Source organism: Chaetodon trifascialis, chromosome 16 (assembly GCF_039877785.1).
Source record: "Chaetodon trifascialis isolate fChaTrf1 chromosome 16, fChaTrf1.hap1, whole genome shotgun sequence".
NCBI classification, from domain to species: Eukaryota; Metazoa; Chordata; class Actinopteri; order Chaetodontiformes; family Chaetodontidae; genus Chaetodon; species Chaetodon trifascialis.
Genome location: NC_092071.1, coordinates 24686225 through 24974582, shown reverse-complemented (window position 1 = coordinate 24974582; position 288358 = coordinate 24686225). Strand labels below are relative to the sequence as shown.

The 288358-nt window shown below is 41.2% G+C and overlaps 9 protein-coding genes across 10 annotated transcripts; 1 reads left to right on the top strand and 8 right to left on the bottom strand.

Moving 5' to 3' along the window:
* Positions 1–1959: 1959 nt before the first annotated feature.
* On the bottom strand, positions 1960–11736 carry capns1a (calpain, small subunit 1 a). The gene is made up of 11 exons (XM_070982929.1): positions 11619–11736; positions 10607–10663; positions 10483–10519; positions 10301–10393; positions 7455–7512; positions 7248–7312; positions 6519–6587; positions 4498–4576; positions 3762–3878; positions 3584–3642; positions 1960–3494 (listed from the first exon to the last, which is right to left on the bottom strand). Exons 2-11 carry the CDS (start codon positions 10651–10653, stop codon positions 3468–3470), a joined length of 651 nt encoding a protein of 216 aa, XP_070839030.1. The 5' UTR covers positions 10654–10663; positions 11619–11736; the 3' UTR covers positions 1960–3467.
* Positions 11737–24370: 12634 nt separating this feature from the next.
* nova1 (NOVA alternative splicing regulator 1) lies at positions 24371–42294 on the bottom strand. 2 transcript variants are annotated; one of them, XM_070982845.1, is made up of 4 exons: positions 36959–37354; positions 34305–34448; positions 27514–27680; positions 24371–27142 (listed from the first exon to the last, which is right to left on the bottom strand). In XM_070982845.1, the coding sequence occupies exons 1-4, from the start codon at positions 36960–36962 to the stop codon at positions 26123–26125; spliced, it is 1335 nt and encodes a 444-aa protein (XP_070838946.1). In that variant the 5' UTR covers positions 36963–37354; the 3' UTR covers positions 24371–26122. The 2 variants fall into 2 exon arrangements, with proteins under 2 accessions (XP_070838946.1, XP_070838945.1); XM_070982844.1 differs by lacking the exon at positions 36959–37354 and adding an exon at positions 41534–42294 and having other exon boundaries at positions 24564–27142.
* A 476-nt stretch (positions 42295–42770) lies between these two features.
* On the bottom strand, positions 42771–52110 carry kptn (kaptin (actin binding protein)). Its single transcript, XM_070982865.1, has 12 exons — positions 51680–52110; positions 50881–50963; positions 50685–50769; positions 50546–50600; positions 49879–49954; positions 49065–49138; positions 48697–48803; positions 45766–45870; positions 45399–45462; positions 45172–45307; positions 44289–44462; positions 42771–43179 (listed from the first exon to the last, which is right to left on the bottom strand). The coding sequence occupies exons 1-12, from the start codon at positions 51879–51881 to the stop codon at positions 43015–43017; spliced, it is 1326 nt and encodes a 441-aa protein (XP_070838966.1). The 5' UTR covers positions 51882–52110; the 3' UTR covers positions 42771–43014.
* An 11416-nt stretch (positions 52111–63526) lies between these two features.
* On the top strand, positions 63527–66359 carry LOC139344507 (homeobox protein otx5-like). Its single transcript, XM_070982753.1, has 3 exons — positions 63527–63764; positions 64638–64789; positions 65044–66359. The coding sequence occupies exons 1-3, from the start codon at positions 63668–63670 to the stop codon at positions 65680–65682; spliced, it is 888 nt and encodes a 295-aa protein (XP_070838854.1). The 5' UTR covers positions 63527–63667; the 3' UTR covers positions 65683–66359.
* A 4747-nt stretch (positions 66360–71106) lies between these two features.
* h3f3c (H3 histone, family 3C) lies at positions 71107–75612 on the bottom strand. The gene is made up of 4 exons (XM_070983266.1): positions 75501–75612; positions 73415–73558; positions 72635–72788; positions 71107–72546 (listed from the first exon to the last, which is right to left on the bottom strand). Exons 2-4 carry the CDS (start codon positions 73540–73542, stop codon positions 72418–72420), a joined length of 411 nt encoding a protein of 136 aa, XP_070839367.1. The 5' UTR covers positions 73543–73558; positions 75501–75612; the 3' UTR covers positions 71107–72417.
* Positions 75613–76128: 516 nt separating this feature from the next.
* arhgap32b (Rho GTPase activating protein 32b) lies at positions 76129–226240 on the bottom strand. The gene is made up of 25 exons (XM_070982456.1): positions 225743–226240; positions 187406–187526; positions 170045–170150; positions 166265–166359; positions 165863–165947; positions 139375–139461; positions 132655–132792; positions 129726–129818; positions 123792–123914; positions 123366–123443; positions 118805–118886; positions 117163–117213; positions 115957–116031; positions 100689–100838; positions 91978–92080; positions 89374–89518; positions 88722–88804; positions 88102–88209; positions 87656–87801; positions 87357–87558; positions 86768–86913; positions 86565–86639; positions 85555–86391; positions 83766–84421; positions 76129–82498 (listed from the first exon to the last, which is right to left on the bottom strand). Exons 2-25 carry the CDS (start codon positions 187498–187500, stop codon positions 80219–80221), a joined length of 6039 nt encoding a protein of 2012 aa, XP_070838557.1. The 5' UTR covers positions 187501–187526; positions 225743–226240; the 3' UTR covers positions 76129–80218.
* On the bottom strand, positions 133579–137807 carry LOC139344358 (E3 SUMO-protein ligase ZBED1-like). Its single transcript, XM_070982455.1, has 3 exons — positions 135425–137807; positions 135113–135239; positions 133579–134814 (listed from the first exon to the last, which is right to left on the bottom strand). Exons 1-3 carry the CDS (start codon positions 135671–135673, stop codon positions 134441–134443), a joined length of 750 nt encoding a protein of 249 aa, XP_070838556.1. The 5' UTR covers positions 135674–137807; the 3' UTR covers positions 133579–134440.
* Positions 226241–231348: 5108 nt separating the features above from the next.
* Positions 231349–236826, bottom strand: vps26bl (vacuolar protein sorting 26 homolog B, like). Its single transcript, XM_070983721.1, has 6 exons — positions 236425–236826; positions 234658–234814; positions 233691–233855; positions 233394–233569; positions 233151–233293; positions 231349–232968 (listed from the first exon to the last, which is right to left on the bottom strand). The coding sequence occupies exons 1-6, from the start codon at positions 236645–236647 to the stop codon at positions 232831–232833; spliced, it is 1002 nt and encodes a 333-aa protein (XP_070839822.1). The 5' UTR covers positions 236648–236826; the 3' UTR covers positions 231349–232830.
* Positions 236827–246990: 10164 nt separating this feature from the next.
* LOC139344506 (junctional adhesion molecule 3B-like) lies at positions 246991–281482 on the bottom strand. The gene is made up of 9 exons (XM_070982752.1): positions 281371–281482; positions 254650–254718; positions 254441–254554; positions 254190–254342; positions 253413–253615; positions 251840–251939; positions 251513–251642; positions 251340–251394; positions 246991–250710 (listed from the first exon to the last, which is right to left on the bottom strand). The coding sequence occupies exons 1-9, from the start codon at positions 281417–281419 to the stop codon at positions 250675–250677; spliced, it is 909 nt and encodes a 302-aa protein (XP_070838853.1). The 5' UTR covers positions 281420–281482; the 3' UTR covers positions 246991–250674.
* Between the last annotated feature and the right edge of the window lie 6876 nt (positions 281483–288358).

The window sequence follows — 288358 nt, the reverse complement described above, 5'->3', positions numbered from 1 at the left end:
ACATTATCAAAACTCTAAGATCATTTGGTAAAACAGTCATACAGTTCAGCACAACACCATAGCTCACTTACAAAGGCAAGTGCTCATATCTCTCCCGAAACTGTTCACTCATGCTTCAAAACTAAATTCCTTTCCCATATAAATAGTCAGTGCCACCAAAATGCAAAGATCCTTCGCAATTGCTTTGGCTCATTTCTTGAAACAGACCGGACGTTCTCAACACTCTTGGTGCTTTTGCCAAAATAACCTGGATGGTTCAGAACAACACCATGGTTCACCTGCAAAAGCTCATATCTCTCCCAAAACAGTTCACTCGTGTCAAAACTAAATTCCTTTCTCATACAAATAGTTAGTGCCCCCAAAATGCATCGTCCCCTTGTTGATCTAAACAATCAGTTTAGATCAACAAGATCTATTCACTTGGAAATTGTGCTGAATGTAGACTAACTGAGCTAACTGTAGGCTACCTGTACTCAATCATTTGCAAAGGTACACTGAGACGTTGAGACATGTACTAAGACATTTGCAATTTGGTGAAATGAATGAGAAATTCAATTCTGTTGTGAACAATTGCTCAGTGGTTTTGAGGTTTGTCCATGTTATTTTCAGAATGTAATTTATGTTTCAAGAAATGAGCCAAACCAATGGAGAAAAACTGTAATTCACAACCAACAGACTCTCGTACACACGCAGAGGAAGTGAACACCAATGTGGTCTGAAGTGACTCCTATTGCTTGACGAAGGGGGCGTACTTATTTATCGCTTAACTGCATTAATAGCTTGTGGGTGGTGTAAAAGCCATGGGAAATATTAAAAAAATAAAAGAAACACAATCTTTAATGAACATAACATTCCATACATACATAACATCAATCAGAAACACAGTCTAGACATTGATAATGCGGTAAATGAATACTATAGCTGGAATGACTGATTTTTAATTGATATCTGCATAACGGTATAGAGGCCTATTTTTAACAACCATCACTTCTGTGTTCCAAAGGCACATTTTGGCTAATCCAAGTTTGTCATGATAAAAGGCTGATTGATCATTAGAAAACCCTTGTGTTACAATGTTAGCATAGTTGAAAACTGTTGATGCCCTGCGATCGGCTGGCGACCGGTCCAGGGTGTACCCTGCCTCTCGCCCGTTGACAGCCGAGATAGGCTCCAGCCCCCCCCCCCCCGCTACCCCGAAAGGGATAAGCGGCATAGAAAATGGATGGATGGATGGATGGATGGATGGATGTTGTGTTGATTGAAGAAACAAAACAATTGGCCTTCCTGAGGGTAGCCAAGTATCTGGAACATCAGCAGTTTCACTTAGTCTCAAAAAACAGTGACACCAGGATGCTGGCCTGCAAGGTAGAGTAGCTGGAGGGGTGCTTAACACTTTCTGTTAAGCATGGTGGAGCAAATGTGATGGTCTGGGGGTACATTGGTGGTAGGAGATTTGTACAGGGCGAAACTGCAAAAACTACTTGGAGAAGAAGCAGTCACCCACTATTCTGCCTATAATGGAGTGGCCAGCCTGGTCACCAGATATCAACCCCATTGAGATGTCTTGGGAGCAGCTTGACTGTCTGGTAGATATGCAGTGCCCATCAAGATAATCCAATTTATGGGAGGTGCTTCCAGAACCATGGGGTGATTTTCTTCAGATTACCTCAACAAATTGACAGCCAGAATGCTAAAAGTCTGAAAGGTTTTATTGGAGGATTCTTTGATGAAAGAAAAGTCTGAGGGATAAAATTATTGTTTCAAGTAAGAATAATCAACAATGGTTTGACTGTATTTTATCTTGATTTTGGAACTCATTTAATGAAATGGATGGATGGGTGATGGATACATACATACATACATACATACATACATACACACAATGTAAAGCTTTAGGGTGTCAAATAACTTTTGCCAATTTGAATCTGACAGCAAGAACTGCCAGCAGTGCATCAAGAATAAAACACATTTAACATACCTCATTTATTCAAAATATGGCACAAATATTCATTTTAGCAAGCATTTTCAGTAACAGTTTAATGACTGGCTATAACTACATGGTTAAAAAAAACATAATAATGGCAGATTTACTATTAGCTGCATGCATTAGTGGCATACACATATGTTATGTTATGTATTATCAATTTGCATATTGTGCTTGCATTATCTGGTGCAGGCATTTTGAATAAGTACACAGGCATAATAAATGTAATCTGTGATCTTACATTAATAATCTGTAAGATTACATTATAATAATAATACAAATATCTACCTTACTTGTCTCTAAGCTGAAATCAAAATGGTGAGCTGTCTCCAGTTAGTGGACTTGGGTCTGGTTTCACAAAGACAATGAATATGACTGGGGTCTACCAAATGGTAAAACTTCAGACATGTATGACTTAACAAATCTGTCTGGTTCTTGTCAATCTGAAAGTCTTTGCAAAGGCATGTTTACTCCAATCAGACCTCTTCTCAGGGCTGCAAGGGCGTGTACAGACTGACAGACATTTCTCCCATCACTCTTGTTGCACCTGTTCAGGGGGGACAACTTACACGCTTAGGATTCTTATGACCTCACAGATGTTTTCAGCTAGTGTGAAAGCTAGTTAGTCCTCTGCTCAGGTTTAAGTTTGGTGGAGTTTTCCTGAGAATTTACAAGTTCACTAAATTTCATGTAATTCTATAAACACCCAACACCCAACAGGTGTAACACAAATAACAGTCGAGACATGGACATGTCAACCAGGCAGTCTACACATGGCAACACAGGTGTAAGAAGATATAAGGCAACATAGGTGATAACACCTGTGTGAGTAGCCTATCAAACCAAAAAACAAAAAAACAAAACATTCATAAGGTTAACCTCTGTTCACTCCAACAGACAGTTTGAACCTTACAGAAGACATTTTTACACTGATGAGAGAAGCAGGCTTTCCTGTTTTTGGCAGCAGGTGACAGAGATGTCAGGTGTGGGGAAAAAAAACTATTCTTGTTAAACTGTCTAATGTAATTATAGCATTAAAACCGCAAAACTATGACTGGCCTATTTTCACAGCCCCTCTGACATACAATCTTTGTGAAACCAGCCCCAGGCACCTAGGAATGGGAGCTTTCACATTAGGTTTTTCACAATTTGAGGGCATGAGACAGATCAAAAGTAAATGTCAAACAAGCAAGACCAAATGAGACCAATTCAACAGCTACATAGAACATTCCGCAGCATTCCTTTTTGATGCTCAACAGTGGGTACCATTGTGATTGCAAGTTTTTTCTTTTCTGGGTTAGTAATGCAGTATCAATTCTGTCTTGCAAGTATTATGGAACAGTGAACAATCCCAGAACATTTACACTACAGTAAATAAACCTGCACACACAAGGAAGTTGTATGGATGGTTGAGAAAATATTTTGTATGGAATAGACAAACAAAGTGGTTCTGTATAACAAGCAGGAGAGATCATGTCTGGACTCAAGAGTACATGGTCAGCTGAAGCCACTGCAAATAAACAAGAGCAGATAACTTTATGTCAACAGTGAACTGTTGCAATCAACTGAATCAAATCCTTTTAATTGAGATCACTTTACCTCCTGAACATTGACCTTGATAGTGCCATTGCTATCCTTATCCAGGGTTTTGAAGGCACCTGAATCAGAAAAAGATATTACAGCGCCTTCAGTTTATGAATCAATCATTCTTATCACACAGATAATGCTGCTAAACCAATAAGTAAATCTGTTTATTGGACTGGTCTTTCAAACTTACGGCACATGGCATCCAGCCTCACAAGGCAGCCAATGTAGTTGTCAAAATCCATGTTCCCATTTTCATCACTGTACCTGCGAATTATCATCTGGAACAGGTGTTCATTGAGGGAGAAGCCTGAGGAAGAGATGAAACCTAAGTGCACTATTAAAGAAAATTTCCACAAAGGTTACACAAACATAGGCTTAAGGCTGCAAAGTTTAACACGAATACATACATATAAACAACTGGTATGATACTGTAATCATTAACCCATTACACATCAGCTCAAAGTTGGGGCTTTGCAATGAGTTCAGAAACATCTGACTTACATTTGACTGGCTGCCATACCTATCAAGGTGTTGAGGTACTGATCAAGCAGTTTAGCTATTTAAATAGTGTTCATTGGCCATGACGAGAAAAGAAAATTATGTCAGAAGAAGCTAAGCCAAATTTAACCTTACAAATTAACATTTTTTAGTGTAATAAAAATAATAATAATGAAGATAAAATAACCATATTTACATGTGCAGTTCTAGCTTATGAAACAACAATCCAAATAATGTTTATATGTTTAAAATATGCAGTTACATAACTGTTCATCAAAAGCCATCTTTTAACTTCTTACTGTATCAATCACTGATCGCTTTACCTGTGACTGTTTTTACTGGTATGATGTTTTTTTTCCCCTCCATCTTTTCAGTAGCTGTGCAAACATTTAAACAACAGTAGAGGAAATTAAAAAATAAAACCTTACCAGCAGCTCTGAAAGCATTGGGCAACTCATCTGCTCCAATGACACCGGAGCCATCTGTGTCATGGGCTTTGTACAGTCCCTAAACAACAATAACAGTATTTAAAGCAGTTATGTCATCTGAAAGGTTCCAGATAAGTTGATTCACAACCTAGACAGAGTAAAAGAAACAACCCACATAGCTGTCAACATGGACACAAAAACTATATGAGAAAGTCCTTTAAACAATTTGATTAAAAATTAACAGAATTATATTGCATGTTTTTTCTTTGCATAGGGCCCTGCAATCGGCTGGCGACCGGTCCAGGGTGTACCCCGCCTCTCGCCCATTGTAGCTGGGATAGGCTCCAGCCCCCCGCAACCCCGAAAGGGATAGGCGGTATAGATAATGGATGGATGGATATTGCATGTTTTTATTTATTTTACAATTGGATATGGATGTCTTTTTGTACTGTGGGTTTAATTCAACAAGAACCAACTCTGTTAATTTTGACAAGAATTTAAAATTTAGTTTTAGTCTTAGTCGCTTACTGAAAATCACTTTAAATTTAGTTTTAGTTGCTTACTGAAAATAATATTAAATTTAGTTTTAGTCTTCACTGAAAATTGTAGTTGGTTTTCTCCGACAGTTTCATGATACTGTAAGCTGAGAATGTGTTACTGACTTACCACACTTTTCTAAATCATATAAAAATGAATGGCCAAAGTGTGCTAGAAAGTGCAATATAACAATTATGTTTCCTCACAGGTCATCCTCTTTATTTTCTGCATACATGGCACTGTGACTGGATGTACAGTAAAAGTGAGGCAGACCCTGTAGACATGACACACTGCCCTCTTCATTTGCATACAACCTGAAGAAATACAAATACTGTGAAACGATCTGGTCCAACTTATATTCCTACTCACTGACTGGGGGGGTCATTTTTTTCAACAACACTCCTCTGAAATACAAATTATTAAAAAACACACAGTGATAACAAAACAAAAGGAGTTGCCTCCAGAGCTTGTTGTCTTAAAAACTGGTAGGAGGTTGAGCAAAACACATAGATTGGCAGTGTTCACTCACTGTCTCAAGACAAACTTGAGACAGTGAGTGGCATTGACTCTGCAAACTGCTCCATCCTCACTGGAAACGATACACAGTCTTTTTTTCGGATGGAATATAAGATAAATACTTCCATAGGTCATCTCTCCTCATCCTTCCCACCTGTCATGCTGGTGAAGATGAGGCACTCATCTTTGAGGGGCTAGCAGCAGCTAAAATAGTTTCTTTTGGCTTTAAACTAGCTAGCTTAGACGACCTGTGAACATTAGCTTGCTTTGTTGTTATCTATCAGCGAGCACCCAACATACACCTGGCATGCACCAAGCAGGGGGAAAAAACATCCAATGAGATGAGGCAGTGAGAGAATTTGACTTGCACTTGCAGAAGTGACTGATTTAAAATGAAAACAACCAGGTTGTCCGCCCGAACACAGACAACATTTTTGTCTCGTCTTTAGTCACCAGGCCATGATGAAAAGAGATTTTGTCTCGCATTTAGTCATCAGGGCAAGATGAACAGAGATTTCACTGTAATTTTCATTATCAATATTTTTTTCCCATTTACATTGTCGCTACAATTTAGTCATGCAATAAAAATCACGTCAACGAATGCTTATTGTCAGAACTTTCGTTGACAAAATTAACACTGCACCAATTACATGTGTCATATCACTGACAAAGTTGTTCCTGTAAAATGTCTCTTCCACATGTAGCCAATTTAATAAGTGCCCAAGTAAACACAGCATATAGATTTATGTCTATATAAAACAAAGCAGCTAACCAAAATAAGGAGGAGTTTGGTACACTATACATTCCAATCATAGTCCTCCATAATGCCATAAAGAGCTGATACTGTATGCTTTAAGTTTCTTCTGTGTTCGACATTACTGGAGATGATTAACACTGGCCACAGGAATTTATCCGTGGAATACAGAAACAGAAGTGGTGGACAAATTCAACAGGGCTGCTATACTTACCTGCCATTTCTTTATATTGTTCCAGAGGTGTTTGAATTCGTGAAAGCCGAGTTTTCCAGTGCTGTCACTCTGAAACAGCATTAAGGACAATAGACACCCTGTCATCATGACTGCAGCTTAGACAAACACTTGCATCACTTGTGGCCATGCTGTAAATGCCCAAGGAGTATTTTTTATGCACCTTCCTCATTTGTGTAGTACAGAATTCACAGTAGGGAATGAATATCAACTTTATGTCTGACTTGTTCACAAAATTGCTATGGGGTCTACACTAAAAATGACAAGGATCACATAACTCCCATTTAGCTATGTTTACACTGTTTTTTACTTAAATGTACAGTTGATATTACTCCAAAAAAAAAAAAATCAAATTAAGAGTTTGCTTCCAGCTTCCATTACAGAGCAATGTACTCTGTAATCTCAGAGCTCTTTTGACAGTTTGACCAAACTTTTGGGATCATGGCTTCCTACTTTTGGAGCAACATGTGTGAGGAAATCTGATATCTGCTCAATACTTAACCCCCACAGATTTCGAGGTCATTAATCTTCACCATCCAGTGCTGCAGGCCAAACGCAGTGCAGACTTGCCCTGATAGTGAAAATCCATTAACAGCCAACTGTTAATGGATTTTTTCTGTTCTGTGTGTCTCTCCTGTGCTGTTGCTGTCAGCTTTATACTATCACCTGGATTACACAACACATACAGTCTACTAATGATAGAAAGGATACATCCATGACTGCCACCATGCTCCTGCAAGACTCAATGCTGAAACCATCTGTCTTCAGGTCGCCATCTGAAATTAAAAAAAAAAAAACATAAAAATGTGCAAATACTGTAAAGGAGTAAATCACAGCACAGCAACGTAGAACAAGAAAGAAATACACACAGGGATGTGGAAGAGACTCTAAATATGACACACACAAATAAGGTCTTACGCTTTGAAATGATTCTGTTGAGGATGTTCATCAGCTCAGATGGGCTCACTTCCATGTCCTACATGACAAATATTTAACAGTTTATAAAAATCACAAAGTCAGCAGAAACCTGTACAGACTAGGGTTGGGCGGTAATCCGGTAATAAGGTATCCCACGGTATCTAAAAATAGCAACGATATCAGTTTCATTACCGTCATTTAAAAAAATGCTGCGCATATAGGTCTATAGGGGTCTAACATAATTGTAGCATCATCATAACAAAAATGAAGTCCACTCCGTTCAATGTATCTGGTTGAATTTTTACTCAAGAAAAAGGTGACTGTGCAAAAGTACATGCTAAAAAAATGAACCTGAGCAGTTTTACAGATGTTTTAACACAGGTATGTCCAGGGGCTCATTTAGGCGCATCTGAGCAGAATACCGTTATCTCGTCCAAGCATATGGAGAAACTCCTCTGTTGAAAACACTTTTTCAGCATTTTTTCTGCTTGCTATAGTTCTTAGCTCTCATAAAACGAAATGCAAATAAAACAGTAAAATAACACTTCGGGCTGCTCAGCAGAGTCCTCTGTGAGCGCTCTGCTCGTTCACGAGACAGAGCGGTGAAACTAACTGCGTAGTTATGCCGGTCAATAGCTCAGCGACCCGCCCAAATTCACCATAGAAACACCAATGACGATCCAGAAGGAAGTAACCCCAGAGATAGGTTATTGCATGAAGAGCGCTCCCTCCATTCTAGAAACCCCCTCCTCTTTATGTAAACAACCGGGACCTTTGTGATTGATCTCAAACTAACACAGAGTCATAGGAGGAGACATTAACAGCGTTTTTTCGGACTGGAACAGAAAACAGAAGTACTTGTCATCAGTCCTGAAGCACACAGAGAAAACCTTAATTTAAAACTCAAAGCCCTGGCTTTTAACACAACTGAGCAGGTAAAAAACCTTGGTGTTATTTAAGATTTAAAATTAAATTTTAATGCTCACTTCAAAAGTATAGTCAAGAGCGGTTTTTATCATCTTAAGAACATTGCCAGGGTGCAGCCATTTTTATCTCAAGCCAACACAGAGACACTAATGCACGCTTTTATCACCTGTAGGCTAGATTACTGTAACGCTTTTCTTTCTGGTCTCTCTAAAAAAAGCATTACTCCACTACAGCATCTTCAAAACTCAGCTGCACGAGTTCTGACAAGGACCAGAAAGAGAGCACACATTACACCAATTTTAAAGTCTCTGCACTGGTTACCTGTCTGCTTCAGAATCGATTTTAAGGTCCTCTTAATGGTTTTTAAAGCTCTTAATGGTCTTGGTCCTAATTATTTATCTGATTTGCTTTTGACATATGTGCCCTCTAGAACTCTCAGGTCTTCAGGCAGCGCACTTTTAATTACTACAAAAGTTTTAACCGAAACATATGTTGAAGCCTTCTTTTACCACTAGGCCCGCACTTGTGGAACAGTTTGCCTGAGGACCTGAGGAAAAGAGAGAATGTGGACATTTTTAAAAGCAAACTCAAGACGTACCCTTTTAGTCTGGCTTTTAACTAAATTTTATTTATTATTTTTAACCTTTTAGTCTGGTTCTTTGAGTTTTCTTTATTTATTTTATCTTTTTAGACTAGTTGTTGATTGAATCTTATTTATTTGATTATTTTTACCTTTTAGTCTGGTCTTTAACTGATTTTTTATGATTTATCTCTCCGGCATTTCCTCACTTCAAAGTGGCGAGTGTGGGATAGCGTTTCCTCAGTTTCACTCAGTTTTCAGTTTTTCTTAATTACCTCAGTGTTTTTAAATTTGTGTGTGTGTGTGTGTGTGCGTGCAAGCATGCGTCCGTATGTGTATCTATGGCAGGGGTGGGCAAATTCATTCCACAAAGGGCCCTGTGGCTGCAGGTTTTTGTTCCAACCAACCAAGAGCACACAGTTTGACCAATGAGCTGTCTGAAGACTGAGATCAGTTGATTAAATGAGTCAAGTCTGGTGTGCTGCTGCTTGGTTGGAAAAAAAAACCTGCAGCCACTCGGCCCTTTGTGGAATGAATTTGCCCACCCCTGATCTATGGTGTCTTTTATTTGTTGTATTGCTTTTATGTAAAGCACTTTGGGCTGCTCCTTTGTATGAAAAGTGCTCTATAAATAAAGTTTGATTGATTGATTGGAATATAACTTTTGACTACAAAACAGCAAAGGTACAACATACTTTATGATTTAGCAAAGTTTTTTTCTGCTACTCGTTGGCTGCTAGCTCACTGAGTTTTCGTTGCACAGTGAGGAGGCAGACATCTTCGTGATCATCAGACTCTCTGCTTTCATATCATACTGGGCTTTTGTGGTTTGAGTGATGTGGTGAAATCAGCAGATGCCGTACCTTTGACGTGCGCAATTTTCATTTTTTCGTTACATGTAATTTCTTGGGGTATGAATATGTTTTGTTTGGGTGGCAATTCTTGGTAGAGGCTTTTAGCTGAGTTTCTCCCCGTCACTCTGGTATGCTACAAGTTAGGATTGGTGCTTCTTAGCGTGAGCATTGACCGTCTGAACTGCGCACATGTCACGCTGCCCTGCAAAGTGAATTTTGATTAGTCACGGTATTACCGTATATACCCCAGGAAAATGTGGGGAAATTTTGACGGTATCAGAATTTGGATACCGCCCAACTCTAGTACAGCCACCCAACTGCATAGTGTTACAATACAAATGAAGGACCAACATTCTTTGAACAGTGAAAACACCTTTCAGACTTCGATATTTTTATATTATTGAAAATTGGCATATTGTTATAGTTTGGTTACTGGAGAAAGCAACAGCAATTCAAAGAGAAGTACAAGTACACAAAGCACTCACATCCCCAGCGAGTTGCTGGAAGACTCTGCGAAACTGTTTCTCCTCATCACTCTCATGCTGCTCTGCATATACGGTTGGCCTGCGTGGTGGAGGCTGTGGGACAGAGTAACAGCAAACATTAGAGGAGTTAGATTTAGCAGAACAGTGATAGTCAGATAGAGCAGGTAATGACTGTAACTCACAGGGTCAGAAGGCACAAACTGGGCTGGGTCGATGTTGCTACAAAGAGAAGATCAAAATTGAAGAAAGACATTAATCCACAAACAACCTTTCTGGCATAAACAGGTGCTTTGTGCAGTTTCTTACCTGACAACATCAATGACGCCACTAAGAAACTTTCTAGCGATAAACATGTTCTGTCAACTGTGAATGCAGAATGCAACAAAAAATCAGGCACAAGATCAAACACCACCTGGGTCCAGATTCCTTAAACCACTCCTTGACTAAAGACTTCAGCACTCAGGGATTATAGCAGGTTTTCTGAAAGTATTTATGGAGTAAGTAGAATGAAGCAGTTTGAAATTATGTCAGCAGTAGTTATTTGTGGCTAGAGTAACGCAAGCACAAAATGATCTTTAACTAGACCAACGTGCTGCACTTTTTCCTCTCAAGAAGAGGTGTGTTTCAATTGTCTGGTACTTTGCAGAGGTCTACAACTCAGAAATCCCAAGCAAAACCAGAATTCTGTTTCTAGTGAAAATAATGGCACAATTAACGCTAAGAATCAGGAACCTTGCGAAGCTAGCCTACAAAAAGAATGTCAACATTACAAATATGTAGTGGATTTAGTGTCCTTCACTATTAGGCCCTGTCATACTAACCGGTTTGGTGATTCAGTGGATGGCTGCTGCAGCGCTGATTTAAAAGGTTATCTAAATGCATCCCGCGTTTATAATGACATCTTTGAACTAGTGAGTAAAATGTGAGCTTTTTAAGGTTCAGATTGGGTAACTTAAATTACGGCTAACGGACCCTAAAGAGCAAGATAGAACAAACGGTCAGTACACGTTATGGTCCAAGAGAAGCATTGTGTTCAGTGTTAGTGACCTAATCAATTGCGGCTGACTAATAACATTAAAACATTGTCTAAACCGTGCAGCCGCTTATATTCCGTTACGGCTCTAACAGCTGTAAGACAGGACATACGATAGCCTGAGCAGCGAACTAACTTTAGCTTGAGCTAAGCTAATTTACACGGCTACGTTATGTGTCAGATTTAGAAAAACTCGGAAGTACCACGATTAACACTAATCCCATCCTTCACTGTTCTTAAGGAAAACCACACTTTGTTTATCTAGAACTCGACGTTTCAATTTACCGTGAGGAAACAGCACTTCGTTAAAGTCGACAGCAGGTTATTTAGCTCAGTTTGTCAGCTCTACCAATCTAACCTCAATTGGCAGGAGTGTCCGTCAACACGCCCCAACTGAGGCAACAAAGAGTAACTGGGACACAAGAGGAGATCTCACAGTTGTTTCCGTCTTTGCTTTGGGTTTCAGTAAAGAGGGTTCTTGGGATGCGCTACACTTGGATTTTTTTCTTATTGTCTAGACTGCCTGGTATGTGGCACTGCTAACAGCGATTTAAAAGAAGTGCCTTGAAATCGTAAACGTCAACCACGTGAAGACGCTTCTTTTGAACATACACAGTGCAACATGCAGCACTCGTATACGACACTCAGGTTATATTTTATACGTAAAGAATTTGAATTGTACAGTTCTACATATCATTATTGTTGAAAATATAAATATTACGTGTCATTCAGTATGTTTCATCAAATGATACTGGAATTCATCATTGTCGCACATTTCATGTAGGAGTGCAGAGATCTACATATCGTCTTCGCACGACCACATTTCCGGGACGGACTATTCTCTCTACACAGTTAGACAATCTTTGTTCTATTTGTCCTTTCTTCTTTTAATTTTTCTAAATGTATTCTTGCGCTGTGTGCGAACACAGTTAAAACTCGTCCCTGCCATCATCTGGTGTGGAGTGTGAATCGGGGAAGTTATTGTAAAACATTTATCTCACCTGCATTCTTTAGATATAGTCTACTTTTATTCTACGATTCTGCTAATCTACTTCTATGTTTTTCTGTACAAATACGTGTTCCAGTGAACACTGAGTCTTTGACTTGTTCTAAATGTAATTCCGCATTCAACTAATTTTAAACAAAAGGACAAGTAATAGTGTAGAATTTGCAAGTCTACAAAACACTAGCCCATAAAAACTATGATGATAACATTTTTTTTTTTAAGTTCCATCTCTGCAGGTTAACTTCAATTTTGACTCTTTTTTTTTTTTTTTTCTTAATTTAAAAACAAACAAGCAAACCCACAGTTGGCTGTACCAAAAGCAACCATATTAAATCTCAACAACACTTCCCAGTTCACTGTAATGGCTTCCAGAATAAAGGTGTCAGTGAAGGTTTGGTTTGTGTCTGTTGGGCTATACAATTAATCTAAGAGTTATAGTGTTGCTGTAATATTTTTAAAGTGTTCTCCTGTCGCTTCCTCTGCAATGATAATAGCCACACAACAAAGCATATTACAAACTCTGCCAAAGTAAAATGTTTTATGGCAATCAACTGCCGCATAGCACATTGCAACACTAAAAACACAGTAGGTTTAGTTTCTCCTTGTAGAGAGAAACTCAGCTCATCTTCACTTAGCAATGGTTTTCCCTCTGATTGTTGCGGACTGGCTCTGCTGCAGTCTATATGTTAATAATATGCATATAGAAAATAAACATTCAGACTTCAAGAGAAGTGTTTATCATGTTACAGCCAAATAGACTGCATTTTGTGGAGAGCATTTAGCAAAGCAGTTGTTTTGTGTGTTGCTAACAGTCATCTGACAGTTTGGGCACAAAGTTGGTTGGTTATACAGTGAACAAAGTAATCAATTTCAAGATCAGATCAAGCTTATAATGATCAAAGCTGCAATCAAACACATGAATGAAGAGATCAAGAAAATCAAGCTACACAAAATCAAACTACAATATAAACAGGATGTGACAAATTAAGATAATTTATAAAAGCATTACTGATTGTGGATTGCACCTCGTGCTTCTCTCACAGAGCCTAATTTTAGGATAGTTTTGTCGCAGATATTTCATTCTGATTTGTCTTGTCTGCAGGTTCTGAGCCCTCTGATCAGGAGGACAGGTCATTTCTCTGTCCACTAACCATTACTGAATGCCACAGTAAGAAAATCACACTGATCTTCATTTAACTGGAGACCCCATGCAGCTCCTTCATTTACCCAGGTTAGTCCCTGGACTTGAGTTTGAGAACCACTGCATCATACTGACAGCTAAGGCCCCATTGGAGCTTCAGCAGGATGTTTTTCTTGCCATATAGTTATTTTCCCTGCCATAAATCATTCATTTTGACCTCACTATATCTATAAATGAAAGATCTCTTTGGAGAATAATATTTGTATGGCAGTTAAACAATTTCATAGAGGAACTAGAATGCTGTTAAAAAGACCTAAGAACCCGTCTGAAGATTTGCCAATGGACTTGGGACATGTTTAAAAATGATAGCACATCGCATTGAATAATTAAAACAGCTAATGAGAACTCAGAGAAAATTTTGTTTTCATTTATTTTGACAAAATCCTATTCTCTGATAAATTGGATCATATAAGAAGTGATTACCCCACACTTTTTTTTCTTTTTTTTTCTGTGATCATGTAGAATAATATCAAGGAAAACATGTGTCAAATATTATATTTCAATATTTATATTTCATTCTCTTGGGTGCAACAGTTGGGGTTTAAGGTGCTGACCACGACCCAAAAATCCCTGTTTTGAGTTCTACTCGGGACCTTTGTTGCCTGTCATTGCCCTACTCTCTGTTCCATCTTTTCCGTTCATCTCTGCTGTTGACCCTCAAACAAAGGCACAAAAAGTATATAAAAGAAGCCACAAATTCAAATCCTCTTATTTTCTGTTTTAGTTTATTCATTCCACCGAGTTTCACTTTCCAGGAAGATAAATCTGTGTATATAGTTGATTAGTTTGTGATCCTTTACAGGGTGACATATCAGAAACTAGCCCAGCAAGCTGTATTCTGTCTTATTGCTTTACAGAACATTTGACTGACATTCCTGGCAAACTGGCAAGAAAATGGCCCAATATGAAAAATGTGAATATTGCCATAAAGATCAAATCAAATGTTGGCCTTAATCATCTGCTTTTCCTGCCACAGCTCTACACAGGCCAGGAGGTTCAGCCTCAGAACAGCACCCCCCTCAGATTTAAATGGCATAACATGAGATTGGACACCATCAGAAAGACAGAAGAGAGACCTGGTATTTATCACATTGTGGGGACAAAAATTTGTTTACACAGTCACATTGTGGGGACTCACCTGCCTTATGGGGTCAAAATGCAGGTCCCCTTAATGTAAATCATTAAATTTTAGGGTGAAGACTGAGGATAGGGTTACGGGTTAGGTAAGGTTAGGTTAGGTACAGGGTTAGGAATAGGGAGATAGTGGTTATGGTTAGGGTTAGGGTAAGGCTCCAGGAAATGAATGTAAGTCTACGTAATGTCCCCACAAGTGATGAAAACAAAACATGTGTGTGTGTGCATATAAGTACTAAATGAAACCAGTAGATGGAATCAGAGAGCACTTTATGAAGCAGAGTTAAGGCAAACACACCATATTCTGCATTCGACATGCAAATACTCTAGATCCGTGTCATTTACATAAATGCTGATCTGTCTACAATTAGGTGAATGTAGCCATGCCTGACGTCACTTTCCTTTACTGATGTGAACTGCTCTTCACTGCTGCATTTTAATCAGGCCTATAAAGCTCTGTCTATTCTCTCTCTCTATTTTTTGACATAGTGATATGGAGGTTGGCATTCAAATTTGCCATTTTAAGCATGGCAGGTTTCCTGGTGAATTACAATGAATTATGTTACAAATAAATTCACAAGAGAATCCTCCACACACCACTCAGCAACAAACTAACCTGCTATATTGACATCCTTCAGAAATTTGTGCTTTACATAACCTTTAGAATGTTCTGAAAATCTCTCTCTGCAAATATGGCACACAAAAAAAGTCATTCATCACTGTATATTTTCACAGATTTTCTATAAAATCATGACAACAATAGTCAAAAAATGTGTATTCATCCAGTTGAGCGTTCAGACTCTCTGCACTTTGACAATCTAGTCTCTTGTTTCCTGACTTCCAAGAAACTGACTGAGTTTGACTCAGTACCACATCTCCTCTTAATCCCTCATGGCCAACAGTATTATAGTTGCCTTGACAGTGCAGACATCTCCTCAAATGATACGTCTCAATACTACTGCTCTCCACTCTCACCACAGACAGAAAAAGGATACATAAATACTTTGGCAACATGTCTGAACAATGTATTGATTGTATTGATGTCTGCTGCTGCTGTTTGCAGTAGCATTCAATTTTAAAACAAATTCTGCTCCTCAAATCTTTTGGAATAAATAATTTTAGCATTCTAAGGAAAGTTACAGCTGACCGCATTTATGATATGAAATTTGCCAAACACTAGGCTTAATTTTCATAACTGCTGTTTCTTGGGTTCTAGACTAATTTCAGCCATTGCATCACTGACACCTGCCCTGATTCTATGAATGAACTATTGTTCCTGCAAAAAAAACATCCAATGTCAGGCTCCTTGTGCAGTACATTATAGTGAGGGATGCATATTATCTTCATGAGACTGAATGCATGTGTTTCAGTGTATCTGGAGTGTAACCTAATATTTAAGATGTGATAATATATGGTGTGCAGTGCAGAAACAGTGATATCTATCCTTCATATCCCACTCCAGCTGAAATTACTCCAGCCGTGAAATAGAGGTATCCATGGTTACATCAGGAACCATGTTAAAGGGTGCCTCAGTGTATCTCTATTCTTTAGTAGTCCCCACCTTTTTGCTCATTCATCATTTGAAAGAAATCACTGTGCCACCCCAAGGTTTCCGACAGCTATGATTTAATACTGCAAATGAGATCTGCAGTGAATAATTTTAAGATAGACTGGCTATCAAGTATCTCTAAATTATGAATATAAACCATATTACATCTGCAGTTACCTGCCCATTTTCGAAGGAGTGGAATGCAGAGATGATGTAGTTCAGTGCTACAGAGGCTGCAGACTGAAATATTGTATAGGAGCATCCCCAATACAACATATTTGCAGTCTTCAGAACAACCTGTTACCTTGACAACGCAATTTTATCATTCAAGCCCATTGCTACCTTCTCTCACAGCAGGAATCAAATGTGCCTTAAATGTGTACTGCTGCAGGGTTTCACACATCAGTTCAAGGTAGAAATGAGACATTGGATGGGTTGAGATGTGCAGAAAATTTTTAATTATGAAATCTTTCCATCATAATGGACAATGTAAGATGATTTTCTTGCCTTTACAATGGGAGGAAGGTGCTTTTGGTCAAAACCGCTGAACAAAAAACAGATTGGACAGTAAGATTAATGCAGATACTGGGAGATAAGATTTTAAAAGAAGATAATTATAACTTGTTTTTCATAATTAACAACATAACAGATCTTTTAAGCATTCCAAATATTTCTAATGGCATGGCATTAGGAGGGATAAACTATCAGGGATTACAGAGAGAAGTTCATAATTCAAATTGGCAACATGTAATTCCCCCAAATAACAGTGACCTCAGGGTGGTTACTATTTCCACTGACTTACTCATGCAGTTACATGCCTAATTGTCAGGACGTATGTGCAAGTTAGTAAGTAATTCTGGTCATTGTTATGCAAACTACAGGCAACGCTTTCTGTCCATTTTCTGTTGTGTCTTTTTCACTGAATTTCACAAGCATTCAGGAAAGAATTCAGTGAATTCCAAGGAATCTAAATCAAATGGGCAATAAATCTGAATCAGATTAATTAATTTATCAGATTAATTTATTGTATTTGCTGGATAATGAACACTGCACGGTGGCGTAGCAAGTAGTGCGCGTGCCTCACAGCAAGAAGTTCGCAGGTTCGATTCCCGGGTTGGGCCTTTCTGTGTGAAGTTTGCATGTTCTTCCTGTGCATGCGTGGGTTCTCTCCGGGCACTCCAGCTTCCTCCCACAGACCAAAAACATGCTCATTAGGTTAACTGGTGACTCTAAATTGCCCCTAGGGTGTGTGTGAGTGTGAATGGCTGTCTGTGTGTATATATGTTGACCTGTGATCGACAGGCGATCGGTCCAGGGTGTACCCCGCCTCTCGCCCGTTGACAGCTGGGATAGGCTCCAGCCCCCCCGTGACCCCGAAAGGAATAGGCGGTATAGAAAATGGATGGATGGATAATGAACATGGTCAAATAGCGAAGGAGGAATGGCTGTGTGCTGGATGGCTTCTGCAACATGTTATGCATGTTGCAGAACTTTTAATTGTTTTCAATAACTTGACCGCAATTCTATGTAGAAGTGATTGGGACTGCTCAGAGTTGATAGAGAGTTAGCATTCAATGATATAAGGTACAGGTATAGGATATTATAATATGTGCTTTTCATTGAGCTGAGCACCAATTATCAAGTGTCAGTGTAGTTCAAGTTGTATTCTAACTCAAGTGACCAATCATTAACATTAAATTGATAGTTATTGTTTGTATAACCCAGTTACACATTCCTTAGATTGATATTCTCTGCCATTATTGGGTCACGATGAATATCAGATGTGAGTCAGTCATATTATCTATCTCTGGTAAGGCGTTCCTCTCATTCCTCTGATCACAGAGAATTCTGAAAGTAAATCTATTTTATTCCACTCAATTAAACAATAACGGTTGTATCAGTCTCAGAGTTGCTGTACTTTGAATAGTGTAGTGTGTCACCCTGCCATAAGGGACCTGTAACACAGAAAGATTTCCATTACTTGATTCTGCTTTGGTGACCAATTTAAATGTCCTGTGATGATCGAAATGCTCACTCAGAGGATTCGCCATCACAAAGAGGAAAATGTTGGGAGGAATTACGGTCTTGAGTATAATGTCGCAACAGCTATGTGAGGGATCGCCAGAAAATTTGGTACAGACGTTCATGATCTCCTTAGGATGAAATGGAAGAACTTGGTGACCCCTTAACTTTCCATCTAGTGTCATTTGTCCAATACTTTGGTTTATGACCACATACCTGTTAAACTATAGCTCTGATATAGTCTAAAAACTGCATTTAGCAAAGGTTAGTCTGCTGACAGACTAAACTAAGATGGTAAACATAGTAAACATTATACCTATTATCAGACCTCTTCTCAGGATGAGGGTTTGTTCAGACTGTGCTTGATTGACGTTTTCTTCACTTTCTGAGGGTGTGACAACTTATCTTCATCACTCTGGATAATTTGGTCGGGTATTCCTTGCATAGTTATAGGATAGGTATTGGATGCATAGGTATTCCATCTGTTTAATCTGGTATGAAAATACCAGTGTATTGTGTTGTGTGTATAGGTGTAAAAATAGTGTATTGGTCTTGGAATGTAATGTCCCATAATCTTTCAATATATTTTGCAGTGAAACCACCTGTGTTCAAAATCAGAGAGATGACAGAGAAGACAAACACTTGAAACTATCCTATGATTGCTTAACTAAATGGGCTCTGATCAAAATCACTGCATTCTGAGGTAAAGAATAAGCTTTTTAAGAGGAACAGCATAATCAATGACTAAATGTAGTATCCATGAACACCTTAAGTAAACAAACCATCAAATAAATTCATGTAAACCAGGTATGAAATTTATGCTGCTCTCATCCCAAAATTGTTTCACCTAAATGTGATTCCTCATTATAAGAGAATAAAAGGAACAGAAGACAAGTGATGTTAAAATGAACATTTATAATGACTCTTTGTTGCCGTCGCAAAAATAATCTTTAAAAAACAATTCAATTATTAACACTGAAATGCTGACTTCACTGGTAGTCCACGAGTCATAAAACACAACTCACTGAATTTCTTTTACAAACACAGTACTACAGTTACATTAAATAGTCATTACCGTTAAATCTATTCATGAATAATGTTCAAATAAACTAATAATAAAAACAATGACACTTTTAAAATCCTCTCATTCCCTCACCATAGTAGCTGTTGTTGTTTTATCAACAGTGTATCATTTAGAAAATATACTGCTTCTGAGATGTTTCTCTGACAAAAGCAGAAAACAGACTGGCAGCATAACAATAATGGTGCATGGGTTCAAATGTTGTACAATTAGGGTGATGTTTTTCAAAGGGAGTGGAAATGGGATGTAACCATTCCAGTGATCTAACATTTAGTTATGTAGGCTGGCTGCCTTTTGGCTCAGTATGGAATTATTTGGCACTCTTGCTGACAATATTTGCCTTGAAAAGCTTTCACACTTTTTCTAAAATGGCACAAGAAGACATTTTCCTCTCATTTCTGAATATATTCAGAGGACTTTTTCATTTTAAAAGACATATAAATGCTGTCCTGGAAAGCCCTTTAGGAAGTTAACACTGTGGACTTTCACAGATTCTCATCACAAATGAAAGACAGAACCATTGTCATTAATATCAAAGAGGAACATACCCAATCAACAACATCACTTTTCTTAGGGTTGGAATATTTGATCTTATGCTGTCAGTCCATTTTTTCTGAGATGGAAAGAACAGAGGTTAAATAAAGTAAGACCAAACCCCGAAAGAAAAATGTACAATGTGAAAATGGTTGCAAGGTACTGGCATGCTTTCTTCAGTTTACACATAAGCAAGCATTCTACCCTGCAGAATTGTCCAGATAACCAGGAAACAAAAGAACAGTCTCGCAGAGTTTGACAGTAAAAGTGATGCAAAATATCCAACACATACATGAGTTCTTGGGGATGGAGAAGGTAAACCAAGTTCATGGGAGGTTCAGAGGATCAAAAACAAAAATGGCCTCATATCTGGTTGACGAAAGAATCCTGTATTTTCTCATATGAAAAGGGCTCAGAAATACCTTAATCCGTTTAAAGGGCGGGCACAGTAGCAGGTGCTCAGTGTGATGAAACACAAATCGTGATATAGTGTAGGCTGAGAGAGTGAGACTCAGGGAGAAGAGGTTGTAAGAGAGGAGCAAGCAGCCTTCGCCAGTTTGGAGCTTTTAAACCAGGCCTAGCCTTCTTGTGAAAAGACTCCGCGGGGGCAGATGAATGTCCAGGATGCATTTGGAGTGAAAATAAAAACAAACATAACAACTTTTGGAATGATAGTGTAATTTGTTTGGCATTCAATAGGTTTCCTCTGTAATTTTTATCATGTTGAGGTGACAGAGGCATCTTCATTTTGCTGGTGCCGATTATGTCTCTTTATGATTTGACTGTTGTATCAACCAGACAGTGAGCTTTCATCCCTCAGTACCTTCAGCCCAGTGCTTCAATCCCAATTTGCAGGAGAAATGAAAACCATTTTCTAATTTGTAATTTAAAGCAAAGGAGGATGCAAAAGGACAAAAGTGTACAGATCACTCTTGGTTTCACATGTTAGTTAAAAACAAAGCACTCAGTGATTGACACAAACCTCTGCTGAAGGGAATGTGAAGGAGAGGCCTTCAAGTGAGGAACAGGTGCTACTTTTCTATTTTGTCTGAGACTCCAGCCCTTTCCATCATTCATGAGACCCAAAAGGGAATAAATACATAAAAGTAACATCAGAGCAACAGCAAAGAATGGCAAAAACAATAAAAGAAACTACTGAAAGCCAACAATGGTTTGCTTCATTTCACACCCAGTATGACCCACTGATCAGTAAAGTGCATTTATGCAACACCAAACAAACAAGATAATGTTGACAGCGAATCGGAAGTTGTGTTAAAACATATCTGGTTCATGACTGTGGCCGTGTGAGGCCTACCTGACTATAGCTGAAATCTGTTATTGACATAGATATTAACTCTAACTACATGTATTTGACATTCCTGCCCTGAATTTACATTAAAGACTGATAACATTCAACAGAGGTGAAAAAGAAAAAGGTAAATGGATACATTCATAGATTAGATCTGGGCTTTCAAGCTGTGACATAAAAAACTTAAAAACATTATGGTACAGGTTATATGAGGTTGAACCTGTTTGTAAAAGAATTGCATGCCTGATATCCTAAAAAAAAAAAAAAAGTAAAACACAAGGAGCCAATGCACTGAATAACATTTTCACGTTTGCTTGTTTCACATTTTAATACTCCTCACTGTACCTAAAAATCACAATATCTTCTCTTATGATGTGTAGAGAGATGAACTTCTTGATGAGAATCGGATCTGAAGTGTGTGTGTGTGTGTGTGTGTGTGTGTGTGTGTGTGTGTGTGTGTGTGTGTGTGTGTGTGTGTGTGTGTGTGTGTGTGTGTGTGTGTTTGGGGCCAACATGACAATAATGAGCTCCCTCCCAACTCACAACATAAATAACAACTTTTTTAACATGAGGCGAGTGAACTTAAGTGCTTTACATTTGACTGCATGCAGCGATATGTCTTTGAATGTTGCGAGACATCTCGCAAATTTTTGTAATTTTTTTTCCTCCATAATTTACTTTGATACCATGCAATAGAAGACGTGCAAAAAGATAACACCTAACTCCACAAACACATTTTTGATTGTTAATGGTATGTTATGAATGCTTATAACATGTTATGCTTAGTCCATGCTGGCCTATAGAGACATTTGTGAGACAGCAGTACTTAAGCCACAGGTCAAACAAACACACAAGGGATGCATGGAGTGTAAAACAACATGGATCCATAAAAATCACAATCTTTAACTCTTACTCTATGTACCTATGGGATAAAACAATTCACAAAAGTTCTTTGTCCTTTGTTTTCTTAAGTAATGTATTTGATTATCTTTTCTTAACTTAAAAGACAGTGTTTGATTGGCACTTGATCAGCACTTCTAAACAAGTTATTGATATCTAACATTTGATCGCACATCTATAATTTCAGAAGCTGCAGAGGTCTAGTTTGGCACAGGTTGTACTATGGAGTCTATTATTACTTTTACTATCTTACCAATACTGTATAGTATTCTATACACCTCGTTTTATGCTCTAGCCTTTTAGAGCATGTTTCTAATCAACAGACCAGACATCTTTTTGAACTAAAATATTTTGTATAGTTTACTTATCAAATAGCAGCATTTTCATAACTTACAAAAAGTACATGTAAACCTATTCATTCAAAATCTTAGTAATTTCAAAGGTTCATACAACAGACATAAAACACAAAACAGGACAACATGCTACTATATTGCTTCCAATATTCTTTACATTTTCTTACTGTCAAACTAAATCATCAATGACAGAAATATGGACACCACCGGTTGATGATGAGTCATCATAATGCACAAACAAATCGCAAAGCTAATCTTAATCAGGCTTAGTTGGCACTCTCATCATCCACACAAATATAACATAGTTCACATTGTATTGACAACGCTGGACTGCATTTGGACTACAAACTAGAATAGCTACAATAAAGTACATATAGATCATATGACATGACATATTGTATTCCACAGAAATGAATTCTAGTCATTTTCAGATAAGAGGATATGCATAAAGGATGTCATTGTTTCGGCTTGAGGTCACGAACAAGTTCCCACCTTACTCTCGCTATCTTATGCATTCTGTCCTTACTATGCTTTGTTTAGAGGCTGAAACTTGAGCTAAGTTTGTTCAGCCAACATATTAATACTTAATCAAACAAGATTTGCCTTCTTTTGGAAGAAAAACCAATACATTCTCTTCCCTTTAAAGGCCATAGTTCATAGTCTAAACTTTTCGAAATCCTACTTGTTCTTCTTATAGAGGGAATTTGATACTTTGAGCTAACATTGCTGGTTGGTCTTGCGGGTGTCACAGTTTTGGAGGCAGGTGTTTTCTGTGCATTTTAGCCTTGTGAACTCTATGGCCTAGGAAAATATTTTCATACCCTCATGACCTATAGTGCATAACTCCCACCAGCAGCACACCCAACACACCGCCCATGAGAAGACAAGACAGGAGGAAGGAGAAAGAGGGGGAGAGCACAGTGAAGGAAGAAGCATAGACAGGGATTAGGACACAGGAGGAATCTCAGAAGGGTGAGAAACAACATGCAGGGAAATAAAATGTTGAGAGAAAGAGGAAAGTTAATGAGGGGCAGAGAGAAATAGTATTTGGCACAATGTATAGATCAGAGAGTTCAGAAGAAGAGCTCTCTGCAGTCAAGCAGTCCGTTTGCATTGATAAAACATCCCCTTGTTTTGTGCTTGTATCTTCTTATATGCTAAAATCTTGGGCAGTAAAAGGTTATCTTATGCTATGGTTTCATTAGTGGCCAGATTGTAGTTATGGATGACTGTTAGGCCTTCCAGACACATAGTGAAAGGAAAGATTTCAGTTCTCAAGAAAGGCTCACTTTTGCAATTGCCACGCATAAAGAGTTGTTTCAAACACTTTCAAATCCATTTACTTTCAAACATGAATTATGAAAATGAAAAGAGAAAAGGCTATTCATTAAATTTCCCAAAAAGCAGGAGTGGTTCTGATTTTCTTGGACACTACTCAGCACCAACCCTCACAGCCGTGCATTCAGGAAGCTGATCATAGAGCTTGGGTTGATGGGGACACTTGAAAGATGTCTTTCGAGCAGGGAAGTGGACTGGAGAATACAGTGCAGGAAAATGAGGTGGGAGTAATTTATGGTTTGGTGATCATAAAATGTCTGCTAATTTAAGTGCAGTGCATTGGTACTGGTAAACAGAAACATCACAAGACGCTGGAGTATAAATGCTCTTGTGGAGAAATCCCTAGTGTCAGTATTGGTAGGTCTTGTGTATGCGACAAAGATGTGCACATTAAAATATACTCACATCCAAGCAGGGACAGACACACTTTAAATTGTGTTCTTAATGTCTCACAGTGCAGTCTTCAGAGACCCAGTGTACGCAGGATGAACACCATGGATAGCAGCACAGAAGGAAGCCAAGGTAATCTTCGAGTGCTCAGAAATGCTCTAGACAATTAACCTCCCTGCATTAGACAAACAATTGCCCATAAAAGACAGCGATGCCAAAAAATTTCATGATGTTTTATTACATGCTCCACCCGAAGTTAGTGAGCGTTAACGTTTTTTGGGAACAATAACAGGCTGCCTGGATGAACTGCAGAATCTTTTTGTTTGTTTGTTTTGTTTTGTTTTGTTTTGTTTTGTTTTGTTTTGTTTTGTTTTGTTTTGTTTTGTTTTGTTTTTTGTTTTTTGTTTTGTTTTGTCTTGATGCAAATTGGGAAGGATGGCTCACAGAAAAAGTGACTCCAAACCTTCTTTTCAAGTGTCATTCTACTTCCCTTTCATTAGTGTGTGTCTCTTGACTGTTTGGTACCCTTAATATAAAGGCAATAGCTTCTTTGTTCACAGATATTGGTTCATACAGCTCTTCTTATGAAAATGCTTTTGTAGTGCTGAACTGGTTAGACACTGCTTCAAGGTAGTCTGAGCTTTACATTAATTCTTGGGAGTTACAAATGTGTGACGAAGGCAAAAATATTGTCAGGAAAAATCAAGAGTATGGCCAATTTTTAGAAAAAAAAAAGACCTGCATTGAGAAGGATGATGCACTATAAATATTAAGAGTGGATTGCTATTCATCATGAAATGCTGAAATCAATCCTTTTTCATTAGGTGAGAGGGTGGGTCAGATCCAATGGGCTACTAATGGCTGGGCGACACATCGTCTTTTTTAGGATAGTCACCGGAGAGATTCTGATTTCATGGTAAAGGAGATATAAACCTAATCCTATAGCACCAAGAACGAGTTAAAGAACAACATATTTCTGTGTGTTTGTAGCTGTGACTGAATATGCAAATATGTTTCAGTGCTTGTGGGTTTGTGGGAGCATTATCTATGTTTGTTCATGTAAAATATATTTATACATTCCTGTGTGTCTCCTCTATCCTCTCACATTGATTATTAACCCCTGAACTATACTTGCAGACAGCAACAGTGAAGTTCAGACTGGGTTTGAGTTATACATTTCTTTCACTGCAACACAATATTTGATCCCTGTAAATAAAAAATAGCGATAGGCTAATATTGTTTTTACATTCAGATCAACCTGTATTCACAGGTTTAAATAATCCATTTGTGTTTGAATGAGACCATGTCAATAAATAAAGGATGAAAATATAAAATACCCCAATTTAGAAACTTCAATTATGATATGAGCCAGAATTCAACATATGTCAACACAGATATGATTTCTTTAAAGAAATTATACTGAGATTGCTTCCCCATAGACTGAGATGACCTCAGGTGCATGCCATAAAACCTCTCCCCTGTTAACAATGCCTTCTGCATTGTATACAAAGAGCAAGGTTTCTAAAACAGCTTTATCAGCTGGCTGGAACTTCATCTGACTCACTCAACTCACCGGGAGCTGAGGATTGCAACTGAAATTAAAACCAAAAAACCCAAACAGAAACAGAAAAATAAAACAGCTATGAGGTTTTGGAGGAGGGTGAAACCCTGCGACCTCACCCTTGGATCTGCAGCTTGGCAGTGGACCAGTTCAGCTTACTCTGATCACCATCGTCAAAAGGACTCGACACGAACTTTTAAAAAACATCAGGACGTCAGTCCTAAAAACACATTCACATATCACATACACTTATCTTGGTTGTCTCCCCCACCTCCTCCTTTGTGATTCTCTCATTTGATACTGAAATATTGAACAGATATTTGGACATTTCTTTTTTCTATTCATCGTGACCCTCTCAATTCCCTTCTATCTCTGTCTTCATCCTTTCCTTCTTTCCTCTTCTTTTTCCTTTTAGCCCACCTTTTGTGGGTTGGTGGCGCGCACGCCCTGCTCGTAAGTGATCCGCTGGCTGATCAGATACTGCGCTGCTTGTGTAGCGGCTGGAGACCCTGTTATGGTAACTTTACGGTTCCGAGTACCAGGAATGAACTCTCCCTTTTTGGAGATCTGGATGCGGGCTCCTGTTAGCTCCTGGTACTCTACCAGCGTTTTCCCTCCTTTCCCCAAAATGGCACCAACCAGATTCTCGGGCACAGCAATCTCAACCACGTCCTTGGCCCCATCTGCCAGCTTCTCTGTTGCCAGTAGGGAGGAGGCCATCAGTGGGGATGAAGCATTTAGGTAACCATTGGAAGCCCCTGTAGCAGCTGCTAGAGAACCCAGGGAGAACCCCCCTAGGCCTGTAGCAGGGTGGCCAGCACTGCTGGAGGCATCACTGGCATAGGAGGCCAGTAGGTTAGCTGCAGCAGCAGCAGCCGGGTTAGCACTCGCAGCTACTGCAGCAAGGACCCCAGAAGCAGCTGCAGGGTTGAGCCCCAGGCCCAAGGTGTTAGTGTTGTAGCCATAGCTGGCCAGTGTGTTGAGGGCTGAGGTGATGGCCAGCAGATCATTGCCAGAGAAGCTGGACATAGCGGCAGGGAAGGCGCCCATTCCCGTCAAGCCAGCCTGGCCCAGAAGGCTGGAGGCAGTGGCAGCAGCTGCAGCTGCATTAGGCAACACCTCGGCCGTATTAGCATAGGGGGAGCCAGTGGGGTTGGAGTTGGCCACTGGACCAGAGACATTGGAATAGCTGATGTTGAGGCAGCTGCTGCTCTGAGGATCCTCCTGGATCTTCTGTACTATGATTTCCACAGCCTTACGGTTCTGTTCAGGCTCCCCACTGATGGTTACCACTCGCTCCTGCAGGTTGATGCCCTCTGGCTTCTGGGAGAGCTGCACCCAAGCGCCTGACTGCTCCATCACTGCCTTCACTGTGGCTCCACCTTTGCCAATGATCAACCCAGCTGTGCTATTGGGCACGATCAGTTTGGCCTGTTGAGAAATAGAAAGATTGAAGGAGCAATAAAAGGTAAAAAGGGAGAGATTTAACAGCATAAATGGCTGACAGACAGAGGGATATCTCTCACTGAGTCAGAGTACTACACCAGGCCCCACTTTACTCAGCAATTTGTTAATCCCAGGGGTTTAGGCTGCAGCTGCCACACGGCTCTATCTAGCTATGAAAGACTGTAGGTAAAAATAACCACATACCCTCACATTTTCCTGACCCTACCAGACTGTGGGTCACGGCCCAAGAACAAGTAAGACTGACGACTAATAAACGAGGTGTCCTGGAAGTGAACTGTTCCTTCCACATACAGACCACACACCCTCATGACCCTATTGATAGTACAGTATCTCACCTGTTTGACGCGGTCAGGGTTGACGGTGGTCTGTGGCTGCAGTATGCTAACTGGTTCAGGTTTCTGGGCACTCTGGGGCATCTCGCGGACCTTCTCTGCAATGAAGTTGTGGACACCATTGAGGGCTTCAACTGTACCCTGTATCAGACAGACGCGTTCTGTTGTTCCTGTGATGAGAGAGGAGGAAGAGGACAAACAAAAGTGACTAGTTACCATAATGTGCTCTGAGTGGGTATATGGCGTGCAGTTTTGAGGGATTTGCGAGGGGCTGGACAAAAATCTACATTTGCATTAAGATGTCTTAGCAATGAAAAATGTTCTTTGACATTTCACAAAGAGACCAAATTACCAAGCTATTCCTCACTTCCTCCATTTACACAATCAAGAGAGGAACAGCTGAAAGAAAGAACCGTGCTTGGTTAGCAAGCCACGGGGGGAGAAGGATTCCTTTTCAATGATGTAACTCTTTCAGTGCTGTAACACTGAGCCTGTCCTTGCCTTGCAGCTCTAATCAACTAAATACACACTTGTTCCTCCTCTCTGCTTCTTTCTACACCCACATTGACGACCCAACTGGCATTCCGTTGCCATGGTAAAGGGGCTGAGCCGTGGAAACAGGTGATGCAACAGCGAGTCCTTTATACTTGCTTGCACAATTTTAAAACACCCTCCCTTTTGTATTAACCTTTCTGCCTTGCACTCTTGAACATTTTACTGTTTGACTGAAGTGAAAATGAAATGTCTCCCAGTTTTCTTAGATGACTTAGGAAACGGCATAAATCTGACTTAGTAAAATATTTTAGTGAGGCTAAAGTGGCACATTCTCCTCACTGATAGAGTGAAATGTGTAAATGGGAAAGACCAGCTGATGAGGTGATCTTATGTCTGAGAAGCACTGCTCTACTTCATCATTGCCATTTCCATTTCTAATTCAACTGAATCTCAAATTACAAGATTGGGTGGCACACATCTGTCCTCCTGGCCATTTATCAGCACTCAGAAAGTGCCACAATGAATCCAGGGAAATTAGTCAAAGTCAGACCTGATTGGCTTTCTGCCATAGACATTTCTAATAATGGATTTAAGCAATCAATAGGTCAGTCCAAGCATGTCAGGAAAAAGCACTAGGAAACTCTCATTTGTCAAAATGGGGAAAAGGCAGCTAACTTGCAAATGACCTAATTTCCCTAGTTTCCTGTTTAGGTAGTTGATAACAGAAAAAACAAAAAGTCCTATGTTGTACATAATGCACACAGAAGATTAAATACAACTGTTACAGGTCCTGCTCGTTTGACCCTTTTTCTGACTGTTACCTAATTTTTACTAAAAATTATCAAAATAAACCAAAATACAAATCCTACTGAAAGACAAACAAGAACACTATAAAGGAAATCTCATGGCGCCTCGGACAGAAACAGTGGGCACAGCTTGGCATTATTGTGCTGCACCTGCCTGTGATTCTTGACATGACAAAGTGACAGACAGAAGCTTGTGTGTACAGACACTTGACCTGTTGTAGACCTTTATGTCAGCACATGAGTTCATCATAAAATATTATTTGTAACATTTCAAGTTATAAAAGATACAATTCATTATATTAATCACATGCTCAAAGCTTTCAAGGCATTGGCTGCAGTGAACATTTTTAAAAATATCCAAAATGCAGGTCTATTTGAAATTAAATTAATCAGACAAGATAAACAGTGTTAGTTCCTATCAAGCCTATTTCCTGTTTTTTCCCATGGTTTCTATAAATGGTGAATATGCTGGAGGAAATGATGAAAGGATATTAACGCGTGCGCGTGCGTGTGCATGTGCGTGTGCGTGTGTGTAAAATGGTCGTGTATATGCAGCCAGGATACAGGCACAAAATCTAAAATATGAGGAGGTTAGAACTAATGTGTGCAAAAACATAAAAACTGGGCCTTGCAGACTGTGATTTCACCTTAGTCTGACTTATTGGAATTTATGTAGACAAAGCAATCTCTTTGCTTGCCCTACCCCAATGCAACAAATAATTTGTTGCATTGGGGTATGAACTAGGTCATCTTGAGTGATGCAACACATCCTTAGGGGACATATTGCCTGGTGTAATCACTGCTTTTATTTCACTTTTCCAACATTCATGGCTGGGTGAGGAGGCCAATCTATTTTGCTTGGTTCAGCAACCTCTCTACTTAAAATATACACATCCAGGAAGGTCTTAAAGGAGTGGCGCTGCTGTTTCCAGACCACTCAATCAACTTTTGTCTCAGATGAGAAACCATAAAGAGGACACAAAACTAAATTTAAATATTATTTCTTATTCTCCACCTGTATCACTTCCTAAATTGCTTCCATCAGCCATTTGCTTTGTCTCTCTTTGAGGGTGACAATTTTCATAATAAAACCTTCTGGAGTTTGAATTGCAGTAAGAGTTAGCTTGTGCTGTGGTGGCAGGACGGGAGAGAAATCTGTCAGTGCCCCTGAGAGCACACATCTCAGCCCTCGGCGTTCCCCTGAGAGCAACGACTCTCGAGTCTTCTATCTTGATCCTGAAGTAAGAAAGTCTCAATACTTGTCATCACATCAGCAGATTTTAAAAGTAATTGTCACAATATAAATTGAGCTGAAATATTTTTGTTGGAATCCCAGAGCTGAATATATTCATCATGTCACGTTGTTGCCATATGGCATGCTTTTCTCAAATGTAAACACTAAAATGTGGGGATCTTTTGAAGCATACCATTTATATCCAGTAAATCAGAAATAGTCTCCTTGACAACTTTGACATTACATCACACCCTGACCAGAAGTTCCAAACAATTCCAATCTTTGAAAAAGACAGTAAATACATGATGCAAATCATACACGTTTTCTGGCATTTAATACACAAAAATAAGCCATTAAATTACAGACTGGTTTGCTTCATGTAACTGATCCTAATAATCTGTAAGACAGACGAGTAATGCTTAGATTCAGATTCAGAAAGCCTTTATTAGTCCCCCGGAGGGAAAATTTCATTTCAGTTACATCCCGTCCAAGAAACATGAAAAGAACAATGACACATAACATGGGGAGTACAGGAACAGGAGAACTGTGGGTCTGCACAATCCAGCGATCAGCGCCCCGTTTACTTAGATAAGAAAAAGGAGAACAAGAGGGAGGAAGAGGCAAAAAAAAGCAAATCCCAAACTACCGGTAAATTGTAAATGTAGGCAGACAAAGGATACTGCGGGACCTTTTGGAATAAAAGCATCATTTAGGACTACAATACTGTCAGATCTGAGGTCTGTGTCACGTCAAAATACACAAGAGATTTTACTCTTAGAAGGAACACTGCCACAAAGGCTACGACTTTGATCAGAACTTTAAAGACTGCAATTGTTGGATGTTACACATCATCTTTATATATACATACATACATACATACATACATACGTGTGTGTGTGTGTGTGTGTGTGTGTGTGTGTGTGTGTGTGTGTGTGTGTGTGTGTATGTGCATATATATGTGTATATATATATATACATACACACACACACACACACACACACACACACACACACACACACACACACACACACACATACATAGTTGAAAAAGTGGAAACTTGCTGCAGTTTGTTAGTCTGCATGTTTTTGAAGGAGACCTTATACTCCATGACATAGTGGTGTTTCCAGTATGAAATCACACATTGTGATTAATATTTTATGATCAAATAATGGAAAACATATACAAGTGTTTCTATGACATCACAACAGCCTCATCTGTTCGTGTTGAACAAAGTAACTCAATACATGTACTTGGCAGGGGGCCAGCAGCACATAGCAAAGGGTTTGAAGTTTTGTTTCAATCGTGAACTCCCACGGCTCTCTCTGCAGCTGCTTAAATATGCAGATGTGTGTAAGTAGGTGTGAGTAGGTGCGTGCGTGCGTGCGTGCGTGCGTGCGTGCGTGCGTGCGTGCATGTGTGTGTGCTGAATGCACAGTATGAGTGGCTGAATGCATAGCGTGTTATGGGGACTTGAGTAATCCATGCTACAGTTCAAGTGAGTTCAAACCAAATAATAAAAACAAAAACAGTTAGTGCCAATGTATTAGGAGGCAAACATGCAAAGACAATTTTCAGAGAAGTATGATGTCATCATATCTGGCCTGAATTCTCCCAACTACCAGGAACCAAAGCTGAAAGAAACAGTGCGTGGGGAGGAGGAAAGAGGAAACTTGGCGTGTGTTGGAGCAGCTTGTGTACAGCTGGGAGAGGGGTCATGTCCATAGAGAGAGAATGAAACAGGCTATTTCTGGCCCGGCCCCCTGTCCCTTCGCTCACATACAATCATGCATCATCCACACCCTTCACTATCTGTGATCATTCATCTCAGTCCACCATAGCAGGGCAGCAGGGCCCAGTTCCACAGTTCCCATCAGGACCTCTGAATTCATGGTCTCATGTCTTACACTGACAAATGGGAGATGTGAGGTGGGTGGGAGTCTTAGACTGAGCTATCACAGAGGATTGCAGAAGAAAATGGCTGCATCGGTTATTGTCCCTTGATTTCTCTAGTGTGCTATCATGCTGTAGTTGGAGTGTGCTCAGGATGCCACAGCATGAGAGATGAGGGCATGAACTGTGTGTTATGGCATAAGCATGCAATATTAGCCCAAATCACAACTGATTCAACAATGAAAGAAGGCAAACCACATGCAGCTGATAAGTTTGACATGCAGAAATGCTTGCCACCACAGTTCAGGAAAGGGTTTTATATAAAAAGCATTTACATGTTGCTGTTACAAACTTCACCAGGTAGCCCATACTCATTATAACTAGTTTTTTAAAAGTTTAGCCTCTACTGACTTCTCAGAAAATGGCACTCTTAGCTATTGTGGAGTGTACAGTAGCAGTCGCTTCATTTTACTTGTGTGGGCCACAACAACCATCCAATCAAATTCTTGCCAGCACCCTCTCCCTGAACTCCTCTTCTCACTCATCACGATAATGAGTAGGGGGATGGGCAGAGCAGGTGGTGGCCTATGAACACATCAACAATCCAAAGAGAGAAATGAAGATACATATCACTCCTTTCATTTGTTCCTATTCCAATGAAGCAGCCTTAATTTATTCCCTTAAACATAGCTGGCCCTTGTGTGTACAGAATTTTAAGCCTTCTGAGCACACGTCCTTTCATCATTGCAAACAGGAACACGGTGCGAGAAAAAGTACAGTCAGTTCTCCCCAGTCAGGCCACTATATCACATGCAACTCCCAACAGAACAGGTCAAACTCAAACCATGTTGTGTGTTATTCTGGAGTGTAATATTTTGTGCTCTACATAATATAGACTCTTTTTCAGATGAAATTGCAGTGGTCACAGGACACCTTTAATAAAGAAGGTAGATGGAAAATTGAGTTCTGGGGAACAATCTTTCTCTGTCTTTGCTACTTCATAGTGGTAGTTGCTTTAGGCAATCACAAGACTGACTGTCCAGCCCAGCCTCCTGCCAAAGCATGTAATAGGCCTGCTGATCCACTAGAGGATAGTGTCAGTGTGAAAGTTTGCCCCGCCTACACACGATAAAAACACGCGTATATGAAGGCACAGTACCAGGAAACCAGGATTCTGTTCCTCTTTGAATCCAATAGTCAGTGATTATTTTAAGGAAGTAGTTATTTTAAGCAAAGCCACGATATTATCGTAAACATAACCAAGTAGTTTTGGTGCCTAAAGCAAACCAAAATAGAACCGTCAACTAAAATGTTTCTCAGCAAGCTTTATTTTGAAAGTGTAACTCGTCGTTGCACATTTATTATTGATAACTTGCCCATGGAATGAGAAAGAGTTTTCATGCCTAGGTAACACAAAACTGTGACACAGACAAGGTGGACTGGTGCAGACTGGTGGGTGTATTACACCCTTTGGCATGATACTGGGTACATCTGTAGCATTTCTCACATGCATACAGTATTTTGTGCTACTCATATTTCATTGGTCAGATGCACTGCTCCCAATTTGCTAAAGAACTCAGAAATAATATGCTCTAAATATATATATATATATACAGTAAAAAGCACACTACTACGCAGGGGTTATTTGTTTGCAGCAGTAATCTCAGAAAACATCTGGACCTAATAAGCAGCGAGACATTCAGCACCTGTTTATTTTCAGCAGGTTAAACCCTCCTCTGAGACATGAAGGACAAACAACCAGACTCCTCTACGACTCAGGCATTTGTATTTGGAGGTTCAGCTTTGACCTCCATATGATAAGGGTCACCGAGTTGCACAAGCGTCCTTCTCCTGTTGCCATTTTTGAGTAAGAGTATCCAGCACAATTAAAACCTTCTATGTACGCTATGCATTATCTGCATCACAGAATTTGTGCTCATATTTGCAAGGCGGTTAAAACGGCAGACTCAAGCAATTTTTCCAGACAAGTGAGACAATTCTCGCAATGCATGGACACAAAACCATAAATACTCTTAAAAAAAAAACAACAAAAAAAAACTGCACCCTGCTAGCTAAAGCATCTTAACTGAAGCTGAAATTGCCTGCAGACTTGAATGCTGCATCTGAGATCTTTAACATCTACATGCATGTTTAGTCCCTCAAGGACATAAGGATAAAAATCAAGTGTTTACGATTGGTGTGTGATTAAAATGGACAGCAATTACTCATAGGAAGCCAAACAAAGAGGATATCAAATGATCTCTTGCACCAAAGCATCATTCCTTCAGCTGGGTAATGAGTCAGACAACTCCTCATATATGTAAGCCTTTATGCTCATCGATTTTAATTACTGAGTGTCCATTCTTACCTGGGTAGAAGTCTTTGGATTTGGACAGCTTAATGGTGGCACCCGTCTCTTTCTGCAGTTGTACGATGGTCTGGCCGCCCTTGCCAATTATAGAGCCGGCTGCATAGCTGGGGATCAGCACCTTCAGGAAGTACTCACCCTCCTCTGGGGGAGAGACACACAAAGTGGGATAAGTTCACATCTCATAAAAAAGCTCTGCACATCATCATATACACCACTGGTACCCAATCCCCAATACTCTGAACAAGCAAACTTTGCAATGGGAATACAAAGCTGTGACATATAGGGGGAAATAGGGGGAAAGGCAATCACGTAATCTTGTGTCTGTACTCCTCTGATGGAGGTAAGGTATTTTTTGCCATTTGAGCTCTTGTAGTTTTGAATGCATTCACATTTTATCAGATTGGTGACATGCTCTGTGTCCTGTCCCAGATTTCTTGTAGAGTAACTGATGACCTCCTTTCCACTTTGCAGAGGTCTAATTTTAACTGTTTTCAAGGAGTTTTAGCCACCTCTGACTAAATGCAAAGCCAGGTCCAGTGTTACTAATCACTTTTCACATATGAAGAAAAAGAATGTTGAACTAGCAGTTCAGTCTGAATGCAAAACGCAGCCTTTATTTTCTGAGAAAGAAAGTTACACACAGAGGTACACACAGAGGACTAAATGCAAACACACAAAATCATTATCAATGCAGTTCATGAATGCCACTACAGAGTGATCCTTCTTAATTAACAGACGTGAGAGGAACATATGGGAACCAATCCCACAGATTTGTTCAAAGGCTATACTGCCAAGATGGTCTAAATCTCCTCCATTTTGGAAGGGGCTTCTGTGGCTTACAGTGGCTTGTAGCAGTCAGTTATTGACTGCATGTCAGTTTGAAGAATTTGCAGCAAAACATGTTTCTCCTCTTCAATTGTGAAAATTCTTTTTCCTACAATGGTAATTAAGAATTAATCAGCATCAAGGTGTCTGTCCAAGAAAACCTTGATCACATCGAGTGTGCTAATCTACTAAAAAGCAATCAACCACATACTGAGCGTGGACCCGAAGATAATTACAGAATCTGCCAACAACAGATCAAAAGTATCACACTGTAGTGATGTGGCGTGGCTGTGATTCCCCACTGAATTCCAACTATTATATCGATGACATCATGGTAAACACTTGACACAGGTGCATTCTTCGCTCTGATACAAATAATCCCTTCTGCATGCTGATCTCGATACAATGACGTCATGTTCATATCTTTTCAGCTGCCTCAAGGGTGACGTCACTCGAGCGGGCAGAGATGTAAAAAGGCACTGACCATCTTTGTAGAACGATCTGATACCTATGTATGTATGATGCAGTATGATGACGTTCGATAGCGGATGCCAAAGCTACAGGGTTCATCACCATGTCACCATGAATCCTATGTTTTGTGGAGGGTATCGAATGTGGGGGCTTGACTGGCATGTTGGTGAGGAAAGATGGATGGATAGAGGTGGACCACCCTGCACTAAGACCAACCTGTTGCCTCAGTAATGCTCTCATTAGACTCAAATGTGAATGAACATGGCACTGTGACATTAAGGAATTTCACAGCCTAGATGTTAGCTACTCTCTTATTGCATTAATATGCCCCTCATGTTCCATTCAGACACAGGCTTGTTTTTGTGCCCATAACCAATAGCTCTGACAAATATACAGACAATGACACCAACATCGAAAGCTAGTAAATATGTCAGGTGCTGGTCAATCTGTCATTTTTCTGAGAACACCCTAAAAAAGGAACAGGAGATAAAGCTTTACACAGACAACACATAACGAGCTGAGTTCATCTCTGGCCATTGTCTGATCTGGAGATTTTCATGATATATTGCAGTCAGCTCTCTGTTTTTCTCACAACGAATAACAATAAAATGACCTTGGTGGAAAAATAAAGATCATGCATGTCTGACACAGTCACCTTAAAGCTGTTGAGCCTTCACTCTTCTCACAAGATATCTGATATCGTAGCTACAGAAAGAATTTCAACTGAATGATGCTGACTGCAAACATCCAAAGACCTGTTGTTGATAGGCAAGCCAAAACCCACTGCGTAACTTTCTGCTCATCTTCAACCAGAGTAAACCCAGCAGGGGAGGAAGCCACTAAGATTCCCTCCATCGCCCTCACGGCCACGTTTGCTGTCATTAGTCAATAATTAATTCTGTCCTAGCGTCTGAGATCACAGTAACAGGTTTTAATGGCATCATGTGGTAGAGTAAACATGGCAATCTGTTGCTGCAATCCGCCAGGGAACGGGAGCAGTGGGGCACATTGGGAAGCTGAGCCAGTGGGGTGTTAGTTCAAACCCCTGCTTCCAATACTGGGAGGAAGGATGGCTTGGAGGAGAGACACAGACGCTGAGCCAAATGTGTTTAGTTAAGTCACTCAAGGGGGGTGGGTCAGGAGGAAATGCCTTGTGACCGTCCTCCCTCCTTCTCACTACCCATCCAAGTACCCATTCTGCATTTCAATGGACTAACCTGCTGCTGACAGGCAGCAAGGACGATGGAACAAAACTGTGTAATAATAGCCAAATGAGATTTAGGTGTATGAAATTGCATGTAGTCTAGCATGATGGATAAATTCAACAAGTCAGACAAAAAGAGTTTAAGGCTTACCCATTCTGAGATCTGCTGCTTCTCAAGTCCTCTGTCAGATCGCCATCAATGCCAGGGCACAATCTCTAAAGGGGATCTTAACATTAGCCTAGGCATAGGTGCAATGGTAGTGTTGAGGAATGCAGCCAGTCGACTTTTTCACGAGGTGTAATTCATCAGTGGGTGCAGAAAAAGAGATTTCACCGCAGCATCCGAGCCATGCCTGCAGCTGACCAGAGCCTCAATTGTCTGAGAAAATGCTAATGCAGGCTCTCAGTGTTTTCAGTGAAAGACGGCACGCATTGTTCAAGCCTGCATCGGTTTGAAGGGGGGGGTCTTCCCTGCCGCATCACCCTTTTCACTGCTCTCATCCATATTCATCGAGTGGCCTGTCCGTCTGCAGCAGCACGCAGGACTGACACCTCGCTCGGCCAATGGGTAGCGTCCTCCCTCCAACACGTCATGTCCCCACCCCCAATGCTGGTCCCAAAAAATTGAATTTTCTCCCCTACTCCGCCTCTTTTGACGCAGCACTATAAAGTATGGCAGCCCATTCACTCACTTTTTTTTAGTGCAAAGTGACAAAGGTGAAGTGGCTGGAGGAGCGGGCTTCAGTGTTGAATGGGGAAGCATGTAGAGTGACCTTCAACAGTGGCTGAAGAGGCGTATGGATAACATAAGCAGATGATGAGGGAGGCGAAGGAGGAGTGATCTGAGACAGCGTGCCTTACGCCACCCACCCTCCTTTCCTCATTTCCCCCACCCCCAATCCCTTAGACGGCCATGTTTGAGAGGGCGGAGGGGCTCATCAACCATTGCAAATGGCAGTGCCGCAGAATGGTGGAGGGGGGTGATGAAGCCAATCACTACGCCTATAAATCTTACACTGAGCGGTATCTTAGGTGACTTAATGTGTGTAAAAACTGCAACGTGCTTGTGGGTAAGTGTCTGTGTGTGGACATGGATGGTCCAGCTTCACTTAATAGTGCTTTCTAGGGAACCTGTTAAAAAGGAACTTTTTTCCTGGCTGCTGATTAGTTTCATCCACAAATCAAACCCTGACATTGTGGCCCATCTGGTTTTGGAACGTATCTTTCCAGAAAATTCTACCAGTCTCATTCACTGAGAAATGCTCTAGTATATAGACACAGCCTCCCTGTAGACTCCACTCCCTCTCCCAGTCTATCTATCTCCCCTTTTCTCTCCGCTTTGCTCTGTCTTCATTTCTATCGCTCTCTCTCGTTCTCTCTTTCACTGCCACCTGGCAAATTCACACTCCGCTCACGTCACATCGCTCTGCAAGGGCACCTGTGTCCTTCCCACCAAAAAAAAAAAAATACAGCTCACATTCCTGTGCCAACCTTTCCATTAGTAACATTACGAGATCATACCTAATCCCTCAGTCACACAACCTTTTGGGGGCACATGCTTGCCAGCAACATGGGCTCAGAGAATGAGTAATTAGAAAGAGAAATGAATGAAAGATGTTCATTTTGAGGAGAGAAGGGCAATACTGATAAAAGAGGAGTAATTTTCCTCATTCTGTGTCCACAGCTATTAATGCATGAGGGGCTCAGCTTTGAAAGAGCACAGGCTTTCTTCTCTTTGTTGTAACTGCCAGTCATGTTAATGATCAGTTCGGCAGAAATAACGTGATCAATATCAGACATAGTCAAGGGGTTGGTGATTACAGGGATGGCTGAGGATTATCAGGCTGTCTACCCCTACAGCCAGATGGACTGTGAAGTAGCAATGTTACACATAATGCATGCAGATAACATGAAATGGGAGGTGATGCTAAAACATATTACATGAAGCACAGAGTGACAAGATATTTATAAAAGATCTGTTTGTGTAGTAGTCATTACAAGTGGTGTAAAAGTGCATTTCATGTGAACATATAAGTGGAGCTTCTGTTCCTGAATGCAGCCTGTGATAGTGTGCTCCAAATCAGCCTCAAAGATGTACTTTTTTGTTTTCAAATTGGATACTTACCAAAACGACCAGCGGGTTAGCTGCCATTTCACCTCTGTAAATCTAATTTTGGCGTGCTGTTGCATTTGCTATCACCTTAGAGACAATCAAAGCTAACTTGTAACATGTTTAATTAATTTTAGATTAAAATGTAATTAGTACATTTACAGTGATTTTGGAGGGAATTTCTTTTAGTACCAGTGGTTCTTAAGTCAGTTTAGCCCAAGTTAGCATGGGCTTAGTATGTATAGCCTTTACAGCACTGAGATTTTACAGAGAAGGCAGCAGTTTCATTTACTTTTCAATATTCAGCATTAAAGTACACAAACTAAATGTCACTCTTGAGCGCGCGAGCACACACACCCACACACACGCAAAATGCTTGCAAAGGGGATTGTGTATCTAGATTCTAGAAGTATTGTGAGTCTGTGACATGCAATAAAAGAACATGGAGTCAGGCTGGTAAAGTGGTGTGTAATACTGTTATAGACCATAGATGCATTATGTATTTTTATTAATTAATTTTTATACAATGTAGAGATACATTTCATGTTGTCTTGTCATTCATATTACCTGGTTCCTAAATGAAAGGATTATGGTGAAGTCTCTGTGCTATAGCTGAATGATGAAAACTCTCCAAAAAGCAGGAACACCATGTGACGTCTGTTATACAGTGATTTTCAGGGTGCTAATGCATATGAGGGCTGGATCTGCACTAAAATACTGTCTGTCCTTATGTGCCTTGCTGAAATTCCATTTCTGAGGTGCAGTGGGGTGCAGTAAAGACACACTCATACTGTTAGAAACAGCATATAATGCTGCTACCATCGAATGGCAGGGTGTCTGGGATATGGAGACGACAAAGCAAATTTTAGCAACATATGGTGAAGAAACTGCCTGTTCTCCACGGACGTCTCATTAACATTAAGTTCTTGAAAAAGTGGCAAGTCCCTGTGAGCTGCAGACCATAACAATCACAAGATGAAATAAGATGTACAGTAGTTGGCATAATGAATCAGCTGTCATCCTCACTGCAGCACTCCGACATCTTCCTGATGAATAATAAAGCATAGCTCTTGTTGATTCTATATTGGCCACCACTATTTTCCTTCCAGAAAACAGAAATAACGATCAGTTTGCTAAAAATTATGCTGCAGTGTTTCTGTAGTTTCTTCCCCACATCTCAATAGTCTCACTACTCCCAGATTTTCTGTAATGTGCTTGTAACATACAACTTGTTAAATACAGTCCATTTACCATTTATTATCCTTCAGTTTAAATGTGAAAGTTTAGACTTTCATGCAGGGATAGAAGGAGCCAACCACTTTTCCCCAAAAACATCTAGACCACTCAACTCTGGTTGTTTATCATTTGCATTTTAGTATTTCAGAATTGAAATTTGTCCACTAAACAGTGTTTTAACTGTTCAAACAGTATAAAAGCTGATATGGAAAACATCAAGACAGACAAAAATACCAAACAGATGCTGAGATTTGACTCACTCTGCAAACTAAAAATAACTCAACTTTGATAGGAATCTAGCCCAGGTAATGTGTGAGCACTCTACTAGTTATAGAAGGTTGTATGATTTTCACCAGCTGGCTGTCCTGCTTAGCTCACCTCAACATATCTACATAAAAACTTAGAAAGTATTCCATTAAAATGTCGTAGGAAACTAAATCCACAAACTTCATCTTATATCACACCAGATCTGTTATTTCTTATCCATTTGTCAGTGTTCACAAATCAACACTGAACTGTCCAGGATCAAAGTGTACTTCCATTTCAGGTTGAACAGCCACCACCCACCTTGCCTTCAGGGTTATTAGACCATTAAAGTATTATAAAGCTATTGGATACTGTTTCAGAGGGAGACATATTTGTACTGTACAAGGGGTGAGTCGTTCCCAAACAGTAGGGTCCAGGAATCACTAAAGCCCCAGCAAGATGTTTTACTTTAATATTGATTGGCAGGATGAAAGCACTGTAAGAATCATGTTCTCTCTGTCTACCCATGTTCTCTTTCAACATAGGCCTCCTTATATTGTTACTAAAGAAAAATGATCATTTATCCTTTGCCTGTGCACAAGGAAGCATTGGGGAATCCCTGTCTCAGACAACACCCACAACACCACAGATACACATTGATAAACAGGGGGTTATTGTGAATACTTCTCCTTCGGAATATTAAAGCAACCCTGTACACACTGACAATCACTTCTCCACTGACTGGCAGACTTCATAGAATATCTACAGATGTGGAGCAGAGAGGCTACTGGGTTGAAATTAAAACCTGACCTGAGCTGAGGAGGCCACTGAGTCAGGCTGCCTGCTCTCCCTGCTGGGATGTGCAGGTTATGGAGTTACAGCTTTGGCACCATAAACACAGTCTGTGTTTCAAAGTGTCAAATGCACAGGTGCTGCAGGTTTTTGAGCATTATGCAGTCCAAACCTGCTTTTGTACCGCATGTAGTTTCTTTGAATGCAGTGTGGTGATACTGAAGGCAGCGTTTGGTGGCTAAGCTTCCAAAGGCGCACGTTACGGCTTCTACAACAACAGATTTGACTTCATGTGGAGGTGAAACGGTGGATGAGCCGCTTCTTCATGTGTATCTCTCTTACCTCCGATGTTGGTGCGCTTGGTACAGCCGGCTTCCTCCGCCGGAGTTTCCAGCGGTCGTTTGCGGGAGTCCGGGTTATCAGGCTCCATGAGGGGCGGTTGTAGGCTGTGGAGGTTAGGATTTGAGTATATCCCGTTATGGTCCACGGCTGCTCCGCCACCACCAGCCATCATCATCTTTTTCCCCGGACGCTGTAGATAAATTTGCGCTACTTCCCCTCTGTCTGTCTGTCTGTCTGTCTGTCTGTCTGTCTGTCTCTCTTACACACACACACACACACACACACACACACACACACACACACACACACACACACACACACTGTGTCCTCACTGCCACATAGCCTGATAACGCGCGCCGCGATATGAATGACAAGTTTCGGGGGCTCGAAACGGCCTCAAAGGGATCACAATGTCAGACAACACCGGGATCAGTGTCTCCTCTTACCGCTGCCCTGCCACTCGTCCTCCCCTACTGAGCTAAATATAAAAATCCCATTGAGTGAAATGCGCTCATTTAACGCGCCCACCGTCGCTCCAAAAGCATGCACCTAATTGTTGACGCGCAAAACAACCCCACGCCTGAAAATATAGCTGCACCATAGTCCGAGAGCCGCTCAGCCATTAAAATAAGTGCAACAGCTTCGGAGAAGCAAGGCGCTGGAACGCAGCTTTCTTAAGTCATCTTCACGTCTTGTTCCTCTGTTAAGTCCTCGGTGTGATAAGTGCAGCTGTTATTGTTGCCGTTGTAGTGCAAGAGGAGAGAAATAGAGTTTGAGAGCCTAGAGAGGACTACAGTGCCACTGACCGGCCGAAAGACGAGGCCAGATCCACCTGATGTGAAGCCGCTCTCTCCAGTGAAACCACAGCTTTTATCTGTATGAAAACAGTTGGAACGATTTGACCACCTAAATGTTTCTTACATTGCTTTTCTAATTTGGCTTTTCTTTTACTTCTTCTGAACCTCAAAGTAGAACACATCAGTTAAATTGATAACAGCAGTGGGCCTTTTGGTATTATGTAATATTATTATCTCAGGTTCAGCATTAAAATCTATGTAAATGATGAACTTGTTCCACTAAGTGTAATTCTGGAATTCTCTAGTCATGTCCCACTCTGTTAGCATGTGTTGACTTGTTAAAAGTAACATTCTGAAATTCAATATGAACTTATCTTCACAAAGGACGACTGCAGAAACAACACAGACAATAAATACCCCAAAAACAACAAAAACAGTTTGAGTGTAGAGACCTAAATGTGTCATTTACTATCCGTAAATTACTGTACACTACCTACAGCACATCACCTTATAGTTTAATGCAAGCTCTTTAATCAATTTATTTTACTCTCACCTACATTCAGGTCCACAGAGCACAGTGTTTCTGTTTTAGATGGCAAATGTGATGTTTGGGTTTCTAACCACTGTCCATCATCACAGCTTAAAGGACCAGGTGTAATCACACCTGTAAATAAGACCACTCCCTTAATTTGAAGGTGTCTGAGCTTTACACTCCTCTGTCTTAGCTGAAGCATCGTTTTCCTCAGTGTCTTGAGTTCTGGCCGACTCTAGCTCAGAGCCAGCTGTCAGTGCCAACACCTTCTGGGCAAGTCGCTCAAGAACCAGATCAGCAGTGCTGGTCAAAGTATGCTGAAAAGAAGGGAAACAAAATACCACAACATCAAATGAGACATATTTTAGGAGGTCTGTTGAATTCATTTGCTCAGAGGAAATATCAGCACTGAGCTTTGCTTTACAAATGCTACAGCAGTTGTCTTGTTGGGGTCTGTGTTGACAAAGCTAAAAAAGGTGTATGAAATTAGATATTTAATGTTCTATGGCAGATCATGGTGATCATTTTTCTCTGGGACTTCTAAGGGTTGTTGACCTTCAGCACTCAGTGATGAACAATGCTACAAGCAGCATCACATAAGAGCTGAAAAAACTCTTTTTAAGGAGAAATGCAAATGAAAAGCATTTTGGTCATTGTTTGTGTTGGATCTCTTTTAGTTCCCAAGCTTATATGGTTGTTATGTTCTAAGGTTCTTCCAAGTGTAGGCCACTGCAGATGGAGGGAACAGGAGACAAAGCAGGCAAAGGGCCTGTACAATCCATCCATCCATCCATTTTCTATACCGCCTATCCCTTTCGGGTTGCGGGGGGGCTGGAGCCTATCCCAGCTGTCAACGGGCGAGAGGCGGGGTACACCCTGGACCAGTCGCCAGTCGATCACAGGGCAACACACAAGACAAACAACCATTCACACTCACACTCACACCTAGGGGCAATTTTAGAGTCACCAATTAACCTAATGAGCATGTTTTTGGTCTGTGGGAGGAAGCCGGAGTACCCGGAGAGAACCCACACATGTATGGGAAGAACATGCAAACTTCACAAAGAAAGGCCCGACCCGAGGATCGAATCGCCAACCTTCTTGCTGTGAGGCACGTGCACTACCTACTGCCCCACCATGCCCCCCGCCTGTACAATCAGTTCTATCATTTCTGTGGCTATTTCTTCTGATGGCCAGTAGAGGCCAGCAATTACTTGATGCTTGTTTCAATGCAACTCTTCATTACAAACATCTTCTCAGTTCAAGAGCATGTTTTTGTGTTGACTTAGTAAGCCAATGAACTGAATTATGCTAATATGCCGATCCACAATAGGATCAACAGCAGAGAGGCACTGACCCTGACAGGAATGTACAATGTAACTTTTATTAATACCATAAATCACTGTAACAGCTTTCTGCTACACACCTGTAAGATATGCAGTCCCTTTAGTGTGAGGACAGCCAGCTCTCTCAAACCATCCCCAGTCAAGTCTAAGTAGATGATGGACAGCAAAGGGCTCTTGAAGCTCCGCTTCCACTGCAGCTGAAACTGTCCATCTTGTTCACTCTCCAACCGCTGGAATTTGTAACAAAGAAGTTCCTGCGTGGCAGAAAGGCAGATAACACTGCTGTCATCAAGATGTCACCACATTAGTCCATCATTCTAATCAGATGGCTAAAAAGTGACAACAAAATTCTCCTATTACGTCATGTTCCAGCTTATTCAGTTGCGCTAGACCAACTGTGTATGTCATGTTACTTCAAGAACAAGACAAGCGATATTCTATATATTTCTTATTGTCAACAAATCCCATGAAAAGAAATACCAAAAATGAATCCAAAGCCTGATATCTATTCTTCCTCTGTCCCACAGAGCTATAGTGTTGTCCAAAAACTCTCCTTTGACCTAGTCCCACATCAACCATCTCGCTGCCTGAAACACTCACTAGAGCACCAAATGTGGATTAATCCACGGCTGCAGAGTGCCCAACAAATGCACTAACTTCAGTCTAAATAATGTTTGCTAAGAACTACAATACCTAGCTGTTTTAGAAAATGTTTTTAATGTATGTTATTTGAATCTTTTTTCAAAAGATTTTATTTAAAAGATTTATGTTCACAGTAGAAACCAATGAGCTTGGAGCTGAGAGCCACAGACAGGATGAGGAAGTCAGATAGTATTGAGAAACAGACCAACAAATGGTTAGTTAGTTTTGATCTTATGGGGGATTTACTGACAATAAAAAATACTAGTACTAATATAAAAAAAGTGCTATTAATAAAGTTCACCAATAAAGAGGAGCTCTGACCTGCCCATATGTTCCCAACAGCACCTCTCTCTGTCCATCAAAATCCAGGTCAATGACAAGAGCACAAAGCACTGCATCCCACTGGTCACTCTCTGAGAGGCACACCGAGCAAGACAAGCCACGCTCCTGGACATCTCTGAGAAGACACAGAAACACTTAGAAAAGAGTATCTCACCAAAACAAGTGATTACCTTTCTGAAATCTTCATAATGTTCTCAGACTCTGACCTGTAAACAACTGCCATCTCTATAGTGCTAGTTACCAGAAGGTTGTAGCTTTCCATTTCCACATCTGAAAAAACACAGACCCGGACAATCAGTCAAAAGTCCTATCCACAGTGATAAAATAAGATTAGACTTTATTTATTTATTTATTTATCAGCAGGTGTAGGCGACTCTGGCCCTTCCTGTACAGGGTGTTTGTATTGTCTGTCCAGTCCAGTTTATTGTTGAGGTGAACACTCAGGTACTTAAATGAGTCCACCTTGATGGCCAGACATAAGCTACACTGCATATCCAAAAAGAAGAATATGAAGAAGAGACAGACAGCGATATAAGTCTTAAGATGTGTAGCTAAAAAAGAGGAGTAACATACTTTTCTCTCTGCTGGGCTGGTTGGGCTCAATTTGGCAGCTCAGCGGGAACAACAGCACTGTAGAGATTGGACTGTCAAACTGGAACCGCCAGCTCTGCAAAACCTCTGACAAAAAAAGCAACATCTTTCAAAAACATCTAGGAATAGTCCCACAGCTCATTCATGATTAGTACATCTTGTAGTAATTTCAGCAATTGCCTTGAGAGATGAATTTGGGACCAGTTTTCAGGCTCAAATTGAGGAAAAAAGATCTTTGCCTCCAACATTTATTTCTCAGTGCTGTCTAATATAGGATATCACACTACTACTATTTACTGTACAATGCTGATTCCAATTGTGACACTGTGTAAAAGGTAAATAAAAACAGAATCCAAAACCTTTCCAACCTATTTTCAATCGAATACAGTACAAAGACAAGATATTTAATGTTCAAACTGCTAAACTTTATTGTTAAATATAGTAAATATAGTCATTCCGAATTTGATGCCTGCAACACATTCTAAAACCTCACAAGAGCTTGCTTACACAGGGTTGTGTTACATCAGTTTTTCTTTTAACAACACTCAGTAAGTGTTTGGAAACCGAGCACACTGTTTATTGAAGTTTTGAAAATTAAATTCTTTCCCATTTTTGCTTAATATAGGACTTCAGCTGTTCAACAGTCTGGGGTCTCTGTTGGTGTATTTTGCATTTCATAATGGTCCACATATTTTCAATGGAGGACAGGTCTGAACTACAGGCAGGTCAGTTTAATACCTGCACTCTTTTACTGTGAAGCCACACTGTTATAACACATCCAGAATGTGGCTTGGCATTGTCTTGCTGGTATAAAGCGGGATGTCCCTAGAAAAGGCATCATCTGGATGGCAGCATATGGTGCTCCAAAATGTCTATGTACCTTTTAGCATTGATGGTGCCTTCATAATGTTTAGGTTACCCATGCCATGGGCACTAACAGGCCCCCATACCATTACAGATGCTGGCTTTTGAACTTGGAAAACAATCTGGATGGCCTTTTTCCTCTTTAGCCCGGTGGATACAATGTCCATGATTTGCAAAATCAATTTGACACGTGGACTCCTCAGACCACAGCACACTTTTCCACTTTTTATCAGTCTGTTTCATATGAACTTGAGTCCAGAGAAGTCTGCAGCATTTCTGGATGTTGTTGATATATAGCCTTTGATTTGCATGGCAGTCCTTCCTTGCGTTTGTAGATGTAGCAATGAATTGTGTTTACACACAACGGTTTCCTATGTGTTCCCAAGCCCATGTAGTGATTTCCTTTATACAATCATGTCTGTGCCATCTGATCATAGGTCACAGGCTTTCAATGTTAGCTTTCGGCCTTAACCCTTATGTTTAGAGACATTACATTGTGGAACGTTGTTCTCTAAGTGTTGAACTATCTGCCCGTATTTTCAGTTTTTAACAAAGTGGTGAACCTCGCTCCATCCTTGCTTGTGAACGACTGAGCCTTTCAAGGATGCCCCTTTCATACCTAATCATGATACTATCACCTGTTACCACTGAACCCGTTTAACTGAGACACTCTAACAAGAGTTTTTGGAGCAAAGTCTTTTGTTGCTCCTGTCCTGGGTTTGAAACGTGTTGCTGGCATCAACTTCAGAAGCACATATTCATAAAAAGCAATGAAAGCTGATGAGGTAAAACATTAAATATATTGTCTTTGTGCTGTTTTCAGTTGTGTATATATCAAAATGGATGAGGAAATGATCACATTCTGTTTTATTAATGTTTTACACACTGTCCCAACTTTGTTGGAATCAGGGTTGCATATAAAACATTCATGACACATTGATGTAATATTGTAATCTTAATGTGTTCCCTGTTGTCCCCTGCACAGTCACAATGCACCCACACATTTGATTTGATTTGATTTGATTTGAATTATTCTGTCTGATTAGACCTTTGCTCTGTGTGAAATCACTCTCAGTGTAGTATGTACTATTTTCACGGTCCACCTGAGGCTGGGTTCTGAGTGAAATGTATGCACTATTTTGGTGCCCTCAAGAATTCCCATAATGGAATGAGAAAGTATTGTCCACCTACACTATTGAACACTTTTTCTGCTACCAATCCCACAATGCAATACATCATATTTTATAGATGCACACCTGTGACAAAGGTACAGATATATTTAATGATAGAATGAATGATTGCTGATTGTGATTGATCCTGGTTCAGATTTTTCAATGGGCGATCCAGCAATGTTTTGCTGAAACCCTGTGTTGCACCTGCTGCACCACTAGACTGGTTCCGTTCAAATGAATGAGATTGAGTTGTTTCACCTTTTACCTATCACATTAGCTGTATTTCTATAATACTGGGTTACATTTACATGCAACTGACAGTGATGGTGGTTTTGCAGCCATGTCCCCATACATTTGCTGACACTTCTGTAGTTCTTTTCACCAATCTGAGATATTGCAGCTGTCAGAATGTCCCAATATGTCTGATAATTATAATAAGGAGGCTGAACATTGTTTCTGTCTGGTAATCACGGTGTGAGGACTGTTTGTCTGTGCAGTCAGTGCTAAAATAATACTGCCTGTTATTTTTGGACATGTAAGGCTGGGACAAAGTGCACTTTTATCTTCTTAGTATATCAGTCCAGTTATCAGACATAATTCCCTCCTTTGACCTTAGCAGAGGTTAATGAGCCACCATAAGTGAAAACATCTGTGTGGGTGTGCAGTGTCTTTAAGGTATATGAATATAGCCACATAAATAATGCAACAGTGTGTCTGGCCAAGGCACAAATGTGTTCATTAGCCCTGAAGGAGGGAAGGGGGGGCTCCACTGTCTTCCTCAATCACACTAAGGAGGGAAAATGTGTCAAATGCTCCTGAGACAGAGTTGAACTGCTCTGAATCTCAGAATCATTATTGCGTGTTTGGTCTGTCTCACCTGGTCCTGTCTGGTTGACCAGAGCCAGTCCAACGCAGCTGTTCTGGCAGCCAAATGCTGAGAGTCGCCTGCCACCAGCTATACTCAACACATCCAACCACAGCACACTGCATGGAGGGAAGGGAAGCATTAAGAATGCAGGGTTATGGATCATGGCACATGCATGTTGCTGAGCAAATGTGTTGACAGGCAATATTTTGTTTACTGATGCAACTGTAACACTTTCTGCCTTCAGGTTATATCAAAATCAATGCTGGCACCCACTTCTACTGTCTTTATTCTCTATATATGTATGTAAGTATGACTCATTGCTCTCTCTGTTATTAAATTAATAACAGAGAGAGCAAACAGAAGGAACTTAGACTAACTTGCTGGGCAGTTGTTGTAGCTCAGGGAAGAGTCTATCTACTGGCTGCTCTTCAAACTGGTGGAGGGAGGCATTCTGTAGGAAACAGGAGAGTCAGGCTGAATGTTGCTCTGATGTTTCATGATGAATCGAAATAAATATCTCCTTCAGATATGCAAAACTCATACCCTCTTGTTTCATAGCTATGAAAATAAGCGGGTAGCTTTCAGCCCTTTTAATCCACAAGTCTTCTATTTGACAGAACAATGAATCTTGTTATTGCCAACTGCTGTTTCCAATGTCATAGGTGAACGCGGAAACTCAACTTTTAAGCCAACAAGGAGAACCTACAGTGAACATCAACATTTCCATGACAACTGGGTACACTCCATCTACTGAACACGATGATGAGATGTAACAGAAAGCTCCAGATTCGCTTCTAAACATTGAAAGTCTTTAAACACAAAAAGATAAGATAATAATAATGTACTGGTATTTTATTGTAAAATACCTTAAAATGTAGGAATAATATTCTATAGATAAATCAACTACAGAAAATTCAGAAATATACAGATACAGCATATCAATGGATTAAATCTACATTTTCTTTCTCTCTCTCTCTCTCTCTCTCTCTCTCTCTCTCTCTCTCTCTCTCTCTCTCTCTCTCTCTCTCTCTCTCTCTCTCTCTCTCTCTCTCACACACACACACACACACACACACACACACACACACACACACACACACACACACACACACACACACACACACACACACACACACACACACACACACACACACACACACACACACAGGATCATCTTGGCTCTGATCTCACCTCCTTGTACAGGTGGATCCTCTGGTCATGACCGCTGAGCAGAAATACCGTCTCTCTGCCTGCATCACACTGCACTCTGAGAGAGAGAAAAGCTTGCTGATATTTACCATCCAGTTACATTCCACTGTAATTAAGAAGACACTAAAACCCATTCAGGAACACTGTATAATATAAGGTCTCATCAGTCCAAATTGGGGTTATTCAAGTCAATCATGCCAACAGTAACTGGAATTGGAATGTTGTTTGAAGTTTTGAAGTGTTGTTGTTTTGGTCTGCTGTTGATGTAGAGAACTGCAAGAACACAAAACAAGGCTTGATGAGGTATCACTGGGGCAGAACATATGCATTTTCTTTTTTTTTTATTGGTCAAATTACTGAGTCTCTAAAACATTTGATTGGACTGTTACCTGTTACTATATTTCCAGTATAACAGACTGCCAAGCAACATCTGCTCACTGGTTTGTAATGATGCCATTCTGCTTGTACTTGTTATGGGATCCTGTAGGAATGGTGACTCCATTTTGGAGTCAGGAGTTAGCTCTTTTATATGTTGTCTATAATCCTGAACTAAACTTGCTCCTTGCAGGTTTGGCCTGCAGCAATCGTTACCATGGCAACTGAACTCAGCATGAACTTTGCTATCACAGCTCTGCAGCAGCAAACTTACTCTGTGTGGTACAGCTGGAAAGGTGTGAACTGCAACTCCAGATTCAGGCAACTCTCTGTTCAAAGAATCACACTAACATCAGCAAGTGAAACAATTGTTAGAGTAAGCATCATAGACATCAGGACACCACTTCACTCACGTGCAATAGACTCTAGGTTGAACTCTGAGCCGGGCTCATAGTCACAGTAGATATTTAGGAACGGTGTGGCTTTGTCACCAGAGTCCTGCAGGAGTTCAACCATAATTAAGAATGTTTCTAAAACGGTGGAAAAGATTTATAACCCTGAAGTAAAGTTCACACATGCAGTAACCTGTAATCTTAGATATGAAAATACCTTGACAAATGTGATGCCCACCACCAGGCCTCTTTTGGGAGGAGACTTGTTGAAGGCATCTATTGAGACAATTTCTGCATCAACTAGATAAGGAAGACATGATTAAATCTTTGCAGTATCGACCAACAATCAACATATATAAACAATAACATATGTTTTGTATGTTAGCTATAAATAAGCAATGTATCAAGAAACAACTCTGTCAGATAAATTAAGTGCAGTACAAAGCTCAATATTTCCTTCCAAAAATGTGAATAAAGAAGCATCGAAATACTAAAGTGAAGCGAGTGTACCTCAAATGTGTTCGTTAGTACAGTACCCAAGAACATGTACTTGGTTACATTATACCAATAACTATAATATAGTTATTGGTAAATAGATGCCAACATATTATGCTGGCATCTATTTATTTATGAACATGCTATTCCTCTGTACAAGAACAGAGATGAAACCAATATGCATTAGAAACGATACTTTATACAGTACCATTACTAACATACAGCAAATCAGTAAGAGATCTTCAGCTAACCCATGCTTTGTCTATGTTTCAAAACACTGAAAAAATGACGACAACAAATTGATTCCTAAAGGCCTTGTCAATGTGTCGCTATTACTCACGCAGTTCGTTTATAGAGAGCTTATCCTGATCTGGTAAGGATATTAGTAAGGATATTAACGAGGTGTTGTGTTGTGTTGTGTTGTGTTGTGTTGTGTTGTGTTGTGTTGTGTTGTGTTGTGTTGTGTTGTGTTGTGTTGTTTTGACCTCCGTGTTCCTTATATGTCCGGGGTTTTGGACTACCTGGTATGTAGGTGAACTGAACCTCCTTGGCCACAGGTCGGATTTTGTACTGCAGCTCCTGGTACCTGAAACATACCACCTTCCCTTTTAGAGTGGCCGCTAACAGCTCGTGCTCCCCGGCCTGGCTCAGGCCGTAAATGTTACTCTGCGACGGAAAGCGGCTGAAACTGTCCTCCACGAAGGGATATGATTCACGAGGCATCCTGCAGGACGAAACTGAACTCTGTATTTCCACCAGAAATGTCAAGATTAAGGTTGGTTGTTTTGTAGCTGCTGTTTCTCCAACACCATTCACGATTGCCTCAAGTTATTTTAAACGACAAAAGGTGAAACAGCTTTATTCAGTCATTATTAATTTTATTGTGAAGACAGATATTCAAAGTCTCCGTTATATTTCTGCATGATTTCAAAGAGCTTGAGCCGATTACAATGTAACACAACATCCGGGTTTGGAACGCGCTGCGTTCAAGTCTGTCGAAAGTTTAGAATTTAGTGCTCATAAACGATCCAGCGAGGAGGAAGATGAGGTTTTACATGATAAACGTGCTTTCAAATTAATCCTATTACCTTCCATTTCATTGATTTTCTTTTACACTTACTTTTTTCTCTGTATTTTGTTAACATGGCTGATGTATTAACTCTATCGCTGAAACGTTGCTCCGTGCTAATGGATTTTACATAAACAGTCATCAATCCATTTACAAAGTGCATGTCATTATTTTACGATTGAAATAATACCAATATGTAACATTAAACGTTTTTGGACATCAGAATGATCAGCATTCACCGCATTCTCCGCTTCTACCTGAGAGTACGAAAGGCAGCACATGGCTTTTCTACTTCATGTCATAAATTGATGACAGATTCGACGCATCACATGTCTGATCCCGCCATCTACCGGTACTGTCCGTTACACTCCAAATTAAAGCACTGACTTTCTTTGTTTTCTTTCTTTTCTTCAAGGTGATTGTGTTATCAAAAAGCTGCTGCTAGGGATCACATCTCTGTGCTCACTTATTCTCTGCTTTCATGCATTTTATTTACAGCTCATCATTCATGACCCAGTCTCACTTTATCTATAATAAACAGCATTATGTCTATTGTGATGAAAAATGAATTATACTCTCAGCAGATACAGCAAACCTTTCAGATAAAAGCGTCAAACATGATAATACAGATAATTCTTGAAAACTACAACACTATACATGTTAAAATGATTTATTTGAGTGAATGCAAACATACTCACAAACTAACAAACTTACCATACACACACTCTATGCACATAAAGGAAAATGATTAAAATAAATGGGGTTGTCTGTTCAGCAGCATCTGAGGCCCAGTCAGCCAAATTCAAGACAGATAATGATGTTTGTCCAGTAGATGGCGGCAAAAACTCTCACATCATGTTGTTGAGCTGACTGTAGTGGAAAGCTGGTCAGTTTTGCTTCTGTCAAGATGCAGGTTGGCCCAAAAGGACAGAGGTTGAGCAGAGGCCCAAGTGAAAGAACGCTGGATTTATCATGATGAAATGCAGATTGAAAATGCCCAGTTCTACAAAAAGTAAACATTTTGAAGACAATCCGTCTTTAACTGATAAATATTGTGTTGTCGGGGCTGCACGGTGGCGCAGCAGGTAGTGCACGTGCCTCACAGCAAGAAGGTTGCCGGTTCAATCCCCAGGTCAGGCGGGGCCTTTCTGTGTGAAGTTTGCATGTTCTTCCCATGCATGCATGGGTTTTCTCCGGGTACTCCGGCTTCCTCCCACAGACCAAAAACATGCTCATTAGGTTAATTGATGACTCTAAATTGTCCGTAGGTGTGAGTGTGAGTGTGAATGTTTGTTTGTCCTTGAATGTGGCCCTGCAATCGGCTGGCGACCGGTTCAGGGTGTACCCCGCCTCTCGCCCATTGTAGCTGGGATAGGCTCCAGCCCCCCGCAACCCCAAAAGGGATAGGCGGTATAGATAATGGATGGATGTTGTGTTGTCCATAAGAAAAACACAGCTCCACCTTCGTCAAGAAACTGTGCTATGACCGCAAAAAAGTAGCTCATAAGAGACATAAACATAATTCTAAAAAAATTGCACAATTTTCTTCTTATCTATTGCTTTTTAAGTTAGTAAATAAGCCAAATAGTGTCACAGAAGATTCATCAGTTATCTGCCTAAACTTGACCTAATGCCGCCTTACCACCTCCTCTGCTGCAGAGTGTATCATAAACCTGCCTGTTCCCTCACTGAGCGCTCACATCCTCATCCTCACCAAAGTCTAAACAATTCAAAGGGAGAAGAAACAGATTGTGTAGTTACATTCATGATCAACAGCTATGGAGAAACACTTCTGGATTATGTGCTCTAGGTGCAATCTGAAGAACTGAAGGAGTTCTATTCCCTCCTGATCTGTTGTTACTAACCTTTAATGGAATTAGCTGACTGATAGACCAAAAAACAAACCTTCAAGGACGGTGCTGTGATTCAGAAGCCAGTCTTTTTTTATCAGAAAGCAGGAGTTCCTGCTGAGTTCTTCAGTTTCTAATTAATCAGATGTGGTCAGTTTTATTGGCTTCTACCTCTTAACTTTACAGCTGCAAACCATACAAACTTCAATGAGTCTGGACCTATACCTATACTTTACTGTAGAACATTTGATATATTCACTACAGCATCAGTAATAGGACCACTGAGCCCTTTTTCATTCACATGTGATGTGAAACACTTTTTCTATAGGCTTTTTAATAACCAAACAGAGAAGATTGTTGCATAGCACTTGTATGTCATTATATCGCCATCAAAACAGTTTAGAAGAAGAAGAAACATACTTTTTACTATCACACAGAGTTTAGTTGCACACTACACGCCATGCTTCTGTGATATTATTATTCTCCACATTTAACTTATCCTTGGTCCATCCTTCCTCCGCGGCAGACCAGGAGCGGCGCCCAGGGACCCAACTCTCTGTCGTCACCATTGGTCAGGTGGTGATCTTCTTGCATGTTTTTAGTGGGGGTTATTTAAGGAGGATACCCCAGGTGAACACGGGGAGAACATGGAAACTCCACACAGAAAGGCCCCCTTTTTCCTCGAGCAGACACTGAAGGCATGGTGGAGGACACGCCACCAGCTATCACAGCGGGATTCGAATGGGGACCTTCTAGCTGTGAGGCGACAGTGCACAAAGTCATGCTTCACAATTGAGGAATGTCAATGACTGAATAATAGGTTAAAGTTTGGTTTTAAAGAGTGGCTTCCTAAGAAAGCTAAACAGTCACTGTCACAAGGTCATATTTAAGAATGAGGCAGTAAAAACTGAAAGTGAAAGCATGAGTGAAATAGCATTTTCATTAATTTTATGTTTTAAAGTCAACCACTGGCTTTAAGAAGTGTTCAAACCAAGTAGATAAAACTGAGCAGAGCCATCATCAAACTAAGTAAAGCACTTCCTCTGTGGAGATACACAAGATTTTCTCACTGCAATAACAACAGTAGCATTGTTCAATATCAGCACTGATAGCCCATTCATGAGATCAGTGGTCATCGCTCTGTTTGTCTGACCACCCCACAATGTGTGTTACATTGTCCAGTCAGTGTGTGTTACAGGGATGAAGCTGACAGAAATGCTACTCCATATTGTGACAGTTCAGAGGTGGCAGTGTGCTACACCCCCACTTCTCCTAATACCACCTGCTAATCCATCTGCAGGATTACTGTCCACTGTAATCACTCATCCTCCACACTGACAAACCTCACCTCGCACTGCAATTCCTGACTCATTACACACATACACACACACACCATGAATGTACCTTGCATAAGGAGTTTATTGTGGCTGTAGTTTTATATGCAATGGTAAACATTGTGTTTACCAGCATTGTGCAGTTTTTCCAGTCATTAGTTATTAGCTTCATTAAGACATTCCCTTCACAGACATAATATTTAACAATGTGTTCATATGGTAGATATGCAATGGCTAGAGTATTCCACAAACAGGGTTAAAAATATTGGTGTAAGCAGAAAACAAAATTGAAAATGAAAAGTAACAATAAGTAAAATGTCTGATATAGTACCATAATGCATCAAAAACAATAGGAAAATGACATAAGTAGCAAAAATGCAAGCTTAAGAGCTTGTAAGGGAGCACTACGCTTTGGACTATTTGTATTGTTGACAATTTACAAAATGTTTGACTTGTATACAGACACTGCATGTCGGTTACTGTTGCTTTTTATATATATTTATATATATGCCTTCTTCTTTCGCCTACAACCAAGTGTGGACACTGCAAAACATAAATAAAACAGAATGTGATGAATGTGAAAACAATGAACAACTAAACATATGCTAATTCTGAATTTGACTCCAGCAACACATTTCAAACACGTTGGGACAGGAGCAACAAAAAACAAAAACACCTGTTTTTCACATTCCACAGGTAAAAAGGTTCAGTGGTAACAGGTGATAATATCATAGTTGAATATGAAAGGGGCATCCTCGAAAGGCTCAGTCATTCACAATCAAGGATGGAGCAAGGTTCACCACTATGTGAACACATGATTGTATACATGGGTTTAGGAACTCTTCAGAAAATTATTGTTGGTAAATACAGTTCATTTGTAAAGGATTGTATTCTGGTTTTATTTATGCTTTACACAGATTTCCAACTTTTTTTAAACAAGGACAAGGTTTATTTATGCTAGTTGTAGTCCATTTATGCTTCTTACAAAACATTAATTACATTAATGGATCAATAAATAAGGCCTGAAAATATTATTTTATGACTGTTATTCATGGTGGAGTGCTGAGGATGAGTTGAGGAGTCTCACAGCCTGAGGAAAGAAACTGCTCTGTAATCTGGTGGTACAACAGCAGATACTTCTGTATCCCTTGCCAAGCGGCAGCAGGGTGAGCAGGCAGTGGCTGGGCTGGGTAGTGTCTTTCAGTACCTTTTGAGGCATTACACGGCCATCTCACCTCACTGATATCACTGATGCTCTTTGGATGGGTGCCAGTGATGTTCTGGGTGGTCTTAGTCACCTGCTGCAGACCCCTCCTGTCCTGGGCCATGCACAGGTCTTGCAAATTTGTTTGCATTGTATTTCTTTTCAATGTTCATTTTACTGATCAGTTTTCAGTTTTGCAGTCCTTGTTTAGTTGCATGTCTATTTATATCTCTATTTCTATTGGAATTGTGTAACATTGAGAGCAACTTAAAACCAGTGTCAAATTCCATTTGTGCACATACTCTGCTAATTAAGCTGATTCTGAATTTATCCCAGATTTAAAGCCAGATTTAAAAGATAGCCTACGAAAATGGTGTGCCAGTGGTAGAAAGCAACTAAGTACATTTATCAAGTACAGTTTTAAAGGACTTGAATATTTCTACTTTATACTATTACTAGTACTTCTATTAGAGGGAAAAATTGTATTTTTACTCCGCCTCATTTATTTAAAAGCTGTACTGCACACACAAAATCATTGATACATGAAGGTATAGGTTATATTAACAAGTGAAACAGTTTTAGTAGCCCTTGCATTCCTGGCTCATTTTGAACTAGCTGTAATTTTCTTTCTGACCTTTGAGGTAGCCTGATAAAAAGAGAACTGCCTTAATTTAAGCATCTGCTACTGGAAGCATGTGTCAGCATTACTGCACAGTGTCAGTTTGTTTCCCAGATCTGTAACTTGTGGATTAATCTCTTTGGAGAGACAACTGAACGAGTGCAGCTTTCCTCTTTTACTTTCAGCCTGACAGGTAGGACTCTTTTTACTAATTTAGTTTAACAACAAAAAAAAAAGCTCATCCAGTTAGCAAGAACTGTCAAAGAACTGGGGTTGTTTGTCATCTCCATTGTGTGGTATCTGACATTATGAAAACTAATAATATTTTCCAAAGGCAGCATGTGGAAGAAAATGTACAGTCGTGGCCAAAAGTTTTGAGAGTGACAAAAGTATTGGTTTTCACAAAGTTTGCAGCTTTGGTGTTTTTACATCTTTTTGTCAGATGTTACTATGGTACACTAAAGTATAATTACAAGCATTTCACAAGTGTCAAAGGCTTTTATTGGCAATTACATTAAGTTTATGCAGAGTCAATATTTGCGGTGTCGGCACTTCTTTTTCAAGACCTCTGCAATTCACCTGGCATGCTGTCAATTAACTTCTGGGCCACACCCGAACTGATGGCAGCCAATTCTTGCATAATCAATCCTTGGAGTTTGTCAGAATTTGTGGGTTTTTGTTTGTCCACCCACCACTTGAGGATTGAAGTTCTCAATGGGATTAAGGTCTGGGGAGTTTCCTGGCCATGGATCCAAAATTTTGATGTTTTTTCCCCAAGCTACTTAGTTATCACTTTTGCCTTATGACAAGGTGCTCCATCATGTTGGAAAAGGCATTGTTCATCCTCGAACTGTTCTTGGATGGTTGGGAGAAGTTGCTCTCGGAAGATGTTTTGTTACCATTCTTTATTCATGGCTGTGTTCTTAGGCACCATAGTGAGTGAGCCCACTCCCTTGGCTGAGAAGCAACCCCACACATGAATAGTCTCAGGATGCTTTACTGTTGGTATGACACAGGACTGGTGGTAGTGCTCACCTTTTCTTCTCCGGACAAGATTTTTTCTGGATGCCCCAAATATTTGGAAAGGGGATTGATCAGAGAAAATGACTTTACCCCAGTCCTTAACAGTCCAATCCCTGTACCTTTTGCAGAATATCAGTCTGTCCCTGACGTTTTTCCTGGAGAGAAGTGGCTTCTCTGCTGCCCTTCTTGACACCAGGCCATCCTCCAAAAGTCTTCGCCTCACTGTGCATGCAGATGCACTCAAACCTGCCTGCTGCCATTCCTTTAACTTTAGGAGACGGCCCTGGTGCTTGCTGGACCAATGGTGTTGCTAGGGTCTCTTGGGGATCCAAGCAAGAAATCCTTGGGGCCCCCACCCCACCCATGCACGCTACAAAGAATTTGGTTTTTGCCCACATAAATGCACAGTTTCTGGGACATTTGAGATGAATACTGAAAAAATAGGTTAGTGGTTCTCAAAGTGAGGTCCAGGGACCAACAGAGGTCCCTGAAAGCCCAGGCCTATCAATAATCGCTGTTGTAAATAAGTAGCCGGGGCCCCCCTAGTGGCCGGCGGCTCCAAGCAACTGTCTGGCTTGCCTGTCCGCAAGCCCCGCCTCTGTGCTGGACTTTCTTGGGTGCCCTGAAGCGTTTTTCACAACATTTGAACCCCTCTCCTTGAAGTTCGTGATGATCCGATAAATGGTTGATTTAGGTGCAATCTTACTAGTAGCAATATCCTTGCCTGTGAAGCCCTTTTTGTGCAAAGCAATGATGACTGCAAATGTTTCCTTGCAGGTAACCATGGTTAATGGAGGAAGAACAATGATTTCAAGCACCACCCCCCTGTTAAAGCTTCCAGTCTGTTATTCTAACTCAGTCAGCATGACAGAGTGATCTCCAGCCTTGTCCTCACCAACACTCTCACCTGTGTTAACGAGAGAATCACTGACATGATGTCAACTATTCCTTTTGTGGCAGGGCTGAAATGCAGTGTAAATGTTTTTTTGGAGATTAGGTTCATTTTCATGGCAAAGAGGGACTTTGCAATAAATTGCAATTCCATCCATCCATCCATCCATCCATCCATTTTCTATGCCGCTTATCCCTTTCGGGGACTCGGCTGTCAACGGGCGAGAGGCAGGGTACACCCTGGACCGGTCACCAGTTGATCGCAGGGCAACACACAAGACAGACAACCATTCACGCTCACACTCACACCTAGGGGCAATTTAGAGTCACCAGTTAACCTAATGAGCATATTTTTGGTCTGTGGGAGGAAGCCGGAGTGCCCGGAGAGAACCCACGCACCCACATGCACAGGAAAAACATGCAAACTTCACACAGAAAGGCCCGACTCGGGAATCGACGACCTTCTTGCTGTGAGGCACGCACACTACCTGCTGCCCCACCGTGCAGCCCTGTATGAAGATATTATCTAATAAAAATAATAATAGTCATAAATTCAAAATCCCAATTAAATCTTCACTTAAAGTGAAACACATACACTCATATCGCAAGTTGTTTATGTGTCCTAAAAGAAAACCGCTACAATGAGCAAAGTGATTTCCTTTCACATATACAACAGGGAAGGAAAACAGGTCTCAAATATGTCTTGATCTCTACTTCATAGCATTGTCTTGTAGCACCTATGTCCAGTTGGACCAGAAAGTTGCATTAGGGCACTTATTCTTGTTGTTCTCTCCTGCCTAAATCTTGCTTGTGCTGTATGAAAATCTCATATGTACGTCACTTTGGATAAAAGCGTCTGCAAAATGACTAATTGTAATTGTAATTGTAAAACATTTTTAGAGTTGAATATAGAAAGAGGCTGCTTTCCAGATTTCTATACAAAGCAGAGAAGTGGAATCCACCATGTACATATGCAATATATAATAAACAATGGGATAATGAAAACATAAAAGCTCTAAAAGGTAATCCCCAACAAAACGTATCGTTTTGACATAGCTTTATATACAGATCAAACAAACATGATATAAAGTGTTAATTAGTAAGCTTTAGAAGTTCTTGTAGGTGGATTTTATCATGTCTGGACAGTGCCAGGCTAGCTACTTCCTCCTGTTTCCAGTCATCTTACTAAACGAAGTTAACTAGCTGCAGCTTTGATGTTCTCATTTATTGTAACACTTGGTAAGAAGTGAGTCATTTAAAAATGTCTAAAACACATCTAAAAACACCAACATCTACATTAGGTTGCCTCCAAATGATGAAGAGTAGTTTTAAAATTAGTGTCAAAAAATGTGGGTGATTACACAAACATCTAGTAATCTTATTCTCAGAATGTTCCCATTAGTTATTATTATCCAGTCATCACTTCTTCATGTCATTCTTTGAGGTTTAATAGATACTGTTGTTGACTGATACAACTGACAAGACTGCACTAGATGTATGTTATTACTGCAGATCAAATCAAAAATGAAATTAGTTTAAGAAGGGATCTCTCCACAGCCAGCATGAATAGAAGGAACAATTACAGCAAACGATAGGCCTTTCAGGCCACATATGGGCTTGTGCATAATGTTTGAGGGTAAACTTCACAGGTGTTTAGCTGCACCTTAGCAGGTCAGATTCACCGAAACAGATGAAACATTACATTTGCAACTCTTATTGGGCTTCATAGTGACTCAGCAGGTTGAAGATGCACACATACTGACCAGGTCAGGGGTCTGAATCTCAGGGTGGACCGGGGTCACATCTACTGTCCAATGTGGACTGTCGCTGAAACCAGAAAGGCATGAAAGTGACTTTAAAACCACAATATAATTGAGTCTTGAATATAGTGCTTGATGGTGACTTTTGTGTGCGTGCGTGCGTGTGTGCGTGCGTGCGTGCGTGTGCGCACGCGTGTGTGTGTATGTGTCTGTGTGTGTCCAGTCCAACAGTATGGAGCTCAAAATGGACAGGAAGGTGAGGCTGCTGGGGTGGTTAGAGGCGGTCTGTGCTGAGCTGCTGGTGGCACCTTGTTTGCACAGAGGAGATTATTACAGTGTGTACATGTGTGTGAGTGTGTGTATGCATGTGTGTGTGCAGGGTGAGTGATTGGGGCTGACAGCAGCCTCTGTATTGCTGGCTGGCCTGCAGATTTAGCGGACCTGTTTTAGACACTCTAATCTGGATTAACTGCAGCAGTGTGTCAGTGGGGACAAGAACTGGAGCCTCCCCCACCCTCTGCCCCTTCACCTGCTTCTCCTCCATCCCTCTCACTTCCCCTCCCCTCTCTCTGTGTACCTGCTCTCCCTCCTCTCTTCCTCCTACTCCATCCAACTGACTTACATCTACCTGTTCTCTCTCGTTTCCATCTTCCTGAGTTTTCAGGCCTCAGTTGGTCTGCAGTATATAGATCACAAACTCTGTTCAGTCTTAAAATAAAAACCCATTCTTGCATCATTCAGAGTGCGTCTCCATGAGTCCAGTTTTAGGGGGGGAAGGGCAGTCGGGCAGGGATTATACTAGCTCAGTCCTCTTCCCCACTTCCCTATTTGCTGTCGCAGCTGCAAGATGAGCTGTTCCACTATTGAGCATAGATTGTGGCGCCATTATCAACATCATCTGGACTGTGTTCATAGGAAGAAACAAGGTCACAAAAAAATTGCATGTTTTTAAAAATCCCACCTCAGAATCCACATTTTCACCACTGATTGCAATGTCTCATTTTAATAATTCAACAATATACTGGAACAGGTTGTCCTAAACCTGATGTCCCAAATGATAAAAAATAATTTGCAAATAAAACTCAACAATAGAAGCGAAAAAGTGAGTGAAAATGTTTTGAATGAATTAAAGTAGTCTTAATTTTTAAAATGTCAAAGTAAATTAGTTGTTAAAAGTTTGTCAAAATATTTCAGAACATAATATAAACCTAATGTGCACAACATACACAGCACATACACAGAGTTCCCTCTAAGCCACAATACACGTGCACATATACATGTATCTCAGACATATTCCTGAGCAATATTCTGTCAGCACTTGCCACATTGTAGTCCACAAAAAACAAAAAGGGACTCCAGGAATCCCATGTTTCTCTTTGTCCATGTAAAACTGGTGTCTAGGTTTCCATTAGGTGCTGCAGATGTCTCCTTGCTCTGAGTCCTCTGTCCACGTTGCTCTGCCTCCTTCCTCCCCCCACCTTAGATTCCCACAGCCACATTCTGTATTTCCTGCTGTTTTTTGTCTTTCTTTTTTCCCCAGTCTGCACACCAACTGGTCCATTTCTCCATTTGTGCAGCTAAAATTCCCTTCAGCTTCCTTTCCTGCTCCACCACTGAACAGATTGCTCTGTCTTTCCTCCTTTTATCTGGAGATAAGATACTTACTTTTCAGATAAAGCATATTATGATAAATGAAATGAGCTTTGATGGTTTTGTGCATCTGGGTGTTTGTATGTGTGTATGTGTGAATGCGACGTGTGTATGCAGCTGTTTTGGAGATAACTTCTGTCAGTTATGTAAATGTACGAACTGCAGCAGATGAACAGCAGGTTAATTGATCAGCAGGTGGAAAAGAGGAAAGGAAAAAGAAATCAAGGGAGGACAAAATGAGAACTGAAAGGAAATTGCTATTTTCATGAACAGTACACTGTCACTTCTCATATAGAAATTATTCCTGCTGTTTTTATTTTGTCCACTCAAACAACTATATAAGGTGAAATGTTTCAAAAATGATGGTTTGTAGAAGATATAGATATTTGTTTAAAATATGGCAGTCGCACAGATTCAAAATCAACATCCAAAACATTTTTTTGTCTTATCATTCATCATAGATTTTATTTGAACTAATGTTGTTGATGAAAATATTTGCATTATTTATACTTGAATCACGTTCTTTGTAAACGTGTTACCTATTTATGTTTCATACATGTAATCTCAATGAGTTAGGGTTATTTATATTAAAGACAAATTATTGACCATTTATAAAAACAAACTTTGTGTTTGTTGTTTTCCTTATGTTGCTTGCTGATTTGGATAGTTTACGCGCGCGCGTGTAGGTGGGTGGGTGTGCGCGCCCGCGTGTGGTGGGAGGGGTTTTCTGGAGCCGCTTGCTCCCTCTAATTAGCAGCGTGTGCCGGTAAAGAAACTCAGTGGAACAACTTCACCAAGGCGCACAGGCATCCAAGGGCCACTGCACCTGTGTGATGACTTAACTGTGTGAAATCAGACTTGCAGAAGCAGTTCGGATGTTCAGTGCGCTGCAGTGTGCTCTGCTGCTAAGCTGACAGACAGTAAAAGCTGAAACTGCAGACAAGAGGAAAAAAAAAAAAAACACTCCGGCGCGTCCCGCTTTTTGTCAGCAGCGGGTTGGATCCGACGCACCGACTTGTTGCCCCAGCTGAGCTCTGACGGGCCCTCGGCTGTTGTGTGGCGTGTCTGACATACAAGCCAGCGACAGGACTTAAAAGCCTGCTGTAAGGATGATGTCCTACATAAAGCAACCTCATTACACCATGAACGGGTTAAATTTGCCTGGCTCCGGAATGGATGTGCTACACACGACCGTCGCTTATCCATGTAAGTAGTTTTTGTTTGTTTTACTTTACTTAAATATCTGTGTTCTGCTGTTCTCGTAATTTAGTGCATACATGCAACCCAAATGCTGCGTAAAGACGCGCAGACAGGAGCGAACGCAAAGACGATGAACCATTTGTTTCAGAAAAGCCAGTCCACTGTTGAAAAGGTTAGGTTACAATGGCTGAATGGTTAAAGTACTAGAAGATTATCATAACTACATTGATTTGATCAAAAGACAAATATGAACATTTAACTGAAACTGTCGTTACTGATGATTTCATGAAAAGTTAATGTGTTCGTTTGGACATTTCTCTGTTGTCGTAGATATGTATGATAATGTATGAGTACAGATCATCAGTGCTCTCCTCAGTTAAGTGTCTGGCAGGATTTGATATACACGGATTTTTTTCTCACCTTTTCCCTAAAAGGATCTCAAATGTTCTCACGTCGTTGACGCTCATATAGTAGATGCAGACTTGCTGTGCTAAATGTCAAATTATCGTGACTACATCTAGAATTCCTCACTACATTTTTGTGAAAAAATACTTAGGCCTTTGTCTGTGTAACATGGAGGTGAGATCGATATGACTGACTACAAACTATGGTTAAATGAATGAATAAACTGTCTACTTCTTCTATGGGGAAACTGAAACTTTCCAAAGAACCTGTGACTTTTAGAATGATTTGATATTATGAGCAATGACTCCATATTGATCACAGGCCGCCTGTGGGAAAACACAGTCAGGATCATAAACAGTATCACTATGAGGTTTCCATTATTATTTTATTTCTTGTCATCCTTGCACACATAGCTGGAAATTAAAAGTCACAGTTTTAATTAGTGCCATCTCTCTGTGCCTCTTGGGCTTGCAGCTACTCCCCGGAAACAGCGGAGAGAGCGCACCACCTTCACCCGAACACAGCTGGACATCTTGGAAGCGCTGTTCTCCAAGACCCGCTACCCAGACATCTTCATGAGGGAGGAGGTGGCCCTCAAAATCAATCTGCCTGAGTCACGAGTGCAGGTACTGCAGTAGTAGGCTACAGCCAAGATGGAGGCCATGTTGTTCACTGTCTATGGGTTAGTTATAGTGAGATTACTGGACATGCTGAGAACTTTGACTGCAACAAATGTCTACTACAGAAAGAGAACAACAGCATATTTATGCTATCTCCAGCATATCCCTTATCTATCTCACACTTCTAATTATTTATAACTCCAGACACAGCTGACAGCTGTTTTCTGTTCTAAGATGTATCTTTCTTTTTGCACATTCAGGTTTGGTTTAAAAATCGCCGTGCCAAGTGCCGTCAGCAGCAGCAGCAGAGCAGTGGCCAGTCTAAGCCCCGTCCTCCCAAAAAGAAGGCTTCTCCAGTGCAGGAAACCAGCGCACCTGATCCTGTTCCTAACCCATCTGGCTCCTACAGTCCCTCCTCTGCTCAGTCAGGCCCCAGCCTGGCCCCAAGCTCCAGCACTGGAAACACTGCTGTGTCCATCTGGAGCCCAGCCATCTCACCCCTCCCTGACCCCCTGGCCTCCTCCTCAGCCCCATGCATGCAGCGGCCCTCACCATACCCCATGAGCTATGGCCAGCCATCGGCCTACACTCAGGGCTATGCCAGCACCACCTCTTACTTCACTGGGCTGGACTGCAGTGCCTACCTGTCCCCCATGCACTCGCAGCTGTCTGGCACTGTGGGCGCCCTCAGCCCCATCACTGTGCCCTCAATGGGGGGATCTCTTAGTCAATCCCCAGCCTCGCTGTCATCACAGGGCTACAGCACTGCCTCCTCCCTGGGCTTCACCTCTGTTGACTGCCTGGACTACAAGGACCAGCAGGCCTGGAAACTGGGCTTCACCACAATGGACTGCTTGGACCACAAGGACCAAAACTCCTGGAAGTTCCAGGTCCTCTAGAAAGCATGAAAGGGTGGCGCTCACGTGCGTCAACACATCATGTGTGTCAACGAGTCCCATGCAAGATAGTGTGATGTGGTGCAGAGGACTTGTTATCTTTGATTTTCAGTTTCTTGTTTGTAAGATTTTGTTTCATTTTCTAAAGGTGACCTCTGTAGAAATGCATTTTATTTCAATGACTTTGGAGATGAAGGGACCAGTGACTGTCATCAGTGCTGCCTGACTGCAAATCATATCTGTTGTCTTCATGCTAAGAGAACAAAAGAGAACATAAGAGAACAAAAGCCTTTAAAGCATTTGTAGGAACATACTGGAGTTGTGCGTATGTATGGAAACACAGAGCCATCTCTTCTTTTAACATGACTGTCTGACATCTATACGCTACACGTTTCATTGTTTTAAACTTGCATTGTCATAGACTGAAAGAAGAGCTGCTTTGACAGGAAGGAGCTCTGAAGCCCTATAGGTCACTTCCTCTTTCAGGGTTTAATTATGTTAAGCTATTTATTATTATTTTATGCTTCATTTACATATTTAATTTGGTTGGGTTTAGATATTTTTGAGCATTTGTGTTGCATATTACAGTGTTAGCCTTTAGAGTTATTATCGTAATCTGTTTGATGGAAAAATGACCTTCTGTTTTAGTTGTGTGACATATTAAAGTGATCTATTCTTTACACTTTTGTCCACTGATAATCATTCATTCTTATTTTGAAATGAGTTATAGCTGGTGTTTGCAGCGTCATAGCTTTTTAGGAATTGGGCCAATTCTGATACAGTTAGAGTTACTAATTGATCCACAGTTAGAGGTCAGATGAAGACTGGATACAGTGTGGATGTAAAGTGGCCATGTTGCGGTCAGGTCTGGGCCCATCATGTTTTTCATATGGCCTGGATGGCTCTTACTGCTCCATCTTGGTTATTTTAGCTTATCTGATTCTGGGAGTGTCCCAATCCTCTTAGCCTCCCTTCAGCAATGCCCTAAGTGAATTAGTTAGGATTATTGCCCTATCCCCTCTGTCTCTCTCTGTCTCTCACCCATCTCACCCACCTCAGCCTTCTCTTCCCCCCCTTCCTTTCCTGGCTCTCTCTGGGCTGTATTCCTTCATCTTTTCTATCTTTGTCCATCTTTCCAACTCTGCAGTGTGTCTTTTCCGTCTTTGCACCGCTTACTCTTAGGTTGTCTGCCTGTTGCTTCACCTCACGTGTATTCTACTTGTCCTGTACACCTCTTAACATACAACATAACATACATTCCAAAACATCTGAATCATTGACAGCGATGAAGTTTATTACAGTTGTTTTTAATAATTATTCCAGCCTTGAGAAATCAGATCACTAGTCCCCCTTCTTTCAACCCCTCCTGGAGCCCACCCCCACCACTCCACCAATCTCCCCAACTGCTCTGACAACTTGGTAATCTCCACATGACCTGATTACTGCTGTGCAAATTTAACTGTGACAACAAATATCTGAAAATATTTCACATATTTCTGTGTTGTTTGCATGGTGTGAGAGTTTGTGTTGACATAAGAGAAGATTGTTTTGCTGTTTCTTAACAAATGCCATCTTTTCAAAACAATATTTGATCACCCTCTCATTGATTTATTATATCCATATATCTTTTAGAGCAGTTACCATAGAGTATCAGTGTATCTAAGATGTTTAGCATCAAAGTAAATTTGTGTAGGTAACATTATAAATTCAGCCATGTCAGCATAAAAGACAAGTACAACTCCTGAAAGATTTCTTAAGTTATTCTGATACAAATAATGAAAACAAATTCTACTTTTGTTGCTATGTAAATCATATCTAAACCCTGCCCTCTACCATGTAAAACAGTTTGATTCTAACTTCAGATCTACTGCACTGAGAGAGGTGAATGGTAGCAAGAGACATTTCAAAGCATTTTTCAGCACTCAACACTGACCTAATCCCACTCTGTGCTCAATTTAATCCCTCTGCCCTCCCTGTCTGTGGTGTGATTGGTTAATCCCTGAGTCTGTGCACCCTGATTGGTTAACCTCTCTTTGAGGTTGCAGTGCACTTGTAATCTTCCCCCTCAGCACTGAGAGTTTCAGACAGACATTTGTGCTGTAATCCCATGGAGGAGCAGATGTGATGGGGGATGGACAGCATTGAGCAGACCTTGAGGAAGGTGACTGCCAGAAAACAGAATCGCAGCATGTGGTCTGAGGAAGAAAGCTTGTGTTGAAAAAGTCCAAAGATTGGTTTCTTTCTGCTCCTTCTGAGTCCGAACACCACAAGTGTTGTTCGTAGAGAAAATTATTTAATATTTCCAGTTTATTTATTTAAAAAGTGATATCTTGGGCAATACTAAACTACAGTATAGATTAATTATAATCCAAATTATTCAAAACAATTGTTTTACAATACTGGTTTCTGTCAAATGTGCTCCTTGCTCTTCTCTCTTGATGTTTTCCTTCACAACTATGACTAGTTTGTGTTGATTAACACGTCTAACTCATCTGAGTGTACAAAAATGACACAAGATAAAAGATAAAATAAGATAATCCTTTATTGATCCCCCAGAGGAGAAATGTGGGTGTTACAGCGTTCAATATAAGTACTGATAAATAAAGACATTTAAAGAAAATAAATAATACAACGTGAATAATAATAATAATAATAATAATAATAATAATAATAATAATAATAATAATAATAAAATAATAAAGTGAGTATTTTTGCACCACTGTTAACATCTCAGGTCATTTTTCACAATTGCACTTTAAATTAACCTTTATGCTGCTTATTTTTAACTTTATGCATATTCCTGCTGCTATTTTTTTTTTAAATTTATCTCATTGTCCCACTAGTGCAAATTATGGAAAACAACAATATCTTACAGTAATTATACAGATGACACACATTTATATGTCGATATTACCAGATGACTGTGGTCCCATACATGCACTGAATAAGTGCACAGAACAAATCCATGCTGGATTTGCCAAAATGTCCTCCACTTAAACAACAGTAAAACTGAAACAACTGTCTTGTCTTGTCTTGTCTTGTCTTGTCTTGTCTTGTCTTGTCTTGTCTTGTATTGTCTTGTCTTGTCTTGTCTTGTCTTGTCTTGTCAAAGAAAAAAGATTAAAAGTACTCATCTTCAGTCAGTAATGTAAATACCATAAACCAAGACTGAAAAAGGCAAATACAAAATCAGTGTACTATCACCTGTAGAATTAAAAGAACTAAAACAATCTCTAAAGTCAGGGCGTATTCACACCTGCCTTGATTGGTTCGAGCCAAACCAAAAAAAATCGTTGGTGCGGACCTTTTGAGTGTGAATACAAACCATCGAACTCTGGTGCGGACCAAACAGCCGAACTGAGATCCAGCCGGAGAGGTGGTCTCGGTTCGCTTCATACGTGAAAGCTGCCGCGCTCTGTCCGACCCAGTTAAAAAAAAATGTATGTCTTTTTAGATGCAACAGGCTCCCGTTGCTGCGGGCAGTATAGGAAATATTGTTTTGATTAGCGCAGTAACTCCAAAGATTAGCAGCATGTAATCAGACCATCGGTTTAAAATGAGTCGTGGCTCAACATGGAGCGAAGAGTAGACGAAATGTTTTGGAGATTTGGGCAGAGGACAACATAAAAAGTATGCTGGAAAACACACATAAAAATACCGATGCATTTAATACATTCAGTACCAGGATGGGGGAGAAGAAGTTCGAGCGTTACCCCGCCCCCGACCGTTTTGTCCAATGATGAAACGATCTTTGCACACATGAGGGTTTGTTGACAAATTCTGGGGCTCTTGCGAAAATAGCAATGTGAAAAGGAATCGAACCAAAGACAGCGGACAAAAGGACTTTCCTGGTCTGAATACGCGCTCAGTCAGACAGCTGCAGCTGATTCACAATGCGGCTTCGTGGATCACGTCACTCCACTTCTCAAATCTTTGCACTGGCTTCCTGTGTCAAAGAAGTGATTTAAGATAGTACTGTTGGTTTATAAGGCACTGAATGGTTTACAGTCCAAACACATTTCTGATCTGCTCGCTATTGTGAAGGGTCCAGACCTCTCAGATGGTCTGGAACAGGTACAGTATGCTTACTGTCCTCAGAGGTCAAACTAAACACTGAGAAGCAGCATTCACTTTTTATGCTCCACATATGTGAAACAAACTCCAACTTCTTTGAATTCTGGTCTTACTCTTAACACAGGCTGTTGGAGTGTTAAGCACAACACCCATTGATGTACACAACTGCTACAGTTCAGTTTGTATACATGACAAGATTCTTGTAATTTCATTAATGCAAACCATTCACAACAGTCAACAGCAGGTACAATCAATAGCAACAACAAATAAACAACCGATTATAAAATTGAGGCAACTCACCTTTGAACTCTCACAGTAGTCCACCAACAGATAACACTCCCACAAAAATGGTCTTGCTAATGGTCTGGCAAGAGTCCAGACGATCCAATCCAATAAAATATTTAGTTCAAGACATGATAACAACACAAATGTTTTATCATTTCAAATTAGCCAGCAGATGTAGTGATCTTCCACGTTTCTGCGTTATAACTCCAGTAAGCATTGACACCTCACTTGACCAAGTCCATCTTACTGTCCTATCAGCCGGCAAAAATAGCCAGTGAGTCAGCAATGTGAGGAAGTGTCTTAGGCTCTCCTTTTCTGAAGATCAAGCCAGTTGCAACCAATTGTGAAGATGACAGGCATTTCATACAGCCAGTGAAATTTCAAAAAGGAAGATATGTTACTTCAGTGGATAACTTCAAGGAATTCAGTGGAAATAGGGATATTACAAACATATGTAAAATACTGATTACCTAAAGCTTCAGCTATGGTCCCATTGTATTTTCCAGATATAATCTGCAGGCATCTATTTGCAAAAATATTCAGGAGATAAAAACCTTCAACTTCAGTGTGTTCAAACTTCTGTTGTTCTATGTAAATAGCACTTACTGTGATTCTGATTGTTAGGGATAAAACTTCCGACTGTTACTTTTTGATAGAAACCAAAACCATGCATGTCCTCCAAATGGTTCAAGAACAGCTTTCAGTTCACTTTGAATGTGCCTTGAGGAGGCGTTCTGTACAGGAATGGTAACTTTGCTGTTTGTGACTGCATTTTACTAAGTAAACACTTGGACTATTTGTTCATATCTTGGGCTGCAATTGTAATTTTTATTCTGTTCATGTTCATTCTATTTTTTTTCTTTTTGCTTACTTTTATCTTCCATTTTGTTTCACTTTTATGTATTTGTGTCTTTGTATGTTTATGTTCTAAATTCCATTCTGTCCTTGGTACAATACAAATTGAACTTGCCAGGCCTACATTGCATTACTCATATCCAAACTTCCTGTAATATATCAGTGCCTCAATTAAACATGGTAATGCAAATAAATCACACCAACAGGCATCAGTTTGTTTCAACACCTATTTATCACCACCATAATATGAGAAATTTGGAAAATACAAAGATCAGCTCATTTATACGTCTGAAAATCTTGAGGAATAAGAAAAATATAAAAGAAAACAAATATGAGGTTATATTGTGTATCACAAATTTTGAGAAAGGGACAGATTATATGTTCAGATCTACAGAGTGCAAGAGACACATAGACCCTAAACATGCAGAGTATAACTTTCAGTATAATGTCACTTCATTCAGTTGTGACAAGTGTAAAGTCTGTCTCTAGAGATGAAAATAGAGAGACAGAAGCATAATGTGTGATGACTGATCTACAGTGAACAATTGAATAGACGAGGAGATGGTAAACCATCGCCCCCAAGTGGCTGCCATTAGAATACAGGTGGCCTTGGAATTCAGAGAAGCCCTTCCTGATTTTCTGTAGAGAATCATATCACTCCAACAAAAACTGATAACCATGTTGACAATTTTAATTGCTTTTTTTCTTTTAATGCTATGATTTTGGAAGTGGTAAAGAGAAAAGATGCTCATCCATGAATTATATGCATTAAAAAAAATAAACACCATATGCACAACGATAATCAATACTCTTAAGCAAACAAAAGATTCTTGTTTGTTGACTAAAAATGATTTGAAAGATCAGAGCACACACATGCACACGAACAGACCAACAGATCGCCATCCCCTCCCAGTGCAGATTACAGAGGTGAAGGAGGTGGTTTGAAAAGGTGAACTGTCTGGCTGCAGCTGCAGAGCGAGGGGGAAGCTGGTGTGTAGAGGGACGGACTGGGTGGGAGGGAAGGAGCGTGTTCATATGGGGCAGAGGCCTCAGGACTAGTTTTAATAGCACCCTGCTGTGGAAGTTGCAGCTCCCCTTAAGCAGACTAGCCCCTCGGCCACATCCCTCTGCTTCAGCTCTGTTTGCCACACAAACTACACCAGTTGGCCTCGCACCCAGGAAGAATCCAGGTGAGCTTAATGTTTTGAGACACCACTCAAACCCACTGACACATGTTTGAGTATGTGTGCACCAGTGCGTCTGATCTGCAAAACCTTTAACATGCGCAAAAAAGGTACTCTAAAAAAATTTGGTAAAGACAAAAAACCTATGAGACCAGACTTCAACATACGTCTATCTCTTCATAATCAGGATTACTCTAAAATCTACCAAGAAGCTGGGCAGGCTAGGGAAGGGGCGTTGACAGGGATGGATGGTGGGTGGATGGGTGATGGGAGGTAGAATGAAGGAGTGAGGGCAGGAACAGGTAAAGAAAAACAGGACAGAGTTGGAATATTAGGCTGTTTAAGCACGCTCTCCACGGATGCGGCGTGCCAGCTGGATGTCTTTGGGCATGATGGTGACACGTTTGGCATGGATGGCACACAGGTTAGTATCCTCAAACAGACCCACCAGGTACGCCTCACTGGCCTCCTGCAGGCAGAGAAAGAGAGAACACAGTTTTAGAGTTTGGAAGATATACTGATAAAGCTTTTAATACATTTTGTGCGCATACACACACCTGTAGAGCTCCAATGGCGGCGCTCTGGAAACGCAGGTCAGTTTTGAAGTCCTGAGCAATCTCCCTCACCAGGCGCTGGAAGGGCAGCTTACGGATCAGCAGCTCAGTGGACTTCTGGTACCGACGAATCTCTCTCAAAGCCACAGTTCCAGGCCTGAAACACACAACCAAAGCTCAATACACCATGCCAATGTTTACTTCAGAGCAGACCAATTTAACCTCCCACAGACTTAATGGGATTTAAGAAGAAATAATGCCTATATATGACGCTCGGTTATGTCACTAAAACAAACAAAAAAACTAACTTTTAATTATTTGCTTGCTGTGCTTTTGGATTATTTATTGCATGCTTTTTACTTAAAATCTATCTATCTATCTATCTATCTATCTATCTATCTATCTATCTATCTATCTATCTATCTATCTATCTATCTATCTATCTATCATGTTGCCTTGCTATAAAACACTCAAATTCTGGGAAGTGAGCAGCTCTCAAATAGCAATTAGAGCAGTTAACCTGTTCAGTATGATTTATTTGACTGGAGGCCCAATGCACAAACCTACCAATTGGACAGAGGGATGTGAATGTTTTAATGCTACCAATGTTCAACTTTGTTCTATCTTGCAGAATGCTTTGTTACAACTATTCAGAGCCTACAGAAAGCTTGCTCAATCAGTTAAGGTGATTTTCAAATCACCATCTTATCTTCATAAAGATAGTTTCAATTATGTTATGCTTTGTCAAAGAAATGGCTGTTTGGAGGCAAATCAAGGTGTTACCTATAGCGATGGGGTTTCTTGACACCACCAGTAGAGGGGGCACTCTTACGGGCAGCTTTGGTGGCCAGCTGCTTACGAGGAGCCTTTCCTCCAGTGGACTTACGAGCAGTCTGCTTGGTACGAGCCATTACGATGAAGTATCACCTGAAGGGAAAATCAAAAATATAAGAGCATACTTTGCATTGATCATATTAGTGCAGGATGTTCAACTGTAGATATGTATGTACCAGTAGAGATTTGACAAGACCATTTACATCACAGGAGCTATACCTTAAGCTGTACACACTGCCATTCACAGTGTCTGCACTGCTACCCTGCTACACGGTGAGTGAGTGGGTGTGTTGATGACATCACAGAGGGTAGCAGCTATGTGCTTTTTTTCCTGCCTGCCTGTTGACTGCTACTCCACTCTTCCACTGATAAATCCAAAAACATTTAGTATTGATCTTAACTGTCATTATGCCAAGTCTTCCTCCTCGTTCTGCATGCTTTGACCATAATTCCAATAAGTGAGAATGTGCCTGACACGAACAAATGTGCTACATGTGAAATGGCAATTCTGGACACTGTCCTGAGTTCATATGAGAAACTGGCTTAAATGTCTCTGCTTTATATTCAAGGTGGGAATGTAACATGTATGTATGTATGTATGTATGTATGTAACAATCCAGCTGTCTCGCAAGGTTCCGTGATTGGGCAGAACAACTGTTTACTACGTTCTCACAAGACCTGAGAGTGACAGTTGGTATGAATAATGCTCCTCTTTTCGATCTCTATTCTTCTCATTTGCAACCTTAAAGATTCAATTGTGAAAGAAAGTTAGTTTTAGTGTTTAGAGTTTTTTTTTTTTTTTAGTATTGTCTCGTGTTGTTTGTATGGAAGTTTCGAATAAAAGAAGAAAATAAGAAAATGTGATGAAGTATGGTACGATATGCTTATTTAAAACCATTTCTTAATTGAATTTACAGAGCAGGTACTACTGTGATAGACACCATTACCATGATATAAAATTACATGTACTGTGATAGAAGATTTTGGCCATATTGCCCAACCCAAGTTTATACTTTTTTCTTAATAGCTGCTGTTTAGAACACCCTCTACACATTGTAACATACTATTATCTATTCTACTGTTATGTACACTAGTAACTGATCGTTTATTGTATCATATATATTTCATCTCAGTTTATTGTGGTGCTTAATTATCAGTGTTTTTATGGGCCCTCTAAACAAATATTCATTCTAAGATAACAGTCTAGTGATCTACCAGTCAAAATGATGAGCATGATAATCTTGGGCATATCACATTTACGTTTTGGTGATCTTGATAGTAACTACGGGTCTTACAGAATTTTGATCAATTTGCTCTCAAATACGTGCAGGAGGGTCAGTAAACTATCATCTTATTTTTAAGCGTTCGTTCATTCAACATGTCTTTCTGTTACACTGGTCCGCCTGGGAAAACTTTTCCTCCGATTTGGCAGATGCATATTCTCATCATCCCGAGCCAATCCAGACACTGTGTGCTCCTGGCTACACTAATCACACTGCATTACAGATCTTCATTCTGAAATCCACCAATCCACCGTGTCTGTGGCGCACTTCAGAACCAATAGTGTTTTATACGGTAGGGTTTTAGGGCGGGACGAGCAGCCTTAACCCCGCCCCATACCGCAAGATTATGGCCGCAGACCCGAACGAACCTACCAATGTGCAGGCTACAAGCGGGACGTAAAGTTTGGCATTTTTTCTCCAAAACAAACAACGTATGCGCACAAGATTACCAACAAAACGTAGGAGACAAGTGTAGCTATCAAATAAGCGTAACAACGTGTGAAGCGATGGCACATATAGGCGAAACAGCGAGGCTGAAATTGCCTATGAAAGTGGAGCAGATATATCGGCAGTGGAAGTACGGAGCCGTTTTTCTGTCTGCCTGGGCAGAGGGGCAGCTGTTTTTTCCCTTCTCTACAGCGTCGAAATACCTTGCGATTTCACCACAAAAACAACTTAACCCGTGTCATTTTCCTCACAAAATGACGAATAGTATTCTGTGTTTCAAAAAGTAACACGAAAATGTAACTTACCGAGGGTGAATTTAACGCTTTTCTTCGCACGGATACAAGTGTGTTGTGGTTGTCTCGCAGTGTCAGATATTTACTATCTCTCACAATGGAAGCAGGGAGAGCTGGAGCAAAATGGCGGCGGTGTCAATCATCTGTCTCCCATAATGCAACTGCCAATATTTGTAAACATTGAAACTTCATTTCCTCAGCTGGAACTTTTTGTTCCAGACCTTGCTGGTTTGGAATACGATATGACAATATTGTAATAATAAAAGAGAAACGCCTATTATTATTGCAATCATTTTAAGCACAACGGTTACAGATTTACTTTTTTTTTTTTCGTCTAACCATTTATTCAGCAATTTACATATATGTATACACACACACACACACACACACACATATGCCTTAAGTGTTGTTGATACCTTTCTACTTTTACACAAGTTAAAGTTTGAAATTAAGAGTTTTACTTGTGATATTATACACTTGTATTAGTACTTTTCTTAAGAACGAGTTCTTGCACCACTAATGTTGACAAAAATTAGAATATGTTCAAATATGTAAAGAATGGGACATTTTCAAATGTAAAAGACACCCAGTTCTTTATGATTTTCCAAAATGCTCGTGTGTGCTGAAAGTGTGATGCACAATATTCTGCCAAAGAAGATAAAGAGCAGAAAATACAACAATCCATCTTAATCGGACATTTTTCATGTATAACAGTACTCACTGGATAAATACACAAAATATGATGGTGTAATTATATACTACTACATTAATTAATGAACTTAATTACTTACTTACAGCCTTATGAACACTATTTTAATTAGTTGAAATTTAAAAAGTATTTTATATTATTATTATTATTCATTACAGCAGATACATTAATGCATTCTGCATGCACCGAAATCTATTTTACTGTCTTTGGGTCCCAATTTGTTTTTTTATGTTTTTGTTTGTTTTTTTCACACAAAATTGAAGCTTATACTTATACCTCTACATGTAGGGATGAAAACCATCATTAGTGCAGTTCTTTCAGTACCTACACCATTGCTGAAGTTGAAGATGTATCACAAAGAATCACAAGTTATGACATCTATCAAGTGGGCTGCAGTTTATCTCCTTATAACCTTATTGGCCATGATATTAAACAGGAAGGAGCGTAAACATATTTGAGTGCAACTAATGACTACAGGCCTGCAAGGCAAAGCTATATTCAGATGTTATGTCATCATAACTTCTACACATATTCCAGTTCATGTGGATGAGATTTAAGCATACATGCTGTCATTAGTTATTCTGACATGAAGGTTATGGCAAGTTCCAGACAGATGCTGCAAAACTACTTTGATTGATAACCAACCCTCATGTTTTGATGGATGTTTGGCCCTGGAACAGTCAAATCACTTTTCTCATCATTTGTAGTGCCCCATATTGGCCTCATTTAAAAAGTCCCAAGTTAGCTTCTTTTTTTTTTAAATTCATACAAAACTTATTACTCAAGTCATCACACGACACCAGAGCAGTTAGAGTTCATGCTGTAGGATGCCAGGTGTAATGAAACTCATTTAGTTAGTTTCAAAACAGTGCTTCCGTTACAGGCAGGCCTGAGATTCTGCAGACCAGAAAAACTTGCATTTTTCCATTTTCAAATCCAGTCAATATACTTAAAAGGCAAGCATCCTTATCCCAATGGTTTATGTTTCTCTCCACCCATGATTTTTATGGGTTTTGCTTTGCTGAGAGACTTCCAAACATTTAGCCTTACACTGTATTTGTCAGATGTAGGATGAAAAGGTTTCATTTCATTTACTTGGTTTGAGATTTTGTACTTTTATTGCAGTTCCCTGGCTTCTGGTCCTCATGAATAATGAACAAGAATCATTTCTTTGCAATGTGAAGCCCAAGTGAAAGTCTCTAAGTTAATACAGCTCTTCCATCTGTCAACACCATTTGCTCAACAGGATGTCTATCAAAAAATTATATTCATATTATGTCACAAATCATTTAGCACTTCAGAGGATTCTACCAAACTGTGTCAAGATAAAATGAAGAATTTATTGATCTCTGAAAAGAAAGTGTTCCTCCCACTTTGCTCATAGGGAGGTTAGAGGGAACAGTCCTGGTGCAGGGAAGAATTCACTGTCCTGCTCAAGGACTTCTCAGCATGGTGGATATTCACTGAAACAGGAGCATCATTTAGGGTCATCTTGCTGAAATATGCCAGAATTTTGTACATACTAAGTTTACTGAGGACTTTGGTGTCATAGAGGATGCTGTCACATTAACTGAGCCTGGATGTAATGAGAACATGAATGAATTTCTGCAGCGGCAAATGAGGAGGATGATGAGGGAAGAAAGGCTCATGAGCGATTTTGATGAGAGCTGTTTCAGTGCCGTTTAGGATGGAGCCCAGTTTGAAATGGCTCAATTTGTTTGAGTTTGAGTCCATAATCTATAATCTTTGTTTATATATTTATATGATGATTCAACACACCTTTCCATTGTTATTAAAAACAGACAGTCTGAGCAGAGGATCATTAACGGTTGTGTGGAATCATCTTGTAAACACATGAAAAGTGAAATTTACATTCACCGTTACTCACCAAAACACACTGTGATGTATTCTTGAGGTCCAATAAATGTGTTGAATGCATTTCCATTATTAAGTATTCTAACTCCAGCATTGTTTACATCCATATTTGCTTTCCACCATTCTTTTTCTTTCTTGTCTTTGCTAATGTGTTCCTGCAGACCTTGGCATATTACCATCTGGATGAGTGAAAATATGTGAAAGCATTGGCAGAACTGTATATCACGCAACCCATGTATGTGCCTGCTTACATGCATGTGCTTGTGTGCGAGCATGAGACAAGCAAACCAGCTCAGCAAGGCTACTGCAGGTCAAGAACCCCACAGGGAACATTTAATTAACGTTAATGTTGAGCACTTTTCATTTTCGAAAAGCAACATTTTGGGATCATGCCAGTCTACCTGTGACTGCTGAGTAATGATTTAGAATAAATGACTTATATGCTTCCTTTACAGCAGACTGCAACATAAGGAAAAGAGTCCTTCAAATAGCTGAGCACACACACAGCCATTATACTATTCTTTCAATGCAGCACTTAATGACAATTATTCATAATGTTCTGTGCTCGTGTCTCCTAAACTAAATTTTGTTGTCAATTTTTAATTTAGTCATTCCTCAAGGAATTGTCAGACTGAACTAAACAGGGGTTAATGACATCATGCGCATATTAAAAGACATAGATTATAGCTATTCCTGAACAGTTTTATTTAATTCATATCTAACTTACCTCTAGTTTGAGACAAGAGTGTTTTCACATTCAAGTACACGGTGCCTTACTTTAATGCCTCATCTGAAAAGGTAGAGGCTTTAGATAAGGCAAGAGGAACAAAACCTGCAAGCAATATAGAAGTCAAACAGTTACAGAGTACAACCTGGATTTAGACATATTTTAAACATATAGTAATCCATACATTATTGTCAACCAAAAGGTCATGTAGTATAATACCAGATGAATGTACAATACATGGATTTCCAGCCTGAAAATAAATGGCCCCAGATATCTTTAGAAAAACATTTCCCTCCCTAATTGTTTTAAATTCAGAACTAGTGAGATGATACAAAACTAAATAACTCCAGTAGGTCACCTGTCAATCCTGAATGGGCAAGAATCATCAAAAGTGATCTTAAATCTAGATATCACAATTTTTGTGCATTATGACAATGGATTTGACAATGACAGAAAAGAAAATACCATCTGTTGGAACAAAATTTAAGGCTCATCACCACGTTGTTTTTCCCACAAAGTAGTGGCAACATGTCCTTCACCACATGTTTGAGAGGACAATGTTTTCAGTTTTATTCAGTCAGCCCCGTTCATGAAAGTACTGTGAATGCAATAAAAAAAGGAAATAAAAATAACCTCATACACCTCTTTATCCCACATGTGCAACAACTAAGTTGTTTGGTCCCTCTTCCAATGAAGAACAAACAAGTACCAAAACATTCCCTTAGAAGTCATTGAAATCTGTTTCAAAGTCACATAAAATGGCACAGTCACAGAGAAAATAAGACATTGATAACCACAATATTAACTGAAAGTAACCCATTGCAGCTCTTTGTCAAAGCTCAGACCTAGGTGACTTCTTCAAGACAAATATGGACACACTGTACCTTTAGTAAAGGAAGGATGATGAACCACATGTGCCCTCCTCCAATACTTTGTGCTGCAACATCCTGAAAAAATGCGATGGATAGTGAAGTACACAGAACTGTTCTGTAAGAGAGTGCATGCATTTCTAAAATGCAAACCTTAATCCCAGTTGATGCTCACACCCAGCGCCACACCTAAAAGAAAAACTAAATACAACTAAAAATCCCTTTTTACTAGTCATTCTATTCATATATATAGTATATATATTTTACATTTTTGTGGTTCCTCTAAATGTACCTTACATCTTTCATATCATATACATTTATGACTGGCTATTGTCTCAATCAATCACAATAATAAGACCTCTTGGACAATAATTTCAGGTACATTCAGGAATTTCTGTAAAAATTCTTACAATTTTCTTTACAATTCATTAAAAATACAGAGGAGCAAAAATATTGGTGATACGACAGTCCACTGTCCCGCAGAGGCTGCTCAACTGTAGCTCAACAGAGTCTTTCTTCTACACAGCTAAAGGTAACTGTCCCAAATCCTTCATTCTGTGCATATCTCTGTCTCTGGCCTCTGCATGGCCAGGTCAGTCTGGATAAAGGCTCCCTGGCCCAGTGCTGTGGAGTATGCTCTGTTGCTGTGGCTTGCTGTGAACCCTGGGGCGGGATACGAGCTGGAGCCTCCACGTTTTTGAACAGGGGCCTGAGGTTGAGGTACTGGGTGGTAATCATCCAAGTTATCGTAGTGGGACTGCGCCATTTTAGTGCCGTGTTTCTGATATGAGTAGTCTCTGTCCAGTTCAGGCTTCCCCTGGCTGTGGTGCTGCTGCTCTCGGATGCTGTGTGACCGCTCTGGTTTGGAACGGGCAAGCTGTTCCCTGGGAGCTGGCTGCTCATTTGTATTGTGGTAGCCGCTTGATGTTTTCACTTTGCTCTGGTGGTGGTCAGAATCAGGACAATCATAACGTGGTTGGAAATTCCTCTTGTTGGGATACTCCTGTTGCCAGTGTTTCAACCTGCTGTTGTCTCCAGCCTGTTTATCATCTGCAGTCTCATACATGGCCTCATGTCGGCTGCTCTCCTGCTGATGTGAGAGACTGTGGCTCAGAGTAGCTGGAAGGGAGTGAGAGGATTGGCATTTCTTGGAACTGCTTTGCTTAGTGAGCCCGTCTGACTTGTCGGCGGCTGCGCTGCCCTGGACATGCTTATCAGTCTCCATGTACAAGAGGACATCTGGATCTGACACCATATGTCTGGGGAGGTAGCGCCCATCTTTGCTCTCAGCTGCAACCAGCACAGCTTTACCTGGGTCAGATTTACTGCGCAGGTGCATAGTTTCATAGCCTGATATATCTGCTGGTGCAAACAAGCTGACATTATCATACTGAGAAAGGACAGGGCCTTTAATCTTCTGTCTCGCCCTGCTCTCCCTGCGGATAGAGTGCATGCGGAGCTTTTCTGACTCCTCTGAGTCCCAAGAGAGATAAGCAGCACTTTCCTTGCTTCCATGACTGGGGGGCATGTCTCTGCTCACAAAACTGTGCTCTTTCCCTGGTGGAAGAACATGGCGAGCGAGGTAGTGGTATCCAGACGCCTTTCCACCTGCTCGGCCAGCAGCAGCTCCCGGATCTCGGCCAAAGGAGTGGATGTGCCGGACTCGGATTGTGCCATAAGGGTCAATATCATAGTAAGGTGCCTCCAAAGGGCTTGAACCGGAGTACGGGCTGTAGCGGTATTGAACCCTTCCATTCTCAAAGTAAGGCTGCAGTTGGGTGACGTGGTAGTCGGTTTGTGAAGACTGCTGTGTGGGTTGCTGGTAGGCTTTGCACTGATACATGTGCCGGTGATAGAAGAAGATATCGTCATCTGGAGGAACTTCAGTCCTTTGGATGGGCACTGAGCGGATGGTGGAAGGAACATGGAGTGAGTGCACTCTGCGGATGGTGGGATAGCCATGGGTTCTGTCATGGCTATAACCCTGATGGCCTGGCCCCGGAGATATGTACACACCTCGGCTGTTTCCTCTGGACTTTATAGAGTGATGGTAAGACCTGGGGCCTAAAGTGCGGTATCTGTTGTCTACTTGGGCAATGTAGGGTATCTGAGGCTCAGATTTGGACACAAAGGAGAGGTGTGGGGGGACGCTGTCTGGACGGTAGTGGTGTGGCATGGACTGTGGGCCCAGAGGAACAGGCCTCTGGTGATAGTATGCAGCTCCTGGAGACTCAATTAAGACCGGCTCTCCTTTTGCGTGGTATAGGTAAGCTGGCTGGTGCGTGGAAGATTTCCGAGGAGAAAGAGGATGGTGAGGCAGAGCATCCTCCAGATGGCCAGGTGCAGGGCCTTCACCAAGGATATGGTGGGAGGCTTCACTTTGGCTAAGTGCTGCTGTGGCCAGTTTGCTTTCTATTGTACGGACAGGAGGGGCTGGAGGTGCGGGTCCATATATGTCATGGTACTTTGCAGATTCTGTACAGGGCTGCACTGGCTTTATGGCCTCCCAAGGCTTCTCCACAGGCTCAGCAGAGGTGGGGGCCACTCTTGCACTGGCCTTCGAGAGGGACTGAGGTTGAGTTTGAGATTGGGATTGGACCTGTGTCTGTGATTGAGGCTGTGATGGAAGATGAGACTGTGGATGAGGCAGTGATTGAGGTTGAAGCTGGGTTGGAAGATGAGGCTGTATCTGAGCTGGGCTCTGCTGCTGAGTTGAAGTTTGATGCTGGGGCAGTGAAACAGCTTGCCTTTTGGGCTTTTGAACTGTTGGAGGGGGCTGTTCTGAGGGTTTTGGAAGGACTGGGGATGGTGCAGTCTCCTCTGGTTTGACCTGATAAAAAACACAGCAAAACAGACCTGATTTGCTGAGGAAATTTGACAAAAAACAAGCTGAGCCTTTCTGCAGTGGGACAAGAGGTTATCATAAACACCTGACCCCACACACACCTCAGCTAGGTGCTGTCCAGTGTCACCAGAGATTTGTAATGTTTGTCTATGTTTGTATTTCTTACATTCCATGTCATACATTATAGTGTGCAGGACTTGAAATACTTGTAAAGATATATAGCACTATAATGAGTACCTGTGGCCTAAAAACTGCCTATGAAATTTCCTTTGGTAGAGCACAGGTAATTCCTAATCATGAAATTGGGACCTACTTAATCAAAAGATACATGAGTTAAAGGAACAGTTTGACATTTGGCAAATACATTCTAAAGTCTCACTTTCTAGCTGAGAGTTAGTTGACAAGATTGATAGCACTCTGTCTGCACACTTAATATGGAGCTAGAACCAGGAGACACTTAGCTTAGCATAAAGACTGGAAACAGGGGGAAACAGCTAGCCTGGCCCTGTCTGAAGGAAAAAAATCTGTCAGCCAGTACCTCTAAAGCTCACTAAAGAAGATGCTTTTTGCTTAATCGGTACAAAAAATAAGTGTAAAAGTTGAGTGACATGGACTGTCTGGCAACCATACAGTGACGTACAAGACTTCAGGAGGTCATACAATGTGATCATACAATATAATGTGTTAATCAGTGAGCTTGAGAGCTGGTGGTGCTGTAGGAGGAGGACAAAGTAACAGTTTCCCCCTTTCTGTAGTGTTTGTGCTAAACTGTGCTAAACTATCCTAACAGTCTGCTGGCTGTAGCTCCATATTTAAACTCAAACTGGGTTGTGTCTGAAAGGGCTTTGAGCAGAGTGGGCTGCATGTGAATGCAGCGGCACTTCATGAAGAGATTTGGCACGCTGCCTATTTGAGCATGACATGCAGTTCCCAGCAAAAACAGACAGACAGTAAAAATGATCTGTTGCTTGTCATACCAGCAACAGTACACCTTTCACATTTTCAATGTCTGTATCAGTAGAACATGTAACAGACATGAAAAAAATGGGTATGGGCAGTTTTTTTAATGTTTTTTTTATGCGTTCTTACTCTGAATGAGAGTAAACTAAAATCACAACACAATAATTATTAATGACTGACATTATCAAAGGCAGAATCAATGTAGAAAGACAGGATTGACAGTAGTGGTGCTGCAGCAGACCCTTAATAATTTACAGGACCAACCTACATATGAAAGTGATATGACACTTACCTCAGGTACAGGGTGTGGTAAGACACCAGTGTCTTTGCAGCTGCCACTGGGGGTGGTGGTTGGCGTGTTACTGGATGAGCTGGTACCGACTTGGATCTGTCCTGTGACAGGCTGCTGTCTTTCTGGACTTTTCCTGATTGGAGAAGTCAGGCTGATTGAGCTGGGGAGTGGGGCACACTTGTAACGAGGAGTGTCTGGTGGAGTGCAGTGTGTTTCAGGCTGGTAACCAAGTGGAGTAGTAGAGGACTTAGAACAGTCTGATAACTTGGTAGTCGTGCTGGTCAATTTGAGTGACTGCTGCTTGACTGTAGGACTGGAATTGGAAGGATAAGATGAGGCCGGGGTGACAGTCAAAACACTGCTGTTAGGTGGCGGGGAACTTCCTCTCCCTGCTCCCACATCTGAGGAAGTCTGGAAATGTGGGTTCTGGAAGTTAGAGGCCTCCTGTGGCTGAAGAGGGGACACCGGTGTCGAGGGCTCAGAAGACAATGACTGAGACTGAATGGAGACCTGCTGGGCAGTCTCGGCAAGGGCCAGGGCCAACATGCGGGCAGCATTTTTAGGAGGGGGAGGAGGAGGAGGAGGAGCAGTAGTGGGAGCTGTAGAGCTGAAGGACCGTGGGGAGAGGTCCTTTGAAGAGTCCGGAGATATGACTCCTAGCAGAGACACAAAAACACATGGGATCTATAGTTGAAGAATGAATAAGTAAGAGAGAAGACGGTGAAGAAAAGACATGACAGCTGGCAGGCTGGCTAAAAGGTGTTCACGATTAGTGTTGTTTTTGGTGGCCTGTTATAATTTTAGTCTTAGTCTAGTCTTTGTGTCAAGCTGTCACTTTAGTTTTATTAGTTTTAGTCACGTTCATACTCTTTTTAGTCTCGTCAAGTTTCAGTCGACTAAAAGTCGGAGCATTTTAGTCTTATTTTAGTCAGAATTATCCGTGACTATTTTTGTCTAGTTTTAGTCGACGAAAACTGATGACATTTCAGTCTAGTTTTAGTCACTGAAAATTGTATTTTATTCTCTTTTTAGTAATGCAACCTCATAGTATAGACAAAACCAAAATTTTCTTTTAGCCAAACCCATTTCACAATTCAAAGTTATCTTACATTATTGTTGCCTTATAGACTCAAGAATACATCCGTTCCAGACATGGAAGATACTCTGATTTTCATTATGGAATGCCTTGAGATGTCTCTTAAGATTCGTGGTGTTTTTTCCTGTGACTTTGTGGCCACATTTCTCCCCATCTTTTTCCACAACACATTCCATTTTCTTTTCCACTTCTACGTAAGTGTGTCCAAACGTTTCTTCTTTCTCTCCCAAAGATGAACCCCCGCTGGCCAGCCATCGGTCCTGTTCTCTGTGTCAGTTGTCTGTAGTTAATGCTAACCGACAGCAGCTTTATTTCGCAAACCACATTTAGTCTCATTTTTATTCGTTGACAATATTGCATTATATATTCAATTATAGTTATCGTCACATGACCAGCATTTATGTTGCCTCTCGTCTCGTCTTTGTCACGTGATAAGGGTTCGTTGACGCGATATTTAGTCATAATTTTCATTGACGAAAGCAACACTACTCACGACGTAGTGCTTAGGCATCATACTGTATATCTAAGGTGAAATCCATGCAAAGCTGGGAACCTAAACCTAGAAAAAAACATTAATATAATTAATTCCATGATTTAGCCCCTTATGTTTAATCTACATGGCGTAAACAAAACAATGACAAGTCAGAAACATGCCAAAAACTACACTTAGAATGGTCATTCTCTGCTCCCTACCCTGGTGCTCTTGGCTGGCGGCAGCTGGTGGCTGCTGTATGCTGTCCTCTCCCTTCAACTCTTGACGGTTCACACTGTCAAAGGTTGTCAGTTTTGAGTGCAGCTCCATTTGGAAAGCTTCACTTAGGGACAGCTCGACTGCCCTCAACAGCACACTGCCCATCAGGGGAGGAGAGTCCTTGGCTACTGAAGGAGGAGATAATGGTTGTGGAGACACAACCTGTCCAGCTGTATTCTTGTCAGAAGTCTCTGTAGAGAAAAGCTCTGAAGTGGCAAATGCTGTCAAACTAGTGGTCTTTCCACATTTAATAGGTGACACAGCCTGTGTGGGTTTATCAGTGTAAGGATAAGATGCGTTCAGTTTCTTGCTTTCCACCTTCTCTACAGCAGCACTGCTGATGTCTGTGGACAACAAGGCCTCCCCCCTCAAGCTGCCCATGAAGGTGGCAGAGATGAGGTCAGAGCCATTGGTCTTGCCACAGACGCTGCCAGGGCTCCTCTTTAGCATAGAGCCCTCTGCCCCACCTGGTGAGTCATCAAGTGGGAAGGCATAGGAGGTATCAGGGAGACTGCACTGGAAAGACATGGGGTCAAAGTCCAGGGAGGCCATGCCGATGTCTGGTGGACTGAGGTCCACATCTTCACCAGCTGAACGGGGAGGTGAGATGAGGGCAGGCACACAGATGGGTCCGTCGTCTCCGTCGCTGTCCTCTGTGGCATCCAGGTTGTCGTAGGAGTTGCAGTGCTGCCGGCTGTCCAACAGCTCACCATTAAAAGAAGCTGATAGGGCATCACTGCTGGAGCGCGGCCGCCGAGGACGGTACACCTTGGACTCTCCTGAACAAGGAAAAGAACATAATCAGAAACTATTTCCTTTTAAAGGCATCCTGCGCAGTGTAACACTAGGCTACGCAATGCTAAAATGAGCATCTGAAGTTTACTATGGGCAGCACTGACTGATCAAACTCGTTATGCTGAGTCAAAGTGAGCAGGTAGACACAAATGATTACCTTCAACATTGTGCAGGGAACTCAGTGATTCTTCACTTTTGGCTGATCTTAATGTTGCTGTGTCTCCTCTGCCTCCTGAAAAATAACAATTTAAAGCTAGCAACATTCAGCCATGTTTAGTCAAATAAACTCTTGTCAATGCACAATTGTAAGGTGATTGAAAAACTGTCTGTTTTCATTTCAGCTGTGGAGGAATGACTCACCAGCAAGAGCCATGGCCTTTAGTTCATTGGGCTCACTGGGGTTGCGGTGCAGCTTGCGCTTGGACATGGAGGAAGACTTGCCCAGGTTGAAAAAAGAACGCCAACTACCCACAGGAGACTTCTTGGACTTAATAGGAGGCCTCTTCCTGTGATTAAAATGGTGGTGGACAAGCAGGCAGGGAACAGTAAGTTTCCCTCATTCACACAGAAATCTCAAAGGCAGACCAGACCAAAGCAATCAGTCACATTAATCTGTTTTTAACTACTTTTGAAACTCTACATGAGTAAAATCAGATCATCTTCACTGCTAAGATATCTGCACAAGTCTCAGACTGGAGTCAAGCAGGGTCTGAAATGTAAGATACTGACCACCTGATGTAGGAGAAATATGACTCTGCCTGCAGTCTTACCAGCAACCAGCAGAGGGAGACATAATCCAGCATTAATTAAACCAACTGACTGGACATTAAAATACTGCATATGTTTTTTACAACATCTACAGTAGGTTTGCACTGTAAGATAGATGTGCATGTCTCTGTCCAAATTTAGATTTTCTAATAATTGTCTTAGGGAAGAAGATTTAACAAACCTCTCAGTTGGAAACTCGATGACAGTGTGGAACTTGCCCTGCAGGGCAGCTGGGCCTTCGCCCACCTCGATGTACTTGCTGTCATCAGTGACTGGAGAGTTGATCTGAGCCTGGGTCCTAGCCTGAGCCTCCTCAAGAGTCAGAAGTTTGGTGGAGGGTGATGACACCAGCAGGGATTTAGGCCGTGACAATGAATTATGACCTGGTGTTGTGGAACAGTGTTAATTGCTCAAGTAAAACCAGCAGCAATGGAATGAGACGTTGAGCAGGGGTCTTATCTAACTGATGGTTGTACCTACCTGCTCCCTCTCGGATTAGTGAACTAAGTTTAGCACTGAAGAGAACATCCACATGGTTGAGAATGAATTCCACCACCACTGACTGGATTCGGACTTCCATGAAGGCTGCTGTGCCACTGAAGCATGCTGACTCAATCTGTTTAGACCTGAGACAATCATGGACAAACAACAGTGAAAAGGGAACAATTTTATTTGATTTAATAGAGAGGTCCACTTTAAACAAGTATAAAATTTCAAGGAAGTGAATCACCAAGACTCCTTCTGAAATGGTTTTATTTGAAGTTACATAATTTCAGTAAAATTAGCTCTTTATCATTCAAAATCTGGGAAATCATTAAAGTAAGTAATATAAATGAAACCAACGTAAGCTCCACTACAAATATGTCACACTCGGAAGATCATTTGAATAATCTTGAGATCTACTTTATAGCAGGTTGGTGTCTTACCTCAGCAGGTTGGGCGCCCAGACGATGGCCAGGTTTTTACTGTGCATGTTGGTGATGTAGCTGAATGCTGCAAGGCGGGAAAGGTGCCTCATGAGGAACTCCAGGGTCCTGCAAATCAAATATTAATTTATTCAGATTTAATTGGCTTCCACTAGCGACAAGCAAACTACACACAGATGGCACAGCATCAGGGGCAGTTTTTTTTTGGGTTCAGTATCTTGCCCAAGGATACTTCGGCATGTGGACTGCCAAGGCCAGGGATCAAAGCACCGATCTCCTGATTGGTGGACGACTGCCCTACCTCCTGAGCCACAGCCACCCATGATAGAGGTACTTCTTCAGAACATCAATATTTCACTATGTCTCAAATCTGGGATGTCACTTAGAAATTAGCATTTGTTTGCTTTCAGAAATGACAGGCAATTCAATTCAATATCACCAGTGCAACAGTCTGATGGGAACTGTCAAATGATTCCATTCAATACAGTGTGGGATCACAAAAACCCTTGATTTGGACATGAACAGACATAAAACTGATCGTGAATGCACAGTGTGGCAAACATCTGTAATCTGGCAGTTATTGAGTCTGCCAACGGGGGGCAGTGTGGTTCTGCACTGGCCTGTAATGGGGTGGAGGAAGCTGTTGGATGACATCATGGATTTTGATGAGTCGTTCTTCGTCCGTTGCTGCTGATACAGCATCCTTCAGAGTGAAAACAACGGGAGAGATGTGGAGATAGTGAGAGGGAGATAAATAGTGGGATGTGTTAGTGTATCAACATAAAGGTCATTCACTTGTCATCCCAGGTTCATGCTGCTATATGGAGCACGCAGGGGACATCAGTCTGCAACAAATTCCCCCACCAGTTGCCATAACAACCAGCAAACATTTACTTTATCTTCAGGGACATCTCTGTTGTGCTTGGAGAAGGCTTTTATGCCAATTCACACAGAGAGCAGTTTGCTGCCTTTGTATTGACAGGGTGTGGCCAGTACAATACTATGATTTTAGGGGTGTCTGTGACTCATAACCATAACACAAATCTGAGAAATTCCTGCAACATAAATCTAAAGAATTTCCTTTCTTTTCTAAAGAGATCAAGCACAAATATAAAATCAGTACTTAAAGTCACACCCAGTGTCCTTTGAGGCATTAGTGATAACAGAAACTCAAAAGAACCTAAAAAGTCAAGTGCTAGAAAAGTTAGCAGATTGTATGTACAATTATATATTAGTAGGAGAAGTGGTTAGTCCTGCAAAAGCTTTACTCACAGAGAATTTCTCATAGAGCTGGTAGGTGAGCAGGGGGTTGGGCAGCTCTCTGAAGTAGAGCTTACACAGCGAGCCAACACAGTGGATGTCTTGGATGTAAACATCTTTAGTCAGGTCAGGGATCTGCTCCGAGTCAAACTCGTGCCTGATGAAAGAGAAAGAGGGTAAAAGCAGAGTCAGCAAACTGACTTCTTCTGAAGCAAAATGCAACCATGAATGACTACAGGAGTTGGGTGGATGGATATAAGATCTGAAAAAAGTCAAGCATAATTTCAGCTGGGTTGGAAGGTGACTGAAATGTGATGACACCACTTTTCAAAAAATCCTTTCCGAGTTGAGGTTCTTTGACTAAAACACCTATGTAAATGCAATTTATTTACATTAATTCATACTAAACTAGAAAATAAGTCATTATTATGAAATTGGTGTTCTTGCTTCCCTTAAGTCTAACAGAAGAATTAGGAATGTGGCCTACATTCCTCTAAGATCTACATTTAGTTTCACTGAACTGAGACTGTAATTAGGCTGCATTTACATCCACAGCCACAAAAATAACTACACAAATGAAATAAAATACACAAAGCATGCAAATACGTTAAGACTGAAATATAGTTTTCCTCATTAAAATCAATTCTTCTCTCAGGAACACTGCCCTTCACTGCCTTTGCTTTGAGAGATGCTTGTTTTATTAGAACAAAAAATATAGAAATACACTGTTACCTCTGCACAAAATTATATCGTTAGATAATTAGATAGTTATATAATTAGATTGTTATTCTAGAGAGGGCGGCATGGTGGCGCATGTCTTTGCATGTTGCCCTGCAATCGGCTGGTGACCGGTTCAGGGTGTACCCTGCCCCTTGCCCATTGAAGCTGGGATAGGCTCCAGCCCCCCGCAACCCCGAAAGGGATAGGCAGCATAGAAAATGGATGGATGGGTGTTATTCTAGAATCATGCAGAGCTGTCTTTTAGTCCTTGATAGTGTCTGCAGCTCTTCCCCTCAGGCAGCATACAGTACAGCCCCAACAAACTCGACCAATCAGAGACTGAGACCAATCAAATTCATCCAAACTAAGGCTAAAACTGAAACTAACATCAAGCAGCCACTACAAATGTAAATAAGTTTTTTACTACAGAACAATCAAATACTTGTTAAAATCAGACGCTGTTGCGCTGTGAGGGGAGTCAGGGGAGGCAAGAAATCTGATATCTGACCTCCTGTATGTATGCACGGATTTACAGTAACCTGGTTACTACAGTGCATGTAAACATGTTTTCCAATGACCCGCATAACCTAGTTTCTCTGAGTAACCTGCTCAGTTGGACTGAGCAGCCAGATCATGTTGATGTTCTAACAGTTAGTTCTACACAGCATCATTAGATATGGAATTACAGTACAAATGAAAAGCAGGCTTGCTAGCATGCACAAAACAGCAATGAAGGTAATAGGGATGCAAGAATATTAGCCCATACAGAACCTTTACCAGATAGCAGTCATTACACAAAAATCATTGCAGACTCTCAACATCGCCTCCTGTATCAATACAAACCTCTGCCATCAGGAAGAAGACTGTGAGCTAAACTGCAAACCCAACCACTTGAAGCTATCGTTTGTGCCAGCAACAATTAAGCTGCTGAACTCCAATGCTAAATTTCAGTGCTATACAGCAATATGCTCTAAATACATAAGGACCTTAGGACTTAAATACTTAGTTTGTTTTTTTTTTCTTTTAAGCCGTCATGTTCTTAATATCAAATTGACAGTCAAATGTCACTTTCATGCTTTAAGATAATGTTTTTATGTGAAGCAACTGTCTAACACTGTGTCATATTTTTTTGTTTTGTTTTTGTGATGCTTTTTTGTTATGTGAAGCAGTGGACTGTAGCACTGTGCCCCAGGCAAATTTCCCACTGGGACAAAATAACACTCTACTCTACTCCACTAAGTGCATTTACAGTCAGTACACTGTATGTGTCTTGAAAAGCGAACACCTGGATGATCATTTATTTGACACTGGTCACAAAGCTTAAGATTGTTGGGAGTGTACCCTCTAAATAGAGTGTATCAATAATTCTATGACCTCCTCTGTTTTCACATCTGGATTTTGGCAGCTGGGCAATCAGGGGGTACTGTTTCAAGAGAGTTTAATAACAAAATGAAACTCAAACTGTGAAAGTGGAAATTAAGAAGGCACAATCGGATCCTATCCTATACTGTATATCCACAGGAAACACAACATTGCCCTTACACATCTCACAGCATGGGATAACAAAAACAATAACATTTAACTTGCCCACAGCACATAATGTATGTTGCCTTCCATAAGCCACAACTCTTCTGACTGTCGGACTGCCAATGTACAACAGTCCTGGTATGAAAACTTTAAATGGTAAAAACTGTGAAGGTGGAATAACTGTTGCATGGCACGTCATCATGTTTTTTGTTTTCTTTTCCAGATGCAATAGTCCTACATGGATTTCATCAGCCTTTAGATGAGGGATATTGTGGAATCAGATTTGTGAGTTCCTCCTACGGCAAAGGACATTTCTGGAAGTCTGCACAAAGTGGAGATCCTGATAAATAGGCAGTTTGTGTGTCCTACCGCAATTTCTGGATATTTGAGGCAATTCCAGAGAGGCGGTAGATACCATCCACCACACCGTGCTTCTCAATGAACTCAGTGCAGCTCTTGAGGACCTGGGGCACTGTGAAGAGAAAAACAGCATGTCATCACATATCACTCAATATTCGTCCAATCTTCACTACACTACAAGGTCAAGAATACAATGACTTTCCTTTTGATGTGTGAATACAGAGTGTGAATAACTAATTTTTAGTGCTGAGGTTGGAAACACCTGAACCTTGTAGAGTAGAAACAAACATAATTCCTGAAGAGCTTATCCTGAAAATACTTAATTTCTTTATTTGGTGCTGTTGGTTGTCCTTAAACTGATTTTTGTTGATGCAGTTTTCTGGATGAAGCAAACAGCTAGCTAACATGTTGCTGTCTGCGAGTGAGGCGGCCAATCACGTACACTCAGCTTCAAAGCATGATATAAGTGACTGTGTGTTAGAGGTGGACAGACAGAAAAAGAAAAACCTCAGAAAAACACAGTTTCTTCATTCTCCTTCAGCAACAATGAATCATACAGACATATTATTTATCTGTGTGTGTGTGTGTGTGTGTATGGGAGCAAAGGATGGTGTGTACTCGTATGAGGAGGCTCCCAGGCCGCCCACCACTCACACATCATTCAGAGGATGACAGAGTGTGGGACACTCGCTGAAGCAGCTGTTCAGACGAATTCCACACATAGCAAAAGAGAAAACAAGGCGAGATTTGAGGAAGCTAGTTGACATTCTGCAGCAGAGGAGAGGACAGTGAGGGTGGATAAATCCTTCATGTAGGAAGATTTGGTTCTGAGGTCTTCTTATCACAAAGATACAGAAGTCAGTGTTTGACGGAACAAGAATTCATCCACTTCAAAATCACCAATTGTTTTTGTCACATGTGATAAAAGCTACATGCCAATATCTGGTCCAACAAGGGCAAAAAAGTGGTTGTGTCTATTTAATTAATGGTATTTCAGAGTTTGGCATTTCCTGGAAAACAATAAAAAAAAATATTGATGACTCATCCTGCACACTGGGGTGTACATTAATCTTACGCTTTGTGAAACATTTTCTGAATCTTTATGATGCTGCCATGGATGTATAAAGAGAAGAGGTGTGGCCAAAAAACACCAAAACTTTACACATTTCTTCACTGATCTGGGTGAAACTGGATCATATTTTATGGAGAAAATATTTTCTGGTTTTCCCTCCAATGTCCTCAGGCTACTCAGGCACTAACTACTGGTAAGTGACAGTTAGCAAAAACATTAATAACATTGTTAAAACAAAAACATTCAAAGTAACAGCTTTCAACTGATGCTAGTGGTGATTCTCTTCTCTTTAACAACACTTTTCAAACTTCGGACTGCCAGTGCAGTAAGAGGTCAAAACCTTTTGCCACTAACTGGAGATGAATCTGGACTGGAGTGCTGCTGCCATTGCCCTGATGGCAGAGTGGAAATAAATGCATTTACACTGACAGTGAAAGCAGAGATATTAGGCCTAATGACGGGCTAATGTACTGTAGACCTCCACAGTTTAGATATGATGGTGTTGTCTAGAGAAGCTAGAGTAATAAAACCCAATAGGAATTACTGCTAACTTTTGATTTCAATCCTCAATCTCCATTTGTTGTGTGGTGAAAGGTCAAATTTCAGCCAGAAAGTGTAGTACCAAGCCAGCAAGAAATTTGTTGGGTGGCAGCTCACCATCGGTCTCATGTACACACATCCCTTGGTCTTGAGCAGTCCAGCAAAATATCAGTGCTCTCCTTAGAAACTCTGAATCATAATTATTAACTGGGTTTGTCTCGATCCACAGGGTCATTGTTAAATTTCCTTTCTTACACAAGCAGTCAGGACACATTGACCATTCAACCCAACAAAGTGTGACAGAGGGGCTTAGCTCTCCATTCCCAGGTAAGGCAGGATTTACAGCGGTCAAGGATTGATTCTTTCACCTATGAGCATGTGACTGTGATGCAGAGCACCCAACATCTGTGATAAGATGGTTGTTAAATGAACAACACTTGCTACAGTGTGATCACTGTAGGCTAATATGCTGGTAAAATGAGAACCATTCATGTCTAGACACAGAATATGATCCATTAACATGAATAAATGGGTTTTGAAGTTGATGTCAACATTAACTGAAATGAAGTTACTGATCAAGCTTCAACAGCAGAGTAGCATCATTACACTGGATGGAGCTGATGTTACAGTGTAATCAGGACACCATTAACCTCCCACTCTATCACTGAGACATCACATCAGCTCACTTGCCAGACTTAATGCTGCTGAGGGCTTGGAAAATCAATGTGGTAACAGCAGATAAATGTAGGTACAGACTTGAGCCCAGCAAGTGTCTTAATTACAAATGGAAAGGGTGGACAGAGCAGGTGTTTATATGTAGTGTTTACATGTAGTGTACATCTACTGTGTGCTGGGTGCTTGTTTTCAGAAGATACATATGACTTTCATGTAAAAATCATTAGCTCATAAATTGGAATGGACAAAGCAGCAGGTATGTTTGAGGTGATAAAAGTTTCCACAATTAACACTGAGCTCTGGCAGTCACGTATGTATGTTATAATCACGTTTCATAATTTGAGCTTAATGGATCGTGATGGCAAAGGATCTGATCGACAATTGTGTGCTGTACTTCGAAATACCGTAATTCTCAGATTAAAGTAAAATAACAGATCGGGGAAGTATTTCTTGTTCTGGAGTAGCCACCTTGAGACTTGTCACTACTATGAGGTTGCCAGCCAACCAGCAGAGAACTCTGCACCCTGTGCCTGTGCATAACGCTCTATGAAACAAGAAGTTGTTGTTTTTACACAGTGATTTTTGTGTAGTTTAAACAAATTATGTTTAACTTGTTAAACACTGGACAGAGCCAGGCTAGCCGTTTCCCCCTGATTGCAGTCTTTATGCTAAGTTAAGTTTATCAACTGCTGGCCGCAGCTTCATATTTCAATCAATCAATCAATCAATCAATCAATCAATCAATCAAACTTTCTTTATATAGCACTTTTCAAACATATTAAAATGCAACACAAAGTGCTTTACAACAGTTTAAAGCAATATAAATGAAAACAGAACAGAGAAAACCCATCCCTCCCACCCTCCGTATGTACGAACACACACCCTCAACTACATGCATACACACACACAAAAAAACAAACAGACACAGCCACACACACACACACACACACACACACACACACACACACACACACACACACACACACACACACACACACACTCTGACCACAGACAGTAGCGAGAGTAGTGAGACATGGCAAGGCACTGAGAATCGAGGAAAACGCCACCTTTGGGGCCGTCCACACTGAGAGGAGTCGTCACAGACAATGAGCACAGGGGGCACCGGAACCTGGGCCCCCCCGACCCTGACAGACAGGCGGACCCCCACACCAAGGTGGGGAGCCCCCCGACCAGCTGGGCTGAAGGGACCTGAGGACAGCACCCCCAGCAGCAGACCAGACACAGCTCTCAGTGTGGAGGGCCCCCCTGAGGAAACACTGGAATTAAAAAAAGCATAAACGAGAGTAAAAGGCATCATATAAGATGAGTAAAGTAAATTAAACAGTTAAAAGAAATGAAATGCATAAGATAATAAGTAGATAAAATACGATGAAAATATACAAAATATAAAACAGCAAAATGAAAGGCATCAACATAAGATAAAACCTGATATGAACATAAGAAGAATTAAAAAGTCAGTTAAAAGCCTGATTAAAAAGGTGTGTCTTTAACCTTCTTTTAAAAATATCAACAGTCTCTGCAGTCCTGTGGCTCTCCGACAGGCTGTTCCACAGGTGTGGGGTATAGTGGCTAAATGCCACCTCACCGTGGGTTTTTGTTCTGGCTTTTGGAATGGATAAAAGGCCAGTGCCGGAGGACCTCAGGGTCCGTGAGGGTTGATACGGTAAAAGCAGGTCAGATAAGTGAAAGGGCGCAAGACCATTAAGACATTTAAAAACAATTAAAAGAACCTTAAAATCGATCCTGAAGTCAACAGGGAGCCAATGCAGCGACTAAAACTGGTGTAATGTGGGCCCATCCTCTGGTCTTCGTCAGCTCGCGTGCGGCTGAGTTTTGCAGTAATTGGAGGTTTGCAATACTCTTTTTGGGAAGACCAGAGAGCAGGGCATTACAGTAATCTAAACGACAGGAAATGAAAGCATGCATTAGCACCTCTGTGCTGGCCTGAGAGAGAAACGGACAGACCCTGGCTATGTTCTTAAGATGACAAAAGCCTATTTTTGTTAGATTTTTGATACATGGGACAAAAGTCAGCTCAGTGTCAAAAATCACGCCCAGGTTTTTTACAGATTGTGTTGGTTTAAAACCTTGTAGTTTTGGTAAAAGTTTCTTAGTCTGGCCTTCAGGACCTATAACTAAAACCTCTGTTTTGTCCTGGTTGAGCTGTAGGAAATTCCCTGCCATCCATGAATTGATGTCTAAAATGCAGTTAAACAGGGTATCTATTACTATTGGCCCTGTGTCATCAGGAGACACGGCAATGCACAGCTGTGTATCATCAGTGTAGCTATGGAAACTGATGCCGTGTCTTCTGATGACATCCCCTAGAGGAAGCATGTAAAGATTAAAAAGAATTGGACTTAAAATTGAGCCTTTGGGAACCCCACACTTAATTTCATGGGTTTCTGAGGAACAAGTATCCATACTTACATAAAAACATCGGTCTGTGAGATAAGAGTGGAACCAGTTAAAAACAGTACCAGAGAGGCCAACCAGTTGTCTGAGTCTATTTAATAAAATATGATGGTGTACTGTATAAAAGGCGGCGCTTAGATCCAGTCGAACCAAGACTGTGTGTTTCTTGTTATCCAAGTTCCACCTGATGTTGTTTAAAATCTTTAAAAATGCTGTCTCAGTACTGTGGTTCATCCTAATGCCAGACTGATGTCTCTCAAAGATGTTGTTTTTGTTTAAAAAGTCATTGACTTGGTAAAAAAAACAGTTTTTCTAAAATTTTACTTAAAAAGGGTAAGTTGGATACAGGTCAGTAGTTATTAAAAACGTTGGAGTCTAAAGTGCTTTTCTTCAGAAGGGGCTTCACCACAGCTGTTTAAAGATGGTAGGGAAGACACCCGTCTGAAGAAAGCAATTCATAATGTTTAAAAACTGGTTCTCAAAGAATCCATAAAATGGATCTAAAAGGCACGTAGTTGGGTTTACTTGTGAGAAAACTTGACCAAGCGTCCTTGCATCAACCAGGGCAAAACTCTCCAGTGTTACCTGAGGCAAGGACAACAATTCTGGTGTGTTAACAGATAAAACTTGTTGGGATAAAAGGCTGGATCTGATGTCCTTGATTTTGGTTCTGAAGTGGTCTGCAAAATTCCCACAAAGAGTGTCTGATGGCATGTTAAAAACTTTATTAAAATTTGTGCTAGTTAAAATATCAAAGATGGAGAAGTGGAACCGGTGGTTGTTTTTGTGGTCTGTAATGAGCTGTGAGAAATGAGAAATTCTTGCCTGTTTAACTGCGTTATTGTAGGTTTTGAGTTGGTGCCGTAAAGTCTCGGGGTGACTGTTAGTTCAGATTGCCTCCATCTCCTCTTGGCAGTCCTGCAATGTCTTTTCAGTTTATGTATTTCATTGTTGTTTCTCCACGGGGGTGTAAGTTTTCTTTTGACTGATTTGGTTAAAAGTGGAGCTACTGAGTCAAGAGTGGATTTCAGTTTGCTGTTAAAATGATCAATGATAAAATCACAGGGGTGCAGGTCCACTGTAAAATCTCAATAAAATGTGCAGCCACTTCAGCAGTTAGGTAGCGTCCCCTCACTGTTCTCACCGGGGTCTCCTGCTGGTTAAAACTGGTGATAAAGAACACACGGTAGTGGTCAGACACAGCCAGGTTGATAACAGAGGACACACCAACGGACAGGCCATGGGTTATGACCAGGTCGAGGGTGAGTCCTCTGTTGTGAGTTGGCTGCATGACGTGCTGCTTAAAATCAGGACAATTTAAAAGATTTCAAAATTCTCTGGATATTGGATCCAAGGTGTCATCAACATCCATCCATCCATCTTCTATGCCGCTTATCCCTTTCGGGGTCACGGGGGGGCTGGAGCCTATCCCAGCTGTCAATGGGCGAGAGGCGGGGTACACCCTGGACCGGTCGCCAGTCGATCACAGGGCAACATATAAACACACAGACAGACAGTCACCAATTAACCTAATGAGCATGTTTTTGGTCTGTGGGAGGAAGCCAGAGTGCCCGGAGAGAACCCACACATGCACGGGAAGAACATGCAAACTTCACACAGAAAGGCGCGACCTGGGAATCGAACCGGCGACCTTCTTGCTGTGAGGCACGCCACCATGCACTGTAAAATTAACAGTTATTAAAATCCAGTTAGAAGAGGTGTGAATGATTGATAAAAGATCTGAAAATTTACTGATAAAAGAGCTAGAGTGATGGGGTGGTCTTTATACAGTAATGCAGAGAATTGGAGGGCTGCTAAAAACAAAGGCTCAAATGATGTGAAACTGTTATAAGACACTCCAATAGAAGTCAGTGCGACTGACGCAGTTCTGCCTCCTTTTCTACCCCCTCTAGTAGAAAATAAAAAATTTAAATTTGGTGGGAAAACCTTGGTGAGAACAACAGGTGCATCAGTGCCAAGCCATGTCTCTGTTAAAAGAAGACAGTCTAACTTCTAGTCTAGAATCATATCATTCATTAAAAGAGTCTGGTTTAAAAGAGAGCGCACGTTCAGCACTGCCATGTTATTTGTTCGTGCTGAACGTGCGTTCATCGTAGTGAATCGGATGAATGACTCTGTGTGTGTGTGTGTGTGTGTGTGTGTGTGTGTGTGTGTGTGTGTGGTCTAAAAACATTCCTGGGTTTGTGCGATCTGATGATGGTTGCAATGGTGTGGACGGTGCTGTCCGATACTTCTGTGGGCAGAGGGTGGGTGTGAGGGGTGTGTGTATGACGTGCACGTAGTCAATCACGTGGGTGTGACTGCACCGCGGACAGATCAGCTGGTGCAGGTTTAGGGAGATTGGCATGCTGCACACCATATGCACAGGCATCTGCTGTGTTCAAGTGGAGTCTGTCTGGCCTAAAGAGATGCCGTCTCTCCCAAAAGAAGTCAAAGTTATCGATGAAGCCGACATGGTGAGAGTTACAGGCAGAGGAGAGCCAGGTGTTGAGGCTGTGCAGCCTGCTAAAGCTGCCTATCTCTCTGCCACAGGTGGGGGTAGGGCTGGTGATAAAAACACTCACCTGGGACTTTGACAGGGTGTTGAAAAGGTGGGCGAAGTCCCGCTTTAAAAGTTCAGACTGCTGCCTGGTGATGTCGTTTACTCCTGCATGGATAATAATCCTTTTTGCCTGTGGATGCGAGCTCAGGATGTCCGGGATTTTCCCCGTTATGTTCAGAACGGTGGCGCAGGGGAAGGACAGGGTGAATGCCCCCCTTATGTGGGCGTGCCTCACAATGGAGTCCCCAATGACGAGGGTTATGGGAGCGTCCGCTCGATCTTCAGGTGGGTAAGCCAGCTCAGCCACCCCACCACCCACACCAGGACTGCGGGTGTGACCCCTCGCCTGGTGGGGAGAACATGAGGAGTGCCAGCACACCGCATCCTTAACCAGCTGCCTGCACTGGGATGAGGATGAGGAGCGGGACGGTGGAGGCGGACGGCCCCCTGTTGGACACCCACCTGATGCAGGCCACCCTCCTGCTAGAGGGCAGCTAGCCGTGAGTGGAGGGAAGGCTGTGGTATCTGTCAACGGGGGCATGATGTCAGAGGCTGCAGAAACATGCGCAGTTTCCTGGTGCTGGTCCTGGGCCGCCGGCTTCTCGCTCACGGATAAAGCCGCATACTTATTGGAGAGCGGCAGGCTTGGGAGAGAAGGAGCCCCACCATTGGGTCCCGCTCAGAGCCCTCTCCCGCCTTCGGACGACCACTTCGGCCCAGGAGGTTGCCTTGCTTGGAGTAGAGCAGACGGGTCGATGACAGGAGGAGGACAGGTCCCAGAAAAGGTGTGCCCGAGTGCAGAGGTGGTGTTTTGTGGTGCGGACTCACCAGTCTGTGAGGACTGTGAGGACTCAGGTTTCGCCTCCCGACAGGAGGGTGGTCAGCAGGGAATTCTTCCTCTGCAGCTCATCCAACATTCGTTTATTGTCCTTGAGAAGGTCAGCGATCTTTTTGTATGCCCTTTTTAGCAGTTGTTCCACCTCTCCAGGTGAGTCGGCAGCGGCCAGTGTGGGCATGGCGGGTCGCAGAAGGACAAATTTGTATACCAGAAAAAGTTCTCTTGTCCGGCCTAACACTAAAAACTGTTTAAGTGCCCAAGACTTTCCGTTAACAAACAAAACAAATAATCACATTTCTCAAAATGTCAAATTATTCACTAGACTAGAAATGAAAAAGCTGCAGGGATTGTTGAGCATCATTCATGGCAAAGTGGAATGACTGGAAGTGGCAAATGACTGAAAACAGTACTTCTGTTAAAGTAGGGTGAGTCATGTGGAATGACAGGACTGCAATAAGTGCTTGAAAACATAGAGGAAGTATTGAGATTGCATCAACCAGAGAGCAGGTGAAATTCAGTATCAAAGCCTGTCTCTAATATAAAGGCCTGGATCCAGGATGTACTACTGCTCTCAGGTGTGTCTGAACGTTTCTCACCATCATGTCCTGAGTTGAGGAGATGTTCTCCCAGGTCGCAGCCAAACACCCTCTCCCGAAGGATGCCTCTCTGCTTCAGCTTCTGCTTGGTTGGCCTGGACTTCATGAAGGAGCGCAAGAAGGTGATCAGTTTCCCGTGTTTCTTAGACACTGAGGAAGGAGGGAGGCAAGGAAGGATACATCTTAGATCTCTTATACAACTGTTTACTACTCTACAGTATGTGTGGGCTTGACACTGGATCAGCTCTCACACAAGGTCTAAGTGTGCAGAGTGAAACCCCATACAAGCTGCTCAGGGTTGTCCCATTGTGCATTTCAGCTTAATTCTAATGCAAACCCTTCTCATATGCATGCGTAGTTTCCTTGAGGTGAAAGCTTAGTTCTTAAATACCACCTCCCTGGGAAATTACAAAGGAATCCTCCACATCCAACACCAGTACCCTCTGCTCCCCTTCAAAACAAGGAAAAAAAGGTGCAGACCTCCCCGAAAACCCAAACCGCATTAATCAGATACTACGACTGGGAATGAGTCGTAAGCTTCTTAAACTACACATCAGTTGTTTTCTCTGCTTTAGAGAGAGGTGGAAAGACTACCAAGTGAATCAAATAATCTGCAGGGGAAACAATGGAGCTGGCCTTGACTCCAGACATTTGTTCAAAAAATCTTCACTGAAAATCACACATTGCCAGCCACTGGTGAGACAGTAGCAGAGTGTTTTTCCACTTCTGGGTCAGTTACTTGACTTGGCTATGGAGATGAAATGAACTTGTTTAATGAAATTTTCCTTTACCCGAGGATTTCTTTTAGATTAAGTCATCAGTCTTAAAACAGATGCAAAATCTGAAAAATTAATAGACTCAATAGAAAACTGTCATGCTAAAACAGTTTAAATCCTAAATTTTCCACTGACTGACCAAATCAGCACAAAAGTGGATCTAAAATGCCATTTCTCAAACGTATGTGCACTCATGCCAGTCAGTCACAACGGTTGACTGCAGGCTTAAAAACAAACCATTTAATTATCTTAACACTGTTACTGGGCTGAAAATTAAACTATATTCTAGTACAAACCTCTCTCTTTGAAGAAGAGGATCTTACTAATCCTGACATTTACAAGAGCTTCTGAGATGAAGCCCTTCAAAACTCTTGAAGCAGCATCATTTGCCCTTTCCTCTCCATCTTTCATACCTTCACCGCTCTAGAAAGCTCTCCATCTAGGTCAAAGACAAGAGTGACAGACAATGTCTTCCAGTCCACTCTCGTCTTTTTTGTCTCGCTGTTCTCTTGCTGGTGTCAGTGGTTCACCCTCAGCTCCTGTCAATGCTTCAAGAAAAACATTCTCCTCTTGGATCTCATGTTTTAAAGTCTCTCTTTGATCCTCTGTGGACACTTGTATTGTGTTGCCCTTCACACTGACTTCCTACTGACTCTTCCTAGAATTATTCTTTAACTCTGCAGTCTTCCACAGCACAACCATTCTTTCTGAATCCTGGACACCAATAAAAGACCATGCAGCACCCAGCAGCCACATGTTCCATGCTCCTGAAATCTGAAACATTTAAAGTGACAGTGTACCAGAGGCCTGTACCATAAAGCTGGATTACGGCTTAGCGAGATAACTTCAGGCTTAACCCTGGCTTTTCGGTACCATAAAGGTGGCTTACTTTCTATCGGGCTACGTTGCCGTGGTAACCTATGCTGAACACCTAACCTGCTCCGGAGCAGGATAAGTTCAGGATAAGAGCTCAGCAGGTATAAAAGCCCCACCTACTGACCAATCAGTTCTCTTGGAAAATGGCCTGTCCGTTTGATGAGAACCCGGTGGATCTTGGTGCACAGCTTGTGCGAAGAGCACTCAGGCGCGAGAGAATATTTAGAGATCGCTGTAATCCGTTCGAATTGTCTGAACAATCACTGTACGAAAGGTACAGGTTTTCGGGAGAGGGGTTACAATACATCTGTCAGCTGCTGGAGCCTTCCATCAGTAATGTAACGCACCGCAACCACACGCTGACAGTCCCGCAGACAGTGTGCATTGCACTGAGGTTTTTTGCAACAGGTAATATATTTCTTAGTGATGTTTGTAATTATTATGATGTCTTTAAATCCCTCATTGGATGGGTTACAAGCAAGCCACAGATAAAATGCCATTAATCAATTATTTGTTTAAGTAAATCATGGACTGACTGATTCATTCATTCATTCATAGGTACTTTTATGTGATGCCGAAAACCTCGGGAAAAACACAGTATGTAGAGCTATTCATAAAGTCGCGGGGGCCCTGACTGAGCTTGTCGATGCATTCATGGTGTTTCCCGGCCACCTGCCCACGCAATGCATCAAAGAGGGCTTTTATGACATCGCAGGTAAGCAAGGTTGATGTGTAATTTGCATAATGTAGACTAAGCCCTGGGATGTTTGCCGTTGTATATTGTATTGTATACAGCCTCCAACATGTAGGCCTACATATACATATGCTACATGTATAAGATATAGTAAGCGTACTGACCACTTTGAAGTATATTTTTATACTTATGTTTGATTTGCTCCCATGTTCTCTTTGCTCCACTCGGGTTGCATCTGAAATAATAAGGCTATAATCACATGCCATAATGAAAAATTTCATACACACATACATTTATGGAACACACAAATGTTACTGCAGTCAGATATGCAAGTGCAGTCATAGTGGGGAAGTAATATTATAATGGCACTAACTTACGCATTGACACAGTCGGCGATTTTTTGCCAGCAATCCTTGCGCCGTTTGGCAGCTGCAACTGTGTTGCTTTTTGCCTGGATTATTGATTTGTATTCCTCATATTTATTTATTATTATTGTTTGCTCCTCCGTAGTGAAATATGCGGCTCGGGCTGATTTTTCCATGTTTGCGATTGGTCGCATGCAGCAAACTCCGCCCTTTTTATGTGAGCACACTCAGATCTAGATTGGACAAGCCTGAATTGAATTAGTGAGTTGATAGCCGGCTTTATGGCACCGAAAATCCGGAGGGCGGATGTCTCGTTAAGTGAAGCCCGATAAGTAAGAGGAAGCCCGGCTAGGTTAATCATGCTTTATGGTACAGGCCTCTGGTCTCACCAAGGGAAGAAAACAATCTTGAAAACAGAGTGATCAAACCAACATCTCCTGTCTGAGCTGTTCTGGGCTGAAGTGGAAAAACTGCTGTTACATCAGTTTTCTCATGGGTATTCCAGGACGCATTCCTTTAACTGATTATAAACACAGTCACGATTACCAGCCTCCCACTTCTCTCATGTTCACAGCTTTGACAGCTTACGTATTTTATCTACACCTGACTTCAGACCCACACAAATGAACAGGTTGCAATTTAAAGAAGACAGCATTTAAAATTCAATCAAATAAAAAAGCCACAGTTCTGTTTGCTGTGCCACGCTGAGCTCTACTTCAATTGCAATACAACTGAAAGTAGGCCAGTGCTAACCAAACTATCTCCAGACGGCAAAACAAGCTGAGTAAAAGAAAGTTAAGGCTGAATTGTGTGTTTGGAAGATAACAAGAATACAATAAAAGTGTTGAGGCAGCGTCTTTACTCAGCTATCTTGACAATGATTTGTTAGAAGTGATGATACTATGATTCATTTATAGTCACAAACATCATCATAACGCACACATGTACTGCTATGAATATAATTATTCAAAGAATCATGCAAAAACATCTGCTGAGTGAGACTTGGCCCTCTTGCCCAGAGGCCATTAGGTAAAAATTAAAGAGCGTTTGCCTGTTTTGCATGCTAAATGTACACTGTGGAGGTAAATTGCATGCAACAGACTTAATTGACAGTCGATTGAGTGCATTTTGAATGCAAACATCAAGACCAGAGAAAAACTAATGAGCTGAGAGGAGTGGAAAGCTACTTTGTAACTGAATGAATTTATCATTTTCTCATTGTGTTGGCAGAATACTAATAAAAAGATATGCACAAAATCTCTCAGAGTACTGTGGGCAGACAAGTACATTCAGTGACACCAAAGAGTCAGTTGTCGAGTTGTATTGTGGGAAATGTTTTGAACACCTGCCCTTAACAAGGAGGAGGAACAAAAGGGATAATAAAAAAAGATAACGCTGGCTCTGCTACATCAGTTTCTTTGCAAACTGTTGATCATGAGTCCAACAATGGGGTGCAATGTATACCTGTGGAGCAATCTTTTAAGTGTCAGGGAAAGAGTTGCTGGGTAATACATTACTAACTCACTCACTCATGACTTAAAAATAACTGAAGTGATGATTAGCATTTTTTCTGAAATGACATGGTATTCTGTGCATGTCTAGCCATCTACCCACTAGACACTCAGCAAGATACTTCACTCACACTGTGTGATGCGTTTTCTCATTTCACTTTTCTATAGTTGATAATCAAATCTATTATGTCACTAACTGTTTTCTACAGTCGGATTCTTTTGGCTGATGCTCAAAACGCACACACACACACACACACACACACACACACACACACACACACACACACACACACACACACACACACACACACACACACACACACACACACACACACACACCGCCAAGTAAATTAAAAATGTCTGAATCAGACTTTTGAGTCTCTATTGTGTGCCATTTTAATCAAGCGGCACAATCAATACTGAATCAACAAACTGCCTCTGAGCCAGCATCCAAAAACAAAACCCATTGGCCCATTTCAGGGAAAAGCTGAGTTACAATTCACCCCTCTGGAATAAATTCCTTCTGTGCTGCTGTACCCTCAGACAAAACCGCTGAGGCAGCTTTGTTTACTCACTGTTGAGGCATCAAAAAGGGCCTTCAGTATCCTGTAGAGGAGGAGGGGGGCTGACTGTGCAACTGTGTTGGCTTACACTGACACGTCGCTTTTATGTACAAGGCCCAACTGACTGTAAGACGTGAGGAAGAGGAGTGCACCGACAAGCATGTCTCTCCAGAGGACGGACCAAGATTCCCATCTGCTTACTGTCAAGGCACGTGACAGCCTGAGGGCCAGCAGCTCTTCAAGCATGCTCAGCACAGAAAATGCCTCTGACACACTCACAGCTGAAATCCAGCAGGGAAAGGACATTTAATTTAAGGGTAGTGAGACTGATAAAACCTTAAAATGTGTTCTTTGCCTCTAATTACAAGATTTACAGGTTGGGGGTATTTAAAGGGGTATTTCAGTGATTTAGTGTTGTGCTTTCAGAAACTAGGGAGTTTTCAGGGGGGCACATTAAAAAAATGTGCACAGCAAATGCTGAGATGACTTTTAGGGCCTAGCATGAGTCAAAAAAGCAAAACAAAAACACCTTCATTTCTCAAGATGCATCTGGATGGTGTCACTCCCTCTCTGATGAACACCAGTGTCCTCAAACTCCAAACCTCTGGCCTGTATTGCAGACTTTCAGTTATAAATTTGCCATCTAAAGCCCAAAAAATATCATAACCATAGTGACATCACAATCTGATGACATCTTCAGGGTGTTCGTTTCTCAGACTTGACAAAGCTTCTCCAGAGACACAGAGGACATTATATAACTGTTTTCACAGGTTGAGTAGGGCTAACCATTCAAGTAAAGAGAGCCCCTTTAACACAAACACTTAAATGGCTTCTGTAGAATATTTCCAGGCAGACAAAAGACTGATGATACATTGTTGACACATGACACACTATAAGGGGGGTGGGGGCCAAGATGTTCACAGCTATGGAAATGAGAGCCAATATCCCTAACTGGCATTTGCACATCTACCAAATGAAGTCCAGATAGGACAAAGCTAACACAGTGAAGGATTGTTAAAATGCCTTAGGAACACTGGCAAGTTTCAGGTGACGCCCTTAATTGACTGTGTGCCTATGAAAAGAGCCCAATGAGAGGACACGAAGAGCTGGGGGTGAGGAGAAAAGAGGCCAAGCATTACAGCAGGAGCAATTACAGACATTACCCTCACTCCATTCAGCTACAGAAGTGCATTTCAAAGGACATAGACTGGAAGAAATTTCTAACTTCATAGCAACACAACAGAGTTTCTAAAGTAGAGCAGTGACACCATAGAACCAATCAGCAGACTCTAGCCTGAGATATCTGATACTGTTAATGTGTGTCAGTGTTCCCTGGATACACAACCACCAGCAGGTGTGACCATGGCTCCTTGGGGCATCAGAATGCTCTCATCACAGCTCTGCTCAGCTCTTTCACTTCAGCCAGCACCCCTTGAGACTCAACAGCCACACACAGCCATGAAAGCAGCTGAGCGGGAAATTCAAACTGCCCCCTTCTTTACTGTTGTACTTTCAGTCTAGAATTACCATCTTGTGGTTGTGCGCCTCAGCCAACCAGTCACATTGTATTCATATCCATGTCTGCCCAGAGTCGTTATACATGTAATAAAGACTTTGAAGGAATTTAATAAAAGGCATTAATTATCTTTTGTGACAAGATAGAAATTAAAACTATACTGACGTGTGATTCCAGTGAATAATTTCCAGTGAGAAACATGCTGTCTGTCATGCTGTATAGATTATTTTTACAGATAAGTACAGAACAGAGAGCTTCATCACATCAACATTCAACAACAATCACCTGAAGCTCAATATCAGCAGAACCAATGGGCTTGTGGTGGACTACAATGCTTCAAATCTGGATGATGCTGCAAAGAAGCTACAAATTGTAAAATGTGGATGCTTCACACATGTTTTAAACCCGCCAGCACAGAAGATCTATACAATCAGCACAGTTTCAAGGTGGACACCCAAGATTAGTGTCAGCAATTCAGTATCTGACCAAATACTTGTGATACTCACTTCTCCCCTTCTGTTCCTAAGTTATATTGAATAATGGCCAGAAAAGTGTTTTTACACAACATTACGATGTCACAGTGAAGCTGACCTTTGACCTCTTGGATATGATCACTTCTTCGTTATATCCTATGAGACATTTGTGTGAAATGTTGTCATAATTGGCATATGATTTGGTTGAGTTATGGTCAAAAATGTGTTGTGGGGTCACACTGACCTTTGACCACCAAAAATCTATTCAGTTTATCCTTGAGTCCAAGTGGACATTTGTGTCAAATTTGAAGAAATTCCCTCCAGGGGTTCCCAAGATATTGCACTCACGAGAATGGGACGGACAGACAAGAGAACAAGGGTTTTGGCTGGGATGTGCTCTCTAAATGGGTCCTTCAAATTAAAGGTGAGTCCTTCTGGGACCCAGTAACATTTGCTGTGAGTTAATACTGAGTCTGATAATGTTTGCAGTTTTGTCTGCCAGCGATTAAATACCATTGCATTCCATCAGCATGTAAAGACATACTTGATGATTTCAGTTTCTAAGCTCAAAATCCTTTCAATATATTCCTTTGGCCACAACCAATTGTGACCGACAACATTGAGGGACTTTTTCCAGAGTAGCTTATCTTTTATAGCTACGTAAGGAACTCAGGAGGCCAACTTAACAACTATTATAAAAATCACTTCCTGATCACTGTCATTGAAAAAAGGACATTTGTCCACTGAGAGGTGAATTCCACAGGGAAAATATTTGCTTTACTCATTCAAGTTCAGAATGGGATATCACACTGGGAGACGCTGTTTACACCCACTAACATCTCCTGTTGGTGTTTCTACTGTAGATGGCTGCTGAGTGTGTAAACAACAGAGCAGTGTCTGCCTAAAGCGCGGCCATGAGTGACAGTGACCTCTGTTGGGACATGAGAGCTTAAGTGTGTGGTGAGAGGAATAGCAATATGTATGGAATCAGATTTGTGTCAAAATAATGAAACAAAACTTCTTCATTATCAAACAAAACTAAAAATTTGAGAGAGAATAAAACTAACTGAAGCAAAAAAAGATGTCATCTCAAAAGTAAAACTTGTAACTAGCAAACAAATTATTTGAGTAAACTATTGGTCTTTTACTTTTGTCATATCCTGTTTCTTCCTCACTGCTCAGACTTTTGCTCTCACCGTCAGCTTTGCAGTCTTGCTGCCAGCTCTCTCGTTTGCCCTCCCAGACTTTTTGTTTGCGATTCTGACACAAACCTCTCACGTGGGCGGGCTTTTTCAGGGGTGCGTTGCCATTGGCTAGTGAGTTTTTGAGTGACAGCTCAGTGCCCGGAAGTTGTCGCGGGAGAGACTTCACAGATAGCAATAATAAATAATAATAACGTAAATAGCTATTATTAATATCATAAAATCGAACCATTTTATACAATATACATTGCTTGGACTCACATACTTATTGCTTTAGCTTGCAAGCTAAAGATATTTACATGCCGATGAAGCTAGCTTAGTGCTATCGTTACTGGGTGCTATCATTCATAATTTTCGACCAGAGCATTAACAATCAGGGGTCTGATCTGATAAATGACACATAAATTGGTACAAATAAAAATATTTATTCAATTCAGCATTTCTTAGTGCAAGTGTGTATGTGTGTGCGTGCGTGCGCGGTGTCTGTAACCCCCCGCCCTTCCCCATCCTGCTCAGTGCGTAAAAAAAACAAAGCGGCTGCCGCTCTGGCTCCCAGAAGGAGATGGCTCTGATTTTTCACTTCAAAGAGTGGCTCTACAGTACGAGCCGTTTTGTTCACGACCGACACATCACCAATTCTTCTACCTGTTCCACTGTTTTAATAAATAGTGGCGCAACTTGGTGGGCGTTATCCTGGTAATTTCTCTTTGTGAGAAATACAAGATATGGCGTGTGAGCGTGTGAATAGGTTGAGGTGCGTGTGTCTCACGCCCAATGGGTGAGACTTGAGAGCTTCGCTAGTGAAGTCTCTCCGGGGCTGGCGTCGTTGCCCTGCATATTTGCGTCTGGGGCATGCGCATGCGCAGTTGGAGGAATCGCCGACGATTACTTTCTCCTACGGCAACTTCCGGGCACTGAGCTGTCACTCAAAAACTCACTAGCCAATGGCGACGTACCCCTGAAAAAGCCCGCCCACGTGAGAGGTTTGCGTCAGAATCGCAAACAAAAAGTCAGGGAGCGCAAACGAGAGAGCTGGCAGCGTGACTGCAAAGCTGACGGTGAGCAGAAATCTTCAGTGAGTTTTATTCTCTCTCAAATTTTTATTTTTGTTTGATACTGAATAAGTTTTGTTTGATTATTTTGACACAAATCTGATTCCATAAATATGTCTTCTTGATCAAACTCTCAATGAACCACTGATCACATCTTCAGTGGAGGGCAGAGAGGGCGGGGGCGAGTAAGCTGAGCCCTGTGTGCTCCCATAAGCGGGTCAAATTGAAAAATCCTTTTTTTTTTTTTTTTTTTTTCCAATTTTCAGTTCAGTTTGCTGGAGAACTGACTATCTTTCTCTGCCTGGCAAACCGAGCACGTCTGGCGCTGACGGGAAGGCTGCTTTATCACACAGATGCTCAGCAGGGACGCATCTGCAGACAAGAGATTCAAACGTCCTCCAAAACTAAGAGTTACAAGTCACATTTTACGTCCTTAATTCGTATAAAATCCTTAACAGCTTACGATATTACGACACGACTGGGAAATTATATATCTTTCAACACTTCAGGGAAAAAGCAAACATTATTAATAGGCTACAAACCCCGTCTATCATTCAAAGTGCGGTCTCCTTTATTCACAATAAAACTCGACACATGCCGCATTATGTTACTATTCACGGTGCACAAATAAGGTGGGCCTACAGCCACGACCAGACACGACAGAGAACAGAGAAGATTTAACAAGACACAGCTCAAACGTGTTTTTCTTACCTTCGCTCCATGACGCTGGGTTTGCCTTGAGGCTTTATAACAGGATTTCCAGAAAGTCCAAAGTACAACTACAACCTGGCTTTTTGTTTTGTTTTCCCGCTAACCGTAACTGTTACATCTGTTCAGAACAGGGACGACACACCATCTCAAAGTCGCAAAAGCCAAGTGAGAAAGAGCATCCAGAGTTAGAAGTTTCAGCTGAACGGGCGGAGGAGCGCCGCCAACTCTCGTCTTCGCTCGGTCAGCTGGTGTCTACGCAAAGCTCCGCTGCGACGAACAACCCCGCATGTGGTGCATTCAAGTGCTCACGGAAATATGGGAATTACCGCTTGTTCATCCCAGTCTCAGTCTAACAAACGTGCATTTTATTGATGCAAATCTTATATGAACTCAATATGTGGGTGGGTGGGCAAAAACAGCAAAGCCCAGTTGATATATAAAAGCAAAAACACACGGGGGGGGGGGTCCTCTGATCTGATAAATGACACATAAATTCGTACAAATACAATTATTTATTCCATTCGCTGTCTGTAACCCCCGCCCCTCCCTCTCCTGCTCAGTGCATACACACAGAAGCCACCACACATCGCGTAGTTGACCAATCACGTGCGGCTTGAACTGAAAAAAAAAAAAAAAAAAAAAAAAAAAAAATCGAGGAAAAAAAACAAAGCGGCTGCTGCTCCGGCTACCAGGCAGGAGCCTGTTCCCATCGTTTACTTCAAAGAGCCGGCTCTAAGAGCTGTTTCGTTCGCGACCCACACATCACCACCTGTTCCAGAAAATAGCGGCGCAACTTGGTGGGCGTTATCCCGGTAATTTCTCTGCGTGAGAAATACAAGGTGTGGCGGGTGAGTTTGTGAGCGGGTTGAATTGCGTGTGTCTCACGCCCAATCTGTGAGAGTTGAGAGTCCTGACTCCAACTGACCAAAACTCAGCAAAGAGCCCCATCTAAGCTCCAATACCCAAGTTCAGAAGATGTAAATGCTGTAAACTTACAGTAAAGTCTTGCTGAGTTTGAGTGCGACTGTCCCGATAGAATTACAAAATGTGTTCTTACAAAATAGCCATGTAAAATGAAACAGCTTGAAGATTGTAGAGGAGTGTTACAAGAGATTGTCATGTTTTTAAATACAACCCTATGACCAAGAGTTGCTCACACAGTATTCATGTTTGCTTTCCTTCAGCATACTCCAACCTTGCCCGCCCGGACATAGTTGCATTGCTGGCTTACACATGTGCTTGATATTAATACTTCCTACAGCATATGAAGGCATCAAAGGAGTCACGCAGCCAAGAAGCAAGCTGGCGGTTTACGCAGTGGAAAACACTCCTTTACACCACACACACACACACACACACACACACACACACACACACACACACACACACACACACACACACACACACACACACACACACACACACACTGACAAACAGCTTTTATTCTCCGTCAAAGTGCTCCAAATTGAATAACTGCTTGCTTACAATATTTAGATACTTACATGAACTGAGCAGTGGTGTAATTCAGGGCGTGCATTAAAGGTTATAATAAAATTGTTACAAACCCTCCAGACTAGATTAAGTTGAGCTGAGAAACTGCGCTGATACACAGCGACTGTGCGAGGATGAGAGAAGTAGTTTCAAACATAATTTCCTGTTATTATTTTCTTGTGCTCTGACCTAATCTCCCCTTGGCTGCTGCCAACTTCAAAGTTTAAATGTCCTCCTAGACTGACAAAATAAAATTCATTCTAATAACTCATCCAACTGGTCTGGTGTCTGTTGGGAGGAGAGAGCTTCAAAAACACTGCTGACCAATCAAGCCCCAGCTGATGCTTGCTGACATTCAGGATGGTCTTGCTTTGATTTTAAATCAGCTCTCCCCTCTGAGGGGCCCCTTGCCCCCCCAAAAGGATTATTTATTAATTCCTTAATTTGCTTAGTCCCTAAGAAGACACGTGGAGTCAAAAAAAAGTCAAAGTAATTTGTTGTTGGTCCAGAATCACAAGACTACAGTCAGACTTTTCCACTGCACGTGATCGCTTCAACTTGCGTTTAACAAGCTCCACAAAGACAAAGATTCTCTGGGCTGATCCTCACATTTTTCTTAGCATGCAGGTGCTAATATTCTCATCTTCAGGGATGGGAAGTAACTAAATACATTTAGTAATGTACAAGCACAGTTCTAGGAAGAGACAGTAATATTTTGAAACACTGGCTCAAGGGTCATGAAGCCAAAAATTTGAGGGGCAAAAAACGTTTTTGTAAACATATGGTACATATATTCTCTCACAGTCTGTTACTTCACAGCCAATCTTGTCCATTGATAAAGTCCTAACATAAATTCCTGGAAAAAAAGAGAGAATTTCTCTTATTGATACTCCTTATCCTCTGGTCCTCTTTATTTAAACATTTACTATGCCTCTGCCTCATACATGCTCTCTCACTCCCTCTCCCAGCACTGTATTTCCAACTGCAGCCTTCTTTGTCAAAATACATTTTGTTTTTATAGTTTTTTTTGTTGTTGTTTATGTTTTTTTTGTGTTGCTGGTTCTTCTGTAGCAGGGCTCTACTTTGGAGTATTTTAATGTTATGCTACTTTATACTTCCATTTCACCAGTCAGAGGGAAATATTCTACTTTTCATTCAGCTATATTTCTTTGACAGCTACAGTTACTAGTTACTTTGAAGATTAAGATTTCCCATGAAAACATATGATGATGAGATCAAATTCACTACATTGGATTATTTTTAGCTCATGATCCTGTGCAAAAAGCAGTGTGTGTTAGGGTCTCACAGTCACAAATCAGATCTCTATGAATTGTAAGCAGTTCCCTTTTAAACTTCTCGGATGGTTTCATTTGAATAACCAGGAATACCAGAATACCAGATGTGGTACACATTGATTGTTATCAATCTAATTATGTCATATATAATGATATAATCAGTCACCACTGTTTCTACTTTTGTACTTTCTTTAAGCCCATTTTGCTGATAATATTTCATTACTTTTACTACGGTAGGATTGTCAATGCAGGACTTTTACTTGTCATGGAGCATTAGAATTTTATATTGCTCTCTACGTTCTTTTACTCAAGTAAAGAATGTGAATACTCCTTCCAATGCTGTTCCTCCTCCATGTGTATGTAATGTCCTGCCCTAGAGAACTGTTTCTTCTCCTAGTATCACCCAGCACTTATTCAATGCACTCATACAACTCAAACAAGTTTGTTCTGAAAGTACAGAGGGAAAGCCATTAACATTTCTCTCTGAACTGATCATGAGGAGAAGATGTAATAGATGGCAGGGGGCTGAACAACCAAAACACAGCAAGTTTTCTCCCCTCTAATTAATTTGTCCACTTTGCATACAGTATGGTGCCTTTTACTTTTACGTTTGTTGAGATATCTTTGAAATAAAATCATGTGAATACAACGTTTGTGACATTATTAGAACAGTGGGAGGCAGTGTCAAGACAGCTTAGGACTGAAGGCTATTAGGAAAAAAACACCAGTTACCTATACAGGAAGTAATGAGCTCTTACCCTGATGCCATACAGCATACAAAAAGATGAGAGGCCTGGTGTTAGATTAAGTATCATACAGCTGCTATTTTGCATGGATCTCTATCATCTATTTCACTTCGGGGATGTGGAAAGAACAAGGAAGAAAGCCATGCTGTCTTAAATATCAGCATGGTTGTAAACTTCAATTACCACCTGTTAACTGTAGGCTTTGAAGCATTGCTACAATACAGTGCACAATTTGTTTTAGTGATGACACCAATACGATAGATCACAATACTGATGCAGTACAACTCTGTGTACTGTAACTGCAGATATTCATTAGCAATTATTTCATAGTAAGTCCACTGAAGGGGAGCAAAGGTGTAAAAAATTATCTTTGTGCTTTACACTCTCACCCAGTTTACAACATAGCCTGAGTTGTTAGTATGTAATCACAAGCAGCCTCCCCCAAACAAAGGTGCAGTCTCCAACATCAGTCTCTTATTGAAGTTACAGAGCAACACATTACACAAGGGACCTTGAATAGTTTTACAGCTCAGAACCAGAGTGCCAGGAAATGATCTGAGCTCCTCGGGAACAGAAGGACAAATCTTACTCTGTCTCACCCATTTCTCTTCCACTCTCCTTCACTAAACCAGCTGTATTGGCTCATGTATGCTCACAGCTGCCCAAATCACTGGTCCCCAGACATGACGAACGTCTAAACTGAGGAGGGGAACAGAGGGGGCTCTACATCTGGGTCAGCAACTGGTAGGTCTATTGCACTGTCTGGGGAGGAGAGAAGGTTGACCATCATTTTTTATCCAAAGCTGACAACTTTGTTGCCACATAGATGTCAACAAAAGAGCCTATTTTTACTGTGAAGAAAGTAGTCTGTTTCCTGATTCCACTTGAACAATAACACAAGCACATGGGCCGAAGGACAAGTAACTCTTAATAGCTTCTAATATCTCCATTTTTAAGTGGAGCAGTGCAGCATGTTAACAATTTCCATAGTTTTACTGGGACACAACAAAGGTTAGTGGTGAGCAGAGAGGATCTAGGCAGAGCAAGCACATTTTTCCAATGCTGCGTGGCTCTCGGCAGGAATGTGCTCTCTCAGTCACCATGGAGAGGGAGACAGAGATTCTTACTGTTGCAGGACAAAGCCTGACATTCAATAGATGGGTTTACAGGCCCCCTCATTGTAAAAGGATTAAATAAATCAAGGCCAGTCGAGACCTAGCACCACAGCACCCCTGCTGCAGCCTTATAGCTTTGCCTAAACAGACACACACAAACACAGCTGGCCCCCATCCAGACAGAGTACATTCAGCAGCTTGGAGAAATGCTGTAGTAACTTGCCTCACCCCTGAATATATAAGATTGCACATTTGGGGCTAGACAAGGGGTTAGAGGGGTAAGATTGCACATTTGGGGCTAGACAAGGGGTTAGAGGGGTAAGATTGCACATTTGAAAACTGGGGTTGCATTTTAAAACTGCTACCTCTAATCCCAAAATTTTTGGATGAAACTTTTTTTTCTTTTACAGATGCCATGAAAAACAGACTCAGGAATATCAATTGTGACAAAACCTGAAATATATACAAAATACAGGAGTATGAGAAGAAGAGTTTTACAATACAGAAGTAAAAACAAAAAAAGTATATAGCAATTCCAATGAAAGAAAGTGCACACAAACACACACGAAAAGACCTATTTGCAAATTACAGTGCCATACATGCTCCACTATTACTGCACAACCACATGTGGCTAAAGGCTTACTGGTACATATAATGCGGACAAGTGTGTTAAAGGTCACAGACAGGACAGTTGATTACGCTGTGAAAGACCTTCCCGTCTGAACAGTGAAGCTATAAACCCACCTATATCCCAAAATTTAAGCTACTGTGACAGGTATACAGACTAGTCGTATTAGAGTCACACAGTGTAAATAAATCACTCGGGGTTATGGAGTTTGGTTAGGGGGTGGCGGTGCAGCACACCAAAGGATTATGGTCTACCTGAACTTAGGCTGTAGTGGTTTAGCGGGTCGGCCACCCATGCACTGTCCTGTATTACACTCTCCATCTCCAAGTCTGCATGCAGCCCGATGGACAGATGGACCGACAGACAGATGGATGGATGATGGAGACATGAGAGAATCAGCAGAGGGAGAGAAGCACTTCAAGTTAGAGAACAGAACAACTGTGTACTTCGGGATGGTGAGGTCAGTGGCTTTGCATAGAAATGGTACTTAGATTCTAAAGCAGTTAACTGTTTTGAGACAGTGGAGAGATTAAAAAAATAATGAAGTGCACTCAATTAAAGAAACTTTGCATTCAACAATAAAACATATCTCCTTAGATGAAAGAACTTAAATTTAACATTAAAGTTAGAAACCTTAAGATTCTGATAAAAAAAAAACCTGTTGTTGACACTATTCACAGTCCACATTTTCAGCAACAGCCATTCAGTGTATTCTGTAATTACTTCTCTTTATAGGCTAGTGCTTACTGCAATTATTTCTTCAAAAATGTATCTACTTGTCTATTTATTGCATTTACAATACAACAAATACAATAAATTTACAATATTTCAGTGGTAATGGAATTGAGAGAACAACCACAGTTTCCTGCTGCTGTATGGCAAACTACTCTCATCATGTTCAACATGAAACCAGATGGTGGTTGCTGACGATAGGAAAAGGCCAATTACTGATTTACTTCTTTGGTATAGCAATGCAAGCTTGTTCAAGTTGTCTATCAGCAGATGTACAGTACCACACTTACAGTATGATGCACCCTTGAAATGGTTGAAGTTTGGTTGGCTGGTTTGGTTACATTTAGGAAAACATCTCAGGGGGTGTGTCATGTAGTAAAGTGGCTGTGTCACAAGTCTGCAAGACTGCAGAGAGACCCTTCTCAGCTTGTTTGGCTGTGCTATAAACAAATATACCAGTTGCTCATCTGATGTATTTCTGACAAATTAGCTGCTGAAGGAATGTTTGCTGCCAAAAGAATTCTGGGTGCTGTAGTGTTAAACTACAGTAACCAGTGGCACTGTCTAATCAATCAGGACTAAAATCTTAAGGATTATAACTTCAACTACATCAGAACTCTGATGAACAAAATGTGATACAAGTCCAAATGCTCAAATGCACTGTGTGTGTGAGCAAGTAAAAGTGGAGTGCCTGGACAGGTGGATGAAGTGTGAATACCAACACGTACAGGGAGGGAAGAGACTCCAAGAAGCAGGCTGCAGGCCAGAGCAGGGGGAGGCTGAAGCAGAGGAGTCACAGTCAAATGCAACAAATCAAGACACATGCTAATACTACTGTACATCCCTGGGCAGTGAGACAACAATTTTAATGATGCATTGCGGTGGAGAACAAGCAGCGCAGTTTTGACACATACACAAGCAGCTTATACACCATTACATTTTGTCATTTGTTCTGCCACTGACAATCAACTTGATCCAGGATCTGCTCATTCAAAGATATGTTAATACTACTGACAACATGGCATCAGCAGGTTTTAGGAAAACAAATATTAGACTTTGGTTATTACCAACATAACATAAGCTTATATGCAAGATTATTTTAAAAACCAATCCACCAACATATTTGTGATCTAAAGAATATAAAAAATCAATAACAAAGAAATAAAAAGAGATGCTGCTAATTATTCCAGAAATCTAAATGATATACTTGACCTGCGGAGAGTCTGAAAAGGGAAAAGTGCAGGATTGACAAATTAGGACACATGCAGAAAAACAAACAAAAAAACAGCAACAAGCACTGAACCATTGCTCAAAAAAAGGGAAGTGGGCAGGCAGATTAAGTTGGATGGATTGTGGAGTGCGCCGTGAGTGCACTGCACCAGTTAATTCTCCACTATAGTCAAACAGTATGAAAGGCTCAAAAACTTGATTGGTACATCAGATAACATGGGCATCCAACAGCACCCGAAACCTGGTGTCTATAATGATATAAGCCCTCAGAATTGTGGATCTTGTGGAGTTTTCAATGGTTAGGAACCCCGACTCCACTCGCCCAGTCCACAGTTACCCTGGTGGTTGTGACAGCGAGTCATATTGCTTGAATATGACTTCAGATTTGGAAAATGTGATGTGGATTCATACGAGACCTTGAGCTTTGATCAAAAGGGCTCGGTTATAGCAAAATGACACAAGCTGCTATTTGTGTTGGGTGCTGCAGTTTGTATTTCAGTGTCAAAAGAAGTGAGGGCAGAGTTGAAGTTCAGCTCAAGTCTGTATTGCAGCTGCCAAATGTTAAGTGTTCTCTTTGATTCCAACAGGGTTTATGGTATACATTTGCCTTTGACATGCTCAAGAGTGTGCTAAAGAGCTTATCTGTTAGCTTTGGTCAGCAATAGATTTACACAGTGATTCCGTGGATTTGCACAGTGCTGAGTCAATGCAAAATGATTAATGGGCTATCTCAGGGGATGACATGTCAAAATTATGGATTTCATTTTACTGCAACGTGCTCATAAATGTAAGTTATATTATCTTTACACTGATGATTTTGTATTGTAATCCAGCTGTATGAAAACAGACAAGACCTCAGGAGTTTTTTCAATTTCATTTTCAGGTTAGACAATATCTGTATCTCCAGTGCATTTCACTCATTCAAAATCCTGAAATGGTGATGTAAAGATATGTGTGATACACACACATCCACACACCCACTCACTCTCACACATATCTAGAGCCACAACATCCATCACAGACAAAACCACTTCCTGAAAATGCAGCCATTCAGCTGTCAGTGAGACATTAACTGCCCTCAGTGATAATTTCCTTCCAACACATGTCCTGTGAATGGTTTAAAAGGAGGAGGAGGAGTACCTGGTTTTGGTACCGTGTTGGTCATGGACTGCGGCACTTTATCATTTATGAGCTCTACACACTCGCTGGGAAAGAAGCCAACCTGGAGACAAGCACAGGAATGAGACAGGCAGGGTGAAATGGGAGGAAGTACAATCAGATTAGATAATAAAACGAAGACTGGGAGAGAGACAATTAAGTTTCTACAAGTGAGGTGTGGTTGTCACATTAACCACCTAATTGTGGTATCAGTAACACTGTAACTAAGGTGCCATTTTTTACTTGGTCTGGACATTCATTGGTGAGATGGTATGGACACAAACACATCACACACTGTAAATATTAATTTTGTGTACCAGCTGCTCTTGTGAACGGCACTTGGTACAGCTGTATTTTGCTTTTAAATAGCAATTCTTCAAAGAAAAAAAAAGAAACAAACACAAGTTTGCTGAAAGGCTTATTGACTCCCCCTAATGGGCACAGATTGTACTGCATGTGTGTCTGAATCACTTCACTGTGCATTTTCTGCTCAGTTCCCCAACATAAGTCCCCTTAGAGCTTTAGTCAGCCATTAGAATGAGTGTAGAAACCATGCAGGTTTCAGGTGGCTGCAGGTGATCATGGGCTCATAGTCAACATCTATCAGAGAGAAACAGCTTCTCCATGTGCTTATGTGCAATGTAATCCAAAAGATGGCAGCGGTAACCAGCCACTGAGAGCTAATTTGAAATATAACTGAACTGATCAGTAAGTCCCTGCTGGCTGCCATGAACACTTTTTGGAGACAGACAGCCAAAACACACAAAATCAGAGAGCAGCAGGTCAGGGGATGTTCAGCCAGGCTTTGTTGCAGCACTGAAATAATTCAGATTGTAACTAACATAATCTCTTCAATAGAGTTTAGGTGTTAAGATTGAAAATGTCTGAATGATGGACAGTATCAAAAAAATTAACTTCAATTACACAGCAACTTTAAAAACACAGCTTGAAAGGGTTTACACTACCTTTCACGTACATTTGAATACACACAGGGTCTGTTTACTGAGAAAATGATGCAATACAAACGTGCACTACAGTTTTTGTTTGATCTGTAGCTGCATTCTATGTGTATTTAGCTCTTGACTTGTTAAGGCAGCAGCTCATACTGCTCCTGAGACTGACCAGGACCTCAACAGGCACAGGTCAGTGGTGGGATTTATCATCAAGATCAGAAAAGAAATGAAATGATAACACAGTGACCTAAAATTAAATTGCTATGTTTTAGGCAGTACCTAGGGTGAGGTAGACCAGCTATTTATAATTGCAATTTTGATTATTTTTAATCCATCTCTTAAGTTTGATTTTAAATGACAGATAGCCTGTGCTTTCTCTGAGTTCAATAGGAATGCAGTTCCAATTTGAGGGCCGTACTGAGAAGACTGTTTGGCCAAACTTACTACGTCTATACTGTATTGCACAGTCTCCACTGGTGGCTGCCCTAGTTGTCCTGCCACTGCTGTTCTTCTGCTGTATAAACTCGCCCAGTGGTGGAGGTGCAAGCCCATGTAATATTTTGAAAATGAGGCAAGCGACTAGATAATGTGAAAAACTGTCAAAATGAAATAACTTGTACTTAGTTATGATATGGCAGTAGTGACAGCTGATAGGTTTGTGATCTAGTGTTTTTAAGGTTTACTTATACAGGGTTTCTATTGGTTTAAGAGTTGTCATGTTTGGGACCAGCTTGTGAAACAGTATGATATGTGAGAAAGGATCATGGCATGCATAAAAAGTTTGGCTGCCTCTGTTGTTAGATATGGCCTTATGTGTTTAAAGTTATTATTATTTTTTTTTAGTTTTTAGTTAGTTATTTAAAATCAGATACAACCATGATTTTTCAGTGTTTCCCACAGATCAAGGATCTATTTGTGGTGGTGTGGTCCGGGGGGTGGGGGGTGGGGTGTTAAGATTAATAGATATACATAGTGTGATACGGCCAGGATTTAAATTGAGGCATGTTTAGCCGCTCAGGGTCAAAACCACTGACCCTGTGTTTTGCTGTTGTCTTCTCTAAACATTCTTTAGAAAATATTTTTCTATACTCATCTGTGTAAAGGAGTGAACATCCAAGTTAATTACTAATGAGCAGAGATTAAGATTACGGCAGCAGCTCTGATGCCTGTCGGCTAACATACACTAACAGTTAATGTCTCTGCACATGTCTCAGCTTCCAGGTATGATACAGACACAGGCTGATATAACATAATGAGTTAGAGTTGTTCGGACCACTTTTGGGCTTGTTTGACCACTTTGTACTGGCACGTCTTACCTTCGTCGTTCGAGCCAGGCCTCTTCCACCACGACTTTTTCTTCTGCGTCTTATTAATTTATAGGCGGCGTTAAGGGGCCTTCACATGATAAGAAATTTGCTCTTCGCTCCCCCCCAGGTAGGGCGCAGAGGCGCTGAGCAGAGGTGGCGGAGCTCAGGTATACGTCATCAACAAGTGCGAGCAATTCACCGTTGCTAGGCAACGCAAGTACTTCCTTTCACTCCGGAAAGCTAATCGTTCTTTGTAAATTATCTGAGTTTGTTGCAAAAGAAGGCCCTTGCAGTAGCGCAGTAGTAGTAGTAGTAGTCGCTAGTAGTCGCTAGAACGTACACAAACTAGGGCTGTCAGTTTAACGCGTTGATTAGATTAATTAATTACGCTGCAAATTAATGCGCTAAAAAAATTAATGCAATTAATCATGAGTGGCAAGTCAATGCGCAAGCATTTGAAATTTGGCCCTTTGAGTGACCCGTATAGGCTGCAGTGGCAGGTCGCATCTTACCTGTGCCACTAGTCAAAAGCAGGGTGACAACAGACATGGATGCGACAGCGGAGAGCGAGGCAAGCCTACTTGGACCTTTGAACGGCAAAGGTAAACATGTAGTTGCTGCTAGTGCCGCTAGTGCTACCGTGAGCTCACTCCGCCAACCCACACTTGCTGAGTTAGGAAAACGAATGAGCAGAGCCACGACAGAAAAACTGACAAACTCAATCGCAAAGTGGGTTGCTGCTGATTGCAGGCCGATTTCAATCATGGAAGACGAGGGCCTAAAAGAGGCGTTTCAGATAGCATCATCTGACTCTAATTTCCAGCTACCGTTTTATTGCATTTTTGAATAATGCACCTGGCCTAATTGGTTTGCTGATGTGCTTGACCTTTTTTCTTTTGAATTTCATTTATGAAGCACACTTCACCAATAAAAATGTGGATATCAAATCTTCTCTTCTTGGTGTATTCAATTGATAAGTCATGCACTACAATTTTGTAATGTCCTAGAATTCAAATTCTTTAGTTGGGGACCTTTAGCAGATATGAGATTAAAATGCAATTAATTAGATTAATTAATTGCAAATCCTGTAATTAATTAGATTAATTTTTTTAATCGCCTGACAGCACTAACACAAACAGCTAAGCTAACGTTAGCATTGTATTTAGCTTAACGGTAGTTCGTAAACGCTGCCTGGAGCTGTTATCTTATTGGTTGCGCTTTGAAAAGTCAGCGGCAAACGAGGTCAAAGTTCAAGTAATTTGAACTTTGAGCGCAGCGGTGAGCGGCAGATCCGAGCGGTGCGCCACGCCGAGGGTAGCGCTGCCGCTTAGTCGGGCGCCAGCGCTCTCTCCATAGGGAAACAATGGGACAGCCAGCGCAAAGCGTTTTTACCGCTGATCATGTGTAGGGGCCTTTACAATGCATACCGCCACCCAGTGCGCCAGAATTGTAACGACACGCGACATTCTCAAAGCAAACAGTCCGGAGGCGAGGTCGAGTCAAAAGCCGAAAAATGTATTTGTGGCAGCTAAAATTTATTCGTGGCGGGCCGCCACAAATAAATGAACGTGTGGGAAACACAGTTTTTTTTTTTCCTTCAATAAAAACATCAGTCTGCTGTGCAGTTGTGGATTTCTGAGAGAAGAAAATATAGACTGTTTTATTAATGTTCAAATGTAGACATGACCTTTTTAGCCAGGCAGAAACATGGACCGGTACTTCAGTTGCAGCCTGCTGTTTGTTTTTTGCATGCACATAAAGAATTGTATTTGCACACATTTGCATATTAACAGACGGACAAACTGAAGGTAAGTTGTTAATGTACAGACTAAACAAGGGCCCCAGTTCTGACCCCTGGGGGACACCAATATTACAGTTGCGGTATGAGGAGTAAGAATTACCAATGTGTACACTTTGTTTCCTGTTAAGTTAAGCTTACATTGTAATGTGATTAGTGTATTTCTGCAGGGCTGCTTATTGTCAAATGCCCACTGAGTAAATGTGGCCTACAGTGTTTTGTACACATTTGTCTGGATGCAACTTGTGTACACCACTTCAAAATAACTTCAAATACACAAGGTGTTAATTGAACAGTTTGTTTGCATCACATAAAAGAGCATTTCTATCCTGATTTGAAGTCTGCTCAACAAAGCAACATTCTTTTTTTGTCCTTAAAATACATCAAGTACAAATCTAATCAAAAGTTCACAGGCAGAGAAAAAGACAGAGAAAAATAAACCGTATTTTCGGCCCAGCCTGAAAAGTGTTTTGTGAGCTGTGTACCTGAAAGCCATGCTTGCCCCTCCACCATGTGGTGTCTTCCTTAGGGGGCATGTCAATCACCGATACAATGTCGCCAACCTGCAAGAAGCAACAGAGAGAGGAAAGATTGTTTTGTCTTGTCCATAGATGACACCAATGACTGCTACAAATGCATTATATAGCAAAGCTTGAACTTTCAAATGTTGTGAGCAATGTGATGTGTCCAGTCTAAAAACTTACCTATTCAGCTACTGAGTTTAGTAACAGTCAACATTTGTATTGGAAAGACAGCACGCAGGGCTTTTACTCTTTTTCTCTCTGTCAAGTTCAATGTTACAAATTCTTCATGTAGCAGGTAACAACAGATGAGAAAATATCAGCAAAGCTTTCAAGTGGACAGAGACACACAGAGAGAAGTGTTTGGCGTGTGTGAACTGTTGTTGTCACCTCAAAGGACAGCTCGTCTGAGGCCTGGGCAATGTAGCGCTTGATGACGTGGGCAGCAGCAATAGCTGGCACATTGATGGACGACTCTTCATGGACCAACAGATGATTTCCCTTATTGTCGACCTAGCCCATAAACACAGACAGGCAGGCAGGCAGGCAGGCAGACAGACAGACAGACAGACAGACAGACAGACAGACCTTTCATGTCATTTCAACAGATGGAGCCATTGGTAAACAAATGAGAAAAATACAGAAACATGACAATAAGATAGTCTTGCCATAAAAAGCAATTTTGGTGAGGTAGTGAAGCAACTCGCTGGGAAGGCTAGAACGTGCTGCTTATACCTACTTCGAGATTCTAGTAAATCCTACAGCAATACTGTAGTATTTCTATATTGTTTACTTCTTATTAGGGCCATGAGGTGAAGCCTCGAGCCCTATTGTTATACTGCGTGTTTTTTTCTTTTTTCTCTTCCATGTCAAATTTCGATTCGATACTTGTCCTACAGCTTTGAGAGCACCCAGGCGAATTATATATCAAAACGTGCATCTTGATTGGGATTGGTGTGCTATTACTTTTCTCAAATGGATAAATTTCCCATAAAAAATGAATGGGAGGAGGTCAAAAAACTGACAAATCATTGGGCTTTTTGCCTACTGCTCCAGCATACTTTCACCAAGAGACTCCATTTAAACTTTAAAATGTAGACACAAGTCTTGTGTATTGGTGTGTTATTCCATGTTTTGATAGGTCATATAGTTTCTGATCAATCACTGTTCAATGACAATGATCGTTTTGGGAGAAATTTTGAGATTATAATGGGTGTGTATTGCACGGAATGTTTGTGTCAGAGTGGGTGACATCATCGAGTGGGAGAGAGCCTAAAGAAACCGTATGTAACTGTGTGATTTTTTCCACATTTGTAGACAAATTTGTTCTGTCTCTCACAATGTGCTCAAAAAATCAGAGAGACTTAGAGAATTTAAATTAGCAGTGCAGCCACATCTGTCTCTGCTCCTCATTGACTCCAATACAAAGATTTTCTGAGAGAAGCGGACCCCTGTTTAAACTCGCAAGTGTCTCAAAAATATTTTTTTATATTTTCTGTAGAACAACCGAAATCACACCAATTGTTCACGAAGTCCTGACAGTGATGACAGTCTTTGTTTTTTTTTTCTGACAGGAGCTACGGCTTTGTCAGCATAAGCCCAAATGTGAGAGCAGTGCAGAGGCAGAAAACGGCAGTTTTTCTCCACGTTTCGGTCTGCCCCTGTCTGTCTGCCTAGGGGGTCCCTATCATCAATGGCAACCACTTCAAGTTGTCGTGGCAACCTCTGAGCCTCAGTTCTTCTCTGAGCACTCCTCTCCCACACACACAAAAACACATATGTAGCTGCAGCTGCAGCTATGTAGCTGATTCAAATGATCAGCTTGTCATCAAGCTCTGCAGTGGCTTGATAACCAGCCACTTATCTTACTTACTATTACTGGTGACTTTGAAATGTTAGTCATGATGTTAGTCATGTCATGAGTGATGTTGGCCTGTTAGCATTGTGGCTAATGCTAACATGAGGTCCTATGAACTTGTTGGTGCATATAGGTTTGACTTTTGATGTCAGGTTGTTGTGCTAATATGCTAATGATTAGCATACTAATGCTAACATGCTAACCTACACTTAAATGATTCCTAGATGCATTCTAATGGTGTTTCAGATCTTTCCAATGTGTTATTTGACATGCTAATGTTAGCATTATCCACAATGCTAACACGCTAATGCTAAGATGAGGTCCTATGAACTTGTTGGTGCATAAAGGTATGACTTGTGATATCAGGTTCTTGTGCTAATATGTTAATGATTAGCATGCTAATGCTAACATGCTAACCTACAGTAAAATGATTCATAAATGCGTTCCAATGGTGTTTGAGATCTTTTCAATCTGTTATTTGACATGCTAATATTAGCTTAGCATTAGCCACTGTTAGCATTGTCATAATGTACTCACTCCAGCAGTAGCCCCTGTTGCCCTTTCAAAATTTCCCCAGGGGAAATTGTCTAGTTTGTTGATGCAGCTTTACTCTGTAATGTCATTGTGATTTCTTTGGTATTCATCATTGCTGCATTCAACGACACTGCAGTGACTGACACTAGAGATGCAACAATTCAGACAGCAACATTTGCATGGCTATTATATTATGTTAAATGGATGTCACCCTGCAGTTCTATTTCATCCTTCCTGACCGCCAGAGGCGGTGCCTTAAGCACTGAATGACTCCGTCTCACGCATGCGCAGGTCGAGAAGTAATGCCAACAAAGTCACCTGTGAGTGACCCCCTGACGACCCCGGACAGGCTATAAATTTCGGTGTCGTCAGAGGATCTGTTCCTTCGTTCTTCTCGCTTCGCAGGTACTACAGTCGTAGCATTAGCTTGGAGCTAATTATCACCATTACTTAACTGTAGCTGAAGTAAGTATTGGAAGATTGTCGCCGGTAGCCTTGTGACCACTCATTGCTGGTCGGAGCTACGAGGTGCTCGACCTCCAAGGGCTGCGGCAAGCTGTCCCTCCGGGAGGCGGTGTGTGCTGTCTCACCGGCATCGCGGACGCTCCTTTCTTCGGTTCGCCCTCATCTTACGGTTGGACTCGACCGGTAAAGTACAACTAATCAGCGCATATTGAACTTTTTTTTTTTAGCTACAGAATTCCTTATTGGCTCACCTTTTTTTGTAGTACTGTCATTGAGTTACTTTTATTGTAACCTCTTTGGTTCTCTTTGCAACTTTGTTGGGAAGTCGGGTTTTTTGCTCCCATTCCCAGTATATGTCATTTTTTGAGAGTGGTTCTTATGATGTCTTCTCACTCTTGTACCGCCTGTATGGCTCCTCTGCAGCTTGAGGACAGTCATGACCTTTGCCCCTCATATCTTGGCCTCGAGCACCTGAGAGAAGGTCTTTCAGAGGACCCCTGCATGAACTGCAGCTTCATGCCCTGAGCGTTGAGGGCTGCAAGACTGGCTGAGGTGGAACGACTTTTTGGTGGTGTCCCCTCACCAGAACGCCTAACTGACGCTCACAGGCTGTCCCCAGCCCGAACTAGCTGGCCAAAGCGGCGGGCGCTGGTTACTGAAGGTGCTTCCTCCAGGAAAAAGGCTAAAGAGTGTGAGCTTGCTTCCAGAGTGGACCTCCTGACAGCAGAGCATAATCAGATGAAGTCTATCTTTTTAGCCCTCCAATCAGGGACTGGTACAGGGAGTGCGTGTGCGTCTGTCCCTTCTGTGGCTTTGTCGGGTCCAGAGGATGACATCCTCTCAACGGCGGCTTCGGCCACTGAATTTGGGGAATATGGGACAGACACTGTCTCTCATGACACCGTCTCCCATCCCTCGGAAGCGGGCTCTCGTTCCTCGGCCCATAGTTCAGGTGGTTGCTCAGAGGGTAGCTCCATGGGGGCCATCATTCGCGTGGCCTTGGCTCACCTGCAGCTAGACGTACTGCAAGCCCAACCGGCTCCGGTGAGTGCATTTTTCAGGCGCAGTTCAGCCCCTGCCACATTCACTGTGCTTCCTTCAGAGGAGTACCTGAAGGGGTTGCATGCATGTTGGAGAGATTCCAGGGCTCTTTCTCATCGACGTCTGATGGCCGAACACTGGCAGCCATGCAGGATGCGGCGAAATTTGGCCTTGGCCGCATGCCAGCTGTTGAGCCTACGGTGGCTGCACTCGTAGTTTCTCCTGATGAGGCCCTGAGGTTGAATGCGAGGTGTCCTTCACCCCAGTGTCGTGTCACAGATGATTTGCTCTCCAAAGCCTATGATGCAGCGGCTCGTATGGGACGCATCGGTAACTTGATGTCACACCTCATGCTTGCCCTCTCAGCCTGCCTTCAGGAGACTACACAGGACACATCAGCTCATAATTTTAGCGATGCGTCCCTGCAGGCTTTCGCCCTAATGACCAGGGAGCTAGGGCGTGTGATGTCCACCCTGGTCCAGGCTTGCCGCCAGGTTTGGCTGGCTTAGTCACCCCTCTCAGAGGTGTGCAGAAGGACCCTCCGCAGGAGAGTTGTTTAGGTCGGCCACTTTAGAGGCACTAGAGCAGACGGTCCAAGCCAGGCAGACTAGACAGCAGCTCTCAGGTCTCCACAGGAGCGTGCCTCCCCCTGTTCAACCTAGAAGTTCTTCAGCAGCTGCGCAGCGCCGCTCTCAGCCACAGGCTTGTTTTGGTAGCTACCAGAGGCCTCAGCAGCCAGTGCAGCAGCCAGTGAAACGGCCAGTGCAGCAGCCCGCTGCTGCAGTGTGCAGAACAGAGCAGTGTAGGGGCGGTGGTCTGCTCAGGCCCGCATGGAGCATGTCAATGTGCTAGAGCTGTGGGCTGTGCACCTGGCGCTCAAGCCTTTTCTCCCATATTTGAGGGGGAAGCATGTGCTGGTACGGTCGGACAACATCTTGATCGTTTCTCAAATAAATCACCAAGGGAGTAACAGGTCAATGCGGTTGCTGCAGGTGACCTGGGGCCTCCTGACTTGGGCAGCCCCCGCCTAGCCAGCCTGAGGGCAATGTATCTACCGGGGAAACGGAACGAGGTAGTGGACTTCCTTTCCCGCTTCCTTTTCCCGGCCGGGTGTGGCATCCCAACCCTTGCCATCTTCAGCTGTGAGTTTGGCCTCTGCAGGGCCCGATCCACTGCTGAATGAGTGCACAGGCACTGTCCAGAATACTGTTCTGAACACCAGGGCACCGTCTACCCGGGTGCAGAATGAGAACAGGTGGCGGCTCTTCTCTGATTGGTGTTCAGGGAGGCATGAGGACCCTGTGCACTGCTCTGTGCCTACTATTTTTGAATTTTTGCAGTCCCTCCTGGATAGCGGTCGGTCCCCCTCTACCCTGAAGGTGTATGTGGCCGCCATTTCATCTCGTCATGTTCCAGTCGATAACAACACGGTGGGATGCCACAGGTTGGTGTCCCTCTTCTTGAAGGGGGCTCTGAGACTACGTCCCCCATGACTGCCAAGAGCTCCAGCATGGGACCTGCCTTTGGTGCTGGATGCTCTATGCTTGCAGGCCTACGGTGGTTGTCAGTGAAGACTGCCTTTCTCCTCGCTATCACCTCGGTGAAACGTGTTAGTGAGCTTCATGCCTTGTCGATCAGTAGTTCTTGCCTGCGGTGGAAGTCAGACGATTCAGGGGTCACCTCATGGCCAAATCCTGCATTCTTGCCTAAGGTTTTGTCAAACTTGCACCTTAATCAGCCTATCCAGCTGGCTCGGTTTGACCTACCAGTAGGGGAAGGGGACAAGAAGTCAGTGCTGTTGTGTCCTGTGCGGGCTCTGAGAGCCTATGTGGACAGTGCTGTGGGTATACACCAGTCGGACCAGCTTTTTGTGTGTTTTGGTGGTCCTAAGAAAGGTTGCGCTCTCTCCAAACAGCGTCTGTCTCACTGGATCGTGGATGTCATTTGCCACGCATATAAGACGGAAGGATGAAATAGAATGACAGTTACATATGTAACTATGGTTTCTATGAATCCTGGATGATCGCCAAAGCGTTCAGTCACTCAGAATCCTTGTGGCTTCGCGAGAAGATTCTGCAGGAACAGGTGACTTGTTGGTATTACTTCTCGTCCTGCGCATGCGCGAGACGGAGTCATTCAGTGCTTAAGGCACCACCTCTGGCGGTCATCCAGGATTCATAGAACCGTAGTTACATACGTAACTGTTGTTTTATACCTGCAAAAGAATGGGACAGTGCTTTTCCTTATTCACAATGTGCAACAGTATTCACAAATTTCCTGAATGATGTGTAGGTAAGACCATTCAAAGGCAGAAATAAAAATAAATGGTTACTAATCAAAAGCAAAGCCTCAAATATTTGGCAAAAGGCTATATGATGCAAAAGAGTCAGTGTACTTCTTAAAGACAGTGGACAGTGCAGCCTTACCTCCATCCATGTGAGGGCAGGCCCACAGTTGATCTTGTTGTCAGCGATGGCTGAAAGCCGGGAGAGGTAAGCTAACAACATCTGGGAAACTGACTAACATAGAAGAGAACACACAGGGCAGTTAGAGTCATTATATTTCCTTCAGATAGCACCATTTACTGCTGTAATTCAATCCTAACATATATAGTATATATAGAATATTAAACTTTGCTGTTACAATGCATGTGAATAATTACCAATAAATGTCATCAGCTCCTTTTGTTATGTGTTTCTTGATTGGCAGCTAATTATGAGTTGAGAGTGTTGCATGGGTCTGGGAGGAGTTTGGGGAGGCCATGGAGGAGGACTACCGGTCGGCCTCGAGGAAATTCTGGCAAACCGTTCGGCGCCTCAGGAGGGGGAAGCAGCTTTCTGTCAACACTGTTTACAGTGGAGGTGGGGAGCTGTTGACCTCGACTGGGGATATTGTCGGGCGGTGGAAGGAATACTTCGAGGATCTCCTCAATCCCTCTGTCATGTCTTCCGTAGAGGAAGCAGAGACTGGGGACTTGGAGGTCGATTCATTCATCACCGGGGCTGAAGTCACTGAGGCAGTTCGCAAGCTCCTCGGTGGCAAAGCGCCGGGGGTGGATGAGATCTGCCCAGAGTACCTCAAGTCTCTGGATGTTGTAGGACTGTCTTGGTTGACACGCCTCTGCAGCATCGTGTGGCAGACGGGGACAGTGCCTCTAGACTGGCAGACTGGGGTGGTGGTCCCTCTTTTTAAAAAGGGGGACCAGAGGGTGTGTTCCAACTATCGGGGGATCACACTCCTCAGCCTCCCTGGTAAAGTCTATTCCAGGGTACTGGAGAGGAGAATCCGGCCGATAGTCGAACCCCGGATTCAAGAGGAACAATGCGGTTTTCGTCCTGGCCATGGAACACTGGACCAGCTCTATACCCTCCACAGGGTGCTTGAGGGTTCATGGGAGTTTGCCCAACCAGTCCACATGTGCTTCGTGGTCTTGGAGAAGGCATTCGACCGTGTCCCTCGCGTCATTCTGTGGGAGGTGCTCCAGGAGTATGGGGTTGGAGGCCCTCTGTTGAGGGCTGTACAGTCCCTGTACAACCGGAGCAGGAGCTTGGTCCGCATTGCTGGCAGTAAGTCGGACCTGTTCCCGGTGCATGTTGGACTCCGGCAGGGCTGCCCTTTGTCACCGGTTCTGTTCATCATTTTTATGGACAGGATTTCTAGGCGCAGCCAGGGGCCGGAGGGGGTACGGTTCGTGGGCTGGCAGATTTCGTCTCTGCTTTTCGCGGATGATGTTGTCTTGTTGGCTACCTCGAACCAGGACCTTCAGCATGCGCTGGGGCGGTTCGCAGCCGAGTGTGAAGCAGCTGGGATGAGAGTCAGCACCTCCAAGTCCGAGGCCATGGTTCTCGACCGGAAAAAGGTGGCTTGCTCCCTTCAGGTTGGGGGAGAGTTCCTGCCTCAAGTGGAGGAGTTTAAGTATCTTGGGATCCTGTTCACGAGTGAGGGAAGGATGGAACGTGAGATTGACAGGCGGATCGGTGCAGCGGCTGCAGTAATGCGGTCGCTGTATCGGTCTGTCGTGGTAAAGAAGGAGCTGAGCTGAAAGGCGAAGCTCTCGATTTACCGGTCAATCTACGTTCCTAACCTCACCTATGGTCATGACCTTTGGGTCATGACCGAAAGAACGAGGTCCCGGATACAAGCGGCTGAAATGAGTTTCCTCTGCAGGGTGGCAGGGCGCTCCCTTAGAGATAGGGTGAGGAGCTCTGTCACCCGGGAGGAGCTCAGAGTAGAGTTGCTGCTCCTCCGCATCAAGAGGAGTCAGCTGAGGTGGCTCGGGCATCTCTATTGGATGCCCCCTGGACGCCTCCCTAGGGAGGTGTTCCAGGCATGTCCCACCGGGAGGAGGCCCCGGGAGAAGACCCAGGACACGTTGGGGTGACTATGTCACTCGGCTGGCCTGGGAACGCCTCGGGAATGTCCGGGGAGAGGGAAGTCTGGGCGTCCCTGCTCAGACTGCTCCCCCCGCAACCCGGCCCCGGATAAGCGGAAGACAATGGATGGATGGATGGAGTGTTGCATGGTAGCAAAGCACTTGACAGGATGACACCTGGCGGTCTGACTTCATATTACAAGGTAAATTTCCCTCTTTATACTTTCCATTGGACAGAATCTGCACATTTAGGCTGATGACACTAAGTTTTATAAAGAAATGGTAGGGTCCACATTTCAACTCTTGCAGCTGGGATTTTCTTCTCTAAACCTGTAGAAATGTCACTGTTCACTATTTGGAACTCATGATTCCTATAAACACAGCTATTAGTGAAAAGTCTAATGACATAATAGTAGCTTTGTGCAGCTATTATTCTGAAAGTGTCCACACAAAGGCACATAGTATCCCTGCATGATAAACTGGTTCTACCAATTTGGTATGATATTTAACCCATTCATTCCTTTTAAAGCTTCAGTCTAACCATAAAGGTTTGTCGGGCTCACAATACTTTCCACAGGCGAGTTGAAGGGGGAGTAACTGCATTGGATATCAAAGTAGAGTAATTGGAATAGGTTTTAGAATAGGTTTTACTTAGATAACTGAAACCTTGTGATTTGTTGTTGTTATTTCAAAAGTACATGGGCACTAAATGCCATCATTCATTTAATTTAGGGGCTAAGCATGGACAACAAAGTTGTGGGAGGTTTAAGAAAACCAAGGCTCCACAAACCAGAAAACAAGTATGAATTTAACAAACTTTTACCTCTGGCCAGGATTCACTTCAAGTTAAAATGTGAAGGAAATGGAATCTAAATCCACAAAACCTGCTTAGTGCCCTTATAACTACAAACTGAAGCATTCAGGGCTATAAGCACAATAATCCACAAAGCAAGTGAGTAGATGCCTGTGTTTTCAGTGCCTACCTCTGACTGATCAGTCAGACTGTCCAATCGAGGCAGCTCAGGTAGCTGGGAGAAGCGTCGGTCATAGATGCAGAGGTGCAGGTGCTTGTCCAGGACACGGAAATCCTCATAGCTGCGCTTCACAGTCCAACTTCGACCCTTCAGAATGACAACAAAAATACAGTACATGATGCAACCGGGAGGGCTACATCGTGCTGTTACTGTTTTATTCTGTTTGCTTTTTCTTCTTGATTCTTTTCTCTTTTCTTTAGAAAGCACTTCATAGCTCTGTTAAGAAAAGAGGCATACAAATAAAGTTAATATTATTACCATTAATCAAAAAATACCTTCTACTTTAACATGCTATGTGCTGTCATATCATTATCTGATGTAGCCCCTTAACAAACCGAAGCAGTCTTCTTGCATTGTTAAGATTGGTTGAAAACTCAAACACTGACACCAAATATTTGTAGCTGAACTACTATGTGGATATCACTATGGGAAGAACAACCAGCCTCTGTGTCGGCATAAAGACAAGACCACAACAACCTTTATCAACTACTGTGACACTCCTGTGTTTTCCCTTTTTCCTCTTGGATTGTCTCTTTTGTTTTTATCTACACAGACACTCTTCTTTTCATGCCTCTGATAAAATGGCACTGTCTCAAAAAATCAGAAAGGGAAAATTAGTCTCCCATGGGTTTGTATACTTTGATATAGGAAATGTCATCAGTAGGGGTGTGAATCTTTAACCCAGAAACCGATCCGATTCGATCTCAATTCACAGGCTACAATTCGATTCAGGGACGATTCCTAAAAAATATTCAGCGATTTGGTGCGATTCGATCCGATTTGATCCGATCCAATTCGATACAAATTGACAACTTACTGTAACTCCCAGGCACTTTGTTACTAAGAAAAAGAGAAAAACAGAGATGAAACTTCAAAACAACTTTTGTTTATTTTGTATACAAAGAATAAACCAAAATGGGCTTATACACTTGAACAACTTTAAACTCTGCCTGTACTTAAAATAAGGTTACTAAAATTAAAAAATTGAAAAACAGAAAAAAAATGAAGTTGGAAGCTTTACCAACTGAAAAACAAGTGCTACAAATAACTTAGATACATATACTATAATAGAACATCCAACAGGTCTTTGATAGTTGCAATTAGAAAACAGAAATAAACTACTTGTGTCACCTGACAACATAACATTTTTGCAGTCTACCTAAGGCAAAAAAAATACAACAAATCTATGCTCCAAAGAGCAATAGTAGTGTTTGTGTGTGTCTGAGTGGATGTGTGTGACTGTGTGTGAATACACTGAAGTAATAAAAGAGCCCAATAGGCCAGAGTGCCTGTGTGAGGAGGAGAGCAGTCAAGATGGATGAGAGAGGAAAGAGGATCTAAAACATAAAATATATCACATGACTGCTTTAGTTAGGGTTTTAGAGGAGATGAGTGGAGGACAGAGGAGCGAGAGATGGAGAGACACATGGCAAAGTGTGTGTGTGTGTGTGCGCGCCCTTAAGTCGATCCAATTGTGTGTGTGCCTGCCCAAAAAAGCGAAAAAAGGAAAAGGTTTTCTCCATCTCAACATAACATCATTTCAGTCTTTTTCTAGACAAAAATCAATGGCTCAGACAGCAATAGGTGGGCAATGGGGTGTCTGTCTGTATGTGTGCACAAGAGTGGATCTGGGCATGTATGTGTGTCAGTGTCTATGTGCCGGAGTGTGTGTACGTCTGAGTGGGTGGGTATGTCTGTGTTTATGACCCCTGTTTACATTGCATAACTCAAAAGTTCATTCATACAGGTCAAGATTCTTTTTGAGGAAAATCAACTGATCGACATGGTCATGTCTGAGCACACTGCGTTGCACTGAAACGATATCCCCTGCTGTACTAAAAACTCTCTCTGCTGCTACGCTGGTGGCTGGTATACAGAGGTACCTTCTAGCAAGAGATGAAAGCAATGGGAGGTCAAATTGTCTCTTCCACCATTGCAGTGGGTTGTCTTTGAGGGGCAGTGGATCACGCTCTCTGTACCTCACGACTTCTTCACTGGCCATCTTCGCACATGAAGGTTTTGATGCTCCCTTCACTTCAAAGGTCTCTCCAAACAGCAGGTCCAGTGCTGCACCTTTTCTTTTCATCTTACAGGGAGGCTGGTCATCATCTGAAAGGGAAATACCACTAATTACTGGTCTTGTGTGAATTATGGTCTCCTTTTTTGCCTTATTTTACCTACAAATTTAACCTGCTTTAAACTGCTTAGCCAGGAGTATAAAGTAGTAGTTAGGGTTTAAAGGGGGTAAAAAGTTGTGGTAGAAGTGGTAGACGTGCTGTTACTGATGTAATAACAATACTAGTACACAATCTTACATAATTTATACAAGTAGTTAATCTACTGTGCCAAATGAGGTAGATACACCAAGCCTACAACTCTTTACACCCTATTCATCTTAACACCACACCTGTCTCTGCATCCTGGATCTGGGAACAAATGTGTTCCTGATTGCCTTGCCCAGGGCCTGTCAGCAGATCTGTCTGCCTGTCTCCCTGATCTGGCTGTCCCTGAATGTCTGCATGTGATGCTTCTTCCTACCAATCAAAATATACCAATCAAAATAAACACATGAGTTAACACAACATTTTCTTAACTAAAAAAAAAAAAAAACATTAACTACTACATCAGCAGTCATCACAAGGCAGATTGCAAGACATGGTGACACAGAACAATAGAAAAAAGATGTAATGCTTCAATTAAAAAAAAGAACATTTCTTACCTCGTTGTGAATGAGTGTAGCTCCAATAGAAAGGCTGGTGAAGACCCTCTCGGCGTCATGGTCACTCAGAAAAGGCACTGCCTTGAAGCGTGGGTCTAGCGCTGATGCTGTGTATAGGAGGTCACTGACATCTGCATATCGCCTCCCAAAATCATTGGTGAATGCCCTCTTCATTTCTGCGATGAGGGGCGTATCATCATCACTGGACTGAAAGTGATTTTCAAGCTTGGCCTTGAGTGGGGCAATCATTGAGATTGTTGGCTGCTCCTCTTCGCACAGTGGTCACAACTTTCACTGGAGCCATCAGTTTCACGATATCTTCACAGTTGCAGATGTCTCTTTCATTTAAAGTGTTCACCTCTTCTCCCTTCCGGAGCTCCCTGGACATGAGAGTGGAAAACACTGCTGGATGCTGTTCCAAAAAACGCTGTAACATGTCGAGGGAGCTATTCCAGCGGGTGCACACATCGTGTATGAGCTTGTGGTTAGGCAAGGATAGTTGCTGTTGTTTCTCACGGAGAATTTCTGCACCTCTGGTGTTCTGATGCAGAAACCCGACCACCCTCCTAACTCTCCCCAGCAAACGTGCAGCAGCATCGATGTGGAAAGCCTTCTGGGAAGCTAGATTTAGTGTATGCGCAAAGCATGGAATGTGCGCGCTCATTTCGCTTTCCATTCCAGCAACGAGCATATTTCTGGCATTGTCGGTAACTAGTGCTGGCTGTTTGTTTGAAATGCCCCAATCAGTGCACGCTTCCTTCAGCAAGGCCCCTATGTTTCGGCCCATGTGGCTTTCATTGAAGACGGTGGTTTGCAGGACATGGTTCCTCAATTCCCACTCTGAGGATATGTGGTGTGCCGTAATGGTGACATAGGAGTTAGTGGCACACGAAGTCCACGCATCTGTGGTCAGTGCCACTCTCTCTGCTTTCATTACCTCTTCTTTCACCTTCTTCTTTATTTTGTGGTACATTTCCGGCACACACTTCTCTGAGAAATGTTGTCGTGACGGGATTTTGTATCTCGGCTCGATTGTTTTGATCATGTCGCGGAATCCCCCGCTTTCCACTACGCTATAAGGTCGCAAGTCTTTTGCGATGAAACGAGCAATTGATTCAGTTATGGCCTTCGACCTTGCAGAGTCCTGGCTGAGTCGTCCTTGAAAAAAAGTTGTGAGTTTCTTCTTGCCATTTTGCTGGCTGCTCGTCGTATCCATCTTCGTAGCAGTAGACGTGCTAGCCCCAGCTTCATCCTGTTCATCACCCGCCAAACAATGTCGCCTTCTGAGGTGGTTACTGAGGTTCGTCGTGCTCCCGGTGTATTTAATTGCAGTTCTGCAAATCTTGCAAATCGCCTGACTTCCGTCAAGCTCCCCATTCTTTTTGAAAAAGCCAAACGACTTCCAAACCTTGGATTTCAGCTTTGGCGAACTGAAAATCTCATCCGACATGTTGTTGCTCCTTCATTCAAACTGCGTGCAAATCCCGCACTACGTCATGGGTAAAAGGTCAACACTGGAGTCTCGTGAGAGTTCACACACCAGTAACACAACACTACTGGACACATGTATTTGAATGTAAAACCATGTAGAACGGCTGTGGTAAAACCGATGCGCGGCCATAAATGCGGGTCATCGGACCGTTCTTAATGAATCTAAACCGTCCCAGGCCCCATGGACCGATTCACTCGTGTCGTGTATGTTACAAAACGATTTTCGGTCCAAAATCGGTTATCTTTACACCCCTAGTCAACAGCTTACTCCCTTCCCTTTCCACCCTTGCCAGTAAGTAAGTGCCAATAGTGCAAAACCGATAGAATTTTGCCCTCAATCCACCACATTAAATGTTAAACTTTTCTTAAAAAATAAACAAATAAATAAAATCTTAAACTTATTCCATGGATTTGGATTTGTTGTTTCTTTTTCATCCAGTAAAACAGGGCTCCAAACCTCAAACCCCAGAGAGCAACTAGTGGTGGAAAAAGTATTTCACTTTGATTTGGCCTAGAAATATCTGTCTGTACCGAGGCCAGGGCTTGTGTGACTGGGACTGTAGTGCACCACTCAGCCCTCTGCTAACTGGATGAGACACACGGGGAAGGCTCTGTGGGCTCAGGGAAGTCTTTATGCTTTCCTGCCCCATTTTCAGATTGTGCTTCAGCTACCCCCCTTTCTGGGTCTGTGGAACTGAACCAATCTCACTATGCTGTGCTACTTTCTCTGTTCAGACCTCTGAGTACAGAACTCAAGGCCAACTCTTTTCACTCCTTTTTCAAATAGAACTAATGTAGGTTTAGCAGTTTTCTGATGGCTGTAAGAAGTTGGAATTTCCAAATGGCCGCATACTTGTGTAGTTCTGCCAAGGTTGTGCAAATGGAATATGATCTGTAGAGGGAAATTCACGAGACCAGAGTAAAAATGTTGCTCAAGGAAGCTGGGGCAAAGCTTCTGAGCAGCTGGTGTGCATGTGTGTTCTACTTTAAGGCTATTTGGTTAATCAAATTTCTTGCAAAACTTTGTATATGAAGTAATTATAAATAATCTGTGTTACTTTACACTGACATCCATCCATCCATCCATTTTCTATGCCGCTTATCCCTTTCGGGGTCGCGGGGGGGCCGGAGCCTATCTCAGCTGTCAACGGGCGGGAGGCGGGGTACACCCTGGACCGGTCGCCAGCCGATCGCAGGGCACATACACACAACCATTCACACTCACACTCACACCTAGGGGCAATTTAGAGTCACCAATCAACCTAATGAGCATGTTTTTGGTCTGTGGGAAGAAGCCGGAGTGCCCAGAGAGAACCCACGCATGCACGGGAAGAATTTAATTCAATTTTTATTTCAATTTTATTTGTATAGCGCCAAATCACAACAGAAGTTGTCTCAGGACACTTTCCATATAGAGCTGGTACAGACCAAGCTCTTTTATCTACAAAGAAACCAACAATTCCCCCATGAGCAAGCACTTGGCGACAGTGGCGAGGAAAAACTTCCTTTTAACAGGCAGAAACCTCGAGCAGAACCAGACTCTGGGTGGGCGGCCATCTGCCTCGACCGGTTGGGTTGAGGGTCATGCAAACTTCATACAGAAAGGCCCGACCCGGGAATCAAAACTGCGACCTTCTTGCTGTGAGGCACGCGCACTACTTGCTGCACCACCGTGCAGCTTACACTGACATCTCTCCTTAAAAAGTACATTTAACGATGACTAAATCTACTGTCTTTTCTACTTTGACAAGACTTCTGCAATAAAACAAAGCAAGGACAGCACAACTATTTGCAAGAAGAGGACAACTATGGACACAGCAGTGCCAAACGAAGGGAACACAGTCCCTGCAACCATTAATAGAAACTGATACTTGGTGGATGCTACCATCATAAACTGTTGCAATTAATGACTGAAGGTTCCAATAATGGCACAAAAACACCTAGAGACCGATCTGCAACCTATCCTCAAAGAGATCAACATAGGCAATTGAATCCGAAAAAAATTCAGCCAAGGTAAGATAAAAATGTGCAGAAACATGTACATGTCTCTAGTTTTGAAGAACTCACTCTCTGAAACCCTTGCTATCTGACATTCTCCAGAATTGCTCACCCTTGCTGGCATTCACCCACAGCTCTTTCCAATTCAGTTCCAAATTCCTACATAACTTGGATGTTTGAAACAACAAGTTAGGTGTTCCAGAAATGTCTGAATCTGAGCCAGCTCTCTGCTCACATGAAGGACTGAACTGGACATCTGAACAGGTTATACAGAACCATCATTTGTAGGTTGGAAATCACCAAGTTTTTTTTTTTCCACAAATGTTGGGGTGTGTTTGCATATGAAATGGAATCTGTGTGAAAGTTTGCACATAAGGACAGTATATCTAAGCATATGCATGCTGTGGAACATTAGGTATGTGTCTGTATTTCTTTATGACTATACCAGTCCATTGCCTTACCTGGCAGTAAATATGAACTAAGTACACCAGCTCCTTAGACTCAAAGCTGTTCCGCGTCACTTCACACTGTTCATCGCCAAGGGTCAACTGGAAGACAGAAAGAGAGGGGTGCAGCATTAGAAACACATTATTCATTTCAAGAAAAGAGATCAAATCTGATTGTGGTGATTGATTTGAAAGGCCCATTTATTACAAACATCATGGGTGGACAGCACTACGGTGTCACAAAACCCATAAAACGCCAGATTAGATTCTATTCATGATCATAAGGTTTGCTACACATCAGATAGGGAAGTGCGCATAAAACGAGACAAGAGAAACCAAGATTTTGTCATTTCAGTAAATGCTGCAGTATGACTGATTCAGTCAGAAGTGTAATATGGTGTAGCTTTAATGAATTGCTGGCACAAGATTGAAGACCCCCTTTACACCTTCCATTAAAATGCATTTTGGGTGATGGGACTGCAACTGGACATGAAAGTACAGGTAAAAATGAACCCAAGATGCACTGAGGACAGATTGTGATCACACTGAACACAAATGTAGATTAAATAGCATTTTCAATCCAAATACAACAACTACTTGGGCAGATATAGCACCATTTGTAGCTTTAAGCAAATAAAATAAAACATTTGATTGTGCATAATGGGCGCATTGACACTCAGTCTTTATCCCGAAAGGTCCCCATCACTATCCTCTCATGCCATTCCTGACTGTATTCAAGCTTCCAGGTATTCTCTGGACAGTGGTGGCACTGACCACAGCTGAATAAAAGCAGCTGCATACAACGGAATTCTCCTCTACTGTCATCTTCAGCATTCCAGATGTCAAAAGCGGCTTTGTTCCATGTTTTGAAAAGCAATCAAAAGTCCATACAAGAGTGCAAATTCATCTTGTCTTTTGTTTTTATTTTTGAACCTGCACAAATGAGAGGGTATAAGAAGGCAGAGGAACAAGAACAAGAAGCTGGACAGAGGATCGGTTCTCAATGTGGAAAGTGGAGACACATTAAACATAATCCGGTTAAAGCATATCTAGGTATAATGTGGATATGAGACACATTTTAAGACAAGGTGAAAATGGGGTGTAAAAAATATGAGCTGTTAAATAGTCATATAGTGTAGGAATTACCCTTGAAGCAACTTTTAAGGAACTTTCTGTCAGGGCCTGTGTTTTTTGTTGTTGCTTTGGTTTTGGTTTTTGTGCTGGTGCTCTTCTCTCCACCTCCCCCCTCCCTCTTGTGTTTTCTCATTGCAGGAGCAACAGGTGACAGGGCTGGCCAATCTCTGCCTTTGCTGGTCTCCAGATGAGGCGCACCTGTGTCTCATCCTCACTGATCAACTCTCCATAAGGCTGTGTTCCCACCAAACGCGATGAAACAAGATCGCGCTGCAAGATTACATACAAAGTCAATGCAAAGACGCGATTTGAAGCATCATTTTGCCGGGCGACGCGATGGACGCGACTGCGCGGCGCGATGGACTCGTTGGCCGCGAAAATCACTCTCATCGTGTTGCGATTCTGAATGGAGGATCCAAGATGGCGGAGTGAGAAGCCGCATCTTTGCAGGCTCTGTAAAAAAGTTCTGTTTTAGTCCTTAAATTTGTGACCCTGTTGTGTACCAACCCTTCTTTTGTTAATATACAACACTGATAAATACTGTTGAGGGTTTTTTTTTAAACAATGCATCAATATCCGACTTTTTTGAAACAAAACAACGAACTGTTAGCATGTCTGACCACGACTACAACCTGAAAGCTCTCCACGAGGCGTGTGATGACAGCGATATCGAAGATATCGACGTGGATCAAACCTCAAAAGAAAGCAGAAGAAATGTGAATCATACGCCGATTAAAAGCCCAAAGCCAAAGAAGATGAAAGGGGTGAGTGACCAAAAAGAGGAAGAAGGTGCAAGTGCAGCCATTCTTCACGCTATACAAGTCCTGACCAACAAGATGGATATACAAACTGAATTACTGAAAAACTTTGAAAAGCGCATTGAAACAAATACAACTGCTATCAAAGAGAACAAGGAAGAAATTGCTGAGCTCCGGGAAAGAGTTGACGGGCTTAAAAAGGAAAACATCTCCCTGAAAAATATCTGTGAGGAGCATACCCGCTACAAAAGAAGATGGAATCTAAGGCTGACTGGGTTACCAGAGAAAGACGATGAAAACACAAGAGAAACTGTAATCGGCATTCTCACGAGGGTGGTGCCGTTATCTGTGGAGCGACTACGAGAGACCGTGGACACTGTCCACTGCCTGGGAAGGAAGCCAGACGCTGCTACGTCAAACAACACACCGAGAGCGATCATCATACAGTTCGGGATGCGCACCGTTCGAGATGATGTTTGGAAAAAATCTAAAGCAGCCAGAGTATGCAGCGAGATGCACATCCGCTTCAAGGAGGACTTCTCCAGAGAGGACCGGGAGGCTCGCACCAAGCTGTGGCCGGTGGTTCATGAAGCCAGGAGAAGGGGGAAACGTGCGTTCCTGAAGGAAGGCTATGCGTTGATCGATAACCAACGAGTGGATCCTACTTAACCTCCTGTAATGGACCCCCGGTTTGTTATGATACAGGTACGCCGTTTTAATGTTAAGTTATACCTGTGTTCCCCCTTTTGAGGGTTGCTGTTGCACAAAATCTATTGACAGTTGATTTTTCATAAGGACATACTGCTCATTCCTGCGCATCATATCCCTGCGCGTTTAAAGGCGCTGGACTGGTGAATGTTATCTTTTATTTCATTGAACTCTAGGGGGTTGAAAAACAATGTTAAACGGAAGGCAACTTTTCTTTTCTGTAAGGAGCAGAAGGCTAATTTTGTGTTTTTGCAAGAAACGCACTCAGCGGAAACTGACACAAAGTTTTGGAAACAGCAATGTGGGGACTCCGTTTTTTTCAGTCATGGAACTCCACACTCAGCAGGCGTGATGATTTTGACCAACAGATTTTCTGGGAATATACTTGACCACATGAGTGACTCTAAGGGACACTGGCTGATGGTGGCGATTGAACTTAATGCTGTCAACTATATTTTGCTATGTATTTATGGCTTCAACCAAAGATCACAAAACAAAGACCTGTTTTCATCCTTGAGCAGACTGTTTGAGGGGTGGAAAATGATTTTTAAAACCGCTAAAATTGTAATTGGAGGTGACTTTAATCTGGCGCCTGACCGTTGGTTAGATCGTCTTCCATCCAGGTGGCAATGTCATTGTTATGTGGAAATTATAAGCGAATTTACCTCTCAGTTAAATTTAACTGATTATTGGAGAATAAAAAATCCCAGTGTGACACAATACACTTGGTTCAATTCAGCCAACAATGGTCAGTGCTCCAGGTTAGATTACTGGTTAATCTCAAACAACCTTTTTGATAATGTTTCTAAATGTGAAATCTCAGCTTCACCCCTATCGGATCATTGTATAATTTCACTGTCTCTTAAATTTCATTATGCTGAGGTTACTCCTTATCCAATATGGAAATTTAATAATAATCTTTTGGATAATTCTGACTTCTGTAATGAAGTTAAAAAACTGAGCCAAGAAATTTCAAAAATGGACTTCATCATCATCATTGTGTAAATGGGAATGGTTTAAATTTAAATCCAAAGAATCTGCTATCAGAATTAGTAAATATGCTACCAAACTCAAAAAACAAAAACAACAGTTAATAATAAGGGAAATTAACAGTCTATGCCATAAAGCTGACCTGTCTGTAGAAGAACATATCAGATTAAACTGCCTTCAAACTGAATTAGATAACTTATATTTGGAAAAAGTGAACGGGGATTTTATACGCTCAAGAGCTCGCTGGTTAGAGGAAGGGGAAAAAAATTCCTCCTACTTCTTTAACTTGGAAAAACAAAGACAGACAAATAAGAAAATCCAAGTGCTACTCATTAATGATGTTAACATTGATGATCAAGACCTAATTAATGAGGAAATAAAAACCTTCTATACTAATCTGTAAAAATCCAAATTTTCAAACGAAAACTGTTTATTGTTTTTTGAAAAAAATCAGAGATTATGGTGAAATGATGGAAAAAGAATTCAAGGATTTAATGGAGGACAAGCTCCAAATTGATGAGTTAGATTGTGCCATAAAACGAATGGCCAAGGGAAAATCACCAGGCTTAGATGGGTTGACCGTGGAGTTTTTCACCTTTTTTTGGAAAGACATAAGAGTAATGCTTTACGACACCTTTAATGAATGCATTTCAAAAGGACATCTGTCTCCTACTATGAAACAGGGACTTATTACCTTAATCCCCAAGCCCAATAAAGATAAATCTTTATTAGACAATTAGAGACCGATAACTCTGTTATGTAATGACTACAAATTGTTAGCCTATGTGTACTCAAACCGACTAGATGTGGGGTTAACCAAACTAATTGACGAATGCCAGTCAGCCTTTATAAAAGGTAGAAACATTCATAATCATACCAGGCTAATACTTGATATGCTAGACTATAGAGACTACATTAGTACAGAAAGTTTTGTGTTATTTCTAGATTTTTACAAGGCATTTGATTGTATTGAACACTCTTTCTTATTGAAGGCTTTGCACTTTATGGGTTTTGGGGAAAAATTTTGTAATATCATTAATATGTTTTACACAGACATAAGCAGCTGTGTTTCCCTAAATCCTGGTGTGACCCCTAATTTTAAAGTTTTGAGAGGCATTCGACAAGGATGTCCCATCTCTCCAAAGCAACCCAATTACTAACAACTCTCATTAACCATTCAAATGAAATAGTAGGCATTACAATTTTTGATAAAGAATTTAAGTTGAGTCAATTTGCAGATGATACGGCAATATTTCTAAAAGATAAATCAATGAAGCATAAAACCCTTGACACTATCACCCTTTTTTCAAATGCTTCAGGCTTATCTCTTAACATAGAAAAATGTGAACTACTCCCGATCCATACTAGCACTGATTCTACAATTGCTTCTATTAGAGTAGCAACTGAAGTGAAATATCTAGGAATTACAATATCTAAAAACCTTATTAGAAGAGAAGACATAAATATTTCCAACCGCATATCAGCTGTTAAAAAATCACTCAGTCACTGGCTGACCAGAGACCTCACTATCTTTGGTAGAATGTTAATATCTAAAGCAGAGGGTGTCTCTAAATTAATTTACCCTTGTCACTCCATGTATATTTCCTCCAATAATATCAAAAAAGTCAACTCAATTATTTTTCAGTTTATATGGCGAAATAAAACCCACTATATTAAAAAGTCCCAACTACTTAAAGATTACGAACAGGGCAGTGTCAAAGCGCTAAACTTTGAATCAATGGTTGGCACCTTCAAAATAAACTGGATAAAAGCCTGTCTGTCTCAGCCAAACTCCATGTGGTTTCATATCCCAAGATCCTTATTTAATAAAATAGGAGGTCTTGACTTCCTCTTAAAGTGTGACTTTGAGATCAACAAAATTCCCATTAAACTCTCCAACTTTCACAGACAGGTTCTCCAGTTTTGGAAGATGATATTTACACATAACTTTTCTCCCCATGGCTCAACTCTATGGAATAATAGAGTCATTGTAGTAAACAAAAAATGTATATTTAGGAATGACTGGTTTGAGCGAGGTATAATATTTGTAACTGATATACTGGACTCCAACGGCAGTTTACTGGATTACATAACGTTTGCCTCTAAATATAATTTAAATTGCTGCTACCGAGATTTTAATAAAATCTGTAAAGCGATTCCCCTGCCTTTGATCCAGATGATTCAAAACAATTTAAAGTATGCAAACGTGAAGGCTACATTACCAAATTTAGTTATTAACAAATGTAGCTTATATGACAGAAAATGTAACAACAAGTTAATAAATACTTCCTTCAAATCCAGGGCATTTCATGACTATCATAGAGGGACGCATACACAGGCCTTGGAGTCAACAAGTGTATCTTTTGCGAATAAGGCTCTCGCCAAATTTATTAAATGGCCCATCTCTCCAAAAGTCAAAGAAACTCACTTTAAGATAATCCACAGGATTTATCCAACAAATGCATTTCTCAAGAAAGGGTTTAGATTTGAAGTAGATCCCTGTGCCTTCTGCCATGAACAAGAAGAAACACTGGAACATTTGTTTTTTTCATGTCCTGTGTCTCAGAAATTTTGGTCTGAGACAAGAAACTGGCTATCAATCAAAATTAACAACATTCCAACCCTTGAAATCCTTCACATCCTCTTTTTTTATGGACAATCTGAATACATCTGTCTCCGATATGGTTAATATTGTATTACTTTTGGGTAAATATCATCTTCACTGTAGTAAGTGGAGAAACGCAAAGCCCTCCTTCAACTGGTTTTTAAATGACTTTAAGTTGTACTACCTGTCACTCAAAAAATCAAATTCCAATAGAATTACTAGAAAGATAAGTGCTGACTTTTCCAAGTTTCTGCTATTTTAAATCTTATCCAAGATTGTGAACTATAAGGCCAGTGCTCCTTTCTTTTTCATTGATATGCCTGGACTTTTACACATGACCCTAACACCCCCCTTTTCCATATTCTTTCTCCTTCTTCTCTCTCTCCTTTTCTCGTTCAATTCCTTCTATGTAAGTTGTTTTTCATGATTCTTACTATGCCATGCACTTAATGCAGAATGATGTAATGATTTAATGTGCATCCTCTACGAGACATTGTATGCACTTGTTCTGTTTGTTTCCATTTGTTCAAATAAAAAAAAGGATTTAAAAAAAAGAAAAAAAAGCGTCGCCCCATCGCGTCATCGCTTCATCGCTCGAGTTGAAATAATTGAACTTTTGCGGCGGATTCGCGTGAAGACGCGCCGCGACAGCCTATCAGCGTTGAGATCGTCATCGACGTGCTGACGTACTGACGTCCTGGTATTCCCTCGCAAAATGAAACTGCCAGAAACAATGGAGGAGCTGCTCATCGTTGCCGTCACCGCTCACCCAGAGCTTTATGACAGTTCAGCGTAGCATGGCCCCAGTTAGCATAGCTTGCTTTACTAGCATACTTGTCTGTTTCATTCAACGATAGCTGCACTACTTTGTGCAGTACAGGTACAGTGCAGCGATGGTGGTTATTTCAGCCATGAGCCGTTTCTCAATACCAAGTACGCCAAGTTCGGACTTACGAACTTTGCAGTTCGGACTGAGCAAGTTCGACTTGGGAGTACAGTCTCTCCAGGACGGTAGAGCGCAGGACTGTCATTGCATGCAATTGGGACGGCAGTGTACTTGATGACGTCACCACCTCAGCTCGTCCGTTAGCAGGACGACACATCTCCGAAAACTTTGGAGCAAATTTTAAACTACGCACTATCGTGATGACTCGACCACAGATTTTAAGTTTTAACATCCACTTTCTCGCATAAAATAATCTTAAAACCACATTCCGGTCGACGAGAGAAAGAAATGTTGCTGTTGGACGGGCTCGACGGGCTCGACGCGCGATGCGCGACGCGATGCCGCGTCAAGGGGTTTTGTACCAGCGTCAAAACTGGAGCGTCTGGCGTGACGCGATTTCATTTGAGGAGCGATTAAATAATTTTCAGCGCGTTTGGTGGGCACACAGGGTAAGACTCTGGTCCATCCTCCACCTTGTCGCCAGATTATTACCAGTCACTTCTCCTACGTTTACCTCATGGTCTCCGTTTCCTGTGGGTCGTTACCTCCTGTCTGGTTTCTGCTGTCACGCCAAGGATACATGACTCATTTCTCCCCTGCCTTGGTTTTTGAGAGCTGGAGTGTTTTGTGTTTTGCCTTGTGCTGCCTTAGCCTGTGGTGTTTTTGTTGAACATTAAAAAACTGTTTGAACTGTTTGATTGTGTCCGGCTCCACTACTGTTGGTCCAAATCTACGTTCCCTAGGCAATATTAGTTTTCACTTTCCCAACATTGCCTTTACTTCAGGTGTCAAAGATAGTATTACTCAAAGAAAACCTCTCCAAGAACTCCATTTTCCTTTCTGGCATCCCTTTGAAGTCCATACAGACAATGCGAGGATGAAAGGCAGCTTGTAATCACAGTACAGACCTATACTACATGCAAACAAGGAGGGCAACACAAAATAAATGAGAAAAGAAAATCAAACATTCAAGCACAGTCCACTGACAGGAAGCTTCTGAAAATAGATAAATGTGTAAGCCCATTAGAGTACCAAGTACAACAGGGCTGAGCGCCCACATATTGATGAAATATTAATGAAGAAACAGGCATGAAGCTGGAAGCACTGGCACAGCTAGCATCTGCTTCGTAGAAAACAGAATCATATGGACAGCTATGTTAAGAAGCTGCTGGTGGGGGTCATCTTTGGCTCACACCTTCATGGAAACTAAATAAAAATCTAATTCTGTTCCTATAAAGACCATTTCCCACAAAACCCTTGTGTTTTCTTATGCCACCAACACACACTGTCCTCAATTAACCCCATTCTTTTAAATCTTACAGGTGTACAGTAAACTTTATATAAAATCTGGTAATGCAAAATCTTCCAGTGTGATAACTCCTTCCTTAATATATTTCTGTCATCTCAATATTCTGCCACATGGATAAATACTTTGGCGTAACAGAATGTACTTTCATTAACTGATGGACTGTTAACCATACAGTGCTGTAGTGGTCAAGGGTTTTATCTGATGCATGAAACTGATTGCTTTCTTTTCTTTATAGAGCTCTAATATCTATTACCCTGCATAACTCACTTGTCTTTCAAAGGCCATATTATACATTTCTATATTTGAAAGACCTAGTCCACAAGAACAGCAGCAACGGTTCATTAATTCAATAATTAGTATTTGATATTGTTTGTTGACCGGTCAATTTGATTTGATTGTTTCATCTTCATCCATCTACATATCCATCATCTTCAACTCTTTATCAAACTTTAATTAACAAAGTCCTTTTACATTTCACAAACCTAATGACCCTTAAACTGTTCCCATTGTCACAGGTTCTGCTTTTTTTTTGGTGTTGAGTTCCTGAACCTAAATTTTGGCACCGCTCAGGAGGCAGTACCACATCCAAATTCCAAGCGCTGTCAGGAGACACATCAAACGCCACATTTAATAAAGCATGTCATGTGTGTATAGATAAGCAGTCTCAGGAAGCTTGTTCCAATGTGGCGGCAATACTGCAATTCAGAATATCAATCGTGTTTTGCTGCCTTGTTCGTGTGAACTGTAGATTGTGTGCACAGTTTTGGAGAGTTCGCTACAAGTGGAATTACATTTACCAGTAATGCCGGTCCTGTCATCTCTCTTTGGTCTCCCCAGAGCACCCCTCTGTGTAGCAGAACGTCCTGCAGCAGAGTTTTATCTGTTATGCTTGTAACACCAAGACTGTATTAAGATACGGTGTAGCACATCACCTAGCCAGGTGGAGTCAGGTCTATGCACATAAGCACTTCAGGCTGGAGGGAGTCTCCATCAGAAACAATGGTTACATTGTTCAAAGCCAATGAAACTTGGCCTGGCAGTACCTCCTATTCAAGGTTGGCTTTCTCAGTGTCCATCTCTGAACGTGTCTCTCTCTGGTTTTTAGGCTTGCACGTTTGGTACATCTCAGCCATCTCTCCCGCAACTGTACAATAGTGTTTTCTTTATCTGAAACTTTTTCTGCTTTCACAACAGCAAGCATTAAAACTGAGACTGAAACCATTTATGTGCGCTGAAGGTCCACTAAACAGATATTGTCCAAGCAATGTCATGGTGCCAGTGAGGGGAGAACACAGTTGTTAATGGAGGGGGGGTGCTAAATAGAGCCGTCACAGCACAACAATGTCCTTTTCTGTGGCTGTGTCTCTTTTCAGATACACAAAGTAGTAGGACACCAAATGACCTGATTACTTCTCTGTTGTTCAGTATCAACACTGAGCAACTGAAAAATGTTTTGCACTCCATGCACAAGCAAAAGCAATTCTCTTGACAGAGCTGCCAGCAAAAGCAATTAAGACAAACTAAAAGCAGTGAGTGCATCAAGGCTCACATTCAAGCAGAGTGCAACAAGCCTTTCTCCCATTCCACTACAAGGCTTTTAGGGTTTGGGCCTGTACTGAGGGGAAAAGGACAGCTGCCCAATGACCAGCTCTGACTGAGGATACACATTGTTCTGCATCACTGCTGTTGCAACCAGCTAAGACCTTATGTACAACCCCAATTCCAAAACAGTTGGACACTGGACCTTGCCTCATCCTTGTGAATAACTGAGCCTTTTGAGGATGCCCCTTTCATAACCAGTCATGTTACTACCTGCTCACCTATTACCAATGAATATAGTTGCTTTCATCAACGAAAATTATGACTAAATATCATCATCAATGAACCTTTATCAGAGACGCAACATAAATGCTGGTCATGTGACGATAACTACAATTAAATATATGCAATATCGTTGACGAATAAAAACGGGACTGTGGGATGTGGTTTACAAAATAAAAACTCTGCTAAAATGTTTCTTCATTTTCGTTGACTAAAACGAGACGAGATGAAATGTTCGTCGATTAGTCGCGTTGTTATTATAATTTTGCACTATTTCTGTTTCCAATGTCTCACTTCAGGGGCTGCATCAAATCGCAAACAGGTTCCCACTCGCGGCATTATTTAGAAGATGCAGCTGCGGTAGGTTAACGCTGACGACAGACAACCGACACAGAGAACGGGACCGATGGCTGGCCAGCTAGCTTTGGTTGGTAGAATAAATATGTTGTAAATTCAAATCAGAGCGTCTTGGTGTGTAGAATAGATGTATTCTTGAGTCTATAAGGTAACAATATAATAGACAGCCTTGTCTGAATTGTGAAATGGGTTTGGCTAAAAGAAAATTTTGGTTTCGTCTATACTAAAAGATACTATATTGACTGGGTTAAACAGAGTTGCATTACTAAAAAGAGACTACAGTTTTCATTGACTAAAACTAGACTAAAATGTCATCAGTTTTCGTTGACTAAAACTAGACTAAAATAGTCACGGATAATTATGACTAAAATAAGACTAAAATGCTCCGACTTTTAGTCGACTGAAACTTGACGAGACTAAAAAGAGTATGAACAATGACTAAAACTAATAAAAACTAAAATGACAGCTTGACACAAAGACTAGACTAAGACAGTAAGAAAATTAAAACACCGCCAAAAACAACAGTACCAATGAACCTGTTTACCTGTGGAATGTGAAAAACAGGTGTTTTTGGAACACTCATTTTCCACTGAGTATATGTCAAAAAGGATTAGCAAATGATCACATTCTGTTTTATTTCTGGGTCACTGCTGTTTTAATATAGACTGTAAAAAAAACTCAAAGCTCTGCTGTAAGAGCAGAAAAGAACAGCATTACAAAGGTGTGACGTTCATTATCTGGAATATTTTTGTAATGATGGATTATACCTCATCAGGTTCTCTTTATCTTTAAATGTACTCATGCCCACATAGGCTGCTGTAAAATGTTTATTCTCAACAATAAAAGAGGAAAAGATGTGAGATTATTTATTCCATCAGCTACTGGCTTTTTAAACAAAAGGAATTTGGCTGGTTATTTGCTCTCCTGCTCGCTGTTTTCTCTGAATGGTTTTTGTGATAAGTGACATAGACACCTGTCATATTGGAGTTAAGCTGCGTACTTTCTTGTATTTATTATTGTTTTTATTCATTGCTATACTTTTCTGTATTCATTATTACTGACTGAATTTGTGACTAAAGCTGCTTTTTGGCAGCATCATTTCATATATCAGTCATCCCAGAGTAATATTTCATCTGGAGGCTCTGAGACCTGACACAACTTCCAGTGAGCAACAAAGATCTAAGGATTTGATTGGAAGGACAGTGAGGGCTCAGCACAAAAATCTAGAGAGCTTTTACCAAAAAGTACAAGGTTTCACATTTTCAAGTCAAGAGGGAGAAAATACTCTCATTTCACTTGTTTATTTGGCTCACATCACAATTATCTAGTATCATTTATTAATCATTGTGATGTGAGCCAGATAAACAAGTGAAATACAAATATTTTGTCCCCCTTGACTCGAAAAACTTGAGATTTGCTATCTTAAGATATAAATTTCTTAGATAACACTCTTTTAGTGACTATATAGTCTGTTCCCTCCAATTGCAATTGCAATTCCATGATACTCCTTCAACACAACCACCAGAGGGTGACATGACATTCTGCAGATAAATAAACTCCAGGCCAGGGCTTTACCTTGATAAACTATCTCAGCAGTCTACCCCTCCTAAAATGTACACGGCATACATATGAACAGAGCTGCACTCTTCTGAGGGATATTGTATGAAGACACTTATTGTGAGAATAAAATATGTTTGGGAATTTGAAGATACAGACAACTCAAGTCCTAAACTTTCTGCTAACAGAACCTTTAGAATAAGGTTGATGAATAAGCAAAGCTAGCTAGGAAGCACACTGTAATTGGCTTCCAGCTGTATAACAGAACTCTCCAACAAACCTTTCTCAAACTATACTCAAGCTAGTACTTGAAAAACCATTATTTTAAGAGTGTTTGTTGTACACTACAAGTTCACCATTCAGCAAGTGCTTCTGCTTTTAGCCTGTAGTAATTACAAGTTATGATGAAATCCAGTGCCAGATGCAGTGCACTCAAACTGAGCAGCTTGCTAGACAGGTTGACCATTCTAGTGCTGTTTTCTGCTGTGCATGCAACACACCACGCTATAATTTGATTTCAGGCCAACCTGCACCGCACTAGCACACATTGTCTCTGTATGCTTAGCAGGAAAAGGAATATTGCCAGACTGGGCCAAACTGAATTTTCTAAACTAAAAGCACCAGAATAATCAAGTGAGATCAGATTGTCTTTCCTAAAATATAACACCAAATATTAAAGAATTAGCTATTGTTGATGTACTGGGTTCAAATTCAAACTCTACATTATGGGAACAATGAAAAGATCAATATGAAGACACAAAACAACCCTGGGACACATCACTATGACAACTAAAAAAATCACCGGAATTATACAGTTAAAGCCTTCTCCCTGTCCTTAAGCTGTATATGATTCTATAGCAAAAATACACATCAGTGGCTAGTATGCACTTTCTTCTTGTTTCCATTGTACAAGCAGTCTCAGTAAATACCCCAAAGCAAAAGAAATCCCAGCCAGGGTGGTCATTCTCCAAAGACAGCAAGTTAGAGACAGAGGTGAAGTTGCACTGTCCCTCAAACAGAAGTTTCTGCAGAGGAAAAAAAACTATATCCAACAGCCCTATGTTGGACACAAGCAATTCTGATGAGTCCTCCAGGCACACAAGGACAAGGGGGAGCACTGCTTTCAGAATTTTAGAGAAATGGCAGGAGAGAACCAAACGGCACAGTGAAAAAGACAGAAAGACACTTTATACTCACAGCAGTCTTATTTTCGCTCCTTCCTTGTCGTCGTTCCTACACTTCCCTTCCCTTCATTCTTAGAGTTTGCCCATCCTTAACACTCAAACACCTGTCTCCAGTCTCTATTTCTCCATGCGGCTTTTTTTCCTGTGAGAATGTACATTCCATTTCACAGAGTCCTGTTTTGCTGGTCCCAAACACAATTCCCCTGACATAAATGTCAAAGCTCCACTTGCTTTCACATGCAGTGTACGCTCTCCCAGTGGAGGATCCAGACACAGAGGGCGGGAGGCAACAATATTAGCAGCAGTGGTGTTGGTGGAGGACGAGAGGAGGAGGTGATTTGGTGGATTCCGCAACAGGACAGCTTTCATCTCCTCCATTTTGCCCTCTCTCCCATCCAACCATTGTGATGCCCATCCTGATTTTCATGTCTTCTTTCTCTAACTGGCTTCCTTCCTCTGATGACTGGCACCCAAAAGGACTTGAATACAAAATTTGATCAGCAGCAGTTAATAATGAGAGGGAGCAAAGAGATGAAAAAAAAAAGCTATTTACTTTCAGTCTTCTGTGGACTTCACGGTCTGCTTTCTCTGTCCCTCCACCACATGTTATTCTCTCCCTTTCCCTCCTCTCCACTGTCTGACATGCTGGTTCACCCCTCCCCCTTCTCTCCTCCTCTTCTCCCTCTCTGCTTGGTACATTCTCAGGACAAAGAGCATGGATGGATGGAGGGAGACAGAGACAGAGAGCAAAAAGAAGCAGAGAGGGAGAGGGCAGGAGGTAACAATAAAAGTGGAGGGGGTGCACTTGCAGTAGAGCAGTTTTCTTTCCATCCACACGTGCAGTCCTCTCTGTGCTGTCCTCTTGCACATTGCCATTTTATTGGAAATACTCAACTGAGGATCTCAGCAGTTCTTGCAAGTTGAAAATTTAGTGAAAGCACATCTAAGTATTATAACTCAAAGCACATTAAATTAAGTATATCAATAACTGATGTTTTTGAAGGGCAACAAATAATGGGAAACTACTTCAAGTCTAGGCAACCAAACCCTGTATCTAAAATTTCATTCCACAATAAATAACCACAGAGTGTGGCAGCTGGCAGTCTACCACACTTGCAAAGTAGAAATAGAGTCACCAAGAATACAACCTAAAAAATAAACCTCTGCTCTCAGGTTGCAGCCAAATACCTCAAACAAAAATGGAAAGAAAAGTACATTGCATCAGCTGTGATGACTTCATATGTGCCATCCACACATGAGATGGATTAGGAAGACCTATTGCTGGAGAGGAGAGCAGAAATCCAAGCAAACAGCCAGCCTCACAGAGGAGCACATGTGGGAGCCAAGAGAGGCCACATGGATACAGAACTGCATGGGACCTGCAGCACTCACAGAATGCCTCCCTGTGCTGCCTGAAAGACATGCAAAGTGTGTGCATGCGTGTGTTTCTCTGTGTAAAAGAGGGAAAGTTCAAACATCCAAGCAGTTCAATTGCAAGTCAGATTCAAACATTGCAAACTAATATACTCAGTTTTACTGTTGTACAACTGATCAAAACTTCAAAAATGTCCCCGTAACATTAACAGCAGAATTGTGCTAATGTGTCAATTTGGCAAGAGTCACCACTGAGCCAAAATTTTCCAAGCTTTCCTGAAAAAGCAGAAGGCCATGAGTCGTTCATCTTAGTTTGCTGGGATGTCTGGCAGGACTAGCTGCCGGAGCAGAGCATCAAAACATTCTCTACTACTCTCTGCTTCTGAATATCAAATGATAATCCAACGATGACCCAGTTCATTCAGCTTCCTGCTCCGCTCTGCCAGGTTGGACTGATTTATCACAAACCACAAGTTGAAGGTCAGATGTCCAGGAAATGCAACCACAGCCAAAGTGTCCGCAAAAAGCAAAAACTCTCATCAAATTACACTATTGTTTTGTACCAGGAAAGAGTCTAATATGAAATTGACAGAGAGAGTATATTCAGCCATTCTGATACTGCAGAATTAATTAATTCATTCATTCATTAGTGTGAATGCCTCATCAGTCGTAGATATCCAACACACAGCTGTGACTGTAGATCCTGTGCTCCAGTACTCAAGTCCCACGATGAAGTTCAATCCCAAATCTGAGGACTCCTGACTTCCCTCAGGCATGAAAGACTGTGAAATATTTCCACTTAAATGAGGACTAAAATGTTTGCATTAGATTGCATTAGACATGACAGCCACTAGTAACTAAGTAGCAGGTAACTCAACAAGCAGGGAATCCAGTAGCCAGGTGCATAAAACCCACACAGGCTAAGGTTGCCCTTGAAGTTTCATCTATGGATGCCTATGAAAAAAATATTTGCAGTTGCTAAGTAATAAGTATTCCCTTATGCGTTGCTAAACGGTCCTTAGTAACCCTTTTCCTTTTTTGATTTTTAAGGGGCCAATATCAGTCTCTTCACAGTAAAATAATTTATGGGACATAAGATAATGGCTGAATTCATAGTGACTGAAGAGAAATCCACTGGGCACTATGACCAATCAGTATTAGAAAGTATAGATTTGATGTAACTAACTAGTCACGTTAACGTACAGTAACTGTTTCATATACTAATGTTAACCATTATCGATTTATTGAAACTTCTTTTTGTCAACCCACTAAGAGGGAAGATGAGCTGGGTTTGGACTGTGATTTTGTCAGTTACTTCTTGCCACATCTTCTGCTTGTGCGTATTTGTCATGGCTGGGTTATATACGAAAGCAGTGGACTCACAGACCAACTGACAGACTGACACTGCTATCCCTCAAACCACAGCACTGATCTTGGCTAATAAAAACAAGTACTGTACCAGCAGAACTGCCACAGGCTACAGCTCATTGTATTTTTCAAATAATCCTTCATTTTCATACATGTACAGATAGATACTGTGGAGGATTGATTTCTCAGTCAATGATGCTGCATTTTTTCATATTTTAAATCATAATCTATCATCATTTCAATAAAATAGAAATATTATCTGAAACACTCAAAAAGAGCTGCAGAGCTTCTTTGGTCACCGCATTTCTCAGTCTCCTCCTTCTTTTCTACAGCTGTGACCTCAGAGAGGTCAGGCTAAATCTGCTCTATACCAAAGACCTAGAGCTATGCTAACTTTTCAAATCAAATGCTAAGCACTGAACACTAAAAAGGTAGCTGACTTTGTGCAAATTCACCAGGGTTGGTGGATGAGACTTGTGTGTACCACAACAAAACAACAAATCCACAAAAAAAAACCTTTTGCTATTCCTGCACCAAGAAACTCTAGTCAATAGTTAGTAGTTTCCATTATCATGAAACGCAACTATGACACACTCTAGCAGCAAAAGCACTCTGTTTAATGAACTGTGATATAAATCTTTTTCTCTTTATGATGGACAAACAGACCTATGTCCGTTAGTCAGTCCAAAGAAGGTGAGGACTATCACTCATGTCACTGCTGGTGATTTATCACCAATTAAGAACAGGCACTCCATAGGTTGAAGCCAGCTACTAATGTAAAAATGCAGATGGAAGATGGAAGCAGAAAATGGGAGAGTAATGTGTGATTAAAAATAATGGCTGGTGTCCCATGACACTATTTTCATGCTGTGTTATTTCTGTCAGAATGCAGAACTAGAGGGGTTTCTAGTGCAGGACTGCCTGCAGGGCTTTGCTGCAGTACTTCAGAGCTAAAAGGAGGAAGTGTGAACGAGCTACATCAAAAATCATTGCTAAAGCTATAAAAATGGCCTTACCCTAACCCTAACCCTAACCCCTATTTGCCTATGATTTACATTAAGGGGACCTGCATTTTGTCCCCATAAGGCAGGTGAGACCCCACAATGGGACTGTGTGAACAGATTTTTGTCCCCACAACATGATAAATACCTGGTCTCTCACACACACACACACACACACACACACACACACACACACACACACACACACACACTGAGTGTGGCTTAAATGGTTTTCCACCTAAGTGCAGAGAGTATTTTGTCAATATGTGCATCCTACTAATTCAGGCCATTTTGCACACTGCTGTTACCTCATCTCACTGTCCCATTACAATCACACATCAATCTTCTCGATAATGTAGAGAAAGGGTACTAGTCAAAAACACATGCCACGTATAAGGCTATAAACTATATCCTCCTCAAGACACCTCAACACTCCAGTCTTACAGAATGACTGGAATGGACAGAACTCCAAAAACATCTTGATGTCAAGAGGATAATGCAATTTTCTCTTTTCTATCTCAACTTCATTTTCAGGAGGCCTGAAAGGTTGCAAACATGCTTTCAGTGCTCCTGGAGTGAAGTGGGTACTCCAGCAGCCAGCTCAGCAGTTAAAATGCCCCCACGTCCCAGGCACCTCCCTGCTGGTGGCCCCCGAGGTCAGGTAGGAGAGGACAGGATGGTTTGTCAAGAGTGAAGGAGTAAAGGGAAATAAATCTGTCTAGCCAAGCTGCAAGAGAGAGCATATGGAACAGAATTTGGGCCAGTAATGTTTCTTGCTGACTGGCTAGAGGTCAGTCAATGGACAAATCACAAACAGTGAAAGAGAACATGAGTATACTCTAGGAACACATATGTGCATCTGTATACAGTCCTGATGAAACAGACTGGCTTTTTTTTTACTGCTAAATAATACTTTTATTCACAGCACAGCAAGAAGGTTCTGGGTTGGAACCTGGAAGTCAGACGGGCCTTTCTGTGTCAAGATGGCATGTTCTCCTCATGCCTGCGTGGGTTTTCTCCAACGCTCTGGTTTCTTCCCTATCAAAGCCCTGTAACTGACTCTTGCCCAGTGTCAGCTGGCTAAAGCAGCTTCAGTGACTCAAGCACAAACAGGTATAGATAATGGATGGATATTTTCAGGGACTAATCTTTGGTTTTGTGAAATACTGGTGGTTTTTTTACTTCAACTGTCCTCGAAAAACTATTCAAATCTAACAATCCTGAAAGAGACATCAAATACTGGTTGAAAGCTATATGCAACCTTTGACAGGGGGCTTTGCTTTGTTTTAAAGGATAAAAAACCAAAACTCTTGGTAAAAGGTGTAAGCTTTCAGTGAATCAATGTTTATAACAACTGCAGAAGCATGTGTGACAATTAACTTCAAAATACAACACTAAACGAATTAGACACACTGACAAAATATGCAAACTTAATCATGACCAGTTGAGCTGGTTTTCCACACTGAATCACATCTTCAGCAGTCTAACAAAGTGGATGTTGAACCACTTTGTAATGTGCATTCTGAGGACAATCACATTCAACGGCCATAAGAGAAACAGAGAGAAGAGAGAGAGGTTATGTGTAGAGTGTGTGTGTGTGTGTGTGTGTGTGTGTGTGTGTGTGTGTGTGTGTGTGTGCGTGCGCGTGTGTGCGTGTGTGCACATGCTCTGGCTGGTCTTCTGTTTCCTCTAACAAGGGCAGAATGAGTTTAACCGTTACATCATCCTCTGCTCAGAAGGAGTGTAGAGTTCCTCTGAATGACCATGTGACAAAGGGTTTGACATCATACCTTTCATGCCTTACCTAGGCCATAGCTCTAAGTTTGCTTTGTTCAGACTAACAATTACACAGGGTTTCTTTTATCTATAGCAAACTCCTACAATAAGAATGCAGAGTGTCATGAATATTTTCTGGATCCGGCTGCTAGTCGACCCTGTACCTTTAAAGGACAGCCTGCCTGGGTGTGTGCTGCCCAGTGCTGTCTTCAGTATGGGGCTGCATTTGATGGATTGGGTCCCACTGGGGGAGGGAATTCATCTCTATGGATCTCTCTTGATCCTTTGTGAGTGAAGGGGGTGAGTGGGCAGTAGGAGCATATTGTGTCATGATGCTCAGCAAGCAGGGCGGATGCAGACAGGCAAGTGATGGAGTCACGGATGTAAAGATGGGTGGATAAGTAAAAATACACATAAAACGATGAGCAGATCCCCTCCCCCTCTAGACAAGGTCACGTCACAGTCTAAAGGTAGAAGCAACTGAGACACATTAGCGGTACAGCAGCACACAGTGTGCTGGCCTAAACAATGGCTGAAAGGGGCATCAGTCTTTATCACACACATGATTGGACATATGCATCCAGCTTACTAACTGCTCTCATTCTCCTGCACGCTTAAATCACAACTGCTTGAACTGTGGTCAAGATGAGAGAGGGCACCTCCTTCACAGTTCCTTCACACAGGAGGAAGCACACTCCTTTGAGGATAAAAATGTACATATTCTGGACAGAGAAGACAGATGGTTTGAAAGAGGAGTGAGAGAAGCCATCCACGTCAAGGTTGAAAAACCGTCTCTGAACAGAGGGGGAGGTCTGAGACACCACCTATCTCCCACATACAATGCTGTCCTTCCATCTCTTCCAAAGAGATTCAAAAATTTAGCCTGTGAAAATTAAAAACAAAGCCATACACACATGGCTCAAGGAGCCTCCCAATGACAAGAATGGGACACTAACGAGGCAGACGACTGTCGTTGACACCCAAGGGTCGCACCCTACCCCGCCTTAATGGGGGATCGTTTGCCTCACAATAGAGTGATACCATCCTTGGTTTTGGGGGTTGGCCTGACTCAGAGGATAAATATTTGAACCTAACACAAATTCATTAGACTAGAGCTGTCCTATCTAGTCTGATGCGCATGAACTGATGAAGCCTGCATGGATGAGAGGCGAAACGTCTTCCAAGACAAACTGACAAAGTCCAGTTGCGAATGATTGAATGCCCTGAAGCCTCCTTCACAGAAACCAAAACCAAAAGATATTCCTTTTACAATGATGTGAAACAAAGAAAAGCAGCATCATAACAAAAGACCAGAAACTAGTGACTGTTAAAAAATGATAAATTGATTATCACTATAGCTGCCCGATACTTATTTGTCAATTGACTCAATTAATCAACTAATCACCGCAGCTCTAATGAAAAGCACTACAGTCTGCAAGGATATGTATTCAAAAATGGCTTTATAATTAATCAAAGAGGTGGAGGTAATGAGGCAAATATGTTTCGTCTTCAATACTCCGTAGAAGAACAAACATCACAGTCAAGGAACAATAACCAAAACTTATTTTTGTGTGGAGGTCCCCTTTAAAAATCTTTGAATATCTTCAAATGCTCTGAATCACTGTACCAAATACCACTTGAAAACTGACAGCTTTTGGACAACACTAGTCTGTGTGGTTTTGAAGTCTCCATTAATAGTAAAATGTATACAAGCTTGAACCTCAGAGTGCAACAAGGCAGGATAAAATGCTAGGTTGTAGATAAACCAGATGGAAGAGCAGGCCCAGTGCCACAGTAGTGTTGATGTCAGTAAATTTGTTTGCCTGGTGTCTGGAAGCAGACTGTGTCATGAAGTGACTGGTCTGCAGGGCTGGGAGAGGACAGAGGGCAAGAGTTGAAGAGAGGGAAGATGAAGGCCATGCAAGAGAGACATCAAGGAGGGCAGAAGCCATGGACAAACTGTCAAACTGTCTGGGGATAACAGTAGATATACAGTGTATGCTGAAAAATACTGCTGTCAAAAGAAGAATAAATGAGGTTTTAAGAAAGAAGCCTCTTTATTGGACACACATGCCTGTTAAGGCAAACAGCCATCTCCTTTCAACAACAAACTGTGCAGCTGCCGCTCAATACAAATACAATACAAATAGCATGTGGACTGAGTAAACAAGGCCTTTTACTGTCAAAGAAGACATTGATGTGTAACTTTTAATGTCATATTGTTTGATTTCTTGTTGCCAGACACAGTGGTTCCAACATATCATAAATGCCTGGCCTCCAGCAATTTTTACACAACACAGAGGATGATCAAGTAAAACAAAAAATAGACATATTAATAAAACATGCAGAGCCCAGCAGCTCTATGAGCCAAAGCACCTTCTCAATGTGCCAGGTCAGAGGAGACAGGCCAGAGAAATTCCAGCTACCACAGTTACGGCAAATAACAGCTCAGTACAATAGTGCTGCGCAGAAAGGTGTTAGTAAATACTACTCTCAGGATACAGGTCTGCAGTGGGCAAATGATCACTAAAAATCTTAATAAAGAGTCAGAATTCAGTCTGCAGATGCATCCAGCCTTATGTCAGTGTACCGGCTGTGTAGCAGTATGAGGTGTTTTCTTGGTGCATGTCTGGGTGCTCACAGCCTACTTCCGATTTGTTGATGACTGGTTGTGTCCCTTTAACGTCAGTCTACCTTTTTCAAATGCATGCGTCTTTGAGATTTATGTGATTAGGCACGAAGTATTCACACTCTCAAGAAAGTTATGGAAACGCAACAGAGAATTCAGTTGACTGAAGCTGCCTCTGCAACTCTGGGATGGGGAGGAGGAGAGAACATGTGGCATGACCGAAACACAAAAAGATCAACAGGAACTAACGCTGCTAAGTTAGCAAGTGTGGACTTGGACAAAAAACAAATTTCCCCTCAGGGATCAATAAAGTATTTCTGATTCTGATTCTGGACACATCCCCGAATGAGTGTTTCCAGCCATGGCTCAAAGGAATTAAGGTGGTGATTGATCAAGACCAATAAATCAACAATAACCTTTTAATAAAGTGGAATCTTTCAATAGATGTATTTTTTGATAGGCAGATCAAGTGATCATTACAGATAGATACATAGAAATATAGCTGGGAGAGATACAGAGCAAGTGTGTCAGCAAAAAGGACAGTCAACAAGTGTTTCCTTGATATCAACAAATGTTTGTCAACTTTATGTTTGCAAACATACATAAAGTTGATGCCAGAGCCGTGCCCCTTTTTCTTCAACATATGTTTGACCTAAAACAAAGAATGATGAGAGCTGATACAGAAATGCAGAATTCTTTACTGTACCATCAACAGAAATCAGAATCAGAATCAGTATTCCTTTATTGATCCCTGAGGGGAAATTGTTTAAGAGGAAAGAATGGTTTCTGAGGGTCTGTATGAGATTTCAGCAGCAGAATTTGAATCGTTAAAAGTAGCCCAGGCATAAAACTGAGCTTTAAGTATTCTCACACTGTTCTGGCAACCTGATTGGGCAATTGTGTGTGATGGTACAGCTTTATCATTACATGCTTTCACTTTCAAGAGGCTCTCTCCATAGTAGTGGAGTTAGAGAATGGAAAACTATGGGCCCAACAGCTATTGCCATAATGTAACTTTCATGCAAGAGGCCTCAAATCCTCTTACTGATGATAAAGTTTACATGGAAGCACAAAGTAGCAAAAACCAAGTGGCTGAAAGTGTCTCTAATCTCAAAGCAAGTAACTCCATAAAGAGTTATATTCCAGCATTTTATTTTGGAATCGCAGTTGAAGTTGTTGGTTCCTAAACTACATTCTAGACGAGCCTTCTGCCCTCACTGACACATTAAAGGAGTTCTGGGAAGGCTCTGTTTGATTCAGCATAACAAGACTTAAACTCCATACTCCATGCAGGTATATGTATAATGTCACCATTTTGTTAGCATGCCAACATTTACTAATTAGCACCAAACACAAAGTACAGCTGAGACTGATGGGAGTGCCAATAGTTCTGCAAGTATTGGGTCCTAAAACACAGTGAAATGACAATATTAGCAGGAAAAATCAGCAGATTGCCAAAGTGAGTTGGATTCATTGTCTGGGCACCATAAATATCTATTAACAACCTCACAGCAATCCATCCAATCGTTCATGAGATATTTCAGTTTGGAGGGACACTGCTATCCCAACAGCCACACTAATGTGGAAGGAAGATAGATTCAGGTTAGTGTGAGTACTCATGAAATCAAGAGATTTCATTTGAACTGAAAAAGTTCCATTAGAAACCAGTAAAAGCTGAGAATCTGACTCAGCCTGACCTGGCACCATGTGGCAAGATTAAAGCAAGGACTGAACTATCTTTCTAGAGGTCTGAATCTGAATCTACTGAGACATACATCCTCATTTTATATAATACTGCCTCTCTCTATTCCCCTTCGGTGATCCTGCATTTTACTGTGTACTCACACACCTACAGAAACACACAACACACATTGAAGTGTAGGTGACCCAAGTGGCTGTGTTGACTCATTCACACTGAGTACATGTAAGCCATTTAACAAGCAATTTGTATACACTTCATCGCAAATCACCATTAAATAACATGTGTATTCTCTGCTGAGGTGAAAGGATCACAGTATAAGATTTTTGTCACAAACAGTAAAACTAATTCACAAACATAAAACTACAGGTAAACTGACAAATGACCTAAGACTGCCGCTTAAGTAGAAACTGGAAGTGAAAGTGGAAAATATGCATCCCTTTTCAGTGTGGCCAGTTACCTCTCTACATAACCACATGTGTAGATTTGACAGTTACACATGACACAAGCTTGATGATATCCAGACTGAGCTCCACTCAAAGTAAGGGCAGAGGGGAGGTGTGACCGTCTGCTCGTCAGATTACATCAACAGTAGTTGGTTGCACAACTAGGTGAAAATAGAAAAATACGGAAGGATACTGAATGAGCTAATAAAACAAACAAAAATCTTAAAATCTAAGGAATAAACCTCTTTCTCACCAGCAATTGTGCAACACAAAGGCTAAGAAAAAAAACCCATCTGACAAAACAACTGGCAGTTTACCAGGCAAATATTCTGTGAAACACCAGTATCTTCAGTAAGAAGTGCTGCACAAGTGCTGCTCTGAATGTTGGCACTCTCCTCTTTGGCCTTCAGTGACTATGACATCCTAATGTTTCCACAACAAAACCTCGACTGACTCAAATACTCCTTTGGCAAGGTTTTTTATTGTGGAAGTGAAGGGTTAGGGTCTTCCAGCGGAAGGCCTAACGCCAGCCGGAGCCCCAGTCCAAGCCCTGCCTCAGTCCAGTACTTTGTATGCAAAATCTGTAAGCCCTGATGCAGACTGCAGAGCTATTGGTGGATTTCTAACAGAAACATACTCCTAAACTTCACCAGATGACACAACTAATGATAACTGGTACAGATATAACAGATGACAGATGTCATTGCATATGTCCATATATGTATGCATCTTTAACGGTCTGAATATAGTGGGAACATACAAAAATTTCACAAAATTGGTATCATGTAGCATGGCAGACACAAGGCAAACAATCGCCACGAAGGACATAAACATTTTATGCAAGGAAACACTCTCTGAATGTTTAACTGAGCTTCAATGTTTTCATTAATCAAAAATATTTAAGTATTTATATCATGTCAGAATCATTTAGGCAGAATAAACAGAATACGTTTATGACCAATTCATTAAACAAGCAAACAAACAACAAAGAAGCCGTGAGTCATACTTGGGGTTGTGTTCACTGAAGAAGAAGCAGGAGCTATGCTGAATACTGAAACCAAAGAGCAGCAAACAACCAAGCAAAACAAAAGACAGTGATATTTGAAAGCAATATGAAAACCACGAAGGGCAAGACAGTCATGCTGCTCAGTGCCAGTATGAGCAGTCAGCACACATAGCTGGGATAACAAAGGGAGAACCAATCTAATAACTACAGACAGTTCACATTAGCTGAGCGTTTCCTTTATTCAGCGAATGAAGAGATGAATTATGTGGTGTAACCTGAGTTACATCAACAAATAATCTGCAGCTGAAGGAGATGGAAGCTTTAGACTGTTTTGCCCTGTCCCCCAGCAGCAATGTGGAATAAATTTAGCTGACTGCTGACCTCTACTGGTTTCTTAACATAATGACAACGTCATCTGAGCAAGAAAGACAGAGATCTGACTGTACATACAATCTTCAGGCAAAAGCCAAAATCCAGCAGGACAACTGTCCTTCAAACACTCACATGCATAAAAAAGTAAGTAAAAAAGTAAAAATACCTTTCATGCCTTGATATAGAACAGTCGTGACAAGTAAAATTGACCTGATCTTTTCATTCTCCACACCTGTTAGTCCTGTGCATCATCTGCATTCATTTGGTGAAAGCTAACGAACAACAGCTACTTTAACATGGCTTAAGCATTCTGTCTTTACACCCCTTCTGCAAACAGAGCATATTCAACAGCACTGTGAATCCTAAAATCAGTTTTGTCACATTCTAAGGAGGCCTCCAGCTATTTAGCATTGCACTCAGAGAAATGCAAGAGACTTAGAGACATTAGTGACAGAGAGAAAAAACAAATCAAAGCAGATATCTTGACATTTAGTCCATAGTGTGGCCCAAGCACCAAAAACACATTTCCCATTTCCCTGCAGCATATTTCATCGGACCTTCCTAAGTGGCCACTTCTTTCAAATCCCCCACCTTCAGGTTGTAATGCAGACTTTCTGTTCAAAAATTAACAACTCTAATTACACTATCATGGTTATTTTTTCAAACTTTCAAGAGGCACAGAAGACATTATACGACTGTTTTCACAGGCTGTGTGATGTTCAAGCAAACTTAACTACTTCTTAGTGTTCACATTAAACTCTTAGGTATTTCTCAAAAACATCCCACAATTAATTACCATACTTGCCTTTATACACAGAGTGCAGACAAACAATAACATTAGAGCCTTAAGGCATCTTTCAGGTAGACAAGCATCTTAGCTATGACAATCCTACCACTTATGAAATCTCTAACATTCAAGTTCCTAGCAGCAGGGGGAAATCTTAGAAGGCTACAGGAGCTACTTGCTCAATTGGAAGGTAGACAAGCCACCTGAGTCATCTGAGGTGTGTGAAGCTGGAGTGAATGAGGTCATGCTGGATTGGGTATTCAAGAATCAAAGATATCAAACAAATGCAAATCATGAACCAATTTCATGATATCAACAGTGAAAAGGATGAATTCTGCTTGATGCCATTTGGAAGAGACATATGAGTCATCCATCCACCTTTATGAGCATCATCTTTCCATTTCTTACCCAAGACTGCAGGGGAATAACTGGAGAGAACATAAGTCTGAAAAAATGGAGAAGTTCAAAGCTTCGTCTACACCATGATTGACATCCATGGTGCTGTAATCTTATATAGCCACTTCCACCAACATTTTAAAGCCACACTAGGGAAGTAAACACACTGCTCTGAGGGTAATCTCTACAGGCCCAGTTTGAAATGTTCGTCATTTGGGACATATGAGATTTTACTTTAAATCAATTTGGTCGTGTAAGGAGAAAGCTTTATGGTCTTTACCTGAATTGCACCAAAGTCCACGTTTTCATAGTGGAAGTGAGCACACTCTGCCAGTTTTGGGAAGTGGCCCTTAGTGAAGCAAAGTCTGAAAACATAGCACACACATACAGTTTGGTTAGCACTTCATCCTGTGCTCATGATCACACCTCTGAGAGTCTGTGTCTCTAGTATAAGGAGAGTGCAGAGGGAGTGAAAGGAGGAGGAAGACACAGAAATAGACTCATGGAACGGAAGGAACCTGAGCAGGAAACACAGGCGATAAACAGCCAGTTAGGAGCGATAAATAGAGATGAACAGAGAGGAGAGATGTGAGAGAGGTGGAGGAGACAGGCAGAGGCAGGTGTGTGTGTGTGTGTGTGTGTGTGTGTGTGTGTGTGTGTGTGTGTGTGTGTGTATACTCACTTCTTGACATTCTTGACCTTCATGCTGGCCGTGCTGCTGCTGCAGGAGCGCATGAGGGGCTCTGTCCTCAGCTCAGGGATCTCTGCACTCCTTGCCTAAACACACCAACACACACTAACATCAGCAATCCAGCTGGTGCATACAAATACATTTCTGCCACTGTTCTACTGTTGGGCAATTTCCCATTTAGGTTTTGCAGCAACATTCAAATAGCCAGCAGGCTTTTAACTTCAGACAGATTCAAGTCAGTTGGTTCTAAACATCATTGGATTGCTCACTGAAGATGGAATCTCTTTCTTGGGCTTTGTGATGTTTAGTGAATGGGCTTGTGAACGGGATGATAACCTGAGAACATGAAATGGTGAAGTGGTGCAGTTTAACAGATTCAAACCAATTTCCATTTTATTCAGAACTAAACTAGCAGGCAAGCCATGTATGAAATAAAATGAATGGCAAAGAAGTGTAGTTTGTTTATAAATGTAGATCAAGTGATCAGGCTAGGCCTAGTGGTAAACTGCAAAAGCTATTTGGCTTTTAATTTATTATGACAGTGCTCTGTCAAAGCTATAGAGCATCCTCCTGCTGTATTACAGTATATTAAAGCTATTTTAATGACTCATCACCTAGTAGTGGAAGTAAAATATTGATTACTTTAATACACAACAAAATGAAAAATAGATTTTTCCAGGTTCTCATCCTGTATACTTGTTCACTTCTTTTGATATTTACCAAATATATATAAAGAACAAATCATGAAAAGTGATTTGTTCTTATGTTTTTATAACAAAATCTTTCTATTTTCTCTACCTTACGATGGTACAATATATTTGATGACGCTAGCTGGCACTGCATTGACTAACTGAATAATGCTAATGTACATTACTTGTAGATTATTTTGTAATATGAACTTCTGCTGTTTACCTTATGATCATTGTGCTGAAAGATAAAATAATTGCCAGTACGATAAATGAGTTGTAAAGTCCTTTCTCATAATAATGTAAGTATCTATTATAACCGTCTGTGCTGTGCTTTGGCAACAGATCAACCATCAAACACATGGATGTCCAGCTGGACGTCTTGGAGTGTATTTCGTATTCACATGGATACCTGAAGCGATACACCCCCTCTTTTGAGTGTCCCCAAACAATTATATATTATTTTTCTAATTATATATATATTTCTAAGATATATCGGGTCGAGGCTGTGAGTGTGAGTGTGAATGTTTGTTTGTCCTCGTATGTTGCCCTGCAATCGGCTGGCGACCGGTTCAGGGTGTACCCCGCCTCTCGCCCATTGTAGCTGGGATAGGCTCCAGCCCCCCGCAACCCCGAAAGGGATAGGCGGTATAGATAATGGATGGATGGATATCGGGTCGAGGCCTGACTCGCTGAAGGTGTAACGGGACCATAAGCTGTGCATTCTCCATACTGCCTATGCAGTGCCTATGCATTAAACAAGTACATTTCCCCTTGCTTTGTGCAGAGCATAGGTCTTTGCAGCTTATTCAACCTCCTTTTTGCTTGTAGTATATTCCTGCATTTGCTGGTATTGACTGGTAAATGCCTTTTCACTGCATTGATGGAGCACAAATCTTGTTTGTTCACTGGCTTTATATCAGGAGTGACCTTAGGCATTTCAGTTTTGTCCTACATGAGATTAGAAAGCTCTCACCAGTCGCATGGAGGAGTCTAAGCATCAAGTTAATATAGATAAGAACTGCTTTCAATTACATTTTCAAATTACACCCGACAGGGTGAACAGGCACCATATTCAGTGTTAGGCCAAAACATCCACTCCACACACAGCTTCATGAACAATCAGCTGCTCCCCTTGCTTATTACAATATTCTTAAAAAAAGCCACTTACTTGTTTCAGCTATCTTAAATTAAGAGTTAAAGCAGCTGGGGTCAACAGAACATTTTTATTTTGGTGCAAGCAGATTTTATTAGTTTATATTCATAGTGGAATTTTCATTTCAGTAATCTAACACAGCCATTTGAAGACAACCATGAGACAAAATAACTTAAGATGACGAAAGAAATTCAAAACATATCTATGGGTAAGTAATTGAAAAACTCAACGAAGAAAAGCAAGAAGAAGGATCTGTGGGAAAACTGCATCAAAGAGCTGCTGGCCAGGTGAAGTGAGAATACGATAAGGTCGAGTTGAACCAGATCTATGAAAGCTTCCCGTATTCAGCCAGTGGCTCTACAGCCAGACGATCAGTGACAGTAAAGGTGGTATGCAGATGAGGTTGTAGTTTTTAAGACAGCCGAGACAGTTCACACCACCTCTATCCAAGGTGTTCAGTGTATGAGGCTGACAGAGGTGGACAGGCAACAGCAGTTGTTTAGACACAGCAGTCATTTTACTGGTTCATATAAAGCCCATCGCAAGAAAAACTGATTTACTGTTTAAAACATTTTTCAAACAAAGACACCAAACTTTCCCTGGTTCCAACTTCTCATCTGAACTGGATTTGCTGCCTTATTCTCTTTTATGTTGTAGTAAACTGAATAGCTCTGGGTATTGGAGTGGTAGTCAGAAAAAAAACATTTTGAATGCATCACCTTGGACTTTGGTAGACTATTACGGGTGTATATCAGTATTTCTGACATTTCATACTCTGTGATTAATCAATTAATCCAAAAGGCAAATTTTGCCATGATGAAAATAAGCGTGTGTGTGTGTGTGTGCGTGCGTGCGTGCGTGTGTGTGTGTGTGCGCGCGTGCGTGAGTGAGTGCGCTTTCCTGACTGTGTGGCTCCAGTGCTGTATGTGAATGTGAAAGCTCTGAACTTGCTGAAGCCTTTTCCTAGGCAAGAGCTAAATGCTGTACGTCATGGCAAATCTGTAATTATTGAAAAAGATTGTACTGTTCATTTGATCATTATGTTGCAGCATTTATGGGAATATTTTGTTCCTTTATGCCTTGTTCTGCAGTCCACACAGAACATAATCTATCCTACACAGTGCAACAGGGCGTTGGTGTGACAGCTTACACTAAGTTGCTTAGTGCTCCTCATCACCTCCTTGAACCACCGGAGACATATATAATGCATGGCACTCCAGTACAGAGTCCCTCTCGTATCAAATATTGAACAAAGAATAGCAGACATGCAGTATTAAAAACCCTGCCTCTGTGATCAATATTCATTAGCCTGGAGAGATTGTTGTTTCTTTTTCTCTCTGTTGCCCGATCGAAGTGAACACTTGCAATAGGGCTCCAACCATGCACCGACCACGGGTGGCTCGACATGTTACCATGGAGACGGCCTCATTTTTACCGTGTTGTTGATGCAAGACGCAAGACCCATACCAAAGATGGAGGAAAGGAAATGATGAATGATGCTGCCTGGTGAATGGAATCCAGCGTGAAGCTGAAATAAACAGATGATACAGGAATATACAGATGGCAGGTAGACGACTATCTATGTTCAGAGTTTGGAGCTGGGCAGCATTAGGGCGCCAAGAATCACCTGCATTAATCATGAATGTGTGATAGCATTTCAGGAACAGAGGACACAACTAACCAAGCCGCTGTGTTGAAAACAGACACTGATAAGAGTGTGACAAGCAGAAAACAGCTGACCAAGTGATCAATGGATCTGACGTCAGAAATGACTCCCGGATGAGCTTTAGCTGACCCGGGATGAGAGCAGGACATTGATGAATGTACCAGAGACACTCAAAACAGAAACCATCTCACATCTGCCAATGTGTGTATCTATGCAAAAAAGAGATCACAATGACTGCGTGCATGTGCATGTGTGTGTCTCACCATGGCACTGATGGTCTCCTCCCAGTCAGGTCTCTCTCTGGGATGGATGTGAGCGAGCTCAGGCACAATGTCGTCGTCCTCCAGGTGACGTCCAGGCCTCAGGCCCCTACGACCAACACACACACACACACACGCACACGCACACGCACACGCACACACACACACACACACACACACACACACACACACACACACACACACACACACACACACACACACACACACATTGTGTTTATATCACTTGTGGGGACATTACATAGACTTACATTAATTTCCTGGAGCCTTACCCTAACCCTAACCATAACCACTATCTGCCTATTCCTAACCCTAAACCTAACCTAACCTTACCTAACCCGTAACCCTATCCTCAGTCTGCACCCTAAAATTTAATGATTTACATTAAGGGGACCTGCATTTTGTCCCCATAAGGGAGGTGAGTCCCCACAATGTGACTGTGTAAAGAGATTTTTGTCCCCACGACGTGATAAATACCTGTTCTCTCTCTCTCTCTCACACACGCACACACACACACACAAACACACACACTTATTTTAATTTCACTAGGATACTTGGCTTTAAGGCTGCGAATAACAATTACTTTCATTACTGATTTTTCTGATGATTACTTTGTTGATTTATCAACAAAATGCAGGATGGATGCAAAATGAGACAACTAAGTACAAAAGGATCATTGGGTTTTTCTCCAAATGGACAAGTTATTTCAGTTTATGAAATAGAGCTGCAACAATTAGTCAATCGACAGACTGATCCACTTTTTTGCAAGCAAACATTCCTTATTTCCAACTTATCAATTGTGAGTATATGCTGCTGCACAGTGAATGGAATATGGAATATCTTTGGAATTTAGTCATACTGTTGATCAGACCACTTAAGCAATTTGAAGGTGTCACCTTGGGCTTCAGGAGGCTGCGATCCTTCAGACTAAATCAACTGAATATCATTTCAAATAATTATATCAAATAATCAGCAGACAAAATGACAATAAGACTAATAAGAGATTTTTCAGAGTTGAACACAGGAGCTGTAGTCTAGGTGAATCAATGAGCAAGATTCTGCAAGGAAAAAGTGTAGTGTGTCCACAGGAAGGCCTGTTTCAGGACACTTTGAATATAATATGATCAGTATCCAGAGACCAACAAAGGAATGATACAGGCCAGGACACTGGACAATTTGATGAAGGTAATGTTCAGTTAGTGTTGCCTTCACAAAACAACTTGAAGTTGATGAGACGTCTCTCTACACAGGCTTCTCATCAGCTTCAAAGACTGTCCTTGTTTCCACAGAGGCTGAGAGAAACAGAGAACGGGAATCAAAATGACACAGACTTGCACAGCAGCATTTCACAAATTGACTAGTGACACACACACAGTGTACATACAGTATGCTATACATCCAGCCACTCACACACTGCTGCTCTGAGACACCAGCATCTAGCAAATGCTTAAACAACGTCTCTGTGATTGAGATAATTGGACTTAAGAGCCAGGGACTCTGTGTCACGATGGAGCGAAGTAAAATTTAGTAACAAGCCATTCTCTGGGCTCCGCAATCTCCAAAATCCTCCTCCACTACTACTCACTGATATTACTCCATCATTCAGTCAAATTACACCACTTTTTCTCAGCAAAGCCATTCCAAGTCTTTATACCCAGAGATTCAAAAAGCAGGAGTCCCAATGGACCTTGTTAAAGGCAGTAAGACTGAAAAAGATCACTGAAATTCTTTAGAAATACTGCAGACACTTAACAGCATATTACAGGTCAGTAATATAACCTTGATTAGAAACTGCTAAATCAAGAGATCAGGTAGAAAGGGCAAAGAAAGTGCTCCAACAAGGATGCACTGGGAGATAAACTTTCATTAATATTCAAAAAAACAGATGATTCTTAACAATCAAAATCTTCTCAGTATCAAATGCTCCCTGTGGGCTTTAAAATGTTTGCAGTCCTAGTCTAAAGATGAGCTCAATTGCTGGTGCTTACAATGGATTCAACTCATCACCCTCGTTCAGGTAAAAAGCAAACTATCATCCATGTTGGTATTCAACATCACAATTTAACAGTAAAGTTCGAATGAACACCTCTGCAGCAGTGTCAAAAAGGTACTAGTTATTGCAGGTCTGCTGTATTGGATTACTTTAAAAGAAGGTGCTGCATTTAGCACATTCACTTAGTATGGATTACACAGGGGATGGAGATGAATATTTAGCACTTGGACTGGTGTGGGTTCTTGGCACTGAATGAGCTGTTATCGATAGAGATATTTCTGCCATTTTACGTAAAGCAGAGGACAACAAATATGTCTTTAAGCATCAATTTCCTTTCTTTGGCACCTATACATTGTTTATGGCTTTGCATTTGGGGACAGTGGGGCATTTCATTTGCAGCAAACAAAAATCCCCTCTGTTTGCTAGAAGTGCTGGAGTAGGTTATTTTTGATTAGCTGTTTTGTCTCCAATTCATTTGCAAGTAGGATTAACAGTTAATAGGAAAGTAGGTAAGCACTAGGAGAATGTATCCCTGGTCATATCATGCGCCTATTTAAAATCCAATCATGTTTTCTTCCTGTGCAGTGAAGTGCGTATATAACCTTGAAGCAACCAATTTCAATCAATAACACCATGATATCCACCCATCAGTCAGCCTTCACCTTTTAGCAGCATAGAGCTCAAATTCATTAGTTAACAATTAAGAACAGCATGATATGTCGGTGTGTCTCTGGGTACTTTTCAGGTACCTCAAGCCTTTGTTCCATTTGCCTAAAATACCGTTATGGGCCTGCTGTCTAGAATCTATTCACTTTGAGGAAAGTCTGGCAACTCCAGATTATGTGTAAAGCATTTTTCTGAATCACTGTGATTGTTCATGGTTGTTATGACATGATCTCTTTTCAAAGTTCAAATCAAATTCCTTCCAACGATAGGTCCCACCTGCCGATCCTGTCTCACTGTCCCAATATGGATACTAGATACTTCCGAAATGCTGTTTCATTTGGACTTGAATAATTAGAGATGCCTTGCTTGTGTAGCTAATGGTCAAGTCAGCCAACTAGCTTATTTAGCTAATAAACTAATTAATTTCATTATTATTTAAGATAGCTAGCTACCTACCAAGATAACTGGGTTGCAAGACAACGTACAGAGTTGCTTACAAACGACATTTACTAGAAATGTGACCAAAACTGCTCACTGTGGTTTTACCACTCAAAATTCTACCACTGCTTACTTCCCTTGTGACTGAATCGAACTAACAATTGGATTGGAGATACACTGGCACAAGAGTTGTGTTTCTATCCACCTATTTGTATTGTATTTATGCTTGGCTGACATGGAAATGTTGGTGTATGCATAACAGGAAAATGCTACAATGTGCTGGAAACAGACTTGGCAAACAAAAGCCCCAACATTGACAAAACAGTAGCGGCATTCTTTTGCCCATTTTTTGCAATTTCTGTTAAAATTCACATTACCACATTATGGAAACCTAGTGTAATACTGTTGGGTGGAGCGAGCATGCAGGACAACCTGTCAGTGCACACAGCAGAGACGTTGAAAGAACAAGAGAGACACTGACGAAGTGTCCAAGGGTTTGGCAGTGTACAGAGCAGAAAAATGTTTGCAGGACAAATGTGTCACTGAATAATAGAGATTATTAGCCTGTGCTTATGGGGATAATAGCACACAGAAAAATATACTGACACACTATTCAAATTAAATAATTCTTTATAAAAATTTCCCTATAAAATACATTGATCAGCCACATTAAAACTGCCTGTATTATGCATGCAACAGAATTGAAGCACAAATATAATTCCCTGCTCTGCTGTTAGTTGTTTATCTTATAGCGTCTTCAGTAACGCAGATTCTCCAGCATGTGGTAAGTAATAAGAAATAACTTGTGAGTCCTCTTCCAGAATTTCTGGGCCACTGACTGACATCCCAGAGCCACAATGACATGCTTTAAGCACCACTTACCCGGGAAGCTTGAGAACTACAGACACAGTGTGAAGCACTTTCAGATGTCAGAGATAAAGGCCAAGCTTCAACCGTGCATTTCACTCTTTCCATGTATCACCGTCTCTGTTCAGAAGTGCTGTGTCCTCCCAGCATTCCCAGCATTCCTCGGTGAGGAGGCACATAAGCAGAAAGGAAGTACTGCACCTGCTCCGAACTCTCTTAACACAGCAGCCAGAAAACCTTGCTTTAACCTCGTGCTGAGCAGCACTCTCGCCTGCTTTCGCCTACCCTCTCCCTTTGTGGATAAAGAGAAACTAACGGAGGAGGTACTGAACATGGGAAGATTTCCCTCACACTTTCAAAGTTCCTATGGAGTCAAATGTTTCTCTCTCCAACACTAAAAAACAAGAGGGAGATTTAAAACAAATGCTTCAAACTCAACTATTTCCAAACATTTCCAACTCCTTCTGAAGTTTGCTCCATAATAGCAACAGCAGCTCTATTTCACTCAGAAAATGAAAGCCACGAATATCTCTCTGCCTTTATCCTCAGCCACTACTTGTGTCTCTGTTATTAGGCTGCCTGGCCACTGAATGCCTGACTCAACATATGCTCAACCTCAAACAGAAATCATGTGGGTTTTTATGCAATCATATCTTAAAAGTTGCAACAGCCAGTTAAACGTAAGACTTTTCCCTGACAGAGATCAACAGGTTGGAGGGTGGATGAGATTCAAAGTACACTAGAAGGCTGCCAGAGGACGCATCAGTCACAGAACCTCTGCTGCAATGCTTTGGGGATGAGCCACTAGCAGTGCCTTGATCAAAGGTAGAAGCTACAACAGCATCAAGGGTTTTAAACAAAAGCACTGTGCACTGATAAGTCCACATTCTGGAGTAGTTCATCACAACAGAACCAAAAGCACAAATGAGCCAGAACCATTTCAAGCTACTAAAATTACCATTTGCAGTATATCCAATAATTTTCTGGTAGGTCCTTTTCATACTAAGGTAATTGTCAGACTAACAGTGAAACAGCTAGGTTTTGCAGATATAGATCATCTATGTAAATATTGTTGCTTAACAGCTTCTAATGGAATTGTACAGTATCTTTAAAGGAATAGTTAGTTAATTTAGTTTAACTTTGCATATAGACTGGAAACAGGGGACAGCAGCTAGCCCAGCTTTGTCCAAACATAAGAAAAAAAAAAAACAAAACTGCCAAGCAATACTTCTATAGCTCATCAGTTAACATGTTATATCTTGTGTGTAATCAGTATGTAACACTCCATAATACCAGAAATGATAATTATCACATTTAGTTTTTTGTGGCATATCACATGTTAATTAGTGAGTTTTAGGGGTACTGGTAGGCAGAACTTGTGTTACCTGTTGACAGAGCAGACCAGCTGTTTCACATTGCTTTCAATGTTTATAGCTTAACTAAGATAGTCTGCTGCTAGTTGTAGCTTCATATGCTGTGCACAGATATTGCGTGACTGGTAATGATCTGCTCATCTAGCTGTCAGCTGTTGATTTGCTATAATCTTCTTCAACCCTGAGTCCAAAAAGTTGGGATGCTGTGTAAAACCTAAATAATTTGCTAATCCTTTTTGACATCTACTAAATTGAACAGCACAAAGACAATATATTTAATTTGACCTCATCAACTTCCTTGCTATATGCTTATTCTGATTTTGATGCCAGCAATACTTTCAAACAAATTGGGATAGGAGCAACAAAAGACTTGTGAAATGCTTCAAACACACCTTTTTGAAACATTCCACAGGTAAACAGGTTCATTGGTAACAGGTGATAGTAACAGAGGGCAGGAATTACACCACAGCCAAATGGCCAGTGCCATTATGCCCCTTCTACCGCACAGCCAGTTTAGCATGGCCTGTTTTGAACTGGCTGCTGTGACCGTAAAACTTGAAAAGTGCAGTGGTAGGTATGCATCCTGCTTTAGGAAATATACAGTTTACGTTGAATTTACAAGAAGATTGTCAACATATGATACCTTTACTCTTTTGTCTCTTTTGTCTCTAGAGTAATGTTTTTTTCTTCTGTTTTGTTTTTGTTTTGTGGAAAAGGGAGTTTGGAAGAATATTGTCCCTGGAGCGCACAGAGTGTCTCGGTTTAATTAAAAAACTTGGATTTTTTGAACGTTTTGTCAACTCCACAGAAACACTATGTAACTGCTAAAGTATGATAAGGTTGTCAGACACGGTGTGGCACGGTGTCACAGTGGCACGCTGTCGCCTCACAGCTAGATGGTCCCGGGTTCGAATCTCACTGTGGGCGCAGGGTACGTGTCCTCCACCATGCCTTCAGTGCCTGCTGCTTGAGGAAAGAGGCCTCTCTGTGTAGAGTTCGCATGTTCTCCCTGTGTTCACCCAGGGTATCCTCCTTAAAATACCCCCACTAAAAACAAGCAAGAAGATGACCACCTGACCAGTGGTGACGAAAGAGATTGGGTCCCTGGGCGCCGGCCGGATGGCAGCCCACCGCTCCTGGTCTGCCGTGGAGGAAGGTGACCAGGATGGGATAAAGGCGGAAGACAAATTTCACCAAATCGGCATGGCGTGTGTGTGATGTAGTTGTTGTGTGACTAATAAAGGGGATTGTCCCTCCGATTCTTCTTCTTCTTGACTGCGGTTAGTTACTGGTTTGATTAATGGTTTACATAATTTACATAGTCGAATAATGTATGTATTGTCCAGTACTGATGGTGGCTGATGAGGCCAAGTATCAGCCAATTGATCTCTGTTTCTACCGGCAGTATGCAGTAAATGGCTGCCCTTTGTCTAATGCCTGGATCATACTACATAAATCTAGCCCAATTTTGAGACAATTTTGTTGTGTCCTAGCCTCGTGGTCAATCATGAATAAAAGTCGGGCATCTGTACCCATGCAGTGTTCCATGCTAAACAACTTAAACACCCAATGACACCCAGATGAAAAACTAGCATGTCAGAATGTTTTTTGTCTTGGCACATCTAGTGACATCTCCCATGACATGTTCCTGAGTGTTTACCAATCAAGTCCTCTCTCCAGAGTGCAGTCAGGTAAATATGAAGAAGAGAAGGAGGAGGGATGCTGAGGCTGCTGCTGTCAGGTGGGACAGCAAAAGAGAGGAACAGTTTGTCAAGCTGTGGCAACAGTAATCCTGCCTATTTGATGTTTCCTCAAGACCGAGTCAAAAAAGATAAATGTTGGCAAGAAATAGTGGAAGCACTTCATCAGCCTGACTGTGCTGTCATAACATTATCCCAAGTCCTAATTGCGGGAATATGCTGATCATTACTGATTCCGGATCAAACACTAAAGTAGCCTATTTGATGCAGCCAACACAGCCAAACCTGCTTCTTGTAGAATAAGGAAATAGAGCTACTATATGTAAAACTCATTGTATCTGTTGTAATTGTTTTCAGGACACCAGTAGATGTATAAATAATGAGCGAAAGGGTCAAAGTTTACCTGATGACCTCTGAACTTGTGCGTGACCATGAGATAAGAAGTGCTATGTGTTGTCTTGCCAGTCACCCAACTAAGACACAGCAGCTGCCAGCTGTCCTGCACAGGAGGAGCCAAAGTTGTCTCCACCTGCTAAGAAAACTGAGGTCCTTTGGAGTACGTAGGACACTGTTAAAAACATTTTATGACTTTTTGGTGGCGTTTGCAACTTTCTATGCAGTGGTTTGCTGGGGCTGTGGGAGCTCTGAGAAGGCCAGAAAAAGACTTAAACTGCTCAGGACAGCTGGCTCTGTCCTGGACTGCCCTCTGGACACCATGGAGGAAGTGGGTGAGAGGACTGACATCGATTATGGACAACCCATCCCACCCCCTGCATGAGACAGTAGGGGGCTTAAGCAGCTCCTTCAGTAACAGACTGCTGCATTAAGTGTGTAAGAACCACAGGTCCTTCATCCCAACAGCTGTCAGACTGTCCAACTCCAGCATCATGTAATGCAGCTCTGTGTTGATGCTGCTTTTCTCAATTCGACATCATAAACCCACTTTTGTTTTGCACAACTGTTGTTAATGCTAATATATGCTCACATTATCCACTTCATCTGGTGCAGTTACTAAGTTGTATATTTCTCTCAACTGTGCAATTACACTATTTATTATCCATATTAGCAAAAGTACTTTTATAAACTGTATATACCATGCATATAGGTGGCAAGGTGGCCGAAGTGGTAACACTGTCGCCTCACAGCTAGAAGGTCCTGGTTCGAATCCCGCTGTGGGCGCAGGGGGCGTGTCCTCCACCATGCCTTTGGTGCCTGCTGCTCGAGAAAAAATGCAAACTGTGTGTGGAGTTTGCATGTTCTCCTCGTGTTCACCTGGGGTATCCTCCATAAAAATACTAAAAACACTAAAAACATGACACAAGAAGATCACCACCTGACCAATGGTGACAGATGAGAGTTGGGTCCCCAGGCGCTAGTCGACTGGCAGCCCACCTCTCCTGGTCTGCTGTGGAGGCTGACCATGGATGGGTCAAAAAGTGGGCATGGCGTGTGCAGTTTCCCCCCTCAACTATGCATGTTGTGTGTAATGTGACGAATAAAGGAATTCTTTTTCTTCTTCTATACACAGTCCAAGTATTTCTCAAGTGCAACAGTATTTTCCAAGTGTGATACATCCATCCATCCATCCATTTTCTATGCCGCTTATCCCTTTCGGGGTAGCGGGGGCAGCCCGAGCCTATCTCGGCTGTCAACGGGCGGGAGGCGGGGTACACCCTGGACCGGTCACCAGCCGATCGCAGGGGTGATACAATATATGACAACAGTTAGGATTATAATGGCATTTACTATTTTTTATAATGTGTACATAATGTACATACACACAGTTGTTTTTCCTATTCTGTGAACACTTATTTATTGACCCTTTTATGCCTCTGTGCTTGCTCTTTGTAGTACTTGCGGGCTGTAATGACTGAATTTCCCCGGTCTGGGATCAATTAAGTCCTATCTTATCTCATGTTATCTGATCTGCTGTGTACTGACAGATTTGGGACTTAATTTGTTTAATTTTCAAATACATTTTCAATATACATTAATATAACCATAACTATAACCATATAACATCAAACACGAGTTTAACATTACAATTAGTCAAAAAACACAAATTCTATCGGAGTTTTTTTAAATATAGTGGATTCTAGGGACACAGTACATTAAAAACCTCAACCTTCATTTTGGCCATGATGGTTATTTGAGAGAGAGATGATTTTCCATACATGTATATTTGTGTAATATATTAATGAAACAGTCTTATTTGCCTAATATATATTGCTTTCAATTAGCCCAAGCTATACTTTTGGAGCTGGTTGGCAATTCAGCTTCGTAAGTTTTTTTATAATTAGGCAGGTTGAGAAAACTTTCATAAGTGTGTGTGTGTGTGTGTGTGTGTGTGTGTGTGTGTGTGTGTGTGTGTGTGTGTGTGTGTGTGTGCGTGCGTGCATGCATGTGTGTACGTGTCTTGTTAGAAACTTTTATTTGCAACTGACAATCAGTCTAAACCTAATAAACTGCACAAATCTATTAAGGAGGCAAGAAATGAATAAATCCAGCCAAACCCAGGCAGTGTTTCCATTTTGAATGGGTGTGATCAATGTTTATAAGAGCAACTCTTAAGAGCATTGCATGTTTTCTGTACTGGACTGAACACACATGGATATATGCCACTTTGAGAACTGCCAATAATACCCTCCAGAGAATATTATGGCACTGGTCTGATGACAGAGATATCTGATGAGTGGTGACTGAAGGCTGAGGGGAGCGTAGTGCCTCATGTTCGGCTCTATAAGAATGAAATAGTGTTTTTGGTTTAGCTGAAACAAGGAATAAATTGCTGAATGACTCTCTTTGAATTGGCCAGATGAAATGAATGATATTACAATTTTCAAGTGTGATTCTGCAAAAATAAAGCATTTCTAATGACCCACTTATGTACGTTGTAGGGAATTTGACTTGGTACTCAAAGAATGTTTGAGCTTTTATCCAGATATCCAGAGTTTGCCTCTCTGTCATGGATGCCAGTGATAATATTATGATGGTTACTTTTTGCTATATTTTATTAGATGATGATAATGTGATGGAAACAGAGTGTATGGAGTTGGCAATTCTGTCCTATATCACCAACACAACAAAGTCTGGAACTTCAATGCATGCATCATTTGGCCAGAAAAGGAATGAAAATGAGCATGTCCACCAAGGTGTCATGTTTCCATCACTGCTGATCAGAGCTGGAGCTGATAAATAGCTATCACTGTTGCAGAGTCATTTGATGCAGGAAGACAAAAAGCCAGATGTTAGTGGGTGTTGGTGTTTTTTTTTTCATTCATTGTGAAAGTGGCTTAAGTGAACATTGTGCTGCTGATTCTTAGCTAGCCAGCACAGTCGATTTTCGTAAACCGGTGGAGTCATGCGCCTATGTCACCAATACCTCACAGGCAGGTTTCCACAGTGTCTGGCATTTCACTGGAATCAATAATTAGCAACAGCCACGATTCAATGCAACTATCTGAGTCAGCACATACAGTAAGACCTAAATTTATATATTTTGATCAGTATCTCATCTGACCACATTGCGTGTTCAGCACACGTAATGGTCACTCACCCTGACCGAATGTACACAGGTGTCTGGTATGGTAAGCCATCTCTGTCAGAAATATGCCACATTCAGTCACATTTCAACTTCAATGCAGTTTTTTCAGATTTTACGGCGTTTTTTCATAAATTTCACGAGGCCATAGATACGGCCACTGCGAGCCTGGACTTCCCAGACCAGAACGTCAGTCTCCTCCCGGGAGAAGTTTGGGCGTTGGACACTTTCCTGCGCGGGCTCAGTCATCCTCGAAACTTGCCATGCATCTCTCCAGCAGCGTATTTAAAGGTGAGGCAAGGAGCTGGTGTGATTGGTGAAGATTAGACTCGGCTGTGTCAAACCCACTCCATGCCTTCTCCCCTCCCTCCTTCGCCGCTGGGTGGGACTGAGATGAGAAGGAGGAGGAGTTCCGCTGGCGTGCAGTGCACGAAAATAGGAATCGAAAATAGAGCCCCTGGCCTCAGCAGGGATGGATAAACTGTGGCTGAGGTGGAAAGCGTTTCTGATGGCAAATATGGTGTTGCTTACAGAACAACAGGCAAAAGGATAGACATACACCTTAAGATGACATTAAGAATGGCTGTCAGAGTCAGGCTAGCTGCTCTTTGGCACAGAGAAAGCAAAAGGTCACACTCTGCCACTATTTCCCAGCACCACAAACACCCACAAAGCCATTCCCTTCTTCTTTGGATTAGGCAGATTGGACACTACAATGGCATATTGTTGCCACACTGTTTGTTTACATACACAACACACACTGCAGTATAGTGAAGACTTTAAATGAAGTTAATAAAAGGCATCGAGTCTATTTTTTGGTGAAATGGAAGCTGTCACTATACTGACGTGTGATTCCAGTGAATAATTTCCAGTGAGAAACATGCTGTCTGTCATGCTGTATAGATTTTTTTTACAGATAAGTACAGAACAGAGAGCTTCATCACATCAACATTCAACAACAATCACCTGAAGCTCAATATCAGCAGAACCAATGGGCTTGCGGTGGATTACAATGCTTCAAATATAGACGCTGCTGCAAAGAAGCTATAAATTGTTAAACGTGGATGCTTTGTCAGCAATTCAGTATGTGATCAAATATGAAATATGGTCACAATCTCCCCTTCTGTTCCTGAGTTATATTGAATGATAACCAGAAAAGTGTTTTTGCATGACATTATGATGTCACAGAGGAGCTCACCTTTGACTTTAAAGATATGTCGTCATCACTCTATTTCATCCTATGAGATATTTGTGTGAAGTTTTGTTGCAATCAGCGAATTAATTTTTGAGTTATGGCCAAAAACCTTTGACCACCAAAATCTAACCCAGTCATCCTTCAGTCTAATTGAACATCTGTGCTGAGAAATTACATTCACCAGAATGGGACGCATGGATGGGCAACCGGAAGATATAATGCCTTCAGCCTGAGCTGTCACCAGCTCAGAGGTATAAGAACTACTTCTGAATAATTAAATTGTTCTTAACACAAAAAACCCCATCTGGAAGAGTTATTTCTGTGAGAAATTATGAAGAAACATTGGCCTGGTTATTATCATCACTCTTTGGATGCCAAAGATGTTTTTTTGGAAGCAGAGATACCACTCTCTGTGTAACTGGTGAACAGTTACACTTTAAAGCACATCATACTGTTGTTTAATCTTTTCACCTCAAAACTGATATTGAACTGAGATTGTCAGCACTCAGTGTGATGAAGCAGTCTGTCCTGTCAGTCTGTGAAGCTAACATTAGCTTAAGCGGCTACAGAGCAGCGCTGTCAACAGTACGCATTTGGGGCTATGAGTTTGATAGTAAAACTTTGTCAGATGTGACTTCTTTACTTGCCTGCATACCATAACTGTCAACTATGAAGCTGTTGTCAATCTTGTAATTATATTTGAATGTTAGTGAGCAATGTCCAGGATGCCACTACTGAAATATTTTAATAAATGTGAGCTAATCTAATAAATTCAGTCTGTAGAACACTAGGTAAGATAAGTCAACACAAGTCAAGTCAACAACAAGTGACAGCATTATTTTATCTGACTATCTAATGGAGAAATGGGGTTTGTGATCAGTTTTGGTACAATCATATTTAATAATAATTTTAATGACAGAAGAAAAACGTCAATTAAATATTTTTGATTGAGACTGAGTCCGAATAACTTGTGTGACTCATGATGGTACTTCTGAGGACACATGACTTCATTGCAGCCTGTCCTGAGTAAATTATTGAAAGTCAAATCTATTGTGGACCCTGCACATCTGTCATTTCCACTGCCTTGGAAACCAACAATCAGAAGAAAAAACAGGGAGGAAGTTATTAGTGGGCAGTGCACAGGATTTCAACCTTATGTATGTTCTGGATCTCATCCACTGGCTGGAAGTCCCTCCCGTCGGCCAGCAGTTTAAGCTCCTATCTCAGGGATAGGAGGCAGTTTAGTTAGTTTTCTGCCTAGCATACATGGTATAGCAGACAAGACAGGAGTCAACTGTCTGTCTGTTCTTGTTTCTGTTCCTGCCATCCACATGTATCTACACAAGTCACTCCATGAATAGGTATCATTCTGCTCGTGCAAACTGCCCAGGCAATCTGATCTGGCATACTGCGGTGTTCCAGTTGTACTTGAAGTCAGCATTGCAGCTCACTCAGCCAGCCATCCATGTTAAACTGAAATATGCCTTGATGTCTCCATAAGTATTACTCTGGCGTTGATACAAATTTACAGAAACGACTGAACACTTGTATGGTCACAGACTATCGTGGTTATTTTACCCTCAGCAGAACTCAGGCATGGATTTAATGGACAGCTGTGTTAGTTAGCCATATGGCTGTTGTGCAGCATTGATTACTAGAAAAACATGGGAGAGTTGTATGAGAGCAACCCAATAGCTCTCCCTTGTACAAGTGCTGTATATGGAATACTGATGGACAGGATACATAGATGTATTCATTTTGGAAGTCACACACTCTTCATAATAACTTCTGTTTTAACATGTATGCATGTTTGTTATCTTGAACAGGGTTGAATTAACGAGAGAATCAATTCTATGACTTGCTTCACAAATTTCAATTCCACAAATAGAATAAGCTGCAGCTCTGACTGCAGATCAAGGTTATCCAACAATAAAGGAAGCAATCTGTCTCTGATCATCTGTCTGTGCGTTTTCTTTACAACCATTCACCTGATGGACTCCACACTTGACAGGTGTAGCGCAATTTTGAGTATGAAGTACTTTGGATGACCTCTGATCAAAAAATTGTGAGTTACCAAATGCTGACGGAACGTTTCTATTTCAAAAGGCACAGCTTTTATAGCCTTTACAGTGCTGGTTTAGGCCCAGAAAACTCACAGACCAATTGCATACGTTGTAAATCATCTCACGTGATGCTACTCAGCCAATCAATTTTGTGCAGCAGAGATGGCTACACCTGGTCAAAGCGTGCATTCCACCAGAGAACAAGCTGCAGCTAAGAAACCTAGCCCACTATCATTTTAAGTGTATTTTAGACGAGACCCAACAATTTTGTGTTCTATAAGAACTGCTATGCATGAAGACTAAAAAATCCTGGAAAACTTTGTCAATGCTGTAGTCACAGGAACACACACTGTCTTGTTTCATTTTTGTCCCCTCTCAAATTAGGATGATCAACATGTGAAATACGTTTCTTTTAGTAGTAGTCACTTAAAATTGATTTTATAAATCTTTCTTCATTGACCCCATGTAAACGTAATTCTGCACCACTGCCGTTATGGTAATGTGACGTTGTATCATGCATCATCTAAACTCGCTATTTGTCCGTTTTCTGTTCCCTTTAAATGACATATATGAGTGGGAAAAATGGCTTAAATTAACGACTGTTGCGACAGTCTGTGAATCATTTCAGGAATTTTCATTGGCCAAACTGATGCAAAAATACATTTTTCAGGGATGATCATAACTGCATATTATACCTTTGATTAAATAAATCCATGTCGGAACCATTTTAAATTTTAAGTATTTGAGTAAAAATACTGACTGTCCAGTTCAGGGAAAGGGCTGCTGTGACATACAGTAATTACATGAAACTATCAATCAGAGCAATACTTTCAGAGTTAGAGGTCCAGTATCTTTCACATCAGTCTTCAGATATATAAGGTTAATTATTATTATTAATTTCATAACTGTTTGAGATTGTGTTTTATTTATTTGGGGTAAATTAATTGGTATAGTAATCGACCAAATCTAAGTTATTCCCAGAGCCATATAGTGAGAGGGTTATAGGGTCTCTCTCTCTCTCTCTCTCTCTCTCTCTCTCTCTCTCTCTCTCTCTCTCTCTCTCTCTCTCTCTCTCTCTCTCTCTCTCTCTCTCTCTCTCTCTCTCTCTCTCTCTCTCTCTCTCTCCCTCCCTCTCTTTCTCTTTTCTCAGACTTGACAAAGCTCCTCACAGATCACATGATACAATTGTTTGCACATGTTGTGTAGGACTAACCATTACAAACAAGGTGCAGTCACATCATGACTAAACTAAAAGGGGAAAAAAGAAATCAAAATGACTGCCAGTGTAAAAATACAGACATAATTCACCTCGTAGTCTGAAGCTTCTAACCTAAAGTAAAAGAGACAACTTGCTTGGCTTACTGCTGATTTAATTTAAAACAACAAATTCCTTATGTCCAATCAAATGCTTGTACAAGCACATGGAATACTGCACCCCTTGCAGCCTGTGTGTAGCTCAAATTCGCTGCTGCGTGATCTGTTTAGTTACAGATTCAGGAGCTCGGTTGCTGGTGAGGGCCTCCTCTGCACAGAACTGTTCTGTTGTCTGCTTTTCTGTCTGACTGGATTAGGGAATCACAAACAGTATATAGTTTTATATACAGCATTTTCTTTCTCGTTCTCTTTCCTACACCTCCTTGGGGCCTTGTGTCCCCAGCCCGCTCTCCTCAGGTCTGGCTGCTGATCCAGTGATCCAGCCCTGTCCACCAAGATTTACCGGACAACTTTCCAAATGCACTAGCCTGGGCCAAACACCCTCCCCATCATCACTGATAAAAAAAATTATCTGCTGCAATGGGCAACAGACTGAGCACACACACCTTCCTATATACACTGTACATGACATCATCTACAAACTATTTCACAGAAGAGAAACATCCTTTTCTATTTTGTTTTTGTTTCACTTCGCTTCACTGTCTTTCTTTCTTTTTTTCTCCTTTCTCTTCTTTTCACTCACTCTTTCTCAGTAGTAATGTTGGGCTGCTGTCTAATGTATGCTAAGCTGCTGCTGCCATGGTAACCCTGGTGCAGGATTTAGACCCAGTTCAGGACCGGAGGGGGTGATGTGCAAGGGGCAGGTGGAGGGGATGAACAGCCTTAACTGTAATCCCCCCCACCCCCACCCCCCCCACTATCCAAAAAAGATAATATACAGCAGCAGCACACATTTGCAAAAGCAGAGACAGATGCACACAAGTATATAGTCAGTGACACACACACACACACACACACACACACACACACACACACACACAGAGACAGACAGACACACACACAGAGACACACACTGCTAATCCAGCAGTGGGAATAAACCCACATCATGCTGCCTTAACAATAATGTCGGGGAGAGAATCCATTGGCTACCTGGTTGCAAAGCATGAGAACATGTACACATGTAGTCTACGTATATTTGAGTGTATTATAAAGAAGGCAGGTGAAGTCAGAATGTGAGTGGTGACTAACAGATATAGTGAGGAAATGACAGCCAAATGAGTCACAGAGTTAATTTCCATCTCTGATTGTACAATGTGTCAAAGGAGATCCCCAGGAGGTGTTGGAGATTAGTTATCCCTCATTGGCATAGAGAGTAACAACTGTAATGTAGACAGATAGATGACGAGGGAGCTCGCCATGAAACACACCCCTAACAACACAGATTAATGGTTGTTGGCTGTCAGTGTGCTGATCGCCTGCATGTGTGACAGCAATGTTTGTCCTAAAACATCCCTGTGAGGCATGTGTACTGGATACAAGTCCATGTGTGTTTTGTGAATATACATGCTTGAGGGTGTGCATGTGTGTGTGTCTGTGTGATGACAGTGCACAGGCATGTGGGTGTACAGATGTAGCAATGACGTAACTAGCTGAAAGCTGATACACTCAGCCCCTCCGTGGAGGCTGTGGTTGCCAGAGCTGGGAGCTGACTGACTCCCTCAGTAAAGGAAATCTGAATGAGGGGTTTCCAGCAGTAATGGTTAGTGATGGCTGTCGCCCAGTTGCTATGGGCTGATGGCATGAGGGTGGGGGTTAAATAGGGGGTGGGGTGGTGACTGTGCAAACTCACCCTATCGGCTCAGCTACAGTGCTCAGGCACGTCTACCGATGCCTCCCCCTCATCCGCTGCATGCGCATAACCTGCTGTCATTTCTCCTTGAGGCATAGAGGAAGCCAAGTAATACCCCACATCTATCATGAACACACATCCAGCACTCTACACTGGCACTGCTATATGCACAAACCAGATTTTCCTGCTGTCAAAACTTGAGCATTTGCCTCACATACAGGGAGAGAAATGATACAGGGGAAGACACACATGCATACAGAAGATTAGAAGACAGGCACATGCACACTCACATTCACACACTCTCCATGCCCCCTATTCTGACTATAAACAAACTAGCAAGCTCACCAAACCACAACCCAAGGTGTGGTCCACACTCTTCCTCCCCTTCCCACTCTGATGGAAGTCCAGTCCTGAGGGTGTGCACCAGGCTTTTCCTGTGCTCTTACCTGTCCAATATGTCATGGCTGGACGTGGCTGTGGCTCCCAGCAGTCCGAGTGCTGCACTCCCCACCGCTGCGGCAGCCCCGCTGCCTGCCTCCATGATACTGACTCACTGCAATGAGCAGCCTGCCAAAGAAACGAAGAGGGAGGGGAGGAGGAGGGAGGGGGGAGATGTGAAGAGATAGATCAAGAGGGAGAAAGACGAATGAGATAAAAGAAATCACATGTAGAGGCAAGAGGGAGGATGACAGGGAAAAAAGCAGAAGGAGAGAGGAATATGGGGAATAATTAGAGAAAGAAGACTGAAAACGATGAGTGGTGAAAAAACGGAAATGAGTCCGAAGATTGCATGAGAGCAGGATGAGAAGAACAGGGTTGGGGTGGGGGGTACGGGGAGAGGGAGAAAAAAAATCATTAATTGTATGTATAGTCTGTAAATCAAATAAGTCATGACGATGGAGCTTTGCAGAGCAGGATTCCACTTCGGTGTTAACACATGGAGATTCTGGCACACACATTCCAGTGTGAATCACCAGACAAACACCAGCATTGGCTGCCCTGCTGCCCTGTGGTGACTGTGTTCTCTGAAGTCTCCCTCCTCAACCCCAAAATATCATGGTCAGATCCATTTTTTGATCCATTTTTTCCAGCTAACCCTTTTTCTTTTTATTTAAAATGCCATTTTTTTGCTCATCTATAACAATATTGTTTCCAGACATTCACAGACACACACACCAGAAGCTTTTAAACAAAAAAGAAAAGCTAGATGCTGCTTTCAAGTTTATCAACTGTCCAATACATTTCTAGCAATTCTCCACCCAGGTTTTAAGACAACACAGTCCCATACATCCTAAAAACACAAGCTTGCTATGCAAAACTTACTATAAGATTTAAGACTTTGCTCTGACAAACATGAGGAACACTATGGTGTTCCCTGAACTGCTTTAAGTCAGCAAATGTAAGCAGCAGCGAACTTGTGGACCTCCCAATAACAATTTCCTGAAGCACAAAATGATAAACTTACATTTGAGAAACTGGAAGAATGGAAAGTGTGGAATTTTTGCTTGAAAAATTACATAAATCAATTATTAAAATTAGGGCTGCACGGTAGCGCAGCAGGTAGTGCGCGTGCCTCACAACAAGAAGGTTACCGGTTCGATCCCCGGGTCAGGTGGGGCCTTTCTGTGTGAAGTTTGCATGTTCTTCCCGTGCATGCGTGGTCCGGGTACTCCGACTTCCTCCCACAGACCAAAAACATGCTCATTAGGTTAATTGATGACTCTAAATTGTCTGTAGGTGTGAGTGTGAGTGTGACTGTTTGTTTGGCCCTGCAATCGGCTGGAGACCGGTTCAGGGTGTACCCCGCCTCTCGCCCATTGTAGCTGGGATAGGCTCCAGCCCCCTGCAACCCCAAAAGGGATAGGCGGTATAGATAATGGATGGATGGAATTATTAAAATTACTGCTTCTTGTACTGTACTACACACTTAATCAGATAATTCTTTCAAATTAGAAAAAAATTCTTTCTAAAGTGCACGTGTTATTACATTAAATGGACATTTCTCCAGCTGTTTAGAACTGACCTTTCTCCCAAACTCTGGTTAATATCACATTAATATCACTCTGGTTAGCTCCATGATATCCATGGCGTTCTACCAATTTGGAAGAATTTTGGTTCACCTGGCAAGACAGTCTTAAAATATACAGGAAAGCCCTCCGCAGTACCAGGGCAGCCTATTACTCTGCACTAATAGAGGAAAATAAGAACAATCCCAGGTTTCTCTTCAGCACTGTAGCCAGGCTGACAGAGAGTCATAATTCTGTTGAACCATATATTCCTTTAGCTCTGAACAGTAATGACTTCATGAGCTTCTTTAATGATAAAATTCTGACTATTAGAGACAGAATTCATCGGCTCCTGCCGTCAACAGGTACTGTTTTGTCTTCAAACACAGAAACCGTAGAAACTGTTACTCAGTCTGTCGCAGTTTTAGACTGTTTTACTCCTGTCGAACTTCACCAACTAATTTCAATAATTTCATCATCAAAATCATCAACCTGTATTTTAGATCCTATCCCAACTAAGCTGTTTAAAGAAGTATTACCTCTAATTGACTCTTCAGTGTTAGACATGATCAATCTATCTTTATCAACAGGCTACGTACCACAGTCCTTTAAAGTAGCTGTGATAAAACCTCTACTTGAAAAGCCTACTCTTGATCCAGGGGTTTTAGCCAACTATAGACCGATATCCAACCTTCCCTTTCTCTCAAAAACTCTTGAGAAAGCAGTTGCCAATCAGCTGTGCAACTTTCTAAACAATAATAGTTTATTTGAGGATTTCCAGTCAGAATTTAGAGTGCATCATAGCACTGAGACAGCACTGGTTAAAGTTACAAATGACCTTCTAATTGCAGCTGATAAATGATTTGTCTCTGTACTAGTCTTATTGGATCTTAGTGCTGCATTTGACACCATTGACCATGGCATCCTATTGCAGACACTGGAACACTTCATTGGCATTAATGGAACTGCGCTAAGCTGGTTTAAATCCTACTTGTCAGATCGCTCTCAGTTTGTATGCGTTAATGACGACTCCTCTGTGCTCACTAAACAAGCTTCCTGCATGTCTGTGGGTTGTTGTTGACTTCTCGGCAGATTTTCCTGGCAAGTTTAGAGGACACCTTAAGCTTTCTGCCACGCCCACTGAGGTTTTTAACAGTGTTGAACCTCTTGTGCTTGATGATGATGCTCTGGACGGTTGACACAGGGACATCATACTGCTTGGAAATGGCCTTATAACCCTTTCCTTCACTGTAGGCACATACAAGACGGTGACGTAGGTCCTCGCTGAGCTCCTTCTTCTTGACCATGATGACCAGAAATTGGGAATGACCTGAGCACTTTTCCCCTATTTATACTCTTCTGGAAGGATGGGTTTTTTTTGTTTTTAAATCAGTGTTTAACATTTGGTCAACAATGTTAAAGGGTTTTATTCCATTGTGACACCTTAAAGTAACTACTGGACAAAGATTACCACATTTGGTACATTTTTGTTGATATATTGTCAGGGGTATGAATAATTTTGAACATGGCATTTTTTGGGAATCCATCAATAAAATACCCCTGAAATGAATATTTTCATAAATTTTATATTGTTGTCATTCGTTCAATTGTTGTTCACATATAACTGATACACAAACTTAAAAAAATGTAATATTTCGTCACTAAATTAAAAAATCACAAGAATTAGCAAGGGTATGAATAATTTTGAGGACGACTGTATATGCTTCCTTTAGGTAAGATTATCAGGAAGCACTTAATAAATTTTCATTGCTATGCAGATGATACCCAGCTATATTTATCAATAAAGCCGGAAGAAACCAGTCAGTTAACTAGACTACAAGCAAGTCTTCATGACATAAAGACCTGGATGACCTGCAATTTTCTGATGCTAAACTCAGACAAAACTGAAGTTATAGTAGTAGGCCCTAAACATCTCAGAAAGTCACTTTCTGATGACATAGCAGTTATGGATGGCATTGTGCTGGCCTCCAGCACCACTGTAAAGAATCTGGGAGTTATCTTTGACCCAGACATGTCCTTTCACTCCCATGTAAAACAAATTTCAAGGACTGCCTTTTTTCACCTACGTAATATCGCAAAAATCAGGCATAATTTGTCTCAAAATGATGCAGAAAAACTAGTCCATGCATTCATAACTTCCAGGCTGGATTATTGCAATTCTTTACTATCAGGCTGCCCAAATTCGTTGCTGAATATTCTCCAGTTGCTCCAGAACGCTGCAGCACGTGTTCTGACAAAAACCAGGAAGAAAGATCATATTTCTCCAATACTCGCCACTCTGCACTGGCTCCCTCTAAAGTTTAGAATAGAGTTTAAAATTCTCCTCCTTACTTACGAAGCCATAAATGGCCAGGCACCTTCTTATCTTAAAGAGCTCATAGTACCTTATTGCCCCACTCGAACACTGTGTTCCCAGAATGCAGGTCTACTTATGGTTCCTAAAGTCTCAAAAAGCACAACAGGAGTCAGAGCATTTAGCTATCAAGCTCCTCTCCTGTGGAACCATCTTCCAGTCTTTGTCCGGGAGGCAGACACTGTCTCTACATTTAAGAGTAGGCTTAAAACTTTCCTTTTTGATAAAGCTTATAGTTAGGGCTGGCTCAGGCTTGTCCTGGACCAGCCCCTAGTTATGCTGCTATAGGATTAGACTGTCGGGGGACATCCAAAGATACACCAAGCTCCTCTGTCCTTCTGTCCCTCTCTATCTGCACGCCTGTCCTACCATGGCGTGTTACTAACTTAGCTCCTTCCCCGGAGTCTCTGTGCTTTGTCGTCTTGCAGGTTCCACAGTGGCTGAATCTGGATTGTGGATTGCAGCTGCGTCTCCTGCCTTGGCCCTGCCTGACATCCACTGCAACTGCTACTACTGTTATTACATCCACTGTCACTGTTACTGTGATTGCATGTCTGTCTCTCTCTCTCTCTCTCTCTGACTGCATTTCTGTCTGTCTGTCTGTCTGTCTCCCTCTCTCTGTCTTGCTCTCCCTCTCTCACCCAACCAGTTGAGGCAGATGGCCGCCCACCCAGAGTCTGGTTCTGCTCGAGGTTTCTGCCTGTTAAAAGGAAGTTTTTCCTCACCACTGTCTCCAAGTGCTTGCTCATGGGGGAATTGTTGGTTTCTTTGTAGATAAAAGAGCTTGGTCTGTACCAGCTCTATATGGAAAGTGTCCTGAGACAACTTCTGTTGTGATTTGGCGCTATACAAATAAATTGAATTGAATTGAATTACACGAGTAGTTTACTGCCAACTAGACAACCAGTCCACCTCCCTTCTTGTGACCTAATTTACTGTCGTTCTTATGCATGCACACTATGTTTCACACAGTACATGCATTGTTATCTGTCATTTAAAACACACATTTACTGTGATTAAGGTTACTTTGGGAATATCAAAGTATTCCCAAAGTAATCATCTCCTCTCCACTGAATCATCAGTGTACCCATAATCGCAGCAGCCCACTTGGGTATTATTTCTATAATACGATGCACCACATGACAACCTCCAAATGAAATCCAAATGTGACGTTGTCAGCAGACGAAAATAGATGACAGGACCACAGCAGGAATGACCCAATAAAACAGGGGAAGAGAGAAAAGTCTTTACAGTCCGTTGCTCTGTGGCAGTCAAGGGCTATGTGCTTTAATCCCAGGATGCTGCCAAGAAGAGAGAGATGGAGAGGTGGTGGGAGGTGGGGGCAGGAGTGAAAGCGTGGGAGGAAAGGATCCTCACAGGCCACACTGAAGCAGCAGGTTCAACATCTGAGACTTGCTGGGCATACATAAGCCCCAAGGCTCTGTGTGATGTGCAGTTTAGTCAGAAAAGGCATCACATACATACTATTTATAACAAAAGACTCAGACATGAGCAGATAAGAGATCCAGCAAATAAAATGTATGTATTCTACAATAGATGTTTGTTTGTTTTTAACTGTAACAGGAACTCCTCTTGAATGATTTAAGTTTTTCATTCAAAGTGATTCAGGGAATTTTGTTCTAAAAATTGCAGCAATCATGAGTGATTAAGCCTCCCTCTGGACCACTCACAAACCAATTCATCACCTCGTTTTGACCTGTGATCGTCCATGGCATAAGAACAGACTGTCTGGATGGACAGTTTAACAACTTCTGTGGCTTTAAACATGCTCAGTGGTGTAGTACAAAAGTTGATTGGTTTAAACCAGCACAGTATTGACCAGACAACTACAGCACATGGTGATATCAACTGCTATGAACAGCTGAGTGGTGTAACATGAGCATGAAGGCAGGATGAGTGGTGGACATAGACACAGGCTCCATGTTGAAATTCATCTCATGTCCCGGGCAACAGTAAACTCCTGGTCTGATATAACCCACAAACAGCTGTCACACAGGAAGACATAAGTTCAACACATCTGACGTTAAGTGCATTTTTGTGTGGTAGTGCCTGCCTGCTTACGCTGTGGGCATGAAAATACACATCTTTTGTTATTGCGTATGGAGGGACTCAAGTGCGTGCATTTGTTAAGAGGAAGTGAGTTTGTGTATACCTGATGTGGCAGAAAACCTATAAAATGGCCAACCTTGAAAGAGGCCAGGGGCTCTTCGGCTTGGAGGAGATTAAAAATCAAGACTGAAGAGTCTCTACAAAGTAAAGATCCTTCTTTGTCATCAGGACGGGAGCATAACTGAAAACAAAGATTTTCCAAGGCCATGACTTACCACAGGTTTGAGTCAGGAAATATTTCCCTTCTCCAACATCACATGACGTGGCCATTAAGACTTTATTGAGGCTAAAAGGTTAAAAGAAATGCACAAACATAGTTTGTTTTGTCTTTTTTCCAACATGAACATTGTATAATGTCCACACAAACACACACGCACGCACACACACACACACACTTAACACCAAAGTATTCGATCTTTTGTCAACAAATCAAAAGTAAATGAATGCAAAGTCATCTCACTAACCAGCAGGTATCTGTGGAATCACAAACACTGTATCCTCCTAACAACTGTGTCACCAAAAGCTGTGCCTTCAGAAGATGATCTTGTATTTGAGTAACATTATTAAAGAGATTTATTGTGAATTTATCAACAAAATTCTAAATCTACAATGCTGTAGACAAAAAGCAGCAACAGAACGGCTGGGGCACAGCTCTGGAGTACACAAGTGAGCCATGTAAATACACACAAACCCCTCTACATGAAGCAATACTAGGATGGCACAGTTCACTTAGGTGACCTCTTCCAAAGGAAGACTCTGCAGCTACGCCTTAAAGCAGATAGAACTGCTATAAAAAGGCCGAATGAACACTGCTGGCATATTTTGTTTGCTTCCCTCATGACTGAAGCAAAAGCAGGTTGAGAGTGAAAAAAGTCACTTGACAAAAAAAGTGACCTTTCTTGATTCCTGCTATCATCACCACCAGTCTTAATGTGGACAGACTAGCCATTGGTATGAAAATGATCAAAGCTGTAATTTACAATCCATCAGTTATTCATTTACTCATTAAAATCTGTGCAATAATGCAGGACCTCACAGAACAAATGAAATGTTCTTGTGATGTGTTAACTATTTATTGTCATTGTTGCCAATTTGGGGAATTTCCCGCTACAGTACTAACTGTCCATTTAGATTAAGTCTCGATTTAGTTCTCAAAAGTGATAAGCAAAAAATCAACCAGCCAGTAAGTTCATGTGCTGTTTAAACTGTACAGCTATTAGCAATTTGTCCTACTTCCTTATCAAATACAAAGCAGCGGGTCCATTACATTTAGCTAGTTGTGGCAGCCTGCCAGGCCTGAATTTACAGAGCACCAGCAATCCTCTGTGCTTAATGCTGCCATATTTATCACTTTATTCCAGCAGTCATTCAGTCCCGTCTTACTCAGTTTCAATTGCTGCAGGAAGCTTATGTTGGGGACAGCAACTGATACTAAATCAACACATCCTGACTCTAAATATGATTTCAGATGAGGATACCACATAAAAGTTGGTTTACAAATAAAACAGGCGGCAGGGTGTTACATCTTATGTATGAAAATTGACTTAAGGTGACCCTAGGTGTCGAGACATTTCTACCTGCCAGTGGTGGCACTGGAGGAAAGTCCGTACTTCATCCTCTGGGGGGGACCGTGAATTTACCAACAAGTTTTCATGGTAATCCATCAGGGGCCCGTTGCACAAAACTAGGATAAGGGATTAAGCCGGTATATGTTGGCTATCCTGGCTCAATTTATCTGTCATCCGGTTGCACAAAAGCAGGATAGCGGAAAGTGGGATATGTTATGGGATAAGTTACCATGGAGATTTATTCTGTGGAGCTAGCCTGCTCCAGACCAGGCTAACTTCCAGGATCTATTTAATCTCATCCCTAATCTCAGTCAGCAGTCATCACAAATGGAAACCAATAGTTATTCCACTGCCCACTACACATTGTTATCACATTCAACTAGATCCACTGTCATTATTTAAACATTGACACAAAACATAAGCATCATTAATTTCAATTTTAATTAAATTCAATCATTGTAGATAAATGATGATTTTAGATGATGCAATCATCAGATAGACAGTTTCCCATAGACTATATATAAAATACACATCTGATATAAACATAAATAAAGGGAAATTATGTAAGGGATAATGCCCGATGAGGTGTCCATTATCAGAAATGAATGGATGACGTGGAGGCGTGAACCGTCCAATGCAAAGCCATACCAGTAACAAGAAATAAATATTAAATCAATTATTAATATGTTAATGTTGTTTTATACCGTTAAAATCTTAAGTTTTTCCACAATGTCAATGTCTTTCCAAGTCGCTCTAGTTGTCATAGTGAATCCGTGAATCTGTGATCGATGGCGGGGTCTATTTGAGGAAGCCGCATGCACATACTTATGCAGGATAGGTTTCACCTGGCTTGTTGAATCCGTGTCTGCTCATCCTGGCTTGGTCTTTGTGCAACCGATTAAGCCTGGACGCTCATGTTTTGGATTGGTTGAGCTCAGCTCAGCCACTTATCCTGGATGTCTTAATCCTACTTTTGTGCAATGGGCCCCAGATGTTGAAATCCATATGCCCAGCCTGGCTAAAACACTACACGGGAGCTGGTGTTCAGACTGAGCAATTGTGACTGAGGGCCAAAAAAAGAAGAAACAGGGCAACATTTGGAGCAACATGGAGACACTCACTCCTTTGCAGTTATTATCAGTTATTTCCCCACTGAGCATGCAGCTTTTGAATCAAGTTATTTTAAATGTGATTTACATGAATTCAATTCAATTCAAGTCATTTGTATAGTGCCAAATCACAACAGAAGTTGAAGTTATATATACACACACACACACACACACACACACACACACACACACACACACACATATATATGTGTGTATATACAGTGCCTATCATAAGTATTCACCCCTGGGATGTTTTCCCCTTTTATTGCATTCATAAATCAATCATGGTCAATACAATTTGGCTTTTTTAACACAAATATTTATTGGAAAAAACTCTTTAATGTCAAAGTGAAAACAGACTTCTACAAAGTAATGTTAATGAAATAAAAATATATAAAGAAATATGATTGTTTGCATAATTATTTACCCCCTTTTTAATTTAATGGTCTAATTCAATAGAGGTCCATCAAATTGTTGCCAATAGTCTCACAATTAGTGAAATGAAGATCACCTGTGATCTGAGTGGTGTGGGTGTGTTTCAAGTGATTGAGGTATAAAACACCTTTGTCTGAAGGGTTCAGAGACTGGTTGATCAGTATTCCTGGCTACCACTACACCATGAAGACAGAAGAACACTCCAAGCAACTCAGGGAAAGGGTTATTGAGAAGTACAATTCAGGGGAGGGATACAGAAAAATTTCCAAGGCATTGAACATCCCCCGGAGTTCAGTGAAATCAATCATCAAGAAATGGAAGGAATATAGCACTTGTGTGAATCTGCCTAGATCAGGCTGCCCTCGTAAACTGAGTGACCGTGCAAGTAGGAGACTAGTGAGAGAAGCCACCAAGACCCCCACGACTACTCTGAAGGAGTTACAAGCTTCAGCTGCTGAGATAAGAGAGACTGTGCATATAGCAACTGCTGCCGGGTTCTTCACCGGTCAAAGCTTTATGGGAGAGTGGCAATGAGAAAGCCACTGATGAGGAAAAGTCATATTAGATCTCGACTAGGGTTTGCCAAAAAGCACGTGAAAGACTCCATGGTCAAGTGGAAGAAGATTCTTTGGTCTGATGAGACCAAAATTGAGCTTTTTGGCCATCAGACAAGACGTTATGTTTGGCGGAAACCAAACACTGCACATCACCAAAAACACAACATCCCCACTGTGAAGCATGGTGGTGGCAGCATCATGCTGTGGGGATGTTTCTCAGCAGCCGGACCTGGGAGGCTTGTTAAGCTAGAGGGCAGAATGAATGCTGCAAAATACACCGAAATCCTAGGGGACAATCTTCTTCAGTCTGCAAGAGAACTACGGCTTGGGAGAAGATTTATTTTCCAGCAAGACAATGATTCAAAGCATACTGCAAAAGCTACACAGGAATGGTTAAAAAAGAACCAGGTAAATGTTCTGGAGTGGCCGAGTCAAAGCCCAGACCTCAATCCTATAGAGAATTTGGGGCTGGATTTGAAAAGGGCTGTTCATGCCCGATACCTGCGCAACCTGACAGAGCTTGAGCAGTTTTGCAAAGAAGAATGGAGCAAAATTGCAGTGGGCAGATGTACAAGACTGATTGAGACTTATCCACACAGACTCACTGCTGTGATTGCAGCCAAAGTTGCATCTACGAAATACTGACTTGAAGGGGGTGAATAATTATGCAAACAATTATTTTCATTTATATAATTTTCTTTCATTAACATTACTTTGTAGAAATCTGTTTCCACTTTGACATTAAAGAGTTTTTTCCAATAAATTTTTGTGTTAAAAAAGGAATGCCTAATGGCCACAAGCCAACCAGTGTAGCCCCTCAATTGAAAGCACCACTTTTCAAACATAAATTAGGTAATGTCGTCTCATCAGCACTTCAGGGCCAGTGTTTGAAGCCCCCAGCAACAGCATTCAAGTTTCTATGGAGTCTGCAACACTCTTCTGCAGTGTTTGTGACTGCCAAGCAGAATGTCGGCAGTATGCAGGCATGCCATGGATTCTGATATGGACAGCAGAGCAGCAACTTGTAAAGTTTGTTCTGCTGATATATAGAGAGCCTTAAATCACTATAGAACTTCTCCACTACAAACTTAATTTACCACCTGACAGCAGGACAAGCTGAGCAGCAAGCAGACTCCATCTGTGGCAACAATATTTGAGGTTTCTTCTCAATGGGCCCTTCTCTCTCCGTTCTATTCACACTGGCAGCAGTGATGTTTTCAACACAGTAACACAATGCAGTTGTATGTATCTTTAGACATTATATGTAATACTTACTCAACAGCTCTGCTTCACACTCCTTGTTTAATTTGCTGCTTCTGTGTAAGACAAAGTGAAAAAATGGGCTTTGTTTGCCTCAGTTAAGAACTATTGCTACTGTTACAATGTATGTATGTATATATTTGCAATCAAGCTCACACAAACTCTATTTCTTGCTTGATTGTTTGGTGATCACTGATATTTGTAATTCCATGAAATGCTCGTGTTTGTTGAATCTATGACATATTTGTTATCTTAACTGACAGATAACACAAATAAGGCCACAAACAATTCCTGCGTCAATTCCAACTGAACCACTAAATTTCACCAGAAAACTGATGTGATATGTTTGCAGGTCAACATTTACCCTTAGACTTAGACAGCTTTTATTGTCATTCAGTAGACAGCAAGTGTACACTGAACAAAAATTAATTTGCAACAATCTCACCACAGGGTTGAACTTGTTGCAAACAAAATTTAACTTCATATTGACTTCTGAATATCTGATATTTAACTCTGTAGTAATCACAGTGCTTAAGCAGTCTAGTGAATGCTACTTAACGTGACATATTACCACATTATATATATATTCATGTTTAAAGCAGATCATCAGAATTAGACAGACAGTTATTGTGCTGAAAGGCTAGCTGAACTTTAAAGGGAGGAAAGAATCAATAAGTGGCTGGAGTAGAGCAGCTTGGATCAGCATGAAACTCCCCTGAATCATAGATGAGCATGTCTAGTTCTTTGTCAATGGTGTGCACCTGTGTACATAAACTTCAGGGGAGAAGTTAACTATGACTTCTGAGGTCAGCCACACAGCCACACAAGAGTCGGACGACCAAAAACCTGACACTTCCTGTTTCAACACAATCTGCAGCTTCAATCAAATTTGGTGTGGATTCTGGGTCAACTTTGGAGGAATGCAGCAACTATGGTGCTCTGTTTTCAATTCAATTCAATTCAATTCAATTCAGTTCAATCCAATCCAATTCAATATACCTTTATTTGTCCCGCAAGGAGAAATTCCAATTTACAGCAGCACCAGTAAAGGATAGAATTAGGGAAAAAACAGCAAGTATATACAAAAGAGTGTAAAAAAAATAAGCATTATATAAAAATAAGCATTACATAAAAATAAGCATCATCAAATTATAAAATGTATTTGCAGACTGTTATGTACAGGATGAATTGCGCAGATTATTACACCAGTTATTGCCTAGATTATTTCACAGGTAATTTACAGATGATTTACACATAAATTATCAAAAAATTACTTTCAGCAGTTCTTGTTGTACAGTCTGACGGCTGCAGGAAGGAATGACCGCGATACCGCTCCTTCACACACTTTGGATGTAGCATCCTATCACTGATGGAGCTCCTCAGTGCAGTGAGTGTGTGTTGGAGGGGGTGGGAGTCATTGTCTGTCATGGAGGACAGCTTGGCTGTCATCCTCCTCTCCCCCACCTCCTCCACCTGTTCCAGAGGGCATCCCAGGACAGAGCTGGCCTTCTTGATGAGTTTGTCCAACCTCTTCCTGTCAGCTGCTGTGATGCTGCTCCCTCAGCAGACTACACCATAGAACAAGGCAGAGGCCACAACAGAGTTACAGAAGGTCTTCAGGAGTGCCCCCTGCACCCCAAAAGACCTCAGCCTCCTGAGCAGATAGAGTCTGCTCTGTCCTTTTTTATAAAGTGCAGTGGTGTTATGAGTCCAGTCTAGTTTGTTGTTCAGATGAACACCCAGGTACTTATAAGATGTCACCATCTCAATGTCCGTTCCCTGGATGTTCACTGGTGATGGGGGAGAGTGCGGGCGCCGACGGAAGTCCACAACCAGCTCTGTGGTTTTATCCGCATTAATCAGGAGGTGGTTCTGCTGACACCAGTCCACAAAATCCTGGATGAGTCCTCTGTATGACCTGTCGTCCCCATCTGTGATGAGGCCGACAATGGCAGAGTCATCAGAGATGACCCCTGGGGGGCCCCCACACTGCAGGGGACAGTCCCTGACACACAGTCCCATGTCCTCACATACTGTGGGCGGTTGGTGAGGTAGTCCACTATCCAGCATGTGAGGTGTTGGTCCACTCCTGAAAGCTCCAGCTTGTTCCTCAGGGTGGCTGGCCTGATGGTGTTGAAAGCACTGCTGAGGTTCAGGAAAAGGATCCGAACAGAGCTCCCAGGCGACCCCAGGTGAGACAGGGCTCGATGGAGGAGGAAGATGAGGGCATCGTCCACTCCGATGCCAGGCTGGTACGCAAACTGCAGCAGGTCCATGGACGAGCTCACCAGGCGGCGCAGGTGGGTAAGGACCAGCCGCTCCAAGGCCTTCATGAGGTGTGATGTTAGTGCCACCGGCCTGTAGCAGCTAGGGTCCTTGGGATGTGGGGTCTTTGGCATAGGTACCACGCAGGGCGTCTTCCAGAGTCACAGCACCTTTCCCAGCCTCAGACTCAGGTTGAACAGATGTCCAATGATCCCACTCAGCTGATCAGAGTAGGATCTGAGGAGTCTGGGACTGAGGCTGTCTGGTCCTGCAGCCTTCCTGGTCTTTAAGCTCCTCAGCTGATTTCTCACCTGGAGAGGTGTGAGAGACAAGTTGGAGCATGGGGGCTGAGTGTCTTGTGATGAGGATGAGGGGCTGGGAGGAACAGTGGGGGGTGGCATTGGTGGCGGTGAGCTGAATACTGGGGGGGGGGGGTCAGTGGGGTACTTGGGTAGATTGCAGGCAGATCAAAGGAGGGATGCTGCAGGGTTGATGCCGCTGAGGGAGGGAGGGACATTTATAAATTATACATTTTCTCTTTAATAATGATTCTGCCAGACAGACCACTTGGCTTAACTCACTATTACTCTTTGTTGTCATGAGAAAATCCTTCCTAAATTAGCATGCAGCACATTGGAGCAATAACCTGGAAACAGCACCTCCTATAAGCTACATATTGTACCAGTCATGCCAAACTGCTCCAACATTCTGCTGAAAGATTACTTTAAGTAACACATTTTTCGATTGAATTATCTATCCAAGCAGCATAAAATCATCTTTGGTGCCACCTCTGAGATCCTCTGTATTCTCACTTGGTTGTAACTCAAGCATGCCTCTGTCAGACCCTGACATTTCACGACAGCCAGTGTTTTCTGATGAATGAGGCTAGAGCCACATTCAACTCATCTGGTTTTGTCAACCTGTTCCGCATAGTCTCATCAACATTTGAGCATGTCTGCCACAGTCAGCGACAATATAGCTGCAGTAAGTGGAGAAATGTCTTTTCTACAGTCAGCAGGATCCTCATATGAGCATTTGAAAACATAGAATGCTGAAGCTTATTTCCTCTTATTAGGGCTGTATCCGAATCAGAATTGTCCAAGCTGACTCTTTATCTGTCAGACTCACATTTTAATGTTTTTGCCCATCATCTGTAATATGAAAACATCCCACTTAGGCAAAGTCAAAGATGAAAAAAGTGTGCCTCCTGGTGCTTCAGTTCTAAAATTCTAGCACACCACGGAGCATCTCTCCTGTCAGGCTTCTGACTGCTCTGTCAGCTAAAAAGTCAGTCATGCAGGATGGCAGCAGAGGAGGCTGTACCAGCATCTGGTTCACGGGCAGTTCAGCCGGCTTGGCTAACATTCAGCACTGGAGGCAAAGTGTCACAGCTGACAGAAAGTTAGAGCTTTGTAGTTTTTGAGTCAAGACTCTGCCTGTCATTCAGTCATCCTGCATTGCTGTGAGTGAAATGACACAGCTAAAAATGTGCAGAGATTCAGTGATTCTGTAGTGAGTGCAGTCCAAATTATCATGTCAGGATGTCCCACCCATTACAATTCAAAATTTTGTCTTTATAGTCAATAGAATCATTCATCAAATTGGAAGCCAAAGCAGAACAACAATTATTCTTGTGTAAAATAAGTTACTTAATGACTTATGACTTATAACAACAGGCTTTGTAAGTCCGCACTTCTGCCCAAACAACATTTCCAGGTAACTTTGACCTCAGATTTAAAGTCAAGACATGCTGCTTAGCTGAATGCTGATCCTTCACACATAGTCTTGCTACCAGTCATTATAAGAGCAGACAGTTTGCATGAGATAGAATTGAATTCAGTTAACCGTGTGCCATACAGAACCCAGTGGAAAATCAAGGCAGATGTTCAGAAACTCTTATCTTTGAAGTTGCTCTGAAAACAATAGCCTTCCTCCGTGCAATGCCATGCTTGTGTTTGGTTTGAAAGCCCTGTTAGTCATAGAAGCCTGGTTAATACACTGGCATGTGGTTGGGTCTCAGGAGATGAAGTAGAGGATTTGACAAACTAGACGACATTTGGGTTACCATCAAGACAGCTAATCTCACAGGCAGCAGAATATGTGAGGCTGCCAGCAAAAGACTGCACAGAGCCACTCACCAGCACATGTCAGTATTTGTGCAAATTCACTTTGACAACTCATACATTGTGCAACAGGAAAAAGATGTAGTTATGCAGAATAATGGGTTTGAAAAATGACAACTCAAATCAACCAATGTATTGGTAGAATATATTCATTCAAACTGTACAAATATTTGCACTCTGAAAGTGAAATACACTTTCACATAAAGTGCACACAGTAAAAGCAGATTTTGGATTATCAAGACACCAACAGGCCAAACTGTGGGAATTTGATCAGCATGTGAATAATGTAATAATAATCATAAAGCTATTTTTGCTACATGACTGCAGACCTTCGGTAATGTCACACAGTATCATGAGTTTTGTCCCCGATGAGGCTGACTTCATCTGAGTGACAGTTAAGATTTATGTGAGACGTACACTGAAACCTAAGTGGGAATCATCACTGGAGATGAGTTCATTAAAATACAATTTTGTGTGCAGTAGAAACCATTTATCCTTCAACCCACCCACAAAAGTATGCAATGGGAGCCTGAAAGCAGATAATATTCCTTTCTCAAGTTCTAAAGGACCATTGTGTAAGATTTAGGAGGATCTACTGACAGAAATCGATTGTAATATTAATTGGTATTTTCATTAGTGTATAATCACCTGAAAATAAGAATAGTTGTGTTTTCATTACCTTAGAATAAGTTCTTTATATCTACAGAAGGAGTGGGTACTCTGAGTTGCACCACCATGTTTCTACAGCAGCCCAGAACAGACAAACCAAACACTGGGTCTAGAGAGCCGCTATTAGCTTTTTCACAAGGTATAGGTTCTCCTATACGCGTGGAAAAGGAGGGCTGAGGTGAGGCCTGCAACCTTACTGTAAGATGCCATTAAATCCTAAACACTGACCATTTAACTGATTATTTTGTCCCCAGGGAGTACAAGACTGGCAGCAGCAAATTAGGATATGACTCACTTGGAGCTTTACACAATGTAACCAAGTAAAGAGATGAATGACCTTGAAGTTGATTTGAAAGCTCTCAAGTAGAGATGGGTAATAAAACTTGTTTTGATAATTAGCAGGCTAAAATCTGATAAGGTACCCACTCATAACAGCTCACTATGGGGCGAGCAGGCTCAGTGAATTACCAGAGAAGATAATGCAATAGAAGGTTAGATGTGAATCTTAATGACCACACTGAAAAATGAGCTGACTGGAGAGAGGAAAATGACAGCAATTCCATTCTTACACACTCTACTGATACAACTGTAACAGTAAGGCAAGAGTAGTCATTTCAATTGACGTGTAAACTTCTTCATCTAATCAGAGAAAGCATAACCCTAGTGACAGAGCTTAAATTACTCTTGCACATGCAAATTTTTCTGGCTGTGAATCCATGAGCACTAAAAACAAAGCTCAAAAAATCCAGCCATTAATCCATCAATCCATCACATACATCATCTTACACACTGTAACATGCCTTAAGTGAGCCATTACCTTCACGTGGACATAGACAGTCAGGGTTCTGCATGTACAGAAGGGAACTAAAGGGTACGGAGTGACAGTGACCATTAAAAATCAGTAATATCACACAACCTCTTGCAGATAAAAATGGCTAACTCAGGTGTGACAGACCAATGAGCAATGCTTCATGCAAAATATGCTGACAGTCTGTATCTATCAGCTTAGCTGCATGACACAAGTGCAATAACCAGCAGTTGTTGCAGCAGAAAACACTTCTGGAAGCCTGGAGATATAAAACCAGCTGTTAAGGGTTTAGGTTTCAGCAGAATGTTGCAAAAAAACTAAAATGGAGCACTTCTAAATGTAAATTTGTTTATTATTTAAATAGTACAACATCAATGTGCACATGTACACTGTAGTAGTGCTTTTGATACTGCCACATGGTGAATGAAATCCACTGAGACAGCCAGACTGTCATTCAGCAGAGCTCAGAGGATTTTCTCAGTGCTGTTCCACTTTTGGGCCAATCCTCTTGAGAGATTTCTCATTTAAATGCATTTTCCAGACAAATACATTCATAGTAAATACATCAAGGATTTGATCCCTGATCCAATTTGTGCCCCCAGTCCCAGCTTGGCCATCAGGTGTCCTGTTAAATAGGCTCCATGAAAAACAATTCTGGCTTAAGGGAAAACATGAGAACCCTCAATGAGGTCTTTAGGGTGGAAATAAAAAAAACAGTACTCAGATCAGATAGCATTATTTAGAGTAAAATCAAACGTGAACTTCAAAAACACTGTGGAAAAATACTCAGAATGAACAGAAAGTTCTATCAAAAGCTTTATACGTGGCAAACATCATATAAATGAGGAGTGAAGAGGAAGTCTACAAACTACAACTCCATGTTAACATACCACTCAGTTCTTTAAAATGCCAGTTAATGGTTGCAAGCCAAATCAAGTGGAACAGTAAAAATACCAGAGCTGCTTCCGTGTCTGCAGTTTTAATTATTCAGACAGATTAAACACTGTACATCCACTTGACGTCTTTACTGGAAACTATTATTTCAATTGCACTGTAGACTTGGCAGCCGCTATACATCCTAATCACTTGGCACTCAAGAAACAAAGAAGATAAGACAGTGAAAGAAGAGTGCTAACTTTATTGAGGCTGGGGTTTCATAATTGCTCTCTTTACGTCCTCTGCAGTGCATCTGTGCAATTGCCTGCCATGGAATAATTCCGTCTGAGTGAGAAGTGTTTTGCTGAGGCATGTCATCACCACCGTGTAGACAGAAGAGGGACGAGTCGCCCTGCCCCCAACACGGCATGCTGACTCACTGTGACAAACACTAATAAATAAGTGATTTATCTGGGACCCTTTGACATAAATGTCCCAGAAAGCTGTGCTGAAAATGCTGGTGGGTTCAGCTGAAACTAATCCTCTGTCCAAGTGTGGCATTTCGCCTGTCAATTATTTCTGACAGCGTTTGCAACAACAGAAAGACATGCTCGCACAAACCCACAGCTCACTGACGGGATGATTCTTTGCATGTCTTGTCTTCATTATCTTCCTCCTACTCTGATTGGTAAGGCAGGGACGGTTTGTCAGTGCTACTCTCTGTCAGCAGAAGTACATCACTAACCAGGCTTTCATACAAGATATTATAAAATGCATAGTTTGTGCCAAGTGCATGCTTAGTCCATTAATCTCAGGCACTTCATTTGCATATATTCATATCATGGCATGAACACTACTCATCATACACAAAGTAGCACAATCAGTCAACTACAATTGCATCTACAATCTTATTTCCACTTTTCAGATGACTCATATCCTGATAACATCTAGATGCTCTCTAGATGCCTCACTCACACAGGTATTTTCACTTATTTAGCCTTATTAGAGTTGGACTGTGTGCAGAATGTGCTTGATTGACATCTGATCCTCCTTCAGTTTTTTGCACAGCACCTTTATCATTCTTGTTGCTTAATAAGCTTTGGTGGCCTCATGTCATTCCACCATAGTTCCACCTAACTTCAATCTGAGCAGAGGTCTAATTATGTAAAATGAGTGAAAGCACCTATGTAGGTATGCAGGGCCTTTAAACCAGAATGCAGAATATATAGCTAAAGAGACAAAACAAATCATGACCTAGTATCCACAACATGTTGCACATTTGCATAACTTTTTAACTAGCCAGTAAAGCCACAGTATGATCGTAGGGTACAGATAGAAAACTCTGGATGCCCATGCATCTCTGCTGTCAAATTTGGAACCATAAATGTTCACCCCTTGTGGGCCTGACATCTCTGGGCACGCCCCAGAGCTGACATCTCTGGGCACGCCCCAGAGATGTCAGCCTTCTTCGAGGTCAAAGTTTAACTGTGGCTATAAAATCTAGCAGGTGGTGCATGCTGCTTTCCCTTGCACAGCTGTTTAGGAGCATGCGGTTATTTTCTCTGGTGAAAACAAGCCTTCTTCTAAATAATGTCTTGCTTGTGACAGCCCACTAATTCTACATGCTAATTAAAGAAGCTGGGGAGACTGTTCCACCAAAGCTTCTTCTCCACAGCTGATCATTTCCGTAACACCTGTTTAGTCATATATTTCCTTTGAAGCTGTATCATTTTTCATGACACTTAGCAAGTTAAAACTTAAGTCAAGTAAAGGCTGTTTGACATTTGCTACCATGAAACTATGAGTTGATAAGAGGTGAGTATTTTACAGAGTTTGCAAAGTTTGCACTTTGCTTAAGTTTAGGTGTTCTTAGAAACAAGGCTTTCCATCTCAGGAACAGCAATCCCATCCATTACTGAACAACTAGTCAAGAGCTTGGGAAAGCTCTTTGACTCCACCCTGAAAGACACTGCTGCCATCCAGAAGTCAAGTGAAGAGCTTGGAGCCTGGCTCACCAAGGTGGACAAGTCAGGCTTGCCTGGTCGATTTAAAGCCTGGATCTACCAGCACTCCATCCTGCCCTGAGTCCTGTGGCCTCTCCTCGTCTACGCAGTCCCGATAACAACAGTGGAATCTCTCGAAAGGAAGATCAGTGGCTTTCTTTGGAAGTGGCTGGGCCTTCCACGTAGCCTCACCAGCACTGCCTTGTATGGGACGAGTAACACCCTGCAGCTGCCCTTCAGCGGACTCGCTGAGGAGTTCAAGGTGGCACGCACAAGAGAAGTCCTACAGTACAGAGACTCCAGGGACTACAAGGTGTCATCAGCTGGGATTGAATTGAGGACAGGAAGGAAATGGAAGGCAGAGAAGGCAGTGGAGGTGGCAGAATCACGCCTAAGGCAGAAGGCCCTGTTGGGGGTCTTGGCAACTGGAAGAGCAGGCTTGGGCTACTTCCCAAAGACCCAGGTCAGCAAGGCCCAGGGCAAGGAGAGACATCTGCTACTCCAAGAGGAGGTCCGAGCAGGCCTGGAGGAAGAGAGAGTGTGTAGGGCAGTGGGACTCCGGCAGCAGGGAGTGTGGACAAGGTGGGAGAACACATTGCAGCGCAAAGTCACCTGGTCAAACATTATGCAGGCAGACTTCCATCGTGTTTGGTTCCTGGTACAGGCAGTCTATGATGCCCTCCCAAGTCCAGCAAACCCTCACACCTGGGGGAAGAGCGAGACACATTCCTGCCCTCTTTGCTCCGGAAGAGGCTCTTTAGAACATCTCCTCAGCAGCTGCCCCAAAGCCCTGGCTGATGGTCGCTACCGTTGGCGCCATGACCAGGTGCTCAAAGCAGTTGCTGAGAGTATAGCCTCAGCCATCAGTACCAGCAGGGCCATTCAATCGGCTAGTGAAGCCGCAGAGAAAGCCACAAGGTGGCTATGGATTAAGAGGGCTGATCCGTGGGCTGCTACTGGGATGCAAGTCGTGGTCTGATCACCCCTGGCTGGGTCGCCTGGGTGAGGGTGTCTGTTGCAAGACCCGAAACACCCTATGACCCCAGGAAACAACACTGATGATGTGCCCCAGTGCATCCAGGAGATGTTTCTTAAAGAGAGAGGGGCTTTTTAAGCAAAGATACACATCAATTTAACCTTAACAAGTTGTGTTGGATATATGATATGATATGATATGATATGATATGATATGATATGATATGATATGATATGATATGATATGATATGATATGATATGATATTGAATGCCCTGCGATCGACTGGTGACCGGTCCAGGGTGTACCCCGCCTCTCGCCCGTTGACAGCTGGGATAGGTTGCAGCCCCCCCACAACCCCAAAAGGGATAGGTGGTATAGAAAATGGATGGATGATATTGAATAGGATTTTCTGTGTGCTTGAATGATGAGCCAGTTAAAAGCCATGTCTCTATCAGTCAGTCAAACCAGCTACTGTTAACATCCTCAGCCTCAGGAAAAGATGTTTTCTAATCAGTATTTCATTTCATTTGGAACACCTGGCAGATGGAATGAGCCTATTAAGTGGATGTTTGGGTGTGCACTACACCTCCTTCACTAATTCTTCATTAGGCAGTAGGCCAAGACATTTTCCAATTGTATTATTTCTATTGTTTTCTTAACCTGCAATTCTAAGAATAACTGTTTTTCACATGGCATCCCTCAAAGCAACAAATTAAAAATGGACAAAAACAGTCACTTTAAATACCAAATATGATTTTGTTCTGTTTTTTGCCAAATTAATTGCAGTTTGGGGGCATCTGAGCATAATGAAAACTTCTTTTTAATAAATGCCCTCTTTGGTGGGTATGAAGGACAAGCTCCATTAAGAGTTCATTCTACATTTTTTCACATGAATAATTTATCCAAGTGTGGCCACCCACAGCTCAGACCTTTTGACAAAGAAAAAAAAAAGCCCTTTCATAAAGACATGGAGCTCTTCCTTAGCAAACACTCAAATTAACGTGAAAAGCTAAGAAGAGCAGAGAGCTTGAATAGCAAAAAATGCTTTCCCTACAGACCTCTCCTTATTCAAAAGACTAGCACACTGAAGCATGAGACTGCAGGACTTGTGACTTTCTGTTCTAGACAAGCAGCAATTTCAAATTAGACACCAATGTGAAATATACTGACAGAAAGACAGGCTATAAAATTAGCCTTATTAAACCAGAGACAGGATGGATTTAATGTTGCGGGAAAACTGTAGCTACATGTCATCTTTCCATCCTGGTACCTGAAACCTGCAATAACTGATTTTTTAGCCACCAAGCAGCAGCAGCAGAAACAAGCTCTTAACTCAACACGGATCACATTTGAATTTGACATGGTGAATATGTTAGCAGACAGCTGCCGCTTTACTCATCAAGCAGACAAGAGTAACAGTAGCATTCATTTGGAGCTGTGTTTGTGTCCTCCTGATGCATCCAAGCATGTTGTTTATTTTAGTTTTGTTTTTGGTCTCCACCTATCCCTGACGGAAATATTTGGGAATATTTCCCTGATGACATCATTAAGGTTGTTTTTCAAACTTTAGAAAGTCCCCTTTAGTCTTACAGAAGACATACATTATTTCACTCCTTGTGGCAAATAAACTGAATTTCATGTGGAAAATAATCATGCTTAATGATTGTGGGACTCTGGGACTGATACATCTTATTACTGAATGCTTACACATGATGATAATGGTGGTGAGTCATCTTAATCAACATTCACATGGTAAGACACGCTGAATGAGAACACAAGACAATCACCTGAAATACTGAGAAACCCTGCAGAGCTTTTGTACTCAAACACCACCCAAACCACTATGATACCGACTGTACTGACAGGCACTGACCCTAATTCTGTCACTGGTGCATATTCATTAGGTAATTTGGAGCTTTACAGGAATTAGGCCATGACAAAGCAGTCTACTCAGCATCTTTGAGTGACATTAGTACCATGCGCTGTTCCCTCATAGCTGCAGCTGAAGGCAAGCTCCATGTTCTGCATTAAGGATTTAAAATGCTGCCAAATGCAAAGGAAGCATTACTGTAGATATTGCTCAACATTAACTGGAATGACATATTGTACTCTCATGGATTACTCTCTCAAATTAAATCTCACATGTTAATTCATCTGGCAAGTGAACCACAGTCCCAAATGATTTTAAGGCAATCCCGATCTGGTCATTAGGCTACAGTCTCAAATTGATGTCCACCTCACACCACTGGAGTCACCTAGTCTGCAGTAAGCTGTCCCAAGACAAACTCAAGACAAAAATCAATGTGTGACAGACTGTGCTTCTTTTTCAACACTGTGTTTTTATCTGGCCCCTTATGCTTGTCATCTGATGCCTTCTCTAAAATCTACTGTGTTGACTCTCTAGAGACTGGATGTCCTGGATGTCAACAGAGTGACCTTGTTAATTCAGTTCACCTTTGTGAGATGAATACAAAGTCTGTCTGCACAGGGACAGTGTTGGGTATTGGAGTCAGGTACTTTATGGACAAATTAGCAGCTCGGCAGGGTTTGAGTGTGAAACAGAATCTGGATTTTGTGCTTCAGTCAGTCATTAAAGCTCCCTAAAGCAATGAAATTATTAACATTGAAATCATTGATTGAATTTTGAAACGGCTCTGTGTATAGTGAAAGGTTTAGCAATACAGTCAATCCCACTGAGAACCAGCATATCATTCTGCAGTTCTATGCAGCTTTCAGCCAATTTCAGCTCATTGTTTAGTCCACTGGTCCACATGGTTGAGTTCCAAGAGCTCTGACCAACTCCCCACAATATAAAACACTGGGAGGACATTTCAGGTCACTCGCTCACATGGATAACTAGTTTACCGATTGTATGCCTAGTGCCCAGCACAAAATGCCAGACAATCAATGTAAATAACATTTGACTGGCTAGTGGGGAGAGTCAAAAACCTTGAGAGAACACAGGTTCAGTTTCAGGAGTTGCAATAGCATGATAATCAGACTACACAGATATTTCATATCATTCATTCAACCTGGCTTTGTGTCTGCTTGTTTTTCCCTAACCAATGAGGAGCATGTGATGCATCTGTCCCGCCAACGTCACTTTCAGTTCACATGGTGGCTGCATGTACCAGCTGCAAGGAGCAGTTCACATTTTCCACAATGACCTAAGAAATATGATTCTTGAGTTGTTATTTCTGTCATCTCACAAAAACCTCTGCAGCTGTACTAGTCACATCCTCATTCTTGTTGATTTCTGTGGTGATTTTAAGTTGCTACTTTTCAGCAATGTCGCTAGCCAGCTAGCTAGCTATGTAGAAAGAAGACATCCCCATTCTTAATCCCACACACAATCCTCAAATTCAACCATTTCTTCAACAAGGAGAAATGGGAACACTACACTTACTTGAATTACTGAAAAATTGCAGTTGTGGGCAGCAACTTGGAGGTCTGGAACCAGACTTGAGTTTGTAGACCAAACCAGGGTGAAAAAATGTTGGAATTTCATTCTTCTGGTGACCAAGAAGCAAACAGGAAGCCAAAGTTGATTTGCTAACAAATATGCCAAAAACAAGTCTTCCAGATCTATTCTTATTCACAAAATCATCATCTGTCATAGCATCATCCACAATGTACAAAAAAAGAATTCCATGGCGTAGTGGATGACACGAAAGCTAATTTCACAACACAACAGAAGCTGACATGATGAAGCATTTGTTGTGTTTGATACACTGGGATGTTAGAAGATAGTACAGAATGACCTCTTCTGGGGCAAACAACAAAGTACCTTCAGAGTGCCTTATCACTGATGACAATCTCCACAATGGTGAACCCAACTTTTCCACATTTCTTTTCACAGATGTGGAGTGAACTGTACATATCCACCATAGTTTCCTCAGCATTTTGCCCTTAAATTGCAATGGAAAAAGCTTAAATTTCCTCAGCAAATAAACTTCTTAATAAACTTTTTACCAAGCCTTGTCGGCGTCAGAGCTTTTGTTTTAGTAGCTTGGTACATACAATATCAAGGGCAAGCCTATTTCAGACCTGCTTGGTATCCAATCCCTTTGGAATGTCCCATGTACTGAAAAGTGGATGTTTTAATAGAGCTCATCACTGAATTAATGTTAGGAAGTGAAGAAACATGCACAACCAGAGGATGTTAATTGAACTCAGTATCACACAAAGAAAAGACAAAGTAATCAAAGTATTACAAGTTGTTTTGAAAAGGCGTTGAAAAACAAATGTCTTTGAGTTTAAGGCCTGCAGGACAAGGGAAGACTTCTGGTCCTTTCAATAGGAAAAAGAATTCACTGACCAGACAGTTTAATGTTGTCTGCCAAATGACAAGGAAGAGAAAAGCTCTGACTGCTGCCATTGACTGCTCTGCTCTGTTACAATGAAACCAAAGGCTGTTAAACCAGAACTGCACAGGCTGCAAACACTACTCACATGGCATTTCAGACATGGATTCAAACATAGGAAACAGTACCATCACTGTCTAGGGATCAAGAGGCTGCAAACTCCAGAGGTAATTTAAGTGAGAACTTAATTCAATGTACCTTGGTTAACAATCCTTTTCATTGATGCAAAAAAATAAATAAAAGAGGATGTTAGCCTGGACAATGGGACACTGAAGGTCTTCGTATTCTTTACATGAACTCAGTTGTACAAAGGCCACACTCAAGGGCGGGGCAACAGGCCTACCCTCATCTAGGCCAGCCATGAGGAACTGTGCAAACAGGCATAACAACAAACACTTTTGGACAGTGTCTTCTCAAAGTGCATTCACTGTGCAGCACAATGTTGTATACACAAAAAGTGATGTGAGCAGCTGTGTAAAAAATTGTGGTTTGACCCTGCCTTGTTTCAAACTGCGTACACCTGGCCAATCACTGTGTTAAGAAGGCGTGGTTCACAGATTGTTTCAGAAAATCACAGAAAGCTGGTTCAGAGCCACACTTGTTTCAACTGCTGGCTCCGTGATGCCTCTGCAGATGCAGCACAAGAAAAACAGACTGTTTTCACAGAAGACATCAGGAAGACAGTGGAAAAAGCACATATGTAAATAACAAAATGAATGACGGCTGAGTTCCATGACACTCACTGTCACACTGTCATGACTTATTCCTTAAACTTAATCTTTCAATGCAATTTACTATAAAGAAATACAAAATGGAGGGCTACAAGCAGCCTACAAATGAATACAGTCAGGTTTCTCTGTGTCTGTCCCATACAGGAGGCCCCTGACAGACAACTTCACGACGCACCGCCAAATTCAGCTGTCCACCACAGTGGACCATCAGGCATATTTAAGCTTGCTTTTAGTAATGGTCCTTGGCGACACTTTTATAAAGTTAATGCTGCTGTAATATTAAGTAAATACTTATATGAACAAATATGCTGTAACTGAATGTGTTTTGGACACAAATGTAAGCCTCAAGTTAACCATAAAAAACCTACCCAATTGTACCCTTGAAATTTCTTAGAAGACCCGTCCTGCTCCAGAGAATGAGACACAAGTGATAAAGGTTTTACATTCATAGAGCTCTTTTGGATGAATGGGCAGCATAAAAAGTTTCAGATAATCATGCTGAAAGTCTAAGAAAGGGGAGTATGGAGCTGGTCTCAGAATCTGTTTTGGAAGATAAGATACACCACCACAGAAAGAAAACTTACATGAAGCCCCTGTGGAAAGTGGAATTCCAAAGTGGACATCTCTGATTGGAAGCAGATCCTTAATAACTGTTACTAAACTAAGTTTTATCTCACTCAGAGATTATCATGGTAAAAAGAGACTTTTCATGATAGTAAACAGACTAAGAAGACATGAAGATTACTTGCTTGTACAAATATGGTATTGACATCCTGTTGTGACACATTTAAGTGAATTTGACCTTAATACACTCTGACAACATGACACCCATCAACCTTATTAGCAGGATGGGAAAGGGGGAAAGGGGGAATGGGGGGGTGGGGGGTGGAAAGCAGGTGTCCAATGAACGGTCTCTGTGAACACCAAGTGTGACCCACTAGATAACTGTGCTCCAGGGGAAGTTTTGCCTCATTGGGCCTTTGGTGTCTGGAGCCCCAGGGGTTTAGAGTGCTGTGGAGCTGAGGAGCTTGGCCTGGAAAAAGAAAAATCAGACTACAGTGTGAACAAAACAATAAGAGCTAAAAGCGGACACGTGTACACTACATGTATAATCTGTCTTTCCTAACCTGATCTATAAAGTAGTCAGTTCATCTCAGTTACTTCACTAAATAACAATTTCTAACTCCCTGATTAGCCCCCCCATCCTCTCCATTTTTTTTATGTTGTTGCTTAGTTTGGGTTTGTTTGTTTTTTCCTTTTTTTCTTATAGTTAGTTCCAGTCAGAGCAAAATATGGCATCTAAATCACTATGTTGCACTTTGACCAATAAAAACAAGTATTTCACATATTTTGACAACTGTCCACAAAATGCCCTTAATGAAATGGTCTTGGAGCTCCCTCTTAGAAAACACCAAACACCGAATCTCTGTCATGCTGAACATGTGACCACGCTACCCCGTAAAAAAGAATATACCAAACACGTTGGGTTTAAAATTTAACCCAGGATCCAAGGCTTTAGCAGTGTTTATGGAACGGGCCTCTGGACTCTTTTGTGGGAGGAGATTTCAATTGTCACCTTAATCCCTCCCGTGACAAACTTCCATCTGACATTTCTCCCCCATCTAAGCAATCGAGGATGCTCACAAATATATGTCATAACATTGAATATTCTGATGTGTGGAGGCAGCTTCACCCTACTGAATCAGTAGGGTGAAGCTAGTATATTTGGTATACTCTCTTGCTGAGGACAGGGCATTGTCACGGCACTGGAGATTTCAATCTTATCTTCTCAAAGATAACATGTTTATTTCCTACTTCACTTCAGAATTTAAGATTTTTTATTCTATCAACTCACCATCCACAGATAATCCCTCTGTCCTCTGGGAGACATGTAAAATATACTCCTGCGCATTGATTATGTCTGTTGTTGCATCCAAAGGACATGGGAAGAATGAACAGTGTAAAACTTCTCGAATCTCAACAAGCTGAACTTTAGAAATGTCACATAACTAGTCTAGATTTGCTCAAGGAACTATTATCTGCACACGCTCATTGAACACTTTTCGGATTCAGGACTCTGAACAGTCCCTTAAATTTGCAAAAACTATATGAGTTTGGGGATAAACCTGAAAGATATCTTGCTAATCTTGTCAAGAAGAGGGCAGATTCTCAAATATAGTTTCTATTACTGATTCTGATGGGGTTAGATCGTTCGATACCAGAACGATTAATAAACACTTTGCATCATTTTATTCCAATCTATATAGTTACGAACAGCCTGACAATGCCCTGACCCTTATGCATTAGTTTTTTGCAGATTTGAGACTCCCCAAATCTACGGAGGATCAAAAATTACAACTAAATACCCCAATTACTAGAGAGGAAGTGCTACTTGCTTTGAAATCTATGCCGTCTGGTAAGGCCCAAGGGCCAGATGGATTTGGAAGTGAATTTTATAAGGACTTTAGTAGTATTCTTTTAGACCCTCTGCTGTCAATGCTTAATCATTCCTTTAAAAATGGGATCCTACCTCAATCCCTTAGGGAGGCCAACATTTCTCTCATCCTTAAAAAAGGAAAATGCCCGGATAGCTGCACCTCTTACAGGCCGATAGCCCTACTTAACTCTGACCAAAAACTGCTCTCCAAAATCTTGGCCTTACACCTAGAGAAGGTGCTGCCCCATATTGTCAAGAAGGACCAAACCGGTTTTGTCAAGGGCCGGAACTCCTGTGACAATGTAAGGAGGTTCCTTAACATCATCCAACTAACCCAGAACTGTAAGGACCCGGCCCTCGTGCCGTCTCTCGACGCCGAGAAGGCATTTGACTGGGTCAAGTGGTCATATTTGTTCTACGCTCTGGAGGAATTAGGCCAAGGTGATAATTTTTTGAATTGGATTAGGGTTCTGTATAAGATTCCGATGGCAGCGGTTCTGACTAACGGACTGAGATCCGATAACTTCCCCCTCCACTGTGGGAATAGGCAGGGCGACCCCCTCAGCCCCCTGCTCTTTGATATTGCTATAGAGCTGCTGGCCCAAGCAGTAAGGCAGACCACTTTAATTTCTGGCATCTTCATTGGTGAAAGGGAACACAAATTTGCCTTATACACAGATGACATTTTGATACATTTATCACACCCCCAAATTTCTGTTCCTTGCCTAAGGTCATTTTGTCATTCAGCATCTTTTCGGGATGTAAATTTAACTTTGCAAAAACCGAGGCTATGACTCTGGGGTTGCGAACATGTGTTCCTAGTATGGCTGAGCCCTTCCCGTTCCGTTGGTCTATAAGGGCAGATTTAGACCGCTGCGCCTCTCTCCCTCTTTCCTGGCTGGGTAGAGTTGCTCTTATAAAAATGAACCTTCTGCTCAGACTGTTATACCCACTGCAAATGATCCCTATTTTGTTATCCAACAAGGTTATTAAGGTGCTTGAAGGCTGGCTAAGCTCCTTCATCTGGAGCAAAAGGAAGCCCCGCCTGAAGATGACAAAACTTCAAATGGCAGGCAGTGATGGAGGTTTAGATGTACCCAAGCTTAGATTTTACCAACTGGCATCACACCTGTGGGTGATTGCAAGCTGGTACAAGTGTGATCCAGCCTCGAATTGGCATGATGCTGAATCCTCTCAGTTGAAGTTTCCCTTGTTGAATCTGTTGTTTATGAATAACCCTGAATTCGTTGAAAACCTCTGTGCTAACCCTGTTACCATCAGCACCATCAGAGCCTGGAGATCCATTCGCTCTATAAAAGGCCAGGCTCAGTAATCATCTCCTCTCACTCCCATTCTTGATAACCCAGACTTCCTGCCAGGCTGTGAGGACCAGGGATTTAAAGTAAGTAAAAGTATGTAACCATGGGCTAAAGAAATTAGGTGATCTATTTAAAGGCCAGATTTTACTATCCTTTCAGCAGCTGCAACAGCAATTTGGCTTATTTAATCAAGGTGACTTCTACAGATATCTACAAATTTGAAATTTCATATTTAAAGACACCACCTTAATGACTAATAACACCTCTTCATGTGTGGAAAAAGCCCTGTCTCTACAGATTAGTAAGAAATGCATTACTGTTTTTTATAGAGCCCTGAAATCCAATTCTCCTCTTACCCCTGAAACCACCAAGCAAGCTTGGGAGAAAGATTTAGGTGTTGCTATAGATGCTGACTGGCAGGAAGTCTGGTCTCAGGCTATGAACATATGAACAAAAGAAACAAATTTAACCCAGGAACTATTTTGCTAATCTTTACTTTAGTCAGTCAAACAATCCAGAAAGACTGTGGTGTCACTTAAAAAGTTGAAACATGGGCCTATGTGATGGTTTTAGAAAGTTGTGTAAAAACAAAACAACAACACAGACTGGTTTTTATGTTTTCAAACTGTATCAATAAGCTTCTTCTCATGTTGGGTGACAGTGAGAACAACCACTGTCTAGAATGTGTTTGCAGCAGCTGAATGTCAGCTCTCCATTGAGTATAGCCTCTAATAGCATGGTAGACTCATGGAGACTCACAGATTAGATAGCTGACATTGATCATTTATTGAAAAACAGTACATCTAGTGCTGTAGCATAGGTGGTTCACAGATATGAGGACCCTGTCATGATCTAAATCTTAGCATGGCTTTAATAATGCATTTGAGACACATCTTTATTAATTTTTTTTGCTTGTCTGCCTTCATCAGATTGCTATGGAGAGAGAGACAGAAAAGACACTGGAGAGAGAGGGGAGGGTTGACATGTGACAAAGGTCACTCACTGAACCTGAACCCAGGACACCGCAGCTGCTCACATATTCATTTTAACAAGTGTAATAATAATTGACAGCAGTGATGTCATCACCTCGTGAGCTCTGAAGCCGAAATGGAAAGATGCTGAAGGGACATAAACATTTAATCAAATATAAGACTATGATAACAATAATAATAATAATAATAATAATAATACATTTTATTTATAGGCGCCTTTCCTGACACTCAAGGTCACCTTACACCATCAATCATAAAAACAGACACAATATTAAAAGAAACAATAAAGATAAAATGCAAAATACAATTTAAATTAGGCAATGCAGCTGTGATCAGAGGGAGTAAGCTAGTTTAAACAGATGAGTTTTGAGTTTGGATTTGAAATGTGGTAGTGAGTCTGTGTTACGGAGGTCAGGTGGGAGTGAGTTCCAGAGCTGGGGAGCAGAGCGGCTGAATGCTCTGCTCCCCATGGTAACAAGACGGGCAGGGGGGACAGTGAGATGGATGGAGGAAGAGGATCTGAGAGTGCGGGCAGGTGTAGCAATGTGGAGGAGGTCAGAAAGATATGGAGGGGCGAGACTGTGGACAGCTTTGAAGGTAAGAAGCAGTATTTTGTAGTTGATGCGTTACGTGATGGGGAGCCAATGGAGCTGTTGTAAAATAAGTGTGATGTGATGGATTGAAGGGGTGCGTGTGATGATACGGGCGGCTGAGTTTTGGACCAGTTGTAATTTATGGAGGGTTTTATGTGGAAGGCCAAAGAGAAGAGAATTACAATAATCTAAACGGGAGGTGACCAGACTGTGAACAAGAACAGCAGTGGAGAGACGAGTGAGAGAAGGACGGAGCCGGTTGATGTTGCGAAGATGGAAGTAGGCAGACCGAGTAATGTTATTGACATGGGAGGCGAAAGAGAGGGTGCTGTCGAGGATGACGCCCAGACTCTTGACCTGAGGGGAGGGAAAGATGGAGGAATTATCGATGGAAATGGAGAAATTATGGAGTTTGTTTAATGTAGATTTTGTGCCTATTAAAAGAAGCTCTGTTTTACTGCAATTTAATTTAAGGAAGTTTGAGGTGAACCAGGATTTTATTTCAAGGGGACAGTTGGTGAAGGACAGAGGTGGGAGTGTGGAGTTGGTTTTGGTTGAAAGGTAGAGCTGGGTGTCATCCGCGCAGGAATGAAAGTGAATATGATGTTTGCGGAAAATGTGACAGAGGGGGAGAAGGTAAATAATGAACAGCAGGGGCCCCAGGACAGAGCCCTGGGGGACACCTGAGGTGACGGGGACTGGATGGGAGGTGAATGATTTTAACTGAATGAACTGAGTGCAGCCTGAAAGATATGAAAACAGTGGTACAATTACCATTAAATTTCAAAGTAATTTTAGAAACAAACAGGCCCCCGACTTCACAAAAAAGTAAACAAAAGAAGATTTCTGACTTATTACTGTCAATTTTGTCTGACGAAATGACAACTGTTTGACTACTTTGTCAGATGTAGATAGTTAACCAGCTAAATAATTTAAACTCAGTGAGCAGGTTAAAAACTCTGTCTGGCTGATTTTTTTTATGTTTCCATGAGACCAAACCCCGTCAAGAGGTCTTAAATGTGTATATAATGGCTACATACATGATATAATGCAAAACACTGAGGCAAAAGCAACACGTCCCAGGCAGCAAGTGCAGCATCCTCATCGGCTGAAGGCAGAAAGTCGTGGAGCAGCACTGGTCTTATTTCACTGGATGCAAGCAAGACCAATGTTATTGCCAGTCCTAGAATTAGGGTATAGTATTATCATATAATGTTTAATGAACTAAAATAAATGGAAATGTTACTTATTTTATTTTAACATACCCATGTATAGATGCTTATGCTTCTCAGTTTCAAATAAGATATTTGACTCAAACAAAAGAAAGGGATTTGAGAACGAGAACTAATTAACCAATGAGTTTGGTAAACATAACATTGTCTCAATTAATGACTTCGGTGTTGAAAGAGTTGCTAACTTTACCTCAAATGCTGATAAATTACCACCTAGGACACACTCTCACACAGTGGATGCTCTATGCTCTGTTGTTTGCAAATGTTATGCTCCTTGGCCTCTGCAGTAACATTGGGTTCGGGTACTACTGTAGGCAGTAAGCTAGTCACCCAGATATGTAAAAGCTTATGCTTACATTACAGCAGACAAACACTGTTTAATCCATTCCTTATATTCTAGCTTTAGCATTTTGGGGGTTTTGGAAAAGTCATTAAAACATGCTGCCACTCTAAACTCTTCATATACAGAGTATCTCTCTTACAACAGGTACAGCTACACCACAATTCCCAATATCGCTGTATTTTTGTACTGTATCTCCAGGAAAAGAAGAGTTTTGCTGGCAGGAAATATTAGACGCAGATCTCTGAACTCAGGTACCAACTAACTAATAAACTAGTGAACGTCAACACTTCAATCATACAGTGAACTAAACTTTAAGCTATGTGGCTTCCTTAAATGCATCCAAGAAGTTTCATACAATTTGTTGCCAAAAAAGTCCTGAATGACAACTCGATCTGATCTCATTATCCTCCGCTGGGCCATTGTGAGAATACCCTGGCAACTCACTAATCAATGCCCATGTCAATGCCAGGATTGTTTACGGGGGAATGTCACAGCATCCTGTGTCACAGGCCTGTGACTGTGCACTGAGCTTGGAGCTAGATACTTTTTCCACACTAAGAGTCTGCGGCTCTGTGTATGTGTGGGACAAGGCCTGAGGTTGGCAGCATATGCATTATGCATAATTAGTGAACATGCGGAAAGAAATCACAATGGATGCTCAGCCGCACACAATGCGTCAGTATCTAAGGCTGGGGTCAGAGATCATGTCTGGCTGTGCGTGGACACTGAGGACGACGACAAACAAGGAGACCTTTGAGAGTGCAAGAGATTTCATGTACATAAGAAAACAAAAGAAAGAGGTTGGTTGCGTAACAGGAGACAGGAGAATCAGTTGACACAAAGTTTTCAATTTGGTTTGATTTAAACAAATACTACTTATTTCAGTATTGTCTATTTATTTGGATATAACCTGACACTCCTCCTTATGTAATTTACTTGGCATCTGAAAGCTCTGAAAACATATTAAACCAAAATTTAGCACAATGTGACTGCAAGTTAATAGAAAAGGTATTATGTTATCCTCAAGGTCATCAAATTATTTTGCAATTTGAATGGAATGACTAATCCTTAATGGATGCAAAAGCAGCATCCCTATTGCAAAATAAAGATGGCAACAGATTATTTACTAGTCAGACACACCTGACGCAAAAGCTGGAAAACAGCAGGTCAATACCGAAAACTGACATCCAACTAGAGTGTTAGCATGCTAACATTTGCTAATTAGCACTAAACACAAAGTCCGCCTGAGGCTGATGCCAATGTAATTCGTTTTGCAGGTATTTGGTCAGAAGGACATAAAAGTAAAATAATTGACAAATTAAAATTCTGGCCTGCAGAGAAATTAAAGGATTGAATTATTATAATTTGGGCTGCACGGTGGCACAGCAGGTAGTGCGCGTGCCTCACAGCAAGAAGGTTGCCGGTTCGATCCCCGGGTCAGGCGGGGCCTTTCTGTGTGAAGTTTGCATGTTCTTCCCGTGCATGCGTGGGTTCTCTCCGGGCACTCCGGCTTCCTCCCACAGACCAAAAACATGCTCATTAGGTTAATTGATGACTCTAAATTGTCCGTAGGTGTGAGTGTGAGTGTGAATGTTTGTTTGTCCTTTCATGTGGCCCTGCAATCGGCTGGCGACCGGTTCAGGGTGTACCCCGCCTCTCGCCCATTGTAGCTGGGATAGGCTCCAGCCCCCCGCAACCCCGAAAGGGATAGGCGGTATAGATAATGGATGGATGGATGGAATTATTATAATTCATCCTGTGGGGGACATGAATATCCTCCTGACTACCAGTAGTTCAAATTTGTCCTCTATGGAGGACATTTGTAAACCTGAATATCTCCCACCCACTGCATTCTACTGAATTAACTCATTTTGCTTACAGAGAACATTTAGGGCTTTTTAATGATACCAAATGTGGAGTTGGACTTCGGTACCTTTCTCTTTCTTATTAAGGAAAATGGCGTCCATCAGTGCAAGCGCATTTTATGGGAAGAGGAAAAGTAAGTGCATAATACTTTTTATTGAGCAAATTTTGTCTCTTAACAACACAATCTGTCTGATTGTGATTGGACAATATTTTTTTTCCTGGTAGTCAGGAGGATATATTAACTTTCATGGCAATCTATCCAACAGTTGTTGAGATATCATCAAGACCAGAAATGACCTTATAGTGGTGCTAGAATAAAAGCCAGAATGACCAAAGTCAGAAAGACTCGTCCTTTGGGGACTGAGAAATTCATGATAGTCCACCAACAGATGTTTAAATATTTCAGTCTGGAACAAAGTAATGCACGTATAGAAGTGCCACCCATACAGCCATGCTGCTAGCTTGGCTGAAGACTGCTGCAGATGAAGTTTTTGAAAAAGGCTTTGAGTAGTTACTATACTCTGCTAGTAGGTATGTTTGGGCCACTGAATAGAACCACTGATGCACCTTAAGCAAGTTACGCAGTCTGCTTCTCTGCTGCTCTTAATATGTCTTCTTCACTACTGGAATGTAAATTGTTGTATTTTGTCTGCCTTTTATTCATCCACTGATACAAAACCTTAGCTCAGATTCCAATGCAGCAGCTTAACTTGTGTGACAAATGTGCTGAAGTCATCAAGATTTGCATCAGTGATAAGCAGCTACAACTACTCATACCCTCTGTCTGTTAAGATATGGCTAATTCTCAAGTTACCACAGCAGTGAATCTGAAATTGTTGTTGTGTATTATCTATTCCACCACAGAGTGTGTTATTTCAGCTGCAGCAGGCTGTCCAAGCATGTGGCAGTAACATAAGCTTTGCTCATTTGCTTCTATCTAGTACCTTACTTTGGAAATGTGAACAGTCTTGTTGGGAAAATGTATTTAATCTTACAGCAGCCACAAATGGAACAATTTGTCATATTTTATTAAGGAATAAACCATACCCTCCTCCTCCCATACAGACCCAATTTAAAGCAAAAGAGTACTGAAATTCACAACAAAGACTGAACAGCTTTCAATCACCAGCTGTCTGTTATGTACTTTATGCAATGAGACAGAGTATTTTAGAGCCAAATAAATTAGAATTCATGCTTGGGCCTCTGTTCACTAAGATGGCTGTTACACTGAGACTCTGTAGGTAAACAAATTGTTGAGACAAGGCCAAACAGTTCCCTCTCAACCTCTATATCATTTAAATGAAGTCACATTAATCTGCTATACCAAATTGAATAGACTGAGTAGGGAGCCAGTTTGCTGGCACTAATCACCTGATACAATGGCCTCTAAGAGTTGGAAGACATGGCAACTTGAAATTTCATGTATTTTTCAAGTGTTTTTGAATAGAAATGTTGCTGCGGTATGAAAAAAGGCAGTGTTTAATTAGGCAAAAATATTCACAAGCTATTTCTTAAGTAATTTATGCTCTATAAAATGTCTGTTATATCTATCTAGCTGGAAAATTTCTCCAGCTATGTTTTCAGCTAAAATGAATCATCTTGCTTTGATGCCCTGTCAGCTAAGAACAGAATATGTATCAAAATTGCAATTACAGCATCACTGCACATGAATCACTGTCTAAATCTCAAAATAAAAGCCATTATTGTAAAACTGCAATAAAAGAACTCACTGAATAGAGCATGTCTCAGACCCAAAATTACCTCTATTGTTATTTCTATATAACTGCATACAAAAGAAATGAAGTTATAACTGACATGAAAATTTATTGTTATGATAACTGCGTTAAGCTACATCAGCAACCCCCATGACAAGTGGCCTGTACTTTATAAGGTCAACACACACTGATATAACATTCATACTGATCAATGACCCACTTGGTTGAAGGTCTCACCAGTGTTACATTAGATTTCATTAAAAACACCAGAAAGAATCAAATTTCTGCCCAATTAACAGCACCACTTCAAACATTATATTATTAACAGAAATTATGGATTTTGCAACAAAGTATGTAACGAAGTAGCCTTTTTATCCCTCCCAGTGAAAGCAAGGGTTGTGAAAATTAAAGTGAAAATAGTCAAATACAAACCAGAGTCAAACAGGATTATTTCTTAAGAGAGGAAATGATAAACTAGAGAAGAGGGCTACAAAATAACATCAAGCATCAACATGTTAGGAACACGCACTGTTGTACAAATGCAGAGAAGACGTTAGTGTTTGTAGTCACACACATGTGCTCACTCACTCACAGGTATGTTTCCTGATGCTCCACTGAACCGTGACCCTCAACAGCAAAATATATAATGAACCATGACTTGTAAACTGTTCAACGGCAGTCACGGTGGAGGCAGAAATGTAATAGGTTTTAGAGAAGTGTTGCTAGAACAAATTAGTCATGCTGACCAGAAAATGTTGCACAAGGGAGATGATTGGAAAACACTATGCTCAAAGTGCCCCTGAGCAAGGCATTAACGAGCCAAACACCCCACTGGAGATGATGCTCAATGGTATAGCACTGCTGTGCAGCATGGATATGAACGATGCCAATATCCTTCCTTGTTTTTAGTTGGTTTGCCTAGTTAAATAAGAATTAAAGACTTCTATGCATATCTGAATACATTGTAATCTAACACGGGGAGTAAAGTATCAGAAGACCAGTGGAACTGTGGATCAAGAAACTTATTGGGGAGTGGGTAGCTTTTAATAGTCCGTCCTGGATCACAGCAATTTAGGATTCAACACTTCATATCAAATTATTATACAAGAGAATGCCAAATAGAAAAAACAGACCTATCTTTTCTGAAAGAAGCAGTGGGGCCACTACTACAGTGTCATCACTGAAACAAGTGTCACCGTGTCAGTAAAGCTGCTGATGTTAGGATATTTTACCACGTAATAGCAAATGAATGGTTTGCAGCCAGACGGGGACAAACTAGTTAGATTTCATCATACGAGTTCACCATACCTCACACATGCACTTCTCAAGCGTGGAGGACCCCACAAACCAAACTCAGTCAAAAATCTAGGAGTTTTAAGTTTTCTTCGTTTGATGTTCAGCAATAGCTAAAAAGACAAACGATAATCTCTCATGACTCGACATGGTCTACAGGAGATCCACCAACTGAACAGAGTACATATATATAAAACGTCCAATATCAGTTCTTGGGGTTTTAAATCGAGTTGGTAATTGTTGCTTGTACAGCCGAATAAGAACAAAATATTCAATATTACTGTCGCTATTAGATGGACCTACTAAGAGGAGCGCTGAACTCAAAGTAGCGTTAAATTGCCACATTTTTGAATGGGGTTCTGTATACAAATCTCTTGCAACGAAGGGATCCGATTAGACAACTCCATGCATGCCACGACTAGCTGAGGAGACGTTATTCTCGCTTTGGCCAGTACCCCCTTCACACACGCCACCTCCTCTCTCTCTCTCTCTCTCTCTCTCTCTCTCTCTCTCTCTCTCTCTCTCTCTCTCTCTCTCTCTCTCTCTCTCTCACTCACACACACACACACACACACACACACACACACGCCGCCTAACATTAACATTAGCAGATCTCACTGTCTGGCCACTGAACACCAACTACAGACCGACATAACATTATCCAACAAGGCAGTGTGAAAGACTGCAAAACACACCACGTGCAGGCAGCATGAACGTGCCAAATTAAAGTACGTGTACCTGTATTTTGTGGTCGAGGCTGGTCGCTGACCACCGATGGTTTGTGAGATGAGCTTAGCTTTCGCTGTCTCCGTCTGGCGCCTCACCGCTATTAAATTCTCTCCTCATCACAGCTTAACCCAGCAGACCCAAACACGTCAGGCCGAAAGTATTTCAGAATATTTTTCACTTACTCTCCGAGCTGAAGGAAACCGCGCCAGTGGTATTCACGGTGAGGTTAACGTTACCCCTTAACAAAAAAGGCTCCCCCGGGACAACACGGCTCCCAGGCAGCATTGACTCAGAGGCTGTTCTCTTCAGTTCCAGGGACAATTAACGTCCTCCAGAAATTCCATCCCTTTCGAAACAAAAGTCCGAATAAAGTCGCCTTTCGCCGAAGTCAGAGGACGCTATTTCCACGTTAAAACTTGTCAAGAGGCTCTACACCGTGTATAATTCAATGGAGAGCACACCTCGTAGTGGATCCTGACTGGAGCAGAGGAGCAGCGTTATCTCCGTGCTGCCTTCAAGTGCTGTCGGATAAGTGAAACGAACATTTCAAACAGCTGAGAATATTTGGCAAGTGAAAGAGCAATTTACGATTATATTTCAGTTGCCAAGACCTGGCCCTTTAGGAACAGGTCTGGCTTTGAATGAAAATTATTGGGACTATGAAAGTCGCATAATGAGTTAATTTTAGCAATGTTTAGATAGCTCAGCTGAAGACAAATTTACCCCATATTCATGCTGAATCTCCAACATAACAGATCTTACAAGAATTACATTTCTAAAACAAAGTAAAATCCACTGAGCTTGCTTGTATGATGGCTTGGCATGATGCAAAACGGATGAACAATTGACCTCCATGCTGCCTACAAGTTAGCACATCATTTCAACACAAACAACTCACAAGAAACGTGTCAATTAACCCAGAGAGAAAAGATTCAACATTGTTATGAAATGTGAGAGATGTTCCAATCATAGATATAAGAAGTGAGAGAATTTTGAGCTGCTTCAGTCACATGCACATATAGGTACTGTACAGAAGCAACATGATCTTCTGAAAGCAATGTGCCTCTCTTCAGAGGGGGATTCAAGGAGGAACTGAGTAAGTGCATTAATACCCCCAACATCACCTCACCAGTGTCACTCGCACATCTCTGTTCTTTAGTGTCTATGTTCAGCCCAATATCCACAAGGATGTCCCTTTTTTAGACAGCACTACTAAACAGAAGCTGAACCTGGATCATACTGTTATTTGAAACAAACTGTCTTTGTATAAAAGCAGAAATATTTGTTATCAGAAATTGAACAGAGGCTGTGTCACACTCAGAAAATGAGCTCAGGCATTCATGCAAATATACAACAGTAGGTCCTGAAATGATCATACTCCATTTTGAATGTCTAGTGGCTTGAAGCAAGCCATTCATGTGAGATATTCCCAATTATCAATGATCTGAAACAGTGCTGTACAGAAAGGTCCAAAACACATTTCAGCTTTTATGCAGATCTGGTCATTTGCAACATGACATAATTGTTCATTTTTAGGTATGTCCTTGAAAGATAGACCCAACGTTTGGGACCAATTACTGGCAGTACTGTACTTATCAGGTTGACAGGCTGACAAGTAAACCTAGTTGACTGGTAAAATAGACCAAGTGACCGGTGGAGGATACTAAAAAATCCTGTATAGTTCCAGGAATGTAATAAAAGACAATGTAAGGAAGATAGGAGGAAATTTCAATCTGGTCACCAAGTCTGACCTCCCTGCCTCTGCTCTGCTCAGACTTCTCAGCTAACTTTCCACCTTGAAGTCTTCAGTGACAGACTACCTTAGTCTGAGGAAAAATGTGAACAACCTTAATGTCAGCAAGAAGAAATGGCCACCAATAACAAATGACCTGCCAGTCAAACACTGGTCAGTAAAGGATTTCTGCGTCACTCTCATTTCTATCACAAGACGCTCCATCCACAAGACACCTTGAATCACGAAGGACCTTTGCTTGTATGATTCATACATTTTCTACATGGTATACTTTCTTCGAGTTATCCCTCTGCAATGTGATTACACACGCTTGAGGACTTTCATGAACTGCACAACAAACACGTAAATTCTCAGAAACACAATTAATGCACTTTTTACAGTTTATACATAGATAAAGGTTCCGTCAGTCACATGCCATCATGGGTCACTTGTTTAATTTCAGCAAGCTGCATGAGGTACTTAATTGCTCAAGGACTATATATCAATCAATTAAAATATGCAATAGTATTAAGTAAATAAAAACTGTATATTACCCACTGGTTTTAAAAGACCATATTTTTTTTTTAATTTCTCCTCTATCAACTTTATCAACTTTCACAGCAAAGATGACATTTAAGAGGGGAAGAACAAAGAAGCTGCTGCCCTCTGGCTGTCTGAGCAAATTCAGACAGGTATAACCGCATGGACGTGTGTAATAACTGTCATGATCCATGTGAGGCCAGATAGTTAAAAGCAGTTTCATATTGAGAAGAGATTCTTCTTGTGCTTTTCTTAAAGCTGAATTGAATCTCTTTCAACTTCCATCCAGACTTGGCAGTTGTTACTTCTGTCTGGTGAACATAGTTGAGCATTTTGATGATATCCACCTTCTCTTGTGCCACTATCCTCCTTCTGTCGCACACAAAGAAAATCAGAGATGTGCCACTAATAGAAACTTCACTCTGCATTCATTCAGAACACTTTTTTCTTGAACAGCAAGATTTTACATAGCAGACATTTTTTCTAGATATTGAGACAGCCCATTCATCATATAATAACACTGTATAATATAAATCCTGTGAAATCTATATTCAACTGCTAGAGTTTCACTTGATGAATGTCACTGGAAATACTTTCAGTTGTTTGCAACCTGCTTAAAAGTAGATTTGCCCCAGGAGTGACAAGTTTCTGCTTTATTTACAGACAAAATAGCTTTGATTACACTCTTTGAAGGGCTGGCCACTTTAAATTACACATTAACAGATAATGATAATAAGGGATTATCACTGGGTCCAAATGTCCCTCATTAGTCATAATCTGTTACTTTTTTTAAATATCACAGATTAAAAATAGCCTTTTTAACAAAAATTATGTCATGACTTGCCCAGAAAATACAGTTCATAAAGAAATCTGATCCAAACCTGCCCTCTAGTGGCAATATTTGCTCAGCACAGTGAGAATTTCTGTGGATTAGACAACATATAACAGTTTATGACAATGAGGAATTTACTGTGTACAATTACGATGCACTGAAATTCCCAATTTATTGTCAACAAACAAATCATTAAACAAAATGAACAGAGTTTGAGAATATGCAGTGAGCAAACATTAGCTCTTCATAAATGCATCTGAAAAAAGTAAGATTGTTTAATATTTATCATTTTGAGATTTTTTTGGAAGAAAATAAATGCACTAATCGCAAAGAGAAAGTCGCAGCCCCAGGATGAGCACACTTACAAAATCAATGTTAAGCAATTAATACAGAGGAGATGTGCTTTTCAGTTACTTCCTTTTAATTCAAAGTAAAATAGGAATATAAAATGATTAAAATCAACATTTATAGACAGGAAGATAAAATATGACATGAACATTAACAGAAGAGGAGGAGAGCTGCATTTAGATTGTGCATTTACACTGTACATTTCATCATTTTCTTTCCTATTTTATTCACTGTTTACTCTGCAGAATGAACAGGGTTAGATTAGCTGCTGTGTACCAGTACTGGCAAAAAATACAAAAACAGCCACGTAACAGAACAACTACAATCAAAAACATTTACTGTCTGCAGTCCAAAGTTGCTTTGGGTTACTTGAAAGGTACCTTTTTCCCCTCAATAGATTTCAGTGAACTGCTATTGTTTCAATGGAGGTAACTACCAAAACATAGGAAGCAGAGTTAGGCAGAAAACAATGCAGAATACATTCTGTACAATTTATGGACTGTACGAAAATTATTAGGAAGCGAGGTGGGGTCAGAGAAGAGGGAGGGTTATATAGGGAATGATGTTTCACTTTTCCATACCCCAGATTTATATTTTGTCATGTGAAGTTTATCAGTCAGTTAATTAGATCGGAAACATACCTTTTGAGTGCATCATGGACCATAAAGGTGTGTTTTGCCATAAGCAGAGGGCAAGAATTATTTCTCTGTATCATGTCTTTATTTTCTATTAGCTGGTGGGACCATGTTATCAGTTTTCAGAATTGTAGATGTGTATATTTATAGTTAGTTAAAACCTTTTTCCCTCTAAAAGTATGTTAAAGCACCCAATGAGTCCTGTATGCAATCTTACCACCTGTGTGCTGTCTAGTACTGTACATCTCTTTTCATTTAAAACAGATACATTTTTGATATATATTGTTAGATTTTTTTAATTGTAGTTAAATAATAATAATAATAATAATAATAATAATAATAATAATAATAATAATAATAATACTTTATTCCTGACTTTTGGAGTAATTGTATATTCTTTCTTTTACTTCCACTACTGTATTTATGGTTATGCACCAAAAATACCAAAGCATATTCACTGTGTGTGAAAACCTAATTCTAATTCTGTCTGAACGCAAGCAAGGAGCCTGCCACCTTTTCACGAGTCAATGGTCAACTTCACTTTATTCTGCACTTTGAAAGAACAACAGAAATTTTAAATGTCCAGGATCATAGAGAGCCTATAACCTATATAACCTATAATATCATACATGTTCAGAACATCCCACCCTTTTCTCACAGTCCTTCATTAGCCACAGAGCTTCAGTGACAGTGGTAATAACTGTTCGTTGTAGCTCTTGGTTCAAAAATCGAGTAGCAGATGGAACGTTTGGTTAACAGAGTGCACTATTTGTTATGTTTGGCAATTACCAATTCCACTCCTTATGTGTAATCTAGGCTATGTAAAAATTATTGACCTGCTAGCATATTGAGCTTGAAATCAGGGTTGAGTTGAGATTCGAAAGGAAGAGCATTGTAATTTTAACACAGTCCCTTACTATAAATTACATCTCAGTTTAAAAGGCAGTGATCTCTACAACCATCAAAGACATGGATGGAAGAATCTCTGAAGAGGGAAAACTCTGTCAGCCCTTAAGTCAAGCTACATGAATCCAAATAAAAGTGTCCTCCTGACTCAGATCAATCAATAGGTGTATCCTCTATTTCAGCAGTTACCTGAGCAGCAGTTTGGTAAAAGTGGATATGTCGTTAGCACAACAAGTGTATGAAAAACTCACTGCCAGGAAAAATACAAAACAGAAAAATGTCTAAAACTTTAATATGATACACAGTGATAGATTGTGCCAAGTTGCACGGCGTAAGGTTGTCAAGCAAATAGTTGCAGGCTTGGGCAATGTCAGGACAATAGGCCGAGTGCTGGGGTTCAGTTGCAGTGCTGCACACTTTGTGTGCTCTTTTCAGGAGAGAGAAAATCTACTTTAGCAAAAGGAACAAAACAAAAAGAAGTAATGGCACAGGAGCTCATTCATCTACTCTGGCTGACCAGAAGTAACAAAAACCTGATTATGCTTAGAAATATATAGAGTTTGGAATTCTTCCATTTCTGAGTAGCCTTTCTTATACAATTCATTTTTTTTTTTTTACAATAACATTTTTGATACCACCTTCACAACAAACCCATTTTTTACTGTTAGAAATGTAACTGTGATGGATGATGGAAACTGATGAGCACAGGCTAAATAGGAAGAAAGGGCTTTGCAGTACGCTGTGGCTATTATTCTGTGGTATTGCACGTAAACATTTTGGCAATAAATCCTTAGACACAAAGCTAACTAACCAAACGGGCTAGTCTCAGGAGCCTATTAAGAGGCAGGACTGACAAGCATCTATGCTGACTTTGTCACTGAAAACAGTGTAATACTGTCTGTCTTCGATGTGAAGTGATGCCAGGGTATTGTCAGGGTATTGTCTCGTTTTCACTCTGCTCCTGAACCCTGCCACGAGTCCATTGAGTTAATTAACAGCACTGAGAGAAGAAAAAGCATGAGATCATAGGGCAACTGAGAAAGCAGGGCTTCAACTACCAGAAACTGGAACAATGATGGATGTAGGATGCAAAATTGCACAGCACTGACAAGTACAATTTGTTTTAGCAGCAGTGGCAACACCTGACACCAAGCCACAACCAAGCTGGTTAAAAATGAAATCCTCTTCAAAAATAAATACTCTAAAGTCATGCCTATTTTTGATGATAGCCTTGGAATGTATGAAAATATCTGAAGCTTTGTCTTATACAAATATGTAAAGGTTTTCCTTTAATTTAGAGCATATCTGAAATTTTATACTTGTGTTTATTACTTGAACCATTGCTTTTTAAAATGAAGAGCCAAATAAATGTTACCAAATTTTTAAATGAAAACTGAAGGAAAGGAAGGCATGGCAGTAAAATAATGAATGATAATGAATCAATTTCACATTCCTATTGTTAACACATTTTTTAGAAACCTACTGTATGACTCTACACTGCATGTATCCTGTATGTATCTACACAGCGCAGCCCTCCAGCCAAGTAAGTACTGCGAAGCAAAGGTCACGTCAGAAATACACCGGAGGTGGCTCTATGCTACATAGTGTACATTCATACACACACATGAACTGTACAATAAAAGTTGCCCCCCCCCCACACAAAATTAAGTCAGACACGTTACAGTCAATTTTGTGCAGTTTCTTTGTGACAGAGAAATTTGCTGACACTGTCTGATCAGTCTAAATGTGGTCAACTCCACCCAGCTGGTACTTTAAGGTGGTTAAAACAAACAAACAAACACTCAGAATTACTTGCAACTACAGCCTGAGCTTGGTCTGACTGTTTGTTCCCTTGACTGACTGACTGACTGACTGACTCTCTCTCTCTCTCTCTCTCTCTCTCTCTCTCTCTCTCTCTCTCTCTCTCTCTCTCTCTCTCTCTCTCTCTCTCTCTCTCTCTCTCTCTCTCTCTCTCTCTCTCTCTCTCTCTCTCTCTCTCTCTCTCTCAATGCAACATTCATATTCACATTCAGAATTTTCAGACAATTTCTGCACTGTGTTTGCTCAGACACTCACTACAGGAGGGTGAGGTCAGTGCTGGGCTTTAACTGAGGTCGTCTTCATTGCTGTAGGTCTGGGACTTCTCTGTGTTGGAGGAGCCTTCGAAGCGCTGGGAAGCAATGGCCGCTTGATGAGACATGCTCTTCCTCACTATGTCACCTTTCCTCCACAGCGTGATCTCCTGCAAAAATACAACACAACATTAATGACATGATGATGACAATGGGGAACTGTGCTGAGAGATTTGCAATTAAGTACAGATTTACTTATTTTAAGTAGAAAAGAAATGAAAATCAGTAATGTGGTGGTCAATGTTGATATTGTGGTGGGCCGCCACAAATAAATGGCGCATAGTATGTTTACCTGCTGTTTGAAATAGCGCCTTTCCTCCTCATCGATGAGGACCAGGTTGAGGTAATACCGCACTGAGAACTTCTTGTTAATGTCCCTCATGGTGGGTGTCATCTCATAGCCTGCTAGAAACAGCCTTATGGGGATGGACTCTCCTGCAGCACAAGTCAGAAGCAGATTTAGTGTGCAAAAGACAGACAGTCACAATAGAAACACAGTTCATCCCCCACTGAGGACAGTAAAAAGCCTCATTACCTCTGACTGGTGCACCATCCATGATTTCATACTTTGCTATGGTGTCATTCTCGTGGTAGACATTTGGCCCTGTGCCAGTAGTCTCTCGCTTGATGATGTCAATCTCCATATGTTTGATCTTAATCCTCACCAGCAGAAAGTAAATCTTGCCTACAATCACATCTTTTAGGTGATACCTGCAAGCAAATGGTACAATTAAAAAAAAGGTACAATTAACAGATACAATTCTGAATAAAAAAGAAAGATCACATAAATCGAGTGTTATTCTAGAGGATTATTGTACAAAGAAAATCATACTTGGATTTATTGTACTCAAACTCTATGTGTAGACAGTCCTCGATCCCCACTTCCATCTTGATGGAGGAGTTGAGCTCAGGGTAAGTGCTGAGTGTGTGAACCACAATGTCCAGCTCTTTGCTGATGTCACTCAGTCTTCGGCTTACTGTCGCCCTCAGAAAGTAGCTAGAAGTAAAGATCACATGGCCATGAAAGCAGACTACAACACTATCAAACAGCGAGTGGCTCTGTTAGGCTGTACTGCTCAATACATAACTAAGAGAAGTTGTTGGATGGATGGATGAAAAAGGTCAGACAAACTCGACATCTGTCAGGGTGTATCCCCTTACAGGGGCCATGTTAGGACTTGTCAGACTCAGCTCATCAGGCTCTGCTCTGCATTGTCAGACTTGGCTTATTTTCTAAGCAGGACTTCATCAGGCCTAGTGTTGGCTGTGCAGTTACCAAACATGTTAGAGGAATACTTCAGCATTTTGGGAAATGCTCTTATTTCACTTTTTGGCCAGAAGTAACATTGATACTAGGCTCTTGTCTATGTGCTTAACATGAAGCTAAAGCCAGGAGACTGTTAGCTTAGTTTAGGTTAAGACATGAAACTGGGAGACACAGCAAGCCTGGATCTGTTCAAAGTTAGAAAAAAAAAAAAGAAAAAAAAAAAGAAAACAAACAAACAAACAAAAAACCTACCAGTACCTCTATAGCTCAGTAATTAACACATAATATCTAATTTGTTTGATCCTTAGAAAAACTACAGTGAGGGCCATGAAATAGCTCTAATGATTCAGGAAACCTATCTACGAAAGTGATTTCGAGCTGGTGGAAAAACCCTTTGCCTGCCAACATGAATGAAGTATTGAACTATGAGGTGCAGTGCTATTAAATAAATGTGTCCGTAAGAAATTCCTACCTATCAGCATGGCAAAAAATTCATGCACACAACACAGAGAGCACACACAGTAGAACTTACCGTAGTTTAACGTTCTGACCGGTGTAAGACTCGTAGGGTTTCTCCACATGTGTGAACTCAAAATCAAACGTCTGTGACTGTGTGAGCTCCCCCGGCCGAGCCAAGTCTTTCACAAGAGACACAAACTCATGGTGGTTTCCTCTGTCATAGTACAGCTCTGGAAAACACGCACTAATGCATCAGACAGCTGCAGTGAAGCAGTTTTATAACATTAGAAAAAAGTTTGGACAAAGCTTTTCATTCAATGCTGACAGCTGCAAACAGAAAAGATTTGATCTGATGACACAAGTAAACAGATCTATCCTGACTGTGGTTGAAGTCAAATTCTCTTAAACTGTTTTACCTGAAGCAACTAATGAGCAAATGACTGAGCCATCACAGTTCATCCACTGCAGCTTGAAACAAACTCATGTGGGCAGCATTTGTGGACACCATATTAATTACTTCTGTTTCGTTTTAACGAGGCCACCTTTAAAGCTACCATTTTGCACTTCTACCCGTGATCAAAAGTACTTCTTCTTTTTTATTTGGAGACAAATGGTGGTGAACAGGAAAGGGAGGGGTGAAAAATGCCAAGATGCATTTATGCTTCAAGGGCCTGAAAAGGATGAAGTAAGAGGAACTCCTTACTGTTGCTGCAAACTCAGCTTAAACTCGGCAGGCTGAATTCATTCATTACATTACAAAGGACATTAAAATAGAACAGTTTGTACCTTTAAAAGAATACAAACAATCTGTAGCTGGACTGAAAGAGGGGTTAGCCTTTTCCAAGCAAGCGGCCCTCAGGCTGCCTTTACACTGTGTAACCTTTTTACAATCAGCTGCAGATTTCAAATGACTTTTTACATCTGTTTTTTTTTTTTTTTTAACACAGCTCCAACACAACCAAACGTTCAGCATGTAAAGCTGATCTTGTCCTGCAGTTGCAGCTGGTCAAGGTGGAGCTCATTTCAAGTACTTAATACACTATTGAGCAGTTTAATCTGTAACAATAAATTACATTTTATAAACTCATATGTTTCATATGTAAAACTCTTAATTTGCAAAGTAACCTAGTAATGATGGCTGTCAGATCTATATGGAGGAGTAAAAAGTACATTTCAAATATCAAGAAAAACTTCAGCAAAGTATAAGTGCCTAAAAATTGTACTGAAATCCAGTCATTCAATAAATGTGCCGATTTAAACTGCCCCTGTGCTGAATTCAACGTCAGCTCTAGTTTATTCTTGTAGGCATGAGTCAGGAAAACGTCTTTTGGTTGCATCATCACTTGGTCATGTTCATGATGAGTTTGCTAACAGCACAACAACAACAACAACAACAACAACAACAACAACAACAACAACTTCTATTTGCAACCTGCTACTAATTGGATCATGTGGAAAGTCAGCCCTGGATTTTGATCCGTAAACTACTTCTTAGTATGAAAGTAACAATTGCAATCTACAGAACAGCTCAACAGTTTCGAACAGAGGGGTCAAAGATCAATGAGGCAGCTAGCCAATGGCTGATGTGTCAGCTGATGTTAGCTTGCACCCGAATCTGTCACGAGACCAGACACTTCAAACTGCCACTTGTTACGACAGTCCAGTGTGAACTTGAAGTGGCTCACACGTTACTTATGATGATAAAAAGAATAAAGTCCAGAGTGTGAGTGTTTGGTGGTGGACTCGGCGCCTGTAGCTTAACCCCCGAACATCTCCTGTCACAGTTTGGCCACTTATCTCAGCGGGCTCCGTGTGGAGCGCAGGCCTGCCAGCCGCTCACCTATCTGACCGATAAACTCGATCTTGATGCCGTTGTGCTCCAGCCTCTTTCCCGGGTACTTGAGAGTAACGTTGACTTTCCCCGACACCGTTTCCCCGTCGTAAAAGAGAAAATATTTGTCCTTCCTGCCGTCTTCGCTTTTATGCTCAGCTTTCTTTCTCGTCTCGGCGTCATTCAGAACTATATCGATGTCCGCACTTTGACCAAAACCAAAGAAGCTCATCGCTGCTCGTCAGTCAGGCTCTGTCACTGGACCCTGCTGAGAAAGACACCCCCTGATCCAGAATAAAGCACACACTAGTTTCTTCTCGTTGTGCTGCGAGATGTTCAGTGCAAACAGCTTCACAGATTATTGCACACTTCGAGTTACAACCGGCTGACTGCGCATGCGCCGACAGTCATGCGGAGGAAAGCCCTTTTTTCTTTTTTCTTTTTGAACTTTTGATATGTGCTTCACTCGGAACATGACGCAGCCAAACAGTCGAATGTGACCATTTCAAATGCTGATATTTTTTCTCGTTTCAAACATGTCTGCACTTTTCTGACGCAGTATCAACAGGCGGAAGAAACAAACAACGAGCTACAGTTTTATGAGGCTTTGCTGCCCGGAGTACAGCCTTTCAGGTACTTCTCATCATCTGCTTATGCAGCAATCATTTACTGCAGTGACTCCCAACACTTTGACATGTGTGTCCTTAAAAAATAAAAACAATGTCTGCCAGCGACCCCCACATCATAGTTTATGGCTGTAATATGGAACGTGAGCAGGCCAGCCAAAGAGCAACTATTATTTCTCAGTCTTTCAGTTGCAGGTTTTTAGATGCCAGAAGAGGTGAAGTGAAGCAGTATCTCACAAGAAACAGACAAACAAATGTGTGTGTGTTTGTGTGTGTGTGTGTGTGTGTGTGTGTGTGTGTGTGTGTGTGTGTGTGTGTGTGTGTGTATGTGTGTGTGCGTGCGTAGACATGTAAGTTATCAGCATTTAGAAACAAAATGTTGTACCAGTAAACCAAAGGTACTTACTAAAGGTAATGTAATTACTTTCAAAGAGAGTAAATTCCCTTCACTTGTTCTTTTGCTGTAAGTAAATTTGTTCATACAGCACCTGCAGAGAGCAGCTGTCACAAAGTGTTTCACAATAAAAGACAAAAGAGCAAATAATGTGTGAAGGGGGCATTGCGGTAGTAAAGACAGGAGGAAACCAACATGGGAATAAGCATTTCCACGTCAGGAACACAATGGACCGGAGTTTAGCAAAGTTCCTCAACTGGTCGAAACAAGAGCAAACAAACCATTCACGTTCTGGTCAAGACCCATAGACACAGCTAGATTAGGGAGGGCTACAGGGCATTCAATCGTTTGCAACTGGACTTTGTCAGTTTGTCTTGGAAGACGTTTCGCCTCTCATCCGAGCAGGCTTCATCAGTTCATGCGCATCAGACTAGATAGGACAGCTCTAGTCTAATGAAATGGTAGTGATGACATAAGTTTGTGCTGTAAGTTGTCAAATTTCACTTTTAGGCTTTCAATGGTGAAATTGACCTCCCAGTTGTTTTTAAACTCGGCAGGCTGAATTGTTTGTTTTTGAGTCTTTTCCAGGATTTTGTCAGTCCTGTAGCCTTTCATGGTGGATCTTAGGTGTAGGCTTACTGGTGTGAGGCTGTTTTGTCTGCATCTCAGGTTAAACCTGAGATGTTTCTGTAATCCGCCATTTTCCGAGCCATCCTTTCATATGCCCGCACCATTTTTAGGGTAGCCAACCCAAAATGTTCAGAAACATGCCATGCATGACTCTTCAGGTCTAGAGTCAGCTGTTTACCGGCAACCCCAAGGAGGAAACACACTCCTTTGAGGATAAAAATGTGCATATTCTGGACAAAGAAGACTGAGCGAGGAGTGAGAGTAGCCATCTATGTCAAGGTTGAAAAACCGTCTCTGAACCTCTTTGAACAGAGGGGGAGGTCTGAGACACCACCTATCTCCCACATACAATGCTGTCCTTTCATGTCTTCCATCCATCCATTATCTATACCGCCTATCCCTTTCGGGGTTGCAGGGGGCTGGAGCCTATCCCAGCTACAATGGGCGAACCGGTCGCCAGCCGATTGCAGGGCCACATGCAAGGACAAACAAACATTCACACTCACACTTACGGACAATTTGGGTCATCAATTAACCTAATAAGCATGTTTTTGGTCTGTGGGAGGAAGCCGGAGTACCCACGCATGCACAGGAAGAACATGCAAACTTCACACAGAAAGGCCCCGCCTGACCCGGGGATCGAACCGGCAACCTTCTTGCCTGCTGCGCCACCGTGCAGCCCTCATGTCTTCCAAAGAGATTCAAAAATTTAGCCTGTGAAAATTAAAAACAAAGCCATACACACATGGCTCAAGGAGCCTCCCAATGACAAGAATGGGACACTAACGAGGCAGACGACTGTCGTTGACACCCAAGGGTCGCACCCTACCCCGCCTTAATGGGGGATCGTTTGCCTCACAATAGAGTGATACCAACCTTGGTTTTGGAGGTTGGCCTGACTCAGAGGATAAATATTTGAACCTAACACAATTTCATTAGATTAGAGCTGTCCTATCTAGTCTGATGTGCATGAACTGATGAAGCCTGCATGGATGAGAGGCGAAACTGACAAAGTCCAGTTGCGAATGATTGAATGCCCTGAAGCTTACAATGACCTGGATGAATGAGAATATTCACAGGCATAGATAAGGGAGGGTTTCACAGAAGAAAATAGAGATCAGAGGAGGAACCAGGTACAATACAGACAGCATCTGATCCAGGACAGAACTGTGGGGAACTCCATGAGACAGAGGTTCAGTTGATGGAGCAAAGTTACGATCAGTAACTAAGATAATCCTGTCTGGAAGGTGAGCTGATCCTGAGGTAGTCACCCACTGCCTGAGCCTCTCAACCCATATGCATTGGTCCACAGTATCAACAGCAGCACTGAGCTATAACACATAGTCCCAATAAAACCATAGAATGGAAAATCAACTTTCACTAAATGTTTCCCTTGTGCAAAACTCCTCTGCATTATAAAATCTCATCATCTGTGACTTGAAATCATATGATATCATTATTGCTTATATATTATATTCACGATCGTGAGTTCTGTCTTGTATGATTAGTCAACTAAATGTCCAATCAATTGTTCACTGAACTGAACAAATGTAGTTCTTGAGAATAAATCTGAATCCTAAAATGGATTATTTATCTTGAATTTTCAAACTTCTAACAAAAGTGAATTTTTAAAGTTGGACAACCTGACAGGGAACAAATAAGAAGCCCCTTTATACACAGTCATGATACTATCACCTGTTACCAGTGAACCTGTTTACCTGTGAAATATTCAAAACAGCTATTTTGGAATGTGTTCCACAACTTTCCCAGTCTTTTGTTGCTCCCATGTTGCTGGAGTCAAATTCAGAATAAACATATATTTGCTGAAATCAGTGAACTTTATGAGGTAAAACATGAAATGTGTAGTCTTTTTACTGTTTTCAGTTGAGTGTATGTCAAAATGGATTAGCAAATGATCATATTCTGTATTATTTAGGTTTTATAGTGTGTCCCAACTCTTTTGGAATCAGGGTTATAAACTGTTTTTGTCTTTAAGTAGCTTATATTATCTTATCCTGTCATCTGCATTTTATCTATAGTTGCTTTTGGACACCTTGTGATCATCAGTGCTTATGAAAGTTTGATAAAGACACAATTCTCTGTCTTGGCAGACAGTTAGGCCAGCTACACTGAACATTTACTTCTTTGACTTTCAGAATGCTTTCTGTTTTATTTCTGTCTGCAGTCTGCATTCTAAAATCAAGTGGATTAACGAAAGTGTCTGTTTCTCTATTGTTCAGTTGAACTAATTGAATTACCTCAAATGATTATGTTGTTTCTTACCATGCACTTCTCTATGACTAAATTAAAATATAATGTAATATAGCTCACAGTCATGGCAGCTGAGATGCAAAAACCTCTACGTCAAAGACCACTGTTTGTAAAAATGACTTAATGTCATAGAGATATGCAGAAGGATGGAAGGAGATGATTGTTTCAAATGTAGTTTGGAAAAAAATGTCAAAAGTTGTTCAGCCCCTGTGGAAATGTCAGGGCCCATCTTTAATTATCTAGTTCTTTTCATCCTTCTTCTTTCATCCATTCTTCTTAAAGTAGCAAGTACCAAAGTCATCCTCAGGATTGAGCTGGGACTCGTGTCACATCAGCTAAATACATTCACGAAACTTCACATCACAGTAAGTGCCTCCAGATATTATTACAATTATTTTGACGTTAACACCGGAGCCACTGTAGCAAACATAACTCTTCATAAGTCTTAGATGTGTAAGAACAAAACTAATAAGGAGTAAAATCCTTCTGCATTGAAGCAAAGGCTCAACAATGACTGCTAGATACTGTTCATTGATAGAATGTGGATATCTTAACATGTTTTTTGAATCTACCCTCTACTTGAATGATATTTGCATCCTGAACTTGTTTCACAACTCCTGTCTCTTTATCTTACCTCTGCTGCTTGTTTCCTGTCTTGAGTTCAGTTCTTATTTTCTATCATGTCATGAATGAACAAAACATTAAAAAATAAAACAAGTCCTGGACTTTATAGTTCTGTCCCTGAAGTCTGATATGCTGTTCTTGTTTTTGATTTTTTAAAAATATAATGTTTTCAGTGAACCAGATCGGATCAGAATGGTCATTTTGTGATTTGTATTGAGCCGATGTTGTTAATGTGTATGACTTGACCACTAATTTTGTGTCAGAACACATTTCCAAGATCTTTTTAATCTGTTTTCATCTCAATATACTGATTGATGACAAAATGAGGATGATCAACACTTGACAGCATGTTGTGCTAGTTTGAAGCACCAGGGGTCAGGAGTGCACAGTATTGATGTGGCTATGCAAACACAGTGAAACTCTTTTTGGTGTCTGGAATTGTCACATTGACAATAAATGCATCTGTGTATCAGCATTTACATTCCAGTAAATTTATTACATTATCCCTTGCCTCCACTTTAGTTGAGGCTGTCACTCATAGTCTCTCCAATGGGTGAAAAGGACACTTCTGTGATGGCAGCTCTGCACCATTAGAGGGCAGAGTTTAACAGCAACAAGCCATGGATCAACCTGAGTGCCCTCCTTAGGTCAACTTCAGTTAAAAAGATTTTTGCATTCCTGACATGTTGTGCTATTATTCAGTATTTTAACATTTCCTTGCCAAAATAAATCCTCCCTTGCATTATAAGGATGGCATGTTTTTCTGTTGTTGTTTTTTTTTTTTTACCCCTGATTTTATTGGAAAAGCTCCTGAAGCTTTAAACAGGTCTCAGCTGTCATCCAATGCAGTGTTAGCGCACTGACTGGTCAATATCACATTTTCAATAAAAAGCCAATATCATCCAAATGTGCCAGTCAGCTGTTAGTCAAAGACATCACCACTGAGACACATGTTCCACATACTTCTTTTATACCACTGACACATCTACAGCAACAGTGATATGAAATACTATTCGCAGAGAGGGAGAAACCTTTATTACGAATGGTAACCTTTATGTGATTCGTGTGTGTGTGTGTGTGTGTGTGTGTGTGTGTGTGTGTGTGTGTGTGTGTGTGTGTGTGTGTGTGTGTGTGTGTATCACCTGAGCTCATTATGAGGCTCCTCTTGGAAAAGATTCTTATAGCTGTGTAATTAGTTGTGGTGACTTACAAAAAACATTACAGTGATCCTCCTTTTGCGAATAGTTTTATGATCAAATTGACAACAGTTAAATGACTCCCCTAGAGCCTTTATGTTGCATGAACTGAAATGTAACAAGCTTCTTTGATAACAATGACTCACTTTGAAGACAGTAAAATAAAATCTAAAATCCTTCCTGAACAGCCTGCTGCTGTCATATGGTAAATTTCTACAAGTCCTTCTCACATTTGGACAAATGACTTCAAAATTTTAACGAGCAGAGCCCTTCTAGCTGTCCTGAAATGGCTGAAACCAATTATTTATGTGTGGTTGAGAGCAGTAGGTGCAGCTGGAGCTCTGCTCTGATACAGACATCTTGTCAATGTGTCAGTTCATCACATCATGCTGTGATATTTTCTAAATAGGCTACATCCTTCTGTCAAGTAGGATTTTCTGCCGTCTGTTTTTCTGTGCTGTCTCTGCCCACACTTCTGTTTGCAGCTCTCTGCTCTGGTTGTATGTGTTCACTGCATCCAAAAACAAATAGAAAAACTGGAACCTTATCGATAATGTCTGTTGATAAACTGATAAACCAGTTGTTGTAGTGTTGCAGAGCTTCCCCACCACTCAGAATGACACCCTGCTGTTTCTTAAAAAGATCAGCCTGCATCAAAATGAAAGGTTTTAGTCATGTGATATAATATGAAGTCAGTGAAGAGGCATGTTGTCCCTGTTTCTACAACATCTGGAATTGAACACAATTTTGGTGTCAGAATTGATCAAACCTTACCAGTCAAATGTACTGAGCACATGGTGACAGTTTGAAAACTAACTTTAAAGTCTCAGTGATCTGCAACTTATTTATTTGGTTTCATTTAGCATTATGATGAAGTACATTTATAGCATTGACATATTTTACTTTGAAAACTAAATGTCTGGTTTGAATTTCGCTGCTTTGTAAATTTCCTGAAGGTCATTTCAAGTAATGCAGTTTCAAAAATGTAATTTTAACTGTGTTAGAGTTCACAAATTTAGAAGAACATTGAACTGCAACATCCCTGCTTTAGTGTCCCAAATATCTCTCTGTACTCATTTCCTATAATCTCTAATAAAGGCATTAAGCCATAAAGCATAAGGAAATGCATGAAAGTGTCCAGTGTTAAAAAGAAAACTATATTCATGTTTCTCAAATTCAGTTGGTGAAATTGTGACATAAAATTCAGGTCAAGTCAAAAATCAAGTCACTCAGACTGAACTGGTTTAAATTCAAAAGTAACTTGAACAAGACCAATCAAACGACCAATCAGGCCTCTGTGCAAGCAGGTTCTGTCAGTCTACCTAGTCTGACCACAATAGAAAAGGAACAAGTGTTCTTAGTCAGTCACACAGTCAAGTGTGAATCAAGTGTCATCTTAAATTGAGGCTTCTGAATTTCACCAATCCAATCCAACAGTGTTTAACATGAATGGAATTCACAGAAATATGAAAATATGAAATATAGTACAGTAATAGTCTTTTTTTTAATATTTGACACCTTAACCTGCAGATCACCAGAGAACCCTCATGTCAATTTTCAAATGTAGCCTATGTACCATAAATCACATATGAACCATCATACACCTTCTGGAAATTTAGAGACAATCTTAAAGCTGCAGTAGGTAAGATGGAGAAGAGAGCAGACTTAGCCTGCAAATTTGAACCAACATGAGTTCCACGTCACTCCCCCTCCCTCTCCGTTACACTCATCATAGACATAATATACGTAGACGCCTCATTGACTGACGCTTCCTATTGGAGCTGACGTTCATCGCGGCCGCCATCTTGGATGGGTCTCCCATGCGCCCCCAGTGCATTTATTTCTACGGAGGAAGGTGTATGTCCAGCTACTACAATCATCATAACTCCTCTAATTTTTACCCGATTTTCACACGGTTTAGTTTGTTACAAACGTCAGAGATGTAGTTATGATACAGGATGGTGTCACACATTAAAAACAAATGCTTTCATGCTGAAATACTTTGTCTTTGTTAAAGAGCATACTACAGACATATGGTATGGCATATTAATAAATGTATAAATGAATTAATTTTAGATTTTAATAAAGAAACAGTTTGTTCATTTGATTTCTCTCTCTCTCTCTCTCTCTTTCTCTCTCACACACACACACACACACACACACACACACACACACACACACACACACACACAAACACACACAAAATCATGGCCCTTCTGTACACACCAATAACACAAGAATTTCTTCATTTTTGTTTTTGTGCGCTGAGTTTATTTAATGTAAAGTTAAGCACAGGCACATGCATTGACCTGTTGACATGTGTATTAAACTTTGAGTAAGTTTTTATACTCGTTTGTGTTGGAATAAAACTTCACCAAAACAAACTGTCGAAACGAGGAAGGTTTTTTCTTTTTGGCCAACTCATCATGTGTGGCAGCCCACAGTCCACTGCTGCTTCCAAACACACACACACACACACACACACACACACACACACACACACACACACACAAACACACACACACACACACACACACACACACACACACACACACACACACCCCGTCTGGCCTGACGTGTCTAAATTTAAACAACTGTTCACAGCTTTAGGATGACAAAGATTCCACAATAGCCCGGACTGAAACTGCTGATGATTGTGATATACACGGATTTTAACACATACATACATACATACATACAAAGCTCTCATATATACCTGCTCAGTACATTTTTTTCCTTCTTTCTTTTTTTTAAGGCCTGGAAAAGTTAGCTTTAAAAGTCCAGGTCATTCCAACGTCTTACAATACCCTGTTAAGCTTGCAACTGGGGCTGGGAAGCTAAATAAAATAAAATAAAAACAAATAAAATAGGGGCATTGTTGCGCTCTTTACGTTGACTTCGGTTGGCTCTGGTGCTAGCGGAGACCCACCCAATATGGCGGCGATGCTGGATTATGCTCCAGCACGTAATGAGGTGTCTACGTATATTATGTCTATGGCACTCATGCCCTGCCACCGAGCACCTCCTCCCTGTGGCGTCTGTGCGGCTGCCGTGACAACCAGTAACGCTAGCCTTAGCATCGGAAACAAGCTAAGTCTGTCCAGCCGCTACATTGCGGTCGCTAACATACCGTACGCGCTGCGGAGTGTTACTGTAACAATCACCATATTAGCTTCATGGTTATTTGTTGTCTTAGCCGTATATGCTGTTGTTGGCAGTGGCAGTATGGGCGGTTTCTTCTTTGTGGATGTCTGTTGCTCCACCATAGCTTTCACTAGCCTCCTGATGCTGCTCACAGAGCTGTTTGACTGAGCGGCAGCATGAGCGGAGGAGGGGGGGCAGTTCGCAATGTGTGTGAGTAGTGATTGCCAGATGTCAGACACTCCCTCAGACGTTCCTCTGGCTCTGATTGGTTGTTTTGTGTCAGGCGCGGTGGATTCTTGCAAATTGCAGTAGGAGCAGTAGGTGGAACCAATGGAGCCGTTTTTTTTTTTTTGTTTGTTTTTTTTTTGTTTTTTCACAGGTTACATGTTTCATGTACTGCTGTCTGGGCACAGGGACAGTTTAAGCAAATATGATAAAAAATTACTTTCATACAAGTTACCTACTGCAGCTTTAAAGCACATTTATCCAGAAAGATGGTTTTCAAAGTGAAACATTTCCCTAATATTATTTCAGTAGAGTTCAAATTTCAACTTTTCAGCACTGTGTGGATTTTTCTTGTAAATAAAAATTCAGTTTGTGTTCATATTTCTTAACAAAATACTTTTTAGTGTATCCTTGCAGCCTAACAAACATGATGAAGAAAATGTTGGCTACTTCCGTTTCAAACATTTGCAAAGCTGATTTAATAAAAAGTGCATTGTTTGCATTGTTTATGTCCACATTCACTGGTGTGCAATCTTTTTCTTCACTGCCTTTGCTTGGTACATTCCTGCTCTTTGCATGTTACTGCCACCAACTGTTCATGAGTAGAACAGTGCCAAACCCTCATCAAAATGTCTTTGTGCGCACAACACAGAACAGAATGAGTGCTTTGTTTGGAGAAAACTACTTAAAATATTTGAGTGTTGAAATTATGGTAAAAAAGCACAGAGGAATTTTTCATTACAGATGAACTCTATTGTATGGCAGTAAAAAGGTGCAGTTAGATACTGTAGTAAATTAAGTGCAGGACATACCAGCACAACCAACCACAGATCTGACTGTGTCTCAGATCAGAGGAGGATGTGCAGCTGCAGTGAGTCAGCCTCAAAACCTTGTGTTCTGTTCAGCAACTAAAAAATGTTTGAAAATGAGATTATTCATCAGATTCACAGTCAGACGGGTGTTTTTTCCTCCCTCGTTGAGCCAAATATGTGACCCAAGCTTTAATAGCTTTTTCTGTGAATTAACTAAAAGTGTCCTTTGGCTTTGCTGCAAACTACAATAAATTATCCCTGCTGAGCTCATTGTTGAAGTTGCTGCCAGTTTGCACAGTAACCAGAGAGGAACAAGAAAGTTATTTTCAATGTTGAAAGTGGAACTGGCTTAACTCCCACTAATAGATTATGGCTTTGGATCAATAAAGATGCTGTCAGTGGGATATTTGATGAACTTTCATACTGAACAGGATTTCTGTGAATAGCAGGAGACTCTGGAGTCACTGAGGAGGATTGGGAGTAACAAGACCAAGAATCCTCACTTCTGTCTGTCTGTCTGTCTCTCTCTCACACACACACACACACACACACACACACACACACACACACACACACACACACACACACACACACACACACACACACACACACACACACAGGAGAAGAAAAACCAAACACAATGTATCCAGTAATATTAGAAGTGAGTTTTATTAATCACAAATAGAGTGGTTCAAAAATGAGCAAAAACAGCCCCAGCAGGCCCCACATGGACATTCTACTGTATGTGAGTTTGGTTCAGAAAATGAAGAGTCCTCAGTTTAACAGTGCAACAGTGCTGGATCAGTGGAGTGCTGCTATCCTTGAGGTGAAAGAGAATGGTGAGATAGTTTGGATAGTAGTTAACTTTCCCCTCAATACAGATGCCACACTGGAAAGTATCTCTTACAGTGGTGTGATTGTATGTGTGTGTGTGTGTGTGTGTGTGTGTGTGTGTGTGTGTGTGTGTGTGTGTGTGTGTGTGTGTGTGTGTGTGTGAGTGTGTGTGTGAGTGTGTGTGTGTGTGTGTGTGTGTGTGTGTGTGTGTGTGTGTGTGTGTGTGTGTGTGTCACCACTGCTTAATAACATCCAGCCAGATTACAAACAAACTGGTTCAGGACTGCCTGTGGGCGACATGGTACGGAGCTGCTGTACATGATTTCCGCTTGCTGTTTGCGGCTGACACTTTGCATGAACTCTGCTTTATAAAACACTGAATAATTAGAGCTCCATCACAGCTGCACAACACTTCATTTCTGACAGCAGTGGTGGTGTTCAAAATCAAATTCCCCTTTCTGTTGGTGCTCTAAAGGAAAACACATCAGTCAGCCAGGACAACACAGGACAATCTTGTTAAACATGTTATAAACCACAGCTCATATACAAATGTCCCTGCTTTGGGTATGCATCTTCTTCTTTTGCCTAATAGTGCTATGTGTCTTTACCAAAAATAATCCCCACTATATTTAGGCACTAATATATTTCTATTCCTACTTCAACATGTCTACACCTTCAAATCTATGAAAAAAGCTATTTACAAATTTGCAGATAAATTATGTAAAGAAGGGAAGTGGAAATTTGCAGTGATATCATTCCTCTCAAACGCCGTGATTGCAAAACATGAAGCCTCCAACAGTATCGCAGAAATGTACAAGTGGGAGAGAGCATGGCTGCAGAGAAACTGGACTACTTTAAAGGCAGAAGGCACTTAAGAGGAATGAAATTTGTACAAATGAAGAGGGGAAATGTATGTATCTGTGTGCTGCGTCACTTGTATCTCACCATATAATGTATCTGGAACAGGAGTCATTTGCAAACTTAATTGAGTTAATAGTACACTTAGAAACGCTTTCTCTTGGTTCCTTAATGCAACAGGTTAACTTGGAAAAGACTGAGCAGTGTTGACAACTTCCTATGTGCAAATGTTGGGCAGATCTTCTCTACCATGACTGATATTCAGCAAACATTTTACACTACACACACACTTGCTGAGTAAAATGCATCCATAGCAGCTGAACAAGAGATTTGTATGAGCAACATGGAAGTTACATGAATACTATATGTATCTCGTGTTTGCATGATTTCTTTATCTGGTTGGAGCTCAAAAAGATGACGAGAAGTAACCAAAAATAATGGAACATCCAACAAGTTGCTGTTTGTTCTGAATACCTTTTTAAAACTGACTCAAGGGTCGTCACTGAATTTGCTGCTTATAAGAAGCTCTTGTTCATTGTTAGGAATGATACAGCCCTGATTCCAAAAAAGTGTGGATGTTGTGTAAAGCACATATTAAACAGAATGTGATCATTTGCTATCCTTTTTGGCATATGCTCAACTGAAAACAGTACAAAGACATTATATGAAATGTTTGATGTCATCAACTTCATAGATTTTTATAAATATATGCTTATTCTGAAATTGATGCAGCAACACATTTCAAACAAATTGGGACAGGAGCAACAAAAGACTGGTAATGTCATGGAATGCTCCAAAAATACTTGGGGATGGACAGAGGTTCACTTCTTTGTGAACACATGATTTATAAAGGAAATTATTACATGAGCTCAGGAACACTTTGTAAAACTGCTGTTGGTTGCAAATGATTGTATTCTGTTTTATCTTATAATTTACTTTTTTGGAATTGGCAGTGTAGGATAAAATGTCACCTTTTCTCAGTTATACAAATGGAAAGAGTTTCATATTGCCTCAATTACTTTTTTTTTTTTTTTTTTTTTACATTGTTCACCACTTTACATAATCTTGAGAGAAAGAAAAAAAGAACAAATATCTATATACAATCAGTACAACTGTTAACCCTCCAGACCCCAGCTGCATGTTACTTGAGCACTGCAGTGTCGGGTCAGCTCTGTGTGCCTTCAGCTTTGCTGAGAGGAATGAGTACAATATGAGCTTCAGTCAAACCTAAAATGATTTTTCTTTCCAACTAAAACATTATTTAGTCACAACTAAAAGTTAGAAATGTTAGATGAGCTCTACTCTCTAATGAGCAAAAGTATTAGCAAAAATAAGTTGTAAACAGACTGGACATGAACAAATACCAGCCAGGATCCATGTCAAAGACCATGTAGTGTCATTAACATGGTCTACCTGACTGGATCAGTCTGTGTGTACTACGGAGTTGGGACATTATCTCTGACATTGTTGGTGCCTTTAGTAATTGTATCTTAAAAACAGGTCAGTAGTCACTCAGTAGCTCAGCTAACAATGTCCTGATAACACTTTCTTCTCTGTATCAGGTCATCCTATTTGTTTCTACTTGCAATTCAATAAGGGCTTCCACACAGTAAAACGTCAAAGTACCACAGTATTACAATTGTTCATGCAGATCCTCTAGTTTTGTTTGGGTCTGGAAAGTTAACTTGCAAACCCTGCTTTATTATTACTAACATTATTATAGTGTAATACTGAACATGTGTATGACAACAAACCTCTATCCTGGACAGTAAATTCAATATATACAAGATCAACAGCAAGCATAGAAGGACACTTAAAATCAAGAAAATGCAGCACTGATTGTGTACAGTGTTTCACAGCATTTGACTGGCACTCTTCAAAGCCTCTGACAAAGACTACAGACATCAACATGGAAGTCTCTCACAACAGAAACTGGGCATTCCCAGAGGAGAAATTAAATATGTAAGACCACAACTTGATATGCTAATACAAGCCATTTTTCATTTGTCTTTCTACCTTTCGATTGCAAAGGTGTAAATGCTTCCAGCTTGATGCAAAGTGGTTAAAGTGTTACACATTTTTATCCACATCCAAAAAAAAAAAAAAAAAACACGTTAGTATTTTACAAATATTTAAAAAAGTAAACCTTTATCTATAGGCATTTTAAAATATATTCCATCAAAAATAGTCTAACAAATTTCAACAGTAGAAAAGAAATGGTATACAAATGACAAAGTTTTGAAGCTACACGTTTATAGTAGAAAGGTGTCATGATAGACTGACTTTGGAGGAACTCCTTTTCTACCTGCAGAACAAAGAAATGTTTCATTTTCTCCACCTAAACCGGTATTTGAAACCATGCAATAACTGTAAAGTAACGACGCCATAATTTAGCAAAAGAATTCAGTTGGCGGTGATAAAAGTGGACAAATGAATCTCAGTCGCGACATATGTAATAGTTTAACATACTATATTGTTGTCCTGTGGAATCTTGTCACCTTTGGCAAACTTGAGTAGTTGAATTTCAGTCATGCTGAGAGCTCAGAGCATGAACTGTGGCAGCTCCGTGGTCAGACAGTGTGGAGTGCAGTCCCACATGTCATGTCCTTCAATCAGCACAATGCCCCTCATCATCCTCTCCCTTTTCAGATCACAAATGATGACTTGTGTCGGAAATCCCCCTGCATTGAACAACCAAACAGGAGAAGTAGGTAAGTAAGAAGCAATACAGATGTTTTTGCTCCATTTTCCTCCCCCCTACACTATGTTAGTGCTGAGAGATTTTACAACTTAGTTTCTCTAACAGTTCAAATCTGCCTTAGTTGAGAGATTGATGCTCTAGAAAACTGGAATTAGTGTGACTTTCATACACAGTCGACACACCAAAGTCACCGATGAGCCATATTCAGATTTGGAAACATTTGTGTAGACTTACCACTAAAACTTTGTACACACACAAAGACAGTAAGACGCCTACACATTCTTCTCGTCAGACTGATAAAGCTGTGTGTCTTTATGCGAGCCTAAGTTCCACTCCCCAAGTAGATGCTCTAAATCAACTGTCTGCATAACAATACTTCTGCCCACCACCACTCAAGTGCAATTATACCAATCAGTAAAATCTTCAAACGCTGTGGTTATTTATGTAGCACATATTAATTCATCAAATGTACATTATTGTTAGACATCAAACAGGATGATTGATACGCTGATTGGACTGTCCTCACTAGTTTTGAAATGACAGCGTTCTATTTTAATAGCATCATCTGCACATTATATAGGCATCTAGATTAAACTGCTGTTTACAAACCTCATCCTCTGTCCTGACGTAGTCCACTCCATCTCCTTTAGCTGGAACCTTGTAGCTAAAAGACACAAAGCACATCATGGTTTCATGATGAGAGGTTGGGGCAGTGCTGGTTTGAGAGGAATACGTGCATTTGTTGATCATTTGTTAAGCATGACAGTGTCTTGATGTCTTACTTGTTCCCTGCCTGTTTTTGGCTAGAGAAGAAGCCTCGCTTATATGCACAGCAGATGCCCACTGTTATACATAAGAGCACGATGACCACCACCAGCACTCCCAGTACAATCCCAACAACATCAATATCATCTGTGGAGTTTGAGTAAAAAGGCAGAAATTAAACACTGACATTTGGTTAGCCTTAAAAGACAGGATAACACACTGGGGGGCAGTCTTCAATATCTTTTTAAATGACACAACATCAGCAGCAAGTGTCTATCTGCCCTGATGAGGGATTTCATCATAACGTAGGTCATACAGTAGATTTGTATCTGTGATACACTTACAGACTTCCATCTGCTGGGGTGGACACTCAGAGTATCCTGCATCATTCTTCGCTCGGCAGAAGTACTCGCCTGCATCTTCTTTTCTGACAGCAATGAACTTCTGCATCGGAGTGATCACAAACAGAAATCTGATTAACGTAAAGTCCTAATCTGACGCTCAAACTGTCAATGTTTGTTTAGTCAATACTTGTTTATAGAAGGTTTTAGAAATGGGATAAAGTCAATACAAAGTCAGAGGCAGGTCATAGTAGGTACAGTCAGCATGGAGGGAGTTAACAGCTGTCACAGTTACTTTACTGTGAGTAGAGGAGGAGTGACATTCATACCACATTTACAGTCTTTCTGATAACTGACAAATGGTCATTACCATGTCAAAGGATGTTAAATATGAAAATTCAACCGAATTGCACTTACTGCGCTGTTTCTGATGAAAGTGTGAAGAAATGAAGCAACTCAGTGGTCAGAGGTGTTCTGTACTGATATCAGATTAAATCCTCTGGGATCCAGGACGGAAGAGAGCTACATTACATTTGCCTTTTCAAAAATACATAAAACTGTGGGCAGTCTGCTGCTCTGTGTATTCTCACTGCGCTCACTATTGTTATCAGACATATTCTGAAAATAATAGGAAGGACACTGTAGACATATGGAGAACATTATGTCTCAATTTGGGTTTAAAGCAAGATCTCTAGTTCATAAATCATTCAAAAGAATTAATTTATTATTGTTATTTTCTTTTTGGCAACACATTTGCTGTGTATGTTTTTGTATGTTTCTGCTCCGCTCCATTTTATGTATATATACAGTTATGTATGTCAAAGTTCATCTTCTTCATAAGGTTTTTATGTTGAAGAAAAAATATACACACATATTGTGAAACTGCAGAAATAATCAAATACTGCAAATTTGTGGTGTCTTGCAATAAGCTAACATCCAAAAAATAATAACAAAAAAATGTTGATCCTGGAAAAAACATGATGAACAAGCAACTCCAATAAGTTTCTAAAAATGATGAAGCTGAAACTTGCTAGCCAGATCATGTAATCCTATCTAATACAAAATAGGAATAAATTCCACTCTACATCTGCTGATGGGCATGACTTCCTCACATGGGAGTGCGGTAGCAGAGGGGAGTGATAACCGTGTTTTTGTTAACAGCCTAAAAATAACAGTCAAAACGAGATAAGTACCACGCAAATTACCATTACCAAGTAATTAGTTTACAGCTGACTGTAAACTTCAACCATTTGTTTCAGCTTGTAACACTTGCCCTAGAGTTTCGCATACTGCAGTATGCTTTGGTGTGTCACATCTTAGAGGCCAGCATGAAGGTTGACAGCAGAGTGTTCGAGGCGAGCCGCTGAGCACATCGAGCTGTGCTGGTAAGCAAGCGAGAATTGAGGAATGTGCAAACGAGGACAGCAGATTCCCCTCGTGGCTCAAGCCCTCTCGCACCATCAACTGTCTCCCCAAAATATCTGCCCCCACCCCTGGGTGTCAGGCCACCGTCCCCACTGCCCCGCCCTTGCTGCTCATGCGTGTCCTGTGCAAACACATGCGCACAAATACTAACCAGAGTTCCTGTTTCTGTGCTGAGCGTGTATGAGGAGTTGAAGAACTTGAGGCTGGTCTTTGGGTCGTCGGGAATCTCCTCTCTGTTCTTGAACCACTGGTACTGAGACTTGGGGAAGCCCTCTTCCTCCACGCAGCTCAGCTCAGCTGACTTCCCAAAAGGCACTGATTTTGGGACACTGCATTTCGGCACCACCGGCTTTACTGTGGTGACATAGAACATATGATCACAGTGTCCATGGGGAGCTTTACACCTCAGATGAGTTTTTATGTTCTATAAGCATCACAGTGATAACTAAACTGGCACATTCCTACATGATGCTGCAGGGTTTATGATTGACTTTGATGCTCTAAAAACACAATGTCACCCTGGTTCACTGGACTGACATGACGGGTACATGAGTTTTGGCCCGTGCCAAAAAATGCCACCAAAACACGCAGTGCTTGCTTTCTTTAGCACTGCAATTCAGAGCAGATGCAGTTTCAGAGTTTCCTCTTATAGCCTAGAACACGCCTTTGCAGCTGGGCAGGTCTGGTCATAACACATCCTCGTATGTATGCCAAAGGGTTGGTGCGACCTACAACACGGTTTCATCTTACAGCATCGAAAGTGTGAATCACGGAGCAAGGTCTCTCTTTGAGGACACAATAACAGCTCGAAACGTTATCATATTTTCATATCTTTGACTCTACATGCAATACAGGCCTAACACACATACAGATTATCACTGCAGGTGAGGTAGAGGTAATCATTGCAGATGCAGGTAAGTCAGAGTACCTCTTACAACGAGGTCAATCACAATCTCATCAAATGACTTCTGGTCATCAGCGGCGGTGACCTCGCAACGATATTTGGCTGTGTCCGATCTTGTGGCATTGGTTATTAGTAATGTGGCAGGTTCTCTGATCACTGCTCTGTTCTCTAGGTCACCTGTTGGAAGACAAACATGTCCAACAATCTCAGTAATAACTATATCAACTGTAGATAAGAGAGGAGACAGACATTAGACTTGTTTGTGCATTTATTACCTGAGATCTTCTTGTCAAAGTACACATAACTTGGTCCCTCATTTGTTATCTTCTTCCATTCAATTCTGGGATTGGTTGTAGAAATGGACTCAATCAAACATGACAACTCAACTTCTGCAGGGTAGAGGAAAAGGGAGTGATATGACTGATGTGAAAAAGACAAGCTGTTTATGCACTTTCTGTGGTGGTATTTGTTCATTTGCTCTTACTGTCAAACTCATCGGTCCAAGGTGAATTGTTACTTGTTCTCAGGACGACAGCTAATGCGCTGAAATAGCCTGCAAAACATGAAAGAAGAAGCAATGCAACATGAAACTCTCCAGAGCATGAATTTTCATGATACAGTGAAGATCTCATGCTACATGCACAATACCAGCTGACATCCACTGATGTTATTTTAACGCTCTCCTTGGGGATGTTTGTAACATGTTCACTCAACTTCAACTTCACAAACACATTTGGAGTGACAATAAATGTGACTTCCACATCAGCCGTATGATCTTAACATCCTGGTGCTGTTTGGTCATGTTCTGTGACTGTCCTTCTTCCATTTTTAGTTGTGTTGATCAAACCATTGTGTGTGTCTGTGATGAGGGTGGGGGTGCTGTTTCTATGCACAGTGGATAATTGCGCAGGGAGGCATGTGCCCTTTTCAGGGCAAGCTCACCATGCCAGTAGTTCAACTGCCTGCCGAACCCTTCTCTCTCTCTCTCTCTCTCTCTCTCTCTCTCTCTCTCTCTCTCTCTCTCTCTCTCTCTCTCTCTCTCTCTCTCTGAGCCTGATGCTGTTGCCCATGTGGGACTAATGGTGCAAAAGCACCCTGCACAGATCTGTGTTGGTATGTGGTGGAGGGTTAGGGCCTTGAGAGGGGCACTGCTGAGTCATCCTGACAGCCTATGGTCCACAAACAGATCCACACAAAGTCACTTCCACATGAATGTTAACTGTGGAGCACATTTGTGAACATTTCCAGAGACAAAAAAATGATGGTATGGCTCTCGCATGCAGGGTCACTTGTGTAGATTCTACTGTCACTGGAAATCTATGGAATGCCTAATCTTCTATTTGTGCAACCTCTCTTGCTGCCAACCCCTGGCTGAATCTTAAAAAGAGGCTGCCTTCACATTTATTACATCTGGCTGAGAGCGGACGATCTCAGTGATCCATTGTACAGAAATGGTTTCTATCATCAAGGTAACCTGTACTATGTAGAAGTGTAACAGAACTGATTTATAAGATATTTTCAGTGGTTGTCCAGCTCTGGAACATGTTCTTGTGGACTCCATTCCAGAATCAGAAGGTGATAGGTAATTAGGTTCATGAGAATCACAGATGAATTACTGAAAAGGCAGACTGGGTACAGGCCTGGGGCCCCTGGACCTGAACCTCTTTATGAAGTGACCATTAACATTTATTGTTGGTAAGTCAATCCAAGGAGACAAAAAATGAGCACAAAGAAAAGCAAAATGACTACAGAGATGTAACATAAAGGGACACTGAATGTAGCCCGAGCACAGCACAGAGTATTTCGGTACTAATGCCAGTAATTAGCGGTAGCCTCTCATTCAAAAAACTGCTCAAACAGGGATAAACTGACCTCTACCAACTGGACACACAGCAGTGTCTAGGGTCACATGCTAGAGCAGACAGGGTAAGCTGATTAGCCCACGGCCTTTCTAGAGATCATGACAAGACGACAGCTTGTTTTTAGCCACTGCTGACGGTAAGAACACTTCATGGAGGTCTAAAGTAGGTCACACCTACATTTGACAATAAGAGATCGACCCTCAGGAAGTTGCTTGGAAAATCTGAAGGTCATGCTCTGACTGTAGTGACATTCTTGTATCAGATGAGATGTAAACATTAGAGGCCCTATTTAGGTCGTGATCAGTTGATAACCATGACTATGAAGATAAGTCCTCAATTAGAAAAATTGGTTTCAAACAGCCTTCTACACAACCATCTTTCCTGCTGAGGAGCCCAGGAGCAAAACTCTGACTCCTGACCAGCTCCAGGGTGCTGCTCTATATGTAGCTGACCCTGACCTCCCAGTGGAGGGAAGAAAAAAAGACTCTTTGCCTACAGGAATCAAAATGACTGTACTTTCATTTGAAGCTACTTTTAGGGAAATATAGCTCTACGACATGACAGGTTTGGTTTGGCGATGTAAATTTCATTAAATATCTAATTTGGCTTTGAATCTCCAGATCTAATTTATTCTGTGCTGTGCAACAGCAGCAAAGACAACAAAGTTTGGTCCCAAGTGCAATAAGTTTCACTCTACGGCATTAAATGAAAAGTTCTTGGCAACCTAAAAAAGCAGTTCTCGAACTGAGAACTTCAACAAACAATTGCAAGAGACTTAGGATGAGAATCTGCACTTCTTTTCAGAAACGTGACAGTCAAAACATCACCAACCCAGTTGAAGCCTGACACCTATTTAGCTTCCATGGTGCAACATGCAGAAAGGCACTCACAGTTCTGGCAGAGTTAAAAGCTGTGTGCGGAGGAGAAATGCTTTTCAACTCCCAGTGTTTCTGAGAGCTCCTTGTTCTGATATAAAGTGACTGAAAGCTTTTCTTTACTCTGGAAGGTACCAGATAATATGACTGAATCCATGTTTACACAATGGTGCTGATACTCTTCAATAAAAGTCCCTATCAGTTAACTTAATTCATTTACGCCCTTGTAGAAATATGCAATTCTTTTTCCTGTTTCTGACAAAAGCTGGTGCATGCAAGTCATGTCACTGCTTACTTCTGGGTTTAAGTTTCAAATGTACTGCATGTACTGTGTAACTTAATACCAAATCTAACTAGGCCACGTATGCCAAGAGTCCAAAATACCAGAATACGCTGAGTAGAAATAGAATCCGAAGTTGATGATAAATTATTCCAGGTGATTAACTGCATATCATGACTTTCCATTAAATGCAGAACTCCTTTTCAACTATGGTCTGACAGAGCTAATGGAGTTTACCCCCTGTTCCTGTGCTGCACATTGTTACTATGATTAGCTGGAAATACACTTTCTGATCCAGACGTTAGAGAAGTTTTCTACCAGTTTTCAAGTCTGATAGATGAACTGAGTATTTTGAAAAGGTTTTTGATTTATAGAGCACTGAAAAGCAGCATTTTAAATGACACTGAATCTTGCAGCAGAAACCATGCAGTTCAAAAGGAACATGCAGCCTTAAGTAATTTATAGAGCTGAAACAAAAGAGAGAAAGAAGAAAGTTACTGACGTATTTTGATAATTGATTAATCTTTTGAGTATTTTTTTCAAACAAAAATGCCAACGTGCTACGGTTTAGACTGGACATTCTTTGACAATGGAAAATTCTTTCATTTTCGAGAATTTTATAGACAAAACAATCAATTGTTTAACCATGAAAATAATCTGCCGGTTAATGGATTAATGAAAATAATTGTTAATTTGCAAAGTTTCAGGTATGTGCTGAATTCCTATTTGTTTACTGGCAGAAAGTAAATTGTGGATTAACAAATGAAGTAACTGTATCCTAAGAAATCTTGCAATGTGTTTAATGAATGAAAGCAACCTTTTTTTTCCCTGTTTTTCACTCTATTCACTTATATTACAAATACAAATACAAATATTAATGTCTGCTTCCAATACATGTAGCTATAAGACAAACAAACATAAAAAAGGTGCAAATTTAGGCAGGAATTAAATAACTCTCCTCCAATTAATGATCAACGGCTGCCTTCTGGGTAATATCTTTTGAAAGCCCAGGGAGTGCTGACAGTGTGTTATGAGAGCGGTGTTTTCCATCTCTCCTCCAGACACATCCTTCCATGATCATGTCATACTTATCCTGTCTGTGTTCTTGACTGCTTGAATAGCCTTGTACCGGTCGAATCAATGATAACAAAGTATTACTTATTTTTTTGTGTGCCTGGTCATTGTGGAAGTGTGACACAACTCTCTCTCACACTCGAGCCAAACATGACGGGTGTGTGTGGAAGATGTGTGGGATGTGGATTATTAGCTTTTAAACCATGCAGGTGCTCAGTGACCTACATATGCCATAAATCTTTTTTCTCTGCTTTTTGGTTGGACACAGCTGTGTGAGATCTGGCAATCTGCAAATCTGCATCAAAGTTTTTTTTTGTTTTTTTTTTAATCTTCCATGCCACCCCCATGATGGGCGCAGTGTTTTCTCTGTAATCTTAGTGTAATGCCCTCATAAACCCCTCAGGTTGTAGATCACTGAATAATACAATAGGCACAGAGGAGCTGTGTATTTCCTGATGCCTGTAGTGTGTAATGAATCCTTCCTTTTTTCTGTTGCCCCCCTGGGAAACCAGGCTTATTTCCTGTACTGCTGCTCGGTGAATCCAGAAAGGTGAGGTCGGTAGCATAAATAGAAAGGTCCAATTAAGCAACCTTGGATATTCCCTGTGGAATGCCTCCGCCCTGTGCCTGTGGAGAATATTCCCACGCCCCTCTGGAAGCTCAGACATCAAAGTATATACACCCAGGTTCACTTACTATCAACCAGTTGCTGTTTGGAAACTCTTCACATATTTGCATGCTGCTTGAGTTGCACGGAGCCTCTCAGACGAGTCTGGCTCTATCAGTAAATGAGCTGCTGACATGACCAACCATGAGGCCATTCATATTCTTGTATTATATTTCTATTTGTTATTGTATTCAGTCTGAACAAGGAGAAGGAATGTGTCTGTTCAATAAGTGCAGACTGATCAATGACTTTCTTTCCCAGTCCCACAGAAATAACGGGCCATCTCAATAAAACACTCTGCTGCTCCCTGACCATGCAGTCATATCAACCACTGACAGCTTCAAGGCTGTGTCCTCGCTCCAAATGATGGAATGATGAAATGATTTTGAAACAGTTTATAAAAATGACAACATGAGAAAATATACTGTGTGTGCCACACATTTTCTGTGCTATGTTAAGATTATCTAACCTTAAGTAAGCGAAGTAGAATGAGCATGTGCTTCCGTACACACGTGTAGAGCCAGCTTCATGGATATGAGAACATACTGTACATGCTATATATTCACTGCATGTAGCTACTGTTACATGAATAACATGGCCTAGATACCCCTGGTACATATTCAGCACCACGTTTCTAATTGAAATTAAGGTAAACAAGCAAAGCATGGAAGCAAACAATGATATGTTTGGTGAGCAGTGAAAGCACGATCTATCTCTGTGGTGGAGAAATGAAGAATGTAAATGTTGCGGGAGATTCAACTGGGCACACTGGGCCATCAGTCATACACACATCACCTATGCTGCTTGTTCTCTCCACAACCCCTGAATAATGGAAAAAGACAAAAAAAGAAAAAGGAAATGTGTTCATTGTCATATCAAAAGCTACTCAAAGTCAACAAGAAAACAAGCAAGTAATTAGCAATATAAGTTTTCTGTGTTGTGGTATGTTTGGGACTTCTAATCATCAAATGAAAAGTATTCTTAAAGTCCATAATAAGGTCCACATCAGTGTCAAATTGTGAATCTCTGAATGGTGTCAAATACTGGTTATTATTAAAAAAGTCTACCAATATGTGTTTACTTTAATAGTGCTGCTAAACTATACGTAGCTAATAAAAAAACATTGCTTATCAGGTTAATCTAAAAACACAATGTAACTTCATTGCAAGATATGCTTCATTACAAGATCTTCAGTTTAATACAAGGCTGCTGCCACAAATAATTATTGTCATAATTGATTGATCTGTCATGTTTTCTTAATTAATTCTCTAGCCATTAACCACAAGTTACTTGTTTTGTCTTTGTTTCACATCTTTGCTTTAAAAATGACCTAAATGATTAATCAATTATCCAAATGGATACTGTTGGTTTTCTGTTGATCGACTACTCCAAGAATGGACTACTGGTTTCAGCTTTAGTTTACTATCTTTCCAGATCCATTTAGAACTGGTTAAGAAGGCAACTGACACAAAAATCTGCCTGAATAGTTAGACTGGATAATTCTGTAAGTGTCTCAATTGTAAACTTCAAAAGGAATGTCACACAAGGCAGTAACTGACACACTTACTTGATGATCTCAGATTGTTGTGATTAATTTCCCTAAGAAGGACTTGATGACTTGGTTGTTTAGTAACCCCAGATAGATGATAAAGACTTGCCCTTCACAATGCATGCTGTGTTAAGGGTGCCAGGTGTCCTGTGGGCTCTACTTCTGCATCTCTTTAAAGTCTCCGTTGGTATTTCTCTAGAGTTTTGGCTCTGCACACATGACCACTAAACTTCTGGTCACAGTACTCAAAAGTTCAATATGAGCTCTGGGCACAGTATAGCCAAGCCAGAAAAGGGTAATTTTCAAAGCGTTTTGAAAGAAAAAATGAAAGGAACAAAAAAATAATGCCAACTGTGCTGTGAGAGTCACAGAATTATGGCACAGGAGGACAACTGAATTAAAAGGCAAAAATAAATAAATAAATAAAATAACGACAGCCTAGAGATACTCAAAATAGTTATTTTACACATTAAAAGATGGTTATTCACTGTAAAACAAATGTATTAAAATCAAGTATATAGCTGGTTTTATCCAAAATCTTTATATGTAATATCATGCATCTCCCACCCACTGCATTCTACTGAATTAACTCATTTTGCAATCTACAGAGAACATTTAGGGCATTTCAATGATACCAAATGTGAAGGGGTGGGGCTGTGGTACCTTTCTCTTTCTCATTAAGGAAAATGGCAAAAGTGCATTTTATGGGAAGAGGAAAAGTGAGTGCAGAATACTTTTTATTGAGCAAATTTTGGCTTAAATTTTTGTTGGCATATTTTATATAAGGCAGCACGGTGGGGCAGCAGGTAGTGCGCGTGCCTCACAGCAAGAAGATTGCAGGTTTGATCCCCGGGCGGGGCCTTTCTGTGTGAAGTTTGCATGTTCTTCCCATGCATGCGTGGGTTCTCTCCGGGTACTCCGGCTTCCTCCCACAGACCAAAAACATGCTCATTAGGTTAATTGGTGACTAAAAATTGCCCCTAGGTGTGAGTGTGAGCATGAATGGTTGTTTGTCTGTATATGTTGCTCTGCGATCGACTAGCCACCGGTCCAGGGTGTACTCCGCCTCTCGCCCGTTGACAGTTGGGATAGGCTCCAGCCCCTCTGCAACCCCAAAAGGGATAGGCGGTATAGAAAATGGATCGATGGATGGATATTTTACATAAGTCTCTTAACAACACATTAAAACACTGTCTGAATTATTTTAACTGCATTTTAGCATAGTATTTAAGTGTTTAAAAAGATTGGGGAATTTAAAAAAAAATTGTGATTGGATAATATTTTTTTTCTGGTAGTCAGGAGGATATGACTGTGAATCATTAGTGAAATGGCCCTTTGATTCTAGATATTCTAACCACCCACTGTAGCACTGGGACGCTGACTGGAATCAAGCAAAAAGTTAAAAAGCGTATTTCTGAAGCACTCTCATGTTTTGTATGTTTTACCCTGAGGAGACGCTAATTTCCATCTGATAGAGGTCTATTATGTCAGCTGGGACACAAAGCCTGACAAATTAATTCATAAGAGCATCACATATTACCATGAGCTTCTTTCTGAGAGACGATTACAACTAGATCCTAGACAAAGCGTGCTCTGGTGCTCCAGTTCCTATAGCAATATTGGTGATATTTCCATAGTAACTGATTCTTTTTCTGTCTTGCTGTTTCTCTTCCTCCCACTGGTAACCAGCACAAGACAGGATCACACCTGCTTTTGTAGCTGTGGGAAAAAGTGGCTGTACAGACCTCAGAAGTCTTCCATGAAAACCGTAATCTCATGACATGATGGCAATGAGGGAGAGGTTTAAGGGCTGAGCTGGCAAGGAAGATGACCCCAGGCTGTATTGTCACAGCTGTGGTCATCCACCAGTGTCGCACTCATCCCAAAGTGTATATTCAACTTTCTTCTCTCCACTCACACTTATCTCTATCTCTCTGGTGTCGGTATGATGTCTGTAGAAACTTATGTGCAGTTCAGTTTATCACAGGGGAATCATTCATGAGATAAAAAAACATGCTAAAACTTCAGGCAGTAATCTCTGTGTTTGATTGACATAGGAAATCCCCTTCTCTTGGTTAGAAAAGCAATTTTGTTCTTTTTTCATTACCTACTGAAGCTTTCAACCAGACACTTCTGTTCCTCTGCGCTTAAGCTGAACTAAAAATGATCTAAGGCACGAATGTAAGTCAATTTGTTTCCTCTTTCTGGGGTTAGTCTACATTCACTTAATCTTCTACATGACTTAAAGAGACTCTGGGAGACTGTTGGTTTGTGTGAAGATGTCCATTATTCTGTAGAATGGATAAAGTCTTGGAAAGACAAGGCAAACTCAACCATATAAATGTATCAGATGCTTCTTCAGCTGCTAGGCTAATGTGACCACGGTTGAGCATGAATGGATGGACCCAGAGCAACTTGTCACTCTAGGAGCAGCAAACTTCAAGTGTATGTAAAATATGCAGCTATATTAAACCTGCGTATAAATGTATGACATGCTGAACAGGGGTGGAGCGGTCCACTAAATTCATGGTTTGCTATGTGCAGCATGTCGGTATTTGGGTCATGGTTTAAGAAGTTTCCTGTCTGCCTTCCCACTCCTGTCTTGGCTGTTAGAGATAATCATAACTAACAGTATCTAAAAAATATTGATCATTTAACAGGATGTTACCAACTGGCTGTTAAAATGATCTTTAAGGAATAGCTTAACAACGACTATAAATTGTTGCTTTTACACATTGTTTTCTGTACAGATTAAGCAAACAAAATAAAATGTTTTAATTTGTAAGCCTTAGAGATGCTGGTAGGTGGATTTTATTACTCTTGGACAGAGCCAGGTTCGCTATTTCCCTGTGTTTCCAGTCTGTATGAAAAGCTGAACTGACTGACTGCTTATGGTAGCTTCATATTTACATTGTAGACATTAGAGTTGTACCAATCACCTCATCTAGAGTAACTTTTGGCAAGGAAGCCAACAAGCGCATTTCCCAAATGTTGAACTGTTCTTTTATCTGCAGTACATGTGGTGTAGCATCCAGCGTGTTGGCTGGATTAGCCCCGTTGCAGTGCCTCTTCCTGTGGCCAAGTAGCATATAGCATGTAGAATTATAATGCCGAGAGATGAATGTGGTCAGACCATCATTGTGTGCAGAATGCTAAGTGGTCTCAATACAATCAACTTTGCACAGGAACAAAGTAAAGGCCCGAAGACGAGGAGAAGGTGGAGGTAAAGGAGAGTGTGTATCTGCATAGACACATAATGGAACTTTATCTCACTAAGGAACAAAAAAAGTCATCTCAATACAGGCTAATTTTTATTATTTAAAAGGTTGCATCTCAATTAAATTATTCTAGGAAGTCTCACAGTTGAACCAATAGTCATGCTGTTCGCATGTTTATCCTGAACACAGGGTGATATCCCAGACAGCCTTTTCTCCACCAACTATTCTACCCCTGGTGGATTCTGACTAAAAGTTGTATCCTGGTATCAGGAGTTAAATCAAATGCATCCTATCTTTTCCAGGTGTTCTCAAACATGTTTCAGCTTTCCCCACAAGGGCTTCTTGTATATTCATTTATTCTGCATTTACATATGAGGCTGCTGCAGGCCCTGATCTGTGAGCCCGTTAAGGCCGGGGCAACCCATGTGTCTTGCTGCTGGTGAGCCCTCTGATCTAGGCAGGGTCAAAGACTCGGCCTGAGCCAATGAAAGGATGCAGGGTGGGGGGTAGGGGAGGAGCCGATGGTGTCACTGAATGCCTGGGAACCTGTCACTTTGTGTCAGTGTTTGCGTCTACATCTGGCCTGCTCTCACTTTGACCTCAAGCTAAGTACGACTAGCTCACAGGACTGGACCACAGAGTAGAAAAAACAACTTTTACTCTTCCACCTTATATGCAGTGCCTTTCACTTGCAGGCTGCCAGTCAGTGCATTAAGCCATCACTTCACATCAGTGAATTTACTGATTCCACACTTACTAAATGGCAGTTCAGGAAATGTACACTCAAGTTTATCTATTTCCCATTTGGGCCTTTTATTCCTGATAAAATCACAATAATGAATAACACCTTGTATAAAACATATCTCCAAAACTTGTTAAGTTGTTCACAGCAGAAAGATCTATGATATTAATTTCCTGTCATCTCATGAGAGCCTCACAATATTTTGTACATTGTCACACATGGACAACTCTGTTTCCATTAAATTTTGCAAGATTTGATACCAACAAATATAAGAAAACATACATGTACTGACGACATTAACAGAAATTGTTTACTTTCTATAGAACCTGTGTAAACATTTTAATTTGTATCAGTCATAAGACCGATGGATCAGAGTTGTGAGGCTATAGACACTGACATGAAAATGATTACATATCTGACTGGTGTGCATTATATAATTTTTAGATTATATTCTGTTATATAATTATAATTCTTTTAATCCCTTTATTATTAACTTCATTATGCAAGATGATCACTTGCAGCAACATTATTGAAAAAATGAGGACACAGTCTGACTGCTGATGAACATTCTGAAGAAATTTTGTTGTCACATGGACAATTGGCATGTAAACACCTCTAAGCACAAAGCCCCTCTTCTTTGTATCCTCTTATGCTGCTGAGGTTGCTCTTGACAATAAGGCATTTATAAGGAATTGATTTTCACTGAATGATCTTCACTGACAATATTACTCATTCATCAAGTCATGTGAAACATCTTGGCCCTGAGAGAATCAGATCCTGGTAGCTGTATAAAAATAGTACTGTTGTTTGGTGTCACACTGCTGCTTCACAAGGTCCCGGCAGCCATGCATGCCAATGGAGACCTTTGTTTTGTGACACAGTTTCAGCCAGTAGGAGTGAATGAATGCTTAATTAAGCAGAACAATGGTCGATGGGTATTGTGACTGAGGACATAATAATCATGAAGTGTAGACCTAAATCTACTGACCAGAAATCCAGTCATGAGATCCTCATGGACAACATGATTCTCCCACAGAGTTATGTTTGAAATGCAGTCCACTCCTCTAGCTGTGCAAACATCAATTATTAGCAGCACGACTTTGTCTGTCACCTGTGAACTGAGATCCATTCTGTTTCATGAAAGTCAAAATATAAGAATTTATACACCGCTATGAAATCTAACATGTACAGTATAATCAGATGGTGTTTTCAGTTCTAACTAAAATAATACATACTGTGCATTCACTGCATCAGTCAATGACAATGTCAAGCCTGTATGTGGTGATACTTGATTTCCAAGTCAGTCCAGAAACTCAAATGCAGTTTAATGATGATGTGGACCACTGCGGGTAATATCCTACAATCATGAGCTGTTCCTCACTAGGATAGGAACAGGTTAGTGTTCAAACGCCTGGACCCTATTTATAGTCACTGTCAGCATCAGCCACAGCCCCTGCTGTCTACTAATTGGGATCCCTCCCAGGTAAGAAGTGTGAGCAGTGGTGGCTCTCCCTGCCTTCCACAGGCAACCACAGAAACCATGACCATAGTTCATGATGAAATAATTGGCCACTCATTTTTCTAGCCCAGGTCAGCCTCTTGAGGGAGACAGTGAGAACGCCCTGTCAAAACAGATCGAAGCATAAGGCCAAGAGGGTGAGCGGGCCTCCCCTGGCGCAGCATCTCTGCTATGCAAACAATCTGACACGCTGCACATGTTGGATGTCCAAATGAATTGGGGAGCTCCATGGCGTCAGCTTAAAGGAGATCTAACAGGAGGGGGTGTGGGCTAATTCAACTCAATGCAACAGTTTTTGGGCTGCAGTCAGAGTCAAATCCACTGCTTGAATTGGAGCCGCTTCCACAAAAATCCATGTTAAATCGCGCCACACTCAGTGCCAGAATTAGCTCCTCACCACACTGCACAGATGGCATCCGCGGCACTCGTTGCAAATACTTCACATTCTAGTCCAGGATGCCCGACCCCTTCCTTAATCCTAATTAGGAAAGCCTTTTTCAAGCATGATGAAAATAAATGTTTGTGTGGCTACAGCAGTGGCTTATGAATAGTATCATTTCATGATTCCATTAGTCCACTGATTGTGCTGCCTTTTAAACCAATCACTACAGCAGGGTTTTAAATGACTATTGCTTCTGTGCAATAACCTATCACCCCTCGAGTCAACAATGAACTGGTCAGATCATAATACATGGTAGTAAATCCCTGGATAACATTCTGCTGGCTGTCCTTTCAATCGCACCAAATCCTCCCTTACCCGGTATACTTACACTCACACACTTACACTACACTACACACACACACACACACACACACACACACACACACACACACACACACACACACATTGGATCCTCAATAGAAATATTCACCCTTTTTTCAAAGCTTTCCATCAGCATGCCACAAAGGATTAACCAATAATTCCGCTACAACACATAAAGTTCTGGAAACGCTCAGATCTGCAGATATCAGACTAATCTAGATGTTTGGATATTAAAATGGGTCTCTTTTTTTTGACCAGCCAGCAGTTCCTGGTAGTACCTAATAATGCTCATTTGGCCGGCTCACTGACAGAGAGATGGGGGGCAGCTGAGCCACTCTGCCACAGCCTGCAGAGATAAGCACTCATTGTTGAGTGCGTGGACGGTAAGCGTAGCGGACCACGATGAGCTAAGGCTTCACTGACAACTGAACAATAATACAACACAACACAGCAGAGACATGTTGACTTAGCAGGTCCAAAAGGTTTAATCTGCCTCACTTCCTGCATGCTCCAAGGATGCCCGCTGTAGACTAAAAAGAGCTGAACTGAAAGGGTGCTTTAGGGATATACTAACTTTTTATACAACTCTGCTGACTTTTATTTTGAACTGTTTTCATGAGCTGTGTGTTCCCCCAACCTGCACATCTCTACAGCATGGATGAGAGTGCACTGTTTATTTAATGCCTCTGCACTCATAGTACTCTCATCTAATTGTAACTAAATGACACTAACTAACTAAGCATGAATGCCAACAGACACATGCAACAGTGCATTAAACACACACAAAAAGAGTGTAGCCAAATGCACTCATGTCTTGGACTGTGTAGCTGCACATTTACAGCACTCAGGAGCATAATGTGTGAGATGGCAGCAGGAAGCTTATGAAGTCTTCATAATAGGGCGTTCCAGCAGCATTCAGCTCAGTCATCAAGATGCTATCAGTTCTGAAACAGCAGGCCCAGGAAAAATTCCAGTATTTCTAAAGTCTGCTCTTACAACAGTGGCTTCCCACAACCCAGCCTATTAACTGGCCTTTGTTTTCACTCTGCAACAAAAGGCATCTTGTGTAGTAGAGGTGGGAATGCCAAAAAAGCTGTTAGACTGACATGATGCATGTCTGATCATCATTTCAGAAAGTCTGTCTTACAAGATATTTTAAGAACCAAATGGTTTTTGATGCTGTGTCCTCCATTCACGGCTTCCTCTTGGGTGCCTGCTACATACAGTCTGGCACCTGATTGCTACCTTTTTATAAAGTCCTGACATCACCTGTGCTCTTCTATCAGCTGGGGGATACACAAGCTCTGCCCAAAAGTTGTAGCCCAGAAACATTCTGAGAACAGCGAAATAAGGAGAAAATAAGAAAATACAGGCCGAGGGCAGGGTCTCTGCAGATAAATAAAGCGGCACGCAATTCTAGTGGGTCATAAGTGATGATTGAGGGATTACTTTTTATGAGCCTATACGTTGTTTTACAGCATACCGTTAACTGTTTTCCACAAAGCATAGGCTGAACAGAGATCGATGAAAGCTGAAAAACTGACGTACTTAAGAGCATAATGGTGCAATTTCTAAATTTCTGTTATATAGTGTACTGTTGTAAGTTGTATACTTCTCTCAACTGTGCAATAACACTATTTATTAACCAAATTGGCAACTGTATTCTTATAAACTGTATATATTGTGCATATACATGGACCCAGTATTTCCCAAGTGAAATAGTATGTTCTCAGGTGCAATAGTATTTCTCAAGAGCAATGCCATACATGTCATGTCAGCAGTTAGTTCTTCCCATAAGACTAGTAGCAACAGTACCTTTTTATGGCAGTAGGATTCTTTGGCATTTACTATTTCTTTAATAATCTGTACAAATGTACATACATGTTTCTTACAGTTTAATATCTACAATAGGAGACAAAGGGAGTGGCTGCTGACTTGTTGAGAAAAAAAAAATCTCTAGTCAGTCAGCATTGTCAAGCACATAGTCAGGGGTCAAAATGTTACTACTGAAAAGATTTGCTCTTCAACAAAGATTTCCAGCTCCACACAAACTATGGCAACTGGCCTGCACGTTGTATAATGCTGTGGGAAGCAGTTCTAACTGTTTCATTGTTCCTTAGTAAGCATTAATGTGGAGTACATGAAGAGGAGTGCAGAATGTGAGGTCGCCAAAAGCGTGTGACTGTGTGGGGATGACTGGACACAGGTGAAATGAGCTTTGACAGGCAGGCGTGGTTGAGGGGACTGAGGCCACTTTATGCGCCTGCATTTTTAACACAAGATGTTAAATGGAGAAAATAATGACACAAGGGCATGATCATTGAGAAAAAGAGACACAACTTTCTCCTCCATGTCTATTTAGGGACCCCTTTGGAAAGCTCTTTTCTGGTTAATGGGCAATCTTAGTGGAATTTGTCTGTGTGTTTAAAGCATGGAAGCTTGAATTTGAGACATATTCAATTATATTCAAAGTTTACTAAAATTCCATGGGTTCACATAGAATTCAAGCTATTTCAACATCCAACTTTGTGTTCTGCTATGTGTTTATTCCAATTTCTGAAATAACTCCTAATTAAAAGGGTGGGGACAAATGCTGTCATAAGCCACACACTGAAAGACTTCCAAATTCCATTTTGTAAAACACATAACTGGGAATAAATCATGACTGTTACTCATTTCAAGAGACAGTTGTTTATGAACATTATATGCCAAGCATGTAAATAAAAAAAAAGAAAATATAAAAAAAAATAGTGTGCAATTTCCAAGCAAGAATTTGCCAACAAGCATAACCCTCAGACAACAAATGTGCATAAAGACATACTCTTGACTCAAATAGTTTGCACAGGCTGCTTGAGCTATGGGACAGGGAATGTTGCTTAAACAACAGCTGGGGAGGGAAACCATCTGAGGCCCTTGCTGCTGACACCCACACCTCCCAACCCCCCTGCTGGAGCCACACTTCCATCACCTGCTCAGGGAGGAATCGTTGATGGGTTTCCGTGGGAAATACCAGACAAAGGCATCAGACAGCCGAATGACCTGACATTTCATGCCACCCATTCCGTTTCCAGCCTCAAACATCAACTATGCCACCATGCGTACAGTCACGCAAGAAGTGAAGGTGTGCTGTACAAAGTCACAGTGCAATCTACTGGTCTGGGACACAATGGCTAAGTTCCAATGTGCTTTCATGCTAAGAACAGAGGACAGCTGGCGACCTCAGTCACCTGCTGTCCCTGCTTGTGTCAAACATAACTGCTCCGTGGTGTTCTGTATGCTGAGCATGGCATACATGTGCTGTCCTGTTCAATATTTTGTTGAATACACAGAAAATGATGTCCTTGGTGACAATAAAGACAAAGTTTAACACCACACACACACGAAAAAAATGACATTTTTCAATTGAATCTAATGAATATTTCTCCTTTAGCTACGAATGAGTAACATTTTACTAATCAGATTATAATTCGCTTTCTGGTGTTTATGTGCAAATACAAAAACAAAAATCTGTACACATCTGAAGCTTGATCCAGTTAAGAAATCCAAACCTCATAGACTTTACCTCTGTCTTACTTTTGACTGTCCAAATCAGACAGATTATGGCGCTGCTTCACATGCATCTTAAATGTGAAATGAATCAGTTGCGGCAGGAAATAACAACTTGTTAAATAATTGTAAGTAAACATCAGTCACAGTGAGCAGGATATTCCATCAATCCAAAACTTGAGTCACTTGACTTCCTGATGCCCCCAGTAAGAAATATCCAGACGGCACTGAATTGTGTGCAGTGTAGTCAGCAGGTCCAGCCCTGATAAGACATGACTACCACTGACTGACAAAATGCCAGGTTCAATCTGCTTAAATGCACCCACTCAACACTGAAAGGAAAACAGTATAATAGAGCAGACATAAGTGGTTATATCCCATTCATACGGACTGCTGTACTCAGATCTGACTGGGACCTTTAGGTTGGATACCAGCACATCACGGTAGTCCTTCAGAGTTCATCCTTCATGCAGAGCTGAACATCTCACTGAACAACGTTACCATGCTAACAATTGCCCCAAAGGAAGCTGCTCACAGATGTGAACACTGATGATCTTGAGTGTTGATGATCTGAGATAAAACTGTACAGTCGCTCAGTTCTGCATTAGTGATCCTTGGTGAGGGAAGGGAAGGACGGAGGGGCGGGGGTGTAAGTGAGGGATTCATTACACCAAGCAATGGCTGGACGGAGGCCGTTCAGCACAAAGATACAGATTCCATCTGAACGTGTGGTGGAAAGCTCATGAAGCAATCAGATCATTGTTCCAGCTAAAACCAGAGCGGGACAAAATCAATGAATGTGAGGGAGCCCTGGGTTCAAGTTTGGGAGTGGAGTGCAGAGGTTAGTGGCCTGTTGCATGTCTCCCCTCTTGTTCACCACCCACCCGCACATATTCTCAGGTCTCATGTGCACACTGTAAACTTTACCCCCGCAGAATAAATGGCTTTTGTTCTCGTCTTTTCTGCTGTTGTTTTTTATTTTCTCAATAAATTATTTGTTGGCTCTTTGCTTTTGTATGTTGAATATTTTAGGAACCGTACATCTGTGCTCTGCTGTATTCTTGGGTTCAAGAGTGTAACTTTGAGATGTGGCTTTGTTTTTACAGATGAGCAAGGCAGGAAGCAAGACTGTAACTAATCAAGAACCGAGTCAAGCACCTGAACAACCAGGTACAATTTTGGTTTTCAAAGCATAAAAACTTTCTTGTTGGTGCTCCCTGGCAAGATCATTCCCAACTGTTTTCAAGTTTTCACTAAGAGTGCATGCGAGTATGATTTTAGGTTTTCAGTAGGTGCAACCAGCTAATCTGCTGATATTTTTCAAATTATCACGTCAATGTTCTTCATCAAATTTTAGACATTACAGAGTGTTTACAGGTCTTGGAGAGTACTACTACATATGTGAAAAAGTAGTATAAAGCCTTTTACATGCAATCTGATAAGTTGTCTCCAGTGATGTCAGTAATTGGCTAAGTTGCACTGTGGGTAATATAGGCACCAGGTTTCAAAAAGGAAGAAAAATACCATGAATAAAAAAGACGATATCTCTGTTTCCAACAGGAAACAACAGGAGGGCAATGCTAGAGCAGTGGACTGCTTTTTGTAACTGAAAATGATCAGAGACAGAATGCAGAACAGTTTCAATATGAAAAATGACAAGGGAAAACAATGCATAAGAATGTAACCATAGTACTGCCGACTCCCAGAATGTATTTGTTCTTGTTGAACCTGTCTGTTAAGGTTGCTTTTTGTAACTGAAAATGATCAGAGACAGAATGCAGAACAGTTTCAATATGAAAAATGACAAGGGAAAACAATGCATAAGAATGTAACCATAGTACTGCCGACTCCCAGAATGTATTTGTTCTTGTTGAACCTGTCTGTTAAAATATCTCTAATTGCCTTAGTGGTTTCCATCATAGTTTTAAGTTTTGGATATATAATAGATATAATAATGCTCTGTGATTTTTATAGCTCTGTGAACAAACTCCACATTACCAATGGGTTCTTTCACATCACCTTTTAAGCTCTGAAAATGTCCATTGCATAAATATATTAATCTGACTTTGGAAGTGGAGCAGTCATGTGAAAGGAAATGGTAGAGTAGATAACACGGTCATTTTGGGAATGACTCTGCTCTCTTACAGGATATGAGGTTTAATGTTGAGAAACTGACAATTTAGGTTAATTACAATCTTAATGGCAAAGAATTCAGGAAATCCCTTAACACAGATGGGCTGTGGAATAATCACTGGCTCATCCTCTGTTTCTATGTAATTTCTACCCCTTTTCTTGTTTTCTGTCATTTACTCCAGGTCAATACAGAGGACAGTCTTTGAAAATGCATATCTGTAAATTACATAGAAAATTCTATGCTTTTCTTAGCAGCTGGTTGGTGGACAGTCTTATTGCTGTCAACACTTCACTTAAGTCTCCATGAAGCCATGAAATTCTGAAAATGATGACAGTCACAACTTAATACTTAGTGGAAGTCTCTGATCAGCTCTGGGGCTGCAGTCTGGCAAATTCGAATGACCTGTTATGATGATGACAAATGCCTGACAAACCACTGAGTCACGATGAAATGCACCCAAATTACTTTCTCCTCTTTCCCCTCTATTGCTTCCTATGACACACATGCAAAGCCCCCTCTATTGGAGCTCAGACAGGGGCCAGCAACCATATTACAAACTCGTCGCCTATGTCTGGCATCCTGACAAATATCTGCGGCACTTACTTAACCAAAGTATTCCCTCACACTCATGTGGCAACAGTGCTGTTTACGCTGAGCTTCTACTCTAGCATGATTCACAGCAAAGCCTAAAAAGCAAGGGCGAACCAGGCACTCATGATCTTTTCCGACAGAATCAAGAAATTCCATTAATGCTCCTAGATATCAATGATTTCCACTCTCTTTAAGTATTTATTCCTGTCCCATCCAAAAACACTCTTAACAAGGACAGTTCTTCACACAGCTGATGACAAAGTTTTAGTGGACGCGGGGGAGGAGCACTCAGCTGAAGGTCTTCATGATAATTTAGACTTTGTCACCATTTGACCTAAAAGCCTTTGGTAGAAGAGGTCAATACAATTCATAGCAATGTCATTCAGATCACTGTCCACCAAAAGATATTTTGCCAAGCTCTAAAACAGCATAACAGTGCTATTACTTCCAGTTCAATCTCAACATACCACTAAGTAGCCCAGAAGGGAAAGCCCTCACACCATATGGCCAGATGGTCTGGTTACAATCTGTCAGCTCTATCTGTCCATTCAGCTGAACGCATTCTGACAGTACTGGTGGCCTTTCTACAGTGGCAGTGCTATTGATTATAGCTACAATACAGCTTTTGGAATTTAAATAAAAAATATATCGATTGTATGTCTGTCTACTATCATTTAGTTTAAAGGAATAGTTGGATATTTTGAGAAATCCAAATAATAGCTTTCTGGGAGTGATATGAGAAGGTCCATACCACTCCCATGTCTGTATGGTACATATGACACCACAGCCAGCAGCAGCAGCTTAGCTTAGCATTAGCATTACTGGAGAGCCCTGTCCAAAGGCCACAGATCCTCCTACCAGCCTCCTCTGAAGTTATTAACAAGTTATGACTCATTTGTTTTATATGTACAACTTGCCATTTTATGGAGGTTATGTGCATGGGTCTGAGCAGCTGCAGGACAACCAGCAGAGACACCAGGTACTTATTGTTCCCAGACAGGAACACAGTCCATCAATTAACCACCAGTTAAATTGAAAATTATTGTTTTTACACTTGTGTTTTTCGATAGATTAAACAGACTTGACATAACATTTTCCACTAGAGCACTCAGTTTTGAGGTGCTATTTTGGTGGACTTTGTTACCTTGAGACAGTCAGGTTAGCTGTATGCATGGCTGCTAGCTGTAGTTCATTTACTGTGTAGTGGACAGTAATGAAAGTGGTATCAATCTAGTTCTCTGCCTGAAAGTCTATATATATATATATATATATATATATATATATATATATGTGTGTGTGTGTGTGTGTGTGTGTGTGTGTGTGTGTGTGTGTGTGTGTGTGTGTATGTCAGACTCATAATCAAAGTGACATTTGAATTCCAGCACAATGCAGGGCCAGTAAGAAACATTTTACAGAAAAATCCACTGCATTACCATTATTACTCTTTCTCACTCACTCACTCACTCACTCACTCACTCACTCACTCACTCACTCACTCACTCACTCACTCACTCACTCACTCTCACACACACACACACACACACACACACACACACACACACACACACACACACACACACACACACACACACACACACACACACACACGCAGACATGCATGCACACACATGCAAGTTAACCATCACTAATAACTAATTTGGATGAGCACCAAGATTTCTGTGTCATGTCTTACCCCAAGCACTCTGAAATCCCCTCTCTGCAGACTGTCCTGCCAATTACAGAGCTACTGAGTCCCTCTTTTCAGAGACAAAGACTAAGATCAATCTTTGACATGGATTTCTAACCACTAAGAAACTGATTAGTTTGTCCTTTTCAATTACGGGGGTGTTCAGAGAGATTTCAGAACTTGGTTGTCAGTCATAAGCTACGGTCAGTGCTTGATGAGTCTGAAGATGCCAGGCTTGTCAGCACATAATAAATAATTTCATCATTTATTTATTTTTAAGTTGAGAGCATCAAGGTCTAGGTCTTGCTCACTGACCAAGCCCCATCTATCATTTCTCCGCTGCGCTGTTTTGAACCCATTTTCCGCTGCCTTCCAGAGGATGCCAGTAACTCATATGAAGTCCTCTCTGACATTTAGTGTCTCTGGTCAACTGGCCGGATTAACCCCAAACCATTAGCACGAACACCTGTCAAACAGCCTTGTTTCAAACATGGACATCCAAGCATGTGCCTGTAATTATTTGACAACCTATTGTTTGTTACATTCTTTTTACTTTGATAGCTACTTGTCAGACAGGTGCACCCACACCTCCACAGCAGCATGCTGCAGGCCTAACATGAACCTGGAAGTAGTGGATGGAGGTGTGGAAACCCCTTAATTACAGGCTACCAGATGTAAGAAAAAGAAATGAGCTTCAAGCACAACTGCTCCTGATTAACAGAGGGAGTTCTTGTGCTAATAATATCTAGTGGTATTCTCGTCTAATTTGCAGCATTGCTATGGACTGCAGGTAAATGTTCACAGATGAATTCTCCATACACTGCAAACTGTCTTTTATTACTCCAAAACACTAGAAAGTGAAAAATTATTATTTTGAAATTGTAATCCAAAACCCCATCATCATTGTCCACAGGAGATGACACAGGCCAGGAAAGTCCCAAAAATATCTGCACTCACAACAGCCAGAAGTCCTCAACTTGGACTGGGAGGCAGGACATTATGTTGGACATCTTTGGCAGCTGTAGGTGGAGAGCTGGGGTCTTGTGTCCAAAGACTCCAGTTGTGTGTTTGTCATTAGTTCCCCTGATATCTTCTTATTATCATGGCCATGTTTCATCAGATGAGTTGAATTAAATTTTACTTGTTCAATGTAACCCAAATAATGAGGTTTATCAAAAAAAATAAATAAACAGAATTAAGCAAAACAAAATCCCGCAGATCTAATGATACACCATCCAAAAAGCTTCTACACTTTTTTTTGCCAAGAAATGTCTTTAAAGTCCTTTTAGTCAACATCCTGGAGTCTCCCTGCTTTATTTCTTTTCATTACTGCGACTCTGTCAACTCCAAGGAAACCTGAAAGCCTGTCTGCTGTCCCAACACATTCAAACTGCAGCAGCAAAGCTTTTAACCTGACACGGCCACCTTTAGAGCTGATTTTAATATTTTTGTTTGATATTCAGGCTCACCTGGATCTGGTTCCTGCCATTAGTCCTTCAAAATGCACATGTGACCTGCTGTCAGGCTGAGCTGTAATGTTATTTTATTTCCATTGTTGTAGTTATCATCATTCACATTCAAAGATAAAAGGCTTCCTGGAATGAAAAGTAACAAAAAAAAACCCCCAAAAAAGGAGGAAGTTGTGAGATATTGTTAAGGTAAATTCAGTAAATCACTATATAAATTTTGTCCACAATCATTATCAAAATAGATGTTTTTAATGGCGGACCCAGTGGTTTGGAATGAACTCTGATTGAACACCTGAGTTGGTCAGATGACTCTGCCTTGTGGCTATTTTTAGACAGTAATTGCCCTTTTGTTACAGCCTGGTAAACAAAAGATGAATCCAGAGCGATTATCTGGTTATGACTCTCAGCAGGAGCGCAGCCTCAAGCTTTTTCCTTTCAGAGCAACAGCGGCTCAGTGACATGTAGTTCATTGGCTCTGCCATGTCATTAATGAAACCGCTAATTATTTCACTAAGCTGACAGTGTCCCAATGTTTGATCGATGGCGGTCTTTTTCGACCTATTGATGTACTCCGGCGGTATCCAGCGAACGAATGAACACGAGCAGAACTACTATGGCACTTCCTCCGTCCAGGGACCATGTGACCACAGATAAAGATCATCAAACAGGAAACCTCACTTGCTATCCTAAGCTTAGGCAGCCAGTACAGACGCATCTTGGGGATTATCCTGTTGATCTGGAGCAGCCTAAATATCAAACAGTAATGTCTTGTCAAAACAAACAACCACTTAACTCATCTTTTGAGGAAGAACCATCATTTCCAAAAGCTCATTACCCTAAAAAGGATGGCAATTAGCTTCTTTTTCTCATAAACCCCGCTCTTGTCTGGGTCTCTGATTGCAAATCTATGTACAGCCTGGAGGCTGGTTCTAGTTTATGACTGATGGTCCTTTCACATGGCAGTCTTATTGACATTTGAAGCACGCACATGCCATTGCCATTTCTGGAACATGAGCACGTTAGTGTTTGCCTTTTAACCTCAGCATCTGCTGTAGCTTACTGCAAGGGAAAAATGATAAAAGCAGGGCAGGGAACTGAATCCTTCTCTGTGTCAGGTTAAAATGGATTTCTGTCTCAGGAGATGTATTGTCACACCCAGCTTGTTTTCTGAACGCCTTCCACTAGCAACACTGCTGAGCTTTCTTCACAACTCCCCCTTTCTACTCTGACCTCAGCCAACTCATCAACAGGGGTCCCTTTTATCTCTTAGGAAAACAGGTGGTTATGATTGTTAGTTAGTGCACATATCATGGGAACGTTTCTGCCTCCATGTGTTTTCTATTTGGAATGCTGCATTTGCTAACACGCACACTCAGGTTTGGGAGGGACGCAGCAGATATTTCTGGTTACGCCTGCGACGCTGCTCAAAACACCACCACCCATGCCTGCTCAGCTGTTTCAGGTCATTCCACAGTAAGGGCCATGTGCCACTTGGACTTTATCCCATGGAGGGACTGTTGTTGCGCAGATATCCACATGATTTAAAAATATCATTAGAAACGTAAATGTAAATGTAAAAGTAATTATACAACTCTCAGTTAGGCAATAAGTACTAACCCATAGTAACTGCAGAATTCCTTCTTGCTGTTTCATCTGAGCTGAGATCAAAAATGACACTTATGGTAAATGTGTTGCCACTGACACCTCTCACTCTGGAGAGGTGTCTGCAGAAAAAAACTCCTGACTTGAAACAAACAATTGCTCAGTAGCAAGAGACTCCTTTCTGTTTGTGTGTCCCTGTTTTACTCTGCCATTTACTGTCTGTGCAGTAAAATGTCAGACTTTATGTGACTTGCCCACAGGGGCCGTACATGCCGTTCAGAGAGTGCTCCAAACATTTGCTCACAAGCTTTGGGTGGGTAGGGAAACATCTGACAACATGCACCTCCTAGGGGAACCACAATCCACACTTATCTTCGGGTGCACTGACTCCTGCCATGCCAAACGGCTATACCACATATGCCAAACGATGAGAAAAGTGCAGACACTTTGCTGTAATGGAGACAAATGTTGTAAGAGTGTGCTGGGTAATGTCACATGATGAGCACCTCAGTTATGTGTGGGTTAGCCGATGTTCAAAGCTCTCTGGGTGATGCAATGACTTATCAGAGAACACAGGGGAGGCTCAACAACAATCTAGTGGACAGCTTTCTCCCTTATCTTATCCATTCAGATAAAGAGAGGACTCCAATTGGATTATGCTGACAGCCATGACCGAAAACAAAGATAAGGTCAAGTTATAAAAATGACAATTGCACAGTAAGAAAATCCATTTCAACAATTGAACAAGTGTGAAAGCTGATTGATTGAGTCTAAATCAATATTTGCATTCTTGCAGTATTCCTTTCAGGTATGAATTGTGAATGATAAGGTTTTCACAAATGCTTTTTTGTTGATAACAAAACAATTTCAAAAATGCAGCAATAAGGCCAGAGATGTATAGATTTCCACAGATGTTTTTTGTAGCAGCCAAAGCAGTGATCTCAAAGTTTATATTTGCTCATTACTAATCCACTTTGAGCATCTTCCAAGCTCCCACATATCTTGGCCATGCTCTTGGCAGGAGGGTCCTGGCAGATGTCCTCTTAAAGTGCGTACCACTTTCTTTGAAATATTTTAAGTGAAATGGCTCAGGTGAACCCAACAATGGAAAATTTCAACACATTCCATTAGATCAGAACAGAAAGTCTGCTGTAAGCATGTAGCCTTAAAATAACAATGGCCCTCATCTTTCGCTCTGCTGACAGATGACTGGGCTGATATTTGCAGCTATGTTCAGCCCTGCTGGGTTTAGCCTTCACTTGGAATGGCTTGGGTTGTGTGGCCATTAAGATGATTGCTACCCAAAGAATGTCATGAATTGAAAATAACAAGTACATCCACAGACAAAGAGATAAGTGTGACCCACAGTACAAGAAGTGAAGCAAACGACACGCTCATTCCTCTCTGAATTTCCTACTTGCTTTGTAAAACATGAAAAACTGAATTTGGAGTGGAGCTTTTCCAAAATACAAGAAGCATTCTAATTACAGTCAGTGCCTATTAGCAATCAGTGCCTATCAGTACCAAGTAAAAATTCATAACACGGCCTGCAGCCAGCTTTAGTCCAGCCAGATTTGTCCTGTATCTAAAGACAGTGGTGATGCTGGCTGAGAGCCAGTCAGCCACATGGTTAAGCCCTGACCCGACAAGACAAAAGAAATTCTTAAATCTACACCAGCTCCCTGCCCCCACGACAATGTCAGTTCTGTTGCAAGCATGCCCTGTCACAGATTTCCTCACGGTAACATCATTACGAGTACTGACTTTGAAATGTATAACTTGAAAAGAAAAAAATTAAAATGAGCACACAGCCTGGAGGTATGTCAAGAGAGATGGTGTTGATAGTACAACAACCGATTTTAAACAAGCTGCATTTCTATTCCTGATTAAAGCAAGAGAATAAGCCAATTCACACACTTGAGAGATCACAGGAGGTTCTTATGTTTGTAGTTCCCTCTGATCTGTATGTCTGTCCTCTCACACCTTGCTCAATCTATATCCAACAGGAAACAAGAGAAAAACAAACGCCATTTCATGGAAAACTGTCCAGGTAAAGTTATTATTAAAGCACAGTTACTCACGCACAAACAGAAAAAGAGTACAAAGTTTGTAAATGCATTTGTAGAATTAGAAAGTGAGATGTTTCTCAAGCACATTTGTAAAACCAAATTTCTTCAATTTCAAAGCGATGATTATATAAAGCTGAGTTTTTACATTTCCTAAACTTAATCAGGACTTCAGATCATGAAATCTTTGGCCAGGCATAGAATATATCTATCTGAGGGATGTAATGAAGGTATGAATAATTTCCCATTCCTATGAACTTAAACCAAATCGGCATACATTTACAGTATGTAACTACAGCTTTACATGGTCCTGACTTTTTAAAAAAACTACTATAATGGTGTGGGAACAGCTGAAAGCTCGTCAGGCTCGCAGTAAAGAAAAGAGGAGTAAAATAATCTTCACTGATCAACAAATGTCTTGATAACACAGCAACAAGTGGCGTTCTTCTGTTCCAAATGCTCTGTGTTAATATGGGCGGAGTAAATAATTTAGTCTTAATCACATGTAGTTGCATATAAATTATAATAATTTAGCGTTGCAATCCCTTTAAATATCGTCTAAACATGTCAATATGTTGACATTAAAAGCATGAAACTGGCTTTTCGGCTTCTGTGGTCATATTTAAATGCACTCCAGCGCTCTTCTAGGAGAGCGTCTATCGCGTCCCGCAAAAAAGACTGGAAAAGGGGGTCTAAAACGGTGATCCACTGAAACGAATCCATTTTCCGACGGTTGTTTCTGTTTACCAGCTCAGCTCTGGTGCGGTTGGAAGGGTACAGCAGGAGGAGGAGGAGGAGGAGGGGTGGAGGACACTCGCTGGCCTGGCTGGCTCCTCCCGCGGACAGCGGGCTTTATTCCGCCGCAGGAAAAACCGTTATCTCGCATCACTACTTACAACATCCCGGCTACCACCACGGCTCCAATCCCATGTTAAATAGTTAACAGCACCAGCTACGAAGCTGCCTTAATTCATATTTAATTCGCAAAAACGAAGTCTCTCCCCGAACTTGAGGCTGAAACTTTTTCAGAGTGAGGACAGAAAACGTAGTGGCTGAGCCAGACTCTGAAATGTGCCGCTGGTTGAACTGATGCAAGAGCGGCGCATTCGCTCAGTTAGTGCTCTGTGCTCATCTGTGGCTGGAGCCTGACACGTTCTTCTTTTACGTACAGCTGTATTTCTCCCATGAAAACAGCAAAGGCGAGTAAGCGATGGATTTCACAAACAATAGCTGCTTAAAACCATCGCTCGACCCGTACATTTGCCAGTCATGTTGACAGTAAGTTGTATTAAAAATGGCGACTACATTTGTCATTTCGTTCACAGAATTAATAACTATATTTGCTTGGCGTCGGAGAGACTGTTGTGGCTGTCAGTCTGGCTTGACTTTAACGTTTGTTGCGTTAAGAAAGGTTTACTTCTGTGGCACTATGTATTTTTTTGCCTCACGCTGGTGTAAAATCTCGACCAAACAGATGGAGAAGTAAATAGCATTTGGCGGTCACGTTCCTCTGAGAGAAAAGGGGGAAATGAAAACCACTTAACGTGATTTTTGTACTTACAGTGAGTTGAGAGGAGAGTCAGGAGACAAGCCAGACGTGTTTTCGCCATCTTGAAGTCGATGCAATGCTCGGTTTGACTGGCCGTACATGCGCAAAGTAGCCTAAAGAGCTTTGGTGTGGATGGAGAGAGAGAGAGAGAGAGAGAGAGAGAGAGAGAGAGAGACAGGGAGAGAGAGAGAGAGGGGAGGGGTATGTGTGTGTGTGTGTGGGGGGGGGGGGGGGGGGGGGCATGTGTTATATTAGGTTTCCATAGCTACCGAAAGCATCACTCACAAGACAAGAATTTATAGTTGACACAATGTGGGAGGCTTTTACTACTGTGGCCTTACACTGTAGGTAGGCAGCAGCTGGGAGCTCAGATAGGAGAGCACAAAGCTCATCTTCTATGTGTTGGAAGGGAAATGTGCAACAGAGTATAAGCTATACTGAAGTGATGTGAAGTGAAATTGGCGATAAAAACTATTAGGTATAATAGTTTCATTAGAATTCCACTGATGAGCATGGCCGACATATACCTGAATAATGCAGGAATGGTCTGGGGATCTTGTACAGAAAATAAAAAATTTATGATTACTATTGTCATGCATCTTAGGCTATTTGAACTTTCATAGAAATGCATGATTTGTTAAAAGTTGAGTCTGTCACTCCTGTGAACAATTGCATATGTCAGGCTTTCAATAGAATATTCACTTACCATTTCTCACTGGCTGTAAATCATAGGGTTGTCAAAGTCTGTAGGCCTGCTCATATGTCAGTGGCAGACACTACTGCCATGTCAGTCCAGAGCTCTCTTACCCTGTTCAAGTGATAGAACAACCCCAGTCCTGTAAAGTCCTGTTTTTGTCAGAGTGGATATGGTCTGGCCTTCAGTTCCAGTGACATGCATTGCTTACATCAAGCAGTTTTCTCCCACTGAGCCCTGCTATAACTCTGTGATGACAGCTGATGGAGCCAGGAATATAAATACAAGTCAAACCATGCCTGTGACTGCTATTCAACCGCTTCAAAGAGCTCCACAAAATAAGGTTATATACCTGCATCTGTGTGCTGCAGAAACACCTAATATTCTGAGCTGATTGATGTGATCAGTGTGTATCAATACTGCATTTTATGAAAATAGAAGCTGAGATGATTGTAATGCTCACTGCCTATTTCATTACTGCACTAATTATATCTAAATATAGAACTATGTCTAATTATGCTAGCATGCGTATGAATTGTATTACATAACACATGTAAATCTGTAATCCAAGTGAGATTCTAATATGAATTGGTGTAGGTATAGTTATTTCACAGCACTGTTGCCTTGAGGCTCTGCTCTCTATGTTTGTAATTTTAGTCAGTATGTGGCAGTCTGAAGTGTTACAATGTTAAAGGTGACTTTTTGATCCTGAAAAAAAAGAAAGAAAAAAGAATAATATTTAAACATTAGGTGCTCTTATGAACACCCTAAGAAATTTTCCATGAGCAGGCTAAATGTACTGAAACAAATATGAAATAATATGTGCAAAGTAAACCATTTCAATGTCATTACAAAAAATAAATGAATAATTATTTGATGAATACAGTGAATGAATGTTTACTGGAAGATGTATGTATCCGAAAAACATCTCATAACCACAAACTCACCTAAAATTACAGAAAAAAAAAACTTTGTCTCACAGAGTAACACTCAGTATCAGTAATGATTCTGCCATTTTAGCCACTGTCAGGATAAAGCAGGGTTTAGCCTTTGCTGTTCCACTTCCACAGCATGCAGTTTATTTTTACTTTTTATTATTTATTTATTTATTTGAAAGCTTAATTGTGTCGCCTGCAACAACATTTAAAATTATCACAAAACACCTACATAAAGAATCCATATCTTTTGCTGCCTTTTTGGTCAAACACATAACAACATGGTCCTACACACCATTGCTTTAGTGTTAACACAATTTGAATGCTATTAATGTTATTAATTAAACTTGTGCTGTTCCTGCTATGTCATGTTAAAATGTCTGTTGGTAAAAAGATGTATTCATATCAAAAGTGATGTGATTAAACTGTTAATACCAACAAAACAAAAACACTGAAGATTAAACTGGAGTTTAAGATCTTTATAAAACATTATTTAATATTCACTTTACACACATATACATCCCAACATGTGTGACGTTGCCACTGTGCATCATGGAGCACTGAGGTTTATTACTGATACTGAACATCTCAACCTTATAAACTTGTTGATTTGTTTACTGGAACACTTCTCTGCATGGCTGTGTCTGCCTGTTTACTGTCAGTTCTTTTGTCTGGGAAACCTGGTGGAAACTGTGTATGATCATCGAAGTGTTTGTTTTTTTGTTTGTTTGTTTGCTTGCTTGTTTTTTTTTTTTCTTCTTCTTCTTCTCTTCATGTTGAGGCAAACAGAATTAGACCAAAGGGGTTTCATGTACTCTGCTCCCACAGCCCATGGAGAAATGATGTAAAACTGAAAGAGCTGGGCCCTCTGTGTGAGTTTAAAATTATTATTAAGGATTTCAAGGTAGATTCAATAAGAAACTGATTATTCTTTGTTTAGCTTAAAACATTTTTAACTTGGTCCCTGCTCCTTTTGATGTACTGTTGCACTTGTGCCTTTTGCATAATGACTTTTGACTTGACTGAATATTTATAAAAGTGTGCACAGCTGCACTGTTTGTCATGATGCTTATTTCTTGGCCAAGTTCTTCTTAAATAGATAAAAAGGCTATAAAATTTTGTAATCCCAAAGAAATTACCCGGCTAAATAAAACACAACTGAGTGTATTTGTATTTCAGTGAAAAAAAATTAACATCCAGACTGAAAATATGTGATTAATCAAATTTCCTGCCTTGAGTGCTTTTGGATAGCAATTTTTCCCATTCTTATACTACCTTTTCAGATGTAAGATTGGCCTGTGGTGGTCATAGCTCCTGCATGGTTGGTGTATATCTTTAAACGGAGACAGTTATCCATGGACCAACCAGCCAGATGGTAACTCCTAATGGCATCCCAATGGGCCTGAAATACCAGTCTTTTATTGCTGTCATGCCAAGTTAATCCTGCGCTACGAATAAGGCGTAACAGTAATTTCGGTATGACCAAATTACATTTCAGTGTATGAAAAATGCAGTTTGTCTTTAGCAAGCCGGTGGAAAATTACTGTGCAGTTACATTGTGCTGTGCAGGTCAATTAGATGTAAATGTTTTTTGTTGCATATAAAAAAGATCTACTTCTAAAGCATGAACTCCCCCAGGTTATTGTTGTGCAAATGAAAGATTACCAAAAAATCAAGAGACTTTTGTAGCTTGTGTAGTTTTTCAGAATGGCTGCTCTCACTGCTGCCAGACGCAGACATCATTGCCATCAGGTCAGGCAGTTATAGTGCTGAGCATGCCTTCGAACAACATTTTTCTTTCAATGAGTAAGGACTGAAACTGTTTTAGTAGGCAGATATTGTTTTATACATGCATCAGGAATTAGATAACCAGGCAGCAAAATAATTAACACAATCATAAAAAAGACATCTATCCTCTATCCAGTGCTTGACATTTTCCAGATTCCTGTGAAATAAAGCCGTAATTCTTCACGTATCAGTGCACATTATTTTTTTACTCCTTGTTTTTTTTTTTTTTTTTAAGACTGTTCCACTTCTCATTCCCTATTCAATACATCCTAATTGGATTGTGGTGTGTGCCTACACCAGTATGCAAATTTTCATCTCACATTGGCCTGCCATGCACTCCAACCTGGAATTGAATATGTTAAAGTACAGAGGTACAGCACACTCTCCATTCTCCTTCCACTGACTTCAGAAGCAAAAGAAATTGTGAAAAAACATTTACAGCCTATGTTCTAATTAAGATGATCTGTATAAACAGTCTCAATAATACCAATTACTCATTGGTAAGTCAGATAATTAGTAAATTAAAGAACCCTATTCATTTCCTAAATGTTGAAATCTGCTTCCAATGTGTCACATGTCAGTTATACTTTGGATATTACTGTAATGTCTTCTGTCTTGGATGTTCCTTTGATGCATGGTGAAGTAGGGTGGTTCCCTTTTTTTTTAACCTGTCCAGACGAGTGGCAATCACCGCTCATGCTGAATATCCAGCTTTGTTTATTCCGAACAAACTGCTGCTACTGGGGCTGTGGACAACATATCTGTCTGCTGCTAACATGTCCCTGTCCAAGGTTGTCCTTGTCCTTCCTCAGCCCTTATCTTGTCATAAGTCCATACTGATATTTTGCCACTACATTGTGTATGGAAATTTGCATGGAAGAAACATATTTACAACCTGTTAAATCACAGAGTTCAAGCAACTTTGTCGATACATTTGATAAACCATTCTGATCCAAACTAGCATTCAGTTTGTTTGGGCATATGTGAACACAATAATCGCACTCAGATGCAGGGCAAGAAAGCAAGCTTATATCACCTAGAGAGGTTTGTTGGCAGTCAGAATGCAACCAACCCTACGATCCAAAACATCTGGCTCACACATTGTCTGATGATTAAAGATAATCTAATCAAGTTTCCATGATGCGCCATTTGAATAACAATTATCATGCATGTGTGTGGTGGTATGCACCCATCACAGTCAGAGTCTAGATGCTCACTAGAACTGGATCTTTTTCTCATTTAGTAAACACAGGTATATTAAACACATAGAGGTAATGTATCAAATTCAGCCCTGAATCAGAACAAAGCAAATGAGCATCAGGTCTGAAAACACCCTAAAGTAATCCCAGCTCTGAAAAGAATTATAGCAAGTGTCTACATCCATGCTGGCAGCCCTGTGAGGCTTTACTACTACTACTAATAATAATGATAAAGCTAACATACTGATGTTTAGCAAATCTAATGTTTAATATGTTCACATCACAGTTCAACATGTAAGCATGCTAAATTAAGCTAATTAGCATTAAATAAAAAGTACACTGTACCTACTCAACAAAGGCGGACTAAAGGAAATGTAAGAGGATCACTAACAGTCATTAGTATACATGGTCTATGAACCATGATTTATAAAATACTGTCCACCATTTATACCATCTATGGTATAAATGCACAATTCACTAGATGGGTGAAAACTTTGACCTGCTGGTGGCCCTAGAAGAAAGTCAATAGGACAATAAATGCTTCTACAAAAAAACAGCACTAAACTAAAGTCATTATTCAAATAATCATGGATTAACATTAATGCAACTTTTGGTTCTGACAAAAATAATGGTCGACTACATAAATTCTAAAACTTCAATGTCAATAGTTGAGGGAGGACTATACTTTAACAGTGGAGTCATAGAAGAAGCAGACCATGAGACATCTATCCAGCAAGGAACATAACTGCAGATGTACATCTTACACTTCAGTTATCTCCATAGAACAATGATGTCATGTCAACACAGCACAGCTAAATTATGTACCAAATGCATCAAGCTTTAGTAGAACTCTGCAACACACACATAAGCACAAGCATGCCCACACACACCACATTGCCTCTTTTGTTTTCATTGTGTTCCTTGTGTCTTTTGAATAATAGAAGTGCCTAGAGACTTATTGAATTCTCAGATTTACTTCCAGCACTTAGAACAACACTACCCCTTTCTCCATTCACTCAAAACTCAAACTGCTGGCACTAAGCCTACATTGTATTCGCAAACATTTTTTTTCCATTTGATGGATCTGAGCTTACTCTTTTACCGCGATTGTCAAGAATCAGACAGACAGAAGGAGCAAGAGATGTTGAGCAATGCATTAGCCCAGGATTGAATAAAAGAGCACAGAGGGTACTTGAGGATCATCTATTGTTTCTTTTCAACAGAGTAATAATATGTTGTTTTAGTACAGTCAAGTTATGGAAAACTAAGCAGAGTTTTCTTGCTTTTTGCTGTTGTAGTTATGCAGTGAGCAAATTGGGCTAAAATGGTACTGTAATGAGAAAAATTGTTGCATATAGGCTTGCTGCAATTGTTAGATACCAACCACTGCCATATCTGGTCTTGAAATCGAATTGTTTTCATTGTAGTTAATAGCACTGTTAACTGCACCATAGCTATTACATATTACCTTCTACTGTTGAGAAATCAATACATTAACTGTCTAATCACTATCTAATCATGAGCCACACCAGGAATATGCTTTCAAAATGTTCTGCAACTCAGCCCCTGTCCCCAACACTCATGTGCTGCTCTTTATAAGATGTCTGACCTACATGTAACACTTTGTAAAAAGGAGAACCCAAAACATTGCTTTCACACTTAACTTTCACACTGCCTTCTCTCAAATATAATGGAATTAGATGGTATTTGGCTTGTACTGCTCAAAGCGCCAAAAAATCCCTTTGAAAGGCACCCACCAGCCATATCATTGCATAGAAGAAAACATGCATCTATTTCCCTAATCCTAATTAACATTCTGTCATGAACACAAGCCTTTTGTCCATTAGTAGATGTTCCTCTCAGGATGAATTCTGATAACTTTGGTGACCATTTATGTAGCATCATCATCGGGTCAAATTCTTAATGTGTCCAACACAATGGTTTATGACTAAACACCTGCAAAACTAAAGACATTCTTATTAGCCTCATCTCTACTTTGTGTTTAGTGACAATTAATCAATGTTAGCACATTAAGATGGTGCTAGCTGTAAGATTGAGCGTGGTAAACATTATGGCTGCTTAACACCAGCATGTTGTTGTGATCATGTTGCCATGCTAAAGTTAGAATTAAGCAAAACAACACTGTCTCACAGAGCCTGCTAGCATGGAAATCCATTTGGCATTTTGGACCAAAAAACCACCACCACCACCACCACCACCACCACCACCACCAACAACAACAACAACAACAAAATAAACCAACAAAAAAACAGACAAACAAAAACGCTAATGGTGCTCTCTTGTAAGATAACAGAAACAGAATTCTTAGTGTGTTTTTAGGTGATTATACAAATAAAAGCAGAATTATGAATATTATATTCCAT

Excerpts from the sequence above, each read along its gene's own strand:
- arhgap32b (XM_070982456.1), bottom strand. The coding sequence starts at position 187,500 with ATGGAGGCAGGCAGCGGGGCTGCCGCAGCGGTGGGGAGTGCAGCACTC. Across the intron at positions 123,915-129,725 it reads CTGCCCTCACATGGATGGAG|GTCGACAATAAGGGAAATCA; the intron begins GTAAGGCTGCAC and ends TTTATGGGCTAG. Across the intron at positions 123,444-123,791 it reads CAGACGAGCTGTCCTTTGAG|GTTGGCGACATTGTATCGGT; the intron begins GTGACAACAACA and ends TGCTTCTTGCAG.
- LOC139344358 (XM_070982455.1), bottom strand. The coding sequence starts at position 135,673 with ATGATTGCCCCACTCAAGGCCAAGCTTGAAAATCACTTTCAGTCCAGT. Across the intron at positions 135,240-135,424 it reads CTACACTCATTCACAACGAG|GAAGAAGCATCACATGCAGA; the intron begins GTAAGAAATGTT and ends TTTGATTGGTAG. Across the intron at positions 134,815-135,112 it reads GATCCAGGATGCAGAGACAG|ATGATGACCAGCCTCCCTGT; the intron begins GTGTGGTGTTAA and ends TTTCCCTTTCAG.
- capns1a (XM_070982929.1), bottom strand. The coding sequence starts at position 10,653 with ATGTTTATCGCTAGAAAGTTTCTTAGTGGCGTCATTGATGTTGTCAG. Across the intron at positions 10,394-10,482 it reads AGTTTGTGCCTTCTGACCCT|CCTCCACCACGCAGGCCAAC; the intron begins GTGAGTTACAGT and ends TCTGTCCCACAG. Across the intron at positions 3,643-3,761 it reads GAGGCTGGATGCCATGTGCC|GTGCCTTCAAAACCCTGGAT; the intron begins GTAAGTTTGAAA and ends TTTCTGATTCAG.
- LOC139344507 (XM_070982753.1), top strand. The coding sequence starts at position 63,668 with ATGATGTCCTACATAAAGCAACCTCATTACACCATGAACGGGTTAAAT. Across the intron at positions 63,765-64,637 it reads CACGACCGTCGCTTATCCAT|CTACTCCCCGGAAACAGCGG; the intron begins GTAAGTAGTTTT and ends TTGGGCTTGCAG. Across the intron at positions 64,790-65,043 it reads TGCCTGAGTCACGAGTGCAG|GTTTGGTTTAAAAATCGCCG; the intron begins GTACTGCAGTAG and ends TTGCACATTCAG.
- h3f3c (XM_070983266.1), bottom strand. The coding sequence starts at position 73,542 with ATGGCTCGTACCAAGCAGACTGCTCGTAAGTCCACTGGAGGAAAGGCT. Across the intron at positions 72,789-73,414 it reads AAGAAACCCCATCGCTATAG|GCCTGGAACTGTGGCTTTGA; the intron begins GTAACACCTTGA and ends TGTGTGTTTCAG. Across the intron at positions 72,547-72,634 it reads CCGCCATTGGAGCTCTACAG|GAGGCCAGTGAGGCGTACCT; the intron begins GTGTGTGTATGC and ends CTCTGCCTGCAG.
- nova1 (XM_070982844.1), bottom strand. The coding sequence starts at position 41,708 with ATGATGATGGCTGGTGGTGGCGGAGCAGCCGTGGACCATAACGGGATA. Across the intron at positions 27,681-34,304 it reads ATCCAAAGACTTCTACCCAG|GAACAACAGAACGCGTCTGT; the intron begins GTAAGAATGGAC and ends CTCTCATCACAG. Across the intron at positions 27,143-27,513 it reads ACCCTGACCGCGTCAAACAG|GCCAAACTGATCGTGCCCAA; the intron begins GTGAGATACTGT and ends ATTTCTCAACAG.
- LOC139344506 (XM_070982752.1), bottom strand. The coding sequence starts at position 281,419 with ATGGCGAAAACACGTCTGGCTTGTCTCCTGACTCTCCTCTCAACTCAC. Across the intron at positions 254,719-281,370 it reads GACTCTCCTCTCAACTCACT|GCTATTTCAGCGCATTAGCT; the intron begins GTAAGTACAAAA and ends CATGTTTTGCAG. Across the intron at positions 251,940-253,412 it reads GCACAGAAACAGGAACTCTG|AAGTTCATTGCTGTCAGAAA; the intron begins GTTAGTATTTGT and ends ACTCCGATGCAG.
- vps26bl (XM_070983721.1), bottom strand. The coding sequence starts at position 236,647 with ATGAGCTTCTTTGGTTTTGGTCAAAGTGCGGACATCGATATAGTTCTG. Across the intron at positions 233,856-234,657 it reads GGTCAGAACGTTAAACTACG|CTACTTTCTGAGGGCGACAG; the intron begins GTAAGTTCTACT and ends CTTTACTTCTAG. Across the intron at positions 233,570-233,690 it reads TTTGAGTACAATAAATCCAA|GTATCACCTAAAAGATGTGA; the intron begins GTATGATTTTCT and ends ATTTGCTTGCAG.
- kptn (XM_070982865.1), bottom strand. The coding sequence starts at position 51,881 with ATGCCTCGTGAATCATATCCCTTCGTGGAGGACAGTTTCAGCCGCTTT. Across the intron at positions 45,871-48,696 it reads GGTCAACCAGACAGGACCAG|AGGTTTTGCAGAGCTGGCGG; the intron begins GTGAGACAGACC and ends TTTTTTTGTCAG. Across the intron at positions 44,463-45,171 it reads TGTTGGGAACATATGGGCAG|GAACTTCTTTGTTACAAATT; the intron begins GTCAGAGCTCCT and ends TCTGCCACGCAG.